The sequence below is a fragment of the Anolis sagrei genome, chromosome 1 (assembly GCF_037176765.1).
Source record: "Anolis sagrei isolate rAnoSag1 chromosome 1, rAnoSag1.mat, whole genome shotgun sequence".
Taxonomy (NCBI): Eukaryota; Metazoa; Chordata; class Lepidosauria; order Squamata; family Dactyloidae; genus Anolis; species Anolis sagrei.
This window is the reverse complement of record NC_090021.1, coordinates 27,840,045-28,128,402: the sequence shown is the minus strand read 5'-3', so window position 1 is coordinate 28,128,402 and position 288,358 is coordinate 27,840,045. Positions and strand designations below refer to the sequence as shown.

Here is a 288,358-nt window from a genome sequence, read left to right as displayed (position 1 = left end):
CTCAGAATTTTCCTCCAGCACCACAGTTCAAAATAGTGAAGAGTAGAGCACCACAGTTCAAAAGCATCTATCTTCCTTCGCCTAGCCTTCCTTATGGTCCAGCTCTCACATCCATAGGTTACTACAGGGAATACTTAGACTATGTGGATCTTCGTTGCCAGTGTGGTGTCTCTACTCTTCACTATTTTATCGAGATTGGTCATTGCTCTCCTCCCAAGAAGTTAATCTTTTCAGATTTCCTGCCTGCAGTGTGCATCTTCAGTAATCTTTGCACCTAGAAATACAAAGGCTGTCACTGCCTTCACATTTCCCCCCTCTATTTGCCAGTTATCAGTCTTGTTACCATAATCTTGGTATTTTGATGCAACCCAGCTTTTGCACTTTCTTCTTTCACCTTGGTTAGAAGGCTCCTCAGCTCCTTCTTGCTTATGGCCAAAATATAACTATTGTGACTCAATAATAATTTGGTAGTCTGGGTTCACTTAGGAGTAGCAAACCAGAGGGTGTGTGTCAATCCATTCTGGAAATTTCTCTAAACTTTAAGGGAGCTATTCAAGGTACTGAATATTTGTTTAGAAAAAGCATAGAACAGATTAATTGCCCCACTGTCTTAGATGCTACTGAACTCACCACTGGACACAGCTCCCCAATTCAACTTCTGTGCTGACCTTAATAAATCCAAACCACTGGATTATATGTCATCTGGGCACATTTATCTTGGTGGTTCATCGATTGAACAGACTGCAATAGAAATTCAGCCATCCTAAAAGAAACAGAGATCAAACTGAAGTGAGGCTCAGAAGTTTTCTCTGAAATAAGCTCCACTCAGTATGCAGCTTTCCATTAGGGTTCTTTGGGGCTATGGGATTGATTAGGGCATTTCATATTCCCTCTTTGTTTATTTTGTAAAAAGTATACTTGGATAGCACACCATTTTATGCCAGCCTTGCTTTGCATTTTTACAGTCTGTTAATTAGACCATTTTAACTAATTTGTTTGCATTTTGCATGAGCAAGTTAGGCTTTTGGATTGACTAATGTAATTGCAGCCAGTTTCTGCCAAATACAAATTACTCTTTCTAGTGTGAGCTAGAGAGAAAAGTAAATATTTAATAGACATCAATACCCTTGCAGCATTTTTAGAGTGTGGCTCTTTTTTTTCTCCTATGGAAAGTTTAAATAATTTCTGTGGTGCTTGATTGCCCTTTAATGTTCAGAAATTATTTTTTAATCTTTTTTAAAATAATAATGAATTGGGCATCTTAGCAATTCCACAAGGGTTTTGTTTCTGGACAATTTACAATTTTAAAATCCTGAGATGTTCTGAGATCAGAGTTATTCCACATTTAATGTTAATGGGCACAACTTTTAAAGCTGAGTGCTGTTTTCCAGAAACTGTTTCTCGTACATTTCATTTGTTTGCAACATTTATAGAACTAATGTGGGACTGAAAGGTTTGCTAAAAACATAGGCACAGAGACACAAACTTTCTCCGCTTAAGATGGGACAGTTGTGTTTACAACATTCCAATAAACAGTTATGTAATCTATGGGCAAGATGCAATGGTAGATTTCTACTGGCAGAACAGCAGAATCCAGTCTCTCTTATCCAACATAAATGGGTGGGCAGAAAAAGCGAAAATGTTGTATAATAAGGAGAATTAAGGAAAAGCCTAAATCAAATTACGTCATGATTTTACAAATTAAGCACCAAAATATCATGTTTTACAACAAATTGGCAGAAAAAGCAGTTCAATACGCGGTAACGTTATGTAGTGATTACTATATTTACAAATTTAGTACCAAAACATCACAATGTATTGAAACAGCTGTGGATCCACACAGGAAGCAGACTGCATTGGATAATACAGAACACTGAATGAACCAAGGTCGGACAAGCAAGACTCTTCTGTATATTCTAGTGTATGTGAATGATCTCCTCTCCTCATTCTATCTTCTTGGATATTCTAACAACTGATCTGGAGAGCAGGCAAACTTCTCTTCTTCAAGCTAAACATATCCTCACCTTACTTACTTTACTTACTTAGGCGATCCCTCATTGCTCGAGTATGATGGCCTTCCAAGTGTGTCTTAGTGGTGGATACGTAGGTGACTGTGGAACCCTATTCTTGATTCCCATGTTCTTCCACAGTGAAGGCATTGGTTTCCGGGTAGAACATGGTCCCGATCAGGGCTGGCTTGATGCACCTTCCTCTTGGTACATGTCTTCCTTTCACACTCCATTCATGCCTCTTTGAATTCCACAGCACTGCTGTTCCCAGCTGACCTCCAGTTAGAGTGCTCAAGGCCCAAGGCTTCCCAGTTCTCAGTGTCAATGCCACAGTTTTTAAAGTTAGCTTTAAGCCCATCTTTACATTTCTTTTTCTGTCCACCACCATTCTGTTTTACGTTCTTGTGTTGGAAGTATAGTAACTGCGTTGAGAGATGGTAATCGGGCATTTAGACAACATGGACAGTCCAGCAGACTTGATGGTGTAGGAGCAACACTTCAATGCTGATGGTCTTTGCATCTTCCAGCACACTGGGATTTGTCTTCCCAAGAGATTTGCAGGATTTTTCAGAGGCAATGCTGAATTGTTCCAGGAGTTGAGTGAGACGTCTGTAGACAGTCCACATTTTGCAGGCATATAACAGGGTTGTGAGGACAATACCTAAGTCAGGGGTCCTCAAACCTTTTAAACAGAGGACCAGGTCACTGTCCCTCAAACTGTTGGAGGGCCGAATTATAATTTGAAAAAAATATGAATGAATTCCTATGCACAGTGCACATATCTTATTTGTAGGGCAAAAAACACTTAAAACAATACAATAATTAAAATGAAGAACAATTTTAACATAGAATCATAGAGTTGGAAGAGACCTCATGGGCCATCCAGTCCAACTCCCTGCCAAGAAACAGAAAAATTGCATTCAAATCACCCCTGACAGATGGCCATCCAGCCTTGTTTAAAAGCTTCCAAAGAAGGAGCCTCCACCACACTCCAGGGCAGAGAGTTCCACTGCTGAATGGCTCTCACAGTCAGGAAGTTCTTCCTCATGTTCAGATGGAATCTCCTTTCTTGTAGTTTGTTCCACGTCCTAGTCTCCAGGGCAACAAATATAAACTTATTAGTATTTCAATGGGAAGTGTGAGCCTGCTTTTGGATGATGAGATAGGATTGTTGTTGTTATTGTTGTGGTTGTTGTTGTTGTTGTGTGCTTTCAAGTCTTAGGTTGACTGAGGGCCAGGTAAATGACTTAGGTTGACCGAGGGCCGGGTAAATGACCTTGGAGGGCCATATCTGGCCCTTGGGCCATAGTTTGAGGACCCCTGACCTAAGTCATTCATTTTGGAGTTGGCTTCCAGACCTTTGGTCATCTTATTCACTCTCCTCTGGACATTTTCCAGCTTGACAATAACTTTTTTGAACCATGACACCCAGAACTGGGCAAAGTATTCCAGGTGATGTCTAACCAAAATGGCATTGAGTTGTACCATTGCTTCCCCATAATTTAGATATCCTTGTCTTGTCAATGCAGCCTAGAGTTGCATTGGCTTCTTTGGCTGTTTCACCACACTGTACATTTGTGTTTTACCAAGGGTTTGTTTATGTAGACTGAACAAATTATATTCACATTGTATGCATCTTATCCTGACACACTACAGGATAAGAATTTGTTTGAGAATTTGTTGGCAACATATTTCTTTGAGCTTTAAAACATTTCAGCCATACATCACTTTTTACAGCGTTAATGTTTCCAAAACCACCTACAAATATTATTTTTACGCATTCCAATGCTTGGTTTTTCAATAAACATTCCATTCTCATCTCTTTCTGAAGTTGTCTTTCGACGGCAAGATATCAATCCCATTTTTTGGCTTCATTTCAGCTTTGTCCAGCGAAGTTGAAATGATAAAGTATCAACAGTAAGTCATCACGTTAAGCCCACACAGATCATCAACACCTTTTCACTTTAATGTCTGACATGCCAGGATTAATTTCCTCTTCATATGGGGGTAAGGCTTAGATGTCATTAATTCATACGTAATTATTAGCTAATGGGATGATTCCCCATAATCACTGTGAAGTGACAACAGCGGTCTATGTCATTCGTGGTACATCTTGTCAGGGATGTGAAGTTCACCCGCTAACCATGCCTACTCCAACCAAATGGCCTCCATCACTCCCACGACTAATGAGACATGATGTGTTTTCACTCCTTATGGATACCAAACATTCCCTCCACCTGCTTTGAAGGACAAAGTTACAAATTGTTGAGTACATAGCCTCTAGCCTCCAACTCTTAAGTTCTCCTGATGGATACAGAAACCAACCTCAAAAAGCAGGTCAGATGTTCACAATGCAGAAGAACCAGACCTGATCTTAATCAGAGCATAGGAAGTCACAGATCCTCCAACTGACCCAATTTGGCTGGGAAAATATTGGGTAATCCTTTGTCACCCTGCTTTTTAAGGTGCTTTTAAAATCACCCAGCAACAATCACTGTATAGATTCTAGGAAATATTGCATTGGTTCGTGTATGTATAGATGTCTCTAGATTTTATTGTTGTTCTTTATATGCAAATTTAAATTTAAAAAAATAGGAAAAAATAAATAAAATGACCCAGGAAAGTCTCACAGTTGCAGAAGTACAGTGAGGTATGATAACAAAAATGACCCAGTCATTAAATTCCTGGGATCAATTATCATGTGAATACTGCAGTCCAGTGTTTGAATCTCTGCTTGCCAAGGAAAACCATATACTCTCTATATTTTTCATAAGATGCTTTGGTAACTCCCATGTTGCCATTTCTCATGAGTAATGCTCTAAATTAAAATCAGCATTGGGCTCTGCAGGGCCTTAATGCTAACTTGCATTTCTAATTATAGAAAAAATAAAGGTTTCCTCTTGACATTAAGTCTAGTCATGTCCAACTCTGGGGGGGGGGGGTGGTGCTCATCTCCATTTCTAAGCCAAAGAGCCCAGTGTCGTCCATAGATGCCTCCAAGGTCAGATGGCTGGCATGACTGCATAGAGCACTTTTACCTTTCTACCAAAGTGGTACCTATTGATCTTCTCACATTTGCATGTTTTCGAACTGCTGGGTTGGCATAAGCTGGGGCTAACAGCAGGAGCTCACCCCACTCCCTGGATTCTAACCACTGACCTTTTGGTCAGCGAGTTCAGCAGCTCAGTGGTTTAACCCACTGCACCACTAGGGGCTAATTATATTCATGGTTTATTTGAGTGGGAACAGGGGGCGGTATGATATTTAATGAACATTACTTTCAAGCCATTAATTATATTCTTCATGTCCTTACGGACTGAAACTACAGCTTAGAAAAGTTATGTTTTTCATCCAATGATCACTTCCATAATCTTGGTTCATTTGACTGTTCAGTTGAGTAAATAAAAATGTGATTTTCACATTTTAGGTGGAATAATATGAATATGGATGTTAGGTATCCCTTACTTAAAATGCCTGGAACCCCAAGTGTTTCATATTTTGATCTTGGAAATACTTGCTTGTGCATCATGAGATATCTTGGAGGTGGGAGCCAAATCTCAACATGAAATCCATTTATAATAATAATAATAATAATAATAATAATAATAGTTTTGTTTCTTACCCATCTCTCCTCATGGCAGATTACAGAACAATTTAAACCCATAAACACTGCATAAACACCACAAATTAAAACATACCTCTATAAAAACTACACACAAAAATGTTTCTCTATAAAATACATATTAAAATACACAAAGCAGAGATTAAAATCCATGCTTAAAAACTATCTGGGTATTTATGTTCCATATACATCCTATGCACATTGCCTGAAGGTAATGTTCTACAAAACATTTTGATCATTTTGTTCATAAAATGAAATATGTGTTTATTGAACCATCAGAAAGCAAAGGTGTCACTTGGGTTTTGGAGCATTTTGGATTCTGGAAATATGGACAAAGGATACTATATCTGTATGGCATTGAATTGTGCCAGTCTGTAACCCACCTTGAGTAGTCATATGGCTGAGAAAGGCAGGCTATAAATAGTGTAAAAAAAATAAATAAAAATAATAGAATAGAATAGAATAGAATAGAATGAACCATCCCACCATGTCTACCAGTTCCTGTCTTTATATTTGCAGAAATGTCATATTTTTAGGTATGGCAGGATCCTTGGGAATTCCCAGTCTCATGATTTTGTCACTCCCTGCTCTTTCTCCCATGTCTGTAGTGCTCATTGGCCATTTTGAATTCTTAAAAAACATTTTATGCGAACACACAGCATAGTTCTTTCTTACTGATATGGAGTATGAACAGATTGCTTTTCAGAAATTAACACTTTTGCCATTTTTTAACACTCCAGTTGCTTCCCCGCTGTGAACTTCTGTCATGTCTTGGTTACTTCCATGTTTCCATTCTGTGAGATCTGTTATACTATTTAGTACGCTGATTAATCATATAAGTTTCATCAGGTCAGTCTCTCAAATATATTTGCATATATTAGCATAAGGGTGAAATAGCGGTGTCGTCAAAGGCTTTCATGGCTGGAATCACTGGGTTGTTGTACGGTTTTTTTGGGTTGTATGGCCATGTTCTAGAAGTATTCTCTCCTGATGTTTCGCCTGCATCTATGGCAAGCATGCTCAGAGGTTGTGGGGTCTGCTGGAAACTAGGAAAATTGAGTTTATATATCTATGGGAAGTCCAGGGTGAGAGAAAGAACTCTTGTCTGTTGGAGTTAGGTTCTTTTGGTCGTGTCAGGAGTGATTTGAGAAACTGCAAGTCGCTTCTGGTGTGAGAGAAGTGGCCGTCTGTAAGGACTTTGCCCAGGGGACACCTGGATGTTTTGATGTTTTACCACCCTTGTGGGAGGCTTCTCTCATGTCCCCGCATGGAGAGCTGGAGCTGATAGAGGGAGCTCATCCACACTGTCCCTGGATTGGAACCTGCAACCTGTTGGTCTTCAGTCCTGCTGGTACAGAGGTTTAACCCACAGTGCCACTGGGGGCTCCAGTTAGGTGTGAATTTTTCAGTTGGCCATCTTGATTAGCATTTGATGATCTGATAGTTTTTTGGTGTGGCTTGTTACTGCCTGGGGGAATCTTTTGTTGAGAGGTGATTAGCTGTCCTTGATTGTTTCTTGTCTGGAGTTTCCCTTTGTTTGAGTCAAAAGAAAATACTTCTACAACCTGGCCATATAGCCCAAAAAACCTACAACAACCTGGTGAAATAGCTGTTCCAATATGAGAGATGCTATGTTCTCTGGATTAGTCAGTGACTTTGGGCCCTTCTAATCTAGTTGAGTCAATGCCATCCTGCTTTCCCCAGGTTCAGCCAGTGAGAGGTTATTGAGTTTTAAAATTAAACAATTGCGCAGCAACAGAAGAAACCAGACCCTGGCTGATCTTGGATGCTAAACCCTGGCTAATAGCCTGATGAGAGACCACCAAGAAATATCAAGTGCTGTATTTCAGAAGAAGGCAATTGGGAGACCATTTCAGAATGCCCTTTGCCTAAGAAAACCCTGTGAAATTCAAACTAAGTCACAGTAAGTCCACAAGTGACTTGAAGGCCTACACATATACAGTGTGCTTTCCTGTGTTTAAGGTGCTTCCTTGTGTGTATTATTTAGTTGTTATATTGACAACATCCTTGTAAGGTAAGATAGGTGAGGTGATACTTTCTTCATCCTATTGGATGTTTCAGAAGCTTTTGATCCCATTGATGGTGGTGCCCTACTAGAATGGTTCTTGATGACACAATGTGTTAGGGTGGACCTCAGTATTGCTCCCTAATCTGCAGATCCCCGAATTCTATAAGATGGAACACAGCAGTTTAAGTGGAATTATAGCACTATAATTGTGCACTATGAAAAGGCCCTGCTGAAATGTAAGTAAATGTTGAGTCACCAATATCACTGAGTTAATGAATACAATCTAGTTGGCATGAACAATTGGATTCGGGCCTTTTTTTACTTTCTTTAGCTCTGGTTGACTTTTGTCTTCATACATCTATTGGCATTGCCTCCCTCTTTCCAGCTGAATTGACTTTAAGCATCTGTTGTATGTTCTTAAATGTCTTCATGGTCTTGACCTCAGACTGTTGGTCCTTGCTATCTCCCACCACTGTTTTCCATCTCTCCTCCTACAATCTTCAGCTACTAAGCTCTGTACTTTTAGTTTTTTAAAAGTTCTTGTGTTCTCTTTTTCTGTTTCAGCCTTTTCGGCTTGGATTTCTCTTACACCATAGATCGTTCTGGCTTATTCTCTTGTTTCAGAAGTTGTTAAAATTCATCTTGGTTGTGTTTTATGAACTTCTCTGTCTTCTCCTGATTGACATTTGGCACCTTTTCACTCTTCCCTCCTAATTCCCTTTCCCTCATGTGTCATGTTTTATTATGCTGTAAGCCTGCGGGCAAAGCCATGTCTCTTTTAATCTTTTGGTGATGTCAAATATAGTGATAGGTGTGGTGTAAGCAAACGCTGATGAGGATGGTGATGTGATGAATAAAGCAATAGGAGCAGGACAATAGGCAAGAGTTGATCAGGTTTTCACTCATATTTTCAATGTCCCAGAGCAATCTTAGTCACTTGCTCATCAAAGTTCGCTGCTTTGAGTCCCATTTGTGGGAGAAAAGCAGGATAGAAGTAAGTAAATAAATAATTAATAACCACCAGTAGTACTGAGTCTCGGTTTCTTAGGATCACAGAAATGCCTTAGTGGTCATTGTATTCAAACACCAACCCAAAGCAAGCTCTGTAGTGAAGGATGCAACACAGTAAAGGCAATGCAGCTCTTTTATGTGCCCTCAACCAGCATTTCATAGACGAAAATCAGGCTGAATGTGGCCAAACAACATTAGAGCATGGCCAGGATGGCAAAAGGTATTGATGAGTAGGAACGCATAAAATAGGAGACTAAGACTCAGAACAATGGTCTCAAATTGCAGGAAAAGGATTCCGCCTAAACTTCCTGCTGCTTCGGAGTGTGGTGACATCTCCTTCTCTGGAGGTTTTCAAGCAGAGGCTAGGTTGTTATCTGTCAGCAGTGTGTTTCTGCATGGCAGGTGCTTGGACTGGATGACCCTTGTGTTCTCTTCCAACTCAATGATTTTAGAGAGGCTGCAGCAGTTTGCTTTTGCCTGAACCTGCTATCTTTTTAAAGGTCCCAATTTCTTCCTTCTTCTCCCACCTCCACATTTCGTTCTTTGCTTACTTCATTTCCTGCAAACAGAATTCAATGTGCGAAAGTAGCTTCCGCTCAACTCAGCAGTGGGCAGAGGAGAAAAGAGGGCAAAGTCTTGCCTTTCCCAATAGGCTCAGGAGAAAGCAAACTGCTGAAGTCTCTTGTGTCTTGTATGTTCTTCTTCATTTTTATCAACTTGAAAACACTCTAATATTACTTAGTCACATATGTCCTGGTTTTCACCTATGAACTGTTGGAAGGCAGAAGATTCCAAGAATGGTCAGTCTCTTGAGGTTCTTTTCAAAATGAAAAACCACTTTAGAACAAGTCTAATGAATTGTTTTTCTTTATAGCATCAGTATCTAAGATCCACAAAGGGATGCTGGTAAATGGAAGTAGCAAATGGTGGGGAAGCAGCAACAGACTGGGATGATTCACAGCTCCATCATCCTCGAGTCTTTCTCTGAGTCACACCCACATTCCCTTTCCTTATTAATTGCAGGTTTAATCTGCTTGTCCTTTTTCTTGAGCTCCAATGGAAGACAGGTTGTATTGGGAGCAGATGGTTACCTCACCCCACCAAGGGATTGGATTACATGTGTGACACATTCAAATACATTCTTTGATTTTGTGAGGCATGAGCTTGTCTATTGAGTTATTTTGGAATAAAAGAAACAGACAATGCCAGAAACAACATTAACCCGAGGCAACCAATTTGCTCAAAGTCCCCCCTTTATCATTCTACCTTGCTGCCACCACCTTCTCCAGAGTGTGATTTCATTTAGTCCTCAAGTCAAACTCAAGTGAATTCCTCAACAGTCAGTCTGTAGGTGCATTTAGATTTCGTATTACTCCACTTTGCAGTGATATTTTGGTTAGCTGCTTGTTCCTGCATTTAGCACCAAGAATTCAGCCATGTGCTATCCATCTGCTATCCATATTCCTGATTAGTATGTAAAGACAGGATGATCTCCAATCCATAGGGGATATGTTCCCAACGGCACCATGTTTACCTGAAACTGCAGATACAACCAAACACCATTAAATGACCTGACTTCTGGTGCCTCCATATCTTAGAGTTTAGTTGGAGGATCTAGAGATTACTAGAGAGAGATCTACCCTAGGGATATGCTATGGCCTTCAATTCAACACTATGGTGACTTCTGAGGACTTAGCAAGACCATTTCCCTCTGGGTGCAGGTATCTGAAATTGCTGATATGGGTTGAATGATCATGGGGGTGTTATTGCATTTATAAGCACCTTCAATGTACCACTTGAATCACTTGGTTTGCAGAAGTAGTCACTATGCATTTCCCAATTACACAATGAGATAAGAAGCATGCCCAATAGCAGATCTACAATTGATCACACAATGTCTCTGCTCACCAGAAGGGAGATTTAACACAAGCACCACATAGCTATGTGAATGTAGATTTACACCTGAAAAAATTATATAGTATCTGAGATGTAATCTTTCTGGTCCTAATCACTAGTTTTGTGATGTCCTCTATATTTCTGCCTGCTTACGGGAGGATATCGTTCAGATATCCTTTTCTAAAACCTTTTAGGAGTCTACAGTTAGCACTACAACCTTCATTCATTTCCTACCTATGAATGAGAATAAATCTGATCCAATGCTAAAAAGGTACTGACTTCTGTTTTGCCTCAGCTGCAGTGTACAAACATCCTTCCAGGGAAGTGTCACATAATAATAATAATATACATGATCATCATCGTCATTGTCGTCGTCGTCGTCATCATTGTCGTAATCTGGGTGCCATGCCAAAAGATCTCAGCCGGCATTTGGAAACAATGAACATTGACAAAACCATGATCTGTCAACTGCAAAAGGCCACCTTCTTTGGATCTGCACGCATCTTTCGAAAATACATCACACAGTCCTAAATTCTTGGGAAGTGTTTGACTTGTTATCTTGTCACACAAAATCCAGCGTGTGTGTGTGTGTGTGTGTGTGTGTGTATACAGTTTGCTGTGTCATACTGTGTTTTTGTGTCAGTAAAATAATAATAATAACAACAACAACAACAACAACAACAACTTTTTTGTACCCTGCCTCCATCTCTCCGAAGGGACTCGGGGCAGCTTACACTTGACACAAAGTGCCTAAAACAATACATAAAATGAAATAAACACCCAATACAATACAAGATAAACCAGTAGTATATAAAATAACCATAACATTGAATGCAATTAGTAACTTAGTAACTTTTCTGACATGTAACTGAGGGGTAATGTCTCTGTGTACAATCAGTCCAAGACCTGTAGCACCACTTATTGGGGTTATTTTCTGTGTCATGTTTTACCCATGTTCAAAAGCATGTTGCTCCTGTGCATGCAGAAATGGATTGGCCTTTTGTCTGGGCAAGTATACAAGTCTGGATTTCAAATGTTCATAAATGAAATTTAATTTTGCCGTCTTGTAAAGGTGTGCTTTACAAAGGAAGATTTACTGTATTACAGACATTTCTCGAGCTTGGAAACAGACCAAACTCCAGCTGAAGTCTAATCTTTGTCAAGGTACTTCATATTTGAGTAACTGTCATGTTATTTATTGATTCTTCCAGATCTGCTAGACTGTATCCATGTATTAACTGTGTTAAAATGAATTGTCAGAAAACCAGTCCTTTGCACTATGTTATGTTAGTGCCACAAAGAAATACGTTTTCTGGAATGAAAGTTAAATACCATGCCCTCTCCAGCACTTATTTATATGCTTTAACTTTTGTATGTTTTTAAATAATTTTAAAATGTATTATATGATTTAATTGTGTGGTAGATTTACTATTTTTGGAAGCTGCCTTGGGTCCCACTCTGGGAGAAACGTGGCATATAAATTGAATATAATAAAATAAAAAATAATAAAATTATGCATTTTCATTGAGCAATCATATTAATTTCAGCTAGAGAACTGTAGCAAACCTGTGATTGAAGATATTGTTTATAATGTTAGGTTCCTTTGCCAAGGAAGCATCTTTCTAACTTTAGGCTTGTGGAGAGTTTTCTCAGAATTGATTAATTTATATATTTCTTGCTGTACAATACTAATTTTAAAATGACCTGGAATACATTGGATGAACTGAATGCACATGTGTCTTTATATGTATTGGAACCTGGGAAACTGAGAACTTGTTTAGATACTCAACTTTGCATGTTTCTTGATTTTGTTGTGGCTTATAACTAAACAGTACAATTGTGCTGACTGACATGTGCATGAGAGCGTGTGTGCAACAACATAATACTACACAAAAAGAATTGTAGTGCACTCGTGCATACAACTATCATGATTGCTCTTTGACAAGGTGTTATCAATGCACACAAAAACATCAGGACTGTGTATCTGTGTGGGGGCTATGATGTAAGTAATATACGAAACAGAAAGCAGTGGGAAAGTATTCATGCTCCACAGATCTGGAAGCCACGTCCTATGAGAAGTGGCGAAGGCAGCTGAGTATATTATACCTGAAGAAGAGAAAGTTAAGAGGTGATATGGTAGCTATCTTTAAATATTTAAAAGCATATCATATTGAGGAGGGAGCAGGCTTGTTTTCTGCTTGGAACCTCATAACATGGTATTTGAACCCACTTTTGGTAAGGCATTCCTATGGGATCCTATGCTTGCCATCCCATGATGCACATACTGTTTCATAGGTAACCTGTAGGATGCCATATGAAAGCACATGAAGTCCGTTGATTTTGAAAGACAGGTAGAAGTTTACTACACTTGTCTCTTCAGCGATTGTCTCATTTTCCTGAATAGTGGAATCAAACCTGTCATCCCTCCCCAAAAATAGGCCTTCTTCAAAGCTTTATCAGAATTTCCCTGCATAGTTGCCCTCTTCCTGCTCACCCATGAATGCCTATAGGGTTGCAACTTTGTGTTTTCAAGTAAGTGCCAGTCTCCATGCTGTTGCATTCCTCTGTCAAGCTAATTCCTCAGTTTTACCCTGTAATAGGCTTGCCTTAAGTTTGCCATAGGTCAGAAATGAATTGAAGGTACACAGTAGCAGCAACAGTGATTAAGGTTCTTGGAAGAGTACTGCTAACTGGTGAAATTTGAGAGTCAGCATTGTGCAATGGTTTGAGAGCTGGCTGAAGCCTGTAATGGAGGACAGGTAAGTTTTTATTACTTTTCTGTGGGGGCTTGGGAGAGGTGGGTAGGTATTCCCACAGTTTACCGAGCTTATTTAGCCCCGTAAACTGTGCTAAATAATACTGCAGTCCAGACCCCTTAGAAAAATAATGAAAACTTACCCAGCCTCCATTACAGGCTTCAGCCAGCTCTCCTGGCACCTAGGAGAGTGGGGGGGGGGGGGTTGTCGCGTTTTTCCTCCCTCCTCACCCCCCCCCCCCCACTCTCCTGGCATATCATTTCTACTCACTGGGAGAGCTGGCCGAAGCCTGTAATGGAGGCAGGGTAAGTTTTCATTATTTTTCTAAGGGGTCTAGACTGCAGTATTATTGTAGTGTGGTGAAACACCAGCACTCTTTAGCAGAGAAGGCTAAAGACATTGTTAAACTACTTCTCCCATGATTCCATAGCATCAAGCCTGACTGTTAACGTGATGTCAAACTGCAATTAATTGTCAATGTAGATGCACCCTTTGGGAGACTAGTGTTTGAATCTCTCTCTGTTGAGGCATGAAAGCCAAGAGGGTGATCTTGAGTAAGTTCTATTCTCTCAGCCTTTGTATGTCTAAAAAAATAACATCTATTGTTCCTCTTTTCTTTAGTGTGTTTTATAGGTTTATAATTGACTAGCTGTCCCCTGCCACACGTTGCTGTGGCCCAGTCTGTGTATATGTGGGTGTATATATTTGTGTATATGTATATATACATTTGTGTTTGCCTATATATATGTGGTTTTGTGCATGTGTTGTAATGTATTTTTTTTTGGCTTTTTAAATCTTTTCTGCTGTGTTTTCCAGTGTTTTTATGAGTGGTCACTCGTTGGCCTGATAGGTGTATTGTGTCCAAATTTGGTGTCAATTCATTCAGTGGTTTTTGAGTTATGTTATTCCCACAAACAAACATTACATTTTTATTTATATAGACTAGCTGTACCCTCCACGCATTGCTGTGGCCAACCTTCTTTCCCTCTTTCTCTCCTTTCGCTCCCTCTTTCCTTCCTTCTCTTATTTTCTTTCCTTCTCTCCTTCCTTACTTCTCTACCGCTTTCCTTCCTTTCCCCTTTTTATTTTTCTTTCTTTCTCTCCTTTCTTCCTTCTCTATTTACTTCCTTCCTTCCTCCTTTCTTTCTTTCTTTTTTTCTCCCCTTCCTTCCCTCCCTCTTCCTTCCCTTTTGTTCTGTATCATTACTTAACTTTTCATCGTTTAACTTTTTTGGGTTGTAAGTCCTTTCCCCTGTTTTTTGGAGGGGTTTTATGAGTGATGGTCACTTGTTGGTCTGTTAGGGGTATAGTGTCCATATTTCGTGTTAAATCGCCCAATGGTTTTTGAGTTATGTTAATCCCACAAACGAACATTACATTTTTATTTATATAGAATACAGATATATTGAAATGATACAATTGATCATATTATTCTTAGAAGACTCTGTGTTCGTTAAATCTTGTGGACAGCCTCAGATTGGTGGAGATGAAGAGTAGTTTGTGAGCAAAAGATTTTCCTGTTCAAGCTTGTGTGTAGAAAAGAAGGCACCAGCCTTGACATTTATAAACAATTGTTGATTCTTGAAGAGAGTGAGAAGGAATATGCATAAAGACTGAGCACTGTGGTGTGGAAATACCCTTGAATCTCCCAGATGAGTTTACAAGTAAAATGTCTATGAACTCAAACAGCAGTGATTGTCTTTTCTTGAAGTCTCCTTTGCCACATCATTGCTGCTTAGAGATAAATGACACATTTTGGAGTGCATAAAAACCACTCAGTTGTGTAAGACAACCCAGTTTGATGGCTCTCCAAAGATAACTTTATAACTCACTGAAGTGTCACTTAAACATGTCCTCGGGCATCAGTAACCAGTACATCTTCTTCAAGTGTATTTTTAGAAGTTATTTCATAAGTGACACAGTGCTACATGTAACCTACATATGACTCTTAGGGCTGTGATTTCAAGATTTGCATGGGGAAATACACTGAGATCATAGTACTAGTTAAAAGTACCTCAGTATCATCTTCAACACTGGTTCTCAAACTTTGCTCCACAGATGCTCTGGATTGCAATTTCCAGAAGCACCAACCAACAGAATCAATGGTCAATGACTCTGAAAGCTGAAATCCAAAATGTCTCAAGAAGCAAAGGTTGAGAACCACTAAAATATATTTCCTTGTCTGAATTAAGGCAGCAAATACAAAGATCACAAGCTGTTGAACAGTGGTTCTCAACCTGTGGATCCCCAGAAATCCTTCAACTCCCAAAAATCCAAACAGCTGGTAAACTGGCTGGGATTTCTGGGAATTGTAGGCCAAAACATCTGGGGACCAACAGGTTGAGAACTACTTATGTTGGAGAACATGACTATGTATTCCAGTTGCCTGCACAAAATCCCTATGTGGGCTTACTACCTCTGTCCTATTTCTTTGGATTTGGTGGACGATGAAGCCTTGTCAGCACTTTGTTGTTGTTAATATGGCTATAATATTTTAGTCATCTCTGATGCTGACTGCAACAGCTCCTTGAGATTTCCATCAGGAGTGTTTCCAAGATGTCAAAAACTGAAGTGTTGGGTGAGTGAACTTATAAACTAAAGACTCTCCCCATCAATGTACAGCAGCGTGGTCCTCTTGCAACGGTGTAACCCAGCACCAGCAGCCACAAAACGATCAATAGAACAAAAACTCACAGACCCATTTCTCACATACTTTGGAGGCTTTTTTTCTTGTAACAAAAATAATATAGTTTCAACACTTCCAAAATCAAGTTTCTTGTAGTACAAATAAAATTCATTGCTCTTTATTTTTTGCTTCTTTGCTCTTGGCTTCTCTGTCCACTCACTGGCTTTTCTTGCATGCTGGTATGCTGCTTCATCTTTGCTTCACACAGAGCCTTTACACAGGAGCCAAACACAGGAACCCCTACACAGGACTTACACAGAGTCCAAACACAGAGGCTTAAACACACAGCATCTAACTCACAAGCTTCTCACACAGGGGCTGATCACTCTACAGCAGGCATGGGCAAACCTTTTTTTCTTGAGGCCACATTGTGGGCCCGGCCAGGAGGGTTGGGCCAGGAGGAAGAGGGGCCAGGCATATGCTGGGTGGGTGCAGGCCTGGGCGGGGAAGGGTCTGGGAGACAACAGGGCCAGGAGCTAGCAGGGCAGGGCCTGGGCCATCCTCAGGTTGTCCTCCCAGCATAAGGACGCCCTATCCTTATGCCGGGAGGAAGGTAGGACACACAACGATTGCCCTGATCCTTCCCTTCCCCATCCTCTCCCCTGATCCTCGGGCGGACCTCTTGGCATTATGCTGGGAGGAAGGCAAGGCAAGTGGTGGTTGAGAGTGCTCCAGAGGGCTCTCAGCCACCCTGTGCCTTTTTTGGGCTGTCATCCTGGTGTAAGGTTGGGGCTGCTGACACCATCCTTATCCTGGAAGAAGGTCGAGACACACGGTGGCTGAGAGTGTTCCAGAGGGCTCTCAGCTGCTACATGCCTTTCCCACCTTTTTGGCAAAAGGATGTGGCGTGCCTCTGTGTTCTTTCAAGAGGACAGAGAAAATTAGGAGGGCTTAAGGTAAGCACCCAGGGAGCCACATCCAGCCCTTGGGCCTTAGTTTGCCCGTGCCTGCTCTATAGTCACACCTGCTTATACCACCACCCTACTGATTTTGCTTAGTCATTGCAATTTAACTGTTTTGGTGTTTGAGTAATATTTTTGGAATTAAAAATACATTGTAAAATTTTAATATTTCTGACATGAAGCTGGGACTTTTTACATTGAATGTACAGACTCCCCTCTAACTTTCCCCTCCAAAGTAAAGCTTTACAACTTACTTTAGTGTTAATGAAATGTTCTTCAGATCAGGTAACAAGTAACTACCACAAGCCTATCATATGTTTGTATGTTGTTGTCAATTTGTGACTTATGGTGACTGTAAGGCAAATCTGTCATGGGTTTTCTTGGCAATATTTGTTGAGAGGAGATTTGTCTTTGCCTTCCTCTGAGGCTGGGAGAGGGTCACTTTCTGAAGGTGAGTTTCCATGGTTGAGTGGTGATTTGAATCCTTCCTGGTTTCCAGAGTTATACTTCAATGCTCAATCCATTAATTACATCATGCTGGCTCTCACAATATGTATACAGAGCTCCAGATATCAATGTTGAGATTAAAATCAACCTATTCAAGTGGGCATTTATCCTAAGGAATAACACTGAGGAGGAAATCCTGTGGAATTTCCCTCTGCTCACACAAGAATGCCATTAACCCAATAGAAAAGAACATAATTTTCAATTATTTCTCCTCCCCCTTCCCCTATACACAATGGAAGCTTCTAGCTTCCACATCAGTGTTTGGTGAATTCATTCCACATTTTAGGACAAATTTTAAAAGAGGATCAAAAGTCATTTGAAGTTAAGGGTTCACTGCTTGGATGACTCCTCCAAAATCTGGATGGAAACTTTATTGACATGGAAGTCATTAGACACTGCTACTTGGGAGTGTCCTCAAAACTCATGGAGCAGTTTTAGAGAACTGCTGGAAATCATGTCTTTCAGGCCCCTTCTACACAGCTGAATAAAATCCCACTTTTCCTGCTTTGAACTGGAATATATAGCAATGTGGACTCAGATAACTCAGTTCAAAGCAGAAAAAGTGAGATTTCCTGCCTTGATGTTCTGGGTTATCTGGCTGTGTGGAAGGGCCCTCAATTAGTTCAAGATGGCTGTCATCTCTACTCTATAACAAACATTCCCAACTTCCTAAGCTGCTCCTCATAGGCCATGGTTTCCAGACAATCTTAATTGCCCATCTCTGGACATGTCCCAGCTTGTCAATGTTTCCCCTGAACTGTGCTGCCCGAACTGTATTCCAAGTGAGGTCTGACCAATGCAGAACAGAGTGGTACTACTACTATTACTTTCCTTTACCTCAACACTATAATCCCATTGATGCAGCCAAGAATTTCAATGGCTTTTTTGGCCACTGCATTGTATTGTTGACTCATGTTTTGCTTGTGGTCTGATGAAACCTCAAGATCCTTTTCATTTGTGCTGCTTTCATGCCACCAATTACATTTGTGCATTTGATTTTTTTCTTTCTGTTTAGATGTGGTACCTCATACTTATCCCTGTCAGTTTTTATTTTGTTAGTTTTGGCTCAGCTTTTCAAGCTCTCGAGGTTTTTGATCCTATCCCCTGGGGAATTAACTACCCCTCCAAATTAGATGTCATCTGTAAATTTGATAAGCATGCATCCTGACCTTCTGTATTTTAGAAAATGAGTCAGAATTTCCCACTGCAACCAAGCTGTGGATGTACCATTGATTTCTCTGACACTTTGTGGCTGATTATTTGCTGGTTACTGTTGCCCACTCTGTCCTTTTCTAATACTTGCTGCTGTCTTCAGAACAGCTTGGTTAAAATGATAGATGCCTGAGTAACAGCATTATATTAGGGATTTATCATTACAAACATGGAATGAGTCATAAGAATAAGTCCAGTTTATGGGAAATTCCAGCACACTAAAACCTAAGCTCACAGAGAGACACTGCACAGAGATCTGCTTATGTTATTCGTAATGAGAAACTGGAGTATGGCTCGGGGGCATGATGAACCCCTGTGGTTATCAAGCTCCTCAAACACTCACTCTGAATTAGGTGTACGATACGAACACGTCAGCTTTCACGGGGGGAAAAGAGCAAATGTATTTGTTGTGCTTAATGCAAGTGGCTACTGAGATCTGTAGCATTGATTGAAAAAGTAGCATTTTGCCTAAAGGCCCTTTATGAATGGATGTTTCATATTGACTTCCAGGGGACTGGAGCATGCAGGGAAAGAGGGAATGGTTGCAACATGCCTCAGCGAATGCTTTTATTTTTGTAGGCAACCTAGGAATGAGTTCTAAAAGCTGCAGGTTCATTTTGCCCTGTGCAGAACGTGGAGCCCTTCCAGACAAGGCTTTTATCATATCACTGCCTGGCCTCTTTCAATAAATTGTATGGCAGTTACACACAACCGTCATTTTCTATTGATAATCCTCTCTTGTTTTTCCACTGCTTCTCTGTACTTTTGCCCTGCTGCACAAAAACTACTAAGGAAGAAAAAATGGGGGGAAACCCGGCATGGTCATTTATTTTTGTTAGCATTAGGAGAGTTCTGTTAGTATAGTATAACCCCGATATATGTGAGGTATAGATTCCTTTAATTCTCGTGAATATGCATAGATAATAGGTAAAGGTTTTCCCCTGACATTAAGTCCAATCATGTTTGACTCTGGAGGTTGGTGCTCATCTCCATTTCTAAGCCGAAGAGCCAGTATTATCCATAGACACCTCCAAGGTCATGTGGCTGGCATGACTGCATGGAGCACTGTTACCTTCCAGCTGGAGCAGTACCTACTGATTGACTCACATTTGCATGTTTTTGAACTGCTAGGTTGGTAGAAGCTGAGGCTATCAGCGGGAGCTCACCCTGCTCCCTCAATTCGAACTGCCGACCTTTCAGTCAGCAAGTTCAGCAGCTCAGTGGTTTAACTCACACTGCCACTGGGAGAACCCATGTGGACCCTACTGAAATGAGAGTGGTCTGAGAATACCATTGAGTTTTGCTGGAGGACCTAGAAAGAGAATAATTTGTCAGATGTGGTTATGTAACTATGTCTATCAGTTCCGTGAATACATGGGGTTCATACTGTACTTCTCTTGTAAGTACCTCAACAAAGTACACACATTCCAAAGTTCTTTAGAACTGACCGGTGTAGTTGATGTATTCAGCCTTGTGCCTCCTTAGAACAGGATGGGAATCAAGCCCTTGAGATGTCATTAGACTCTAATTCCCAGTATTTCTCAACCTACAGGCTCAATTGGCAATGATTCCAATGTGACAGGATTTGGGGCTAGGGCTACAGACCTCCATTATTCCCACCCCTGTCTTAAGGCAACAGTCCACCTCTTGGACATGTGGAAGGTTTACATTACACACTGATGTTGAGAATTCTTCCCTGCATAATATAACCAACCCAACATTGGTAACTTCAGCTTTCTAAACTGGCTGAGAGGTTACAATACTTGACAAGGACTGAATTTCAGTATTGCTTTGTGGTCATTTTTGCACTCTGGACTCCATGGTTTTGAACTGAAAGTCCATTCTTTAGAAGATGTTGTAAGGTTGGCCTGTTTTGCCCTTGAAAGACCTCTTGGTCATTCTCTAGAGACAGGCCCTAGGCCTTTGCCCCAAAGTCCTGTCACAATGGTCTCATTGCCAATTGATTCTGTAGTTTGAAAAGTGGCAGTAGCCATTTCCCTAGTAGGTCAAGGCCTTTTCTCCTTGCCAGCTTTGAAAACTGGAGGCTTTAAACTTTGAATGTTCTACACAGGGCTTTTGAAGGTCTCCTTCCCAAGGTTGAGTTGTCTCCCTGATTTGCAACCCTGTTTTTAGTTGTGAAGAGCTTGTGAAAATACCACCTACGAGAAATAATGGGGACAATCTACGGCTGATGAAAGTTCTTTGACCTTTCCTGTGAGCAAAAACATCTGATGGGCAGGCACTTAATGGGGAAATCAAATAAAGTGACTCCAGCCACTTTTTAAAAGTCCGCAGGGGAAATGCTACACATGTTACATGCTTTTCATTTCCACATTCCAACAGCAGCAGCAAAATAACGGCTCCAGGGAAAACAGACCCATCATCATCTTCAGAACACTTGTTTTTTTCTCAGCTTCAACACTGAAGTCTTTTTGCGCTTTTTAGTCTTTAAGAGGAGTGAGGTGGAAGCTTGCAGGATTTGTAAAAACAAAGAGAGGGTGAAAAGGGGGGGGGGAGGACACAGTAAAAGCAACACCTTGTTAAGCAGCCTCAAACTTACTTCCTCTCACATGTGGTGGACAATGGATTTCATCATCCAGAAGTGAGTTAAATTCAAGCAAGTTGGGGAATGCTATTTCAGAAGCATGCCTTAAGTTATGTAACAAAAGAATGTAATGACCTGTATACAAAAACAGAATTTTGACTAACTAGACCAGTGGTTCCCAACCCTTTTTTGACCGGGGACTACTTCACCAGGGACCACTTTGATTAGGGACTTTTGACCAGGGACCACTTTGACCGGAGACCACTCTCCAACATTAGTACCAAAAAGATTCCGAATCAGTTTTTTGGTCAACTTTAGGTTCTGATTCAGAAAATTGCATTGGAGAGACCATATCAGCTCAAGATTCTGATACAGAACATATGCTATGGTCAGTGATAGGGAAAGAATGGCAGCCGTCCTGAAAGGAAATGAAATGAATAAATAAATAAAGAGAGAGGAAGCTCGCAGACCATTTTTTTTCTTGTGGCCCACTGGTGGTCCGCAGCCCACAGGTTAAGAATCACTGAACTAGACCAACATGTTTCAGCACCTGTGTTCTTTTGTGGAAAACCAGAATATGAACCAATAGAGTCATAATCCAAGAAAAGAAATTCCATCTAAGAAGAATATCTTGGCAATAATACTGGTTCAATAGTGGAAGGGACTGCCTTGGCAGGTAATGAACTTTACTTCTTTAAGAAGCTGTAAAGAGAGACTGAATGACTGTCTCTTCGAAATGCTTTTTTTGTATATTCCTGCATGACAGCATTTTGGACCAGATAACTTTTGCAGTTCTTTTCAACTCTAGGATTGTGGCCACTGTAAACATATTCCATTAACAAATGGCAAGCAGAATTCCACAATTGCTTCTTGTCAGGGGGTTGGACTGGATGGCCTATGAGGTCTCTTCCAACTCTGTGATTCTATGATTCTAATTGTAACTACTTCAAGTGGGTCTAAATACTATTGATAGTTCCAGCCAGAGTAGAGACCCCAATCAATTGGATTTACCTATATGTTGACTCACCAATCAGGAATTAATTTTACTCTACTCTAGTTGGAACTAACCAAAATAATCCCATCCATTCAGCTGGGCATTCCTGGATGGTGAATAATTATGCTTTATAGCATTATTTTTGTTCCTAGGTTATAAATATTATTTTCTAATTGGTTCTATCACAAAAACATGGGAAAAGTTGATTAAACTGCAAAATCTTTGTTTTTGCAGGACATCTTGCAGCATGTTTTGCTACGGTTTCTCAATGAATATTGCATAGAGTCTCAATCACTTCAACATAGTTTGTGGCAGCCACAAAATAAATGTTTCTGGAATATAACAACCACTTTCAAAGCATAGTAGAGTCTCGCTTATCCAACATAAATGGGCCAGCAGAACATTGGATAAGTGAAAATGTTGGATAATAAGGAGAGATTAAGGAAAAGCCTATTAAACATCAAATTAACTCATGATTTTACAAATTAAGCACCAAAACATCATGTTTTACAACAAATTGACAGAAAAAGCAGTTCAATACACGGTAACATTATGTAGTAATTACTGTATTTATGAATTTAGCACCAAGCAGTGCATTGAAACAGCTGTGGATCTGGGCAGGAGCAGCCTACATTGGATAATGCACAATGTTGGATGAGTGAAGGTTGGATAATTGTGACTCTATTGTAAGTACCACACAATTAAACAAGAAATACAGTCTCAAACCAGGAGTAGATTTTTTTCAAATTTTGTTACAGTGTTATTTGAGTTAATAGTTTCAATCATTGTATTAATTGAGATTGTACAAACAGCCACTGTGTGGTCCCCATTGTGCAAGGGAACAATAGGCAGGCATATCAGATGATGCCCAAATGGTTGTACAATGTTGCCATTCAGCAGAAGAGTTGTGTAGCACACAACAGTGTAACTATGTGAGCACAGATTTACAATTTGAGCCCATCTTTTCCTCTTGTTCAAAGATGGGGAAGACTATTTCACCTGCTGAGATTATGTGAAAAGTGTTTCTTTATTAGACAATTTATATCAAGTAATTCAAAACACATAAGGTAAATGTAAAGGTTTCCCCTGACATTAAGTGTTTTTCAAAACACCTACTAGAGACAAAAACAAAAAAGATATGAAAGTAGTAAACATGTCAAAACAGCAAGAGCATCAAAAAATTCAGGACCAGTCCATTATAACTAGATTACCCAATCATAGAAACCCTTCCAGAAGGTTGTATGGGAGAAACTCTACAGGCCAGCTTCCTTTGGGAAGGAGTTCTTCAATTATTGTTATGGCAGAAGTCTTTAATTTGTTTAAAAAACTGACAATATTTACATTAAATTGAAGGTGGGTAATATGTGGCTCTCCAGGTAAGTTTGCAGGTCTTCTGTTCTTATCTCCCATTACTGGAGATGTTGGGTGCAGGTAGTGCAATTTGTAATTTAATATCATCCCAACTGCCACATTTTCTGTAACCCTTATAGCAGTTTTCAAAGAGTTGAAAAGAACTTAAATATTCTGTCAAGTATTGAAATAAAATATGAGCATCTTCTGCATATTAAATGAATATCAACTACCTCCCAAATGTATGATATCCTATTATTCTTTGTCTTTGCTAGAGGAAAATATAACAGAAATCTCTAATTTCTATACTATTAAAGGTTGTCAGATTGGTGATTGCTCCATCTTGAAAAAAACATCCTGATATTTTGGTTGGTCGTTGGCTTCACAACATATAGTTTGTCGCACAGACATATTGTTTTAGTTTGAAAAAAGTGAGATAAAAGAAAACACATTCAAAAGTGCTTTATTTCCTTGACTTTATTCCTGTTGGGTCTCAAATCATAACAAGGATTTTTGAAGCACCACCTCATTTTAAAACAACCATAAAACCATATTTTTGAAGCACCACCTGAGCTTCTGATAAAACAGAGTAAAACTGCATTTGTAAGTTGGTCTTATGTTAAGTATCACAATTGTCATAAGTGACATGTTATGCAATACAAATGTAAACAGTGTTAGTTATACAATGCTTTAAATGCCATTCTCAGACTTGTTTTATTATTTATTGTATTTGTTTGTTGTGCTGTAAGCTGCCTCAAGTCCCTCTGGGGAGAGGGGTGGGATATAAATAAATAAAGCTTCTTGTTGTTGGTGTTGTTGTTGTTGGAATGGAAGGGTTTGCAAAGTTTAACAATCTGTAGTCCTTAACATTCTTTTAAAAGTTTATAGATTTGTTTTAAATATATATAAGTCTGTTTCAACATAGAAAAGGGAAAAAGAAAATTTGTGGGAAGGAAAAGAATTTAGCAGCACTTGTGGATGTACATCTTCAGTAGTTCATGCTGGAAAAAAATAATTTTCAAAGCTGCTGCTAGGTTCTTCCCATTATTATTTTTTATGTTTAATCTTTTTGTAAGTTAATTTCAAAATATCACACTATAATGAAATTAATTTGTGTTGTTCTTATAGTGCAAACTAGTCCTGTATGAATTAGTCTTTCGTGGTCTCTACTTTTCCTTTTACTGAATCAGTAGAATTAGAATGTAAATGTTGACTGCAGTAGAGCTAAGAGATGAACTCTCAAGCATTTAAATGGAGCTTACATTCAAATTGCATACTGAAGAACTCATTTTCTCCATGTATTTCTATAAAATTAGGACAGACTTCCATATAGAATCAAACGTCTGTGCTCAACTAAGCCAATTCAAACCTTGAACAGCTCGAGTCCTGCCTAGCTTCATGACCGCATCCCCGCCATGAACCGACGCGGGCTCTAAGATCTGCAGGAGAGACCCTCCTTTTGGTCCCATCACTGTTACAAATGTGTTGGTGGGGATGAGAGAGGGGGCTTTCTTGGTGGTGGTCCCATGGCTTTGGAACTCCCTCCCCACGAAGATTAGATAGGCTCCCACACTGTCCTTCTTTTGCAGGGACTTGAAGATGTGGCTCTTCAATCAAGCCTTTGAGAATATATAGTCTCTAGTTGTCCTGCGTAGTAGTCGCACATTCTGTACTTTATCCCATGTTCTTTCTCCATTACTGCAGCTGGCACTTATTTTATTCCTAATGTTTACAGCTTGGCCATGTTTGCAACAATTTACTGCCACAGTTAGATGACCACAAACTGGTTGAGTCTGAGCTAATGTTTTTATATGTGCATGTGTTTTATTTTACTGTATTTTTATTGTGCTCATTCTTATATTTTGTTTTTAGGCACTTTCTGCTGTATTTAAACTGCCCTGAGGCCCTCCGGGGAGATAGTGGTGGAAAATAGTAGTAAATTATTATTATTATTATTATTATTATTATTATTATTATTATTTAGTTTTAAAATGAACTTCCATTCAGTTTCTCCACTGGTAAAATGGGATCACTGATCACTTAGTTGGTGGTGAGATAAAAAAAGATGAAAAGTGTAAGCCATGTAATACTGTGATTCCACACATACTTACCTTGGAGTCCATCCTGTTAAACTCAGTGAAACTGGAGAAAAAACTCCCTTTGGAACTGAAAAGCTTACCTTCTGTGATGGTAGAAAGTTGGGAAATTTTTAGAAGGAAGAGACATGTCACGAATGTGTCCTGAAAAAGTAGATTGAGATAGGGGGCTGGAAATCAAGTCTTCTGAGGAACAATCTATGGAGCTAGGTATGTTTAACTTAGAGTAGAGGTGACATGATAGTCATCTTTAAATACAGTCACTCTCACAATTGTCTTTCAGTTTGAAGGGATGTCATGTAGAAGATGAAACAAGCTTATTTTCTGATTCAAATAGGAAAAGAAGAGATTCTGCTTCAACATCAGGAAGAACTTATTCATTATAGGACATGTTTGCTAGTGGAATAGACTGTCTCGGAGGATGGTGAACTATCCTTATTTATTTATTTATTTACGCTATTTCTATCCCACCTTTCTCAAACCTGAAGGTGATTCAAGGCAGCTTACAACCGGCAGCCATTCGATGCTGTAACAATATACAAAGTATAGTTTAAAACGTTTAAAATGAGGTATGAAATCATACAATAAAACCATTTAAAACATATAAAACCAATGCCTTCACTTGTTCATCTCATTGACCAAAAACATTGTCTAAGCCGTTCCACAATTCAGTCCCTCGGAGATCCATGTTATTCTACGGCACTGCGTTTTCAAAGGATTGTTCAAAGAGACAGATTTTTACATTCCTTCGGAAGGTCAGGAGAGAGGGGGCTGATCTAATATTCCTAGGGAGGGAGTTCCACAGCTGAGGGGCCACCACTGAGAAGGTCCTGTCTCTCCTCCCCGCCAGGCATGCCTGCAAAGAAGGTGGAACTGAGAGCAGGGCCTCCCCAGCCAATTTTAAGCTCATAAGGAGAAATACGTTCTGACAGGTAAGCTGGGCCTGAACCGTTTAGGGCTTTATAGGCTAAAGCCAGCACTTTGAACTGTGCCCGGAAGCAAATCGGCAGCCAGTGGAGCTGATGCAACAGAGGAGTTGTATGTTCCTTCTTTAGAAGTCTTTAAACAGAGCTTTGATGGACTTGCTTCAGGAGTGCTGTAATTGTGCATTCAGGCATGGCTGGGAGTTGGACTAGATGGCCTTTGAGACTTGTTCCAGCTCTAAGATTCTATAATCCTATGGCCGAGTTTTCTACAAACCAAGTGCTGAAGATAGGAGCCTCAACTCTTCATTGGAATGATGGTGATAATCATTCTCTTTCCTCCTTTAATCCTTTCATACTGTTAAGATAATCAATGCTGGTAAGTGTGTCTTCTGATGCATTTGAACAGTACCTTGAATAATGAGCCCCATTTTTCATGGAGGCCTCTAGGCACAACAGTTAGATGAAAGAATAACAATAATTAACAGAAGCAGGGAAAGCAGGCTCCGTGATAATTGTAAGCAAAGTAATTAAGAATCAAATAAATTTGGCACACACATATAATTAGAACACAGGTAAACATGTTGGGCATTTGTAAGACTGGGGAACAGAGTAGCAGAGTGTTGAGAATACAGAGGCTGGGATATAAAATTAGCCACCGTGAAATGTTTTGCACTTGGTTTATGCTTGTCCAGCTCTGACTGGTGTAACTTATAATTAGCCTTTCTGCCTACACTAGTGTGGTTCCAAAAGAACTGTGGATTAAGGAGAAACTCTAGAATTTCTCAGCACCTTGACAAGTTACAACCTGAAATGCTACACTTAGTCCATTAGAGTTTTTTTTTTCCTTCCCCCTTTCACGGTGACATTTTAGTGCGGCTAGGGAAATTTGCCATCTCGCCATTTATCATTTTCAGGGCATGGAAAGAAAAAAGGAGGTTGCTATGAAGAACACAAATAAAATGGATTGCATGTATAGAGGTGAGCTGAAGAAAGCTGATAAATACACTCCCCTGAATGTCAGCAAATGTCACTTGAGAAGCCATTTGCCGCTGCCATAAGAGCCTCGTGAACCAACAAAGAAGAGGCGCAAAACCAGGCAGAGCGGGCTGGGCGTGCTCACTTCCACATGAATAAGCAATAAGCGTGCTCAGAAGGTACACCAGAGAAGTTGCTAAACTTGATAGATGAAGCTTTTCATTTCGGCCTTCCTCTCATGTACCACATCCTTAGAGGCAGCAGAGAACAAAAGGGGTGTCTATGTCATCAACATTTTCTCCAGTTAATTTTGTTCTGACCCAATAATAGTTTCATTGAAGGATTGTTTATCACCCGGGTAACACATACTGTAGATTGAAAATGAACCTTTTAAAAATTTCAGACCCTAATGGTTGGGAGCATAGAAAACAGTGAGAACATAATACAGCACCATCTAGTGTCTGGAGGTGCTTCATAGTAATCACATTTTTAAAAAACTGAGCTTTCTTCACTGTAGGAATTCACTTTTGCTTGCAAATCTTGTGGCTCTGATGGAAATGAAGAATGTTTATAAGTTCTTTTGTCTTTGTATTTATGACAAAGGGTCAGAATTGTTCCTACACCATGAACGCAGTCCTGGGTCCATTAAAAGCTTTTGGTATTTCTATCAATTTATTTATTTACTATTTGTATCCTGCCCCTCTCAGCCCTAAGGTGATTCGGTGGCTTTATTATACTCCAGAGCAGGAGCACCTCTGTCCTTAAACACCACACCAGCTTGGTATAATCAACAAGCAGTTTATTGAAGAATATATGTGAGCAAAGCAGTAAAAATAGTAAAACAGTATAGTCCAAAGATACAAGATAGTCCATGAGCTTCAAGGTACAAAGGTAATGCACAAAACCCAAAGGTATAAATTCCATAGAACAATGAAGCATAAAAATCCAATACACAGGTCAGGAGTCTGGCAAAACTTGAAACAGGAAACTAGGAACACTTGGAAACAAGACCGTCATGAAATTCCAACGTTGATGAGACTGAGTTAACTCTTTCCCTTGTATCAGTATAAAGTTTTTGCTGACCCCAGAATCGAAAGAAAAGCATTTCTCTTACCCTTACAACCAGATAAAGATTTCTTATCTCTCTTTTCCTGCAGACAAATTGACCTTCGTTGCACCCGAGAACTCTGTCTCTGTTTATAAAAGTCTTGCTCCAAAACCCTATTTCCCTCTCACCGCTCAGGGGTTGATTTGATTGTGCTTTTCCTGCATGTGAGAAAACAGTTGAACTGGATGGCCCCTGAGGTTTCTGTTGTTGTTGTTTTTGTTATTCCAAAGGCTAGGTGGCCATTTGTTGGAGGTGCTTTGATTGTGCTTTGCCTCCATGGCAGAAGGGGGTCGGACTGGATAGCCCCTGGGGTTGCTGCTATTATTATAATATAACATATAATAGATAAACATTTCTTGGGGCTCCACAAAAAACCTTTGCTTCAAAAAGGGCTCTGTGGCAGGAAAAGTTTGAGAACCCCCAAAGTAGGACATCCCAGTAATAAAAAGGTACCCCTGACATTAAATCTTGTCATATCTGACTCTGGAGGGTGGTGCTCATCTTCATTTCTAAGCCAAAGAGCCAGCATTATCTGTAGATACCTCCAAGGTCATGCGGCTGGCATGACTACATGGAGCACCGTTATCTTCCCACCAAACTGGTACCTATTGATCTACTCACATTTGCATGTTTTTGAACTGCTAGGTTGGCAGAAGCTGGGGCTAACAGCGGGCACTCACCCTGCTCCCAGGATTCGAACCACCTTTCGGGCAGCAAGTACAGCAGCTCAGTGGTTTAACTTGCTGCACAACCAGTAATATTATCCCCATTTTGCAGATGGGGCATTTGCAATGAGGAAAAGAGAATGAAAGCTGGTCTAAAGCTACAAGATTCTAGCTGAGATGACCTTCTTAGCCACTGTGCTACAACATTTCATATTCTCATCATGCTTCCAAAGATCTTAAACAAGGCTGCATTTTAACAGCCTCAAAGGCTGTTCTTGGATTCTTCGACACCCTCAAAGGAAACCTGGAAATCCTTCGTCTTTCCTGTCAACAGATAGCATGCCCTCAAGACTTAATGTGGCCATATTGATTGCTGTGCTGGGAATAATGACGTTTCACCATCAGTGCACAAAGAATATTCTCATGTGGCAAGGAGCAAAGATTTTGAACTGGAGTAATACATTTATGAGACATTTTAAAACAGCATACCTTAAATTATTAGTCTGCAGACTTGACCCAAAGATCTAAATCAATTGCTCATTGCAACTAGAGTAAGCTCACTGAATTTACCTAAGGGTTGTTTTAGCATTTAGCAGTTGATTTAATGGATCTTAAGTGAGCTGGGCTACCAACTAGTTGTCAGTCAAATCCATATTCCAGCCTAAAAGTAGGTATATGCAGCTTTCTTCCCTTCAGGTTCATTGCAATACATTTTGAAATAGTATTCATCATTGATACCTGATGTTAAAAGTCATACAAACTAGTACTGTTCTGCTGAAATATACTCATACATAAGAGCTGTATGTTTTTGGACGTACCTAAGATAGAAGGTCTTCAAACAGAAGGAAGGAATGGTTCAAGTTCTCCAATGCTAAATAGGACCATTTATCCAGCATACTCCTCCAACAGTCAAGGCACCAGGCAGCTTTGAGAAAAGCTTTCAGGTTGTATGGGCTTTCATGGGCACTGATTCTACCATATAGAGTCATAGAATCATAGAGTTGGAAGAGACCTCATGGACCATCCAGTCCAACTCCCTGCCAAGAAGCAGGAAAATCGCATTTAAAGCACCCCTGACAGATGGTCATCTAGCCTCTGTTTAAAAGCCTCCAAAGAAGGAGCCTCCATCACACTCCGGGGCAGAGAGTTCCACTGCTGAACAGCTTTCACAGTCAGGAAGTTCTTCCTAATGTTCAGATGGAATCTTGTGCTGTCACACGCTGGGCCTGTGCATCAGACTGTAGACAGGACATAAATTCTGTGTGCCCAACAGGACGCTGGGGCTGCCTCAGATTAAAAGCCTTTGGATTTCCTTAAAACAGAGTCTCTAGATTGCTCAAAGGTTCAACAAAGTTCTTTATTAATGAAAACAAACAGGTACTTTAAAGCTTTCTTAACAGTCTATTGGCTCTCTCTCAATCTTGTTCACTGGGAACAGGCACTATCTTCATAAACTGTATTTTAGCTAATAGGGAAATCCTTAACTTCTAATCTGGGCAGTCTGTCTTTGCCTCTGTTGGCATGGAGCCCCTGCACCCAGTACCAACTGCTTCTGGCTTCCACGAGTGACCCTTACCAAGCAGAGCTTTGTAGACTTCCAGGAGAAAAAGAATTCAGGTTTCCGTGATGGCTGACTGAAGTCCTTCAGCAAAGGAGCTGTAGGGCTGTGTAACCCCGGCCAAGCTGTGGGCTGTATATCTCCCCGGCCAAGCCGTAGAAGACGAAGCTTTCTACAGGAGCTCTTGGTATTATGTCCTGCATGAAAGGCTTCTCTGTGTGAACTGAACCCAAAATGGCTCCTATTCCCTCTAAAACCCAAAAAAGAGGCAGGACCAGGGAACCTAACTATAATTGACAGGTGGCTTGCCCTATGATTGCAGCCAAAAGAAGCCACCTATCTGCAGAGTCCCTGAAACTTAGGACTACAAGAAACATTCAATGCAAAGCAAACAAAATTGGAGCTCCTGGTACAGCTGTACCTGCACAAATCTCCTTTCTTGTAGTTTGAAGCTATTTTTCTGCATCCTAGTCTCCAGGGCTTCAGAAAACAAGATTGCTCCCTCCTCCCTATGACTTCCCCTCACATATTTATACATCGCTATCATGTCTCCTCTCAGTCTTCTCTTCTGCAAGCTAAATATGCCCAGCTCTTTCAGCCACTCCTCATAGGGCTAGTTCTCCAGACGCCCTCCTCTGGACACATTCCAGCTAGTCAACATCTCACTTCAGTTGTGGTGCCCAGAATTGGCCACAGCATTCCAGATGTCATATAACCAAGGCAGAATAGAGGGGTTGCATTACTTCCCTGGATCTAGACACTATGCTCCTTTTGATGCAGGCCAAAATCCCATTGGCTTTTTTTGCCGCCACATCACATTGTTGGCTCATGTTTAACTTGTTATCCACGAGGACTCCCAAGATCTTTTTCACACGTACTGCTCTCAAGCCATGTGTCCCCATATACTGTTGGGCATATACTATTGGGCATTGTCTTTATAGACTGTCTGATTCTTTCACAGAACAAGCAACCCGTAGTGTGAAATCAAACAAACAATCTTGCCAATAAAAACTTGTGATGTTTATAATAGATAGAAAATGACTCTATGGCAAACCAGCAACAGCATTGAGAATTAAGATTTGTTGCAAGCTGCTTCTACTGGCAGAAGCATCGTTCTGCTAATAGAGCCTTCTTTTTCCATATGGTCCCAGACACTAGAGGACCTAGAGATTCCCAGAGAGGTGTTGTTTCTAGAAATCCTTAGATTTTTCAATGTGGCCATAGAGTCACACTGGATGATTAAGAGATTGCTAGAGATAAGATTTTATTCAAATCTGCAAAAAGGCAAACCTACAAACGTGGAGGAGTGACTACAGTACATGTATTCCTTAGTATGAATGACCCTTAAATCTCTGAAACTGATAAGGATCTCCACATGTGCTACAACAGTGTCTTCCAGTGTTTTGGACTCCTGCCAGGGGCGGCTCAACCCATTAAGCAAAGTAAGCATTTGCAGTATAGTTGATTTTGCCCGGGGGCGTTCTTGAAGCGCTCTTCGGGGAAAATAGACCTGCCAGGTTCTAGTTACTGGGTTGTATAGTTCACCTACAATCAAAGAGCATTCTGAACTCCACCAATGATGGAATTGAACCAAATATGGCACACAGAACTCCCACGACAAACAGAAAATATATATCAGTGATTGGTTGGGGGGAGGGCGGCAAAATACTGTTTGCTTACCGTTGAAAATTTCCTAGGGTTGCCTCTGACTCCTGCTGCCAGAATATCTGGTCATTGGCCAAGGCAGCTGAGTTTCTGGGTTATGCAGTCCCAAAAATCTGGGAGGCTAGAGTCAAGGCACAGCTAATTAGTAGCCAGCTACATTAAATCACTACTGACAGATGTCATGAGTTCAAAGCCAGCCTGAGTTGGAGTGAGCTCGTGACCATTAATAGTCTAGCTTGCTGTTGACCTATGCAGCCTGAAAGACAGTTGCATCTGTCAAGTAGGAAATTTAGGTACCGCTTTGTGCAGGGAGGCTAATTTAACTAATTTACAACATCATAAAAACCCTCCAGCAGTGTGCAAAAGAATGATGAAGAACTCCATCAAGGACTCGGTGTCACAAGTGGATGCCTCATGTGGCCAGAATTGAGCATACCCTCATGAAGCCAGAAAGCTGGAATGTTAAATTGCCTCTGTGCCTGTCTATATTTGTTGTAAGTCTAATGGCATTGAATATTTACCATGTGTATTTGCCCTGAGTCCCTTGCAGGGTGAGAAGGGCAGAATATAAATAGTGCAAATAAATAAATAAATAAATAAATAAATAAATAAATAAAGTCTGTGAATCACTGTGCTAGAGTCTCATTGTGTTGGGATTGCATCCAAATTCATGGATAGTGCTAACTGCATTATTTGTCAGTTGGTTATCATATATATTTCTCTTTCCAAATAACAGGAAAAGCTATATTCTGAGGAGGCGGTGGACAAAATCACCCTCTGCCTTTTTAATGGTAGTGGTCAAATATTGTAATGCTAGCTAAGCAGACATTCGTGTCTCTTAACAGCTTCATTTGGTTTGAAAGAAAAATTAGAACTAATGACTAAAATTTGGTATTTCATACGAGTTTCTTTTTTTAAAAGGGAATATTTTCTTTCTTCAGGCCTCATTGACATTCAATACAGCAGACTTCCTTTGAATCATATTTATAAAATAAACTACAGTATAATTAAACCAACAAAGCCAATCTTTTAAAAAATGTTTAACAGCTCCATTTTTCACTCTGCAAATTTTATTTATTTTTTAACAGATGGGAAGACATAGTTCTGCCTCAATTCAGTGGCTCCGTTGCCTTTGCCTTTCTAATACTTCTTTGCATCTTAAATCTGTGCATATCTAATTTTTGACAACTATTGATTATTAATAAAGTGCTCATGAAAGATATGCTTCATAGGGTATTCAACAAGAATAATGTTTTTGTTAATGGGAAGTGTAACATATCTTGACAGATACAATATATGAAACATATTTTCCTTCCCCTCCTTCAGCTCGCATAATTGCTAATGTTGTGGTACTTACTAGTGAATACATTGGAAGTGGCTCAACAGATATGGCAGGTAATAATCAGAGTGGATGCTATTTTATAAAATGCAACTAAAAATATTTTAATGATATAAAAACGATAGATAAATAAAAGCAATTACATTTAATTCAGCTTTCAGCTTGTGAGCAATTTTTTGTTAGCTTTAATAATGGAGAAAGCTCATGCAGAAGGGCTAATGGTAGATTTGGTGTTGGAACTATTCATCAAGGCTTCTAAGTAGTACTTAGCCTGGGATATTTCCCAAGTAAAGGTAAAAATATTCTCGAGGAGGGAACCTAGGACAATAATGCATTTGCAAATATTTCTCCAAAATGTGCAACTTGATGGCATTCTTCTCAGGAGTGTGCAAATGTTACTATTGATAAAAAATAATGTACAGGCTTTGTAAAGATAAACAAAGGGGAATTCACATGAACAAGAGTGAGTTGCATTAGGTACTTCCATAGGAGTTGTATGAGAGTAGATGCCTATTTCTGTACTATTCATATGCCCTTTATGCTCAGGAGTACATTATAGAGGTTTTCTCCACAAGCAGAATATTATTCTTTGAAGCTACAGGGAGACATCCCAAGATTTCTCTCCAACTTTGGCAATTTTTCAGGAGCAAGGTGAGCCTAAAGGTTTGTTCACACAATGTGGGAAAACCAGCATTGCAGTTGCAGGACACTATGAGGTTCTTTCAGCCAGTCTGCCTCCCCTCTAGCTAGTGATTGTTTTGTGTGTGTATGTGTGTGTGTGTGTCAGGAGCGACTTGATAAACTGCAAGTCGCGTCTGGTGTGAGAGAATTGGCCATCTGCAAGGACGTTGCCCAGAGGATGCCTGATTGTTTGATGTTTTACCATCCTTGTGGGAGGCTTTTCTTACGTCTCTGCATGGGGAGCTGGAGCTGACAGAGGGAGCTCAACCTGTTCTCTCTAGATTCTAACCGCTGACCTATTGGTCAGCAGTCCTGCCAGCATAAAGGTTTAATCCATTGTACCACCAAGGGCAGAGTGTAAGGTGCACTCTGTTTGTTGAATCCCTAAAACAGAAAATATTGTGCCTTAGAATGGGTGAAATCCAGTATTTTTTATTGACAAACCGCTTTTGGGGATGAGAGCTCTAACTGGCTGGGTGGGAGATTATGGAGCCTTAACCTATTGTTTGGCCCTAATTAGAGAAGATCTATTATTTTAGTGAGAATTTGAGAGGTCATCAATTATGTAAATTCCATTGATTCAATGGGTTTCTTCTCATTAGGATTAATAGGTATCTTATAGAGTCAATGGGTTTCCTCTCATTTGGATTAATAGGTATTTTATAGACCTGGGAAGGAGCCCCCAGTGGCACAGTGGGTTAAAGCACTGAGCTGCTGAGCTTGTTGACTGATAGGTCACAGGTTCAAATCCGGGAAGTGGAGTGAGCTTCTGCTGCCAGCCTAGCAGTTTGAGAACATGCAAAGGTGAGTAGATCAATAGGTACTGCTCCGGAAGGAAGGTAACAGCGCTCCATGCGGTCATGCCATCCACATGACCTTGGAGGTGTCCATGGACAAAGCCAGCTCTTTGGATTAGAAATGGAGATGAGCACCACACTCCCGAGTCGGACACAACTGGACTTAATGTCAGGGGAAAACCTTTACCTTTACTATAGACCTGGGAACTGTATCTCAAAAAAGCCAATTCCCATCTCTGCTCCTGGAATACTGGAGAGAATCTCCATATGTTTCTACAGAGGCCTCATAAATATATATATATATATGCAGAAAGAACTGTGCATGCCTGTACTATGTTGTGTTAACTTCTGAGGATCAACAGTAGGGATCCTATAAATGAAGACCAAGGATTCTGCATATAGTTCATTGCAAGCATTTCTTTATATATACTCAAGATTACTGAGTTGTATATTTATAGAGAGGTCCTTATTTTATCCAGATCCTATATATCTCATGAACAGATCTAACCAAAGGAAGCCAGCCAAATCAGCTGAAATAACCCTTTATCCTCTCATGAAAAAATAGCATAAAATAATGCAACTCAGAATGCTGAATCTGCCCTAATCATTGCCCTTAAATTTGTTCTCTGACAAGCTCAATAATCCCTAGCCCCCTCCCACTGTAGAAATGCAGTAGACATGATTGTTAGATTCATTATTTTAAAGTGTTTCCAAGGTTACAAATTACTATCACTGTGAGCAACAGGTCCCTCTGAAGCGGTATCATTACAGATTAACTGAAATGTGTAGGATTATAATAAAAGACATAAGGGATTAGGTGCAAAGGGGGGGGGGGAGTTAATAACAATTTGGATGTAACCAGTACATATTGTGCAGGAACCAGCTAAAAGCACATTTGTAGTATTTGTGATTTCTGTTCTGTGTGTGACTGGCTTGTGCGCTTAAGGAAAACTTGCCTTATACCTTGCAAAACGACTATTAACTTTGGGAAGATAGAACAAGGTTGAGCTCAATAGCATCTGATAAGTATTCTCCACAAGGAATATAAACTGTTTCAGTATTAGCCAACAAGTAAAATCTGCCCTAATTATATAGCAATGAGTTATAGTGACTGAAAATAGAATTCAGGTAAGGCTACGCCCAGCTAATGCCACAAAGCTAAGAGATTTGTTCAGAAAAGGTAGGGTGGGGAATACAGTGGAGTCAGGGTGAAAACTCCAAGAATGTGTGATTAGCAGGACTATGAGTTAGGCTAACTTTAAAAACCCTTTAAAACAGTGGGTCCTAACCCATGGGCCATGGACAACTGGTGGGCCGCAAGACCTAAAATAAGGTCTGTGGCTCTAGATGATGTGGTTGAGCAGATGGTGACTACTGGATGGCATATGTTCTGTAACAGAAACTAGAGCTGATATGGTCTATCCAATGAAATGTTCTGAAGCAGCACCCCAAATAACCAAACCAAATCTAAAGTGGACCAAAAACTGCTTCATAACCCTTTTGGTACTAATGTTGGAGAGTAGTCCTTGTTCAAAGTGGTCCTTGTTCAAAGTGGTCCCTGGTCAAGTGGTCCCTGGTCAAAAAAAGGTTAATAACCACTGCTTTAAAAGCTTCCTCTCCATCCCACCACCATCACGGACACAGGACAGAGCATTCTTATCTGTTGCTCCCATGTTATGGTAGTCCCTCTCATGGGAAGCTCAATAGGCTCCCACTCTTTCCACCAGTGGATAAATGCCATTTTATTTAGACAGGCTTTTGGCTCTCAATTTACTATGCCAGAAGGTCTTCTTAATACAGTGTGTTATCATTTTTTTTACAATGTTTAGTATTGCAAACATTGCAGTGGTGCAGTGGGTTAAATGCTAAGCTGCTGAACTTGCTGACCAAAAGGTCAGTGGTTCAAATCTGGGGAGCGAGGTGAGCTCCCAATATTAGGCCCAGCTTCTGCCAACCTAGCAGTTCGAAAATAGACAAATGTGAGCAGAGCAATAGGTACTGCTTCTGTGGGAAGGTAACGATGCTCCATGCAGTCATGCTGGCCACATGACCTTGGAGGTGTCTACGGACAATACCAGCTCTTTGGCTTAGAAATGGAGATGAGTACCAACCTCCAGAGTTGGACATGACTAGACTTAATGTGAGGGGAAACCTTTACTTTTTATATATAGCCATCAACTGCTATCTCCCTATGATTTCTCTATTCTGGGTTTTTCTGCAGTCACTGAAGGAGAAATAGTTTTCCTCAAGAATGATTCTCTATATTTCAATACATATTTTTCATTCCTCTACATTTTTAGACTCTCTGTGGAGATCCAAGGGACTGTCCCACGGAGAGTACACTCTTCAGCATTTACAGATACACCACTGTTGTACATCGGAGGGTTGTAGCAGGGCAATATCATCTAATATATACTTATATATATGAACAGACCAGTTACTGACTGGTTTTGCTGAGGGTTTGTTCATACAAAATGGGATGAGCCATAGCTCATTGTCAGAACATGGAGCAACATGTAGAACAAAGTATTGGGCAGTAGGGAATGAGAAAGCCAACCTGTACAACTGCTGCTTGTCAAAGCAAAAACATGTTATTAGGAACAATGGTGTACATATCAATGGGGTGATAAATCTGTTCCAGGTTTAAAGCCTAAAGGATCAATTTGAGGAACTGCCAAAGCTATGGGGATCAGATTCGGCACCTTGAGTAGCTCCCGGAATCCTGGAGTGGATATATACAATAGGTCCTCTATGAAGATCAATAAGGTGGGAAAGACTTATACCACCTTCCCTGTCCAGATGGCATGGGTACCTGCTTCCCTTTGCATTGTTTCATCCATTGATTGATTTGTTCTAATTGATTGATTTTGTGCTAAAAGCAGAGGAGTGAGCATTTCTCCTCAAATTATTTATAGTTACCTGTGCATTATCCCAAAATTTGGTTGAAATCTAGTGAGAAGTTGTTCCTTTGGAACTATCAACTTCCACATTGGAATAAATTACAGATTAAATAAGAAATGAAATTCGAAACCAGATTAAGAACTGTGTTCATAATCTTGTCTCAAAGATCAAACAGAACCATCATGGGTTGCTGTGTGTTTTCTGGGCTGTATGGCCATTTTCCTGAAACATTCTCTCCTGATGCTTCTCCTGCATCTATGGCAGGCATCCTCAGAGATTGTGACATCTGTTGGAAATTAGGAAAATGGGGTTATATATTTGTGGGATGTTCAGGGTGGGAGAAATAACTGTTGTCTGTTTGAGGTAGGAGTGAATATAGCAATTGGCCACCTTAATTATCATTTAATGGCCTAGCAGTTTTCAAGGTCTGGCTTCTTACTGCCTGGGGGAATCTTTTGTTGGGAGGTGATTAGCTGGCCCTGATTGTTTCTTGTCTGGATTTCCCCTGGTTTTGAGTGCTATTCTTTATTTACTGTTATGATTTTAGTGGTTTTTTTAACACTGGCAGCCAGATTTTGTTCGTTTTCATGGTTCTTCCTTTCTGTTGAAATTGTCCACATGCTTGTGGATTTCAATGGCTTCTCTGTGTAGTCTGATATGGTGGTTGTTAGAGTGGTTCAGCATTTCTGTGTTCTCAAATAATATGCTTTGTCCAGATTGGTACATCAAGAGCGCTGCTTGAAGTAGTCTGCAGTGCCTTCATCATGCTTTCAGAGTAATGGAGAGCTTGGAAATGTTACTTCTTTGGATAACAACTGGTCAATGGCCATGCTCACAGTAACTTTCCCAAATCCTGCTGTGATGTGTACTGAAGTGGAAGAGGAAGTCCTTTTTCCTAGGAAGGGATGCTTGGTTTTTTCCTTCGATTTGGAATGTGTGTTTTGCAGTCATAAAAAATGGAAACATCTCATTCTGTTGTTTCTCTTGCCTGTTGTACATCTTCTTCCTCTCAACTTTCTGTGACACATATAACTTCAAAGTGGGGGGAGTACAAAGGACAGGCACTTGTGGCATGAGTATCTCTAAATAAGAAACTGCACCAGATTCCAGAAGATGAGTTGAAAGTTCCCTCAGGGATCAGCCAAATATAAGCTGACTGGGATCAGGATATACTAATCTTATTTAATCCAAGTACTTTTGTTAATTGGGCAGAGGATAACATATGCATTTATATGCCTTTTTAAAAAGATAATATCAGTGTTCCTTATTTTAAGATGACACCACCATTATACAACTTACATTTGTTCAATACAGCACCTGTTATGTTATGTGTCTCATGTCTACAGCTCCATTGCTATCTTATTACTTCACGTCTACAGTTTTACTGCAGTAAGTCTTAATTACTCTTTGTGCAGTATCCCTAAATATCCTAAAGGCACTAGATCCTGCTTGGTTTTGAAAGCTAAGCAGGTTACTTCAAGTTAGTACTCGCATGGGAAGCCATCAATGAATATGTAGTGCAGTAAGATATACTTCAGAGGAAGGGAATGACAAGCCTCCTCTGTGTATTCTCTGAGTAACAAAGGCAGATACACATACACAGTTATAACTTCTGTATTGCAGAGCTTGCTTGCCTTGTAAGAATGGCAAGGACCTGGAGCTCAGAGTATTTGGAAGACACCAAGTTGAAAGATATTTAATTACTAGCTTGGGTACTTTCTGTTGCCTGAGTTATTAGAAGAAATCTTTTTTTTTTCATTTTACAAAATGCATAAGGTTGTGGGTGTACTACAACTCTCATCATGCCAGATTAACCCCCTGAAACTCCATCAATACTTAAAGTTTGTCATGTTGTGCAGAAAAGCAAGGTAAACATTCAATAGGTAAAGAAAGAAGATGAAGCAAGAACCACTGGATTTAAATGACTAAAAAGGAGATTTGTGCAAAACCTTAGGAAAAATATCCCGAGGATAGGCACAGTTAGAAAACACAATACTACCTTGGGAATGCAGGGCTCCTTTTCCTTGGAGAGTTTTAAACAGAGTTTGTATGTCCATCTGGCACAAATACTTTAGCTGTGGCTTCCCAGTATGGAGCAAATTGTGAACCAAATCAGCGCTGCTAACCAAGTAGTGTCTGTGGATTGGTGCTGGTCCATAGTCTGCCACTTGTTGGCCCAAAGCAAGGTTCCAGGGAAGAAAGAAACACCTATACTTGCATCTTGTTTTAATTATGTCATTAGTGTAATTATCATTTGTATCCCATTCTCAGTTTAATGTCAAATGCCCCTATTTGTTATATGTTTTATGCGTTTATTTTGTATTATTGTGCTGTGTTTTGAATTGGATTGTGGCTCTGAATGCATGCAGATGCAAGTAGGGTGGGTGGCTTTTTGCAGCTGACAGATGGTAATTTTGTCAGTGGCAACTGTTTTTAAGTGCAGGCCAAGGTGCTTAGGCACTGCATCCAGTGTGCCGATCACCACTGGGACCACTTTTACTGGCTTGTGCAGTTCTATCTTTGAATCCTCATATCGTGTAAGCTTTTCCAGTTGCTTCTCATCAATCCTGTTGTCACCTGGGATTGCAACATCAAGGATCCACACTTGTTTTTATCTGCGATTGTGAGGTTAGGAGTATTGTGCTCCAAAACTCTGTCAGTCTGAATTCGGCAGTCCCAGAGTAGACTGACATGTTCATTTTCCATAACTTTTTCAGGCTTGTGACCCCACCAGTTCATAGTTGTAGGCAGATGGTATTTGTGGCACAAGTTCAAATGGATCATCTGAGCAACTGTGTTGTGCCTCTGCTTGTAGTCCATCTGTGTGATCTTCTTGCAGCAGCTGAGTACATGATCCATCATTTCATTTGTTTCCTTGCAGATTCTACACTTGGAATCTGTTGCAGACTTTTCATTTCTGGCTTTGATGGCATTCATTCTAATGCAGTGGTTCTCAACCAGTGGGTCCCCAGATGTTTTGGCCTTCAACTCCCAGAAATCCCAACAGCTGGCAAACTGGCTATGATTTTTGCTCTAAGGGCCTGTTCTTGGGCTACAAGAATCAGGCCCTCTGTCTTCTTTTTCAAAGTTCAATTTGTGAGTCACATCCATGTTTTTTCCTTGTCAATGTTGTTCTCAATTTTTCCCAGGAACTGTCCATGGAGAGCCTTCTTTTGCCAGTTTTCTCTTCTGCTATGCGTTGTATTTTTACCTCTTTGTTTTTTGCACTTGAAGCAGTATTCTACTATTGACTTCCAGCAATGTTGGTTCTTGATTGACTTTCCATTTCTCTTCTTCTACAATTTGTGTGACTTTCAGAAACCCTCTTCCTCCTGATTTTCTGGGCAGGTAAAGTCTGTCGACATCACTATGCGTACTGGATTGCCATTGATTTTCTTGTTTTTCTGTCCTGATCATAGAATCATAGAGTTGGAAGAGACCTCCTGGGTCATCCAGTCCAACTCCCTGCCAAGAAGAAGGAATATTGCATTCAAAGCACCCCCGACAGATGGCCATCCAGCCTCTGTTTAAAAGCTTCCAAAGAAGGTGCCTCTATCACACTTTGAGGCAGAGAGTTCCACTGCTGAATGGCTCTAACGGTCAGGAAGTTCTTCCTCATGTTCAGATGGAATCTCCTTTCTTGTAGTTTGAAGCCTTTGTTCCACATCCTAGTCTCCAGGGAAGCAGAAAACAAGCTTGCTCCCTCCTCCCTATGACTCCCCTCACATATTTATACATGGCTATCATGTCTCCTCTCAGCCTTCTCTTCTTCAGGCTAAACATGCCCAGCTCTTGAAGCCATAGGGTTTGTTCTCCAGACCCTTGATCATTTTAGTCACCATTCAGCTCTGCTTGCATCCAGTTCACAATTCCAGTAGTGTAGCAGTGTGTTGTTGTTGTATTATTATTATAAAAGTGGGATCAAATATTGTATCACTCCCTGACACAAAAATAAATTCACCATATCATCTGAAAAATACTGGATGATATTACCCGTCCAAGTTTGATTTTGCTGTTTATTTTATGTAAGGGACACCCCAGCAGGTGTACACGCACACGCGCACACACAATGTATTCATCTGTAATTGTAAACATTGATTGCAATTCCTGAAAAAAAAAGTCTCCATCCTTAACAGGATTTAAAAATATATACCAGGTGCTGTATGCTATATTTCAGGGGAAGGACCTGGCAAAACCACCTCTGAGTGTTCCTTACCTTTAAATTCCCATAACATTCATGGGGTCACCCTAAGGAGTCAAAGGCTATCAATGTTTTAAAGTCAGCTATCAACTACTTAGGGCAACCCTTTGGATTCCATAGGCAACTATACTCACACCGCAGTTGTGGACTTTCCAGGAAGCAAGGCAAACCTGTTGTTAGGGGAGCCCTTGGCTTCCCTTCATTTGATCTCCGCTCCCTTCAGGCCTCCTCCGCTTCCCTTTGCTCCAGCCTCTAGGGTCCCTTCCGTCGGGCGGGTTGAGGGGGTTATCTAAGAACAGAAGAAGAAGAAAGATGAGGAAAAACAAGCCCCCGAGCTAAAGAAAGCCCGAGCCTAGAGGGACGTGAGCGAGCTGACCGCTTGGCTTGGTCATGAACTCCGGCCAGGAACCTCGTGTTTGTTGTTCTTGCTCCCAAAGGTCGTCGGGGGTCCAGGCTACTTTTAGCTGAACTTGGGTCGGGCTGGTTGGCCTCCATCCTCCCCCAAACAATGCCAGCCCCCTCTCCCCCTCCGCTCACACCCTCTTTGCTTGGGAGAGGGGTTGGCTGAAGCTGGGGAAGAAGAAGAGGAATGAATGCCCGCTTTGGTGACTGACGCACCGGCCGAGGTTTGTTTCCCTCTTGGCGGACCATTGGGGGAACTTGGAAAAACAAACACGGCGGTCTTTGCGTGCCAGGGGAGGGGAGGGGGAGGCATATCCTCTGGGAAGAAGGAAGTGAGGAAGGAGGGGGTCCGAAGGGAGCACACAAAGGAGGAGGGGGGAGAAGGAGGAGACCCTCTCTTCACCCCTCTATGAACTTGTGGCCTTCTGGTGGACCTTGCGCCTTGACCCAAGAGGAGGGCTTCCTCTCCGGAGGCTGGACACCAGTCTCAGGACTTTGGGAACCTATCAATTGTCCTGCCCGTTCAGAGCGCTCAGCACACCAGAGTCCCAATAAGTCACTTTTTTGGATTATAACTCTCATCATGTCCTAGCCAACTCCAGCTTAAGTCACCCTGGAATGAGAGAGCCCCAAAATCCCCCTGTAAAACTGGGGTGAGAGAAGAAAAGCAGGTGACCTCCTCTTCTTCCTCTTCAGTACTCCTAATTAGACTTATTAAATATATTGTATTTATGTAAGTGTTCCTGGAGAACTAGTGTGGTGTATTGGGTTGAGTGTTGGACTACAACTCTGGAGACCAGGTTGGGGTCAATTCTCCACTAGGCCATGGAAGCCCCAGAACACTCCATGAAAACGTAGAGTCTACATAAGTCAGAAAGGGCAGGGATCACTCACCATTCAAAAATAGGTTCACTAGATCTACTTTAAACTAGGCCTAGAATACTGGGGTGACCTTGGACAAATCTCACTATCTCATCCTCAGAAAAAGAGAAAGGCAAACTACCACCTCTGGGCAACTTCTGCCAAGAAATCTTTTTAAATCTTTAGTGTTGCCATAGTCCCCATCTATGCTGACATATAATGCAGTTTCAAACTGCATTATACCACAGTGTATATGGGACCTTAGGGCAGTTATAAGTCAGAAATGATTGGAAGGCACACAACAACATCTTTATTGAAGCCACTAGCCATCCCCTGCCACATCTGTGTATATATTTGTGTATATATGTGTGTGTTTGCATATGTGTGTGTGTGTGTGGTTTTGTGCATGCATTGTAATGTATTATTAATTTTTTGTGGCTTTTAAAATCCCTTCCTCTGTGTTTTTCAGTGTTTTTATGAGTGATGGCCTGAGAGGTGTCTTGTGTCCAAATTTAGTATCAATTCGTCCAATGGGTTTTGAGTTATGTTAAACCCACAAACGAACATTACATTTTTATTTATATAGATTGTCTTTTCACCAATATACTTCAAGGGGTTATTGTGAAAATAAAACTAGGGGGTGAGTTCTGTGAGCTATCTTGAAAACATTGAGGCAAAAATAAAATAAAGACATAATAAAGACAAGTCTTATTTTAATTTTAGATGTTAAAGGTATGATTTGTTTTTATATGTTGGGTTGTTAATATATTTTTTTTTGCTATTATGTAAGTATTGGTTGTTGTATTCAAGCACTGAATGTTTGCCTTTTTGTGATTGGAATTGGCCCTGAGTCCCATGGGGAGATAGGGCAGAATATAAATGAAGTTTTATTATTATTTGTATTAAGTCACTTCATTGCCACTTCCAAGTGGACATGAAAAGCCATCTCAGGACCCTTCCACACAGCCCTATAACCCAGAATATCAAGGCAGAAAATTCACAATATCTGCTTTGAACTAGGTTATCTGAGTCCACACTGCCATATATTCCAGTTCAAAGCAGATAATGTGGAGTTTTATTCAGCTGTGTAGAAGGTTTTGCTTAGGAGTGCATCTGCACTATAGAATGAATGCAATTTGACACCACAGGGCTAGATCCTATGGCATCCTGGGAGCTGTAGTTTGGTATTTTTATTTATTTATCATGTCAGAAACAAATTGAGAATACAGTCATGATGTATAGAAAGCACAAACAAAGTTAAAAGCTTGGCATGCCGCTGGGTTGCTGTGAATTGTTGGGGCTGTATGGCCAAGTTCCAGAAGCATTCTTTCCTGACGTTTCACCCACATCTGTGGTAAACATCCTCAGAGGTTGAGAGATCTGTTGGAAATTAGGCAAGTGGGGTTTATATATCTGTGAAATGTCCGGGGTGAGGAAAAAACTGTTCTCTGTTTGAGGCAAGTATAAATGTTGCAATTGGCCACCATGAATAGCATTGAATGGCCTTGCAGCATCAAAGCCTGGCTAGTTGCTGCCAGGGGGATGCTTTTTGAGAGGTGTAAGCTGGCCCTGATTGGTTCTTATATGGAATCCCCTGTGTTTTGAGTGTTGCTCTTTGTTTACTGTCATGATTTTGAAGTTTTTCAATACTAGTCGCCAGGTTTTGTTCATTTTCATTATTTCCTCCTTTCTATTGAAATTGTCCACATGCTTATGGATTCCAATAGCTTCCCTGTGTAGTCTGGAATGCAGTATGGTGAGGCGACAGCACTCTTTGCCAGAACAAACTGAAGACCTTGTAAAACTACAACTCCTGTGAATTCATGGCATTGGACCATGGCAGTTAAGGTGGTGTCAAAGTAAGTAAGCGCCCTTCCACACAGCCCTATATCCTAGAATATTGAGGCAGATATCTGCAGATATCTGCTTTGAAATGGGTAATTTGAGTCCACACTCAGATAATGTGGGATTTCCTGCCTTGATATCCTGTAGGGCTATGTGGAAGAGCCCCCAGTTCAAAGCAGATATTGTGGGGTTTTCAGAATGAATTGCACTTAGTGAGCCTGCACCTCAGCTATGTTCTTTTTCTCAGCCTTATTGTTTTAATGTTTGCAATTGCGATTGTTTTTATATCTTATCTGATGTTTTTAATCGATTGTGTTTTATTTGTAATTTTCGGGCTTGTCCCTTGTAAGCCACTCGAGTCCCCTAGAGGAGATGGTTGGAGGGGTATAAAAATAAAATTATTATTATTATTATTATTATTATTATTATTATTATCTGCCTTGATATCCTGGGATATAGGGCTGTGTGGAAAGCCCCCCAGTTCAAAGCAGACATTGTGGGATTGTCTGCCTTGATATTCTGGGATATAGGGCTGTGTGGAAGGGCCTTAGAAACTACATTAATTCTACAGTGGGCCCTTCCACACAGCCCTATATCCCAGAATATCAAGGCAGACAGTGGGCCCTTCCACACAGCCCTATATCCCAGAATATCAAGGCAGACAATCCCACAATATCTGCTTTGAACTGGGTTATCTGAGTCCATACTCAGATAATGTGGGATTTCTTGCCTTGATATTCTGGGATATAGGGCTGTGTGGAATGGCCCAGTATAGATGAATTCTAGGCCCACTTGACCTGATCCACTCAAGCCCTCCACCTATTTCTCTTCTCTAGTGGGGTTGGGGGCCCAAAGAGACCCTGGAAGCCACCCAGTCCTGATTCATCCCTTGGGGGGGGGGGGCAAGGCAGTGGACTACTCCAAGGCAGGACCCCTTCCACACAGCTGTTCTTCATGCATATTTCATCGTGCCATCAGATAATGCGTCCCTCCACCTTCTCAATTATTCCCAGATAAACATGTCCGAGACGTTTTGACATCTGTCTGAGCTCCTGCTATTAATTTAGTAATCGTGAGGAGTCACAAACGTAAATGGAAAATGTATCTGTGTATGGGGGTTTTTTTTGGGGGGGGGGGGGGTAGAGGCTTAAACTTTGCAATCCTGTACTTGTTTATTTATTTTTTTCAGAAGCACTTTGTTGTCTATCTATTTATCTGTTTTTCCATCCACAGAGAGAGAGAGTGGTATAGTGATTTGAGCAGCTGGACTATGAGTGCACCTTCTGCACTGTTGAATGGATGCAGTTTGACCCTACTTTAATTGCCATGGCTCCATGCTATGGGAGGTGTAGTCTTACAAAGTTTTACAAAGTCTTCAGTTGTCTGAGGCGCTATTTGGAAGGCAAAGGGCCCTTCCACACAGCCATATAACCCAGAATATGAAGGCAGAAAATCCCTCAATATCTGCTTTGAGCTGGGATATCTGAGTCCACACTGCCCTATATCCCAGTTCAAAGCAGAAAATGTGGAATTTTATTCAGCTGTGTGGAAGGGCCTGAGATAATGTGGGAAGTAGCCCTGGGAATGGTCTTCTATAGGGTACAGAGGTATGTGTGGGTGCGTCTACATCAGTGTTTCTCAACCTAGGGGGGTGTCAGAGGGGTCGCCAAAGACCATCAGCAGGGCCCCTTCCACACAGCGCTATATCCCAGAATATCAAGGCAGAAAATCCCACTATATTTGCTTTGAACTGGGTTATCTGCGGCCCCCTCCCCACAGCTGAATGAATAAAATCCCACATTTTCTGCTTTGAATTGGAATATAGGGCAGTGTGGACTCAGATAACCCGGTTCAAAGCAGATATTGAGGGATGTTCTGCCTTGATATTCTGGTTGTATGGCTTTGTGGAAGGGCCCTAAATCCACACTCAGATAATATGGGATTTCCTGTCTTGATATTCTAGGGTTGTGTGGAAGGGTCCCAGGTGAATAACGCAAAGACAACATTTTCCGGCAACAAAGTGTAACCTGCGCTTAGCCGCCCAACTTTTTCCAGAACTTCACTATGCCTTAACTGCGTGTGTTGTGTGTCCAAAGTAGCTTTGCATGACAAGCTCAAGCCCCTTTTGGCAATCCCCTCTTGTCCCCGGCCGAGCCTTAAAGGCGCAGGAGCCCCTCGGGTGCGTCTGGAAACAGGCGCTTCTGTCCAATCTATATTGAGAAGTTATTTAGCCAAGGAGCTTACCAGGGGACCTTTCTCCACTCAAACGAGTTCTTTTGTGTCTGTTTCCTGGCCTTAATCCTCTTTCTGCCTTTCTTTCTTTTCCCCATTCCCTAAACTATCCGCTATGGCTCATTCTCCATAAGAAGAACGGGTCAAATGGACGGTGGAAAAAGAGAGGGGAAGGACTCCCTCGCAAGCCCCCTTTCAGGCTTCTCTTTGCTTAAGTAAACTCACCACCAAACCCTTTTCACTCCTCACTTTCAGAGCTTGGATAAGTTTTTTTAAAAAACCCAATCTCATAATCCCTCAGTCTATATGTGTATTATATTATATTATATTATATTATATTATATTATATTATATTATATTATATTATATTATATTATTATTATATTATACTTTATTATATTACATTACATTACATTACATTATATTACATGTTATATTACTAAAAATATTGTAGTATAGCGGTATTGTACAATCTAGTAATATATACTAATATTATACTATGCTAATATTATAATATAGTGTATGTTCATATAATATTGATCATAATATTATAATATATAAAATTATAATCTAGCAATATATACTAATATTGTGCCATGCTAATAATATAATATAGTGTACGTACATATAATATTGATCATAATATTATAATGTAATATTATAATATAATAATGATATATTACTAATAATATTGCTGTATAGTACAATCTAGTAATATATACTAATATTGTGCCATGCTAATAATATAATATAGTTTATGTACATATAATATTGATCATAATATTATAATATTATAATGTAATATAATAATGATATAATATTACTAATAATATTGCTGTATAGTACAATCTAGTAATATATACTAATATTGTACTATTCTAATATTATAATGTAGTGGACATATAATATTGTTCATAATATTATAATATGATATTATAATATAATAATGATATAATATTACTAATAACGTTGCTGTATAGTACAATCTAGTAATAAATACTAATATTGTGCCATGCTAATAATATCATATAGTGTATGTACATATAATATTGATCATAATATTATAATGTAATAATAATTATATATTATTATATGTAATATTACTAATAATATTGCTGTATAGTACAATAAAGTAATAAATTGTGCCATGCTAATAATATAATATAGTGTATGTACATATAATAATGATATATTATTTCATGTAATATTACTTTATAGTAATATTGCTGTATAATACAATGTAGTGATATATACTAATATTCTGCTATTTTAATAATATAATATAGTGTATGTACATATAATATGATCATAATATTGATTATAATAATATAATATTATAATATAATAATGATATAATATTACTAATAATATTGCTGTATAGTACAATCTAGTAATATATACTAATATTGTGCCATGCTAATAATATAATATAGTGTATGTACATATAATATTGATTATAATATTGTAATGTAATATAATAATTATTTAATATTACATGTAATATTACTAATATTATTGCTATATAGTACAATCTAGTAATATATACTAATATTGTGCCATGCTAATATTATAATATAGTGTATGTTCATATAATATTGATCATAATATTATAATGTAATATAATAATGATATATTATTACATGTAATATTACTAATATTATTGCTGTATAGTACAATGTAGTAATATATACTAATATTGTGCTATGCTAATAATATGATATAGTGTATGTACACATAATATTGAGCATAATATTATAATGTAATACAATATAAAACTATTAATAACACCATAGCTATAGTCCCAAGTATTTTTGTTTGGTGGAGGGGGGTAGAAATGGAAATAGTAAATTTAGGCTGGAGTCCTGTACATATTTGCCTGGGTGTAAGCCTTATTGAACTCAATGGCACCTACTTTTGAATAGACACGTTTGGGATGGCTCTGGCTGCATTTACATTATAAAATGAATGCAGTTCGACACCAGTTTAACTCCCCCCGCTCAATACTGTGGAGTTCTGGGATTTGTAGTTTGGCGAGGCACTCAGAAACTTCCCAAAACCTGCAACTGAATCTGCATGGTGCCATCACAGGCTGTATCCACACTGCAGAACAATAGTAGCTTGCCACCACGTTAACTAACTGTTTGTCGAACCTACCTCCCAAGATTTCCAATTAAAGTGGCGTTGATTCTAGAAATGCATGTCTTTTGGTTTCCTTTAGGAAGGGGTGCCTTCCCAGGTCTACTTCGCAGAAAGGCTTCAAAGTATTTCAAACAGGCAAGTAAATAAACCAGCTAATAAAAGACTGCGCTAGCAAAAGAATGTATTCTTGGTAACTCTCCTTCGACTTTGTTGTTGTTGTTGTTGTTGTTACCTGTTTACACTTTCCCCCCTGCATTCAGCTTTATTGTTGTCGTTGTTCTTATCTGTTTACACGTTTTCCCGCCTTCAGCTTTGGTTGTTGTTGTTGTTACCTGTTTACACTTTTATCCCGCCTTCAGCTTTATTAGTATTGTTGTTGTCGTCCTTGTTGTTACCTGTTTACACTTATATCCCTCCTTAAGCTTTATTGCTGTTGTTGTTTTTGTTGTTGTTACCTGTGTTTACACTTTTATTCCGCCTTCAGCTTTATTGTTGTTCTTGTTACCTATTTACACTTTTTCTACTTCATCACACTTTAAATGCGCTTTCTACCTCCTGCAGAATTCTGGGGTTTGTAGTTTAGGGAGGCTGTTAAAGTCTCCTCCCTAATCCTCCCTAAACTATAAACCCCAGGAGGCAGAAACCGGATTTAAAGTGGATTCATTCTCTAGTGTGATGAGGGATTCCCCGTCTGCACAAGAGGCTGAGAGCCAAGTCCCAAGCACATCTATTGACAAGAAAGCCGCTTGAATTATATTAAAATTGGCACAGTCCTGTCATACACTTAAATCCTGATGGTTTCAACAGAAATGTTGAGGAAGAGACTTTAAAAATAAACTTTCCAGTCAGAGTCGGTGGGAATTGGAGCCTTGCTTATTCCCAAACTAACTCCATAGAGGAGCCTTCCACAACACATTAACTCCACAGACTTTCACGGGTTTGATAGAGACTAATTAGGATTTAGGATGGAAGGCTGAAAAGAACCTGGATTCTTCCGCTTGATATTTCTACACAAGTATACAGATGTTTATTTATTATTATTTGCGGTATTTATATACCGCCCTTCTCAACCCCGAAGGGTACTCAGGGCGGTTCACAATGTTTACATTGGGATGAGTTCCAGATCTCAATCGTCGGGCCAAATGCAATGAGATGATATTATTTATTGGATCAAATAACGTCTTGTATATATTCCTATATTCCTATCGGCTGTTAGGAATGGTAGTAGTTGAAGTCCAAAACAGAAGGACAGAAGTTTGCACATGTCTGGCTACAGCCTAGGATAGTGCCCTTCAATTGTAAAATTCAGAAAGTTTTATTTACTTTTTAGGTGCAGTTATACTGTAGAAATGAATGCAGTTGACACCACTTTAACTGCCATGGCTGAATGCTAAGGAATTCTGGGAGCTGTAGTTTTACAAAATCTTTTCTCTTCTCTGACAAAGAGTTCTAGTGCCTCATCAAACTACAACTCCCAAGTTTCCATAGCAGCGAAAGTGGTATCTAACTGCATTAATCATAGAATCATAGAGCTGGAAGAGACCTCATGGGTCACCCAGTCCAAACCTCTGCCAAGAAGCAGGAAAATCTCATTGAAAGCACACACACACACACACAGATGGCCATCCAGCTTCTGTTTCAAAGCCTCCAAAGAAGGAGCCTCCACCACACTCCTGGGGCAGAGAGTTCCATTGCTCAACGGCTCTCACAGTTAGGAAGTCCTTCCTAATGTTAAGTAGGAATCTCCTTTCCTGTAGTTTGAAGCCATGGTTCCGAGGGAACCCCTCCAAAAAACATCTGGGCCACACTCCCGGGGCAGAGAGTTCCACTGCTGAACAGCTCTCACAGTTAGAGAGTTCTTCCTAATGTTCAGGTGGAATCTCCTTTCCTGTAGTTTGAAGCCATTGTTCCGAAGGAACCCCTCCAAAAACACCTGGGCCACACTCGGGGGGCAGAGAGTTCCACTGCTGAACAGCTCTCACAGTTAAAAAATCCTTCCTAATGTTCAGGTGGAAACTCCTTTCCTGTATTTTGAAGCCTTATTCCGAGGGAACAAGCCTGTTTTCTGCTACCCTGGAGACTCCAGGACAGCAGAAAACAAGCCTGTTCCCTCCTTCCTATGACTTCCCTTCAGATATTTACACATGGCCCTCATGTCTCCACTCAGCCTTCTCTTCTGCAGGCTATAGTGCAGATGCAGCCTCTTTGTTTCATTCTCAAAGCCTGCTAAACCGATGGATTAGGGTATTTGTAGTGCAGAAAAAAATAATTTCCCCGAAGTCTATAAGCTGACACACTTTCCTGTATGAAACTTCTTTCTTCCAGTGTTGGCTCGGGCATTTGGGTGGGAAGCCATTGCCCCTCCTCTCTTCTCTTCTCTTCTCCCCAAGCCTTCCTTCCTCTTCCTTATTGATCGCTTTCTTTCCAAACAAGACTAAAGAGACGAGAATCGTATCGGACAGACGCTGCTCATTCGTGAATAACAGGTTCAGTGCCTAGGCGGGCTCTCGCCATTATCCTGTAAGGTAATATTGAGTAGCAATAGCTGTCTAAATAGCAAAATCTTTGTAAAGGGGGAGAAATGAGAGCTCCCATTCCCTCCAGCTGACCTTCAGAAAGGTTACTCTGGAAAGGAGGCCAGATCAAAGGTAGGGGAGGGAGGGAGGGGCCGCTGGGAGGAGGAGGGGGCGGGACTTCCCTCCAGGCGCCCCCTCCTCCTCAAATTGAGTTCAAACAAACTTTGGTTGCATCTACACTGCAGACCTAATGCAGTAGGACACCACTTTATCTGCCATGGCTCAATGCTATAAGATCATGGGAACTGGAGTTGTACCTACAATGTATTTAGCTCTGTCTGCCAAAGCTCTGGTGCCTCCCCAAACTATAAATCCCAGGATCCCATAGCATTGGGATACTATATCAGTTGAACATCAGATAAAATTGGCCCTCAGTCCATCTGGATGACATATTGCCAGATAGAGAGATTCAAGTTTGAAGCAAGGAGAAGCTATGTGATGTTGTGAATTGGACTAGGATACCTCAGGACCAGGATACAAATTCCTGATACACCATGGAAACACTCTCAGCCTCAGATACATTGATGTTGATGATTTGCATAGTAGAACCTTCACTAGGACTTTGTGGCAGATGTCTAAGGCCCAACTAAACAAAAGTGGAAAATGCTTTGCATGTGATTTTCCATGCAATCTCTTCCAAATCTGATTCTATGAAAAGGCCCAGTAGAATCTCTTCCCCCAAATACAGCAAATCTGGTTCATCTCATCTTGAAACAAAATGTTGACTTCACAAATTTCAATCACCCATTCCCATGCTTCATTTCTTGATCCTAGGCCGTATTGTCCTAACGATCCTCGATTCTGCTTTGTTTCCTAGGTATTAATTCCAATTGACTATGATTATCAACATGCTCTGTTTTGGAGTGTAGTGGTTAATTTCCCCTTGGACGCCTGTGCATAATCCTTTTTATTTCTTCTCCATTTGCTTCTAAGGTGGGAGCATGAACTTGGTTCACAGTTATATTGACAGGTTTTCCTTGAAATCTGGCCGATTTTATTCAGTCAGAGTTTCCACTGCATCCCCTGACTGCTTTTGCTACATCTCTCCTCTTTGTTATTGCCACCCTGTTTCTTCTTTTGTTGTGATGCAAGGCATCTTATGCATTTAAAAGATTACAGATTAAAGATGATTAAAAGCCAGTATTAATAACAAATAAAACTATGAATGATATTAAGTTGTTTAAAATATTAAACTGCAGTCCAATACTCAAACCATCACAATAGCGGTTTTGATAAAGCTGTGTCTGTAGGCATTGTGATAGCTGTTGTAGTGACTTGAAAGATGATACCAGATTATAGTAGAGGGGCTGCCCTCAATGGCCATTGGAAGTATGTGTGTGTGTGTTTTTGTTTAATGAGTTGCTTTTCCTTGAGCAAAGAGAGGGCTTGCCTCCTGAAGTAGGAGAGCTCTTCAGATCTAGGAGAACTCCCAGAAGATAGAGGATCAAATGCTATGAAAACCCTGACTAATAAAGTTGACTCCTGGGTTGATCTGTGTTGGGGAATCTGAGCTTTTAGGCTAAAAAAAAAAATAACCCTCAGCTGGGGTGATTCCATCATAAATATAGAAGTAAGCTTCATAACCAGCAGAAACTTACATGTGATGAGCTTGGATAAGCTTCTATATCTTAGGGTGGCAAAGTATTGCAGAGTCGCAACTTTAGGTTCAAAAATATTTATTGAAGTAAAAGAAACACATTATTGATACAAAAGGTCTTGGAGCTAACTAGCTTACTAAATCTCATCTTCTAAAGAAGTAAAAGGATAAAAAGTAAAAAAATCAATGTAGCTACATTTTGCCTCAAGAGAGAGGCAAAAATGCATCCTCACTGGAAGGGGGGGGGGAGCAGAAGAGAACACTTGTGGAGACCACATGGTCAACCCAGGGCAATAAAACTTAAAAAGAATAAATAAATAAAACTCACAGAATTCCATTTCTACATTTTTAAATGTAGCAAGAGGGGGAAAGACAAAGCCCCTTTGGGAAACATGCATGGTCAAGTGGGGAAAGGAATTTTTAATCCCATCTCTAGTCTAGCTGCTCATTGAGGTCTGAAAGTTTGATGATATAAGAGACTTGTGCAGTCCAGGAATGAAACCCAACAGTCTGGATAGAAATGCACAGTTAATCTGAAAGGATCTCATTAAATGAGATTTGTTTTCAAATTTTAAAGGTGTCATCTCAAAGACAACCATCTTGAGCAGTGAGCATGAACATCAGAGAATTGCGGCTGCTTCTTCCACTTCCAGGGAGTATCAAACTGGCAATGAAATGGAGACTCTGCTCCAAAGGTCAGTCAAGGCAAGACAATGGTTTCCCAACTCTACTCTTGGCTCTTGCGTGACAACCAGGCTTGGGAAGAAGTTGCTAAGGAAGGTGAAAAGCGGACACCCTCACAAGTTGCGGAAGGGTGTAACTCAGTCGGAAAGGAAATGTCCTAACTTAGCTGCCATCCAAAGAAAGAAAACATTACCAGAGGAGGAAGAACACCAAGACTTTCATCTGGATGGATTAAATAATTACTTTTAATAAACTACAGATTACTTCCCTGACTAGGATGTGATTATGGCAGTTTATCTCTCCCCATGCAGAGGATAGGCCTATTCAGCAGCACGGTTTGGAAAAGTTACTTTTTCTGAACTATAATCATTGAGATCCTTCAGTTTGTGTGGCCTTGGTAGATGAGGCAATACAATTTATAGTCCAATATCTGGACATAGATAGATTGTGCAACACAAAGGAGTGCCCAGTTTTCTAGGTGCTCAGATGCTACACCTCTTTCTGTTTTCTCGTTATCAGAATTCTGATTGTTCTTCAACTATGCTATCTGTAAATCTGTGCAGGATGAAGACCTGACTTGCATTTAGCATCCTCCTGGATTTCCCAGTGTCTTTGTCTAACTCTCTTCACATTTCATCCTCACAAAAACCTTCGAGGTACTCCAGGCTGAAAGAAAGTGACCAGTTTAAGGTCACCCAATGAGTTTCATGAAGGAAGGACAGCAGTAGATGCTCAAATCTCCCAAATCTTAATTAAGTTTTTAATTATTGAACAGCAGAGGCTCTCATTCATAAATGCCACCTCCTTTCTCTCATTACCCCAGCCTGGCTATAAGTTGACTGCTTACCAGTTTCACAGTCTGATCTCAGTCAAGCTACAGTTGTTATACAGGAAACAACCTGACCTTCTGAACTGAGGTCTGGTGAATTCTGAGGTTTAAATGACAAAAAATTCATATATAAGAAGGATTGGCTTGAGTCATTCCAAAGGGTTGCCATCAGTAGTCAAATTGTTTAGGAAGAGAAACTCGTCTACAAGAAAACAGCAGCCCTTCTACTCCCATCTGCTCCTGTTTCTAGAGCTGATATTCAAGGAAAATCTGGCTGGGGAATTCTGGGAGATGAAGTCCAAAAGGTAACTTTTCCAAGCTGCTGTGCTAAGCTATTGTGGCTCAGGAATTTAAACAGAGCCCTGCTCCATGAATGTGGCTAATCTCTCTTTAAAGCTAATTTAAGCCAGTGGCCACATCCTTGCGACAGTGAATTCCATATCTATGAATCATTATCCATTGTGTGAAGAAGGACTTTTGAAGTTCTTGTCCCTCGGGGATCTGCTGCCAAAAACTACTAGAATTTCCCCATATTTAAGTGATTTGTGAATCCGGAGGCTAAAGTAATTGTGACTGGCATGACTCCAGAAAAGAGAATTTAATATCTGAGAGACAAAGCCTTAACACTCCTTTCTCCCCCACAATATTGTTGTGGGACACCTTAGAGATTAATTGGTTTGATCAGAGGAAGACGTTTTGTTAGTCCAAAGTAGTAAGTTCCACTTAGCCTAGTTTTTACCAATTTCAGTAACACATTTCAAGGTCAGTTTTGGGCTGGTCACTGAAGTCTACAAAAGGTGTGTGTACATTTAAGAGGCAAAACACCTTGTTGAGACCTATAAGGAGAAGCCCCTAGGACACTATTTCTCAACCTGGAGGTTGGGACCCCTAGGTGGGCCCAAGGGGGTTTCAGAGAGATCACTAAAGACAATCCTGAGTTGCCTTCAAGCTGATATGGGCGGGATACAAATGTTGTAAATAAATAAATCAGAAAACATACTATTATATTAAAACATATATAACTCCCAAATGTCAAGATCTATTTTCCCCAAACTCCACCAGTGTTCACATTTGGGCATATTGAGCATTCGTGCCAAGTTTGGTCCAGATTCATCATTATTTGAGTCCACAATGCTCTCTGGATGTAGGTGAACTATAACTCTAAAACTCAATGCCCACCAAATCCTTTCAGTATTGTCTGTTGGTCATGGGAGTTTTGTGTGCCAAGATTGGTTCAATTCCATCATTGGTGGAGTTCAGAATGCTCTTTGGTTGTAGGTGAACTATAGATCCCAGCAACTACAACTCCCAAATGTCAAGGTCTATTTTCCCCAAACTCCACCAGTGTTCACATTTGGGCATATTGAGTATTAGTGCCACGTTTGGTCTATATCCATCATTGTTTGAGTTCACGGTGCTCTCTGGATGTAGGTGAATTACAACTTCAAAACTCAAGGTCAACGCCCATCAAATCCTTTCAGTATTTTTTGTTTGTCATGGGAGTTCTGTGTGCCAAGTTTGTTTCAATTCCATTGTTGATGGAGTTCAGAATGTTATTTGATTGTAGGTGAACTATAAATCCCAGCAACTACAACTATCAAATGTAAAGGTCTATTTTCCCCAAACTCCACCAGTGTTCGCATTAGGACATATTGAGTATTAGTGCCACGTTTGGTCCAGAACCATCATTGTTTGAGTTCATAGTGCTCTCTGGATGTAGGTGAACTACAATTCCAAAACTCAAGGTCAATGCCCACCAAACCCTTCCAGTATTTTCTGTTGGTCATGTGAGTTCTGTGTGCCAAGTTTGGTTCAATTACATCATTGGTGGAGTTCAGAATACTCTTTGATTGTAGGTGAACTATAAATCCCAGGAACGATAACTCCCAAATGACAAAATCACCCCCCCCCCCCCCCCCAACTCCGCCAGTGTTCAAATTTGGGTATATCGTACATTTATGTCAAATTTGGTGAATAAAAATACATCCTGCAGATCAGATATTTACATTACAATTCATTAAGTAGCAACATTACAGTTATGAAATAGCAGCGTTAGGAAAGTTGGGAAACACTGACCTAGGAACTGAAATCTTGGATTGGGAATTATGTCACCCTCAACCTCCAACTCCAATAGCTCCTTGCCAAGATGGTCAATGATGATGGATGATTGATGTTGTAATGGTGAGGAGGCCAGTTGTTCCCCATCTTTGCCCTGAATGCCCACGTTTGGGAGGAAAAGAAGCTGAAATGTTACATCTCTCTCTGAAAGTCCTTCTGATCTTTGCTTCTTCATGGCTGCACTTTCAAGCTGGAGGGAGGGGGGGAGGTCTGACAGGAAAAAAGTCAACCCCCAAACCCTCTGCTCACCCCCCACCCCACCCATGTATCTCCTCAGCATCAGCTGGAAATATAGAGTGTTTTAGGATCGCTGCTGTCATCTATTAAAAAGCACTCAATTGTATGCTGGCTTCTCTGGTTATTGATTTCTGATATCTTGTCTTGTGTGATACCAAAAATAATACTGTACGGGCTTCTCTGTGTACAAAAATCGACACAGCTATCCTTCCAAAATCCAATTTTACATTTACTTAAGTAGGTACCTGTAAAGATATGCCACACACACACACTCTGGAGACACATTTATCTATATAGATAGAAGCGTTAAGCTGGGTGTGCATATGTGCAAAGAACCTGTACAATATGTTTATGCAAACATGATCCTAATAACACCATCTAGGATGCATCTGCTCTCTAGAATAAATGCAATTCAACCCCACTTTAACTGCCATGACACAGTGCTATAGAAATCCCGGGGTTTGTAGTTTTCTGAAGCACCAGCACCCTTTAGCAGACTAAGCTAAAGACTGTTGAAGGTTTTCATGGCCATGTTCCAGAAGCATTCTCTCCTGACATTTCACCCACTTCTATGGTAGGCATTCTCAGAGGTTGTGGGGTCTGTTGGAAACTAGGCAAGTGGGGTTTATATATCTGTGGAATGTCCAGGGTGGGAGAAAGAACTCTTGTCTGTTGGAGGCATCTGTCTGAGGCAGGTGTGACTGTTGCAGTTGGCCACTTTGATTAGTATTGAATGACCTTGCAGCTTCAAAGCCTGGCTGATGGTTGCCTGGGGACTCCTTTGTTGGGAGGTGCTAGTTGGCCTTGATTCTTTCTTGCATAGAATTATCTTGGTTATTTTTAAGTGTTGCTTTTTATTTACTGTCCTGATTTTAGAGGGTTTTAAAAAAATAGACAGATTTTGTTCATGTTCATGATAAATAAAAAGCAACACTCAAAATCAGGAGAAGAAACAATCAGGACCAGCTAACAGCTCCCAACAAAGGATCCCCCAGGGCAGCAACCAGCCAGGCTTTGAAGCTGCAAGGCCATTAAATACTAATCAAGGTGGCCAATTGCAACATTCACACTTGCTCCAAACAGACAAGAGTTTTTTCTTCAACCTGGACATTCCAGAGATATAAACACCTCACTTGCCTAGTTTCCAACAGACCTCACAACCTCTGATGATGCCTCCCATAGATGTATGTGGGAGAAACCTCAGGAGGGAATGCTTCTGGAACATGGCCATTACAGCCCAGAAAACTCACAGCAACCCAAAGCTAAATACATTGTAAAACTACAATTCCCATTGTGGTTCAAGATGCACCCCAGCACCGTTTTATATTCCTCCCTTTAGCTGGCAATAAACCCAATTGGACTCGATAGGACTTCTGATTATCCATTTATAGAATTCAAAACATTATACCTAAAGCAGAATCAGAGGAAGGAGGCCTGAAATTTGGGGAAAAGAAACATCAACCATTTGATATATGCAGATGACATCATACTACTAGCAGAAAATAGCAAAGACTTGGAAGGATTACTGAAGAAAGCCAAGGAAGGACAAGCTAAGCCTGGTTTACAACATTAAGAATATAGAAATAATGGCCACAGATGCATTAAATTAGATGGAACAGACACTGAGCCAGTTCAAGCTTTTTCCTATCTTGGCTCCTTCATGAATCAGAATGGAAAGTGCAGTTAAGATATCAGAAGAAGATCAGGTGCTTGGAAGGGGAGCTGTGAAGCAACTAGACAAGGGAGTGCTTTGAATGCAATTTTCCTGCTTCTTGGACTGGATGGTCCACCAAGTCTTTTCAACTCTATGATTCTATGACAAGATCCTGAAGAGTAAAGATATATTGAGATTACTCATCTAAGACTGCCCTATTTGTGGAGACATGACTCACTAGAAAATACAATAATACTTGGTAAGGTCATGGGAAAAGAGAGTTGGACGTCTCTCATTCTGGAATGTGTCCAGAGGAAGGCGACTAAAATGATCAAGGGTCTGTAGAATAAGCCCTATGAGGAGTGGTTTAAAAAGCTGGGCATGTTTCGCCTGAAGAAGAGAAGGCTGTGAGAGGCATGATAGCCATGTATAAATATGTGAGAGGAAGTCATAGGGAGGAGAGAGCAAACTTGTTTTCTGCTGCCCTGGAGAGGAGGACTCTGAACAATGGCTTAGATTTCAGCTCCCACCATTCCTAACAGCCTCAGGTTCTTTCCTTTTTTCTCCTCAGCCGCTTAAGCAAGGAGAGAGAGATGCTCAAGGGCCAGGAGAACAAGCCCCATAAGGAGAGGCTTAAAGAGCTGGGCATGTTTAGCCTGAAGAAGAGAAGGCTGAGAGGAGACATGATAGCCATGTATAAATATGAGAGGGGAAGTCATAGGGAGGAGGGAACAAGCTTGTTTTCTGCTGCCCTGAAGACTAGGATGCAGAACAATGGCTTCATACCACAGGAAAGGAGATTCCACCTAAACATTAAGAAAAACTTCCTGACTGTGAGAGCTGTTCAGCAGTGGAACCCTCTGCCCTGGTGTGTGGTGGAGGCTTTTAAATATAGACACATAGACAGAGGCTGGATGGCCATCTGTCGGGGGTGCTTTGAATGCAATTTTCATGCTTCTTGGCAGGGGGTTGGACTGGATGACCCATGAGATCTCTTCCAACTCTATGATTCTATGATTCTATGACTAAGTATTCCAGAGCTAAGAACCTACAGAAAAGTAACACCACAACCAAGGCTTAGGATTCTGGTACTGTTAAGGTCTTGGAAGCTAAGCAGGTCAGCACTGGATAGTATTTGAATGGAAGTCCAGGGGGTTGTATTAGGCATGGGGTTGTACTAGATGGCTCATGAGGTCTCTTCTAACTATGATTTTATGATTCCCCCAGGCTTTGAATCTGATTTTCCTGCTTCTTGGCAGGGGGTTGGACTGGATGGCCCATGAGATCTCTTCCAACTCTATACCTTGAAACTGCTAGACCATTAAATGCTAATGAAAGTGGCCAATTGAAACATTCTCACCTACCTCGAAAAGACAAGAGTTCTTTCTCCCACCCGGGCATTCCACAGATATAGAAACCCCACTTGCCTAATTTCCAACAGACCTCACAACCTCTGAGGATGCCTTCCATAGATGCAGGTGAAACGTCAGGAGAGAATGCTTCTGCAACATGGCCATACAGCCCGGAAAACTCACAACAACCCAATGATTCCTGCCATGAAAACCTTCGACAATGCATACCTTGTAAAACTACAACTCCCATAGCTTGAGCCTTGGCAGTTCAAATGGTGCCAAACTGCAGTGCAGAATCCTCCCTTTGTATCCCATGTTCGATGGCTATCTAAGCATACGACACATACGGTTTAAAGTTCCCGGATCCTGTGGATTGTTGTCGCCTTCAACTTAGGGCGACCCTATCACTGAGAGAGCCCCCCCCCCCCCCCCAGTCTCCCTGTCATCAGCAAAACTATTCAAGTCTTGCAGTCTCAGAGCCATGGTTTCTGTGATTGAATCTATCCATCTAGAATGCAATCTCTCTCGTTTCCTTCTACCTTACCAAGCATTCTTGTCTCCTCTAGTGAGTCTTGTCTTCTGTTGATATTTTCAAGGGAAGGCAGTGTTAGTTTAGTCATTGTGCGTTGTGGAGTGTTCAGGCTTGATTTCTTTTATTGTTAGGATCCATTGATTTCTCTTTTTAGCAGTCCACAGGATCCCTAGAAGTCTCCTTCAGCACCCTCTTCCAAATGAGTTTTCTGTCAACTTTCTACACTATTCTGCTTTTGCAATATTTGGAACTATATGACGTGCCGACAATTCCAACTTTATATTGTCGAAGGCTTTCGTGGCTGAAATCACTGGGTTGCTGTAGGTTTTTCGGGCTATATGGTCGTGTTCTAAAAGCATTCTCTCCTGACGTTTCGCCTGCATCTATGGCAAGCATCCTCAGACGTCACAACCTCTGAGGATGCTTGTCATAGATGCAGGCGAAACGTCAGGAGAGAATGCTTCTAGAACATCGCCATATAGCCCGAAAAACCCACAACAAGCCTATTGAAACTTTACTATTCGATTTTGTATCTCGACAGCTTCAGCATAGTCTTGCTTGGAACAAGGAGGGTAACTTGTTGCATTAGAGATATCCCATTAATCCTGGCTGTCAATCAAATTAATGTTTTAATAAGACACTTCAGGGTCTCAGTATGCTTCATGGTTGCTCTCCCTAGTCTTGGGAGAATATCTACTGTGTGAATCAGGCATGGGCAAACTTGGGCCCTCCAGGTGTTTTTGTACTTCAACTCCCACAATTCCTAAAGCACAGAAACACAGTTGCAAGTGGAAATACAAATCGTCTGGGTTGTTTTAGTGCATTCCAGACTGCAGGTGTTGCATTATATAATGCAGTTTGGACTCCCCCAGCACTATTTTACCCATAGGAATCTATACTTTTAATTATTCTTACTCGCCCATCCTACTCTTCTGGAACTATGAGAGTGGTAGCTCTGCAAGGTCTTTGCTCTTCTCTGCCCACTAGCGCCTCGCCAAACTACAACTCCCATGATTCCATAGCATTGAGCCATGGCAGTTCAAGGGAGGGTCAAACTGCATTCATCCTGTCTTGTAGATCTTTCTCTTTCTCTGTTTCTTTCCAACCCGACTAAGCTGCATTTCACCTTTTGGACACCTCCTGCTTTTATCTCTCTCCAAAATACTCTTATCACTAGATATGGAGATCAATACAGAAGGGGAAGAGTGGAGCAAGATCTGAGACTGGCATTGCATTTAAGGATGGCTGTGGTTTATCCTTCCTACCCTCTCTCCATCTCCAAACAAGGACTTATTATTATTAATAGTAGTCATATTATATTATATTATAGTATAGTATATTACTAATATATATATTATATTACATTTTATATTATAGTATAGTATATTATTAGTAGTATTAGTATTTTATATAATGTGTTTTAATAGTAAAACATATTAAAACATTAAATATATTATATTATTATATTATATATTATATTATTAGTAGTATTAGTATATTGTCTTGATTATGTTGTATTGTATTACATTATATTATTAGTAGTATTAGTATTAGTATTTAATATAGTAATATAGTATATAGTAATATAGTATTAGTATTGGTATTTAATATAGTAAAACCTATTAAAACATATTAAAATATATTATATTATATTATATTAGTATATTATTATTAACTTGATTATATTGTATTGTATTGTATTATTAGTAATATTAGTATTTTATATAATGTGTTTTAACAGTAAAACATATTAAAACACATTAAAATATATTATATTATTATATTATTATGTTATTATTATATTTTTATAATATTATTAGTAGTATTAGTATTAGTATATTATTATCTTGATGCGTCTCACCCCCCCCCCCCCCCCCAATATAATACTTATGGTACTTCCTTTCTTTGCTTTCTGGCTATAAGCCCCAGCACAAGATCGGGTACCCCATTCCCCCAAAATAGGGGAGTCCTTGGTTAGATCTACACTGCCCTATAATGCAGTTTGAACTGCATTTTCTGGTCGGTATAGATCCACATAATGCAATACAATGCAAAGGCGAAGAAGCCAACAACTCGCGTTTTAATTGGGAGTGCCTTTTGATGCTTTTCGTTAGGGGATCTGTGCGTTGTGTGGAGTTGTGTGTGTTGTACTTGCTGGAAAATGGGAGGGAGGGAGGAGGAGGTAACTAATCAGGCTAATCAAACCTTTTTGTCCCAGCCAAATTCTCCCTCGGGGTCTTTCCAAACATTTCGTTGGCATCATTTACATCCAGAATGGGATTGGGGAGGGGGGGTAATACTAATTGATTTTAAAGAGGTGGTTTTAAAGGGAGGGAGGGAGGCGAAGAAATCAGAAGGCAAACAGGGCGGGAGGGGGCATCGCACTGATGGGGGGAGAGGACGCCGCTGAGTCTCCAAGGGGCGTAAAGTTGCCTTGCGGAATGCGGGGGTCCTCAGATTTAAAGGGCCCGCGTCCTTTTCCTTGCCCACCCCGCTACCCCCAAATTGTAAAATCGCAGCATTGAGCATTAGCAATTAAACTAGTGTCAAGCTGCAATCATTCTCCAGTGTAGAAGTCCACATAAAAAGCCCTGGCCCCGGTGGGAAGTCTATACAGAGAGAAAGAAAGAAAAACTAACTAGGATGCATCTACGACAGGCATGGAGAAACTTCGGCCCTTCGGGTGTTTTGGACTTCAACTCCCACCATTTCTAACAGCCTCAGGTCCTTTCCTTTTCCTCCTCAGCCGGTTAAGCAAGGAGGGAGAGATGCTCAAGTGTTTGGAGAACAAGCCCCATGAGGAGCGGCTTAAAGAACTGGGCATTTTTAGCCTGAAGAAGATAAGACCATATATAAATATGTGAGGAGAAGTCATAGGGAAGAGGGCGCAAGCTTATTTTCTGCTGCCCTGGAGAGTAGGAGACGGAACATTAGCTTCATACTACAGGAAAGGAGATTCCACCTGAACATTAAGAAGAACTTCCTGACGGTGAGAGCTGTTCAGCTGTTCTGCCCCGAGTGTGGTGGGGGCTCCTTCTTTGGAGGCTTTTAAACAGAGGCTGTATGGCCATCTGTCGGGGTGCTTTGAATTCGATTTTTCTGCATCTTGGCAGGAAGTTTGACTAGATGGCTTCCAACTCTATGATTTGAGGTATCTATGACTCTTTGCTGCCTGAGCTCATGCGCTTGGGTGAAGGATAAAAGGAAAGGGCATGAGGCTGTTAGGAATTGTGGGAGTTGTAGTCCAAAACACCTAGAGAGCCGAAGTTTGCACATGCCTGATTTAGATCTTAGTTGTTGTTGTTTATTCGTTCTTCGACTCTTTGTGACCTCATGGACCAGCCCACGCCAGAGCTCCCTGCCGGCAGTCACCACTCCCAGCTCCTTCAGAGTCGAGCCTTCAGCAGTCACCACCCCCAGCTCCTTCAGAGTCAAGCCTTTGGCAGTCACCACACCCAGCTCCTTCAGAGTCGAACCTTCAGCAGTCACCACCCCCAGCTCCTTCAGAGTCAAGCCTTCCCCAGTCACCACCCCCAGCTCCTTCAGAGTCAAGCCTTCGGCAGTCACCACCCCCAGCTCCTTCAGAGTCAAGCCTTCCCCAGTCACCACCCCCAGCTCCTTCAGAGTCAAGCCTTCGGCAGTCACCACCCCCAGCTCCTTCAGAGTCAAGCCTTCCCCAGTCACCACCCCCAGCTCCTTCAGAGTCAAGCCTTCCCCAGTCACCACCCCCAGCTCCTTCAGAATCAAGACTTCGGCAGTCACCACCCCCAGCTTTTTCAGAGTGGAGCCTTCGGCAGTCATCACCCCCAGCTCCTTCAGAGTCGAGCCTTCCCCAGTCACCACCCCCAGCTCCTTCAGAGTCAAGCCAGTCACTTCAAGGATACCATCCATCCATCGTGCCCTTGGTTGGCCCCTCTTCCTTTTTCCTTCCATTTCCCCCAGCATCATTGTCTTCTCTAAGCTTTCCTGTCTTCTCATGATGTGTCCAAATTACTTCATCTTTGCCTCTATTATCCTTCCCTCCAATGAGCAGCCGGGCATTATTTGTATGAACTGGTTGGATCTTCTTGTGGCCCGAAGCACTCTTAGAATTTTCCTCCAACACCACAATTCAAAAGATCTTAGTACTGAAATTAAACTTCCTTAAGTAAGCCACAGGGGACCTCGAAGAGGACTTTGTGGGGTGCATTTACATAGTAGAATAAATGCAGTTTGGGGGCACTAATTTTACAAAACACGGGAGTTGTAGTTTTGCAAGGTCTCCGCCAAAGGATGCCTTGTTGGCGCCTCGGCAAACTATAAATCCCAGGATCCCCTAACATCCAGCCATGGCAGTTGAAGCGGAGCCAAAGTGCACCCATTCTCTCCAGATGCACAATGCTGCTCCTTAAAACTGTTTAAACTTTCTCCTCTGATACCTCGGGCTGAGCTCTCTTTTCTTTCGGTTTCAAGGGAAAGAAATAAGGAGGTTTGCTGGTCAGATGGAGTGGAAAAAGCGAGCCCAGGGTGGTAGCCGGGAATTGGGAGGGAAAGGAAGGGTTTTTTTTTACTTTTTCGGTCCACTCCCGCTTCCCATTCAGGGTTTTGATGCGATTCATTAGAAGTAACGAGTTGACATAAGGTAAACCGGCATTGAGGGGGCTTTCTTCGGGGGTCCGGCCCAAGCTTCATTCACAATGCCTAACCAGGCGTGCAAGGGCTCTGATTGGGCAGCTTTCTTCCAAGCGAGGAGGAGGGGGCTTTGGCAGGATGTCCCCCTAATGAGGGTCGCCATCAGCCATTGATCAGATGTCCTCCAGTCCCCCCTCCCTCGTTTCCAAAAGGGAAAGAAAGAAAAGCCCCCTCGCACCAGGAATTGGGGATCGGAAGAAGGAAAAGTGGGTTGAAACCACAGACTTGTTTGGAGAAGTTTGTGTTTGGCTCTTCAAACGGGAGAAAGTATTTTTGCCCCCTCTGTGGAGGAGAGATCAGGACTCTGTTCTGTCTAAGGTGCATCTACATTGTAGAATGAATGCAGTGCTAAGGAATCGCGGGAGTTGTAGTTGCACATGGTCTTTAGCCTTCTCTATGTAAAGAAAGGCGGAAAGGGATTCTATCACAAGCTGTTAGAGATTTAAAATAGGTTGTTGTGAGTTTCCCGGGCTGTAAAGCCATGTTTCAGAAGCATTCTCTCTCTCTATGGCAGACATCCTCTGAGGTTGTGAGGTCTGAGGATGCCTGCCATAGATGCAGGCGAAACGTCAGGAGAGAATGCTTCTGGAACATAGCCATACAGCCCGGAAAACTCACAACAACCCAGTGATTCCGGCCATAGATTTAGCCTTCGACAATAGATTTAATATATGTGGTAGTTGTAGGACTTTAGCTTTCTTTGCCAAAAATTGTTTGTGTCTCAGCAAACTAGAGCTCTAAGGATTCTATTTATTGTTAGGTTGTTTATATATTATTTGATGTATTTTGTTTTTTATGTGATTTGTTTATTATGTTTATGTAATTTGTTTATATGTTCAATGTATTGTCGAAGGGTTGTTATGTTTTTTCCGGGCTGTCTGACCATGTTCCGGAAGCATTCCCTCCTGACGTTTCGCCTGCATCTATGGCAGGCATGCTCAGAAGTTGTGAGGTAGAAGGCTTTCATGGCTGGAATCACTGAATTGTTGTGAGTTTTCCGGGCTGTATGGCCATGTTCCGGAAGCACTCTCTCCTGACGTTTTGCTTGCATCTATAGCAGGCATCCCCACAACCTCTGAGGATGTTTGCCTTAGATGCAGGCGAAACGTCAGGAGAGAATGCTTCCGGAGAACGGTCATACACCCCGAAAAACTCACAACAACCCACTGTTTATATGTTTTTTGTAGACATTGAATGTTTGCCTTGGAAACCATGCTGAGTCCTCTTGGGCAGATAAGGCAGGCAATAAATAAAGTATTGTTGTTGTTGTTGTTGTTATTTGAAACACAGCAAGATGAGTCCACAGCAGACAAGATCACTCTGCTGGCTGTTGTATTGGATCACACATCGGACACTTCCCAAGTGTCTAGGACTGTGTGATGTATCAGCGAATAATCCGTGCAGATCCCTGTAGGGTGGCCTTTTGCAGCTGGCAGATTATAATCTTGTCAGTGCCGATTGTGTTTAAGTACAGGCCAAGGTCTTTAGGCACTGCACCCAATGTGCCGATCACCACTGGGATAACAACAACAACAACAACAACAACAACTATCATTATTATCATTATTATTATTATTATTATTATTATTATCCATAGCCTTGAGACAAGGTAGTTTAAGTAGGGTGAAACTGCATTATTTCTACAGTGTAGATGCACAGTTGTGATTTGAGTACTAGGGGCGATTCTACAATGAAATGAACACAGTTTGACACCACTTGAACTGCCACGACGCCATGGCATGGGATCCTGGGAATGGTAGCTTGACAAGGTATTTTGCTTTCTCTGCCAAAAAGGGTTGGTTGGTGCCTCACAGATCCCAAAAATCCATAGCATGGAGCCATGGGAGTTCAAGTGGTGTCAACAGTGTAGAAGGTCCCCAGATCTTAAGGAGACCTCCCTGAATCGCTCCCAACCGAAGTTAGGCTAAAGATCTTCTAATTTAAGCCCTCCTCACTCTGAACCAACCCCAATTTTATTCCGTGGTATTTTCTCCCAGGCAAAAGGTAGCAAAATACATTCTTCCGGAAATAAACGTTATTTGGTATTCGATTATCTTTTAACACGTAGGGCTATGTTCATGTATACACATGTATCCCCCTCACTTCTCTGCATAAGTAGATAAACATCTTTGTTACAGACTGTGTAGGGATATTGTATACTTCTGTACATTAAATGCCCCAGTTCCTATCAAATCTTGTAAGCTAAGCAGGGTCATACTTGGTTAGTACCTAGATAGGTGACCTAGATAGCACATAGAACTCCCATGACCAACCGAAAATACTGGAAGGGTTTGGTGGGCATTGACCTTGAGTTTTGGAGTTGTAGTTCCACCTTCCCATTCCCTCCAAAACATAAGGATTTATATACCCTAAAGCAGCGTTTCTCAACCTGGGTGTCGGGACCCCTGGGGTGGGGGTCACAAGGGGGTGTGAAATGGGTTGTTAAAGACCATCTGAAAACGCAGTATTTTCTGTTTGTCATGGGGGGTCTGTGTGGAAAGTTTGGCCCAATTCTATTGTCGCTGGGGTTTAGAATGTACTTTGATTGTAGGCGAACTATAAAGCTCAGCAACTACAGCTCCCAAATGTCAAGGTCTATTTTTCCCAATCTCCACCAGTGTTCACATTTGGGCATATTGAGTATTCATGCCAAGTTTGATCCAGATCCATCATTGTTTGAGTCCACAGTGCTTTCTGGATGTAGGTGAACTACAACTCCAAAACTCAAGGTCAGTGCCCACCAAACCCTTCCAGTATTTTCTGTTGATCATGGGAGTTCTGTGTGCCAAGTTTGGTTCAATGGCATCGTCGGTGGAGTTCAGAATGCTCTTTGATTGTAGGTGAACTATAAATCCCTGCAACTACAACTCCCAAATGACAAAATCAATCCCTCTCCAACCCTACCAGTATTCAAATTTGGGCTTTATGGGGTATTTGTGCCAAATTTTGTCCAGTGAATGAAAATACATCCTGCATATCAGATATTTACATTGCCATTCATAACAGTAGCAAAATTACAATTATGAAGTAGCAACAAAAATAATTTTATGGTTGGGTGTCATCACAACGCGAGGAACTGTATTAAGGAGTCGCAGCATTAGGAAGGTTGAGAACCACTGCCCCAAAGTCTCCATGTGCCCTCTGATCTTGAAAGCTAACTAGAATCCGCCCTGGTTAGTATCTGGATAGGAGACCTACCAGGAATACCAGTTGCTGCTCTGTAGGCTGCATTTCAGAGAAAGGGAATACAAAACTACCTCTGGGGATTCCTTGCCTAAGAAAACCCCATGAAATTCAGAGGGTCGCCATTTGTCGACAAGAGACACATTTAATATACTTATAATATTTCTCTGAATATTGCATGAGATAATATATACAGTATATATATGGTATATATCTGCAACAAATCTTTTGGGAAAAATTAGTTCATTGGAAAATACCAGTAGTTGAAAACTACCAGTAGGGTTCAAGCCAATGTAACCAGGGACACACTCCTGTTGTTGTTGTTGATATAATCTCCCGCTTGTATCTCTTTGATTGAGACGCAAAACATTCATCACACTAGAGGAAAAATCCACTTAAAATCCGGTTTCTGACTCCTGCAGAATTCTGGGGTTTGTAGTTTAGTGAGGCTGTTAAACGCTCCTCCCTAAACTACAAACCCCAGAATTCTGCAGGAGGTAGAAACCGGATTTTAAGTGGATTTTTTCTGTAGTGTGATGAAGCCCTTAGTCTGTGTTGGGGAATCTGACCTGTTAGGCTCAAAAATAACCCTCAGTAGGGGCAATTCCCCCAAAATATAGAAGAGTACCAAGAGTAAACTCCACAATCAGCAGAAACTTACATGAGTGGTGAGCAAAGGAAGGCTTCTATTTCCTAGGATGGCCATATAATGCCAACTGCATTATATGGCATTATATAATTATATATTCCAACTGCATTATATGGCAGTGTTAGATGCAGTCTGTATCTATCTACATTGCCGAATAGATGTGGTTTGACACCACTTTAGCTGCCATGGCTCAAAACTGTGGGATCATGGCCATTTTATTTTGGTGAGGCACCAGCACTTCTTGGCAGAGAAGGCCAAAACCTTGTGAAACAACAACTCCCATGTGCCAGAGTATGAAGTAGTGACAGTTAAAGTGGTGTCACGGTTAAAGTCCTCACCTGCTGACTATCAAGGAAAGGGACAAAGGACTACTGCAATCCCTGTCCATTTTCCACTGGGCCTGGAGGTGTGGATTGTCATGTTTACATATTTGAACGGGTGTCATGTTGAGGAGGAAGCAAGCTTTTTTTCTGCTGCACTGGAGACTAGGACAAGGAGGAATGGATTCAAATGGCAGAAAAAAGGATTCCACCTAAACATTAAGAAAAAACTGACAGAGCCCTGGTGTTTTGGACGCCAACTCCCACCATTCCTAACAGCCTCAGGCCCAACAGACCTCACAACCTCTGGGGATACCTGCCATAGATATAGGCGAAACATCAGGAGAGAGTGCTTCTGGGGAACATAGCCACACAGACCGGAAAACTCACAGCAATCCAGTAATTCCGGTCATGAAAGCTGGAACTGTGGAGTTCTCAGTTCAGTTCCATCACTTCGGGATCTCACTAAGTTGGAAAGCCTCAGATCAGTTCATCTCTCTTGTCGCTGCTGCTGTTGTTGTTGCTCAGGTGGCATCTGTATCATCTTGCGGTTCCATTTCCAGTGATCGTGGGTTAAAGGGAACACATTGAACATCTCTACGAGGAGAAACTGTTCTCTTTGGGTATCTTTGAGCCACCTAAAAGTGAAGTCAGTGTATGTGTTGGAGATACCAACCCTTATATATTCTGTTTGGGATCAAGAGGGCTTTCCTCCAAGGTCAGATCTGGGGTCAGGTCCTATTCCCAGCTCGCCTTGACTTGGAGCTGTTCACATTTGGGGGGGGGGGGGGGGAGGTGTCAAGTGTGAGCAAGATCTTTTCCTTTGCCTGCTGGATCTCTTGTGGAGTTCTCAGCTCAGCCCCATTACCTCTGGATCTCACTTAGTTGGGAAGTCTCAGATTAGCTCTTCACCCTTGTCGTCATACTTGTTGTTGCTCAGGTGGCATCTGTATCATCCTGGGATTCCACTTCCAAGTGCACGTGGGTTAAAGGGAAAAGGAATCGGAAGAAAAGACTAGAACAGAAAGGGAATTGGGTTGTTGTTTTTCCGGGCTGTATGGCCATGTTCTAGAAGCATTCTCTCCTGACGGTTCGTCTGCATCTATGGCAGGCATCTTCAGAGGTTGTGAGGTCGAAGGCTTTCATGGCTGGAATCACTGAGTTGTTGTGAGTTTTCCGGGCTGTATGGCCATGTTCCGGAAGCACTCTCAGAGGTTGTGGGCTCTGTGGGAAACTAAGAAAATGGTGTTTATATATGTGTGGAATGTCCGGGGGTGAGAAAAGGAACTCTTGTCTGTTTGAGGCAAATGTGAATGTTGCAAATGGCCACCTTGATTTGCATTGGATAGCCTGTGGACATTCCAAAGATATATAAAACCAACTTGCCTAATTTCCAACAGACCTCACAACGAGTTGGTGTAGGTTTTTCGGGCTCTATGGCCATGTTCTAGAAGCATTCTCTCTTGACCTTTCGCCTGCACCTATGGCAAGCATCTTCACAACCTCTGAGGATGCTTGCCATAGATGCAGGCGAAACGTCAGGAGAGAATGCTTCTGGAACATGGCCATATAGCCCGAAAAAACCTACAACAACCCAGTTATTCCAGCCATGAAAGCCCTGGACAATCAATAGACCTCATAACCTCTGAGGATGCCTGCCATAGATGTAGGGGCAACGTCAGGAGAGAATGCTTCTGGAACATGGCCATACAGTCCGGGAAAACTCACAACAACCCAGTCATTAGAATCATAGAATTTGAAGAGATTTCGTGAGCCATCCAGTCCAACCCCCTGCCAAGAAAGCCGGAAAATCGTATTCATAGCACCCCGACAGATGGCCATCCAGCCTCTGTTTAAAAGCTTCCAGAGAAGAAAGAATTAAAAGAAAGCTAAGACAAATAAAGATTAACTTAACATAATGTAGCACAGTTTTACTGGTTTACTATATTATAAAAACAGCTTTTTAAAAAATTGGCAGTATTGTTTATTCATTTTTTTGCCAGTTGCTTGAGAGTTCCGGTTAACCAAGAGTCTACTGTACCATTATTCCTTCTGCCCAAGAGATATGGAACCTGTCGTTTTCTGTCCGAAATCGCGTATTGAGTATTAAAATTGAAGCATTTTGTTTTGGTCTTGTTTTGTTTTGAAAACCTGGCTTTTTTCTCCCACAAAATAAGCCAGTTTTATTGTCCTTTCCCCTGATTAATAAAGGCACCACTAATGTGTATTTTGACCAGCGATGCTCCCTAAATTTCTCTGTTTCCAAAAGAGAAGGACTTTCCTGCGTATCCATCCGCCCTGAAACATTTCCCTTCTGTGGCCTGGAGGTGCCTTTGAATTAGTTTGACCCAAATCATCCCCACTTGGACCTTCACATCAGGGGGATTGAATAGATATGGCCCAATGGGGCAGCCTGAAGAGGAGGCTTAACATAGGTACTCGTTTCAATTGGGAAAACTAGGTCTATTATTTTTATTAAGACAGTATTGTCAGGAGGTACATTGGAAAACCACTCCATCCAATCCCAACTTTCCCACAAGGCCTTCTCCTCCAAGTCCCTTTCTGTGTATTGTCGAAGGCTTTAATGGCCAGAATCATTGGGTTGTTGTAAGTTTTTCGGGCTGTATGGCCATGTTCCAGAAGCATTCTCTCCTGAGGTTTTGCCTGCATCTGTGGCAGGCATTCTCAGAGGTTGTGAGGTCTGTTGGAAATTAGGCAAGTGGGCTTTATATATCTGTGGAATGACCACAGGCTATTCAATGCCAATCAAGGTGGAGGCAAGCGTGAATGTCGCAATTAATCACATTGATTAGCACTGAAAAACCTTGCAGCATCAAAGCCTGGCTGATTCCTGCTTGGGAAAATCCTTTTGTGGGAGGTGTTAGCTGGCCCTGATTGTTTCTTATCTGGAGCTCCCTTGCTTTTGAATGTTGTTCTTTATTTACTGTTATAATTTTAAAGTTTTTAAAATACTGGTTGCCAGATTTTGTTTATTCTCATGGTTTCCTCCTTTCTGTTGAAATGGCCCACATGCTTGTGGATTTCTCTGTGTAGGGCCAGCTAATCACCTCCCAACAAAGGATTCCCTCAGGCAGGAAGCAGCCAAGCTTGGAAGCTGCAAGGCAAATCAAGACAGACTATTGCAGCATTCATACTTGCCTCAAACAGACAAGAGTTCTTTCTCCCAGCCTGAACATTATTCCACAGATATTCCACTTGCTTGGTTTCCAATAGACCTCATAATCTCTGAGGATGCCTGCCATAGATGCAGGCGAAACGTTAGGAGAGAATGCGTCTGGAACATAGCCATACAGCCCGGAAAACTCGCAGCAAGCTTACCCAAAGAGGTCTGTTTTCGTATTTCCCCTTCTCCTTGCCTGAGTTGGAAACATATAGGAGTGCAATACCAGGACATATTTACCTGGGTTTAACGCCTATTGAATTGGGTGGGAGTTCAAAATAATAACACCTCTACTCCCTGGTCTGTATCTAGATTTCCCCTCCTTCTTTCCAAAGGCAACCTGAGTGGGAAACATATAGGACCGTCGCCTCCTACCGGGATGTGTTTACCTAGACGTCAGGCCTATTGGATCGGATGGAAGTGAAAAATAAAAACCCGACTCCCAGTTCTGTATCTCGACGTCCCCTTCTTCTTTCCAAAGCCAGCCTGAGTCAGAATTATATAAGACGGTCGCCTCCTACCGGGACCTTGGACGTATTTACCTGGAAGTAAGGCCTAGTGAATGGAACAGGAGGGTTTAGAAGAATACGAAAACAATCCAATTCTCAGCAAGGAACTTGTTTTCTATCTCATCCAATGATCAGACTGGGGAAATCCAAAGACACACACACAGAGAGAAATATATTTTTCACCGGGTTGCTGTGAGTTTTCCATGACCATGTTCCAGAAGCATTATTTCCTGACGTTTCGTCCATATCTATGGAAAACATCCTCAGAGGTTGTGAGGTCTGTTGGAAATTAAGCAAGTGAGGTTTATATAGCCCAAGGTGGGAGAAAAAACTCTAGTCTGTTGGAGGCAAGTGTGAATGTCGCTATTAATCACCTTGATTAGCATTGAAAAGCCTTTCAGCGCCAAAGCCTGGCTGATTCCTGCTTGGGGAAATCCTTTGTTAGGAGGTGTTAGCTGGCCCTGATTGTTTATTTTGTGGAGTTTCCCTGTTTTTGAATGTTTTTCTTTATTTACTCTTACGATTTTAGAGTTTTTTAATACTGGTAACCAGATTTTGTTCATTTTAGAGATTTTTTCATATTAGTAGCCAGATTTTGTTTATTTTTAATGTTTCCTCCTTTTCGATAAAATTGTCCACATGCTTGTGGATTTCAATGGCTTCTTTGTGTAGGGCCTGCTAATCACTTCCCAACAAAGGATTCCCCCAGGCAGGAAGCAGCCCAGCTTGGAAGCTGCAAGGCCTTTCAATGCTAATCAAAGCAGACAATTGCAACATTCATCATCATCATCATCTTTAATTACTTATTAATCGCCCTCCATCCGAGATGCTCCAGGCAATTTACATAGCAGAAATTATACAGGATAAAACACACTTGCTGCAAGCAGACAAGAGTTCTTTCTCCCACCCTGGACCTTCCACAGATATATAAACCCATCTCGCCTAGTTTCAAATAGTCCTCACAACCTCTGAGGATGCCTGCCAGAGATTGGGGGGGGGGGGGGGGGGGGGGCGTCAGGAGAGAATGCTTCTGGAAATGGCCATGCAGCCCGGAAAACGCACAGCAAGCTAGTGATTCATTTTACACTATTCTTTGGAAACGTGGTCCAGAGAAAAAGCTAATTGCAGTGATGCAAAAGTATCTAAACACGTATAAGTTCAATGTATACATACAAATACAAATGTCAGTAAAACATGGGATTATTTGTTGTTGTTTATTCGTTCAGTCGCTTTCGATTCTTCGTGATCCCATGGACCAGCCCACACCAGAGCTCCCTGTCGGCCGTCTCCACCCCCAGCTCCCCAGATTGTTACATTCACATTAAACAGAAATAATTTGTTCTTTTCTCAAAAGATGAAAAAAAATCCTCTTTAGGTGTGTGGAAATAATTATTGTGCCTTTACTACAGATGAGTAGACTCTGTAGAGTAAATTTCGTCACCACCCCCAGCTCCCCAGATTGTTACATTCACATTAAACAGAAATAATGTGTTCTTTTCTCAAAAAACCCTCCTTTTTAGGTGTGTGGAAATAATTATTGTGCCTTTACTACAGACGAGTAGACTCTGCAGAGTAAATGAGTAGACTCTGTAGAGTAAATTTCGTCACCACCCCCAGCTCCCCCAGATTGTTACATTCACATTGAACAGAAATAATTTGTTCTTTTCTCAAAAGTTGGAAAAAAATCCTCTTTAGGTGTGTGGAAATAATTATTGTGCCTTTACTACAGGTCAGTAGGCTCTGTAGAGTAAATGAGTAGACTCTGTTAGAGTAAATTTGCAGAGTAAATGTCCTATTTCCTTTACAACACAAGAGTGGGCTCCAGCATTCAGTCAGAGGGAAAGCTTCCAGACCATCGCCTGCCCCCATCCCGGCCTCTATCGGGTCCTATAAGCGGGTTATATTTGAGAGTCAATTGATCTTCCTGGGCATTGACTTGCGCCTAGATATCAGGGAACAGGAAGGGCCCGGAGGAAAATGCCCGCATGGCGGATCCAAACAACAACAATAATAACAACAACCTGGGTGCGATGCAGAGAGGCGTTGTGACCCCCGAAAACCCTCTCCGCCTTTCCCAATCTCTCTCTCTCTCTCTCTTCCCCCCTCCCATCCGGGAATTTTGAAAGGAAACAAGGTCTTAGAAGAGCTCTGCACACTTTCAGACTTTCTAGGAACCTTTCAAGGCTTGGAAAACATGGGAAAAGCTTGGGAATCCAAAGCAGAAGAAGCCCGGGGAGAGGAAAAGGCAGACCCCGAACCTGAGGAGTGCTAAGGAGTCAGGACTATGCCCTGGCTTTCTTTGGGAGCCAAGTGTGAGAGTGGCTGAAAGAAACAAAACAACTTACAGGATCCGGAAAGGATTTTCAAAGGCAGAAAGGACTCAGCGAAGAGGCGGAAGAGCGGGAACCGGAGGGTGGCTCGGTGGCTGCGTACGACCGCTCCTCCAGTCTTTTTCGTCCTCTTTTGCACCGTCTTTCCTCCCTCTTTTTCCTGCTTCTCCTTCTGTCTGTCTGTCTGTCTCTTTTTTTCGCCCTCTTCGGCTCCAGCGGCGCTCAGGCTCAGCAGCTCCCTCGCAAAAGCCTCTCTCTCTCTCTCTCTCTCTCATTCTCCCTCTCTCTCTTTTTCTTTTCCGGGGGCTCTCTGCATTAGCCAATTCCATTGACAGTTTTCAGCCAGCAGCTGCAGTCATTAAAAGGCATTTACACCCTGGCCTCCTTCGCACAAAGATAGAGCGCCAACAATTATCTGCTTGTACGTTTAAGGACATGAGAATGTGTCCCTAACAGGCTTAGGAGGCGAAGAGGGGAGATGCAGGACCGAGCAAAAAAAGAAACAAAACAACAACCCCATACACCTCCCCTTCGCTCCCATCATAACCCCCCCGAAGCCGCCCCTGCGTTTGTTTGTTGCTTTGTGTATTTGTTTGTTTGTTGACTGGGTGCCCGAGAGGCCAATTCCTGAGAAACCCGCCTGCAAAACCGAGCTGGGAGAAAGAAAGTCGCCCAGGCAGGGCAGAAAGTCAAAGCCAAGCCTGGACTGGGCTCAGAAGCAGGAGGGTGAAAAAGAAAGAAAGGCTCTCTTCTGCTGGAAACAACATCTTCGTACACAGACATCAACTTTCTAAGACAGCAGAAAGATGCGTCCCTGCCTTTTGTAGCCGCCTCTTGCCTGGGGCAATAATAAAATACTAATAAATCATTATCAACATCAAGCGAAAAATTAAATAAATACCCAGAAGCAAGGCTTGGGCACACAAAAATGGGTTGGAGCCACTCTGAGTGGAAGAACTGGGAACCTGAGGCCATAGTTTGGCTGGAACATGTTGTCTAAGGCTTTCATAGCCGGAATCACTGGGTTGCTGTGAGTTTTCTGGGCTGTATGGCCATGTTCCAGTCCATACTTCAGGAAATAAAGCCCGACTGCTCACTGGAGGAAAGGATAGTAGAGGCAAAGATGAATTACTTTGGCCACATCATGAGAAGACAGGGAAGCTTAGAGAAGACAATGATGCTGGGAAAGATGGAAGGAAAAAGGAAGAGGGGCCAACCAAGGGCAAGATGGATGGATGGTATCTGGCTTGACTCTGAATATGCTGGGGGTGGTGACAGCCGACGGATTTGACTCTGAAGGAGCTGGGGGTGGTGACGGCCAACAAGGAGCTTTGCCATGGGCTGGTCTATGAGGTCCCGAAGAGTTGGAAGGGACTGAACTAATAGACAACAATAATAGCCATGTTCCAGAGGTGGGTGACGCGACAGGAGATCTTGCCACCAGTATTAAAAAAAAACTAAAATCAGGACAGTAAATAAATAACAACACTCTGAAAATGGGAATTCCAGACAGGAAAGTTTCCGAGCCAGCTAATACCGCCAACAAAGGATTCCCCCTGGCAGGAATCAGCCAAGTTTTAAACCTGCAAGGCTTTCCAATGCTAATCAAGGTAATTAATTGCAAGATTCACATTTGCCTCCGACAGACTCGAGTTTTTTCTCCCACCCTGGACTATATAAATCTCACTTGCTTAGTTTCCAACAGACCTCATAGCCTCTGAGGATGCCTGCCATAAATGTGGGCGAAAAGTCTGGAAAATGCTTTTGGAATATAGCCACACACCCCAGAAAACTCACAGCAACCTTGCAGTAAAGACATTTCAGGTCTGAGCATAGGGTTCCATGATTTTCAGATCATGAATCTCTGTGTGTGCATGACACTATGTACATATATGTGAGGAGAGAGAACAATTTCCTTCTAAACCCTCTGAGATGAAGAATTGAGAGTCTGGGACCATAATTTTGCTGAAATGGGGACTGGGTTTGAGATTCCACGAGCTTTCAGGGTATTAATCTGTGTGTTTTTGTCCTGTTATATGTGCTACACACACACATGGAGAGAGAGAGAGAGAGAGAGAGAGAGACTGAAGCATTACTTTGGAGTCTTTTCCTCCTAAACCAGAGATGAGCAAACTTGGGCCCTCCAAGTGTTTTGGACTCCAACTCCCACCATTCCTAACAGCCTCAGACCCCTTCCTTTTCCCAGTCAGCCGCTTAAGCGTCCAAAACACTTGGAGGGCCCAGGTTTGCCCATGCCTGTCCTGAACCTCTGAGAACCTGAGATTTGCTGAAAGGTGTCATAAAGAAATTCAGTCATTTGCGCATAGCTTCATCAGTCGTCTGAACATTAATCTTTGTGTGTGTGTGTTTATCTTCAAAGAAAGAGGGATTGGGTGTTACTTTGGAGCCTTTTGCTCCTAAACGCTCTGAGCTGAAAACACGGAGGACTTGGGAGTTCTGGTAGAAAGGCGCAAGGAAGAAACGCAACTGTTTACTTCTAGGACCCTACGATCTGGAGATCCTGTGTGTGTGTGTTGAGAGAGAGATATTGAGTCTTTTTTTTCCTCCTAAAGGTTTTCAAGGGAAGCAAGCCAAGCCCTCACCGGTGAAACTCCCAAGTGTCTTTCCAATCCGCTGAGTCCGAAGAAAGAGACCTTGACCTGGAAGGCCAAGTCTCTGGATTTGCAAAAGCCACGACTTCCGGGCAACCTTTCCGTCCAAAAGGGGGCTCCTCCAAAGCCCTTCCCGTTGTAAGAAAGGGGGATTTTTGATAAGACTGAGCATTCATGGTGGAAAGAGAGAGGAATCCCATCCTTGGAGACGATTTCTAAGGCGCTCCCACATTGCCACCCTTTCCCAGTGGCTCCGAAGTTCCTTCCCCTTCCTTTTGTCCCCTTTTTGTCTGCCAGTCCTTCCTCTACGATTCCTGGGAAGCCAAAGAGGAACCTCGAGGCTGGACCATTTCTGAACATGGGTTGTTGCGAGTTTTCTGGGCATTATGGCCATGTTCCAGAAGCATTCTTTCTTGACGTTTCGTCTGCATCTATGGCAGAGATCCTCAGAGGTTGTGGGGTCTGATGGAAACTTAGCAAGTCCAGAGTGCGAGAAAGACCTCGAGTCTGTTGGAGGCAAGTGTAGATGTTGCAATGCATCACATTGATTAGCATTGCAAAGCCTTGCAGCTTTAAAGCCTGGCTGATTCCTGCCTGGGGGAATCCTTTCTTGGGAGGCTTTAGCTGGCCTTGATTGTTTCCTGTCTGGTATTCCTCTGTTTTTAGAGTATTGTTCTTTATTTACTGTCCTGATTTTAGAGTTTTTTTTAATACCAGTAGCAAGATTTTGTTCATTTTCATTGTTTCCTCCTTTCAGGTGAAATTGTCACATGCTCGTGGATTTCAATGGCTTGCTTGTGTAGGGCCTGCTAGTCACCTCCCAACAAAGAATTCCCCCAAGCGGGAAGCAGCCAAGCTTGGAAGCTGCAAGGCCTTTCAATGCTAATCAAGGCAGACAATTGTGGGTGTTGCAATGAATCAGCTTGATTAGCATTGAAAAGCCTTGCAGCTTCAAAGCCTGGCTGATTTCTGCCTGGGAGATCCATTTGTTGGGAGGTGTTAGCCGGCCCTGATTGTTTCCTGTCTGGAATTCCCCTGTTTTCAGAGTGTTGTTCTTTATTGTCCTCATTTTAAAGGTTGTTTTTTAATAATAATAATAATAATACTGATAACCAGATATTCTGATGTTTCACCCACCTTGCAGCTTCAAAGCCTGGCTGATTTCTGCCTGGGGGATTCTTTGTTGGAAGGTGTTATCTGGCCCTGATTGTTTCCTGTCTGGAATTCCCCTGTTTTCAGAGTGTTGCTCTTTATTTACTGTCCTGATTTTAAAGGGTTTTTTTTAAAAAAAAATACTGATAACCAGATATTCTGACGTTTCACCCACCTTGCAGCTTCAAAGCCTGGCTGATTCCTGCCTGGAGGAATCCTTTGTTGGGAGGTCCTCTGAGGATTCCTGGCATAGATGTGGGCGAAACGTCAGGAGAAAATGCTTCTGGAACATGGCCATACAGCCCGGAAAACTCACAACACAGAGATTTCGGCCATGAAAGCCTTCGACCTCACAACCTCTGAGGATGCCTGACATAGATGTGGGCGAAACATCAGGAGAGAATGCTTCTGGAACATGGCCATACAGCCCGGAAAACTCACAACAAGCCAGAGATTCCGGCCATGAAACCCTTCGATAATACATTTCTGAAATGTGAGCTAAGTTCTGGCCAAAGATGGAGAGGCTGGCTTTGGAAAGCATTCCTTCCACCGCCCTCCTCCCTTTCCCTTTTTTCCTGTGCACAGAAAGAAGTGTTTAAATCCATCAGTCCAAATTAAGAGTCAAGTTGTTTGCGTTGGGAATATGAACCAGACACACACACACACACATCCTCGTTGACAGTTGGGTTGAGAAGTGATGAATACCTCACCCAGCCAAGGTCTTCCGGCCCAGTAGCTCTTCCAACTGGACCCATTCATCTGCCAGTTGGCATTTATTTCAGGGTGAAGCTACTCGCTGAAAAGATCCCAAAGCAGTTGGGGAGTCCGGCTCAAGACTCTCCCCTCCTCGAATTATGAGGAGGAGGAGGAGGAGGAGGAGGAGGAGGAGGAGGAGGAGGAGGAGGAGGAGGAATGATCCACACAAGAGGCCAAGTCACGCGATGCTTCCCGCTTTCCATTGTCTCTCTGCCCCTCACCTCTTCCTTCTCCCCTCCCATTGAGGTCTACCAGGAGTTTTGGGCTCCCTATCTCACCCTCACCCCTCCTTTTCTTTTTCCCTCTCCCCTCCTCTATATCTGCATCGGAATGCAGAGCAAAGTTGGTGTGTGTGTGTGTGTTTTTTCCCCCTTCAAGTTTTGAATTCCTCCATGATTTTCCCCCCTTCCCCTCTACTTCTAGAAAGGCGGCTTAGGATAATTATTTCAGCTTTATTGAGGGCAGATTAGGAGAAGTCTGGATGCTGCGTTTCAATACGCGTTCTACATGCCTCGACAATGTCCCTATTGTTGGCGACTGTGTGTGAACCCATTCAAAATATACACTTTTTAACACCAACCAAAGTCCTGTCTAAATATACACAGTCGGGCTGGAAAGACAGCCATGACCCGTACAAATCTCTGTAAACCACACTTCCATGGCCGCAGCAACCACACAAAGGAGTGACCGGCTCAACACGCCGATTAAAATCGCCTTAAAAAGCGACGCACCTCCGGATCAAAATGCAGGCGGGCGGCGGAAGGGAAGGCCGGCGGAGCTACTCCTGGGAGAAGGAGGCTCAGAAAGGTGCTCCTAGGCATACACACACGGCCAGACCTCTCTTACACACTCACGCAAATACACACCACACACACACAGAGAGAGAAACAAAATCAGATCTCTCTCTTACACAGATACATAGACCTGATTTGTGTGTATGTGTGTATATACGCACACACCAGATCCCTCTTACAAACACTATCATCTATCTATCTATCTATCTATCTATCTATCTATCCCTATATGTTTATATACATAACCCTATATATTATATTTATTATATATCATATGTTTATTCCTATATAATATATTTACTCTATACCCATATATATATATATATACACACACACCAGATCCCTCTTACACACACACATATATACATCCCTATATGTTTATATACATATGCCTATATATTATATTTATTATATATCTATGTGTATATTCCTATATAATGTATTTACTCTATACCCATACACACACACACCAGATCCCTCTTTCACACACATTATATGTGTGTGTGTATCCCTATACGTTTATATACATAACCCTATATACTATATTTATTATATATCAATATGTATATTCCTATATAATATATCTACCTATATATATATATACACACACACACACCAGATCTCTCTTACACACACATAAATATAATATATATCCCTATATATTTATATATCCCTATATATTTACTATATATCCACATATCCACACACACACACCAGATCCCTCTTACACACATTATTATAATATATATATCCCTATACACGTATATCCCTATATATTATATTTATTATCTATCTATCCATCCATACATACACACACCAGATCCCTCGTACACACACATAAATATCATCCCTATATATTATATTTACTATATCTATACACACACATCAGATCCCTCTTACACACACATTATTATAATATATGCATATCCCTATATATAATATCCCTATATATTATATTTATCTATCTATCCATACATACACCAGATCTCTCTTACACACACATAAATATCATCCCTATATATTATATTTGCTATATATCCATATATGTATAGATACATAAATACACACACACATACACAAATCTCTCTTATACACACACAAATATATATAAGGCTGTTTGTGCATATGCAAACGCGCAAACACATATACATACACCAAGAGAGTACTTTATACACCTACATCTATATGCCAGTGTGTATAGGAGTGTGCATATATAGTCTAAATAGGTGTGTATTTCCATCCACTTGCTGGATTTTCACAAAATAGGTTTCCTTTAAAAAAAAACATAAATACAAGGAAAGAACTGAGGAAATCTCATCCTGAAGAGGTGAAAGTGACCAGAGGGGATGCATATTATCTCCAGACTCTGGCAGAAGGATAAAACGCACAACAAAAGAGGCAATGAATGGGGTTTATGACAATTGAGGGGAGTGGGAAGAATGGAAAATGGAAGATAATTTTCTGGAAGATCTAAACTATCACCCTGACCCTCTTCCCCAACAAAATTTGCTGAAATGTGCATTTCTTCCCTGATTCTGGGACAGTCCAGGGGTTGTTGTGGTTGGTTTGGAAACGTGGATTCACTCAGAAGCACATCCCACCCAATCCAACCGGGATGAAGTCGGAGAGGTTTCCTTCTTTCCCCTGGAAGGACCCAAACCTGTGCTGTTTTCCCACAACCTGGAGATGGAAGGAAGAGTTTGGCAAAGTTTGGACGCTGAAGGGACCCCCGGTGGAACTTCAGGGGCTGTGGGTGGGGAAGAGGGAGAGGAAACTAACCTGCTTCTCCCCCCTTTCCGACAGGCTCCATCCTTGGGAGGCCTCTCCTGGCCGGGTCAGCGGATGGATGGGCCTAATGATCTCATCTCGCTTTTCTTTCCCCGGCGCTATTAGTGCTCAGATAGGCAGAAACGAAGCGCAACTACGTGCAAATCATGTGCAAATCGTCTCCCTTCGGAGCCCTTTTATCCCACGCGGGGCCACCGTCTTCGCCTGAAACCACACCGCCACCTTCCTCCCCTTCCCCATTTTCCTTTCGAGGGGTGGCTGATTCTTTCCCCCTTTCTTGAAGCAGCAAAAGAGAGAGACCTCCAGAAAGAAGCGAGCCAGGGGCTCCTGAAATAAACAAGAGGAGGAGCATTTTGTGTGCTAAGAAAGGGTTTGGGGGGATGAGGGGTCGGGAGGATAGAAGGTGGAAGTGGGAGAAGAGAGAGGGAAGAGGCGGGTGACTGGGAGGAAAGAGAAGAACTGGAAGAAGAGAGAGAGAAGGTGGCATTACTGGGAGGAAAGAGGATGTAACTGGGAGGAAAGAAAATAACTGGGAGAATCGAAAGGAAAGACGCAAAACTGAGATGACAGAGGGTATAACTGGGTGTAACTGGGAAGAAAGAGAGCATAACTGAGAAGAAAGTATAATTGTAAGGAAAGAGGGTATAACTGGGAGAAAAGAGGTTATGACTGGGAGGAAAGAGAATAACTGGGAGAATCGAAAGGAAAGATGGCATAACTGGGAGGAAAATGGATGTAACTGGGAAGAAAGAGGGAATCACTGAGAGGAAAGAGACTGTAATTGTAAGGAAAGGGGGTATAACTGGAAAAATCAAAAGGAAAGATGGCATAACTGGGAGGAAAGTGGGTGTAACTGGGAAGAAAGAGAGTGTAATTGTAAGGAAAGAAGGTATAATGGAAGGAAAAAGGGTATAACTGGGAGGAAAGAGGGTATAACTGGGAGAAAAGAGGGTATAACTGGGAGGAAAAACAACTGGGAGACTCGAGAGGAAAGAGGATATAACTGGGAGGAAAGAGGGTGTAACTAGGAAGAAACAGAGTATAACTGTAAATAAAGAGGGTATAACTGGGACTAGAGAGGGTATAATGTAATCAAAGAGGGCATAAATGGGAGGAAAGAGATGAATTGGACGAATCGAAGGCAAAACTGGGAAGAAAGAGATTGTAATTGGGAGGAAAGAGGGCATAATTGGGAGGAAAGAGAGTATAATGTAAGGAAAAAGGATATAACTGGGAGGAAAGAGAGTACAATTGTAAGGAAAGAGGGTATAACTGGGAGGAAAAGGGGTATAACTGGGAGGAAAGAGAAGAACTGGGAGAATCGAGAGGAAAGATGGCATAACTGAGAGGAAAGAAGGTGTAACTGGGAAGAAAAAGAGTATAATTGTAAGGAAAGAGGTTATAACTGGGAGGGGAAAGGGCATAACTGGGAGGAAAGAGGGTATAACTGGGAGAATCGGGAGGAAAGAGAGTGTGACTGGTGGGATGAGGAAGAAAGAGGGTTTAGGGGGGCTGTTGTTGATAGAGGAAGAAAGACCGGGCAAAGTGGAAGTGCTAAGCTTGGGAGCTGCAGCGATTAAAGCACACACACACAGAGGGAAGCTTTCCTCCTCCTCCTCCGGCCCTTCCCCTCCTTCTCAGGCTGGCTGCCTCCTTCCTTCCTTCCCTCCTTCTTTCCTTCCTTCCTTCCTTCCTTCCTTCCTTCCTCCCCTCCCCACTCCCCTCCCCTCCGCCTTTTGGGCGAGAGCCCCCTTCCTCTGACGTAGCCCCCGATGATTGGCAGGGCTGACAGTGATTGGCAGCCCGCTGCCATGGCGACGCCCCAACGACGCCCGGCAGGCCAATAGAAAAAGCGAAACAAAATGCTCGGGCGCCCGCACTACGCGGCGGATTGAGGAGAGAGAGAGATATTATGAGGCGGGTGGCGGTTGGCATTAGGGCGACCGCGGCCGAGTCACTGAAAAGCAAGCCCCCTGGTTTGGGTTGGGGTGGGTTTTTTTTTTTGGCTCGGCGGCGGCGGCGGCAGCAGGGGGACTTTTGGGTGTGCGAGAGAGTGAGTGAGTGAGTGAGTGTGCAAGAGACCCAGAGAGAGAAAGAGAGAGAAGGGGGAAAGGAAGACGGCGGCTCGGATGCCTTCCTGGACGCCTGCGTGGGGCTGATCGCGAGTGGGAGCGAGGAAGGGGGGAGCGTGGGTTCGGACGAGGGTCTCTATGCGGCTGCGGATGCGCGTGGGGTGCGTGGGCCCCCTTTCCCTCCCCTCCGCCTCCTCCTCCTCCTTCTCCTCCTGGGCTGCTTCTACTTCCCCGTCCTCCTCCTCCTCCTCTTCCTCCTCCTCCTCTTCGCCTTGATCCCTCTTCCTCTCCTCTTCCTCTCTCCCTTCTTCTTTCTCGCCGTCCCCCCGCTCCCCGTCCGCCCGCCAGGCTGGGTCCCATGGTGTTCCGATCCCCTCTAGAGCTTTATCCGGCCCATTTCTTCCTGCCCAACTTCCCCAGCGAGCCGCACCCGGCCCACCACCACCCGCACCGCTCGCTCCTGCTGGCCAGCGGAGGCGGCGGAGGGGCCACCACCACCGGACCTGGAGGAGGCGGAGGAGGAGGCGGAGGTGGAGGCTCGGGCGGCACTGGAGGCTCCTCCGCCGGCGGCGGCTCCTCGTCGTCGTCCTCGTCGCGCGTGGGGCCCGAAGAGCTGTCCATGTTCCAGCTGCCCACGCTCAACTTCTCCCCGGAGCAAGTGGCCAGCGTCTGCGAGACGCTGGAGGAGACGGGCGACATCGAGCGCCTGGGCCGCTTCCTGTGGTCGCTGCCGGTGGCGCCGGGCGCCTGCGAGGCCATCAACAAGCACGAGTCCATCCTGCGGGCCCGGGCCGTGGTGGCCTTCCACACGGGCAACTTCCGCGACCTCTACCACATCCTGGAGAACCACAAGTTCACCAAGGAGTCGCACGGGAAGCTGCAGGCCATGTGGCTCGAGGCCCACTACCAGGAAGCCGAGAAGCTGAGGGGCCGGCCGCTGGGCCCCGTCGACAAGTACCGCGTCCGCAAGAAGTTCCCGCTCCCGCGCACCATCTGGGACGGCGAGCAGAAGACCCACTGCTTCAAGGAGCGGACTCGCAGCCTCCTGAGGGAGTGGTACCTCCAGGACCCCTACCCCAACCCCAGCAAGAAGAGGGAGCTGGCCCAGGCCACGGGACTCACCCCCACCCAGGTCGGCAACTGGTTCAAGAACCGACGGCAGCGCGACCGGGCCGCCGCCGCCAAAAACAGGTCAGTCCCACGCGAGTGTGTGCAGGGGAGGGCTGTGCGTGGGGTTGGAGGGGAGAGGCCACGGGTAGGGGGCAGGGGACACCCACCACTCTCGCATAGACATCCACCCGTGACCAGTGCGAACCCCCATTACTCACCAGGGAGCAGGAAGGATCCTCAACTCCCACGCGTCCTTTAGGGAGGAGGTTTAATGGGGACCCCTGTTCCCACGCGTGATATGGGACACCCCCCCCCCGAACCCACCCACGTAAAGTCAGGGACCCCCCCCCCCCCAGCTCTCCCACGTTCTTTCAGGAAGGAGTGTGAGGGATCCCCAATTCGCACAAGTCCTTTAGGGAGAAGGTTTGGGGGACCCCCGGCTCCTGCGCGTCCACTCACACGTGAACAAGTCAAAGGTCAGGGACTCCCAGGGACTCTCAGGAGTGAGTGTGAGTGTTGGGGAATCTGAAAACCAACAGTGAGGGCTCCCCAAATCCCAACTCTCGTGCTTCCTAACCCACGCGTGACCACAGACCACCAGACCCACCCACGGAAGTTCAGGGATACCTCCCCCCAACTTTCACGCGTCCTTGCAGGAGGAGGTTTTGGGGGATCCCCAACTCGCATTCCTCCTTCCACGCGTGACCAGGAACCCCCCAAGCCCTGCTCCTCGCCACAGGCCATGAGTTAGGCTGCCCTGCTCGGCTTTCAGAGCCTCTTTCCCTCCCCAGAAATCGCGATGTTGTTAGTGTGGGTCCCCTCTCTAGCAGGGCAGAAACCCCTCCTGGAAAGCCAAAAGAAACCCGAAAGTTGAGTGGGGTTCTTTCCCTCCTTCTAAAGAGACACTTCCTTTAAAAACCCGGAGTTTTGTCTCTCTCCATCCTGCCGAGAGAGGTGTGTTTGCCTTTCCATTCCCCGCTTGGAGTTCTCCATGCTATCCCAGTTGCAAAGTTTTGCCTGCTCGCCAAACTCTCTTATGATCTTAAAATATATTTGGAAACTGGACTCTTTCCACCCGTTCAAATTCCCCCCAATTCTCAGAACACGTGTGTACCTGCGTGTCCGTTTGAGTACCCACAAGAATAAAGCGAGGGATCTAACTAGGGACCCATCACCATAAGAGAGGAGAGAGAAGCAGATAGAGAGAGAGGAGAGAGAGAGAAATCGCCTGAAGCGGAAGCCGTCCTGTTTTCCCTTCCGCGGACAATCCTCGGGCACAAATCGGTCTGTAAATAAATCCTCCCTCCTCGCCGCTTGCATTGGAGTTCCGACTAGTGTTATGATTGGATTTTATGTCTCTGAAATGTCACTTGGCCCTTTCGCTGTGACTTGTCAAAAGGATCACATGAAAGGATGAACCCGGAGCTGGAATAACAAACAATGCAATGCGAGGAGGAGGGAAAAGGAGGGCTGGCTGTGCTTCTTGATCTGCGCCAGGCAAGAAACGCAGAAACTTTTTCCCTCGCCTTCTTCTCAGCTTTCCTCAGTAAATATTCTAAATAAACCCATGGAAAGCTGCCTTCTGAAGGGGGCTGGGAAGACCAGGAAGCGGCTGTTTCTCTATCCTTATTCATTATCAAGCAAACAAACAAATCCCTTTGCTGAGAGGGGGGATCAAGATAAAGAGAAGGCAGAGGAAAGGGCGCCAAAGGAAAGCAAAGAGAGGCAAAGCATTGCAAAAAGTTGCCCGTCCCTCCCCTCCAGAGCCTGGCATTTATTTTTCCTAAGGGTTTCCGCCTTGGTTGAGGGGTAAATAATATCCAGGGCCGGGTGGGAGTAGCGTGAGAGACCAAAAAGCATGTTTTTTGTGGCACGGAGACCCATTTGCGCTTCTTTTTGTGGCTCGCAGGCCATTCAAAAAAGGGGACAGGGAAGGGAACAAAAGAGTCTCTGCCGATTTAATTTCAGTCAAAGACATGGGGAGATTTGTCGTGAATTTGGAGGGGAGACAGAAGGCGCCCAGAGCCCCACTCGCAGCCCTCCACTTTGGGCAAAAGTGACTGGGATGGAGGCACAAATGCAATCCACACTGCGAAAGGTTTACCAGGAAACTTTAAAAAAGGAGGTCGCCACCGTTGGGAATTTAAAAAATAATCAGCACACTGGGGAATCAAAAGGCCCTTCTTCCACCTACAATATCAAGGCAGAAAATCCCACAATATCTGCTTTGAACTGGGTTATTTGAGTCCACACTACCATATATTCCAGTTCAAAACAGAAATGTTTTTATTCAGCTGTGGGCCAAAGAAGTGAGCTCAAACGATCCTAAAATCCACTTGTGCCAAGATACATAATTTTCCAAAGCTTTTGAAGAAAGAGAGGAGAGTTCAGCCCACAGGGTTTTCCTTTTTTTTTTTTTTTTACATTTGATCCTTTGCTTCTGGAAACGGGACTTTTCCTTCTCTTTCGCAAAGTGGGCTCAATTCCCCGCCACGCGCCTTTCTTTGATCCGATTCAAGATCCAAGGCAACCTCTGGCCTTTTCCACACAGCTGAGTAAAATCCCACATTTTCTGCTTTGAATTTATAGTAGTGTGGACACAGATAACCCAGTTCAAAGCATATACTGTGGGATTGTCTGCCACGATATTCTAGGGCTGTGTGGAAGGGCCCTCGGCCGAGCCTGGGATAACATGGAGAATATTCTACTCAAGTTACACATTATTATTATTATTATTATTATTATTATTATTATTATTTGAAACACAATAAGATGAGTCCATAGCAGACATTCTGCTGGCTGTTGTATTGGATCACACGTCGGACACTTCCTGATAATAATAATAATAATAATTCCCTCTGGCTTTATGGCACCCTTCTCTCCTTCCCACGAAAAACACCCAACCAAATTGGGAACAATCTGGCGTCGTTGTTGACAATTGTAGGGTTCAGTGCCCGGGGATGTATTCCTCTATTCCTTTGTCTGTCCGTCCCTCTTGAGTCTTTCCAAGCTCACTTTGAGAAACCAATTTTTGTCCTGTCCAACAAAACAAACGCTATAGGGGCGAGTATCCAAAGAAGGGAATGATGTGCCTATATGACCCATGATTTGGGAAAGGCTGCTTTCTCTCCCTGTTGTTTTACGAGCCAGCCACAGAGGCTGGTGTCTTTGTGTGGGTGTTTTATTTATATCCCCAAGACAATATCTTCCTTTCCGCGTGGGATCTCAGCAAAGCGTCTCGGGTGGCCCTTCCTTTCTCGTAGGGGGACCCTTTGTGACTCTCCACGCTGCCAGTGGACAGGTCACTTACTGGTGGCCGAAGTGGCCAGGACTGGGATAGACTGGGAAGGTTAAATGAAGGCCCATCACCCTCCTCCCTTTTCCCCCGCCTGAATGCCTGGATGGAAAATATCTGGGAAAATATTATTTGCGCCCCAAAAAGGTGTCCGGCGATATGTGAGCGAGAGAGTAGCTTTTTTGTGTTGTGTTTCACCCCCCTCTCGAAAAAAAGAAAGCAGCAGGAGAAAGACTTTTCTTTGCAGCTGCTTTTTGAAAGCTCTTTCTGACTTCTCCTTCCCTCCCGCCTTATTTACTCCGCTTTGACATCCCGGGGAAGAAAGAGAAAGTGTCTCTATATACATTTGTGTGTGTACATTATATATATTGGGGAGATTCTTAGTTGCGAAAGGGACATGGAGGCCGAAAAGAGAGGGAAGATACCAAAGTCCATGGGCCAAAAGTCACAAATGCGTCTGGTGTTTCAAGAACTTTTAGGGAAAAAGATTTTGCACATAATGTAATATAATTTCCTATTTATACTGTACATGATTCTATTGTAATTAGAGTAAAGCATAAAGGAATGATTAAATATTGAAACCCCTTTGTGACTTTTGACCCACCTTGTAAGTATCTATGTTTGTGTACATTCGGGGAGAAGGCCGAAAGAAAGGCTGGATCTATACTGCCATATAAATTCAGTTCAACCTTCATTTTAAGGCATTAGAGATCGGGCCAAAGCGGCAAAAATTCAAAAAAAAAGTGTAGGTGGTTGTTTTGGAGGCTGGAAGCGATTCTTTTCAATGGGGTTTATTATTTGGGGGGAAAGCCTGAGTTGGGGCAAAGAGGGGCGTGCCTAGACTGGCGCCCCTGACTTTCCAGAATGCTGGGATCTACAGTTCATAGAAATCTCAGACTGGTTCTACACTGACCACATAATGGAACTGCATTGAACTGCATTATATGGTCAGTGGATCACCATATAACACAGTTCAAATTGCATGATACGGTTCTACACTGAGCACATAATGCGGTTCAGTACAGGCTGAGTTAGATGGTGACCATACAATGCAATTCAGCGCAAGCTGAGTATATGACCATGTAACGCAGTTCAATGCAGTCTGAACTATATGGATGCACACTGGCCATATAATACAGTTCAATGCAAGTAGAGTTATATGCTTCCTTGCTGACCACACAATGCAGTTCAATGCAAGCTGAGTTATTTGGTTCTACACTGACCATATAATGTAGTTCAATACAGGCAGAGTTATATGGTGACCATACAATGCAATTCAATCCAAGCTGATTTATATGCTTATTTGCTGACCATACAATGCTGATCAATGCACGCTGGGTTATATGGTTTTACACTGACCATGAAATGCAGTTTAATGCAGTTTGGGTTATATGGCAGAGCACTGACCATACAATGCAGTTAAATACAGGCCGAGTTGTATGCTGACCATACAGTGCTAGTCAATGCAATCTGAATTATATGCTTTTTTTGCTGACCATGCAGTGCAGTTCAATGTAAACTGAGTTGCACGGTTTTGCACTGACAATCTGAGTTATATGGCTGCGCACTGACCATATAGTGCAGTTCAATACAGGCTGGGTTATATGGCGACTACTATACAATGCAATTCAATGCAAGCTGAGTTAAAGGCTTCTTTGCTGACCATACAATGCAGTTCAGAGCAAGCTGAGTTATATGGTTTTACACTGACCATGTAATGCAGTTCAATGCAGTCTGAGTTGTATGGCTGTGTACTGAACATACAATGCAGTTAAATACAGGCTGGGTTATATGGTGACCATAGAATGCAATTCAGTGCAAACTGAGTTATAGGCTTCTTTGCTGACCATACAATGCAAGCTTAATTATACGGTTTTACATTGGCTATGTAATGCAGTTCAATGCAGTCTGAACTATATGACTGCACAGTGGACATATAATGCACTTCAATGCAAGTAGAGTTCTATTCTTCTTTGCTGACCATGCAATATAGTTCGATGCAAGCCGTGCAAGCCGACTGATATGGTTCTACGCAGCCCATACAAATGCAGTTCAGTGCAAACTGAGTTACACGGTTTTACACTGATCATGTAATGCTGTTCAATGCAGTCTGAGTTATATGGCTGCGCACTGACCTTACAGTGCATTTCAATGCAGGCTTAGTTATATGGTGACCACACAATGCAATTCAATGCACGCTGAGTTATATGCTTCTTTGCTGACCATACAATGCAGTTCAGTGCAAGCTGAGTTATGCGATTTTACAGTGACCATTATAATGCAGTTCAATGCAGTCTGAGTTATATGGCTGCACACTGGACGTATAATACAGTTAAATGCAAGTTGAGTTATATGCTTCTTTGCTGACCACGCAATATAGTTCAATGCAAGCTGAGTTATATGTTTCGACACTGACCATATAATGTGGTCCAATGCAGGCTGAGTTATAGGGTGAACATACAATGCAATTCAGTGCAAGTTGAGTTATATGCTTCTTTGCTGATCACGCCATGCAGTTTGACGCAAGCTGAGTTATGTTTTGATACTGACCATATAATGCAGTCCAATACAAGCTGAGTTATAGGGTGAGCATACAATGCAGTTCAGTGCAAGCTGAGTTGTACGGTTTTACACTGATCATATAATGCAGTTCAATGCAGTCTGAGTTACATGGCTGCACATTGGACGTATAATACAGTTAAATGCAAGTTGAGTTCTATGCTTCTTTATTCACCATACAATGCAATTCAATGCAAGGAGAGTTCTATGCTTCTTTGCTGACCATGCAATATAGTTCGATACAAGTAGAGTTATATGCTTCTTTGCTGACCACTCCATGCGGTTTAATGCAAGCTGAATTATATGTTTCGACACTGACCATATAATGCAGTCCAATACAGGCTGAGTTATAGAGTGACCATACAATGCACTTCAGTGCAAGCTGAGTTGTATGCTTCTTTGCTGACCATACAATGCAGTTCAATGCAAGCAGCGTTACACGGTTTTACAAGGACCATGTAATGCAGTTCAATGCAGTCTGTGTTATATACCTGCACACTGAACATATAATACAATTCAATGCAATTAGAATTATATGCTTCTTTGCTGACCACACAATGCAGTTCAATGAAAGCTGAGTTATATGTTTCAACACTGACCATATAATGCAGTTCAATACAGGCTGAGTTATAGGGTGAGCATACAATGCAATTCAGTGCAAGCTGAATTATATGCTTCTTTGCTGACCATGCAATATAGTTCGACACAAGTAGAGTTATATGCTTCTTTGATGACTATACAATGCAGTTCAGTGCAAGCTGAGTTACACGGTTTTACACTGTTCATGTAACGCAGTTCAATGCAGTCTGGGCTATATGGTTGCACACTGGCCATATAATGCAGTTCAGTGCAAGTAGAGTTGTATGCTTCTTTGCTGACCATACAATGCAGTTCAGTGCAAGCTGAGTTGCACGGTTTTACACCGCTCATGTAATGCAGTTCAATGCAAGCTGAGTTATATGTTTCAACACTGACCATATAATGCAGTCCAATACAGGCTGAGTTATAGGGTGAGCATACAATGCAATTCAGTGCAAGCTGAGTTATATACTTCTTTGCCGACCAGTTCGATACAAGTAGAGTTATATGCTTCTTTGCTGACCATACAATGCAGTTCAGTGCAAGCTGAGTTGCACGGTTTTACACCGCTCATGTAATGCAGTACAATGCAAACTAAGCTATATGGCTGCACACTGGCCATATAATGCAGTTCAATGCAAGTAGAGTTGTATGCTTCTTTGCTGACCATCCAATGCAGTTCAATGCAAGCTGAGTTATATGGTTCAAAGTGTAGAAGCCTAGGCTGCAGTTGAGGCTGTATTGTGTGGTCAGGGCAGAGCCAGCTTCGGTTCCAAGGAGAGAGTCTGGAGGCGGAGAGAGGTTGGCTCGCTTTCTCTCTGCCTTTGCGCCTTGTCGCGCGCCTCCTCTCCTCTCCTTTCCGGCTGGATCTCCTCTGCCTTGTGAGACACTCTGTGCTCAGCGTGGAAGCGTATAAGGCAGCCCGAGCCACGTCGTGCTTGGCCGGCCTTTGTCTGGGGTGCGTGCGGTGCGTCCCGCGTGGTGTGCTTCCCTGGTCTGCATCGTCCTTTCTGTGCTTGCTCCCCTCAGGCTCCAGCACCAGGCCATCGGACAGAGCGGGATGCGGTCCCTGTCGGAGCCGGGCTGCCCGACCCACAGCTCGGCCGAGTCGCCCTCCACGGCGGCCAGCCCCACCACCAGCGTCTCCAGCTTGACCGAAAGAGCCGAGACCGGCACCTCCATCCTCTCGGTAACCTCCAGCGACTCAGAATGTGATGTATGATAACGGAAAGGAACGCCAACCAGTACACTTGTGTTTTTTTCTTGGAAAAAAATGTAATAATAATAATAACAACAACATAACAACATAAAATTATATTTAAACATTACATTGAACAAAACAGATAAACCTAAGGAGAAAGAGAGGATGAAAACAACTCCATAATAATTAAGGGACAACAAAGGAAAAATAATAATAATAAAGCCTTTCCAAAATACTGAACATTCCCCCTCCTATTCATAAGGAAAGTGACATTGGAAAGAGTTTTTCCTTAATTGAAAAACTCAAGCAAATGGAAAAAATAAGCTGTCCATTGAGGGGAAGACAGAACACAAAAGGAAGGAAACAAACCACAAACTTGGACGGTTGGCGATGCTGCAGCAGGGGAAAGAAAATATTATTATTACTATTATTATTATTATTATTGATGATGATGATGGTGGTCATGCTTTGCTAAGTGACTATTCTTATTGAGGAAGGAAGGGAGGAAGGAAAGAAGGCGACCTTTGTATTCTTTGTCGGACAAAACAAAACAAAAATATATCCCAAGCACGTTGGAAGCTCTCTTTTCTTTATTTTTTTGGTTCGGGGTTTTTATTTTTTATTTTTTTTGGTCTCATGAATCGCGCTTTCCCATCAAAGACTGCATTTACTTCACCCATTTTTTGCATGACGGTGATGAATTCAATTTGTATGGGGAGGTGGGGAGGGAAATATATTATTCTCTATAATAAATGGACAAAAAAAATTCAAAAAGACTTGGGAAAGGGAGGGGAGAGAAGAAAAGACGACGCCGAGCAAGTTTGTACAAACAAAGAAAAAGGAAAAAAATGCGTTTTTTTTAAAAAAAGGAACTCTTTGAAGAGGGAAATAACAAATGTTTATCGCCTTTCGGTTGGATTTTTTAACAATGTGTCTCTATGGCTCTGTAAACCCCCTCCTCCTCCTCCTCCTCCTCCCAATCCTCAAATATGCGATGGTTTTAAACTAGAAGCAATTTTGCCCCTCCCTCCCTCCCTCCCCTTTCTTTCTTTCTCTTCCCTTCCCTCGTTGGGTTGCTGTTATTATTATTTTCTTTTTGAAATAATAATAATTTGTTTTTATTTTTAATCTTTGGTTCAACAGACAATCATTTTTCTTCGTAAAGCACCTTTTTTTCTACACTTTCTGTCACTGCCTGTTTTGTGGGTACTGGTTATAAATGTGGAAAAAGAATAGTTAATGACTGTAACAGATTTTTATTTTTATTTCAAAATTTTATATGAATTATGTATAATATCTTAAGCGAAGCGGTCCTTACCCCCTCCCCTCCCTCCTCCTCCTCCTCCGGTTTGTAATATATGTGTAGAAAAAAAATTGCTTGTATATGAGATTTTTGGGCTCTTCTTTTCCTTGTCTCTCTTCCTTCTCTCTCGCTCTCTGCCCCCCCCCCCCCTTTCTCTTTCTCTTTTTCCTTCTCCTCCTGCTCTTTTCCCTCCCTCTTTCCCTCTTTTATTTGGAAACGGAGCAGTCCCCAGGCTCTTCTTGCTTTTCTTTCTTTACTTCTTCTCCTGCTCTTTTCCCCCTCTCAAGTCCTCAGACTCTTCCCTCTTGCCTTTCTTTCTTTCCTTCTTCATCTGCTCTTTTCCCTCCCTCAAGTCCTCGGACTTTTCCCTCTTGCCTTTCTTTTCTTCTTCTCCTGCTCTTTTCCCTCCCTCATAGTCCCCAGACTTTCCCCTCTCGCCTTTCTTTCTTTCCTTCTTCATCTGTTCTTTTCCCTAGCTCAAGTCCCCCGGACACTTCCCTCTTGCCTTTCTTTCCTTCTTCACTTGCTCTTTTCCCTCCCTCATTGTCCCCAGACTTTTCCCTCCTGCTTTTCTTTCTTTTCTTCCTCTCCTGCTCTTTTCCCTCCTTCATAGTCCCCAGACTTTTCCCTCTCGCCTTTCTTTCTTTCCTTCTTCTCCTGCTCTTTTCCCTCCCTCAAGTCCCCCGGACTCTTCCCTCTTGCCTTTCTTTCCCTCTTCTCCTGCTCTTTCCCCCTCCCTCATTGTCCCCAGACTTTTCCCTCCTGCTTTTCTTTCTTTCCTTCCTCTCCTGCTCTTTTCCCTCCTTCATAGTCCCCAGACTCGAGTTCCTTGCACAAACTTTTGCCGTCAAGAGGTGACGGGTTCCGTTTCCAAAAAGAGACCTTGGCGACAGACGAAAAAAACAGGCAAAAGGTGTCACTATATTTCTCTGATGCAAAAATCATTTAGTTTCCCGAGTCCTTCAATACTAAATAGCCGCTTTCTTTGGGGGAGGGGGGTTTGAAATCTCTTCTTCAACTCCGCCTAGGACGCTCATGCCACTTGTTTTCCTTTACTGCGTGTTTATCTCTATGTACAAACTTTCTTAAAAAAAGAGAGAAACCAATCAAATACAGTATTCCATTTTTTCTTATCTATTCAGCGACGTTGGTGTTATTTTCCTCTACTTTGACGCTTCAATGAATCTTTATTTTTCTAAATACATGTTGGTTTCGGTGGGGGGAATCCCTGGCTGTCGAATTTCCCCACCCAGAAGGCGTTTAAGCCGTCGAAGCAGTTCCGGTTCAACCCGTCCCAGGCTCCAGGACTGGCTTCCTCGGAAGTAAGTCCCCTTCACGCTCATGATATTATGACCATGACCATCTGCACCATCGAGTTAACGCAGTTTGATACCACTTGGAGCTGCCATGGCGCAACGCTATGGAACCGTGGGAGTTGGAGCTCTCTCTGCCAAAAAGTGCTAATGCATCACCAAACTACAAGTCCCAGGATTCCATAACATGAAGCCATGACAGTTCAAGTGGTGTCAAACTGCATTCATCTCAGAGCATAGACGCACCCTCGGAAGGGACTAGATGGGCCTTGGAGGAACCTCAATAGATACGAATAGTTACGAATCGGGTCTTCCTGAAGCACGTTTTCGTGAGATTAAACCAGGCATGGGTAAACTTAGACCCTCCAGGTGTTTTGAGCTTCAATTCCCACCATTCCTAACAGTCTCAGGCCCCTCCGGGTCCAAAACACCTGGAGGGCCCAAGTTTGCCCATGTCTGATCTAAACTGACCTTTGCCGAAGTCTTCAAATTAGTTTCTCTGGCTTTGTGACCTCTCTTTGTCCTTCCCGTGAAAGACAACCATCCACATCTCGAGCAATCTGGCGAAGTTGTTGACGACTGGAGGACCTTCCTCAGTTGACACGCCAGGGTCATGGCGAGCCCTTGGAAGTGATGGCCAAGGCCATTCAGCTCTCTGGGAATGCCTTCCGATTCAGCTTTGGGTGCTTTGGGATCGGACCAGGCCTCGAATGACTTCCCAAATCCCACAGAAGCCAAGACGACCCTTTGAACTCGCCGTGGCTTTAGCGACGGGAGAATGTCCTGGGAGGGAGCTGTATTTTTCCACTCGTGTAACTCGAGTGGGTTGGAGAAAACTCCTCTCCTTCGACTTCCTTTTCTTGGGGGTCCATCAGCTTGCCTTTCGCCCCACTCCTTTCCAACCCACGGCAGGTGGGGCACCTTCTCAGCCTAGTTTCCTTATCGCTTCTAGGTTTCAAACATTATTTTTATTGCATAGTCGAAGGCTTTCATGGCCGGAATCGCTAGGTTGTTGTGAGTTTTCAGGGCTGTATGACCGAACTCCAGAAGCATTCCCTCCTGAAGTTTCGCCTGCATCCATAGCAGGCATTCTCAGATGTTGTGAGATCTGACACCTTCCAACAAAGGATTCCTCCAGGCAGGAATCAGCCAGGCCTTGAAGCTGCAAGGCTTTTTAATGCTAATCGCTTCTCAGCCTTTTGGCTAAGATCAAGTGTAGTAATCAAGGTGAACCATTGCAACATCCAGACTTGTCTTCAACAGACTAGATTTCTTTCTCCCACCCTGGACTATATAAACCTCACTTACTCGGTTTCCAACAGACCTCACAATCTCTGAGGATGCCTGCCATAGATGCAGGCGAAACGTCAGGAGAGAATGCTTGTGGAACATGGCCATACAGCCCGGAAAACTCACAACAATCCATTCTTTTATCCTTTCCGCCTAAATGCTAGTTCTCTTTGTGCTTAGCGCCACTCCAAATAATACTTCCGATTGTTTTTTTGTTTTTGGACGGAATGTGTGTGTATTTTGAACCCTTTACTTTGAGGTGGGATCGGTCCAGGAGACCCTAACCCAGTAAGCCACCCCTCTGGAAAGCCCACCAACATGCTCCTGTCTCCTTTCATGGCTTTCTCGACGCCCAAGGAGCCGGTTCCACGGGCTGAAAGGGGTCTTTCTTCGCTTGGCGCATTCAAAATTATATCCCCCCCCCCATATATATATATATGGGGGGGGGGAATATATATATATTCTCCCCTTTCCCCTTCCACATCCTCCCCTTCCTCCTCCGCCCCCGCTTTCTCTGGGCCCCAGGGCAGGTTAGTCAGGCGCGAATTCAGGAAGAGGTGGATTCTCAAACTTGTTTTTACTTGAAACTAGACTTTGGAAACTTTGCTTCGAATCAGGGAAGCACGCATTTCCCATTTTGTCTCGGGAGGGTCGAGTCACTTTTCTTGTCCGAGGTGTGCGTCGTGGAAAAAAAGGGTTTGGTGTCTTTCCGAAGGATTTTCGGAGGAAAGCTTTGGCATCCTCCTGGAAAGCTGGCCTATTGTATAAACCTCCAGAGAAGGGATGGGGTTGGACCAGAAGGAGAACTAGGGAGGCTGCTGAACTTCTGCCGCTTTCAGTGGGAAAGACGAATCAGGTCTTCCCCCTCTTCTTTTGACTCTGGCAGAATCCACGCCGTCGTATAATACAGTTTGAACTGCATTATATGTCAGTGGAGATCCAGCCATAGTCTGGATCGGGACCCTCGCCTTTGTGTCTGTTGGGTTTGATGTTTAGATCTTGCCTGGAGCCCCTCGCCGACGGAGAGAAGAGTCAGGCAGACAGAGAGAATAAAAAAAAGAGGGAGAGAAAATCCACTTACTTTGATTGATTTATCCGCTTGTTGGGAATATCGTGATTTCGAGCTTAGGGAAGGAAGGACGGGAATGGTTTTCTCAGACAGTCTGTTGGCGAATGAAGAAGTGGGGGGGGGGGGGGGTGAAGAGGCTCTCCTCGGAGGCTTCCTTGGCCCTTTGGGCAGAAAGGCCAAGCAAAGCCCGCCATTCCCAGCATCTCCTTGGATTCCTAAGGTTATTAAAACAACCTTACTAGTACTGTATATATTTGTGTATATATACTACTGTATCTATTTCTAGATAATTTGTGTCTCAAGTCGTTCTTGCAGTTTCTCAGGTCGTTCCAGACTACACACACACACACACACACACACATATATGTATACACATGTACACACATTATCTAGATATATAGAAATATATGCATACATACATATATACACACACACACACACATATATATATATAGTGTGTGTGTGTGTGTGTATAGTGTGTATATCTATATATACTGTGTGTATACTGTGTATATATAGTGTGTATATGTATATATGTATATGTGTGTGTGTGTGTGTAGTGTCAGGAGCGACTTGAGAAACTGCAAGTTGCTTCCGGTGAGAGAATTGGCAATCTGCAAGGACGTTGCCCAGGGGAATCCCCTGATGTTTTGATGTTTTATCATCCTTTTGGAAGACTTCTCTCATGTCCCCGCAAGGGGAGCTGGAGCTGACAGAGGGAGCTCATCCGTGCTCTCCCTGGATTCGAACCTCGGACCTGTGGTCTTAAGTCCTGCCGGCACAAGGGTTTAACCCATGGGGGGGGGGGGTCCTATCTATCTATCTATCTATCTATGAGCCCCCATTTGGGGGGGGGTCCTTTCTGTCTATCTATATATGAGTCCATCCCCCCTTGGCTCAGTGGATTAAAGCACTGAGCTGCTGAACTTGAGTTAACCGAATCCGGGGAGCTCCCACTGTCTGCCCTAGTTTCTGCCAACTTAGCAGTTCGAAAACATGCAAATGTGAGTAGATTAATAGGTACGGCAGTCATGCAGGCCACATGACCTTGGAGGTGTCTGTGGACAATACCTGCTCTTCGGCTTAGAAATGGAGATGAGCACCAACCCCCAGAGTCCAACACGACTGGACTTAATGTCAGGGGACAACCTATATATGTGTATGTGTATCACATACATACCTGATTCCCCCCAGGCATGGTTCGGCCCCACTCCCTTACCCTATTAGCTTACACCCAGTTTGCAGTTTGTTAGTAAAGCATCCGCTTCTCCCAAATAAGTCGAATTGGCCGAACAATTTGTAGGAATGTGTCCCCAATCCGAAATACTAGCAAGAAACTCCTTGCCATTTGTTCTGGATGGGAGATCATGCTGCTCAAACCTAAATCTCGAGCTTCATTTTTGAAAAAAAGAGGAAGCATTTTACTCCGTAAGATACCCTTTCCTCCCCCCCCCCCCCAACCATTGCCTTCAAAGAGAGCTCACCTCCAGAGCCCTCCCTGACCCTATGGCTGACTCCATCCCATTGCGTTTCATGGGACTCAAGTCAGCTCCAATGGCTCTTTATGGGTTGGAATAACCTTCTTCGGAACTGTTGCTTTTCAGTCCAGTTCACTTCAGTCGTCAGTGTAGACCAGGCATGAGCAAAGTTCGGTGTCTCAGATGATTTGGACTTCAACTCCTACCATTCTGAACAGCCTCAGGCCCTTTCCTTTCCCCCCTCAGCCACTTAAGCGGAAACGGAAGAAATAGTAATAATAATAATAATAATAATAATAACAATAATAATTATCTTTATTTATATACCGCCCTATCTCCCCAAGAGGACTCAGGGTGGTTTCCAATATAGGAAAGGAAAAGGAAAAGGAGGGGGCCTGAGACTATTAGGAATGGTAGAAGTCCAAAACACCTGGAGGGCCCAAGTTTGCCCATGCCTGGTGTAGACCCATATAATGCGGTTGACCTGCATTTAATCTGCAGTGTGGATCCATCCGATTTCAGATGAAATGGATTCAGATGAGATTAAATTGGTCTCTCTGCTGGGAAGGAGAAGCAGAAAGACCTCCAATCCCTTGTCGTGCAAACCGTTTAGGATCCACATTTTCTCCCCTCCGAATTAGTGTGCCCTGAAATGCAGCAACGAGGATTGCCAAGCAATTCTGTAATCTCGAATTCCCTTTTCGGAAGTCAACCCATAGAAAGTACTTGGTCGTTGCGTTACTTCGTCACCCACCTTCCAAAAGGAAAAAAAAGGAATTCGAGGCGTCTATCCCTGTGTTGTCGAAGACTTCCATGGCCAGAATCCCTGGGTTGCTGTGAGTTTTCTGGGCTGTATGGCTATGTTCCAGAAGCATTCTCTCCTGAGTGGCAGGCATCCTGGCAGACCCCTCATCCTCTGAGGATGCCTGCCATAGATGTGGGCGAAACCTCAGGAGATAATGCTTCTGGAATGCTTCATGCAGCCCGGAAAACTCACAGCAACCCACATTCTATCCCCTGTTGATGTTCAGTGATGTCTGGAGAATCCCTTGTGTTATTGTCGAAGGCTTTCATGGCAGGGATCACTGGGAGGTCTCTCAGTGATAGGGTCGCCCTAAGTTAAAGTCAACTTGAGGACAGGGTTGCTGTGAGTTTTTCGGGCTGTATGGTGATGTTCCAGAAGCATTCTCTCCTGACGTTTTATCTGCATTTATGTCAGGCATCCTCAAGGTATCTTGGAACATTTTCTCCCCGTAGAGATGTTCAATGTATGGTTCAAGGCTTTCATGGCCGTGGTTGTTGTGAGTTTTCTGGGCTGTATGGCCGTGCTCCAGAAGCATTCTCTCCTCAGGTATCAGCGAAATGTCAGGCGAAACGTCGGAAGAGAATGCTTCTGGAATGTGGCCATACAGGCCGGGTTATCGCTAGGCCAATCTGTCCTTTTCCTTTTCGGGAGGAGGAAGATCTGGGATTCTGCTTTGTCTGGGTTTCAGGTCTTTGTAGGCGAACAGAGTGACTTGGAATTATTCAGAGGTTTGAAAGGAACTTTATTTTGGTTCCAGACATTGTAATCCCGCCTTTTCTGCCAAGTTTTGAGATTAGAAGGAGATTTCCAGTCTCATTTCAGGCTTGCGGGTTGGTTGATGAGGATGGATTCGAAGTCCAGTTGGAATCCAGTTTAAAACTCATGGGGACGAGAGGACGATTCGGTCTGATTTCGAGTTGACTTGTGCTATGAATTCTTTTCTCCAGAAGAGACTTGGTGATGATTTGAGGAAGCAGCGTCCAGCCTTTGAGAAGCAAAGAGCGAATAGTTTCCCCTTCCTTTAGATATGAATAGATATGAATCGGATCTTCCTGCAGCACGTTTTAGTGAGATTAAACCAGGCATGGGCAAACTTGGACCCTCCAGGTGTTTTGGACTCAACTCCCACCATTCCTAACAGCCTCAGGTTCTTTCCTTTTCCCTTCAGCTGCTTAGGCTGTTAGGAATGGTGGGAGTTGAAGTCCAAAACACCTGGAGGGCCCAAGTCTGCCCATGCCTTGGCTTAGAGCATCAGGGGCTGCTCTGTCAGAAGGAACTCAGGATTTTCCTAATGTTAAGGAAAAAATTTCTGCTTAAGCGACTGAGGGGGGAAAGGAAATGGCCTGAGGCTGTTAGGGATGGTGGGAGTTGAAGTCCAAAACACCTGGAGGGCCCAAGTCTGCCCATGCTTTGGCGTAGAGCATCAGGAGCTGCTCTGTCAGAAACAACTCAGGATTTTCCTAACATTTATTTATTTATTTAGATTTAGAGGATTTCTATACCGGCCTTCTCAACCTCGACGAGGGACTCAGGTCGGTTGATGTTTAATGTTTAGGAAAACATTAATGCTTAAATTACTGAGGGAGGAAAGGAAAGGGCCTGAGGCTGTTAGGAATGGTGGGAGTTGAAGTCCAAAACACCTGGACTTCAACTCCCACTACTCTCCTCTTTCTGGCCTTTTTCAAAGCCTTTTTGAAAAACACTGGCCTTCCTCCCCCTTTGAGAAAAGAGCCTCGATTTGTCCAGAGAATCATATCAAAATTCATAATCTTGGCTCCCAAACCTGCCCTCGACTTATACGCGAGTCCATATAGTAGCTTCAGGTCCATACAGCCTTTCCCCTTCTCTCTCCTTGCTTTGTTTTCCTTCCTCTTTCCTCTAATACTTGAGGGACTTTGGCTCCCGAGTCGCACCATATTCAAGCCTGGGAGGTTTCTCAAGTTCCCCTTAAAGCCTCCGCATCTAGAGAAAAACATTAATAAATCGGAGGAGGCAAAAACCCGAAGTTGCTGCAGGATTGACAAGGGGAACCTCAAGGGTTGATTGAGGTGTAAATCTATGAAAATCTGCATCTAAGCCTCTGCTCGCGCCCCACCGGAGCCATCTGCCTGGGGAAGATAGGGCCTATCGAAAAACACCAAACTGGGGGGCTCCCCTCCTCCGCCCTCCCCTGTTCTTCCCTCCTTGGCCGATCGTTATCGACAGCCCCCTTCTCCTGTATTAGTTTATTATCCGGGACAAGCTGGACTGTTGATTAAGATGAAATTACTCGGAAGCTGAAGTGCGTTTTGATCAATAGGCGAGAGCCAAGCCAGGGGAGCCGAGGAGGAGACCAGATGGCAGCCAAGGCGAGGAAGGAAGGATTGGGAGGGGGGGGGGGGGGAGGCAGGCAAAGCCGCCCAGCGCCGCCAGAGGGCGCTCGCTCCGGAGAAGTGATTGACAGGCCAGGAAGGGGGCGGGCCGCAATGGAGGACTCTGGACGAAGTGGGGTTCCTGCCTCTTGTTTCCAAACTTGGGGGAGGCAAGGTTGAGAGCTTGTGGTTGCGTCCTCTTGCTTCCCTTCAAGGTGCCTATACAACGGGGTGTGCGCCTTCAAGTCGCCTTATGGCCCACCCTTATGGCGACCTCGAGAACTTCATAAGGTTTTATTTATTTACTATATTTATTTATTTACTATATTTGTATACCGCCCTTCTCAGCCCTCAGGCGACTCAGGGCGGTTTACAGGGGCAACGATTTGATGCCCAAGAACATCATAAAACATTTAAAACATTAATACATAGTATAAAACCATAACAAGAGTAATAAAAAAACATACAGACAAAGGGGAGCATCACCTCAGGATCCCAGAGCATCCTCTGTAGAATAAATTAGAAAAAATGTAGAATAAATTCAGTTTGATATCACTTCAGCTGCCTGTCCTGGCTTCAATGCATTGGGATTTTAAGAAATGTCATTTTGTGAAAAACTACTTCACTTTGGCAGAGAAGCTGAAAAACTGTTGGGGAATTTGAGCTGTTGGGGTGATTTATTTATTTATAGTTTTATAGTCCACTCTTCTCACCCTGCAGAGGGCTCAGGGCGGATTACAGTGCACATATACATGGCAAACCTTCAATGCCATTTAGACATACAACATATATAGACAGGCACTGAGGCAATTTAACATTCCAGCTTTCCAGCTTCATGAGGATATGCCCGAGTCCGGCCACAGGGGGAGCTGCTGCTTCACCGTCCACTTGTGACTCCGAGTCCTTGATGGAGTACTTCCTCATTCCTACTCATGCTACTGGAAGGGTTTTTTATGGTGTCATTAATTAGTTAAATTAGCCTTCCCACATAAAATGGTACCTAAATTTCCTACTTGACAGATGCAACTGTCTTTCGGGCTACATAGGTCAACAGCAAGCTAGACTATTAATGGTCAGGAGCTCACTCCGACCCAGACTGGCTTCGAACTAATGACCTATTGGTCAGTAGTGATTTAATGCAAGCTGTGCCACAGACCAGTCCTCCATATGATTCTACCATAAATATAGTGGAGTATCAGAAGTAAACTTCATAATCAGCAGAAATTTATTTATTTATTTGTATACCACCTTTCTCACCCTTGGCGGAGCTCAAGGTGGTTTACAACATACTAATGGCAAAAATCCAATGCCAACACAAATCCAATGCCAACATACAGTCCACAAAGAAATCATAATAACGAATTACTACATATAACTATCAACTTAAAATAATTTAAAACCATTAAACATAAGACATACATACAAATTTAAGCATTTGGTCAAGCATAATACCAACCTAGTATAAATATTAAAGTCCTGTGATCCAGAAATTATATACCATAGCAATTCCGAATTGTCATTGCACAGGTTCCTTAATTATTCTAAGCTTCTATATCTTTGGATGACACAGGATTGTGGAGTCAGAACTTTAGATCCAAAAATATTTATTGAAGTAAACGAAATACAATTTCCCTGATTCCATAGTTGAGCCATGGCTGCTACAATGATGTCCAACAGCATTCATTCTGCAGCGTTGATGCAACATTGAAGTATTTTTGTTAACTACTTCTGATGGAATGTCACCTGCAGCCCATGATACCCGTTGGAGGTTTCCCATCCAAGGACTAACCAGGACTGACCCTGCTTAGCTTCCAAGATCTTGAAGTACCAGAATCCCAAGACCTGGTTGTGGTGCTACTTTTGCTAAATATATAATTCTTGAACTATAACCTCCAGCACTTTGTGTTCATTTGTGGATTTCCATGCAAATACTATCCAGAGCTGACCCTGCTTAGCTTCCAAGACCTTAACAGTACCAAAATCCCAAGCCTTGGTTGTGGTGCTACCTTTCTGTATGTTCTTAGCTTTGAAATACTTAAGAGTCATAGAATCATAGAATCATAGAGTTGGAAGAGACCTCCTGGGCCATCCAGTCCAACCCCCTGCCAAGAAGCACGAAAATTGCATTCAAAGAACCCCGACAGATGGCCATCCAGCCTCTGTTTAAAAGCCTCCAAAGATCCTCCACCACACTCTGGGGCAGAGAGTTCCACTGCTGAACGGCTCTCACAGTCAGGAAGTTCTTCCTAATGTTCAGGTGGAATCTCCTTTCTTGTAGTCTGAAGCCATTGTTCCGTGTCCTAGTCTCCAAGGCAGTAGAAAACAAGTTTGCTCCCTCCTCCCTGTGACTTCCTCTCACATATTTCTACATGGTTATCATGTCTTCTCTCAGCCGCCTCTTCTTCAGGCCAGGCCCGTAGCCAGGATTTTGTTTGGGGGGGGGGGGGGCTGAGTTTCGGGGGGGCTGAGTCTGAGTGAAAGAGGGTCTAGCCTAGCAAACCTTTTGTATCATTACCCCAATACCCCCATGCATATGGGATATATTGAGTATGGTGATCAGATCATGATATGAATAAACGTAACAGTTTAAATAATGCACCAGTAAGGCCTTTTCGCGAACCATCATGAGAATTTCGGGGGGAGGGGGGGGGTGGCTGAAGCCCCCCGACCCCCCCCCCCCCCGGCTACATGCCTGCTTCAGGCTAAACATGTCCAGCTCTTTAAACCGCTCCTCACAGGGCTTGTTCTCCAGGCCCCTTCGTAATTTTAATCGCCCTCCTCTGACCAATTGTCTGAATTATAGCCTTCAGCACTTTGTGTTCGTTTACAGACTCCCATCCAAATACTATCCAGCGCTGACCCTGCTTAGCTTCCACGATCAGCCTGTGACCTTTAGGGTCTCAGAATCCCAATAATACTTGCCTGTATTTTGGGTTTTTGTGTTGCCTTTGTTAGGATTGGCACCATTACAGTGCTTGGGATTTTTTTAATGATCAATACAGGATGGCTTTATTGACCCAGGGCTGATCCGACTTAAGTGATCAATGTAGATGGGGCAACGGTTAGTCCTAAGTTTCTATGGGCTGTTGACGTTCCCCATTGCATCGAAGAGAGCTGACAACCCAGTAGATGTAGATAGGCCCGAGCTGTGGAGGTTTTAAAGGCGCTGCCTTAGCGTTGCCACTGAGCCCCCCTCCTGCCCTCTCCAGAAGCAAGTGAAGCCGGAGCACTGGGGGATTTACATGCATGTACTCCCACTGACCTTTAAATCTCACTGCTTCGGCTAATCCGAGTTGGATGCATCTGCCGTCCACCTGAAGGGTTTGGCTTGGAGGAAACATGGCCTCCCGACCACGAATGGAAGGGATTATGGGCAGCAATATTCGACCAGCTTGGTTTGTGACACTACTCCCAAGGTCCCCCTCCCCCCGCTATATGTCCTTTTCTTCTTCTTCTTCTTGAGGAAAGGGGTAGATATTGCTTGGAACCCTATATCCCAGAATATCAAGGCAGAAAATCCTACAATATCTGATTGTGGACTCAGATAAAATATTGTGGGATTTTCTGCCTTGATATTGTGAGATATAGGGCTGTGTGGAAGGGCCCTTATTGTCTGGGCAGGAAGTTATTCCTCTTTTCCAAAGAAGTGGGGTGTATCTACATTGAAGAATGAATGCAGTATGACACCAACTAAACAGGCACGGCTCAATGCTATGGAATTATGGGAGGTGTAGTTTGATGAGGTACCCGACACTTTTTGGCGGAGAAGGCTTTGTAATACTACAATTGGACAATCTCCCGAATTAGAAGCAGAAGTTAAAGTGAACCCCCTCCTCCCCAAAATTGCAAAATCAAATGGCAGAGAAAGGGTATTGCAATGGGTTGGTTTCCAGGCTCCAGGATAAATATAGCCTTCTTTCCCTTCGGTTTTTTGCATCCAAGTCCGGAGAGCTGTTGGAGTGATAGGAGAGGGATTTATTTCAGGTCCACTTCATTCTCTCCAGTATGTGTGTGTGGGTGGGTAGGTGGCTGGGTTAGTTACTGTAATCCAGATCATTACAATCAATGGGAGTTCCCCCATATAGTTTTGAACGAACTAGGTTTTTGTTATTGTTCTTCTTCTTGTTCTGCAAGCAGATTAATCCGAGGCGTGTAGTTTTGTGTGTTCAAACCTATGCCAATCTGCCTGAAAGCACACGCTTGGCATGAAGATCCACATATGCTTGCACACATATATGTGTGTTGGTATATAAACAAAACTACACCCAGGTTTATCAGTCTGCCTGTGTATGTATATGTATATGTATATATGTACACGCACACATATATATATACACACACATACATACATATACATACGCACACAGACATATACACGCATATATTAGCCTGCATACACACACATACACACACTCACACACACACATAAGCCTGCATATATATGAAGGCTAATACATATGTATATACAGGCTAATATATATGTATATGCAGGCTAATATATGCAGGCTAATATACATACACACATGCACACACACACACACACATATATATTAGCCTATATATATGTGTGTGTGTGTATGTGTGTGCAGGCAAATTTATATAGCTGGATGTAATTTTGTATATACCAACACACATATATTTGCAAGCATATGCAAATCTTCACGCTCCTGTGCATTTTCATACAAACACACACACACATTAGCTGCATACACACACATACATATGCACATACGTGTGTGTGTTTGTGTATGAGAGCATGCAGGTATCTGTTTGTATACTAGTGTATACATAAAACTACACTGTGTAAATCTAACTATATATGTATTTGTGTGTATGTATGTGTGTGTATCAGGCAGATTTATGCAAGTGCTTATAGTTTTCTGAATACAGGGGTACACAAATAATGGCCTCTATGCTTTATTTGTGTACTCCTGTATACACAAAACTATAGACACTTGCATAAAGCTGCCTGCTTATATGTGTGTGCATATTCCTCACCTATAGGAGAAACAGCATGGTTTGAGCTTGAGTGTCCAGATCCCCACAAGGCCATGTAAACCTCAGTTCCTCTCCCTCCGCCTTAGAGGAAGGCAAAGACAAACCTTCTGTGAATCAATCCTGTCAAGAAAAGCCCAAACCCATTCTGCCAGGCAGGAATACACAATCAAAGCACCCCCTACTGATGGCCATCCACCAGAGAAGGAGACTCTATCAAACTCTGGGGCACATATTCCATTTTTGAAGAGCTCTAACTGGTCAGGACTTTCTTCCTAATGTTTAGGTTGAATGTCTAGGTCTCTTTTCCTGCCATTTGACATCATTGCTCCCTATTCTAATTTCTAGAGCAGAGGAAAATAAGCTTGCCCCCTTCTCAGTGTGACATCCTTCCAAGTATTTCAACATGGCTACCATCCATCCTCATTGGAGGGAAGGATAGTAGAGGCAAAGATGAAGTGCTTTAGCCACATCATGAGAAGACAGGAAAGCTTAGAGGAGACAATGATGCTGGGGAAAATGGAAGGAAAAAGGAAGAGGGCAAGATGGATAGATGGTATCCTTGAAATGAATGGCTAGACCTTGAAGGAGCTGGGGGTGGTGACTGCCGACTGGGAGCTCTGGTCCTTGAGGTCAGGAAGAGTCGGAAGCGACTGAACGAATGAACAGCAACAACCCCCCTCCCCACTTCCCCATCCTTCTTTTACCCAAGCTTAACATACCTAGCTCCCTCATAGATAGTGCTTGGCTTCCAATGCTTTGATCATCTGGGCACGTTTTAGCGTAGCTTGTCAATATCTTTCTTGGATTGTGGTGCCCAGAACTGGACACAGGATGCCAGGTGCGTCAAGAAAAAGGGGGAAGGCATTTTCTGATCCCCCAGGCTTGCAAGGAAGTCACTTGCTCGTCCCCTCCCCTTTCATTCCCTCCTTTGTGCGACTCTTTGGCTCCCCCACCGCCCACATTCCTCACCCAACCGAACCTAGGTAAGCTGTATTTGGGGGTGGGTTTGGGGGTTCTTGGGAGCTCTCTCCCTCTCTCTCTCTCTCGCCTGGAAGTGAGGCAACGGGGCAGCCTCGCAGTGAAAAGAAACGGGGACGTTGGTGCCCTGGCCGGGCTGCGATTTCCCTCGGTTAGCTGAGCACCGCTTCTCCCATTCGTGTTCAGTCATGCGGGGCCTGATTGAGCTGCTCCACGCCGCCCGGCTCCACTGTCCTGGATTCAGCCGAGGGGGAAGGACCAGGAGGAGGCGGATGGAGAGGAGGCCAGCAACACAACACACACACACACATACGCAGAGGAGAGGGCCCTTGGCGCTATTACTCTCCATTCAGGCACAAGCCCTCGCCTTCGCTGTGGCCCCATCTACACTGACCATTGAATACAGCTTCAAACCGGGACCGAAGACAGCATTTTCGCTGTTTAGATTATGATATAGGTAAATCTTGCGACCAGATGGTGATGATAGAAAACCACAGAGCACTGATGTCCATCCGCGGAGGGCTACAAATAAAGTGTTTATTGTTATTTATTATTATTTTTTTCGCATGCCTTTGTGGGAGTTTGTGTTGCGCCTGAGATACCTCTGAGATGCCTCACTTGGGGAGCAAAACCTAGAGCTAAAATTTAAAAAAAATCTTCAAGAGAATGGCATGGTTGATAGAAAAAGAGACTAGCCTTCTTGCCTGCAATTAGGCCGTGGTTTGTTTATTCCTTCAGTCTTCTTGACCTCATGGACCAGCCCACGCCTGCAGGCCGGCCGTGGCCACCCCCAGCTCCTGCAAAGTCAAGCCAGTCACTTCAAGGTTACGCCAGAGCTCCCTGTCGGACAGAGGGCCCTCACCACCCCCAGCTCCTTCAGAGTCAAGCCAGTCACTTTAAGGATTCCATCCATCCATCTTGCCCTTGGTCAGCCCCTCTTCTTTTTTTCTTCCATTTCCCCCAGCATAATTGTCTTCTCTAAGCTTTCCTGTCTTCTCAATAAAAGTATACATAATATCCTTCCCTCCAGTGAGCAGTCGGGCTTTATTTTCGGGAGGATGGACTGGTTTGATCTTCTTGTGGTCCAAGTTACTCTCAGAATTTTCCCCCAACACCACAGTTCAAAAGCATCTATCTTCCTGGCTGCAGTCTGCGTCTGCAATAATCTTTGTGCCTTGAAATACAAAGTCTGTCACTGCCTCCACGTATTGTCAAAGGCTTTCATGGCCAGAATCACTGGGTTGTTTTTAGTTTTCCGAGCTGCATGACCATGTTCCAGAAGCATTCTCTCCTGAGGTTTCACTTGATTTTCTGGCTACTAGTATTAAAAAATACTCCAAAATCATAACAGTAAATAAAGAACAACACTCAAAAACAGGGGAATTCCAGACAAGAAACAATCAGGGCCAGCTAATCACCTCCCAACAAAGGATTCCCCAGGCAGTAAGAAGCCAGACCATGAAACTGCTAGGCCATAAATGCTAATCATGGTGGCCAATTGCAACATTCACATCTACCTCAAGCACAAGAGTTCTTTCTCCCACCCTGGACATTTCACAGATATATAAACCCCATTTTCCTAGCATCCTACAGACCTCAGAAAACCCAATTTTCTTAGTTTCCTACAGACCTCACATCCTCTCTGAGGATGCTTGCCATAGATGTGGACAAAACATCAGGAGAGAATGCTTCTGGAACATGGCCATAGAGCCCGGAAAACCCACAACAACCTAGGCTAAACTAATTTAGAATTTGCTAATGTCGCACAGAGTTGGAAACATGAGAAATTATCAACTCGGTGCAGTTATCATGTTGAAGCTAAAATTACAAAACACCTTCAAGAGAATGGCATGGTTGATAGAAAAAGAGACCAGGATTCTTGCCTCCAACTATGCTAAGCTCGTTTGATAGAATTTGCTCATGCAGCAGAGTTGTAAACAGGAGAGATGCTCAACTCGGTATAGTTCTCGTGTTGACAGTTTGCTGTGGCTTCCTCCCTTTGAAGCAAGCTTCAGACTGCATTCAATGATCAGTGCGGATGGGGCCCCAGTCTCCTCCCAAGCTGACACTCACCGGTACCACTTGTTCACACGCACCCGAGATCACCACCTTCATGTTCTTTCACCTCCTCTTTCTTCCCCAAAGAAGCCTTATCCATCCAATCTGTGTCTCTCTGTGACACACACGAAGCCAACCCTTTCCTGGTCCCTATATTATCACCCTCCTCTTCTTCACACAGTATCTTTCTCTCACACATAGTACAAACATCTGGCTCCAACACATCCACATAGGCAACGCAAGCATTTTTCTCCTAGGCATACACTGTGGCCTAGGCATGGGCAACCTTGGGCCCTCCAGGTGTTTTTGACTTCAATTCCCATAATTCCTAATAGACTTAGGCCCTTTCCGGTCCTAAGCGGGTGAGGGGGGAAAGGGAAGGGCTTAAGGCTTTTAGCAATGATGGGAGTTGAAGTCCAAAACACCTGGAAGGCCCAGGTTTGCTCATGCCTGCTGCACTTTCAAACTGCACTATTTGGCAGTGTAGATCCAGACACAACCGCACTTAAGGAAGTGAACGAGATTGCTAGAGAGGGCATTATAGTATATCCTCCCCACCAGGCCCGTAGCCAGGATTTTGTTTGGGTGGGAGGGGGGGCTGAGTCTGAGTGAAAGAGGGTCTAGCCTAGCAAACCTTTTGTATCATTACCCCAATACCCCCATGCATATGGGATATATTGAGTATGGTGATCAGATCATGATATGAATAAACATAACCGTTTAAATAATGTACCAGTAAGGCCTTTTCGCGAACCACCATGAGAATTTCGGGGGGGGGGGGCTTCAGCCCCCCGCTACATGCCTGCTCCCCACCCAACCTGTGTCCACTATCCAATGACTGAAGAAAACTCCGAGGGATCTTTTCCTAGCACATCACCACACTAGAGGGGAAAAAATCACCTCAGAATTTTGGGATTTGTAATTTAGTGAGGCTGTTAAAGGCCCCTCCCTAAACTACAAACCCCAGAATTGTGCAGGAGGCAGATACCAGATTTTAAGTTGATTTTTTCCCTCTAGTGTGATGAGGCTTTCTAGCCGATTGCAGCGTAATCTTCCGGCTCAGGGCCTAGTAAAAGAACAGTCTTGTGTTTCAACCGATTTAATTCAGTGGAACTAAATCGGCTCTTTGGCCAATCGGCTCAAACGGCTGTGCTTGGGCTTGGCGGCTCGGTTTGCTGCCCTCTAAAGTTCCCGGATATGGCTCTTGGCTCTTGTGTGTTTGTGTGTGTGTTTGCTTGCACTCTGCTTGCGCCTCTTGTCCACACGCAGTTCGGCTCCCCATCCGCTCCCAGGATAACGAGGTCTTCTTGGCACCCCCCCCCCCCCTCCGCCTTTGGACGCATTGTCTCCTGCGAAGATGAAAAAAGGTGCCCTTCTTGTAAGGCCTTGTACGAACGCCGAGCCTCCTTTTGAACGTCGGAACTGGGTCAAGCGCAGGCCTTCAATAATAACCTACGGAAGGTGCCTCCGTCGTGTCTTCTCTCCGGTCTGTGTGATGAAAAAAAAATTCTTTTTAAGACTATTGGGATTTAAAACTGTAATTCTATTAAATAGTAATTGAAGGGTCACGAGAGGCTATGATACAGGATCAGCAGCGCGTAAGCCGCCCGTTTGAACTTTAATTTGGAATCATAGGCAGATGAGATCACGGCCTCTTTATGGGATGCTCGCAGATTTAAAACTAGCCGGGCCGGGAAAGGAGAGAGGGAGGAAGGGAGGGAGGGTGGAGAGAGAGAGAAAAAGAGAGAGAGAGACTGCAATGCAGGTTCATTCATTAAACATGAAAGGTTAGTGCAGGAGAGGAGAAACGTTTAGACATTTAGGTAGGAGTGGGGCTGTTTCCCTTGCCCGCCTCAACCTCCACCACACACCCCTCCCTTCCAACTGTCTCCCTCCTTCAGGTTCAGCTGTTACAGCAAATAAACTGAGCTGAGGTTTCCTATAATCATCGTATAGCATCTGAACCCGTGTTGTTGTTGTTCATTCGTTCATAGAATCATAGAATCAAAGAGTTGGAAGAGACCTCATGGGCCATCCAGTCCAACCCCCTGCCAAGAAGCAGGAATATTGCATTCAAATCACCCCTGACAGATGGCCATCCAGCCTCTGTTTAAAAGTCGCTGTTTAAAAGTTCAGTCGCTTCCGATTCTTCGTGACCTCATGGACCAGCCCAGCCAGAGTTTCCTGTCGGGCCGTCACCACCCCCAGCTCCTTCAAGGTCAAGCCAGTCACTTCAAGAACACCATTTATTTATTTATTTATTTACAGCTTTTATATTCCGCCCTTCTCACCCCGCAGGGGGCTCAGGGCGGATTACAGTGTACACATATATGGCAAACATTCAATGCCAATTTTTGACATACAAACATATACAGACATACACAGAGGCTATTTAACTTTTTCTGGCCGCCAGGGGAGCTGTCGCTTACATCTCATCGTCCATCCCACGCTGATGAAGCACTTCCGTATTCCTTGCATGCTTCCCCGCTGGAATGCTTTGCTGGAGTCTTCTTTATGGCCTCATAAATCAGTTAATTTAGCCATCCATCCATCTTGCACTTGGTCGGCCCCTCTTCCTTTTTCCCTCCATTTTCCCCAGCATCATTGTCTCCTCTAAGCTTTCCTGTCTTCTCACTCACACTGAACCAGTGCGAATATACATTTACACACGATGTATGGCGTTTCTCAACCTGGGGGTTGGGACCCCTGGGGGGTTGTGAGGAGAGTGTCAGAGGGGTCACCAAAGACATTAGAAAATGTATTTATTTACCATATTTATATACCACCTTTCTCAGCCCAAAGGCGGGACAATTCAGTGCCCCCAACAACATAAATTACCATTAAAAACAATTAACATATAATATAAAACCATATAAAACCAGTAAAAATGTAAGTCCTCAGCGTCTCATTACTAAAAACATTTTCCAATCCCCTTGTCCACTCATCTCTGGGTCTATATTTGCCAGTTACACTGCATTTGCAAAAGCTTGCTCAAAAAGCCAGGTTTTGACTTGTTTTCAAAATGTTAGGAGGGAGGGGGCCAATCTAATGTCCCTAGGAAAGGAGTTCCACAGTCGAGGGGCCACTGCTGAGAAGGCCCTGTCTCTTTTCCCATCAAGCGAAGACGAGCGAGAGCAGGGCCTCCCCAGAAGATCTTAGAGTCCTAGAAGGTTCATAAGGAGAGATGCATTCGGACAGGTAAGCAAGTGGGGAACAGTATTTTGTAGGTCATGGAGGTTCTGTGTGGGAAGTTTGGCCCAGTTCTATTGTTGCTGGGGTTCAAAATGCTCTTTGATTGTAGATAAACTATAAATCCCAGCAGCAACAACTCCCAAATGTCACAGTCCAAATGTAAAGGTAAAGGTTTTCCCCTGACATTAAGTTCAGTCCTGTCTGACTCTGGGGGTTGGTGCTCATCTCCATTTCTAAACTGCAGGTGTTGTCAACAGACACCTCCAAGGTCATGTGGTCAGCATGACTGCATGGAGCGCAGTTACGTATTGATCTACTCACAGTTGCATGTTTTCGAACTGCTAGATAGGCAGAAGCTGGGTCTAACAGCAGGAGCTCACACCGCTCCCTGGATTAAAACCTCCGACCTTTTGATCAGCAAGTTCAGCAGCTCAGCACTTTAACCCATTGTGCCACCAGGGACCCTCATGTCAAGGTCTATTTTCCCCAAACTCCACCAATTTTCACATTTGGGCATATTGAGTATTAGTGCCAAGCTTGGTCCAAATCCATCATTGTTTGACTCCAAAATGTTCTCTGGATGTAGGTGAACTACAACTCCAAAACTCAAGGTCAATGTCCACCAAACCCTTCCAGTATTTTCTGTTGGTCATGGGAGTTCTGTGTGCCAAGTTTGCTTAAATTCCATCATTGGTGGAGTTCAAAATGCTCTTTGATTGTAGGTGAACTATGAATCCCAGCAACTACCACTCCCAAATGACAAAATCAACCCCCTCCCCAACCACACCAGTATTCAAATGTGGGTGTATCGGGTATTTGTGCCAAATTTGGTCCAATGAATGAAAATACATCCTGCATATCAGATATTTACATTAAAATTCATAACAATAGCAAAATTACAGTTATGAAGTAGTAATGAAAATGGGTCCAGTTTACGTTTTGTGAAATTAAGCAATGCAGGCCTCCCCCTCCCCCAACCCTTAAGATGAATTCTTTGTACAGAAGAACTTGCCAGGAGAAACAGGTCAAAGAGTTTCGAGGGGGAGCAAAAACAAACAAACAAACAAAAAAAATTTAAAAAAACAAAAACCCAACAAAAAACCACCCTATTCTTAGCCTTTCTATTTTTTATTTTATTTTTATTTTTGTGTGTGTCAGGAACTACTTGAGAAACTGCAAGTTGCTTCTGGTGTAAGACAATTTGCTGTGTTGGGGAATCTGAGCTGTTAGACTCAAAATAATGTATTTATTTACTTTATTTATGGACCGCTTTTCTCAACCCTCAGGCAACTCAATAACTCACAGTTGTGGTGATTCCACCATATATATACCAGACTACCAGAAGTAAAAGAAAGGCAGGATAGAAAATATGAAGCTAAAAAAACCAACGGGATTTTGGCCTGCATAAATAGGAGTATAGTGCCTAGAGCACCACAATTGAAAACAGATATTGACAAACTGGAATGTGTCCAGAGGAGGGCAATTAAAATGATCAAGGATCTGGAGAACAAGTCCTATGAGGAGCGGCTTAAGGAGCTGGTCATGTTTAGCCTGCAGAAGAGAAGACCGAGAGGAGACATGACAGCCATGTATAAATATGTGAGGGGAAGTCATAGAGAGGAGGGAGCAATCTTGTTTTCTGGACACAGAGCAATGGCTTCAAATACAGGAAAGGAGATTCCACCTGAACATTGGGAAGAACTTTCTGACTGTGAGAGCTGTTCAGCAGTGGAACTTTCTGCCCCTGAGTGTGGTGGAGGCTCCTTCTTTGGAGGCTTTTAAACAGAGGCTGGATGGTCATCTGTTGGGGGTGTTTGAACACGTTTTTCCTGCTTCTTGACAGGGGGTTGGACTGGATGGCCCATAAGGTCTCTTCCAACTCAATGATTCTATGATTCTAGGTCTCCTTGAAATGAAGCAACTGTGTCAAACGGTTGACCTTCCTTGTGTAATTAGAACTTTGTGCAATTATCAATAAAGTGTGTACCAGAAAACTGCTAGGTGGGACATGTTCTGCATGCTTTGAAGAGTTAAGTTCTAAGAATTCATCAATTTTTTCCCACCTCTCTAAGTCCAGAGAGAAGAAATCTTAAATCCCAGAATGGGGAGTTTCTGTCCCCAACCCATCTCCTTTTCCCCACATCTGACCTCTTCCCCAAGACAGAAATGTTTAAAGCAGAATTTGGTACCTTTAACCCTCCAGAAGTGTTGGACTACAGTTCTTAGAAACCCCAATCAGCATGGCCAAAGGCAAGGGACTGTGGAAGTTCTCATCTAAAACTCTAAAGAATGGGTATCACTGGCCCAGCGAAATAAGGAGTCTGCTTAGTGTTTTACCATTTACAATTTTAGTGATGACTATGGTGTCTATAATTCACAGAATCATAGAATAGAAGAGTAGGAAGGAAACTACAAAGATAATCTCTAGTTCAACACCCTCTCATATAGGAATACACAATTGAAGTTGCCTGACCTCCCATGTGCTTCTTTGAAGGAAGATCAAGGAGCCTTGGGGAGGGGAAATGGAGGGCTAATCCTGTCTTAACACACAACACCCAAGGAAATAAACTCTGCACATGCTCAGAAGGATGAAAAAAAATAGAAACCAGCCCTGAACTGGAAGGAGCAACTTTCTGCTGGGAAAATAAAGTATTTACGCATGTGTTTGTACACACACACACACACACACACACATTCCCATATGCATATTACCTGTGCACACATACATATTGCATACATATATGGTTAGCAGTGAAAAAATGATGTCTGCATATTTCTCTCAAGTAGCAAGAGGGCAAAAGTCTCTTGCAAAATTTGCCCCCCCCCCCCCCCAGTCTTAACCCCGGGCCTTTGTAAAAAATTATTGTCCCTTTTGGGAGATGTTTGTGGGTTCCAAGAGATTACAGGCGGGCTGGAGCCTTTCCAGATGGGAGATGGTTTTCCATGTTGAATTTTCCGAGGAGTATATTTACCATCATAACTAATTTAAGACCATTATTAAATAGAAAATTCTCAGCAGGGCCCCTTAATGATGGAACACATTGCTAATTAGAGAGTTTACGCTCTGTTTTGGCGAGGCAGTCTAGAGGGATGGGGTTGTGTGCTGCATGCAAAGGCAGGATTACCAGGGAAGGGAGAGGGGAGAGGTGGATGGAAGGAGGAAGGGAGGGGAAAATGCAACAGGAAGAGCTGGAATGGAGCAGCCCAAGTCTGGACAATTTGAATGGTATTATTAGAAAGATGCCATATAGTCCAGTGGGTTTGATTGAGGACAGTAATAGAGTCCTTGCCAAAGAAAGACCTGTGAAATACATGGAGACACCAGGAGTGGACTTGGTTTCACATATCCACAGTCAGCAAGGAAGCCTCTTCCTACTGAATGGAGAACTGCTCTTCTGATACATTTCCCTAACCCTCTGGGCACATCTATACTGACCACTTAACACAGTTTGAAGCCAGTTTGGCAGCACATTCTTAAGTTGACACAGTCCATCTTGCACATCAGTACACCTAAGTGTAAACCACATTGCATCGTGACACTGATTAAGGGATGGAATCTCCAGTAATCTGAACATGATCATTGTGGCATTGTGGCAGGGAGAGGTGAGATAAAAATTCTGATTCATCCATGTCCGTGAAGTCATTAATAGAATACTGCAGATCCTGGAACTTGGTCTAGGCCAGCCTCTACAGAACAGATAAACATCATCCAGACCTCCAACCAGTTCCAGGTCTTCACATGTAACCATCCACAATGAAATTGCTTCTTTCTCTGATGGTTACACACCAAACTAAATGGTTAGTGTAGATGTGCCCTTAGATATGGGGCTTGTTGTGTGTGGGCATAACTCATGCCTCAGAGTCCGTGGTGTGTTTGGTCCACTCTTTGGCTTTAGGTTTCTAGGCCAGATCCAAACTCAATGGGCTGCAGTAGAACATGGAATGTATGCAAGCCAAGCAACCAACCAACCAACCAACCAATAGCTCCATTCTGTGAAACAAAACAAAGCAGAAAGTCACTGTAAGCAGAAATCTAGATCCTGAAGGAGAAAATAACACTGAGTATAAATACTTTCTCCTTCATCTATATAAATAAAAATGTAATGTTCGTTTGTGGGATTAACATTAACTCAAAAACCACTGGATGAATTGACATGAAATTTGGACACAATACACGTATCAGGCCAATGAGTGACCATCACTCATAAAATCACTGAAAAACACAGCAGAAGGGACTTAAAAGTAAAAAAAAAACACCTCAATAATGCTACAGCACATGCGTAAAACAACTCCCCTTGTCAAACAAAGCACACAATAGCATATCCACACTCTCTTCTGGAATACAACTCCTAGCATCCCCTAGACCAGAACCTTTAGGAGAGGAGGATGATCCAAGTGCACTGCTTCCAAGCTGCAAGCTTTCGTCTCCTTGGATTTCTTTAAGAGCACCCCAATCCCTGCATATGTCCAATTTCCTATTCCTAGACTGCAATTCCCAGCAATCCTCCAGATAGATAAGATAGATAGATTAGATAGAGATAGATAGATAGATAAGTAGATAGATTGATCAGGAGAACTGCTGGGAGTTGCAATCCAATAATAGGTAGGGAAGAAAGAAAGAAAGAAAGAAAGAGGAGAAAGATGAAGGAAAAGAAAAGGGGAGGGGGAAGGAAGGGAAGAGGAAGAGAAGAAAGGAAGGAGAGAATGAAAGAAAAAAGCAGAAGGAGGGAAGGAAGGAAGGAAGGAAGGAAGGAAGGAGGGAAAGAAGGAAGGAGAGAAAGAAAGGAGGAGAGAAAGAGAGAGGGAAGGCTGGCCACAGCAACATGTGGTGGGTACAGCTAGTAGGCTATATTTTCCAATGGGGGAAGTATTAACACCCACTTACCTACCCTAGCCACCCTGGTGTAATAGTTTGAGTGCTGAACTATGACACTGGACAACAAGGTTTGAATTTTCTACTTAAGCATGTAAACCCACTGGGTGACCTTGGAGAAGTCATACTTTCTAAGCCTCAAAAGAAAGCAAAGGTAACATCCCCTTCAGAACAAATCTGTCCAAGAAAAAACTAATGATAGGGCCACCTTAGTGTTGCCATAAGTGGGAAAACACACAGCAACAACAAAAGTCCCTTCTGGCAGAATCTGAAGTGGTTATTTATGACCAGACCTTGTCATTGCAGCACAGAGAAGGGATTTCTTACATGCATCAATGAGCCTATCCAGAAAATGAAACCATAGCATGGGCTGTACCATTTCTGATTCAGATGGGGGTGAGAAGATAACCCATGGGAAATTCCACTGTGCTTAAAATTGCCCGAGAAAAGAAAGTCAAAAGAACACTGGGTAGCAGCTTTCCCTTCCTTTATTTTTATGACATTCTCCTTATCACAAATTATACAGTCAAGTACGGATGCACCATATTATCGAACCATCTAAGTTATGAGAAATCAGGTGATGTGTATGAACACACATATGAATCTTTTTGATACATAAGTGAAAGGTGCATCCACATTAGAATTAGCGTTTGACAGCACTTGAGCTGCCATGGCTCAATGCTATGGAATCATGGGAGCTGTAGTTTTTATAAGGTGTTTAGTCTTCTCTGTCAAAGAATGCTGGTGCCTGGCTAATCTATGGTTCCTTAGTACTGAATCATGGCAGTTAAAGTGCTGCTAAATTTCATCAATGCTATACTGTAAATCCTCCCTAAGAGATCTTTTCCAGGTAATACAATCATACATATTTTCCACTGAACACCTAGAACAGTGGTGTGGTCCGTGGACCACCAGTGGCCCACAAGAATGAAAATGTGTTTTGCAGCCTCACCATTACTACACCGTTGCCTCGAAACCGTGTGGCAATGAGAGCAAGTGGTCTAGCGAAATCCTATTATAGTGCCGAAGCAACAGGGATGTCGGGAAGTGAGAGTCTGACCCCCCCACAAAAGATTACTACTATCACATCCACTCTACATTATTAAATATGGTTTTCTGTGGGTGAGTAGATGGTGACTACTAGAAGACATATGTTCTGTGTCAGAAACAAGAGCTGATGTAGTTATCCAATGCAATTTTCTGAATCAGCAACCCAAATAACTAAACTGAATTTAAAGTTGACCAAAAACTGATTCATCACTTTTGTGGTACTATGTTGGAGAGTGGTCCCTGGTCAAAGTGGTCCCTGTTCAAGAGGTCCCAGGTCAAGTAGTCCTTGGTCAAAAAAAGGTTGGGAACCACTGACCTAGAAGCTGGAGTGATGTTGATATTACACTGGGCAGTTGATTAACTGTGTCCCCAGTTAGGAACCTTGGTCTTCCAGCTATTTTGGACTACAACTTCCAATTTCTTTCCACATTGGCTACTGTGGTTGGGATTTATGGGAATTCAGCAATATCTGAACACAGGGCCAACCCAAGTCAATGCGTACTTGAGGCAAGCAGCTTCCACCTCCATCCCATGAAGTGGACCTACAGTTGACTGGACTCCCTTCAACAAAGACAATAACCCTCAACTTCAGAAACTGGGTGACCAGAGTTTGGACCATAGCCCTTGCTGAGAAGTTTCCTCACAACTGGAGAAGAACACCAAACCCGGAAGTGATAGAAATGTCTGTAATTTGTGGTACCTCTTTATTTCTCATCTTGTTTAAACTATTGATCTAGAAAGATGAATTTTGGAAGGACCCCTCCTCCTTTTGGAGACAGCATTACGCTTATTGCTTTTAAAACAAATGGAAACCATTCTGTGTAGTGCATACATTTGGTGTCTTTTCTGTATACACTGTCCATTCTATATTGTAAATGAAAGTTTTTAAAAATGAAAGAAAAACAACCAGAGGCAATAGGGTGAGGTCTTGCACAACATCGGAAGACTTCAGAGTAGTTGAAGGCTGTAAGACAGGTTGCATGAAGCTTGTTGGGTCACTTTGGATCAGACACATTCTTCCAGTATACCACAAAGGGTGTTATGAAAGCAAATTGGGAGGAATGCAAGCCATGTGGTGCCATACCAAGCCCCCTTGAAAAAGAAGCAGGATGATTTTTTAAACACCACAAAATATTAACATGTAAAGTTGCCTCTGGAGACACAGCCATAAGTGGGAATTGCTTTTGGAAAATGGAAATTTATAGAACCTTTTGGAGATTTTATGATCTTTGGAAAGGGATGACCTTGTTAGATGTCATAACCTTTTGGAAAATGATGCCATAACCCATTAGAGTTATAACCTTTTGGGAAAATGGTTTTTCATCAGCCATCAGCATTCATGAAAGGCAACTAGGTTTCTCAGTTGGTTGTTGTTGTTTTTTTGTCGTGTCAGGAGCGACTTGAAAAACTGCAAGCCGCTTCTGGTGTGAGAGAATCTGCAAGGACATGGACCAGGAAACGCCCGGATGATTTGATGTTTTTATCATCCTTGTGGGAGGCTCCTCTCATGTCCCCGCATGAGGAGCTGGAGCTGATAGAGGGAGCTCATCCGCCTCTCCCCGGATTCGAACCTGTGATCTGTCACCAGGGGCTCCGCTGTTAAACTGATATCTCAGCTGTTAAACTGATATCTCTTTGAACTGTTAGGGTCAAAGATATGCCAATGCATACATATAATATAATATTTATTATATACACACACACACAAAGACCAGAATTTCAAAAGTGTTCTTTTTAGTTGTCCAAAAGCATCAACCCTCCCTTAAAATATATTGGCCTTTAAATCATGCTCTCAAGAGACAAAATAAGTAGACTTCTTTAAAAGTAACATAGTTGGTTTACTCACAAATTTCATGTGTTCAGCATACAGGTACTTTGCTTATCAATCTAGTTACAATTAGGTTTTGAATTAGTTTCTCTGTGTAGGTAACAGGGGCATCTTTCTTAAAACCAACAGTCCAAAGTCCAAAGCATCTCTTTGTTCTGAAAGTCTAATAGAGTCTCTGTCTATTCTGAAAGTCCGATGGAGTCTCTAAGCTTACAGTTCCTGCTCTAAAGTCTGAAGCATACTGTTCCTAAAATGGAGTCTGAGTCTTGAACAAGCCTAGACCTGATCACATAGTCTGCAGCCCTGGCCACAACAAAGAGTCAATTGCATACTAATACACACATATATAATACAGTAAGAAATCTGAATTGCGGTATATACATAACAAATAACTAGTGGTGGTTTGAGAAGGTTGCTATGTCCAACAATTGTTACTTTTGGGATGGGGTGCTCTTAAGCCAACATTGGACTACAGTTCTGAAGATCAAGGTTTGAATTTCTTCTCAATCATGGAAATCCACTGGTGGGTGATCTTCGGCAAATCATACCTTCTTGGCCTCAGTGGGAGAGAAAGGTAGCTCCCCTCTGGAGAAAACTTGCTAAAAATCCCCAGTGATAATTTTTCTTTATGTTCTACATAAGTTGGGAAATGATTTAAAGGCAAACAACACCAACACCAAAAATCTCCCACAATCCCTTCAACAACATGTTGGGTTAGGGGATTCTGCTATTTGCAGTGCAAGAAGAACTTTAAGAAAGATGCTCTGGGAGTTGCCAGTCTGAACTCAACAATAAGCTGAGCAAGCTCTTGACCTGAGAAGGCATGGCTGAGCTATGGATTCTATTGCCTGTGTCTACTTCTGTGTTGCACTGGGGCTGTTTTGTTAAATAACATAGAATGCCATTGGGAAAAAATCTGGCCTGTGTTCTCGATGGCCTCCCCCTTCCCCTGCCCTTTAAGTGCCATGCAAGTTCTTCTCCTTTGCCTGTTGTGTTCTGCTCCCAACCTGTTTGTGGTGTGAACAGAGGGAGAGAGCTCACTCCCTATTAGCATAGCATGTGCACTTGTGCGTTAGGACAACACTATGTGTTTTGCTTTGCTTTTCATCTGGGGCTTTTGGCTTTCTGACTCTCCCAAGTGTAAACAAGGAATGGTATGAAACAGACACATCCATCCAAAGTTCATCTACTCCTTTTTCATTTTGGACCAACAGTGCTTTCAGATAACAGGTGCCAAATCCTGCCTCGCCCTGCTCATATAAACAAGACAGTTAGAGGGGGCAAAACTAAAGGGAGATGGGCTATCCAGACAAATCAGCAATTGGTTTTTAACCAGTCAATACATTCTAAACATTAGTGTGAGTTTCAACAACATGTGAAACCTTTGCTCATTAGCCTTCAGCTTGGGAAGGCTCTGGTTGGGGGTAATTGTGTCATTGAGGGGTAGCACTCTACACATGCTCAATGGCATTTAGGAATCTTTCTTCATTATGTCATCAGCTGCTGCTTCATGGTGTAGCCATACCATTAAAGAATGTGCCTTTAAACTATGGGGGAAAATATACTCTGTGGTTGATTGCAATGGTTCATCTGTTTGGTGTTGAGTAATATAACTGAAAACAATCTCTGGAAAGAAATAATTATCATGATCCTGGAATACTTTCCTTGGAAATTAATATTCCTCTTATGTTTCATATTTCCGAATGGCCTTTAGCTAGGTGAAGCAGAAGTAACTCTGGAGTAGCAATGACTCTAAAGTCAAGAGAAGATTTAGGAGGTTAGAATCATAGAGTTGGTCCATCTAACATGGGCCATCAAACCCAATCTCCTGCCATGCAGGAAAAGCACAATAAAAGTAGCCCTGGCAGATGGTCACCAAGTCTCTGTTTGAAAGCCCCTCAAGGAAGGAGCTTTCAACACACTCCCAAGCAGAGAGTTCCACTGCTGAACAGCTCTTACAGTCAGGAAGTTCTTCCTTATGTTCAGATGGAATCTTATTTCCTGTAATTTAAACCCATTGCCCCAAGTCGTAGTCTCCAGAGCATCAGAAAACAAGTCTGCTCCCTCTTCCTTATGACATCCTTTCACATATTTATACATGGTTATCATGTCTCCTTTCAACAGTACTGAGCCCAGGACCGAACCCTGCGGCACTCCACTAGTCACTTTTTTCCAGGTTTCCATCTAGCTTTAAATCCTGAATGCAGGGGTCTGAACTGTGGCTCGGCATACTTCTAGATTCAAAATACTATATTCTTGTCCTCCAAATTCTCAATGGGCTGCATTAGCATGTAGGGCTGCAACCAGAATTGATGTTTTGGTCCACCAGACGTAACCTCCAGTCAATTTCTGCTGGGTTTTTCCAGCAGTTTCAAGATGGATGAGTAAGGTTTGAAATATCATTTTGGGGCCAAAAGTGCTCCGTGAACTTCATTTTAATAATGTTTTTGGTGTCAATCAGGTTCAGGGAAATGGAGGCAGTTGGAGATCATTGGATGAACAGGTTCCCCTTGGTTCACCTATTGGGATCCAAAATCCTTACCTCATCTTGGCAAGAAAAGAGTGAATTGCAGAGCAAAGAGTTCAGGGTGACTCACAAACAGCAGTTTTCAAAATTTGACTTCTTGGTGGTTTGAGCCTATAATTTCAGAATCTTTGACCATTGGCTATGCTGGCTGGGATCCAAGAGGACTCAAATACTCTTTTCCTATTCAATAGCTATGTTGACTAGGTATTGGCATTCAATATTTGGGAACCCAAGGTCGGGAAGGACTGCTCTGGCAAGACGTGGAGAAGGAAAAGGAGAAACCATGACAATATCAACAGACAATTCAAAAGAAGGTCATTTCCATTGTGTATTACTATTTGTTTAAAAAGTTAAACAGTCAAGCTGTGTATGCGATCAGTGCTATCATCCGTTCTCCATTCTTCTTTGGTTTGGGTAAGGGGGATTTGAGTGAAATGTGACCCTCTATGCATCTTCATGGGGAAATAAGAGCACCAGATCTTGTCCAATCTTGGAAGGTAAGCAGGGTCTGCTCTGGTTTGTACATAGACTGGGAATTATCAAATAATATTAGCTGCTGTAGGCTGTATTTTAGAGGAAGGAACTCTAAATATTCCTTACCTTAGAAAATCCCATGAAATGAATTGAGCCACATAAACTGATATACAACTTGAAGGCACAAACATGCACACACAAGATTAAGCAAGTTGTTTTTCTGCTGTTCTAAGAACTAGAACCGGAACTAATGGATTCAAATTAGGGTGGGTGGAGGAGGAAGATATTCCTCCCAAACATTAGGGAGAACTTTCTTTTACTCTAAGATCTATTGAATGTGGAATACACTGTATTTGACATTGTAATATGCCAGTGACTTCTGTCATATATGTGCCCACTGGCTATAATGGTTTATTTTCTGGCACTAATGCATAGATGACTAATTTGAGTGTCACTGATGTACCTCCCATCCACATTACAGAATCCTAGCAGTTTGACAATTTCAACAGCTATAGTGTCATTCTATGAAATCCTGGGATTTATGGTTTGTTGTGGCACTCGGGCTCTCCGACAGAGAAGGGTTAATACATTGCAAAACCATAAATCCTAGAATTTCATAGCATTGGGCCATGGCAGTAAAAGTAGTGTCAGCCTGCTATAATTCTGCAGTGTAGATACACCCCATGTCACACAATTTAATTCTCCTTACAATGTATATAGCAAGAATATTCTTATCCTCAGATATTGCAGATGGAACATGAAGACTTATAACCTATAGGTTGTCCAAGACCATCTACCTACCAATTCATACCTAAACTGTGATTTGTATCCAAAAGAGGGAGGAAGCTTGATGTTCTCCAGATGTTCTGGATTACAGATCCATTACCATGGAATATGCTGTCTGAAGCTAATGGAACTTCAGAGCAAAACATCTGGAAGATACAAGGTTTTGCACTTCTCAAGAGATGTCATGCAAGTTCTGGTCTTCTCTAGGAATGCTCTTGAAACATCTGTAAATGTGACAGGATCACAGTTTTGAGCACAACCATTCACAGGTTCAACAATAACAGATTTTATACACAAGGAATGAAAATCTAATTACATCTACATCTACTAGTAAGATATTTCAGCACCAGTAATGCCACCTTCCATAAGCAGCCCAGAAAGATATACACATGGGTTAAGAAGTTGAATAGAGTGCTTACATCTTGTTTTGTAATGCAAGCTTAAAGACATCCAACTCTTCATTCCATTGCTTTAAATTTGCAAACAATGGTTTCAAAGTTCATTTAATGCAATGTAGACCACCAATGGCTTTAACCGATATGTACTAAGAACACTCTAATGTGTTGAAATTATATTCAACTCTATTCCAAGGTCTCTGGTTCAATAGGTCTGCTGTCTCTATTCCAAGGTCTCCTTTTTCATGTCTAGGAAAAACCACTCTGAATGAAATTATCTTACACTTGAAACAAATGAAACACTGGATTTCAATTTTGTTTAATTCAAAGAAGAGACAAAAATAAGAGTAGCATTTCTAACTCATCCAGGATACTCCTATTTGATTCCTCAGGTGAAGTATAACATTTCTTCTAGGAATACACAAGAGTATTCAATAATTCCAGGTAGCCAGGCTGTACAGAAGGGAAAAGTAACAGCTTCATGATGACTAACAAACCCTTTTAAGTTCTTGTGGGTTTTTTCAGGCTATATGGCCATGTTCTAGAGGCATTTCTCCTGACGTTTCGCCTGCATCTATGGCAAGCATCCTCAGAGGTGAGGTGACCTCACCTCTGAGGATGCTTGCCATAGATGCAGGTGAAACGTCAGGAGAAATGCCTCTAGAACATGGCCATATAGCCCGAAAAAACCCACAAGAACTGAGTGATTCCAGCCATGAAAGCCTTCGACAATACGTTAAACCCTTTTAAGTTTGTTGTACGTTTTTTGGGCTATATGGCCATGTTCTATAGCTCAAAAAAAACCTACAACAACCCAGTGATTCCAGCCATGAAAGCCTTCGACAATATCTTTTACGTTTATTGGAGAATCTCTCTCTGACACATCCTTTCTGAAGGATCTTTTGGTGGGAGACCAAGGACTCTTCCAGACAGGTCCTGTATCCCAGGATCTGATCCCAAGTTTTCTGTCTAACCCAGATTATCTGGAAGTGCGAACAGATATAAGCTAAATGCTATGAATAGTATTTTCTAATATACCGCCAGTATGACAAACTTAATAGCACTATCAGTTTGGCTGATGCTTTGACGAGCATTTCAAATTAATGTTGTAAACAAGGAATAAAGTCATGGCTTTCCTTTTCTTCTTCACCCATGTTCTTCCAATTATTATTATTATTATTGCATGTATGCATTTATAGATAGCTAAACTTTTAGCACAGTGCCATAAAATTTGGAAAAAATCAGAGGTAGTGACATACATCCATTAAAATGATGTGGTCTTTCCTTTATTAGAAAACCAAGGTTAACCTAGTAAATATCTGAAAGACACCAGATCCTGTATGATTTTGAAAGCTGAGTAAGGGCTGGGCTTTAGCATAGCAGGTTAATCACCAGCTGCAATAAATCTTGCCAATTGAAAGGTTGACAGTTTGAAGCCTGGGTCACAGTGAGTTCTGGCCTTGAGCCTAGCTTCTGCCTACCTAGCAGTTCAAAAGCAAATGTAAGTAGATAAATAGGTACTGCTTTAAAGCGGGGAGGTATTTAAGGCACCCATAAGGACATGCTAGAAAAATGCCTGCTATTCGATCAAGGAGGGAGTTTACAATCAAAAGTACTTTGGCAGGGAAGATGGAGCGACAGCACCTCCCGTGGCCAGAACCGAGTACAAGCCTCCAAGATGCCAAAGATGGGAAAGTTTATATATACCTCTATCTATATACAGTTGTCTATCTTGTCAGTGTATAACAGCATTGAATGTCATATGTTTTCTAAGATCTGCCCTGAGTCCCCTTGAAGGTGAGAAGGGCAGAATATAAATACTGCAAATAAATAAATCGATAAATAAAATCCAGTTTAAAGCAGGACACCTGGGATCAGATCCTGGGATATAGGGCCTATATGGAAGGGCCCTAAGGCAAACAAGTGATCATTGTTCAAGGTACACAGTGGCAGAAAATAGGGATACCCCTCCCAAAATCCCCAAGAAGAGTATTAGAATCAATTTCTAATCAACACTCCAACACTTTAGCTGGATGGATTTGTCATGGGGGCCCCTGAGTAGCCCTGCAGATGTTTTTGACAACACCTCCCACCATTCTTTATCCATATAGCCATTGTGAAAGTTACAGTCCAGAAACATACCCATACCTATCTCCCTCTATGAACCATCTCAGAGGCTAAGATTGTCCGGGGAGGCCCTGCTCTCATTCCCACCTCCTTCGCAGGCACAACTGGTGGGGATGAGAGACAGGGCCTTCTCAGTGGTGGCCCCTCATCTATGGAACACCATCCACAACGTAATTAGATCGGTGCCCTTCCTCTTGGCCTTCAGAAAAAAAGCAAAAACGTGGTTCTGGAACCACGAATTTGGGCAGTAAGCAGGACAAGAAATGAACATGGATTATGTGCAATTGTTATTTGATACTGGAACGGCCTGGACCATGCTTCTGGATTGTGTGATTTTAATGTTTATATTGATGTGTTTTTAATTCCATGTTTTAATGTAGCTATGTTTTATGATTTAATTATAATTTTATGTTACTGTTGTTTTTATGTCAGGCTTTCACATTTTGTAAGGCATTGAATTTTGCCGTGAATATGCTGGAAACTACTTTAACTCCCAGCTGGGGTGAGAAAAGCAGTATATAAATGAGACAAATAAATAAATAAACATCTGGCTGCCATGGGTTCCCTTTTCATGGTTTTATTTCACAGGGGTTGTCTTTTTACACAAGCCATACAAAGAAAATACTAATGCAAGCATTTGCCAATAAGTGTTAGATGAAGTTGAGACACCCAGCTCATTTCTCTGTTGATTGTATCCATAGGTCCATTTGAGATGCTGATTTGATCCAGAAAATATTGATCATCTCCCAAAGAGAAAGCTGGGCTCTGGGCATTCAAAAAACAATTTTTAAAGGGGTGGGGAGAAGAACCTGGTTGAGAAATTGCTAAGCTTGAAAAATTTACTCTTTTGAGCTTTACTCTTTTGAGCTTTACTCTTTTACTCTTTACTCTCAGAACATATCAGGCAACAATGTTAGCGGTTATACTGGTTTTGGGATTCTGGGATCTGTAATCTCCAGGAGTTACTTTTCCAAGATCTAGAAGTTGGAAAACATTTGATATGAGAAGCCAAGAAGGTCCAAGAAAGAAAGAAGTATATATAGCAGAAGGCATCTATCTAAAGATCTTAATGTCTGCATACTTCATCATGAACAAGGAAGAACAGTACAGAAAAGGTAAAGTGTAGTGGTGATGTAGAGAAATGTTTATTATAGAGTGTTTAATGTACTGTGTTTAAACTGTATTTAGGGTTTACATTAGTTGCTATGGCCTAACTGTAAGAGATAGGTTGCCATGGTAACAAGGCCTCAGAGGAGGTGGGCGGAGTTTAAGGAATAAAAGGTTTGAAAGCGACAGTTAATATTCAGTCCGGTGGATGAGACCCGGGGAAGAGGATCAGAGTCAGTTAGGGCTCTGGGTTGTGAAGCTGTGAGAATTCAGTTAGTTCTTAGGATTTGTGAATATTTCTTCAGCAAGAGAGCTGAAGGTGTTACCTTGTTAGATTGCTTAGGTTAAAAGAATCTAACAGAAGGGGTTTTAAGGATCGCCAGAAAGGAAAGACTGGTGATCAGTGGTTTGATCCGAGTATAGGACAAACAGTGTGGAATATTCACAATAGGGAACTCTGAAGTAATAAAAGCACTTCACTAAAGAAGGAGTTTATAGAATTGTAACATCAGAAGCTTGAATGTATCTCAAACTAGCCATTTTGTAACATCAAGCCTTGTGCCAAGTTCAAATTCTCAAAACTGCAACAATTACGTTCTGTTAACAATAAAACTTGTTCTCTTTGTATTTCAAACCTGCCTCCCCCATTGCTTTTATGCTTGGTGCATTCCACACTACCAACGTCACCTCACAACACAACTAAGGATAAACAGAGACATAAACCAGCGTCTCTAAACATATTGGTGGCAGCTTAATTGATATTTAAAAGAAGGTTCCTTACAAATATTGTTGGCATCAAGGAAAATTAGTACTTCCTCACATTCAGTGGAAATAGTACTTCTTTACATAATTTGGTGCCAGCAGCTGGGAGGCTTCGTTACAGTGATGTCAGCCATCATTTGTTAAAATGGATTATACAAAAATCGTATTCTCATATTCACTGAAAAGGAGCATGGAGATATACAATATGAGGTAATCCAAAGCTTATTTTGAAGTGTAGAAGCAATATCTAAGATTTAGTTCCATATGTTGATATATTTTTAGCTTTCACACAGATAAGGACATGGGAAGCGGAAACCAATTTCATCAGTGTAGAAATCGATTATTGGGATATCATGGGAGAGGCTCTAACTTGGCCCAAAGAAGTACCTAATTTGCATATAGAAGAAGGGTGGAGGAATCTTCTTTCAGGCCAGGGCTGAATTCCAGTTTGGAAAAACTTTGGAGTTGCATTCCATCAGTGGGTTGGACTAAGGGGATGGAGTGGTATCAAGACCTAACAGGCTAGACTACATGTAAGGGCCCTTCCACCATGCCCCTTTATCCCATGGTCTGATCCCAGATTATCTGTTTATCCCAGGTTATCTGGCATTGGAGACTCATATATTCCAGTTTAAAGCAGATCATCTGGGATCAGATCCTGGGATAAAGGGCAGTGTGGAAGGGCCATAACTCTTAGTAATTTTCCAACCATTGTCACAAAGCTCAATAAGTATGCCTACTAATGAGTAACTTCTTAGTGATGCAGCATTTCTGCCTCCTTAGGGCCTTCCACACAGCCATATAACCCATAATATCAAGGCAGCTAATCTGCAATAACTGCTTTAAACTGGATTATCTGCCATATAATCCAGTTCAATGTGGATTTTATACAGCTGTATGGAAGGGGCCTTAGTAAACAGTAATTATAACAGTAAATAAGAAACAATACTCAAACACAGGGGAACTCCAGACAAGAAACAATCAGGAACACCTAATCATCAAATAAATTTTCCAGGCAGTAACAAGCCACACCTAAGAACTGTCAGGCCATCAAATGCCAATCAAGGTGGCCAGTTGAAGCATTCACATCTAACTCCAACAGACAAGAGTTCTTTCTCCCACCCTGGACCTTACACAGATATATAAACCTAATTTTCCTAGTTTCTAACAAACTTCGCAACCTCTGAGGATGCTTGCCGCAGATGCAGGCAAAATGTCAGGAGAGAATGCTTCTAGAACATGGCTATAGAGCCCTAAAAACTACAACAACCCAGTGATTCTGGCCATGAAAGCCATCGACAATAACCTTAGCCTTTGCATTTAGAATGTGGTCTTTCTCTCTTTCTCCTGTCTCTTACCTTAGCAAGTATTATTGCCTTTTCGAGTGAGTCATGTTTTCTCCTATGTTCAAAGTACAGGCAGTCTCCGAGTTACAAACATCCAACTTACAAATGACTCATACTTAAGAACAGGGGTGAGAACCAGGAAGTGAGAGAAATCTACCCCTAGGAAGGGAATTTTACCCCTGAAAGAATTTGCATGAGGAAAGGGGAAGGGGGGGGGGCAGGGGACAGTTCCATCTTGTCTCCTGCATATGTCATCAGTTGAGGGCCCCTCCCCCCAGCACCAACTTCTGCTCTGGGCCAGAGTGAAGAAGGAGGGGGCCAGGGGACAGTTCCATCTTGTCTCCTGCATATGTTATCAGTTGGGGACCCCTCCCTCCAACACCAAGGGCAGCTCTGGGCCAGAGTGAAAGAGGTGGGGGGGGGGGGGCAGAAGACAGTTCCACCATGTCTCCTGTGCTATGCTAACAATATAATATAATATAATATAATATATTGTATATACATATAATATTGATAATAATATAATGTAATGCAATATAATACTAATAATAATATGGTATTATAGATATATATTTATATTACATGTAATATTACTAATGATATTACAATATAATGGTATAGTACAATATAGTAATATTTAATACTGATATTGTGCTATGCGAATAATATAATATATTGTGTGTGTGTGTGTGTGTGTGTGTGTGTGTGTGTGTATATATATATATATATATATATATATATATATATATATATAGTATGTATATATATTGTAAGCCACTCTGAGTCCCCTGGGGGGGGGGGGGGTGAGAAAGGCGGCATACAAATGTTGCAAATAAATAAATAAATAAATTTCCACTGAAGCTTTATCACCAGTCCTTGTCTCCACAACAAGCTATTTTTTCCCCAAAATCTAATTATCACAAGGACACAAAGTGAGGTGACATCTGAACAAGGGCACAGATGCTGGGGGAACTGAAAAGGAAGGAAAAAGGAAGAGGGGCCGACCAAGGGCAAGATGGATGGATGTTATTCTTGAAGTGAATAAGCAATAGGCATGGGTCCTTTCCTAAGCGGCTGAGGAGGGAAAGGAAGGGCCCTGAGGCTGTTAGGAATGATGGGAGTTGAAGTCCCAAACTCCTGGAGGGCCCAAGTTTGTCCATGCCTGGTGGAGATGGAGCCCCCTTCCCCAGAGGCGCCTCTGCTTCCCCCCTCCCCTTCGGAGCCGAGCTGATCTTCGCCAGAAGCCATCAAAGCAGATGTCAGGTTGGCTTCCCCGGTGACACTTGGGCGACACCTCCTCTCCCAGTGAATTGCTCATTGTCTTCTGGGCGCAGGAAAAACAGCTCCCTTCTCCTCCCCCTCCACTTCCATTGTCTGCCTTCCAGGGCAGAGTTTCTGACTCGAAGCTCGGGAGCGTCGGGAGGGCAGCCGGGAGGGAGCGGAGAGAGGCTGGGGGACAGGCGCCCTTGGAGCCCAGACCCACGGCATCCTTCGGTCCTCCCCTTTCCCCTCCCTGTCCAGAATGACCCAGGCAACATGAACCTCACCTCTTACGCAGCTGTGGTTAAGCAGCAGGAGCCGAGATCGCCCCCCTCCCCGCAAATATTGCCAAAATGGTGTGAGAGAATTGGCTGTCTGCAAGGACATTGCCTAGAGGACGACCGGGTGGTTTTTTATGTTTTACTATCCTTGTGGAAGGCTTCTCTCATGTCCCCACATGGGGAGCTGGAGCTGACAGAGGGAGCTCGTCCGCAGATTCAAGCCTCCGACCTATCGGTCATCAGTCCTGCCAGCACAAGGGTTTAACCCATTTCGCCACCGGGGCTCCAAGGTGTGAAGTCCTTGGTTTGAATCCAGGGAGCCTTTTAAAGCTGGTCAATGGGCTATTGAAAAAGTATTTCGAGGTAGTGAAACAATTGGAACTCAGGCTGGCACTCCAAGGGTACATTTATATATACCACTAGCTGTCCCCTGCCACGCTTTGCTGTGGCCCAGTCTGGTGATCTGGAAAATAAAGTAACGAGAAAGTGTTGGTTTCTAATATATGTGATTTCTTTCTGTTTGTGGGTAAACAGTATTTCTTGCTGTTTCTTTGTCAGTGTTGATGTGGAGAGTGTCTGGTTTGCCCACCCTGGAACATGCAACATATTATTGTCCTTCTTTAAGGGTCCCTTTCAAATCTATGATACTATATCTGTGTGTCTGTGAATCATATCTATCTATCTATCTATCTATCTATCTCGATGGCTAGATGGCTCTTTTTCAGGAGGACTTTGATTATGTTTTCTTGCCCTGGTGAAGGGAATTGGACTGGATGGCCTTAAGTATTTTCTGTTGGTCATGGGGGTTAAGTGTGGGAAGTTTGGCCCAGTTCTGTCGTTGGTGGGGTTCAGAATGTTCTTTGATTGTAGGTGAACTATATATCCCAGCAACTACAACTCCCAAATGTCAAGGTCTATTTCCCCCAAAATCCATCTGTGTTCATATTTGGACAAATGAAATATTCGTGCCAAGTTTTGTTCAGAGCCATCATTGCTTGAATCCACAGTGCTCTCTGGATGTTGGTAAACTACAACTCCCAAACTCAAGGTCAATGCCCACCAAACCTTTCTAGTGTTTTGTGTTGGTCATGGGAACCCTTTGTGCTACGTTTGGTTCAATTCCATTATTGGTGGAGTACAGAATGGTCTTTGATTGTAGGTGAACTATAAATCCCAGCAACTACAACTCCCAAATGACAAAATCAATTTTTTGAGTGCTGGTCACTCCTTGGGTTAGTAGGTGTCTTGTGGCCAAATTTCCTGTCAATTCGTCCTGTGGTTTTAGAGTTATGTTAATCCCACAAACGGACATTACATTTTTATTTATATAGATAGAATGAATGCATCTGACATCTCTTTAATTGCCACGACAGTTCAAGCGTTGTCAAACTACATTAATTCTACAGAGTAGATGCCCCCTAGAAATACCAACAAGCATGGTTAATAATGGTCAGAAGATGCTCAGAGACATCTAGATTGGGAACCACAAGCTCTTTGCAGTCTATAAACTTGGCTCCTGCAAAGAGCTTGTGGTTCCCAATCTAGATTCCCATCTTCACCATCAAGTAAAGACCCTGCTGTCAGTCCCACCGCCTTTTGGAAAGGGTCAGGATGGTTGGTTAGCTTATTCTTTGCACACTGTGTTGGGGAATCTGAGGTGTTAAGCTCAAAAACAACCCTCAGTTGGGGAGATTCCACCATAAATGCAGTAGAGTACCACAAGTAAACTTCATAAGTAGCAGAAACTTACCTGTGATGAAACTGGGATAAGCTTCTATATCTTAAGATGGCACAGGATTGCAGGTTCAAAAATATTTATTGAAGTCAAAGAAATACATTCTTGATAGAAAAGGTCTTGGTGCTAACTAGCTTATTAAATCTCATGTTCTAAAGAAGTAAAAGGGCAAAAAGTCCAAAACTCCACACAGCTATATTTTGCCTAAAGAGAGAGGCAAAATGTGCCCTCACTGGAAGAAAAAGCAGAAGAGACAATGGAGGAGACTACATGGTCAACCCAGGGCAATAAAACTTAAAGAAGAAATTCCCTCACCAAATTCCATTCCTATATCATCAAATGGGAGGAGGAGACAGTGGCTACCAGGAGGAGTAAAGTGTGAAAAGAAATCCCTTAGCTTAATCCTATCTCTAGCTACTCATTGAGGTCTGGAAACTTGATGACACAAAAGATTTGTGCAGATGAAACCCAACACACTCTCTTGTTCACCTTTTAAGTTAGTAAACAAGCATCCGCAGGAGGCATGGATTGGACACTGTCGAATGAATGCAGTTTGCCCTTTTCAATGCTGCGGAATCTTGCGAGTTGTAGTTTTACAAGGTATCCAGCCTCCCCTGCAAAGAAGTGCTGCTGCCTCACCAAAAGACAGCTCCCAGGGTACCACAGCATTAGGTCCTGACAGTTAAAGTGGCATCAAACTGCATTAATTCTACAGTACAGGCACCTATCCCGGGATACTGTTCCCCTCTTTCCATGGAAAAGTGGATTGTAGCCCGGAGATGTGCCTTTGGGTTGCTGTGAGATTTCTGGGCTGTCTCGCCATGTTCCAGAAGCATTCTCTTCTGACGTTTCCTCCACATCTATGACAGGCATCCTCAAAGGTTGTGAGGTCTGTTGGAAACTAGGTAAGTGAGGTTTATATGTCTGTGGAAAATCCAGGGTGGGAGAAAGAACTCTTGTCTGCCTGAGGCAGGTGTGAATGTTGCAATTGGCCACCTTGACTAGCATTGAATAGCCTTGCAGCTTCAAAGGCTGGCTGCTTCCTGCCTGGGAGAATCCTTTGTTGGGAGGTTAACTGGCCCTGATTGTTTCTGGTCTGGAATCCCGCTGTCTTCTGAGCGTTGTTCTTTATTTACTGTCCTGATTTTAGATGTACCTTTGTTTAGCAAATGAGCATCTTCGGGCAACTCGGGATCTTATTCTCATCTTGCCATAGGAGGAAGCGGATTTTAGTAAACCAGCATCCACTCCCACCCCGGGGATATTAATATATTTTAGGGAGCTCGAAGGTAGCCCCCCCCCCCCCGAAAGGTCTAATGCGGATGTATTCTCGCTTCAGCAACGGGGGTGTATCCACTGCAGTTTGGTACCACTTGGAGTCAATGCTATGGAATCGTGCGAGCTGTAGTTTGATGAGGTTTTTAGCCAAAGATGGGTCATTCGGATTCATTCCTCCCTAATTTTCATCTCCCCTCCCTCCCTCTTTCCTTCTCTTTCTATTTCCTGCTCTTTTCCCTTCCTTCCTAGCTCTCTTTCCCTCTTTCTTTTCCTTTCTTTTTCTCTTCTTCCTTTCCCCGCTTGCTCCCTTACTTCCTCTCTTTCCTTCTCTTTGTTTTTCCTGATCTTTTCCCTTCCTTCCTTCCTTCCTTCCTTCCTTCCTTCCTCTCTTCCTCTTCCTTTCCTCCCTCGCTCCCTTACTTCCTCTTTCCTTCTTTCTTTTTTCTTTCTGTTTCCTTTTCCTTTCCTTCCTCTTCCCTTTCTTTCTTTCTCTGCTTTTTCTTCTCTTTTCCTCCTTCCCTCTCCTTCAAAAAGCCAAAATCCGAAGGTAATCCTAGAGTTTGAGCCATTAGGTAACAAAGAGATTTGAGGTGCATCTACACTGTCGAATTAGTATAGTTTCACCCCACTTAAACTGGCCAGGGCTCAAGGCTATGGAAACATGGAAGTAAGACATAGTTCTACAAGATCTTTAGCCTTCTCTGTGAAAGTGTTGAATGCCTCATCAAACTACATCTTCCAAGATTCCATAGCCTTTAGCCCTGGCAATTCAAGTGGGATCAAAGGACATTATTTCTACAGTGTAGATTCACCCTAAATCAAGCTCATTTTAATGTGTTGTCGAAGGTTTTCATGGCCGGGATCACTGGGTTGTTGTGAGTTTTCGGGGCTGTCTGGTCATGTTCCAGAAGCATTCTCTCCTGACGTTTCGAGAGGTTGTGAGGTCTGTTGAAAACTAGAAAAATTGGGTTTATATATCTGTGGAATGTCTAGGGTGGGAGAAAGAACTGTCTGGGGAAATCAGGGCCAGCTAATCACCCCCCAACAAAGGATTCCCTCAGGCAGTAAGAACCCAGATCTTGAAACTCCCTTTGTTGGGAGGTGGACATTCCGCAGATTTTTAAACCTCACTTGCCTAGTTTCCAACAGACCTCACAACCTCTGAAAGATGCCTGCTATAGATATGGGAGAAAAGTCAGGAGAGAATGCTTCTGGAACATGGACATACAGCCCGGAAAACTCACAACAACCAAGCTCATTTTATCCCGGTTCTCTGAGAGAGAAGGTGATTCCAAGCATACCCAAGACTCCCCAGGAACCACCGACACGTATATCCATAAGACACTGGTATAGACATTGACGCATATACAAAACGTTTCCATTAAAAAAAAAGTTATTATAATCTGGCTAAATGGCAACCGGATCTAAAGAGACTTCGGTGGCAATTGCATCCAGAGGATTTTTGCCGGATGGTGGCCAAAAGGGAAGGATCGTAGGAATTCTCTGATCGTCTTTCTTTTGGCTGTGTTTTTGGACCGGGTTGAAAGCCTTGGAAAGACAGCTGGAAAGACTAGGAACCTACGGAAGTTCCCTGAGATTTGACAGCTAAACAAAGCTCGATTGGAGGTTGTATCCTTTCCCCCCTCCCTTCCTAAAAGAAAGGAATGAGCTGAGTTCCCTAATAGCATGAACTCCAAGGATAGGCTGTGCCTCCCGAAGGATGTCGCTTGAACAATCCCTCGGAGACAAAACAAGAACCTTTTCCTTCCTGGCAACTGAATACACATTCCGAACAGGTTGGGGTTGAAAAGGCACCCTTCCGAGATTGGTTTGCCAATCGATGTCCACTCCTTTAATCCGAAACCAAGACTGGCATCCGGATCATAAACACTCTGATCCAGAGCTGTTTAAAAATATTTTCTAAATAGATGTTTGTTTGAGGCATTTATTTGATCATTGGATTACCATTGCCACCGGGTCCAGTCGGGCGACCTTGGGCAAATCACACTCTCTCAGCCTCAGAGGAAGGCAAAAGCAAACCCTTTCTGGCTATTGACAACCCTATGATAGTGTTGGGGAATCTGAGCTGTTAGGCTCAGCAATAACCCTCAGTTGGAATGATTCCACCATAAATATGGCAGAGTACCAGAAGTAAACTCCATGACCGGCAGAAACTTACATGTGTTTGGGATAAGCTTCTATTTCTTAGGATGGCACAAGATTGCAGAGCCAGAGCTTTAGGTTCAAAAATATTTATTGAAGTAAAAGAAATACATTTTTGATAGAAAAGGTCTTGGAGTCTAACTAGCTTATTAAATCTGGACATAAGCTGGAATGTGTCCAAATGATCAAGGGTCTGGAGAACAAGTCCTATGAGGAGTGGCTTAAAGAGCTGGGCATGTTTAGCCTGAAGAAGAGAAGGCTGAGAGGAGACATGATAGCCATGTATAAATATGTGAGAGGAAGTAATATGGAGGAGGGAACAAGCTTGTTTTCTGCTGCCCTGGAGACTAGGACGTGGAACAATGGCTTCAAACGACAAGAAAGGAGATTCCATCTGAACATTAGGAAGAACTTCCTGACTGTGAGAGCCGTTCAGCAGTGGAACTCTCTGCCCCGAAGTGTGGTGGAGACTCCTTCTTTGGAAGCTTTTAAACAGAGGCTGGAAGGCCATCTGTCGGGGCTGCTTTGAATGCAATTTTCCTGCTTCTTGGCAGGGGGTTGGACTGGATGACCCATGAGGTCTCTTCCAACTCTATGATTCTATGATTCTATCTTTTAAAGAGGTAAAAGGGTAAAAAAAAATCCATGCAGCTACATTTTGCCTAGAGAGAGGCAAAATGTGCATCCTCATACACAGAAAGAAAAGCAGAAGAGGCTGGAAAATGACCATATGGCCAGCCCAGGGCAATAAAAATACCTTTAAAAAGGAAGTCCCCTCACATAATTCCATTCCTACATCATCAAAGTGGAGGAGACAATGGCAAGGAGGAAGAGTAAAGGGAAACATGCATAAGAATGGGGGGGGGGGGGGCTCAAACTTAAAGAGGAAATTCCCTCACCAAATTCCATTCCTATATCATCAAATGGGAGGAGGAGACAGTGGCTAGCAGGAGGAGTAAAGTGGGGAAAGGAATCCCTTAGCTTAATCCTATCTCTAGTCTAGCAACTCATTGAGGTCTGGAAACCTGATGATACAACAGACTTGTGCAGTCCAGGGATGAAACTCAACAGATAGGTTCACCTTGGAGTCACTATAACTCCCAAAGGACTTGAAGGCGCAAAACAACTACAAACCTCACCTTAACTTTGGTGTATCTGAATCAGCCACCAAACCCTGGAGATAAATTAGGAAGAACTTCCTGACTGTAAGAGCTGTTCAGCAGGGGAACTTTCTGCCCGGAGGTGTGGTGGAAACTCCTTCTTTGGAGGTTTTGAAACAGAGAATGCGTGGCCATCTATGGGGAGTGCTTTGATGGTGCTGTTCTTGCATGGCAGGGGGTTAGACTAGATGGTCCATGTGATCTCTTCCAACTCTATGATTCTATAATTCTATAAAAGTATCTCTCCCTCCCCCAGCTTTAACCATCATTCTCAAGCGAGGAAGTGCAGATTAAGAGTGCCTGTAGAATGAATGTAACTTGGCACCCCTTGAACTGCCATCACTTAGTGAGATGTGAGTTGCAGTTTTACTAAGTTTTTTTTGTGTTGTCGAAAGCTTCCATGGCCGGGCTGTCTGGCCATGTTCTAGAAGCATTCTCTCCTGACGTTTAGCCCACATCTATGGCAGGGATCCTCAGAGGTTGTGAAGTCTGTTGGAAATTAGGAAAGTGAGGTTTATATATCTGTGGAATAATGTCCAGGGTGGGAGAAAAAAAAACACTCTTAACTGTTGGAGGAAAGCGTGAATGTCGTCATTGGCTACCTTGATTCCCATTGAATGGTCTTGCAGCTTCAAAGCCTGGCTGCTTCCTGCCTGGTTTTTGAGTTTTGTTCTTTCTTTACTATGCAGATAGTAAAGAAAGTTTTTTAAAAAAATATTGGTATCCAGATTTTGGGTTGTTGTAGGTTTTTCCGGGCTTTATGGCCATGTTCTAGAGGCATTTTCTCCTGACGTTTCACCTGCATCTATGGCAAGCATCCTCAGAGATAGTGAGGTCTGTTGGAAGTAGGAAAATGGGTTTATATATCTGTGGAATGACCAGGGTGGGACAAAGGACTTTTGCCTGCTGGAGCTAGGTGTGAATATCCAGATTTTATTCATTTTCATGGTTTCCTCCTTTCTGTTGAAATTGTTCACATGCTTGTGCATTTCAATGGCTTCTCTATATAGTCTGACATTATTATTTTTTTAGTTTTCACTGTCAAAGAGTGCCGGAGCCTCTCCAAACTACACATCCCAGGAATCCATCGCTTCCAGCTATGGCAGTTCAAGTGGTGTCAATCAGTATCCATTCTACAGCCTAGATGCACCCTAAATAATGATATTAATTAATTCGTCCTGGAGCGGACCAATCAGGAGAGGTCTTTTTTTAGAGGAAGGCAATGGATTCCAGTCGTCGTCGTCCCCCCCCCCCCCCACACACACACACTTTTCTTTCTCCCAAGGCTTGTTAAATAGTGATAATGAGGAGAAGGGGGAGAGTTTAACCAATGGGCAGACCTGGGAGTTTTCCTGCTTTGAGCCTGGCAGTGTTTGTTTGCATCGATTCGGAGCTGAGTAATTAGTGCCCTCCTAATTATCCCCATCGCCACAAAACAGGGAGGCTTTGGTTCTGCTCAGCCCAGTGGAGCGGAGATGGAAATAATACTCCTCGCTAATGATGAGGCTCCCAATAATGACAATGGACCGGAGGATGAAATCATACCCGTCCTAAGGGTGACGATACAAGTCGTGACAATGCGGGCTTTAGTTTAATCAATGGGAGGCATCACTTCCGCCTCCGGAACCGGTTTGGGATTCTTTTGGGGGAGGGAGGGGCCAACACTCTCTTCGACTTCTAGGCAAAGTGGGAAACGGTGAATTAAACCAGTCTTCAGTCCCTTTCCCTTCTGCAGAGTTTGAACCCTTGCTTATGCTTAGCCATGGATATTTATCATCTCAGAAGCGAATTGAGAGTACAATGTATTGTTGAAGGCTTTCGTGGCCGGAATCATTGGGACATTGTGAATGTCCAGGATGAGAGAAAGAACTCTTGTCTGGGGGAATCAGGGCCAGCTAATCACCTTCCAACAAAGGATTCCCCCTCCGGGCAGTAAGAAGCCAGACCTTGAAACTGCTAGGTTATTAAATGCTAAGTGAAACGTTCACACCTACCTCAAACAGACAAGAGACCTCTCAGCCTCTGAGGATACCTGCCATAGATGCAGGCGAAACGTCAGGAGAGAATGCTTCTGGAACATGGCCATACAGCCCGGAAAACTCACAACAACCCATTGAGAATACAGTTATAATGGATAGAAAACCCACAAACAAAGTTAAAAACTTGGCATTGAACTAAATGTCCTTTGATCAGAAGCTGGCCACTTGGAGTGCCTCTGGTGTTGCTGTAAGAAGGTTTTCCATCTTGCATGTGGCAGGGCTCAGGCTGCATTGTAGTAGGTGGTCTGTGGTTTGCTCTTCTTCATACTCTTGTCCCAGAGAGAAATTGATTAGGAATCAGCTGGTTTTCCCTGTAAAAGGCAGTAAGAGCATCTAAAGCTTCTGAGAGCTTCTGTTCAACCATTTCAAAGCTCCCTGCTTGAGCAGTGATGGCAGGATCGTCAGCATAGACAACGTTAGCCATGGTAACCCACTGAGGGTGCATCCATTCTACAGTGTAGAATTAATGCAGTTTGATGCAGCTTTAACTGCCAAAGCTCATTGCTATGGAATCATGGAAATTGGTGAGGCATTAGCACTCTGTGACAGGGAAGGCTAGAACTCTTGTAAAACTACAACTCCCAGGATTCTATAGCATTAATTCTGCAGTGTAGATTCAGCATCAGTTTGTCCATAGCATTAATTCTGCAGTGTACATCCAGCATCAGTTTGTCTATCTATCACGAATGGTGGTGCTTTCCAGTGCCTCCTATCAGGACTTCCTTCTTTTCCTCCTTCCCTTTCCTTCTTCCTTCTTCATCTCTTCTTCCTCCTTATTTCCCCCTTTCTCCTTTCCACTTCTTCTCCTTCTACTTTTCTCTCTCTTCTCTTCCCACTCCTTGCACATTGGGGGATTTTATATGTAAATGCATACCTATGGCCCCATCTATACTGCCACATAATCCAGTTTCTGAATGCAGATTAAGTGCATTGAACTGGTGTATATGGCAGTGTAGACTCATATAATCCGGTTCAAAGCAGTTCATCAGCATCCTGAGACTGGATTATAATATTGTAGTTCCAGCCTGAGATGCTCCCGCCCTTGGAGTTACTTCCCCCCTCCCTTGGGACACGGAAGGATTAGTGCAGTTTGACACTACTTGAACTGCCATGAGATCCTGGAAGTCATAGTTTTACAACCCCTCTGCCCAAGAGTGCTGGTGCCTCGCCAAACGACAAATCCCATGGTTCCATAGCACTGAGCCATAGCAGCTCAAGTGGTGTCAAAGTGCATTCTTTCTATCGCTATACACCTCTGAACTCCATTTATCTATCCACCCATCCATCTTGATGTCCTTCAGTTCTCCTTTACTGGCAAATATCTCTCGTTTGTTTTCAGTATTTGTTGCAACTCGTGCGATAATTTGGTAAAACAGTAGTTTCAGGGACTCCTGCTAGGCTAAAAGTTCAGGTCCAGAACTGCCAGAGCAAGGCGCATTGGAGCAAGCAACGAAATGCACGTGAGAATGTGTGGACTCAGCTTGAACGCGTGTTTCCACGCCCTCTCTCGGAGGAGCGAGCTGGACACTAGAGGAACTGGGCTGCAGCTACTGCCATGGCTTAGTGCTATAGAATAATGGGAGATGTAGGTTTTCAAGGAGCTTAACTGAGGATGCTTGCCATAGATGCAGGCGAAACGTCAGGAGAAATGCCTCTAGAACATGGCCATATAGCCCGAAAAAACCCACAAGAACTGAGTGATTCCGGCCATGAAAGCCTTCGACAATACATTTAACTTTCTCTGCCAAAGAATGCCCATAATTCCCAGGTTTCCATAGCATTTAGGCATGGCAATGTAAGGAAACGGTTGTTCAAAGTCTCATTTGTCCTTGGAAATGTGTTACATGGTCAGTGTAAACCAGGCATGGGCAAACTTGGGCCCTCCAGGTGTTTTGGATTCAACTCCCACCATTCCTAACAGCCTCAGGCCCTTTCCTTTCCCCCCTCAGCCGCTTTTATATATATGTAGCCGCTCAGAAGGAACCTCATCATTTCATCCTTTTGTTTATACTGGGATATTGCCTCCCTCTCTAATTGCCGGCCACACTTTCCCTTCTCCAAACAGGAAAGATAAATATTGGCTCTAGTCAATGCTGGGCCATTCCTCGGCTGAATTCCGCGTGTTTTTGCTGCCATCTACTGGCCAAACTGTGCAGAGCTCAGAGCTACTTTGTTGTTGTTCATTCGTTCAGTCGTCTCCGACTCTTCGTGACCTCATGGACCAGCCTACGCCAGAGCTCCCTGTCGGCCGTTACCACCCCCAGCTCCCTCAAGGTCAGTCCAGTCACTTCAAGGATGCCATCCATCCATCTTGCCCTTGGTCGGCCCCTCTTCCTTTTGCCTTCCACTTTCGCCAGCATAATTGTCTTCTCTAGGCTTTCCTGTCTCCTCATGATGTGGCCAAAGTACTTCAACTTTGTCTCTAGTATCTTTCCCTCCAGTGAGCAGTCGGGCTTTATTTCCTGGAGGATGGACTGGTTGGATCTTCTCGCAGTCCAAGGCACTCTCAGAACTTTCCTCCAACACCACAGCTCAAAAGCATCGATCTTCCTTCGCTCAGCCTTCCCTAAGGTCCAGCTCTCACATCCGTAGGTTACTACAGGGAATACCATAGCCTTGACTAGGCGGATCTTTGTTGCCAGTCTGATGTCTCTACTCTTTACTATTTTATCGAGATTGGACATTGCTCTCCTCCCAAGAAGTAAGCGTCTTCTGATTTCCTGGCTACAGTCTGCATCTGCAGTAATCTTTGCACCTAGAAATACAAAGTCTGTCACGGCCTCCACGGTTTCTCCCTCTATTTCCCAGTTGTCAATCATTCTTGTTGCCATAATCTTGGTTTTTTTGACGTTTAGCTGCAACCCGGCTTTTGCGCTTTCTTCTTTCACCTTGATTAGAAGGCTCCTCAGCTCCTCCTCGCTTTCGGCCATCAGAGTGGTGTCATCTGCATATCTGAGGTTGTTAATGTTTCTTCCAGCAATTTTCACCCCAGCTTTGCATTCATCCAGCCCCGCACATCGCATGATGTGTTCTGCATACAAGTTAAAAAGGTTGGGTGAGAGGATGCAGCCTTGCCGTACGCCTTTCCCAATCTTGAACCAGTCTGTTGTTCCGTGGTCAGTTCTGACTGTTGCTACTTGGTCCTTGTACAGATTCCTCAGGAGAGAGACAAGGTGGCTTGGTATGCCCATCCCACCAAGAACTTGCCACAATTTATTATGATCCACACAGTCAAAGGCTTTAGAATAGTCAATGAAGCAGAAGTAGATGTTTTTCTGAAACTCCCTGCCTTTCTCCATTATCCAGCGGATATTGGCAATCTGGTCTCTCGTTCCTCTGCCTTTTCTAAACCCAGCTTGAACATCTGGCAACTCTCGCTCCATGTATTGCTGGAGTCTTCCTTGCAGGATCTTGAGCATTACCTTACTGGCATGAGAAATAAGGGCCACTGTACGGAAGTTGGAGCAGTCTTTCGCATTTCCCTTTTTTGGTATGGGGATATAAGTTGATTTTTTCCAGTCTGATGGCCATTCTTGTGTTTTCCATATTTGCTGGCAAATGGCATGCATCACCTTGACAGCATCATCTTTTAAGATTTTAAACAGTTCAGCTGGGATCCCATCATCTCCTGCTGCCTTGTTGTTAGCAATGCTTTTTAAGGCCCATTCAACCTCACTCCTCAGGATGTCTGGTTCTAATTCATTCACCACACCGTCAAAGCTATCCTCGATATTGTTATCCTTCCTATACAGATCTTCTGTATAGTCTCGCCACCTTCTCTTGATCTCTTCAGCTTCTGTTAGGTCCCTGCCATCTTTGTTTCTTATCATACCAATTTTTGCCTGAAATTTACCTCCAATGTTTCTAATTTTCTGGAAGAGGTCTCTTGTCCTTCCTATTCTGTTGTCTTCTTCCACTTCCATGCATTGCTTATTTAAAAATAGTTCCTTATCTCTTCTGGCTAACCTCTGGAATTGCGCATTTAACTGGGCATATCTCCCCTTACTATCACTGTTTCCTTTTGCTTTCCTCCTTTCTTGGGCTACTTCCAGTGTCTCAGCAGACAACCATTTTGCCTTCTTGGTTTTCTTTTTCTTTGGAACGTACTTTGTTGCCGCCTCCTGAACAATGTCGCGGACTTCTGTCCATAGTTCTTCTGGGACTCTGTTTACTAAATCTAGTCCTTCAAATCTGTTCTTCACTTCCACTGTATATTCGCTAGGAATGTTAGTGAGATCATATCTAACTGGTCTGTGTATTTTCCCTGATCTCTTTAGTTTTATTCTAAATTGGGCAATAAGAAGTTCGTGATCTGAGCTACAGTCAGCCCCAGGTCTTGTTTTCACCGACTGGATGGATGTCCGCCACCTTTGGCTGCAAAGGATGTAGTCAATCTGATTTCGGTGTTGACCATCTGGTGAGGTCCATGTATAAAGCCGTCTTTTAGGTTGTTGGAAGAGAGTATTCGTTATACACAGCGAGTTTTCCTGGCAGAATTCTATCAGCCTGCGTCCCGCTTCATTTTGTTCTCCCAGACCATGCTTGCCTGTGATCCCAGTTGTCATTTGACTTCCCACCTTGGCATTCCAGTCTCCTGTAATGAAAATAATGTCTCTTTTTGGTGTATTATCCAGTAGGTCCTGCAGATCCTCATAGAACTGATCTACTTCTGCTTCTTCAGCAGCTGTGGTTGGGGCGTATATTTGGATCACTGTGATGTTGAAAGGCTTTCCTTGCACTCGAATTGAGATCATTCTGTCATTTTTTGGGTTGTATCCAAGCACCGCTTTAGCGAATTTCTTATTAATTATGAAGGCTACTCCATTTCTTCGATGTTCCTCTTGTCCACAGTAGTAGATCTGGTGGTCATCTGATGTGAAGTGGCCCATTCCAGTCCATTTCAGTTCGCTGACCCCCAAAATGTCTATCTTTAGTCTTGACATCTCACCGATAACAACATCCAATTTGCCCTGGCTCATAGATCTTACATTCCAGGTTCCTATGGTGTGTTGATCTTTAGAGCATCGGATTCGTCGTTCGCCTCCAGTACCGTCGGCCGCTAGCCTTCCTTTCGGCTTTGAGCTAGCTGCGTCTTCACATCTGGGGCTAGTTGAACTTATCCTCTGCTCCTCCCCAGTAGCATTTTGGCCATCTTCCGACCTGGGAGTCCCATCTTCCAATGGCATACCGACATATCTCTGGTTGTACTGGTCCATTTAGTTTTCTTGGCAAGGATACTGGAGTGGTTTGCTATTGCCTTCCCCAGGGATCACGCTTGGTCTGACCTCTCTGCCACAACCGTCGCGTCTTGGGTGGCCCTTCACGGTTTCGCTCATGACATCATTGAGGTGCTCAAGCTCCAGCGCCCCGACAAGGCGGTGATCCTTTGCTGGAGACAGAGCTACTACACTACAGCAAAGATTGAATACAGTTTGGCCCCACTTTAATTGCAATCACTCAATGTTAGATAGTTGGGATTTAGTGAGGCCCAAGCCCTCTTTGTCAGATCTTGTAAAACTACTACTCCCATGATCCCACAGCACTGAGCCATGGCAGTTAAAGTGGGGTCAAACTGCATTCATTTTACAGTGTAGATGCAGCCTCAGTTTGCTGTGCAGATTGGGCATTCTGCTTTGTATCAAAAGCTCTATTGGGTGAATTGTTTACGTAGGAGCTGTTTATATCATAGCAGGGCTAGATTAACCATGCCAGTATGTAGGGCATCATGGGAAGGGGAGCACCACAGACATTTTCCCTTGCCAGATTAACTGTGGACCATATGGTGCAAAACTGGAAATGGTGTAGCCAGGCATGTAGGGGGGGGGGGGGCTTGGGGGCTTCAGCCCCCCCTGAAATTCTCATGGTGGTTTGCGAAAAGGCCTTACTGGTGCATTATTTAAACTGTTATGGTTATTCATATCATGATCTGATCACCATACTCAATATATCCCATATGCATGGGGGTATTGGGGTAACGATACCCCAATAGGGTAGGGTAGACCCTCTTTCACTCAGACTCAGCCCCCCCCGAAACAAACTCAGCCCCCCCCCCCCAAATTGAAATCCTGGCTACGGGCCTGGGTGTAGTTGAACCAAGTTCCACAAAAAGGGGCTCCCACAGTAAGAGTCTAGACTATTAGCAGGAGAAAACTTTTCAAATGTAAAGTGGAAGTATATAAAACAAAAATTATTTTCCATCTTACCATTTTTTTCATTTTGGGAAAAAAGTTTATTATTCTTTTTATTTTGAATTATATAACGATTGGGACACTAAAACCATCTGGCCTCAAGAACTAGATGCTTGAATGTTCCTTAAAACCTGATGTGAGTCAAGTTCCCGCAAATCCTGCCTCAGGGCATATCTACACTGATCATTCAGTTTTTGTTGAGTTTCTTCCCTGGACTGCTCAAGTGTCTTATGCCATCAAGTTTCCAGACCTCTTCTGCCTCTTCTTCCTTCCAGAACTCTTGTTCTCTTCTGCCTTTTCTTCCTTCCAGTGAGGATGCATTTTGCCTCTCTCTTCAGACAAAATATAGCTGCATGGATTTTTTAAAACTTTTTACCTTTTTACTTCTTTAGAAGTTGAGATTTAGTAAGCTAGTTAGCCCCAAGACCTGTTCTATCTAGGATGTATTTCTTTACTTCAATAAATATTTTTGAACTTCAAGTTCTGACTCTGCAGTCCTGTGCCATCCTAAGAATAGAAGCTTATCCCGGTTTCACCACACGTAAGTTTCTGCTGGTTATGAAGTTTACTTCTGGTATTCTGCTATATTTTGGTGGAATCATCCCAACTGAGGGTTATTTTTTGAGCCTAACAGCTCAGATTCTCCAACAGTTTCAAACTGGTGTTGGAGAAAGTAATTTTGCTGTGTAGATCTTTACATAGGAAATCCTAAAGGCCCAGATGGTGATTCCACAGAAAATTGATGCAAGGTAAGGACTTTATGCAGTTTGAAACTAACTTCAAAGCTATATTAAATGGCCAGTGTAGATGGAGCTTCAGATGGAGAAAAAGATGCCTGTTCCTTCTTCCACTTCATGTTCACCAGCCAAACTGAACTGGCAGTTATGGGACAATATCCTCCAGCATATCTGAAAGCAGCAGGGATTTAGGAGGGGGAGCCAGAACTCGCTACAAATCAGGCCACTTAGGCTTGATCTATACTACAATATTCAGATTATCAAAGCAAATAATCCATATTATTAAATAATTCACATCACACTGGCAATGAAGATCCACATAGTTAAAGCAATGGTATTCCCCATAGTCACCTATGGATGTGAGAAATGGATCATAGGGAAGGCTGAGCAAAGGAAGATAGATGCTTTTGAACTGTGGTGTTGGAGGAAAGTTCTGAGAGTGCCTTGGACCGCGATAAGATCCAACCAGTCCGTACTTCAGGAAATAAAGCCCGACTGCTCATTGGATGGAAGGATAGTAGAGGCAAGATGAAGTACTTTGGCCACATAATGAGGAGAAAGGAAAGCTTAGAGAAGACAATGATGCTGGGGAAATGGAAGGAAAAATGAAGAGGGGCCACCCAAGGGCAAGATGGATGGATGGCATCCTTAAAGTGACTGGATTGACCTTGAAGGAGCTGGGAATGGTGACGGCCAACAGGGAGCTCTGGCATGGACTGGTCCATGAGGTCACGAAGAGTTGGAAGTGACTGAATGAATTAACAACAACAATCTGCTTTGAACTGGATTATATGAGTCTGCACTGGTATATAAACCCAGTTCAAAGCAGATAATCTGGATTTTATATGGCAGTGTTGATCCAGCCTTAGCCCACCACTTTTTTTTCCTCCAACACCTTGTTGTTGCCACCCAACAATTGCAGCCAGAAGCAGTCTCCAGAAGCACAGGCCTCACGCTCCCTAATGGCAGGGTGAGCCTCAGGCTCCAACAAAGCCCACATGAACAATTATTCCATACTGAAAAGTACTGAACCACTTCTCTCTGGAAAATCAATGGGTTTGATCTAGTGCTTTATGCGCACTAAGTTCAGAACATGATCTGCAGGAGCACATGACCATCCTGAGTGCATTATGATTGCTGCTCTTTGCTCGCACTTGCCAAATGCACAGGAATCCATTTCGAGCCATCCATTTCGATAGATGCTGCAGGGGATTTTCTGTATGTGTGTGAATGTTTTTTTTTATTTCTCTACCCTGGGCTTTTAACTCACAATTCTCTGTCTCTTTGGCAGGCAGAAGAGGCAGCTAGATATCAGTTGAGGAATGTCTGCCTCCCCCACTATCTCTTCGACATAAAGTGTTGGGAAAAGGAGCCTTTGAGGAGGCATGTTTGGATTGCCAGGATTCTGTAATTCCTCTGAAACTCATCATTCTCAAGGAGACACTTAAGCTGGACAGATCTGGTTAGAAGCATCTAAAGGCTGTAGTCAGAAAGAGCATGTTAACTCCAGAAGGAGCCAGGTGAGACCGGTCTATTACAATTGCACATCTGGAGACGGCAGCAGAAGAGCACTACAGTCAGGAGAGTTCAGAGGCAGATCCTTTGTTCACATCTCTATGAATCAGATGTGAAGAGGTTGACAGGAAGGGCTGAACTGAGCAAAGGCTCAGAGGGAAAAGGTTTCTCTTCTCAGTCTCCCTCTTTCCTGCTTTCTCTATTTCTCCGTCTCTTGGATTCTGATCAGGATTTGACCTGGTACCAATCCTGAGAAGTTGGATAGGCCCAATCCAGAGGCGGAGTGAGACAATCATTAGATTTGGGATACCACCAAAGGGCAACATAGTGTTAGTTATTTGCTTTTCTGTTGTATTTTTTTCTTATGTATTTTTATCACCAAGGTTTTTGTGAAACAAGATGGATTTACTGGGTGTGTGCCTGTTTCGTCCAAAGTACTTAACTGACTTTGGGTACTATGCCCCTTGACTTTGGATGAATGGGACAGGTCTCCAATGGGAAAATGTCTTGGGCTGACCTTGATAAAGGAGCTGGTGATGACTGGCTGCCAGAAGAATATTGGCAATCTGATTTGGTGTCTCCTCAAGATACTATGGGTGCCTCTAGTGTGGTACTGCCAGATGAAGTCTCCCATTTATACAAACATAGAACTACAGCATTGGAAAGACTTCCATGACCATTGAGTCCAACCCTCCCCCTCCAGTTATAGTAGCTGTCCACCATCTTTTTGAAGACACATAAAAAGTGATCTCACTACTTTTCTCAGTAAATTGTTCCATTGTCAAACTGCTCTTACTCTCAAGACATTCCTTCTAATGTTCAGCTGAAATCTAAGTCATAAGGGGTAGATCTCCTACTGAAAAACCAGTTCTTCTGTGTCTTATGCTCTATATACATAACACAGCTCTTATCATCTCCAGACACCAGGGCCACCACACCGAACCTTTCTTCTTGTTGTTACCCTGTGTTTTCAAGTTGAATCTGACTCATGGTGTCTCCTAGAATTTTCTTAGCAAAATGTATTGAGAAGGAGTTTGTCATGCCCTCCTCTGAGCTTCAGAGAGTAAAACCAGTGTCACCCAGTTATTTTCCATGACTGACTTGGAATTTGAACCCTACTCCCATGGAATTCTAGTCCAATGCTCAAACCACTAAATCACTGTTATGCCTTCCTTGGTTATGACTAATTCTTCACAGGTTCCCTGCTCAGCCATGAAAGCCCACTGCATTGGATAGATTGCATTGAATAGATCACAGTAGCTCTAGTTTCTGATGCAGAACATATGCCATCCAGAAAACCTTATATAATAATCTAGAGCTGATGTGGTAGTAGTAATCTTTCATGAATAATCAGTCTCTCCCCTTCCAACATTCCTGTTGCCTAGGCACGATAAGAGGGTTTCCTGAGACTAGTCGTTCTCGTTTCCACATGGTTTTGAGGCATTGGTGTAGTAATAGTTAGGCTACAGATCATATTATCACTCTTGCGGACCACTGGTGGTCATGGACCACAGGTTGGGAAACACTGCTGTACATTAAAGGAGTGATGGGGGCATACATATAGGTCCAAGAAGCTATTGCTTTTGCAAAATTTCTACCTAGCAATTTAAAAAATGGTATGGCACATTATTATTGTTTGTTGTGATGTGCCTTGAAGTCATTTTCAATTTGTAGTGCCCCTGAGGTGAACCTATCACAGGGTTTTCTGTGGTTGAGAGGGTTTCCATGGCCAAGCAAGGATTTGAACCCTGGTCAACAGAGTCAACATTTGAACCCTGGTCAACAGAGTCATTAGTCCAATGCACAAAGCATGATACCATACTGGCTTGCATTGCATTTTTTGTCCCTTTGGAATTTTAAGGCAGGTCTCCCCTTCCTAATGTAAACTCAGGAAGATAAAAATGAGATTCATGCAGAGTTCTTTCAGTCATCCTTGAATTCTTCAGCACTTTCTATTTTGTTTTCTGTGGTTTGTCAGTGTTTCCAAATCCTTTGCCTGACTAATTTCACGTTTTCAATCCTCCTTTGCTTGATACTTCGGAGCCAGAGTGCAGCTTGGTTGAAAAACAACACATCTAGGGATTCACAAAAGAAAGAAACATTTTCATGTTGGATCAAATTGCATCTATCTCAAACTGGATGCGTCTGAAGAGCGATGGATTTTTCACATTCTTATATTCATTTATGAAAAACTGTTTCAGATAGCCCTTCCCTTTTGAAGAAAATGCAAATCAAAGATTATTCTCCCTTTTCAGGCCTCCTGGCTGGTGATAATCTATTCCTACAGAATCCAAATAGCATGCAAAGTGTTATTTATCACAGCAATGGAACATGGGCACCATGCAAAAACAGATTGCTTTGAACAACCTGGATGATGAAGCATTCATTCTTGTTTTCTTTAAGTTTCCAAATGCGCCTGTCTCAGCATAAGAAACCCATAAATATTTAGTATGGAGGTTTTCATATGGCCTATTCATGCTTATCTTACTGCTTCTTCTATATTGAACTTGGATATGCAACATTTTTTGCTGCAGTATTTTCAGTTTTGTATGCATACTCTCCCCTCCTTTCCCCACTCAGCTATGGCCAGTTTCTCATATCCCAAGTTAATAGCTCACACAATTTCCATTTGTATGGTCTCCCCAAATTCTTAAAATAAAGCTTAGCTAAGGATAGTTAGAAAAAATATATAAATAACACAAAATTTCAAAACACCACCACCACCACCAAGACTAGCCTACTGCTGAAAATTATTCTCCTTGTTTTAAAATGCTCGTTAAAGGTTTTTGCTGTATCTCACTTCAATAAACATCATGCTCCAGTTACTACTTCAAACCATAGGGGCATTATCCTGTGCAGCACTTATCAATATTTTAACATGTGAAAGTCAAATGATGTTGAAACATTGAACTATATTTCCATCTGTGCAAGCTAAAATGGTACAAATGCACCTCGTGTAATGGAATCCTGCATCCCTAGCTGCTTTCTCACAAGTGATACCCGATTCCTTGGTATTTTATGCAGCTGCCTTCATTGACTCCAAGAGGGATCTAGGGAAGACCCTCCCCCCCTTTTTAAAATTTATATTCTTTTTTAAAGTCTAAAATATTAAAACCACTGTAATCTGAATGAGCAAGAAGGGAAATTATCTTCCGAGTAACTTGGTGTTATGTCGGTTTTGGAAGATTCATTTCCAGAACACTTTGACCTAGGTCTTGATGAATATTTATTGGACAGTTGAGGACCCTGCTATCTTTGAAAAGGACACCATTATGCTTCACGTGACTAGATTATTGCATGCAGTAGGGGGCAGTGCAGACACATTTTATTGGGAGATTCTTGGCCTGGAGGCCTATTGGCTTCAAGGTCTATATACAGCAAGCCCCCCACACTCAGTGGGATTAGGGTCACAGGGCACCCATGAAAATATTTTTTTTCTAAATCTGAGAGAACACCGCTCTAGGACTGTCTAGGTTCTCCAGCACAACACTTCCACTAGAGATCGACCATAGAATCTCACTGGAAGACCTAGAAATCCCTAGAGAAATGTTCCCTTTAGGAATCGCTAAGTCCTCCAGCATGAATCAATGATCAACTTCCCGTAGAACATGATCATAGAATCACACTGGAGGGCCAAGAGATCCCCAGAGGGAAAATTTTTAATCAAATCTGTGATTAATCAAATCTGAAAATGCCAAACCTGCAAATGTGGAGAGATGGCTATATTGCTTAGCCTTCTCCAACTGCCTCCCTTGATATGTTGACAAAATTTCCTATTTTCACTAGCCAACAGGACCAATAGAAGGCAGTGGATTAAGACTGGCTTACCCAAGCTAAATCTACATCCATTTGGTATCCCTGATTCATTTTAAATGTCACAGGTGCAACTATCTCTGTCATAGCTGCATAACCATGAAACCTAACAAAAAGTTGGTCTATTTTTTATTATTTATTTACTATATTTCTACCCCGCTCTTCTCACCCCGAAGGAGACTCAAAGCGGCTTACAGTTATGGCAAAATTCAATGCTGCATCATAAAATTCAATGTTGTTTGCATTCTAAATATATCCTATTTATATTTTGTATTTTTTTTTAAAAAAAAGAAATGCTTGATTTTAGTTAGAAACTCTGTTTTGCAGTCCCATCATTAGTCACTAGGAGGCAGACTTTCTAACAGCCAAAAGATGTTGGTTGGTGATATCACTTACCCATCCACAATGCTTGTAGGCAGAGAATAGAATTGCAGAGAATAGCAACAAAAGCCCACGCAAGACACAAACCATCTATGACTTTTCTGAGAGTGACTTGAATTCAGAAATGTCTGAATCCACAGATGGTATCAACTGAATAAATGCAGTGAAATGCACAGCAACATTCAAAACTATCCATATAATCCCTTGATCTACAGTATTAAGCTGGAAATCACTATTAGTGTTGTAGTCCTATCATAAAGATAAGTACTGATGTAGTCACCTTGTTTGTATTCTACATTGGTGAGAGGAATGAAATATCATTGTCACTATAAATTTAGTCACTATAAATTCAGCATGACTGAATTTTGGCTATGGGACCAAGCTTTTGGAAAGTAATTTGCAGTGTAACAAATAAATACAGAACAGTGCAATGACCATTGGTATGGCTTCAGATTACAAATATGGATCATGTGGTTTTAATTAATTGTTTTTTGGTTTTAATGTTGAGATGTTTCTAACTTGTTAGTTTTAATGTATATATTTATTTTATTGTATGTATGTTACGTGGCATCAAATTTTTTATCTTTTTTAAAGGCCACTCTGAGTCCCCTGTGGGCCGAGAAGGGCAGGATATAAATATGGTCAATCAATCAATCAATCAATCCATTCAGTCTGGCATGACTACAGTTGTTTTGTTGGACCTACAACTCCATGGTGAAAGACAAGAGCTTAGTTCATCCAAGGAGAACCTAAAGGAAGCACCAACCTCCTCTACTATCTCTGCCATCTTGCCACTTCTGGCCTTTTTGACTGTCTGGATGGGGATATAGCAGTTTCATTTCCTTCACTTTCTCTGACAATTTATCTTACTACTCCAACACATTCAAATCTTGCAATAGTTGACCCTCCTCCTCCTTCTCCTCCTCCTCCTTTCCCAACCCTCTCTTATCAAGTCCCTTTGGTGAGATAGGGTGGGATAAAAATAAAGTAGTAGTAGTTATTGTTGTTGTTGTTGTTGTTGTTACCAAGGATTTTGGCATGGAGTTTAACACTTCATGATAAAAAGCTGCCTCTTCTGTGCACAGAGGTGGCCCCACTTCCTTGGTTGAGACATAAACATTTCTCCATGTTCACTACTAAAGCACCAGGCAGAACATAATTGACCTTATTAGTGTTTTTAAACATTGTCCAATCCAATCTCTCCTTTTTAACAAAACAAATATAGTTTCTCATGGTCCATCATGAAATCTAAGATTAATACACCAAAATTAATGAAATCTAAGACTCATTGCACACTTTATGTCCTCTAAATGTACTGCTGTAGTACAGCATTGCTTCATTTCATCCCATTATAGTTGAAAGTTGCACCTTTATTCCAAAAAGAACACAGTTTGCTAAGGCAGAAGAATCACAGCTGGATCAAAGATTCCTTTCATTCAAAACATAAAAAGTGAAATCGAGGAACTATGTGTTTAAATGAAGAGAGAGAGAGAGACGATTGTAGGCCTAGTGTCCATAGAGAGCTTCTTTCCAGCTTTTCAGATGAGCTGACATTGAAAAGATATGATGGAATCCCAGCTTCCCCTGATTTTGTAAACAATGAGAAATCCAACAATGTAATAATCAACAAGTATAATTACTGGTAAAATTAGGAGGCTTATTTAGTTAGGTCTGTGATAGTAGAATAATACTTTCCTTTTTATTATTCTAGTTCTGTCTTTTTTCTTTATCCTTTCCCCATCTCTTTTTCTTTCTCCCATTTCTTTACTTTTTGAATGTATATTATTTTGACTGCAAGTTGGATAGTTAGTATTTTAAAAATTCAATCAATAAACAAAAAAGGAACAATCCATATGATATTGGTATCCATACCAGTATAATATGTTGTTGAGGGCTTTTGCGGCCAGAATCACTGGGTTGCTGTGAGTTTTCTGGGCTGTATGGCTACGTACCAGAAGCATTCTCTCCTGATGTTTCACCCACATCTATGACAAGCATCCTCAGAGGTTGTGAGGTCTGTTGGAAAACAGGCAAGTGAGATTTATATATCTGTGTAATGTCCAGGGTGGGAAAAAGATATATATCTGTGGATATTCCATTGAGAAATGAGGTTTATATCTCACTTCTCAAGCATCCCAGAAGCCCCCAGTGTGAGAGATTATAAGAGCTGTAACAGACAAATTCTCAAGTTCTTGTGGCAACACCAGTTGATATTCAATGAAGTCTGGAAGGAAAACACTGAAAGAGACTCCATCAAACAGATGGTGAAAGAAATGTACAAGAGAAGTCATGGTGGTCAATTGTCAAAAGAGATGTGTGAAAGCATGACAGGAACAATGGAAAAAGCAAGTTGACTTGACAAGGTGCACAGTTTCAGTTCAAGAGCAAGGAAACATCAAGGTTCTTTCTAGAATACAGAAAGCAACGAGGACCATCTCACAATGTGAAAAACCATAAAGCAAACAGATAGGAAACCCTTTCCTTTAGTTAAAGGAGACTCTATTTCACAATAACATAAACATAAACTTGACATCATCCTGTCTAATGTATAAAAGAGGCTAACAAGAAGAAAATAGCCCAACATTGCAGGGTCCACATATGGAGTGTCTCCCAATGTTTCAAAGAGGAGGGAAGTCATTTTAGAACAAATGCGTGTGTGCTCATTGGTATGAATCAATGGATTCAAAAACAAGAATAGAGATTACACCTAAAAGAAAATACCTTTTTATTGTAAGGGCAAATTTTATGATCTTCTGGGGAGGCCCTCCTTTCGCTCCCACTACCGTCACAAGCATGGTTGGTGGGGATGAGAGAGAGGGCCTTCTTGGTGGTGCCCCCCCCCCTCCTAGAGAAATAAAACAGGCCCCATCCCTCCCCTCCTTTTGTAAGAGCCTGAAGACCTGGTGGTTTAAACAAGTCTTTGAGAACGACTAGTTCTAGCTCAGCCCCAGATAATGTTGAAGATGGCCATATCTTTTTCTACCAATTACCCAGGTTACTTCCTCCTATTAGGCCCCAGAAACTAACAGTCATAGACTCTACCTAATTTCCCGGGCCCTCTACAAATTGCACTAGCCTCAGGCCCGGTCTTTTAAGTTGCCTTGAATTATTTTAAATATATATGTGCTATTGTGCCTTTTATGTTTATATTGTCTTGTTAATTTTATGTTTATGTTGTTTACTTTGTATGTATTGATGATGTCACTTGGAAACTGCTGAGTCCCCTCGGGGAGATAGAGTGGTATATAAATAAAGTTTTGTTTGTTGTTGCTGCTGCTTGACAGTGGACTGGATTGCCTTGGAGGATGGTGGACTTTCCATCTTTGGTGGTATAAACAGAAGTTGGATGCACATCTTTCAGGAATGCATTACTTTTGTATTCCTGCATGTCAGGCTGCGGTAGCACAGCAGGTTAAACTGCCAGCTGCAAAAATATCTTGCCAACCAGAAGGTCAGCAATTCAACACTATGGGTCAGGGTGAGCTCCTGCTGTCAGTCCTAGCTTCTGCTTCCCTAGCAGTTTGAAAACAGTAATGTGAGTAGATCAAAAGTTACCACTTTGGCAGGGAAGTAAAAAGCACCCATGAAGACATGCTGGCAATTCAATCAGAAAAGCACCCATGGACAACAGGCTCCTTGGCATGGAAAATGGAACAGCAACACCTCCCCATGGCTGGAATGGAGCACATCCTCCAGATGCTGGAGATGAAAAAGAGGGAAGCCTTCGTGATGATTTGTAAAAAGGCACCATGATGTAAATGGGTTGATTGGAAAGATATGTGTTGGTAGCTGATTGGATGAGCGTGCCAGAAGCCAGAATTCTGATTGGCTACTGTCTGTAGCTTGCTGCTAGGAGAAAGTTTTAACTGCCATTTTTATCTCAGAGAGTGAAGAGAGTGCTGACTGGAAACAGCCAGGAAGAAAATGGCTGCCAACTCTCTGAAGTCTGATTATTTCTAAGGCATGAAGCATAATATAAAGACTATTTTAAAAGGACTGCTTATTCCCTCTGTTCTCTGTAAGAATTCAGAGAGAGAGAGACTGCTGTATATATTGTTGCTCTGTTTGACATTTTAAACTGAAGTAAAGTTACTGTTACTCGTTACACAAATCTGAGTGACACATTATTATACTGCAGGGTATATTTTGGTTCAAAAACAGTTGCAATGCTTCTGTTTAGCACTGTCTCTGCATATGTGGCTATTAATACTGTGGAAAAGGTAGCCATTCCAGGGAACTTCCAATATGATATTCTTAACTAGGAGTTCATTGTGTGTGTGCGTGTATGTGTGTGTGCGTGTGTGTGTGTGTGTGTGGGGGGGGGGGGGGGTTGCAGAAAACACCGGCATCTGCGAGAATAGCTACAGCACAGCAAGTCCCAACTGATCTCCCGTGGGAAAACACCTCCTTGAAGCTGCTTAAAGATTCATTGACTGAAATAAGACTAAGGTCAAGGACAAAACTGTTGAGCTCTGAAAGGCGAGAAATCTTCTAGCTAGACTCAGCATTGTAATGGGGTCAGCCCACATATTTTCCTCAAAGAGGCACTTGGAAAACAGGAGTCCCTTGTTCTCCCAACATCCCTCTTCACACCTACTGGAAATATATACTCTCCAGCACTGGACAAGTAAAAAAAAATCAGGCCTGTCTCAGAAGGAGGGTTGGCAGCCTATCTGACTTGAAAGGTTGCATATGATACTGGATGACATGGTGGAGCCACACACAAAATATACATGTACATGTGGATGTACATTCTCTCTCAGGCAAAAGCCATAATGGACTGCAGTGGGGATGAGGCTCAACAATGCAGAGAATGATGGATGGATGCTTAGAATCACTTTCCTGTCCTAACAATCTTACACAAGACGGAATGATTAATCTATTGATATATATTCTGCCTTTTCCCTGAGACTCAAAATGCCTTGCAGGATAAAAAACAAACAAACAAGAGAAGTAAGAAATATACAGACCTATATAAAAGTCAAGATTAATATACAGCATGGTCCTCATATTTGTGGCAGATACATTTCATGTCCTTTTGTAGATACGGCACTGTGGTGCAGCTGGCTGGGAGTCAGCTGCATTAAGATCACTACTGACTGAAAGGCCATGAGTTCGAAGCCAGCCTGGGTTGGAGTGAGCATCTGACCAATTTGTGTAGCTTGTTGTCTACCTTTGCAGCCCGAAAGACAGTTGCATCTGTCAAGTAGGAAATTTAGGTACCACTTATGCGGGGAAGCAAATGTAACTAATTTACGAGGCCATAAAAATCTCCAGCAAGCATGCAAAGAACGAGGAAGTACTTCATCAGTTTCACAAATGGCCAGTGAAGGGACAGCTCCCCTGGTGGCCAAAATACCCTCAAGAAAAAGCTGGAATGTTAAATAGCCTCTGTGTCTGTCTATATATGTTGTGTGTCTATGGCACTGAATGTTTGCAATGGAACATTGTAATCCTCCCTGAGTCCCCTGTGGGGTGAGAAGGGTAGAATATAAATACTGTAAATAAATAAATAAATACATTAACTCTATATTTTGAATATACGGTACTTAATGGAAGAACTTCATAGATTTGCACAGGACAACTTAGGCCCTTCCACTCAGATGTATAAAATCTTCATTGAACTGGATTATATGGCAATGTGGACCCAAATAACACAGTTCAATCAGATATTGTGGATTATCTGCATTGATATTCTGGATTATATGGTTGTGTGGAAGGGCTCCTAGATAAGCCCACAAAAACTTCTAGAAAGGTGGAGTATGTCTATATTTTTGAATGAAAAAGAGCTTGGAATCCTGGTGAACAACAGGTTAAACATGAGCCAACAATGTCATGTGGCAGCTAAAAAAGCCAATGGGGTTTTGGCCTGCATAAATAGGAATATAGTGACTACATCCAGGGAAGTAATGCTACCTTTCTATTCTGCCTTGGTCAGACCCACCTGGAATTGCACTGAGTCCAATTCTGGGCACTGCAATTGAATGGAGATGTTGACAATATGTCTAGAGGAGGGTGACTAAAACAATCAAGGGTCTGGAGAACAAGCCCCATGAGGAGCAACTTAAAGAGCTGGGCATGTTTAACTTGCAGAAGAGAATTTTATTTATTTACAGTATTTCTATACCACTTTTCTCACCCCTAGGAGGACTCTAGGCTGAGAGGACATATGAGAAGGCTGAGTGAAGACATGATGAGGGCCATTTATAAATATGTGAGGGGAAGTCATAGGGAGGAGGGAGGAAGCTTGTTTTCTTCTGCCCTGGAGACTAGGATGCAATGGAACAATGGCTTCAAACTGCAGGAAAGGAGATTCCACCTGAACATTAGGAAGAACTTCCTAACTATGAGAACTGTTCAGCAGTGGAATCCTCTTCCCCAGGGTGTGGTGGAGGCCCCTTCTTTGGAGACTTTTAAACAGAGACTGGATGACCATCTGTTGGGGGTGCTTTGAATGAGATTTTCCTGTTTTTTGGCAGGGGGTTGGACAGGATGGTCCACAAGATCTCTTCCAATTCTATGATTCTATGAATGTAAGTGAAACTGTGGGTCTCAAACTCATGTGTAAGGGGGTTGTATGGTAGTATTAAGCTGTCCATAAAATAAAAACACTTGGAAATGGTCATGTTTAAGGGTCATAGGGAGGAGGGAGCAAGATTGTTTTCTGCTGCCCTGGAGACTAGGACACAGAACAATGGCTTCAAACTACAGGAACATGAAGAAGAACTTCCTGATTGTGAGAAATGTTCAGCAGTGGAACTCTCTGCCCCAGAATGTGGTGGAGGCTTTTAAACAGAAGCTGGTTGGCCATCTGTTGAATGAGATTTTCCTGCTTCTGGCAGGGGGTTGGACTGGATGGCCCACAAGGTCTGTTCCAACTCCATGGTTCTATGATCTCCGAAGCAGGGTGATACTCTGTTTCTTAAAAGAAAGTGAGGTTACATTTTCCCCAAGAAACTTCATCTGGGAGTATTGTTTTTCAACTTACATTTGCAAATATGGAAGTTCATTCCCACTGCATCAGGGTCACTAATGAAAGGGGAAGTTCACCTCCTCCTTCCATTTGAAACCTGATTGGAATTGTTATTTTGAATAGTTAACAACAGTATCAATAAACCGGTCTTTCCCCTATAAATCAGTGCTTCTGCAGTCTACAAAGCTGGGGGCAGAGGAGAGCATGTGGTCCATGAAACCTGAGTTGTCCACCCCCAACTTGTTCATGAATACCCATAGTCCAGCACATTGGCATTCAAGTTCTGAGAGTTCTAGCACCCCCTCAACTTTATATATGCTTTATATATGCTTTATATATGTATGCAAAAAGCAGTTGTCCTCCTCAAAGTTAATCCACAAGTTAACAAGAAGTCAACATTTGAGTTTTAACATTTTTTGCACATGGGATTATACAACAGCCTCTACTAAAAGGACTGATGAAACTTCTGCTACCAGAAATTTCCTTCTCTTGGAGTTATTTATAGACTACCTTTCAAGTTTCTTCGCAGTGTCAGCAATGAATCAGCACTTTGCCTCTCTTGCAAAGAAGGTCAAAGCCATCTGAGGTTGCCTGACCAGAAACCTTGCTTTGTACTGCAGAAAAAAAAGTTGTGTTGACTGTGCTTTATATTTGGCAAAGTCACACCATGGCTTGACCGTTTCCCTCTATATTTCCACACCAGGAACATTTCTTCTGATTTTGGATTCAGGAAAAAGATCCATTGGAAAATGCATCACAAGGGCACTTTTAAAATACAACAAAGAAGGGGAAGTATGGAGAGGGGGAATGAAAAAAAATTAACAAGGGTTTAAGAACAAAAAATGCAAGAGTGGGAACATGTACAACTTTGGGGACAAATTAACACTAAAGACCAAATCCAGATCTATGGGCATCATGCCCTCAAACTTTTCAGAGATGAAAACTGGGGAATGTGTGTCCAAGCAGCATCAGACTGTGACGTTGATACAATGCATCTCTTAGTTTTGGGAAAGATTTCACCCAGCTGAATCACATGACACCTTTGATGTAATAGTGTCTGTCCATGTGATAAATAGAAGGACACCTTCAAGCCTCTTTTGATGATTCTTTTTCTTTAGACCAGACTTGGACATGGCAGTCCTTCAAACAGAGGGCACTTTCATATAGAGCAGTGTTTCTCAAACTCTGGTCCTCCAGATATTTTGGACTTCAGCTCTCAGAAATCCCAGCCATCTTACCAGCTGTTAGGAATTGTGGGAGCTGAAGTACAAAACATCTGGAGGAGAACAATTTGAGAAACTCTGCTATAGAGTACTGTCCTTGAACGACTCTTTCAGAGAGGATTGCTCTGCATGAAGATGGGTGCACAGGATGACCCAAATGTTCTGAAACTTGGGAGGCTTGCAGTTGTAAACATGTCCTCCAAGTGTGGCCATTTTTATCCCGATAGCCATAAAAAGACAAGAAAGCGATCTTCCCAGAACATAAATGGAACTTCCGGCTGCTGGATCATAGAACGGTATTTCTCCCCTCCCAATTTCAGGAGTTTCCTGGTAAACAGAATGGGCGGGGGGGGGGGGGGGGGAGCCAAAAAAGGAACTGAAAATTGCATGGTTTTTTGACGTCTCGCACACTTCTATAGATTACCAATGCGGGGTGCCGCCCGATGGTTTCTAATGCTGCCCCACAGATTTCCCTGCTGCCCCCTGGCTTAAGGACCTCCATGTGATGAGGTCCTTTATTTCTTAGTGAAGCTGGTAATCTCAACCCTATGTAATCTATTATTCCACCCTGCTCTAATGTTATGTTGCTCTTGACTGTTGAAAGAATATGCAGTTTGGCAACACTCAGTTGCCTCTGTGAATGTGATGCTAACATGGTGTTTGGTTTGCTGTGTCCCATATGGTTTTTGACCTCATTCATGGCATATGCTTTCAAACAAATGCTGAAAATGCAATTTAAACAGTGGAAATGTGCTACTGCACACACACACACACACACACACACACACACACACACTGTATATGCTAGAGGTGGGAAATGCATGCCCTACAGGTGTTGTTGAAATGGAGCTCCAAGAGCCCTAGACAGCACAGCCAAATGGTGAGGTTGCAGTCCAACAATACCCAGAGGACCACATGATTCTCACTGCTGGCTGCTGGGTATTACTGAACTGCTCGGAGTTGCAGTCCAATAATACTCAGAGGACCACATGATTTTCACCACTGACATATGTAATTCAAGTCTACTATTCAAAGTGACAAGGTCTTCTATATCTGAATTAATGCAATAGTTAAAGACAGGCAGTGACAGGAATGGTCACAATCTCCAATGATTCATACTGTGCTGAGCCACCTAGCATCCCTGTACCTCCTGTAGAGCCACCAAAGCTCCTTCCAATGGCTATTTCATGTCTGGTTGAGAAGAGGAACAAGAGATAGCAGAAGCATTTGGCTCTGGTGCCTTTCACACAGCTGAATGAAATTCTACAATATCTTCTTTGAACTGGAATATATGGCAGTGTGGTCTCAGATAACCCAATTAAAAGAGATATTGTGGGATTTTCTATCTTGATATTCTGGGTTATATAGCCCTCTTTCCCTTTAACCAGACATAAAGCGAGTCCAGTTGAGTCAAAACCCATCCAGAACCAGTGGAAGTTGCATGACCAGGGAGAAGGAGGGAGAATTACCCCTCCTTCTCCCTTAATGGCATGGGTGCAGGTGCTGACATCAGTAAAGGCACCCAGCAATAATCAGGAGATCTCCAGCTGACACAGCAATGGATATAACACAATCTCATCTCATTCCCCTTTCCCTGCACTGCCAAGAACAGGGAAAAGGAGATAGTGGCACTGGTCTATGTGAACTAATTCAGCCTGGTTTACCTTGCACAAGGACTGGAAGTCCTTGGATGATATCTGGACATCCTAAATCAAGTTCAGATCCATTTCTGGATGAATTTGGTCAAACTCCTAAAACAATAACTAGAAGAAGAACAAAACAGACTACAGTCTCATTCATAATAAGCAAATTTAATTAGCATAATAAGCATAACATTTAAGTGATCTAATGCTATCCCAAACACTCCCTCAGTACTGGCCCTGGAGCTTATTCTGAAGAAGGGAGAACCAGTGGAATTTGCTTCCTTCTCCATTTCTACCAGTGAAGGAGTTCTGAACAGAATTATTCCTACAGCCAGCCAGACTGGTAATGATACTGGTGTCATTCTTGTGCCAAGTCAAAACATGACTTTTTATTATTATTAAAGCCTTTGGGGCCTAATTGGTTTTATCTCTATCTGCACATGTATTATGGGTTTAAATTGTTTAAAATCATTTTAATTGAACATAATTGTCTTGTTTTAACTTGAATGCTATTTAATCCTCTGTATTAATCCTCCGTCCTCCCACTTATTTAGCTACTTTTAAACTGCCTGAGTTCTTCTCTCATTCTCCCACTTACTAATGTTGCCATCAGTTTATATCACTTGCTGCAAAAGTGCAAAAAATCCCCTTTTCATTCTATGATCTCGGTAATACAAGAAGGGTGAAGAGAGTTGGAATCTCAACCTTCCCAGTAGGTTTGGACAATAACAAACAATTGCATCCTCTCCTAGCTTGTATGTTGTCCCTTGTTAACACTTTAGCCATCTTGACATCATGTGTCTTAGTTTTCGTTCATGGAAAAACTGGAAAGTATGGTGCAAGTAAAGGACTTTCTTATTAATTTTCAGTGTAATTTCACTCTAGAATTTGTTATTCCCAAGAAAACCGACTCTGCTCCAAATAACTGCTCTCAATAAATATCTTCTGAGAGTTGAAGTAATGATTTGAATGTTGGACAATAACTGTGCAAACCAGGGTTCAAATCCTTATTTAGCTATGACATTACATTGTCACCTGAGCATATCTTGACAAGAAAACATTTTATTTGCTTTAGGGTTGCAATCAGTAGGAAATTACTTGAAAGCGCACAACTACGACAACAACATTTTTCCATTTGTGAGGCTACAGGACATAGAACAGTTCTTTATATTTGCCCGTCTGTGATTTATAAGATTGCCAGGCGTCCTTTATTATAAATGATGCTCCTTATTTGGGGGTGGGGGTGGGGATGGAAAGCATGTTCCTTATAGGACTAGCATTTGCCCTTTATTATAAAAAAAAATCCCTCATTTGAAGGTTAAAAACTACTTCTTTCATTGAGTATTTACCAGGTACATCATAAACCTGTATATATTTCAAGACATAGTTGTGTTGCTCTGGAATATCAATATGAAACAGGATCTTGTTGCACCATAGAGATTGAGAGAATCAAATTGGTAGACTACAGTTTTGTAGACTAAGGTGCACCTACATTAAAGCAGTTTGACACCTCTTTAACTGCATTTAGTGTTCTCTGCTGAAGAGTACTGATGCTTAAGAAAATGGCAAACCTCGGAATTCCATAACTTTGATCCATGGCGTAGAATCATAGAGTTGGAAGAGACCTTTTGGGCCAGCCAGTCCAACCTCCTGCCAAGAAGCAGGAAAATCACATTCAAAGCACCGACAGATGGCCATCCAGCCTCTGTTTAAAAGCCTCCAAAGAGCCCCCACCATACTCCAGGGTAGGGAGTTCCACTGCTGAACAGCTCTCACTGTTAGGAAGTTCTTCCTCATGTTCAAGTTTAATCTCTTTTCCTGTAGTTTGATACTATTGTACTGCATCCTGGTCTCCAGGGCAGCAGAAAACAAGCTTGCTCCCTCTTCCCTATGACTTCCCATCACATATTTATACATGGCTATCATGACTCCTCTCAGCCTTCTCTTCTGAAGGCTAAACATACCCAGCTCTTATTCTCCAGACCCTTGATCATTTTAGTCGCCCTCCTCTGGACACATTCCAGCTTGTCAACATTTCCCTTCAATTGCGGTGCCAAGAATTGGACACAGTATTCCAGGTGTGGTCTGACCAAGGCAGAATAGAAAGGTAACATGACTTCCCTGGATCTAGATACTACACTCCTATTTATGCAGGCCAAAATCCATTCGGCTTTTTAAGCTGCTGCATCACAATGTTGGCTCATCAGGACTCGAAGATCTTTTTCACATGGCAGTTAAAGTGGTGTTAAACTTCATTAATTCTACAGTGGTGGTGAACCCGAAGTTTACTTCCTCAGATGTAATTTGGATTAAACTTATTAAGTGTTACTTCTTGCATGTCGAACTCTGCATGACATTCTGCTTCCTTGGAGACTAGGACGCGGAACAATGGCTTCAAACTACAAGAAAGGAGATTCCATCTGAACATTAGGAAGAACTTCCTGACTGTGAGAGCCGTTCAGCAGTGGAACTCTCTGCCCCGGAGTGTGGTGGAGGCTCCTTCTTTGGAAGCTTTTAAGCAGAGGCTGGATGGCCATTTGTCAGGGGTGATTTGAATGCAATATTCCTGCTTCTTGGCAGGGGGTTGGACTGGATGGCCCATGAGGTCTCTTCCAACTCTATGATTCTATGATTCTATGATTCTATGATTCTATGACATATATTTCTACTCTGTCATTGCTGTTTCAACAACCTGGCAACTCTAGCAGTCAGATAATGGCTGATGGACTTATCCGTGATGTGACTCACCTCAGACATTTCCTTGTCAAAGATCTGCCCCAGTTTCTCATAGTGTGTTCATGTCTGTGAAAAGCGTCCCTGCCAATATGTACAGCCACATTTTTGTAACAATGGTTGTTGCAGCCAGCCGAGGGTAGCATGTGGCCAGCCTTTCAGTGAAGCGAGATGAGAGCTATCTCACAAGCTGGCTTTTCAGCTGTGACCCTCCTTCACACCACGGTGGAGTGTTTCTGAATTTGAAAACAGTAGGCAGATAGCAATCCCTTTTCTGTTGAATGAAAGGAATGTTTCAAGCTGGAACAAAATAGTTCATTTTCACTGTAACAACAAAGCCCACCTAGGTGGCAAAAATCACCTATTCTCTTTTGGCATATTTCATTAACCGGAATAGTTTCTTTTAAAGGTGACAGCTACCAAAATCTCCAGCCAGAAAGCCACAGGGCAGGCAGACCAGAGTGCTTGTAGAGTTTGAAAAAGGTTGGTTTTTTGGGATGACGGTTCAAGGAACACCCTCCTCTCAGCCAACTTCCTGAAGGGTTTTAAGAACTATAGTCTCAAACGTACTATTTCCAAGCTCTCCTCAGCATATGTGTGTTTGTGTGTGTGATCTTTCAAAACAGAGATCGATTTCATTAGCCCCAAGTAGCCAATGGGACTGGCATTTCATGTAGATCCATTCCAGATGACTGTCCTTTGCAGTCTTTTCAGCCGCTTCTTAAACATTTTTGACTTGTATGTATTTCTTGGCCATTACTGAATTCCCATCCACATTCTGTGCCATATTTAATAACCTTGGTTTTCTTAGTGTCAAAAGTGTTTTTACCACTTCCATCAGTACATTCCTTCCCAAGCCCTCCAAATCTCCTGCTATTCCCATAACTAGACCCTTGATGTTTTCCAGACACAGCACCCACATTCATGCCATAGCAGGTCTGCTCATTACTATATTTTATTATATTTTCCTAGATTAGCTAGATGGAATGCTACTTGACTGCCCTGTATAGTTTTAAAAGGGGAAAAATCCAGTGAGATGAACATGTATTTCAAACAAATCAACTCATGCATGTGTTCAAATGTCTCAGGTATTACTCAAATGCAAAACCCAAGGAAAAGGTCTCTGTTTTCTTTAGCTGAGAAGTTTGTTAAACTTCCAAGATGCCTTCTCATTTTTCTACCTCCATATATCACAACATTCTTTTCTGAGGTTCTAGTAAAATGATAGCCAGGCTTAAAAATCTGAAGAACAAACATGCATGTTTTCTGGAGGAAGTTTCATTATTTTATTTTAGCGATAGCAAAACCTATGGTCCATCAGATATTGTTTGATAACATCCATTGGAACGCTGGCTAACCCATTTGCACTATCTGCCAGCTATGATACTTTTAAATAAACACCAGTGTTTGCCATTTTTCAATGCAGTTTTAAACTGCTTTTATTGGTGTATGTTTAATGTTTATTCATATGTTAGTTTACTGTCTTATTGGTTTGTTGCTACTTAGTTCCCATTTCAACGTTTAATCTTTTCATTATAAGTGTATTATTATTATTGTGCATTATTCTGTATTATTTCTGATGTGTTTGTACGTTTAAGGCATTGAATGTCTGCCTGTCTCTATGTGTGAACAGCCCTGAGTCCCTTTTGGGAGAGAGGGTGGTCTAGAAATAAAATTATTATTATTATTATTATTATTATTATTATTATTATTATTATTATTTGAAACACAACAAGATGAGTCCACAGCAAACTAGACCACTCTGCTGGCTGTAGTATTGGATCACACGTTGGACACTTCCTAAGTGTATTGTCGAAGGCTTTCATGACCAGAATCACTGGGTTGTTGTAGGATTTTTCGGGCTATATGGCCATGTTCTAGAGGCATTCTCTCCTGACATTTTGCCTGCATCTATGGCAAGCATCCTCAGAGGTTGTATAGCCTGAAAAAACCTACAACAACCCACTTCCCAAGTGTCTAGGACTGTGTGATGTATCTGCAAATAATGCATGCAGATCCCAGTAAGGTGGCCTTCTGCAGCTGGAAGATGGTAATTTTGTCAGTGCCAATTATGTTTAAGTGCAGGCTAAGGTCTTTAGGCACTGCACCCAGTGTACCAATCACCACTGGGACCACCTTTACTGGTTTGTGCCAGAGTCTTTGCAGTTCAATTTTTAAATCCTCATATCATGTCAGTTTCTCCCGTTGTTTCTCTTCAATCCTGCTGTCAGCTGGGATTGCAACATCGACGATCCACATTCTGTTTTTTAACACGATCGCAGGGTCATGAGTATTGTGCTCCAAAACTCTGTCAGTCTGAATTCGGAAGTCCCAGAGAAGCTTGACATGTTCATTTTTTGTAACTTTTTCAGGCTTGTGATCCCACCAATTCTTTGTTGCAGGCAGATGGTATTTGTGGCACAAGTTCCAATCAATCATCTGAGCAAAGGTGTTATGCCTCTTCTTGTAGTCTGTCTGTGCGATCTTCTTGCGGTAGCTGAGGATGTGATCTATTGTTTCATCTGCTTCCTTGCAGAGTCTACATTTGGGATCTGTTGTCTACTTTTCAATTCTGGTTTTGATGGCATTGGTTCTAATGGCTTGTTATTGGGCTGCCAGAATCAGGCACTACGTCTCCTTTTTCAAAGTTCCATTTGTGAGCCACAGCAATGTTTTTTCTTTGTCAATTTGGCTCTCAATTTTTGCCAGGAATTGTCCATGGAGAGACTTCTTTTGCCAGTTTTCTCTTCTGCTTCATTGTGTTTTTATGGTATTCACTTTTTGTCTTTTGCACTTTAAGCAGTTTACTACTATTGACTTCCCTCAATGCTGGTTCTTGACTGCCTTTCACATAATCTGCCAGTACATGTTTCTCTTCGTCTACCATTTGTTTCACTTACAGAAGCCCTCTGCCTCATATTATTATTACTATTACTATCATCATCATCGTCATCATCATCAGAAAGAGACCATCATGGTTGGGGCTAATGGAGTCAGAGTGCAACTACATCTGGAGGAAATGAACAGGTATTTCTGTCCAATTTAAACATTTGTTGAATATCTGGAACTTGTGGAGATGGCTTTCTTTGTTATGCCAATGTTTAGCCAGAAACCACTGTAGGATGAAAAGGAGGAGGAAGGGAAGGAACTGAAAGGGGAAAAAACCCCAGAAACAGAAATGTGGTTGCACTTTTAAGACTATCTGGTTGTTATTTTCTCATGAAATGTTGTGGACATAAGCCCACTTTTTTGGATTCAGTACAGAGTGATAATAAATGCTCAGGTATAAGGCATACTTGGAGATTTATTATCACTCTGTAATGAACCCAAAGAAGTAGGTTTATATCCATGAAAGCTCATGAGAAAATTAAAAAAGTTAGTCCTCCACATTCGCTGTGGTGAGAGACACAGAACTCCTGTGAAAGTGAAAAACCATGAATAAAGAAAACACTATTTTTCTTTACCTTAGAGAATACCTCTGTAGGAAATTCAAGTTCTTCCAGTATTATTATATGGTTGACTTCTACTGAAAGCCAACCATAGAATTGCTTTTGAGGATGTATAGCCATTTTGGGTCCCTTTTTTGGGAGAAAAGCGGGATATAAATAAAGTTTTATTTATTATTGTTGTTGTTACATATTTCTTGGGAGGCGTTGTCTTTAGAAATTTCTAGGTCCTCCAGCATGATTGGAGCAAGACATTGACTAGACTAGTCTAGTCTAGTCTAGACTAATGCAACACTCTCTACGTGGGGTTGCCTTTGAAGAGTTTCTCTGTCACTCCTTTCCACCTGCTACTAAGGAGGCTGTCGAGGTCCTGAACCGGTGCCTGGCCGCTGTAACGGTCTGGATGAGGGCGAACAAACTGAAATTAAATCCAGACAAGACAGAGGTACTCCTGGTCAGTCGCAAGGCCGAACGGGGTATAGGGTTACAGCCTGTGCTGGATGGGGTCGCACTCCCCTTGAAGGCGCAGGTTCGCAGCTTGGGTGTGACCCTGGACTCATCGTTGAGCCTGGATCCCCAGGTGTCAGCGGTGACCAGGGGAGCATTTGCACAGCTCAGGCTTGTGCGCCAGCTGCGCCCGTATACCGGGAAGTCTGACTTGGCCACGGTGGTACACGCTCTGGTCACATCCCGCCTTGACTACTGCAACGCTCTCTACGTGGGGCTGCCCTTGAAGACGGCCCGGAAGCTTCAGCTGGTTCAGCGCGCGGCAGCCATGTTACTAACTGGAGCGGGTAGCAGGGAGCACACAACGCCCTTGTTGTCCCAGCTCCATTGGCTGCCGATTTGCTACCGGACCCAATTTAAGGGGCTGGTTTTGGCCTACAAAGCCCTAAACGGTTCCGGCCCAAAATACCTTTCAGACCGCATCTTGGCCTACGAGCCCACGAGGACCTTGAGATCGTCTGGGGAGGCCCTTCTCTCGATCCCGCCTGCCTCACAGGCACGTCTGGCGGGGACGAGGGAGAGGGCCTTCTCGGTGGTGGCCCCCCGGCTGTGGAACACTCTCCCTGCAGACATCAGACAGGCGCCCTCCCTCATGTCCTTCCGAAAAAGCCTCAAGACATGGCTGTTCGAGAGGGCATTTAATTAGTGCTATAACAATGTGGTAAAGATGACTGGAATGGAACAAGGAATATGAGATTGGCTACGATTCCACTATGAGACGAAGCGGATTTTTAGTGTAGTTTGTAATTGTTGTGTAGTTTATAGGTTGTTGTAATTGCCTCTTTGTAAACTGTCTTTTATATGTGTGTACACCGCCATGAGTCGCCCTAAAGGGCTGAGAATGGCGGTTAATAAATGCATCAAATAAATAAATAAGACAGCTCGGAAGCTGTATTTCATTACCTCATTAACATTTTTCTTATTTAAAATAGGAATCTCATTTATCTCACAATTCTTTCAGAAATTTCAAATTGATTGCATAGAGTTCTTTCATTATTTATTGCCATTTTGGATGGTGCACATTTGTTTGTCTTCCTTTAACTTTTAGGGCGATAAAGGTCTGCTGAAATCCCAGCGAAAATGTTGGATAATAAGGAGGGCTTAAGAAAAAGCCTATTAAACGTCAAATTATGTTATGATTTTACAAATTAAGCATCAAAACATCATGTTTTGCAACACGGTAACAATAATAATAATAAAAGTAATGGAGATTATGAATATAGATAAATTGACCCAATTAGTAACAAAATTTCAAAGTAAAAACAAGAAAATAAAACACTGGACATTCTTTAAAGATTACATGTCAAAGAACAATGGGAATATGATAATTTACTCCAAATGGTTCAGAAGAATAATTGTTCCACACAAATATGGACCGAAGGAGGAAGAGCATAGTTTGAGAAATAACTCCAAAGCCAATTAAATAGACCACAATGAAGATGGTTGGAAGTGCATAAATTCTCCCCTCCCTTTTCTCTTTTCCTCTTTCCTCTTCTTTTTATCATTTATGGAAAATACATATTATAATAAAAATAATTTAATAAAAATGAAGATTATTTATTGAGCTCAGACACTTTCTGATAGCTAGAGCAACCGATGAAAGAGTGCAGTTATATGTGCAGATTTTCTGTTGCTCACCAGCACCTTTGTGACTAAATTTTGCAGTTAGTATAGCTTTTCAGTGATAGGTACCTGTCTGAACATATCTCCCCATATGAACCATCTCGAATTCAGAAGGAGTGTAAAAACCTGGCTCTGGGAGCAGGCTTTTGAGAAATAGGGCAGTGCAGAAATTTTAATGTGGAAAATGTGCAATTTGACTACTGAATGGTCTGGACTCTGACTCTGGATGCCGTGATTACATTGGAATGTATTTTAATTATATTATTATGTATTAATTTTAATTCATGTTATTTTAAGTTAACATTGTATGTTTTAAGGCACCGCAGAAGTGTGATATATAAGATGCCTTGAGTCCCTTTTGGGGTAGAGAAAGGAGGGTATAAATCAGATAAATAAATAAATAGGTACACAACTAATCTTACTTGGGATGAGGCAGCTTTCTATACAAAAGAATATGAAAAACTAATCTTTTTTCATTCTTGGATTCTAGAGCAGTTCAAAGAATTTTTTTCTTTTTATGCTTCCTAATAGAGAAGATTTTGGCATTTTTTTCCACCTGAAATAGATGTTCTCATATTGGAGCAAACAGTGACATTGAATAATATGTTCCAATCAATGACACTACTGTGAAATACTCTACAGGATGAATCTACATGGTGTCCCTGAAGTAAGCTGAATTCTGGAGTTTAATATCTATCATTCCCATACCTGCTTTTGGGATAAAACTCTACCAATTCTACTGAGAGTTTTTTTTAATCTGCTATATAGAACTAAAATAGATGTGACTTGTTGGTCCATTTGTAGTATTTTATCAATGATGGTAATTTCATCTATGGGGAAGAGGGAACACTTCTTATTTAGCTTGCCATGGCAAGTTAATACATTTATGCGTCTGTGTGTTTCTGTGTGCACAAAACTGTCTTTGCTCTATTAGCCTCATACAGTCACACTCTGTTAGTGAATCTGCTCTTACCATTTTGACCAGCTGCTTATTCTCCCTATCATGCAATCTGCTCTGTTTCTGCTTCATTGTGTTGTGCTGTACACATCAGGGATTATTTTCCATCCATGCCAACAGCATTTGTGTTCATCTACCGTATTGTAATGAGAGCTTTCATGAATCCATTGTCCTTCTCCTAGTTCCCACTCCCTTCATGAAAATAAGCAAAGTCAAAATAACCTTCGAGCACCAAGGATATTTGGATGGGGGCTGTGGATGCAAAGATCAGCCAGGCAGCAATCAGGGGTTGATGCCCTCCACAGATTTGCAATTGCAATTACCATCAGACACCACCAGTAAGTGACAATGGGGGATGGAAAAAGTTTTCTAAGTAGTCATTAAAATTCTCCATAATTCACATTTTGGTCTGCAAGCTGATAGAGCTAGTAGTGAGTCCCACTTAATTCAATGAGGCTTACTTCTTAGTAGACATGTCTTGAATTTCACAGCCAGGAGTTTTGGAAAAAATGGAATTCGTAACCTTTTTGAAAAGAAAAATGCTGTCATATCCTTTTGGCAAATGTGATTCTCCAAGAACAAATGGAGACCACCTTTTGAAAACTGCTAGTCAAGGAAAAGCATGACCTTGTTAGAAGTCAACCTTTGAAAAAGTGATGTTCACAAGCATGGCACACAGGTAACTCAGCTGTTAAACTGATAAACCATGTCTTTGAAATGCCAGGGACAAAGATATGCCACTGCACAAAAAAACACCCAAAAACATTTATTTGGCTAGCAGAGTTTTAAAATGTTTATTTGAAGATGAAGTTGAAATTGCAGTTGCCCAAAATGTTTACTCTTCCTTGAAACCTTTTAGTTTGAAATATAAACTCAGAGACAAAAAAACAAAAAAAAAGTCTTCTTTAAAAAGTAACATATCTTGTTTATTCACAAACATCTTGTATTAATTCAGCATACAGGCACATTTCTTATTAAAGGTCAGTTATAGATAGGGTGTAGTTCTCGGAGGTGAGAACACAGGGCATCATTCTTAATCAATAGTCCATAGTCCAAAATCTTTAAGTATACATCTTATGAAGTCCAAACTGTATAACTATACTCACTGCTTCTCAAAGCAGACATATAGTAAACTGTTCCTGCATAAGTCAAAGTGACATCTGCTTTCACTGAAGCATACCACATCCACCTCCACTGAGGTCTAAAGCCAACTGCTAACATTAAAGTCCAAAAGTATACTGATAACAAAATTCAGTACAATCATATGTCTGTAGCCTCTCCCACACCAAAGAGGTCAGTCAAACTGGCAAATCAATATATGCATACAATAAAGGTTAGCAAATATATACATTAACAACCAAATAGTGAAGGCTTGGAAGGTTGCTATTTCCAACAAGGAGTACAAACTCGAAAGGTGCTGCTGCAAAGACTGACTGAAGAACTCTGCTGTGGAAACACTGATGCATTATATATGCATGTGCCACTCTGCTGAATTCTGTCAAATATGTTTCATAGTTAGCATTCCTATGGCTTTTCTTACACTCACATACCACCCTTGAACTCACTCTGAATGGAAGGCAAGCTGAATGGACGACATACAGCAAAACTTCTGATAAGTATTGTAGGATGGTGGTGATGGTGATTTTTGCTTTAAATCAACTTTGCATCCAGTCGGGGAAAGTTGGGGAAGAGAATTTGAAGTGACCCATAACTTCAAGTCAGCTAGATCTGATCTGATTTGGCTTGATCCACTGTACAGATAGGGAAACAGTGTTATCACCCTCACACAGATTCATCAGTGCAGGGAAAGAGGATGGATCATCACTACCACTCCTTGCTGATCATGAAGTTCCATGAGTGCTCCTGGCCATTTCAGGCACCTCTGCTGACATTAAAACAGGACAGCCATGCAACTACAAAAGAGGTGGAAATCTCACCTCCTTCCTGGTTGCATGAATGCCCCATTTTGACATTGGCAGAGGTGTCCACAAGAAGAGACAATATCCCTCCTTCTTCCTGCTCAGTTGGGTGGCTATTGTGATGTCAGAAAGGGATGCCAGCATTACCAGAAAGAAGGGATCACCCGCCTCTTTTCTGCTGGTTGCACATGAGCCATGTTCTATTGTCAGTAGAAGCAGGATCTCAGATGGTGCTCCATCTGGTAAGGAGTGGCCATGGCTTTGGCAGTGGCACAGAGGAGCCGAGATGTTCACCACCCTAGTAAATCAGATGAGCTCTCTGACCTTCTGAACAATTGCCCTGGATTCATCATGAACTTCTGGATCCAGGGCACATTTACAATGGACTAAACTATCCAGTATGACGTAAATTATTAGACTTGATTTGCTCAACTTCCTAATTCTTTGCCCTTAGTTTGCAAACAGTTCTAAGCATCCCCATATAAGGGATCTTTTAGGATACATGGATTCAGGAGCACAATCAGATTTCACAGGCTACAGCTTGAATTTTTGAGAAAGCCTAAGGGAAACAAGTTCCCAGATCTCTGAAACACACCCACACTAAATAGGATTATATATAGAGTATTCTTCATTACATTGCTATTCTTTCTGGGGCTCATGGAAGGGATTTGTTCAGGACTCGCGGCACAACCTGAATAAAATAATATTGCAAGATTACACACCCATTCCTTTGGAAGGTTCACTCTGTGTTATTTCTCCAATGTTGCTTTTGGACTGAGAATCAAGAACATGAAATTGATAGGGGAGAAATCAATTCATTTGAAATGTGTCGAGTTCCATGGATTCCATGGATCACCAAAAAGGCAAAGAGCTAGGAAATTGAGTAAATCAAGCTTAATAATGTATGTCATGATCAGGACCATAGCCAGAAAAAAAATGTCAGGGAGGGCTGAAAATTTTAGGGAGGGTTGAAAATTTCAGGGGGGGGGGGGGTTGAAAATTTCGGGGGGGGGGGGGTTTGAAACCTGCCTCCTAGCTCACGCTGAAGCAAAGAGCATAGCAGGGGGCAGAGCAGCCTTCAATAGCCTGCAGCTCCGCCCCTGTCAACCACATCCACCAAGTCTGGCCTCCTTAATGAGAGCATTCACCCCCCTCCCCCCAACTTGGTTGCTTCACTACATCGGCTATTGCTGCAAGTAATGACAGTGAATAAATTGTCAATATTTGCTTGAGATAGTGCTTGCAGTTATGGAGGGACTCTTAATTTTTTGAGTCTCATAGACTTAGCATGGGGATTTGGTTAACTAGTTAAAATTCATGAGTAAAACAGGTTTTTTTAACCTGAAAATTTTCAGGTGGGGGTTGAACCCCTACACCCCCACACACCCCGGCTACAGGCCTGGTTATAATCAACATGAACCTACACATCCAGTTCTACGTGCAGTTGTAGGAAATTACTAATATTACAAATATGTGGTTACTTGAAAAAAAGTAAAAATTTTAGAAATTTTGAAGTCATACTAACCCAGAATTTTCACTCATTTTTAACAGGAAGAACAGCAGACATTTTTAAAAAAACTGAGCCAAGATCATACAATACAAACACTGAACACACAATATATAACTTAGGGTAGTGCTCAGTTATGTATGGCCTCAGCATATTATTGCATTCCTTTTGGCAAAAAGCAACTTTCTGAGCTCTGATCAGAGATAAATGGAAATTCTGGGACCTCAAATTCTTCAATACGTGAAAATATTCCGGAGCCAGATCAGAGTTTCCAAAATTTGTCAGAATATCTCTGTTTTAATATTTCATGTAAACTTGCCATAACACCCCCCGCCCCGATATAACTAAAACCACAATGTTTCTGTCAGATCAAGGCTTTTCACCAGCAGGGAAGAGAGGAAGGGCCTTTCCTATGGCTCCACTAAAAGAACAGCTCCATCAAGTTCTTCCATCTATGAAGTATCACCTGAAAGCAGTAGCAGGACAGAGAAAGAGAGAAAGAGAGAAAGAGGTGGGGTGGGAAGAAGTAGCCTACTCCATTGACTTTGTTGAGAGACCCAACAACATTGGTCTGTTCCCAATAAGTAGAGTGGCAAAAGGCAAGAGCTTAGTTTGTTCCAAGACAACCTAAAAGAATCCCCAGTCCCCTCTATTCTCTCTGGCATGGCACCACTTCTGGCCTTTTTGAATATCTGGTTGGGAAAATGTCAGTGGTGGCAGCTAATGTCTGCTGCCCTCCTAGGGTGCTGGTACTTTCTCCTCTCCTAGGAATGACCCCTGAGTCATATCAAAATCTGTGATTTTAGCTCCGAAAGTTGCCCTTGATTTATTCATGAGGTTGGCTTGAGTATATATGACAATTTAGAAAGAAAGAAAGAGCTCTTACTTCATGTACCCACTTGAATTCCACAGAACCACTGAGCAAGCCAAATAAACAGGACTAAGCAGTCTGTGATGAGTTGGAAAAAGATTCAAGACAATCACATCTTGACAGTCATTCAAATGTTGAGAAATCCCATGAGGCACCATGCAAAATATTAAGACCTCTAATCTGATGATAAAGTCCAGGGCAGTTTGCAGGAAATAGTGCTAATAGGTTCATCCATTTAATTCCCAAGTTTAAACAAGCATCAGGTGGTGGCATGCCACACCTCTAGTTCTGTGCCCAGCAATTCAGCTCAACAAAGGTGTGGACTGGGTTCCCACATTTGGCATTTCACGTCCCACACAACCCAGAGGGGTGGGACAAGCATCAGGTTCTCCTGGTTGGCCCAATTAACATGCTAGGTGCTTTAAATGAATAAGCAAGTAGCAACATGGGACATTATGATGTGAAAGTAGTTGAAATCATGCAGTTCATGCTCCCACTCCAGTATTATAACAATAACATCTATGGGGACAGTAGTGCAGTGGTAGAGCCCAGGTTTTAAATGTCAGAAGCATACCCTCCAACATTTCAGTGATGAAAACCAGGACACTCACTGACCAACATTAGGTTATGGTAAAAATACAAACATTTACCTCAGAACAAATCCAGTTGAATTCAAGGGATCATTTGAGTGTTGAGTGTTGGATTACAGTTCTGGAGGCCAGAGCTTGCATCTCTACTCAGCCATGAAACTCACTTGGTAATCTCTTCTGGCTTTCAGAAAGAAAACAGTTAACGACTTGGCTTTGCATACAAGCATTTGAAGAATAAGTTACTAAGGGTTTCACCATGGTCCGAATTAAGGATTTGAGCAAGGTTAGCAGATGAATGGAACTATGCACTTATGTGTTTTTAATTTGTATACTGTTTTATGTGTTTTATTGATTAACTGTTAATTGTTTTAACTGTGGGATTGTTTTTATTGTTTATTGTTGGTTTTTACCGGCATTGAATTCTTGCTGGAGCTGTAAGCTGCCTTGAGTCCCCTCAGATGAGAAAGGCGGGGTAAAAATGAAGTAAATAATAAATAAAATAAATAATAACGAATGTTGTACAGGTCATATACACTCTTAACCTCAGAAACTCCACAATGGGTTCAGGTTAGGATTGCTATAAATCGTAAATATCCTGAAAACACACAACAATATGAATAATGGCATTGTTTGTTTGTTTGTTTGTTTATGTGGAGTCTAATCTCTGCCCCGATACACAAAAGACATTCCTCTCACTCTAGCCCCTTTCACATCACCATTATAGTTCTATGATTTCAATTTTAACTGTTATGTGACAACCCAGTGATTCCAGTCATGAAAGCCTTCGACAATACATTTCCTCTCTCTTTCTCTGTGTGTCTTTCTCTCTCACACATACACATATGGCAATATATTAAAAACATTCTTCCCATTCCCTACCTGCAACACACAAGATTCTTCACCTTTTTCTCTCTCACCTATAGAGATAAACAACCCATATGCAGGCACACAGGTAGACACACAGATACACACACAAAAAAATCTTTGTCTCTCATGCCTCCTGTAGGAAGGAAGCAAGTCATGCATGTCTCTCACTCCTCCTGTAGGAAGGAAGCGAGGCAGGATCATCAAGTTTGCAGACGACACCAATTTGGGAGGGATAGCCAATACTCCAGAAGACAGGAGCAGAATTCTAAACGATCTTAACAAAACTAACAAAATGAAGTTCAATAGTGACAAATGCAAAATACTCCACTTAGGCAGAAAAAATGAAATGCAGAAATACAGAATGGGGGACGCATGGCTCGAGAGCAGTACGTGTGAAAAAGATCTTGTGGTCCTCGTGGACAACAAGTTAAACATGAGCCAACAGTGTGATGCGGCGGCAAAAAAAGCCAATGGGATTTTGGCCTGCATCAATAGGAGTATAGTGTTTAGATAAGGGGCCCTAAACTTTTTATACAGAGGTCCAGTTCACAAAATTTCAAACTTTTGGAGGGCCGGATTATAATTTGAAAAAAACATGAATGAATTCCTATGCACACTGTACATATCTTATTTTTAGTGCAAAAAACACTTTAAAACAATACAATAATTAAAATGAAGAACAATTTGAACAAATATAAACTTATTAGTATTTTAATGGGAAGTGTGGGCCTGCTTTTGGCTGATGAGATAGGATTGTTGTTGTTATTGTTGTTGTTGTTGTTGTTGTTGTGTGCTTTCAAGTAGTTTCAGACTTAGGTTGACCCTCAGTGAGGGCCGGCTAAATGATCTTGGAGGGCCGTATCCAGCCCCAGGGCCTTAGTTTGAGGACCCTTGGTCTAGATCCAGGGAAGTCATACTAGCCCTCTATTCTGCCTTGGTTAGACCACACCTGGAATTTTGTGTCCAATTCTGGGCACCACAATTGAAGAGAGATATTGACAATCTGGAATGTGTCCAGAGGAGGGTGACTAAAATGATCAAGGGTCTGGAGAACAAGCCCTATGCGGAGTGGCTTAAAGAGCTGGGCATGTTTAGTCTGAAGAAGAGAAGGCTGAGAGGAGACAAACCCCAGAATTCTACTGGAGGCAGAAACCAGATTTAAAGTGGATCTATGCTCCGCTGTGATGAGGCTTGTTGTGATAGCCTCAGGAAATATATTTGGGTGTCATGCAAGATGGTATATAGATTTACTTTGCATACTCTCAAAATGGCCTCAGGGACAGTTCTGCTCAATCCTCTTTCATCCCAGTTTTCCGGGCATTTTTAAAATGTCATACGAGCTCTCTCCACTTCTCACTTTCTCTCTTTGTCTTCATTTTACTTCATTTGCTTACTTCACACCAGAAGCGACTTGCAGTTTCTCAAGTTGCTTCACACACACACACACACACACAAACCCTTCATTTGCTGCAAAGCAAATTCAAACTACAAAAGTAGTCAGCACTCTATTAACTGAGCAGGAGGTAGAGGAGAAGGGTGAAGGTTCATTCTTCTCAGTCAGGTCAGACAAAAGCAAACTGGTATGACTTGTATATCCTTGCTTTCTCATTAATAACTGTTGCCATCTTCCCCATACTCTGATGTTGCTTGGCTACTGATGTCCTTGTTTCCATCTGTTAAATGTTGGATGAAATGAATTTGTCATTATTATGTATTTCCTGCTACACAGTAAAGACACAATAATAACAAATTCATGGGGAAAGATACTTATGGATTTTGGTCTCACGCACCACTATAGCTTGTCTAGACTTCGATGTTATTTGACTTGTCAGTAAGACTGTTTTCAGGAATTCTCTCTTAGACAGCTAAATATCTTGAGCTGCAGCAGGTTAAGTGGGGTTTCTTGCTGCGATAACATAATATGTGGACAGCCAGGATGGTATGGAGGTTTGATTGTCAGCTAGGACCAGCGGGACTTGATGTCAAATTTCCACTTAGACATGAAGATCAAAACAGGTAAATACTATGGACTTTATTACATGAGGCAGGCTAACCAGAGAGGAGACAGAGTAGTAGCCGCTTGCTTGTTTTCAAGAACTTTCCCTCTTGTTCTTTTGGAGAGAAGAGAATTGTCCATCTGATTTAGAAAGCTAAGCAGGATCAAATCTGTTTAGTACTTGGATGAGAGATGGCCAAGAAATACCAGTTACTACAAGTTAAGTTTCAGAGGATTGTAATAGCAAACCACTTCTGGGTATTCCATACCTAAGAAAACCCTATTAAATTCATGTGTTTGCCATAAGTGTTCTTTCTTCTTCTTAGGTGTTCCCTCGTAGCTTGAGGGTGATTGTCTTCCAGATGAAGTGTCTTGGTGGTGGGTCCGTAGGTGGCTGTGGATCCCTATTCTTGATCCACATCTTCTTCCACAGTGAGGACATTGGTTTCCAGATAGAAGGTGTTCCTGGTCAGGGTTGGCTTGACGTGCCTTCCTCTTGGCACATTTCTCTCTTTCGCCTTCCGTTCATGCCTCTTTGAATTCCGCAGCACAGCTGGTCACAGCTGACCTCTAGTTAGAGCACTGGAGGGCCAGGGCTTCCCAGTTCTTGGTGTTTATGCCACAGTTTTTAAGGTTGGCTTTAATCGCATCTTTAAATCTCCTTCCCTGTCCACCAATATTCTATTTCCTATTCTTGAGTTCGGAGTAGAGTAGGTGCTTTGGGAGACGGTGATTGGACATTCGGACAACGTGGCTGGTCCAGTGGAGATCATAGAATCATAGAATCAAAGAGTTGGAAGCGACCTCATGGGCCATCCAGTCCAACCCCCTGCCAAGAAGCAGGAATATTGCATTCAAATCACCCCTGACAGATGGCCATCCAGCCTCTGTTTAAAAGCTTCCAAAGAAGGAGCCTCCACCACACTTCGGGGCAGAGAGTTCCACTGCTGAATGGCTCTCACAGTCAGGAAGTTCTTCCTCATGTTCAGATGGAATCTCCTCTCTTGTAGTTTGAAGCCATTGTTCCACGTCCTAGTCTCCAGGGAAGCAGAAAACAAGCTTGCTCCCTCCACCCTGTGGCTACCTCTCACGTATTTATACATGGCTATCATATCCCCTCTCAGCCTTCTCTTCTTCAGGCTAAACATGCCCAGCTCCTTAAGCCGCTCCTCATAGGGCTTGTTCTCCAGACCCTTTATAATTTTAGTCGCTCTCCAGATGATGGTGGAGGAGCATTGCTTCAATGCTGGTGAAGTTAATGAGTGACATGAAGGCAAACACATGTCACACAAATGGCTCTGACTTGACCTTTGTGTTGCCTCATATGTAGTGATGGATACTGGACAATACATTGTCAGTTCTGAAAGCAAAAGCCTGCTTCTGAATAGAGATTGTGGAAGTGGTGCTATTTTGGTCCTCAGGCAGATAAAAATCTTAGGAGATCTCTAGTTCTGAGATGTGTAAGAGTTATGCCCACCTATAAATTCAATAGCCCTTTCTGCCAAGGGTAATATTACAGGGAAACGGAACTGTTACTCAACCTTTAGGTAGAGAAAAGTAATTTTAAACGATGAGATATTTGAGAGAGGGACTATGGTCTATCCTATGGGTATCAGAGCATGCAGGTTGTGTGCGTGTGTGTGTGGAAGGGAGGCAATCCAGGCTGACTCCAGCCTCTTTAAGTTCTTCAAGTGAGGCGTTGACAGCTAAATTGAACTACTGGCAGGCACTTCTTGCTGACTCTGGAGAGAACAGCAACTCCTTTCTGGTTTTCAAAACATTTATTAGAGATAATAATTACAAAAACTACATAGTTTGAGGATGACTTTCACTTGTCAGGAAAGCAAGGAGCAGGAAGACTGGGTGCCAAGGCCAAAGCCCAAATGTTGCTGGCAGGCATATCTTGACAAATTTGTGTTCTGAAAAACAGAGCCTCTACAATGCATAATTGGAGTTTAGGTCCTTTAATTCTCAGTTACTAAGAGATACAAACTAGGTATTAGGCCAATATTTCCTGGCACAGGAGTGTGCAGATTCTGTTCTTTGTAATTCTGAACATATGAAAATTGGAATGTTTCTGTACAGAAGTGTGTAAGAGCTTCCTGTTAGCACTACCAATTCAGTCAGACATTTACTCTAGATACCAATATATATATATAGTCCAAATATCAGTCCAAAAACCCTGGGTTAACTTGTCCAGTACTGCACTCTTATCAAACTCTTATCAAACTCTTATCAAACAAGGAACCATCCCCTTCTCTGAGAGGCAAAACCAACCCCAGACCTCACAACCTCTGAGGATGCCTGCCACAGTTGCAGGTGAAACGTCAGGAGAGAATGCTTCTAGGACATGGCCATACAGCTTGAAAAACCTACAACAGCCCAACCCCTTCTACTCTTGATACCAGTAAGTGCCAATGGCTCAATGCTATGTCATCCTGGGAAGTGTAGTTTTTAGCCTTTTCTGCCTAAGAGTGCTGATGCCTAACCAAACTGCAACTCCCAAGATTCATAGTATTACACTTTGGCAGTGAAAGTGATATCAAATTAATTCTACAGTATAGATGCACTCTCAGGCCCCATCTACACAGTCATGAAATCCAGTTTGAATTGCATTTTAATGGTTAGTGTAGACTGATAAAATGTTGATTGAACTGCATTGAATTGGATTATATGAGTCTGCACGCACACTGTCATATAATCCAGTTCAATGTAGTTAATCTGCATTCTGAAATGGGATTATATGGCAGTGTAGATGGGGCCTCAGTGATGTATTTTTATGCTATGCTTCCAATTGTTTTAAATCATGCTTTTAATATAGTTCTGATCTTATTTTGTTTTAATTGCATTTTTATACACATCTCCTTGAGTCCTATTTTGGAGAGAAAAGTGGGGTATAAATCCGACAAATAAAATATACATAAATAAGGTGTTGCAGGTATGGTAACAGGTCTCGAATGGATCCACCCCTCATTCTTGCAAGTTGATCTGCCGTGTAATCTTGGATTTCTCACTTTGCCTTTGTTTCTTTTTGTGTCTTGTTTATTTAGACAGTAGGCGCCTCTATCTGTCACTATGTGTTTGTGCTGTCTTCCTTTAAACTGTAAGCAGAGACAGCTTTTGAACATGTATTTGCAAAGTCTTTGACGTAAGGAAGCCCTGATCTTATCTCAAATCATTTCGCTATGGCTTCAATATGTTGCAGAAAGACCAGTGACCCTAAATGTTCTGGTATTTGATTGAGAGTACCTGAATCCAATCTGATGCTTGATGGGTTTTCCAGGCAGTTGGGGATAGTAATCTAGTGGACCAAAACTGTATGAAACAGTGTGATGGACTCTGAGAAATGTGCTGAATACTTGACTTGGTCTTATAATTCAAACTAATGTCAGGAGTGAATTCATTGCCCCATTGATATGAAGACCTCATGTTACCCCTGTATAGAATCTTATTTGAAGTCATGTTCCACTGGATTTGTACCCAAGATACTTTAAAGTCTCAAGTGGACTTTCTCAGCTGTGATATCCACCTTCTGAAACACTTCCTCCTATGTAGTTTGAGAAACAAAAGCAATGTTCATCTTTCAATATCTGTATTAACAAACTTTCTCCCATCCAGTACTTATTGTCACAGTCTTTTTAATTGATAGTTAGAAAGGTAAACTGGTTTAGCATCAGGGCTCCAAGATCATCTGGAGAAGCCATTCTTTTGGTCCCATCACCTTCTTAGGCCCATCTTGTGGAAACAATGACCTTCTCTGTGACTACTAGGCAGTTAACTAGAGAATTATCCCAACCTTATATAAGCTCCTGCACTTTAATTGGCCCTTTCCTGTACTTATGACACTTTAATGACCTACAACAACCCAGTAATTCCAGCCATGAAAGCCTTCGACAATACAAAATTATTATTATTATTATTATTATTATTATTATTATTATTATATTATTTCCAGACTTTGTAACTCTGGGTGCATCTGCACTGTAAAATTAATGCAGTTTGATGCCACTTTAACTGCTATGCCTCAATGCTATGGAATATTGGGGTTGTAGTTTCACTGTGTCTTTAGCCCGATGTATCTCATAAAGATTCACAAGGTCACATTCCTGGGAGAGGCCCTCAACAGTCTTTCTCTGAGAAACTGTCTTCTGAAGAAAATAATAATAATAATATGCAGAATTTACTCTCAAGATAGAAAACAAGTCTTTTTTAAACAGAGGCAAAGTTCTCAGGCACAACGAAGATCAATTCATCTGCAAGAGAAGAGAGATAAGAAACCCTTATCTGGTTGTAAGGGCAAGAGAAATTCTTTCCTTTTGGTTCTGGGGTCAGGAAAAGCTTTATATTGATACAAGGGAAAGAGTTGCCTCAGTCTCATCAATGTCAGAATTTCATGACTGTCTTGTTTCCAAGTGTTCCTAGTGCCATGTACTGAGTTTGCCAGGCTCCTGATCAGTATACTGGATTTTCATGCTGCCTTGTCCTATGGATTTTGTACTTTGAATCTTGTGTTTTACCTTGTGCCTTGAAGCTCATGGACTGTTCTTTATCTTGGGACTATACTATTTTACCATTTTTACTGCTTTGCCTACATTAATTCTTCAATAAATTGCTGGCTGTTTTTACCAAGCTGGTGTGGTGTTTAAGGTCAGAGGTGTTCCTGCTCTGGAGTGCAACATCATTTCTGTCAAAGAGGGCTAGTGCCTTACCAAACTACAACCCCCATTATTTCATAGAATTGAGTTAGTTAAACTGGTTTAAAATTATATTAATTCAGCAGTACAGATGTATTTTCCCTCCCTAGAGAGGCCAAGATGGCTCCGTCCTTGCTCTGTTTCTAACAGCAGGCAATAACATGTCTGTTCTACCAAGCCTTTGCAAATTGAAAAGAGTCGGGCAGTTAATAATAATAATGCTGAGTGGTGCTGTTTTGAATTTTAATTATCATTATTATTTTGTTTATTATTATGTTTGTGCATACCCACAAAGGAGACTCAAAGCTCCTTTAAAGGATTTGTGTGTTGTGTTTTAAATGTGTTTTAATATTTTAATATTTAATTTTAAATGTACAACTGTTTAAATGTTTGTTGATCTTATAATTTTATTTTGATTTTTGTATTTTTTTTAAAAATTGTATTGCTTCTAAAATGCTGTTAGCCAACTTGAGTTCCATTATCAGAAAGAAGGCAGGAAATAAATGTGCAAAATAATAATGAAATGATAGTATTTTAAATGGTTTTTAATTGTTTTAAGACTGCTTTTGCCTGATGAAATATATTCATCTTAATATGAGGCACTAGGGTATTTTACTTTATTAAAATCTGTTCCAAAAGTTTGCACCATTAATTTATTAATTCATTAGTTTCTCTATCGAAGTGGCTGATCTCCATAGGCTGATTGATTGGTTGATTGATTGATTGACTGATTGACTGGATGCAGCAGTTACTCCTTCATGTATTTTAAGTCATTAGAATTCATTAAGGGATGGAATCATTCTATCTCTGCCAAATGCAATAAAATTGATAGACGAAGAATGAAGGAAATGCATCATCACAAGGCTCCGTGGTGACTAGTTTGTTTTTCTAATATACCTGTCGCATCATAGATTTTAGAAACAAAATAATAGAAAAAAGATGTATTTGTTAAGCTCTGCTTGGAATGGGGAAAGGGAAGTGGGAGAATAATATGTTTGCTTTACAGGCAACTTCAAGCAGCCAGGCCCTTTTGGATTTCCAGGGCTAAAAACTGGTATCCAACCCACCTGTACTGGCCAACATGAAAATGGGTGGAGTATTTCGTGCTAACTAACAGTAGAGAAGTTAGAGAAATGGCTTTCTCCAGTTATCCTCATTTAATTTAATCTGTAACCCTTCTGTCTCCTCCACATTCTTTTCAGAGTCAATCCCTAGCTGATTCTTATGAGAATCACTGCCTATTCCCATTGTCTCAAAATATTTTTGCTTTTCCCCACAGAAACACCAGGCTCAACCAGAAAATCCCTTAGAGGCTTCACAGGCTTCAACAGAAACCATGGCTGCTAAAGTGGAACCATAGTGTTCAAATGGCATAGTATGAAAGGAACCTAGGAACTGTTGTATGTTATAGCTCTTGCTGCACACAGCTTGTCACTTGCTAGCACCCTCCATGCAATGCGATTTGCAGTGATGCAGTCTAACCTTACCTAGCAGCCACTATTCCTGTAGGCTACAGAGAAGAGAAAGAAGAGATGCATGGTTTCTGATAAGTATCTAATCTCATATTGTTGAAGGCTTTCATGGCCAAACTCACTGTAGTGTTGTGTGGTTTCTGGGCTGTATGGCCATGTTCTAGCAGCATTTTCTCCTAACGTTTCATCTGCATCTGTTGTTGGCATCTTCAGAAGTTCTGGTGGTGGTAAAGCAAGTGGAGTATATATACTACTCTGACAACCACTTTGTCAGACTACACAGAGAAGCCATTGAAATCCACAAACACATGGACAATTTCAACAGAAAGGAAGAAACTATAAAAATGAATAAAATCTGGCTACCACTATCGAGAAACCCCAGAATCAACACAGTAACTATTGAACACCATCCAGACACAGGAAGCCCCCAGGCAGCAAGCAATCAAGGGCCGGTGAGCACCACCCAGGCAAAGGATGCCACCAGGCCACTTACAGACAAATGCCCTCCCACCCTGGACATTCTACAGGTATATATACTCCACTTGCTTTACCACCATCAGATCCTCCGAAGATACCAGCCACAGATGAAAGTGAAACATTAGGAGAAAATGTTGCTAGGACATGGCCATACAACTGCACAACACTCAAGTATCTAATCTTGGCTCCTCTATCACCAGCTATCCCAGCAAGCCAGCTGAAGCATTTCCATCTAGCTGGTCATTATAGGAAAATTTTCCTTCTTTTCTTCCCCCCTCCCCTTATTCCTTGTTTGTCATGTTATAAATTTGTAATCCTGAATAAATTGACCTCTGCAAGGCACTTTGGGAGAGTACAGATAGAGTACAGATGTGACGAACAAACAAATGCGACAGACATGCATGCAAAATGGCATTTGTTGTACTATTTATGACACTGCACAATATCTGAAAAGGACAAGAATAATAAGCCAGCATTGAAAGTCATGGGAATATTTGGCTCTACCCATCCAAAAAGAAATCTTTTTTTGTGTAGTATGTTTTCCAGACCAGTCAAACTGTTTATATTAGTTCAGCCTTCCATTTTTGCTGACATCTCTGAAGGCTTGGAGAGAGACGAATTCCCCATTTAATTTTATATCATGATAGTATCAGAAATGGGACTCCCTAGGTTTGCATAGAAATAATTGATGCTATTTACATTTCACATTCTTAACGGATCATAACAAGCTCTCTGAAGATTTGCCCTGAAATTGTTTTCCTGTTGAAGTCTCACAACACAGCAGCAGTATAATGACATTTTAATGGGGTCTCTATAGACATACAGTGCAATTGTCAGGAGAACATTGTGGCGATGTTAATTGAATTGAGAGCACACATTGTTGATCTAAAATGTGAACAATAATAATTACTCTGTTAGAAGAGGAAAAGCAAAAGGATGAGGAAAGATTCTCAGATGTCTATATAACAAACCAGGCTGGGTTGTTTGCATTCTTAGATGCTTTATATGTACACAAACATGGCAGAATTTAATAGAAAAGCAAATTTTCACCTTCCTTGCATTTAAAGACAAAACGAAACAGGCTTTCAACCTTATGGTTCAAATATGAACCTTGAAGTTGAATGATGGGAAATAGCTGTTTCTGACAATTATTGAACAAGAATGGATCAGTAATTTAATGCTATCCACTTAGACCTCAACCTTGATTAAAGTTTTGACTTTGAAAACAGAGCCTAATTAACTATATTTGGTGTTGTGAATGGCACTCATCTTCCATACATTTATGATTTTATTTATTTATTATTTATTTACAGTATTTATATTCCACCCTTCTCACCCTGCAGGGGACTCAGGGTGGATCACAATGCACATATACATGGCAAACATTCAATGCCATACACACATAACATACATACAGACACACAAACTTCCCAGCTTCATGAGGGTATGCTTCAAATTCCGGCCACTGGGGGAGCTGTCACTTCACTGTTCACTTGTGACACTGATGGAGTACTTCCTTATTCTTTTGCATGCTGCTGGAGATTTTTATGGCATCATAAATTAGTTACCCTCCCCGGATAAGCGCTACCTAAATTTCCTACTTGACAGATGCAACTGTCTTTCAGGCAGCAAAGGTCAACAGAAAGCTAGACAAATGGTTGGGAGCTTATTTCGACCCGGGCTTGCTTTGAACTCATGACCTTTCGGTCAGTAGTGATTTTAATGCAGCTGACTTCCCAACCAGCTGTGCCACAACCCGATCTATACAGAATGGACTGAGATTTTAATGGCTATTTAGCAATATTACTATCACTGCTTTTCTCTGCATTGTTTTGCATATATTTATATGTATCCCTCAAATGAGAAAATACCATGCATCTGTTTGATACCTAGGTGAGCTGCAGTAGCCATTAAACAATTATAATACTTTCCCTTATTCTTCCTATAATGGCATCTGAAGCTTGAACAGTTGAAATGTGGTCCATTGGCACATTAAGTAGTGTTCTTCTTGCCATGTAACTGTTTGGAGCCCCTCTGCCCACAAAACAAAAGGTTCTAATCCCAAAGAACGATAACATTTATTCCTATTTACAATCCTGTAAGATACATAACTAATGTGACAATTTTATAACAAAAGCATTTGATTCCAGGAAGCCAATAATTTTTGTATCCACAGTGAAGGATGAGCCAAATATAGTAGTCATATGGTTAAAAGTGCATTTAGGGAAAGGACCACATCAAATGGACTTTTACTTATGTATAGTCAGATCTGATCAGAGGCATACAGCAAAGGCAGAAGGTGCTTTGTATTTAATATGATTTGGAAATGAATGTTTGGGAAAGGGCATGCATTCAAGAAAAAAGCAATTGACCTTTTTTCAGTGTACTGAGCATAGCCTTTTGCAAGAAGGAAACCATAGATCAATGACATAAACAAACAAATTGGTTGGTGGCACAATAAGGCTTTTCGTCAGCTTTTCATGTGCCTGAAAATTATTGATCAGCCATGGAATTCATGTAGCTCAATCTCTTCAGCAACTCTGTAGCAGTACAATGGCGTACACTGTTGTAGCTTGATAAGTCAGGGGATTAGTAAGGAGATATAATACTAAAGGGCTTGGTGCATCCGTTGCCAGGAGGTGGACAGTCAAGGGTTGACAAACCAGGTGGGCTTCAGGCTGTTGGGGTATCTCTGAAGATTATTGGCCAAGATCCTGCAACAACTCTACAATAGCATACATTAGGCTGATAATTCAGGGGATTAGTAAAGAGATATAATGCATGAAAAGCTTCATGCATCTTTGCTTCCCAAAGGGTAGACACTGAAGGTTGCCAAAGAAACTGGCCTTCAGGCATATGGAACATCTTTGAATATTGTGATCAAGATACCAGTGCAGTGGTGCTTCAAACTACTTTTGGTGACATGGAGAGCCTGGTCCAAACCACCCCATCCAGTGACCTTTGTGTGATATTCACCCAGTTTGTCCTTCCAGCAGGAAAATGCATGCTCACATTGTCAAAATAACTACATTCCAGACCTACAGGGCATCCTGAAGATTGTAGTCAAGATCCTGTGACAATGCTACAGCTGTACATAAGCATATACCATAGAAGATTAATAACTCAAGGGATTAGTACAGAAATTGAAAAGGGCTTGACACAAGCTGAGTAAAACTTCTGGGGGTTAGAGTCCCCTCCAAAATTGAAAACCTACAGGTAGTGTAGGCCTGTTCTACTGGTGTATTTGCAGAGGCTGCTCCCTCTATCTGGCTTTGTCTTTCCAGCATTCAAAAATAGTTGGGGAACGGCATGGTGGAGCTCAATTTCCCAACCACTCATAACCTGCAGTGGTGCTCCTGGGCTCATTTTTATGGCTCTTGAGGAAAAAAAAGGGAGTGGCCTCCAACCTCAGTAAAGCAGAGCAGCTTATTCTACCACCACCTGTTCTATACATCTTGTAGAAGGAGGTAATTGATATTTCCTTCCACAATGTTCCAAAAAAGTACATATGGGAACATAAGTTTTAGTGATTGTACTAACAGATTTCCTGCCTATACATTAAGTATAGGCAAGAATCTTGTTAGTACTTTCCTTTTCTCAGTGACAATGGTGTTTTTTTTTTTTAGTTCAGTCATGGAGCCCAATGGCTCCCATCACATCTTGGAGAATTACTTCCAGGGCAGTTCTGTGGCTGAACTGGAGCAAAAAACCTGCCACTGCTGAAAAATTGTCACCGCTAGCTAATGAGAGGATCCAGGGAAAGATGGTTGAGCCGAATTAAGGATGCTTCCCTCCTTTGATGAGGTAGGGGGAAGCCAAGATAGTGCAGGGCACAAGGCGACAGGTCTCCACACCCTCTGCTTGGGTGCCACTGGGATTGCCAAGATCCGCGGCAATCCAGGATGATTCCAGCAGCCTGTATGATGAGGCTGTATATAGTTAATGTATATCCTCCCCTATCAAACTAAAAGTGCCTTACACGTTAAAACACTAAGACAATATCACCATTAAAAAATCAAATTTAAAGCACAATTAAACATTTAAAACATTAATCTGAAACAGTAAAAACACCTAAAATCTATTACACATAAAGAACAAGCATAGTTGTTGCACTGTCTCAACCAGTTAAAAGCCAAGGGTCTGTTTAAATAAACATGTATTTGTCTTTTGGTGAAAAGAAAGCAGAGAGGGGGCCAATTGGGCCTCTCTTGGAAGAGAATTCCATAGATAAGCCTTAGGAAGTTTCCTCCTGTTTTACCGAGGCCTTTGGGATCAGACCAAGCCAAGCCACTTGAAGCAATACAGAACCTTGGAAAGCTCCTAGTAGACCCTACTAACTGAGCTATGGAACAAACATTGGCTCAACAGGGGCACCTGAGAATTTGTACAGTAGAGGCAGTCAGTGCCTCTTCTGCAACAGGGAGACATCTATACTTTGGCAATACAGATGAAATGTACAGATATAAATTGGCTTGAAGACATTATATGTGAAAGGGATAAATTAATCTTAGTAGACCACAAACTGAACATGAGTCATCTAAGAAAGCCAATGCAATTCTAGACAACAGAAGTCTCATGAGAGATTTCGAATTTTCTCCCAGAGAGCTCTAGTGCTTCCCCAACCTAAAAATCCAAGAATTCTGCAGACTAAACAAGCTGAAGTTTGTCCTCTTAACTCAGGCTGGATCTACACAGCCATATGATCTAATTCAATGTAGCTAATCTGCATTCAGAAACTGGATTACATGGCAGTATAGAGGGGGCTGCATACAGCATGAGGTGGAAACCATGGAGTCTATGTGTGGCATTGAGCAATGGAGCCCTTTGGATGCTCCAAATGTCTAATAACCTCCAGAGTTTGCTGTTGCAAATGCTGTGAAGTTGACTTTAAGTTATGGTAACTATAACAAATTGCCACCACTTATCACAAAATATGGAGGGAGGGAAGGCAGAATCTGCCCCAGTCACACCACACACAAGATGGAGGACAAATGACAAGATCTGGCCCAAGTAAAGGCCATGAGGAAATCAGAGCACACACACCCTCACACACACAAGGCCAGTCAGGGGGAAGCTATCACTGTCTTATATATTTATTATTATTATTTATTAAAGGTTTCTATTGCTGCCACCAATTTATTATTTTAATAGGCCACCTCCTTCACTGGAATGTTTAAAAAGCCACACGAAGACTTTAGTTGGAATAAAACAGGAATATGTTGTTTATTGTGAACAGTCAATATGCGTAATGGTTTCAAAATACTTGTCAAGCATTACTTCTTACAGAGGATGGTACTTTTATCTTGAGTTTCTTAAAACAAAGTACCATACACAGAAATCGAAATAGGATCTTTTAAACCTTTGAAATCTCCCTTCCTCCCACAGCACTCTAATCACTATAGAGGCCTATTAACTGTTGTTCTCAAAGAGGTATCTTTAAACTACAAACAGTTTCCAAACTCTTCCTTCCCCCTTCAAAACTTCCAATTGTTTTCTTCCCCCACAAAACTCCTAACTGATCTTAAAATCACTGCCTCAGCTTCTTTTCTTTCCTTCTGGCTCCACCCATCTCCAGTTGCCGAAAGTAGATATGATCAATGGACCAAGAGGTTTGGGCGCTAACTAGTGTTATAGTATGTGGAGTGTGCCAAGAAACCATTTGGTGGTGACCTGAGAAGAGGGTTTTCCCAGTGGTTGCTCCCAGGCTGTGTAACTCCCATCCAAAGGGCTGCCTTTCTTTGTGTTGACCTTCTATAGGCAGGCAAAGGCATTTTTTTCAGGGAGAATTCTGGCAATTCACAGGCTGCTAAAGCTATTTTTAACAGAGTGAGTGTTGTACTTTTTATTGATGTACCTTTTGTTGATGTACTATGTACTTTCTCTCTAATTGACTTGGCTTCTAATGTTATAATTCCTTTAATTGCATTTTAATATTATAGCTTTTTGTATGCATGATTTTAACTTGTAACATTTTCATCAGCCTAGTTCTCAGTTTTTTTTTTGGGGGGGGGGAGGAGGCTAGAAAGCCAATAAATTAATACATTACAATACTATAAGATTTTGTAATTATAGTAATGTATGCAACAAAGCAAAAAGGCCAGGAACTTTACCATATTGGGGGGGGGGGGGGGGGTTACACAAAATTAATTGCTACTAAGTTCTATGGGTTTATTACTGAGGAAAATGCATTGGATGACAGTTTTGCAATGTTCTCCTCTCCATGTTCCATCAGAAGCAAACTCCCTAGGTTCAGCTGGATTTGGGTCTGATTTTATAATGTAAAGTTTATTTAAAAATAATATCACTGGGGATGAAGGGCCTGATAGTCACCTATCAGCAGTAAGTACCTGGACTGCAGGTCGGTTGGGCTTTGTTATATAGGCTTTTAATTTATCCTTCAAGAGATGTCATGTTCAAATCATTTGCAGCTTGCCTTTGTCAGTTTTCTCATGTGGCTTCCTTTCAAAAATCTATATATGGTATTTTTTCCTGTCAAAATTACTATGAAGTCCAGGTGTGGAGAAAACAGAGCACCTTTAATGGATTTTGAACGTAACATACTTCATGTAGTTTGCTATTTTGGGGTAAGTGTTTTTATCACCACAAAACCCTTGACTTCTGTTGCAGATTTAGTCATGTGATTCCTCCAATCTATAGTGGAATAATGCAAACAATAAAATCAGGTGATCAGCTTGGTCAAGGTTGAGGAAGCCTTTCTATCAGTCAAACATTTCCATCGGTCTCACTTATCATAGCAGTGGTAAAGGATTACAAGAGGTATATTTCTCTCTATGAACCATCTGGGGATTGTCTGGGGAGGCCTTGCCCTTGGTTCCACCTCCTTCGCAGGTGCGGTTTGTGGGGATGAGAGACAGGGCCTTCTCAGTGCTTGCCCCTCGGCTATGGAACTCCCTTCCTAGTGAAATCAGGTCAGCCCCTTCCTTCCTGACCTTCAGAAAGCAAATAAAACATGACTCTGGGATCAAGTCTTTGGCCAAAAGTGAAGTAAATAAGTAAAGTGGAATTATGTGCAGTAATGACCAGAATGGTCTTTGACTATGTCCTCAAATTACATGATTTTAAAAATGTGTTTTTAATGTTTACATTGCTTTTTAATTTTTGTTTTAATTTACATGTTTAATATTTATTGTCTGTTGATGGCACTGAATTGCTGTCAATTGTAAGGCTGCTCTGAGTTCCCTTTGGGGTTGAGAGGGGTGGGATATAAATATAGTAAGTAAATAAATAAATAAAGATTCATCAGTCCGGCTCTAGACTGGCAAAACCACCCCTGAGTATTCCTTGCCTAAGAAAACTCTGTAGAATTCATGGAGGTGCCCTAAATGGACAGGCAACATGGTGCTCACACAGATGTGAATAGGAAAACAGTTTAATAGGACAACCATTTAGTCATGAAATCATCTGCATATCCACTCAGAGCCAAGTCCCATTGAGCTCAGTCATGCATGTCCCTAAAACGCAAGGTTCCCGAAGTGCCTGTGGAGAATGAATGTAATTCTGACTTAGACTATGTAACATTGCATGGACTGAAAACAAAATGATCCACCTGTTTTTGAAGGCTATTAATTGATAATGAACTGTGCTCCATTTGGAAGGCCTGTTCTAAGTCATGCTGAAATCAATGAGAGGCCTTCTATTGACTTCCTATGGAATTGGATCGGATCCTATAGCTGTAGGCGCCACTGAAAAGGTCACTTCATTTAATTCCTGGCCTCTTTTTATTGCAATTGTCGCTAAAAGGAAAAGAAATGATTTTTAATCAATGTCCTGTGTTCTTTTCCTTTGCATGTGGCATACTCAAGGGGCTTTTCATAGAAAAGAAGGCGAGGAGGTCATTCCCTTATTGCTTTTCTTGTTAGGCTTGCTAAAGGACCAGGAACAGAGGGGGAGAATGGCCTGGCCAGGTATTTGATCTTTTGCCAGAATTTTTCTGTGCAAAGGCCAGATATTTTTTTAAAGCAAAAGAGTTAGTCATGCCATCCCACTAACGTACTTGGGAACAGAAGAAAAACCTTGCTGGAGGTGATCAAAATGCCTCCAAGAGTACCTAAAAATGCTCCCAAAATTAATTTTAAAGGCAGTGTGGTATGGTGGTTTGAGCCCTGGACCATGACTCTGGAGACCAGGAGGAGTAAAGCTAAGCATCATCAGTGTAGTGTTGACACCCAACCCGCAAACACCGAATGATATCATTCACCATTTCCATATAGATATTAAGCAGCATGAGAGAGTAAGATGAAATCCTGCAGTCTGACTATAGCTTAATAGCCACAGGACTGGAGTTCCTCCGAGCCACATTCTAGAACTGATCTCACAGATAAAATCAGAGCCATTTGTAATGCAGAGACCCCTATTCCCATCTAACATAGCTGTTCTTGTAAGGTATCATGATCAGTGGCATCAAATGCTGATGAAAGGTCCAGGAATATTAAAAGGGTATCACTCTCCTTGTATTTTCCCAGAAGAAGGTAATCCAAAGCTTTCATGTATTGTCGAAGGCTTTCATGGCCGGAATCACTGGGTTGTTGTAGGTTTTTTGGGCTATATGGCCATGTTCCAGAAGCATTCTCTCCTGACATTTCGCCTGCATCTATGGCAAGCATTCTCAGAGGTTGTGACGTCTATGGGCACAAAAATGGCACCGCTTGATACCTGTAATGATGATAGCTAGAGCAATGAAGCGACATGAGAGAAGGGAGGAGGGAAAGGAGGAATTGTTTAATGGTTAATGTTTATATGTATTTTTAATTTCTTGTTTTAATATATACATTTATTTTATTGTATGTATATTTTACGGCACCAAATTGTTGCCTACTGTAAGACCGCTCTGAGTCCCCATCGGGGTGAGATGGGCAATATACAAATGAAGTAAATTAATAAGTAAATAGTTTTGTCCTTTCACCGCTTCCATCTCCAATTGCTTCTTCACTCCGGCAACTATTGTCACTCCAGCTACAGATTAAAAAATGCTGCCATTTTCATGCCTGGTAGCAGAACAACGAGGCAAAGGAAGTGCCATCCTCTGTCCCTGGGCTGGCCAAGCCCAGGAAAAGTGGCATGGTGGTGTAAACAGCCACAGCTGTTTCCTTAATAGGAAGCTACACAACTTAATAGGAAGCTACACAACTGCCCAAATGCAGAAGAGCCCCAGAGCACAACTTTTGTTAATACAGTTCAAAGTCACATTAGCCCGAATTAGCTATGTGTGTCATGCAGCTGCCATGGAGTTGATTGTTGTGACTCAGCTGGAATCACAGAGTGATAGTGTCAATGATTCTGATGAGGATGATGGGATTCAGTTTCACAATCAGGTGCAAAGTGATGTCCCTGTAATAGATGATAAAGGACAGGGTGCAGAAGTTCAGTTTCCCACAGCAAAGGATGACGTGGTTGACAGTGAAACTAGCCAGAGCCAGGTGCGTGCTGATTCAGGAAGGGAGGACAGTTGTTCTCAGCCAGATAATGAGCAAGAAAGCACTAACGAACAGATTGACCTTGATGAGGAAGAACTTTAGATCGAGCTGGCCATTTAGAATTCAAGGTCCGAAGGAGTGTGAGAATTGCAAACAAGCGGGAAGCTAAGGGCTAGAGAAACGCCTTCATGTTTTGCAAAAGATATTACACAGGCTGTTTGAAAATATCCCATTGTCAGAGCAACTTCCCATTTCAGTCAAGAAGCTTACATTGTTTGCCTGGATTTATCTTGCAGTTTTCATGTTCATGGCTTCAGGATTTTGTCATGTTTTCATGGGACTTTTCTTTGCTGATGCCTTTGTGGATCTTGCTTTCAAGTGTTACCTTGTTTTGATCTTTGAAACAATACTTTCGCTTTTATGAATTTTTTATCTTTTACTTTTAATAAACCATAAAGACTACAGGCTGTGTGCTGTTTGGTGTCTTAAGCAAGGTGATTCTACTCTGAGGTGCGACACTGATCTGCAACCTCATGCATGATAACGAATCCATATAGACTGGCTGTAGGGCAGTGGTTCTCAACCTGTGGGTCTCCAGATGTTTTGGCCTTCCAGAAATCCTAACAGCTGGTAAACTGGGAGTTGTAGGCCAAAACACCCGGGGACTCCCAGGTAAAGTACCATTGCTGTAGGGCAGTGTTTCTCAACCTGTGAGTCCCCTGATGCTTTGGCCTTCAACTCCCAGAAATCCTAACAGCTGGTAAACTGGCTGGGATTTCTGGGAGTTGTAGGCCAAAACATCTAGGGGCCCACAGGTTGAGAACCATTGCTGTAAGGGATTCCTGACTACTATCAATATTGACTTGCAGTCCTTATCCCTTACCAATGTCTCTGCTGTTGTATGAAAGCATAAGCTTGGCCTTCCTTAGCTTCCAAGTTCAGGCATGCTTGGGTTTTTCTAAAGCACACATGTCGAATGCAAGGCTTGTGGGGTGAATCCGGCCCTCTGTGTCATTTTATGTGGCCTGTGAGTCTTTCAATGTCAAGGCAACACAGTTACATTTGTGCAGTCCTTCGATTACAAATGGCCCTCTGAAAGCAAGCAGAAGGTTGATGTGGCCCTCAGTGAAAATAAGTTGAAACCTCTATTCTAGGGTATTATGAAGAACGTTAATCTTACAGACCCAAAAGTTATCAACTCTTGGCCTATGGGATCAGACAAGGAGTACAATACAATTGTATAAGTAAGGAGATGTTGACATGACCTACAAGAGTTTTCTGCCTATCAACTGGAGACAAGGGATTAAAGTATTGTCCTATCTCTCTAATTTTGATGAAACTTGTGCAACTGACAATAGGTTGGATTTGCTCTTAGCTTTAGAAGCCTTGCAAAAAAAATTTTTTTTGGTTGTCGAAAGAACCACAGGGGAGAAAAGTATTATTATATAAAGGAGGAATTGCTTTCAGATTCAATCATCATTCTAACCAGGACATGGCATCCCACTACCTAATGACAAGCCCTGAGGATTTAGAAAAAAAAGCTCAGCAACAAAAAATACACCAAGGCTTTAACCCAAACCTGTATTTGATTGAAATTACTCATGCTGTGGTGGTTTAACCAAGCATCCATCTTTAGGTGTGCTTGATCAAAACTGGCAGGCAAAATACAGTGAGCGGTGACAATTAATCTCTGTGAGTGGAGAGGAGGAAAAGAGCAGGATGTGGTGTAATCTTGCAGAGTCTTCCCACCTCTTCACCTGCCTGCAATGCATGCTGCTGTTGGGGTTCACACATCTCTTCCTCCCAAAAGATTTTGCACAGGTAATAATAACATGACCCTGGGAAGCTGGAGGTCAAGAACCAAAGGAAGTGAGTTTTTCCTCACAGGAGAAATGCCAATCAAACTCCAGCAAAACACTGACATGAATTTTCTCAAAATGCATTTCTTTCTTTTAGTTTAGTAGTGCTCCAGATAGTCGTATAGTTTGAGATATTTCTCTTTCTTAGAGAAAAGGAAAATCACTTGCAATTACTATAGGTAATCCCAGAGGGGAGAAGAGATTGCAAAAGTTACTTAGAACTTAGAAAAGTTACTTTGGGGATACCCCTTGGATTTTGAGTTGAATCCCCACCCCCTCCAACACATATGCAACTGTTTCAAACTAGGGAGAAAAGAATATGTAAGGACCAGACCTTGGAAGTGTTGAACATCCGTTATCCAGAATCCCAAAATTGTTTCTGTGATAGTGACCCCTTTGCTTGCTGATGATTCAGTGTACATAAACTTTGTTTCAGGCACATCATTATTTTAAAATATTATGTATAAAAAAGCTTTCTCTCCTGATGTTTTGCCTGCATCTATGGCAGGCATCCTCAGAGGTTGTCAGGTCTGTTGGAAACTAGGAAAGGGGTTTATATATATGTGGAATGTCCAGAGTGGAAGAAAGAACTCTGTCCATTTGGGGTAAGTGTGAATGTTGCAATTGGCCACCTTGATTAGCATTTAATGACCTAGCAGTTTTCAAGGTCTGTCTTCTTACTGCCTGGGTGAATCCTTTGTTAGGATTTGTCCCACCCTGGACATTCCACAGATATATAAACCCATTTTTCCTAGTTTCCAACTGACCTCACAACCTCTGAGGATGCCTGTCATAGATGCAGGTGAAACATCAGGAGAGAATGCTTCTAGAACATGACCATAACAGCCCGGAAAACACACAACAACCCAGTGATTCTGGCCATGAAAGCCTTTGACATTATGTATAAACTGCATTTATAATGTATGTAAAACATAAATGAATGTTTGTTTAGCTTTTGGTCCCATCATCAAGAATATGCCATTGTGAATCATTCTTATGAACATTCCTTCTGCATAATCATGAGAAGAGTTGATGGTCCTAAATCCAATAGTTAATTCCTACTAGAGTGGGAACTTTCAGTTATTCGGTGGTACTCCTCTAATTAGCACTAACAATTGGATTTAGGCCATTATGTTGATTTTTTTAATAAATGGAATTATTTGCTTAAGAGCCTAATAGTGCTGGAGGCATGGGCAGCATGTGACACACAGCTGCTTGGTTTTGCTAGAGACCCACCCTGGAAAAATCATATCATAATCGGCCTTTTGCTGCCTTTGCAACATTCAGTATTATCTCACTGACCTACTTATCAACAAAGGGAGAAAACTAGAAGTTTAGTGATGGCTTCTACTAAACACTGTGGAACAGATTTCGGAATGATAGAAGAAGAGTGACCAACATTGCAATACCCTCATTAGAGACAAAGGAGAGGTTTGTCTTTCTTCCAGAGTCTCTCCTCTACCTCATTGCAAAAAGGACGCTGTAGTCATGCAATTACCACAACTGAACCTCTGAACCGTTTCCGAAAGCTGCTGGAACATTGTCCTGGCTTAACCTGAAATGACTCCCTGAATGGGTAATAATAGCCACAGTGACAATGGAGGATCTATGTCCATCACCCTTCTCATCAGTTATGCAGGTAACACATAATTTGGATCATTAAAAGCCACGGCTAATGTGTTGACTCATTCAGAGCCAAGGAGGGCAACTGGCAAGTCGGTTTAACAGATCATTTGCAAGATTTCAGCAGTTGTCACATTGGCTGCATCCTCATTGGGGAGCAGCTGTTTTGTCCCAAACAATTGAGATCATTGTGCCGGAGAATGCAAAGAGGCCGCTGGCAGTATGTAGGACATGCCAGGAATCTGTGGACAAAGGCACTCGGAAACTGCGCTCAGGCCTTGCTTGGGCTCATAATACGGGCTCAGCATGAAATATAAATGAGTGACATCTGTTTTTGCTTTTAAGAGCACCATATGCATGGCAAACCATTAGCCACTGGATGGAAAACTGGGTGACAGTATGGGGACTGGGCATTTTAATGAAGCGTGCAATAGAAGGAGCACTTTTCTGGAATGGGGATGAACTAAAGTGAAATGGAAGAGAATTGTGAATCCAGAGGGCCAGAACCTCCTTATTTTTGTTTTGCATGGAGGTGTCATTGCATGAGCCAAGGAGATTTTTAGAACTGGGTTTGTAAATAATATTAATATAATAAACTTTATTTATACCCCCACCACCATCTCCCCAGAAGGGACTCAGAGCAGCTTACATGAGGTCAAGCCCTGCAATACATTACAGCAAAATATAATACAGAACAACAAAATAACACCACAATAAAATAAATAAAACAAAGTAAAATAAACAGTGCAAAATAACATAATAGAAAATCAATGGAAAAAACAAACACAGTGAGCAGGTCTAATGCATGACATAAAATGATAAAACTCTGGATGGGATAGAAATGAAAAAGGTATATTTGAGGGGGAAGGAGCTCATAGGGGACAGAACGGTGGGGTTAGGCCTTCAATAAGGTGGGAGAAAAGTGCAGTATGAGGACAACACTGTGGGTGAACCAACAGGAATGGAATATATGGTCACTCTCCAAAGGCACATCGGAAAAGCCAAGTTTTAAGATCTTTATTAAAGGCTGCTAGGGTGAGGGCTTGCCTAATCTCACCAGGTAGCAAGTTCCACAGCTGGGGGGCCACAGCGGAGAAGGCTCTCTCCCTCGTTCCCATAAGTCATGCCTGTGATAGAGGAAGGGGCAAAAGGAGGGCCTCTCCAGAGTATCAAAGTGATCATGCAGGTTTGTGGCAGGAGATGCAATCATGAAGGTAGGCGGGTCCCAAACTGTTTAGGACTTAATAGGTGATAACCTGCACCCTGAATTGGGACTGGAAAATGAACAGCAGCCAATGGAGTGAGGTGGAATTCTGCAGTTGTTGGAATTAGCACCTTTAGAACCCTCCACCATTTATTACAAGATTTACATTGCCAACCTTCAATATATGTTTCTTAGGTAAAATGAGAAATAAATATAGGCTGGGCATCACTTAGCAGAACTCTGAAAATTAAAATTTATTTATTTGCACTTGCATTTTTCTCACCCCTGGGGGGACTCAAAGCGTAGTAATGGCAAAATTCAAGGCCTCACATGTTTAATATAAATTACATATCTAAAATACATATAACTATATATTAAAACCAGTTAAACTATAAAACATCAGACATGGACATAGACATAAAACAATTGACATAGCACCAACCCCGAGGTTGTCATTAAACCACTTTAACATTGCCATCTCTCTCCAAATACTTGCTTGAATAGCCAAGTTTTCCAGTTGTTTTCTAAATGCCATGAGGGAGGAGCCAATCTAGTCTCGCTGGGGAAGTAATTCTACAGCTGAGGGGTCACCACCTAGAAGGCCATGTCTTTTGTCCTCACCAATAGCAACTGCGAGGGTGGCAGGACTGAGAGCAGGACCTCCCCAGCCAACCTTAATGTTTTAACTGGCTCATAAAGAGAGATGCATTTGGATAGATAAGCTGAATCAGAACCGTTTAGGGATTTATAGGCTAAAGGCAGCACTTGAATTGTGCTCGGTAGCAGACTGGAGCCAGTGGAGCTGATGCAATAGGGTGTCGTATGCTCCTTTGTACACTGTTCCAGTAAGAAATCTGGCTGCTGCCTGTTGAAGCTTCCAAACAATCTTCAAAGACAACCCCACGTAGAGTGCATTGCAATAGTCTATTTGAGATATAATGAGAGAGTGATCCACCATGGCCAGGTCTGACTTGCCAAGGCATGGGTGCAGCTGGTGCACAAGTTTTAATTGTGCGAATGCTCCCCTGGCAACCGTTGAAACTTGAGGATCCAGGCTCAGCGATGAGCCTAGGAGAACTCGCAAGCTGTGAACCTGTGTCTTCAGGGGGAATGTAACCCTGTCCAGCACAGGATGTAACCCTATATCCTATTTGGTCTTGTGACTGACCAGGAGTGCCTCTGTTTTGTCTGAATTCAGTTTCAATTTGTTTGCCCTCATCCAGATCATCACAACTGCCAAGCACCAGTTCAGAACCTGAACAGCCTCCTTAGCAGCAGGTGGAAAGGAGTAGTAGAGTTGTACGTCGTCTGCATAGAGATGTCCACATAAGTGTCTGAGGGCCCTTCCAGAGCTGAAACCATGCATATTTTGGTCAAAATGATATTATTTACCAGTGGGTAGAATCGTGGAATTGGAAGAGACCACAATGACCTTCCAGAGCAATCCTTGCCATGCAGGAACACATAATCAAAGCACTGTCTTCTCAATATCTTTTTCTAAAGGAAAACTGATGTATTACAGGCTGGACATAACTGTCTATGTAGAGGGCAGGCAATTTGAGACACTGTGGTTTCATTTATCGTGTCGTATAAAATATATCCTCGCAATGTATTTTTTAGGTTCTCCAGTGTGATTCTATGAGTCGGAAGTCTTAATTCCAATATGGTCCAATATTATGATTGATTTTCCGTATACATATTAAGTCTGGGCAGATTTCCCCTATGGATAAGGGGGTCCTACTGCATATGAGGTACTGCATTGAGTTACAAGTATATGTAACCCATGATGTATGGAGAAGGAGTGTAAACACTGAGATGGATGTTGCATTGAGCTTATTTATAAAACAATTTTCTATGGTGGAGTTGTATCTTCTGGATCTCCATGGTTCAGATCTCAGCCAGGTTAACAGCAAGCTAATGAAATGTCCTTACTCAGAATCTGAGTTCAGTGCAGGAAAAGCAAGAGTCATGTAAGTACGGAGTCCTGTGCATTTTCTTGCATTCAGTCCAATAATCTTTGCAGTGTGTTAAGATGTGAGAGGTTTCTTTTCCTGCTCCGCTGTGCTAGCCGAGAGCTTGTCTGTCAGCTATTGTTATTTAGCACATCCGTAGCTGCCTGCAGGAGTGGAGTCAGTGAATGTTTGAAATGTGATGTTCATAGATTATTTTAAGGGACACACACTCACACACGCATGTACAGAGACTCAAAACTGCTAGGTCGCATTCACACATTGGCACTTTAAGTGGCTTATAACATGGTAACACCAGTAAGGGTCCACAGCACTTAGGGTTTTTAAAAAATGCTTTAGCACCATTTAAAGTATTTTACCCCGGGTCATCTCCCAAGGTGGTCTAGCATAAAGAGCATTAACCTAATGCAGTGTAAACATAGTGTAAATGCATAAAGCACTTTAAACGGCCACCCTCTGGGTTCCAGTCATCCCAGCATGCCTCAGGGCCAGGCAGACAAGAAGAAAAACGTTCAGTTCCATACCTTTTCTCTTCCCTGCCAAGAATATGAAGTATGAACGTCTTCAGCAGCCACATGAGCACAGGAAATTCAACAGGCACAGCTCCCCACTACTGTATTCCTATGGTCGGAAAAGAGAGACTTGGTGAACATCTAGGTTATTACATTGCTGTTTGGAGCATTCAGAAACTCAGTCTAGAAAATTGTGAGAACTTCCTAGCAGGGCCGATGGTGACAATGGTTCCTATTTACAATATTTTGTGCAAAGGGACTCCCCTCAAAGACAATTCAATCAGACATAGGTTTTTAAAAATTCAGATGTAAAAACAGAGAATCCCTCTTAACAATAAGAAATTAAAGGTTTATTTATTTATTTACAGCATTTCTACCCCGCCCTTCCCAACCCCCGAGGGGGGACTCAGAATGACTAACACTGACAACAATTCGATGCCGCAATATAACAACAATATAAAACCATAAATACGCAATAGATTAAAAAAAATAACATTAATTATACAGTCACATAGTCGTTTCCATTATCATAACAATCATATGGTCCAGTTCAATGTCCAAAGTGCCATTGTGCCTGCTAGCCAAAAGCCTGGTTCCAAAACCACAATTTCAGTTTTTTTCTAAAGGAAAGGAGGGAGGACGTTGATCTAATCTCACTGGGGAGTGAATTCCACAAGTGGGGAGTCACCACAGAGAAGGCCCTGTCCCTCATCCCCACCAGACGCGCTTGCAAGGGGAACGTAGAGGGAGATACGTTCAGACAAGTAAGCTGGGCTGGATTCCGAAATCCTCAAAAAATCCAAATTCAGTCACATGGGTGGCTGAGAGAGTGACATCTTTGCTTTCTGATGGTTCAGTGTACACAGCCTTTGTTTCATGCAAAATTATTACAAATATTGTGTATAAAATTATCTTTAGACTCATCATTGTCATCATAAGCTATCTCTTGTGGCCAAGCATTATTGTCTTCCATGGGTAGGGTCTTGGTAGTGAGCTCGCAAGTGACTGTGGAGACCTTTTCTGGATCTGCATGGTCTTTTGCAGTGAGGGCATACATTTCCAGATGGAAGGTGGTCCCAACAAGGGTTTGCTTGATGAGTTATCCTCTTGGCACATTTCTCCCTTTCACTCTTCATTCGTGCCACCTCAAAATCTTTACACTATGTGTACAATGTAAAGAAAGGTAAAGGTTTCCCCTGATATTAAGTCTAGTCGTGTCCAACTCTGGGGAGTGGTGCTCATCTCCATTTCTAAGCCACAGAGCTGACGTTGTCTGTAGACACATCCAAGATTATGTGTCAGCATGATTTCACGGAGCGCCATTACTTTCCCATTAAAGTGGTACTTTATTGATCTCACATTTGCATGTTTTCACACTGCTAGGTTGGCAGAAGCTGGGGCCAACAGTGGGAGCTCACCCCACTCCCTGGATTTGAACCGTCAACTGCAAACTCAGCAGCTCAGTGGTTTAACCTCCTTGTGTACAATGTATATATGAAAAATTAATGAATTTCATGTTAAGACTTGGGTCCCATCTCAAAGATACCTCATTAATGCACACATATGCAAATATAGATATGCAGTTCTAAGAATCTACTGAGGGAAGGACTTTCGGGGACAAAGGAGATAAGGTGACAGAAGAGTCAAAGCATCATATTTTTGTAGTGGTTTAAATGTCTATTTGAGAAATAATTCTTGTTTTTTTCCCAGTGGGTGTTTTAAGGGGGTGGTGGATGGGAGATGGCCATGGAGCTTGGGGATATTCAAGAGCTGCAAATTAGCTCCAAGAGTTTGCATACCTTTTCCTCATTTCTATTTCAAAATAAGCTTAGATGGGGTCATGGAAAACAAGGCTACCTATGGCCACTGCTCAAAGTGGTTATATCTTTCTCCAGGATTATCGGTCATATGCCTTTCAGTCTCAGTTGTTGAGACCAGAATAGAAAGATACTATGATATTCATGTCTTACTTATAGGCTACTATAGGAAACGAATGCTGGACAAGACAGGCCTTTGGTCAGTTCCAGCAGGCCTTTGTAAAAACTATATTTTGTTTCTCTCTTCATTCTATGCTACCCTAATAATGAGTGTCATAAGCTGTTGTCATCACATGGATAACAAATACAAATCAAGAAGAAGAGTTCATATTCCAAAGTGCAAACCACTCACGCCCATTTTCTCAGGATGATATCAAGAGAATTCAAACTATCCCCCCAACCTTGGGGAATGCAGGACAAAACTATGTTCCTGGTCAAGTGGTCCCTTGCTCCAAGTTTCCTCGGATCATCTCCATGCAGCATTTGGCTGCCACTGAGCTTATCAGGGGCACATCCAGGCCAAGTGGTCTGTCTAGATGTGCTCCTAATCTCTGGAGCATCAGAAAATATTCTGGCTCCATCTTCAATATGATAGCCTTTCAAATATTTAAACACGGCTATCATGTCTCCTCTCAGCCTTCTCTTCTTTAAGCTAAGCATACCCATTTCCCTAAGCTATGCCTCAAAGTCTGTTTTCCCAACCTTTGATCATTTTGTTCACCTTTATCTGTACCCATTCTAGCTGGTCAATATTTTTCTTGATTCTGTTGCCCAGAACTGGACACACTATTCCAGGTATGGCCTGACCAATCTAGAATATAGTAGTATTATTACTTATCTTGATCTAGACCAGTGATTCCCAACCTGTGGTCCACGGACCACCAGTGGTGCCCAAGAACTAAAATATGGCCAGGCTTCACCATTACTACACTGCTGCAACAAGAGTGACTAGTCTTGCGAAACCTTCTTATAGAACTGAGGCAATGAGGATGTTGGGAGGGGAGAGGCTGACTAGCTACAAAAGGTGTGACAACAAGCCTCCTGACTGCTGCTTCTCCTCCTCTTCCCTCCTCCTGAGCAGAGCCGTTCTATGTGGCACCTGGAAGCAGGGGCACCTTGGTGTCATTGTTTTTAGGCCTGTTCCTGGGGTTATTTGGGGTTATGATTAAGAAAATTGCATTGGATATACAACATCCACTCTAGAATACTAAATATAGTTTTCTGTGGGTGAGCAGATGGCAACTACTGGATGGCATATGTTCTGTATCAGAAACTAGAGCTGATGTGGTCTATCCAGTGCAGTTTTCTGAATCAGGATCTCAAATAACCAAACTGAATCTTAAATTGACCAAAAACTGATTTATAACTCTTGGTACTAATGTTGGAGAGTGGTTCCTGGTCAAAGTGGTCCGTGGTCAAAGTGGTCCCTGGTCAAGTGGTCACTTGTTAAAGTGGTTCCTGGTCAAGATGCCCCTGATCAAAAAAAGGTTGGGAATCACTGATCTAGAAATTATATTCCTAGATGACACACAATGAAATTGGAGGGGAGAAAAAGCATGTTGAGTCATTTTTTTTAAAAAAAAGGTTGTTCTTTATTTTTATAATGGCCAACTAATATTTAATTGCAGCCACAGTGTCAGCAACAACAATGACAACTGACATTTGTATAGTGCTTTCAAGTATTTCAGTATATTTAATGTATATTTCCTACTTTTAACAGCACAACTATAAGATACGCCCCCCACTTTGCATAAGGGAATGTGATTCTTTCTGCTTAATAGTCCTAACTAATGCACTGTTCCAGTTCTTTTCAAAAAGCAAGAACACACAAAAGCGCCTTGGTCTGGGGCAAGTTTTGGAGACTGGCCATATTATTTGAATGCGCAGTCACTGATCACCGTCTCCCAAAGCAGTTACTCTACTCCCAACTCATGCATGGAAAATGTTGGTGGACAGGAAAAGAGATTTAAAGATGGGCTTAAAGCTAACCTTAAAAACTGCGGCATAGACACCGAGAACTGGGAAGTTCTGGCTGTTGAGCACTATAGCTGGAGGTCAGCTGTGACCAGCAGTGCTGCAGAATTCAAAGAGGCACTAATGGAGGGCAAAAGGGATAAACGTGCCAAGAGGAAGGCACATCAAACCAACCCTGACCGGGACTACCTTCCCCCTCGAAAGCAATGCCCTCACTGCAGAAGAACATGCAGGTCAAGAATAGGACTCCACACCTCCTCACCTAGGTATCCACTGCTAAAACACTACACTTGGAAGGCCATCATACTTGGACAATGAAGGATTGCCTAAGCTAAGCTATTAAATGATATTATCTAGAATGCCACTACCAAAATCCTTGGAGTCATATGGATCTTTATATTCTAATATAGAACATGGGAAGGGTACGTTTTCCACTACAAACCTCAGTTTCCCCCAGCAAACATGCAATTATATCCAGGCACTTAGCAACATTATAGGATCTTCCCAATGTCCTCATTGTGAATGAAGATGCTGAGAATTGTAAAGAAAATGTACACTTTTCCAAGCTGTATTCTGATGCGCAACATTGTCCTCTGCTTGTATGTGTATTTGTGTTGCGCACAACAGGTCTTGTGATATTGTTCAGTGAATGTAGTTCCAGAAGGTCAGGCTAAAGCAACAAGTTGCTTTTAATACACACATACACACCTATTTCCATTAAATAACAAGCCTTGAGCATGTGAGTGCTGTGTTATTTATCATGGCAATGGAACATAATAACTAGCCCCAGCGGGGCCCCGACCTAATAAATGTGTATTTAAATCAGGTAAAATGCAAGCTGCTAGGTAAGCATCCATCAATACATAATCAAACATGTAATTATGCATAGTGCTAGATTAGCATGTGCTTCCTTCCATCCTTTTCCCATGCAGCTCCTTCATGTGCAAAAGCGCCCCCTCTTCCATGCTTGGCGCCTCTATCTATTGAAATGCAGGCTGGTGCCAGATAGCAGAATCCTGAGAATCAATTCTCAGCTTTACCAGCAGATGGCACTGAAACTTTACCTTCTGCAGGCCTTCCTAGAAACCTGAGAATACCTTGACAAAGTTGAAGCAACTGTGCCACAAAGGCACCTCTTTGGGCAGGCATGTAGCCAGGGAGGGGGGGGGGGCTTGAGGGGCTTCAGCCCCCCCCCCCCCCGAAATTCTCATGGTGGTTCTCGAAAAGGCCTTACTGGTGCATTATTTAAACTGTTATGTTTATTCATATCATGATCTGATCATGATATGCATGGGGGTATTGGGGTAATGATACAAAAGGTTTGCTAGACTAGACCCTCTTTCACTCAGACTCAGTTTGATTTTAGTAGACGATGATCCTGCCACACATTAGAGATCTCGTAGTGAGGTACAGTACAAACAAGAACACATTAAGTAAAGGTAAAGGTTTTCCCCTGACATTAAGTCCAGTTGTGTCTGCATCTGGGGAGGGGGGGTGGTCCTCATCTCCATTTCTAAGCCGAAGAGCTGGTGTTGTCCGTAGACATCTCCAAGGTCATGTGGCAGGCACGACTGCATGGAGTGCCATTACCTTCCCACTGGAGCAGTACCTATTGATCTACTCACATTTGCATGTTTTCAAACTGCTAGGTTGGCAGAAGCTGGGGCTAACAGTGGGAGCTCATGCCACTCCCCAGATTCGAACCTGCAACCTTTCAGTCAGCAGCTCAGTGCTTTAACCCAGTGCACCAGGGACCCCCAAGAACACATTATTCAATGATTATTATCATGAGTGACACAGCATTTATGGAATCTCACAGAGTGGCCAACTAGTTGTCCATGGGACGGTCACCAGCAAGACATGAGTTCAATTGCATCCTCTGCCTGGCATTCCCCGGCAACTGATGCACAAGACATGTGGCCTATAATACTAGAGAGATCCACAAACTTCTGTGTGCCAAGTTTGATTCAATTCCATCATTGGTGGAGTTCAGAATCCTCTTTGATTGTAGGTGAACTATAAATCCCGGCAACTACAACTCCCAAATGACAAAATCAATCCCCCCCAACCCCCACCAGTATTCAAATTTGGGTGTATTGGGCATTTGTGCCAAATTTGGTCCAATGAATGAAAATACATCCTGCATATCAGAAATTTACATAAGGATTCATAACAGTAGCAAAATCACAGTTATGGAGTCGCAACAAAAAAAAATTATGGTTGGAGGTCACCACAACATGAGGAACTATATTAAGGGGTCGTGGTATTAGGAAGGTTGAGAAACACTGAGTATTCTGGAATGGAAGAGCCAACCTGCTTGATCATTGGACTACGACCCAGGGCTTCAAATCCCTGTTCAACCATGGAAACCCACTGGATGACCTTGGATGAGTCAGATTCCCTCAGAGGAGGGGCAACGGACCGCATGATAGGTTCATCTTAATGTTGCCATAATTTTGAAATGAACTGAAGGGACACAACCTCAAAGTTTCTGGGATGGTTAGAACTATTTGTTCCTTGGAAGGAGTTTCTGTGGAACTGGATCTTTCTTTAGAGATACACAGAGAAAGAAAACAGCAGCATTTTCACTACGCTCTGGGTGTGTGTTTTCCGCCGATGGATTTCTAAATTCTAAAGTAGTTTATTTACTGATATAACCTTCTCAAGGAACCCTGCGTGAGGCCACCACCTTCTTTCATGTGGGCCTTATATTTCTGAATGAGACAACAAGCGATGCTCTGTTTGCCATGCAGTGCATTAGCTGTATCAGATAACAGAAATGGTGCTATGTAATGTACTGTAATAGGAGATGCTTATAAACACTGGATTTAAAGGGCTGTGTTTGTGACCTTCCAGCAGATGGAGACCAAATTATTTAATTAATTACTGTAGGTTAGCTGTGGGTTTTTTTTTTAAAAAAAATCAAATGGTAAATAATGAGAGAGGAGAATAAAGGGACAAAACTGCTCTGCACAGCATCAGTGATAGCATTGGCCCTTGCATTGCAGACCTGTTTTTAAATATTTGTGTGTATGTATGTGTTTGTATCTACAGGAAGAGTAAGCAGTTCCCGAGGTCCCTTTTACACTTCCATATAAAATCCAGATTATCTGTTTTGAATTGGATTATATGGCAGTGTAGAAGGGGCTTAAGACTGCAATGGTTAAGGCCCCTTCAACACTGCCAAATAATCCAGATTATCAAAGCAGATAAGGAAGTGGTTTGCAAACCACTTACTTAACTACCTTTTTCATAATCTTGCCTGGTATCGACGTGAGACTGACCGGACAGTAATTGTTTAGGTTGTCCTTTTTTCCCTTCTTGAAGATAGGGACCACATTTGCCCTCCTCCAATCTTCTGGGACTTCTCCCGCTCTCCCAAGAACTCTCAAAGATGATTACCAATGGTTCCGAAATGACTTCCACTAGTTCCTCCAAGAGTATTTCTGCTGCCCTGGAGACTAGGACGCAAAACAATGGCTTCAAACTACAGGAAAGGAGATTCCACCTGAACATTAGGAAGAACTTCCTGACTGTGAGAGCTGTTCAGCCGTGGAACTCTCTGTATGGTGGAGGCTCCTTCTTGGATGCTTTTAAACAGAGGCTGGATGGCCATCTGTTGGGGATGCTTTGAATGCGATTTTCTTTCTTCTTGGCAGGGGGTTGGACTGGATGGCCCACGAGGTCTCTTCCAACTATGATTCTACAATTCTATGTTTCTATAATCCACATTATCTCCTTTGAACTGGATTATATAAATCTATACTGCCATATAATCCAGTTCAGAGCAGATAATCTGGATTTTATATGGCAGTGTAGAAGGGGGCTATGCCAGTGCTGAGGTAACTCCATGCCATGTTTTATTCTGAACTTTAAATGCATCCAAGATGCTAAACTGAAGATGGTAAGAGCCGAGATCGTCTGCATTCAAAGTGGGCCAACAGCAAAATATCGAAAGAAAATGTGGTCCATGAGCAAAATTCCAAAAGACTGTTGTAAAATAGCACTAAAATATCATTAAAAAAAATAAAATCCAAGACACTTTAATAGGACCGGGCATAAGGGAAGGCACGAAAGTGAAAGCTATAAATCAGTGATGTCCAATCTTAAATCCTCTAGGTGTTTTGTTCTTCAGCCTCCAAAATTCCTGACCATTGAACAAGCTGGCCAGAATTTCTGGGAATTGGAATCCCAAACACCTGGAGCACAATATAAGCAAAGGGACCTAATTTTACCACAAAAAAACTGGAAAAACTTATTGATTCGAGTATAAGCCGAGGGTGGGAAAGCAGATATTGGTAAATTTCAAAATAAAAATAGATACCAATAAAATTACATTAATTGAGGCATCAGTAGGGTAAATGTTTTTTAATATTTACACAAATCTGTAATTTAAGATACGACTGTCCAACTCTGATTAAACCATCATTCTGACCTCCTTCAATGTAAATAAAGGAGGTCAGAATGTGCTTATGTATCCTTCCAGTAATAATAGAGAGTAAAATAATAAGTGTAATATAATAATAATAGAGTAAAATAATGTAAATATAATAAAAAATACTAGAGTAAAATAATAAAAGTAATAATAATAAGATTAAAATAATAAATTTAATAATAATAATGAATAGAGTAAAATAATAAATGTAATAAAATAATAAAAACAGAGTAAAATAATAAATAATTAACTCAAGTATAAACTGAGGGGGGGGGGGGGGGCTTTTTCAGCCTAAAAAAGGCCTGAAAAACTCAGCTTATATTTGAGTATATGAGGTATAAAACTGATAAAATAGAGGGAGCACATTTTGAATTGGTACTTCTAGTGTTCAGCCCAATTGGTTTTGCTGGCTAGGATCCAGTCCAACAAAATGTAAAGGGCCACAAGCTGCACAACTTTGCTCTAAAGAGCTGCCAATTATTTACTGTATTATTATGTGTGGCCCCATTGATGGCCAGGAGCAGAAGCACCAAGAAACATGGCAACCCAACATCAGATGGTATGGTGCAGATAATTTGCAATCACTGATTCAGAACAAAACTCATATTCAAGTACACACATTTGTCTCATAGAGACTGGAACACCAACAGATGGTTTTGCATAAGCAAATCATCCATAACAGGTTTAGTGGCACAAAGAATGTGGATACCACCTAAAGCATAATGCATAATTCTTCTTAAGAAAGCTCACACCTTCAGCTTTGGGTCACAAGGATGATTTTCACATGCAAACTAGTGAGTTCCTGGAAATGTGAAGCCTTGAGCAAGCAAGACATCAATGCACCTGTGTTTGTGCATATGAATAAGCCTATAATGTCTCTTTATGGTCCAGGATATGGATCCAACATGGGTAAACAGAACAGAATATAAACATTTCAGATGTTAGTCTGGGCATAGCTCATGATTGTTCCAATGGTTCCGTGAATTTCCCAGAATTGATTGCCTGGCTGCTTATCTAGAATTCCAAAATCTGAAATACTCCAAAAGGGGCTTCAGCCTCCCCCCCAATTCTTGGGGTGGTCTGCGAGAAGGCCTTACGGGTGCATTATTTAAACTGTTATGTTTATTCATATCATGATCTGATCACCATGCTCAATATATTCCATATGCATAAGGGTATTGGGGTAATGATACAAAAGGTTTGCTAGGGTAGATCCTCAGCCCCCCCCCCCCTTTGAATCAAACTCAGCACCCCCCCCCCCCCCCCCCCGGATCAAAATACTGGCTACGGGCCTGTCTCTGGTGGTTCAGTGTACTCAAGCTTTGTTTCATGTCCAGACATATTGATAATATGCCATACAATTACTTTCAGGCAATGATGATGATGATGATAATTATGGTGATGGTGATGATGATAATGATTAGATCTATATGATCTAATCATATATTTTATAGAAATATATATATATATGTTGAAATTTTGTAGTGTTTTTGTTTTTTTAATTGTGTTAGAACTCGCAGGGAGAGGCGAGTAAGAATTATTATTATTATTATTATTATTATTATTATTATGCTGCAAGTCAACTGTTATTGTTGTTATTATTATTATTATTATTATTATTATTATTATTGACCAGCTGCAGGTCAAAGGACATTTAATATAATGCTAAGTTTTCAAACTTTGTGGGGTTTTGTTTGTTTGTTTTTAAATACATTACAACTGTACCCTTGGTTTGCCCCTGATACGATAAATAAATAAATCATTATTTTGACACATATAAATACATTTGATGTTTTGATTCCAAGATATCTCATGATGTGTATGTATGCCAACACTTCTGGCTTCAAGCATTTTGGATAAGGGGTACTCATTCTGTACTTACCAGTGGAAGACATTTGGGCACATTTTCTACCTTCCCCAAGTCTAGTTTTTGACAGCCTTTCTGTGTTCTGGGATCAAGTTACACTTGCAGCCTGTATGTGTAATGGAGATCAGCCTCATCAAATGACTGGAAGCATTGAAAGATTCCCTCCACCCCATACCTGGTCATACCTGTTTTCTTCTGAATAGAAACCAATCAAAGTTTTTCTTCACTTCCCTTTGACTTCTCCTGTTGTCCTTAAGTGGAGAAGGGGGGCTCTTTGTTCTCCCTAAGTCCCTGTCACAGGAGAAGGCAGCCGTCCATCCAAGCATGACTCAAAGGGTGACTTGATCTTTCTGGGAAAGGAAAGCTCCATTCTGCCCTTCTTTCCCACCCCTGGAAACCCCCACCATAGATGGCTGGCAACAAACAACAACAATGGAGCCAGGGCTAAGCTCCTGGCTAGCCAAGGATGAAGAGCACAGGAGCAGGAGAGGATTGTGCGGAAAACAACCATTTAAGAAGAGTGACACTGTACTCACCCATGTCTTGTGCAGCTTTAATACTTGCACGTGTCCTGTGTAGCTTTAAAGCTGGTTGTAAGGAGAGACTGTTCCATTTATTTATTTATTTTCATATCAAAAGCATTGCATAAATTAGTATAAAACTGATAAAAGTAGAAGGAGCACAAGTGGCTAAATATCTTTTGACCAAAAACGGGCAACAGCAATGGCATTGTCTGTAGCCTCCAACAATTCTTCCTCTGAGGCAGGGCATAGTGGACAAGCATACAGATGTGGAATTGTCTGTTCTGCTCCACAGTCACACAATGTGGGGGATTCTTTTAGGTAGTGCCATTTTGCCAGGTTGTCTTTTGATCTGCCCACTCTGCTTCTGGGTCTGTTCAGGGACTTCCAAGTTGCCCATTCTTGGTTTGCCCCTGGAAGAAGACCCTCATGGGTGGCTATCCAATTGGGATTTCCTGGTTTAGCTGCCCAGAGGGATACTCTTGCTGTTGCTGGGGGGGCATTAAGAGGAGTGGTGGTTCTCATGAAGCTTTTCCTTGCCAGCTAGCTTGTATGTAGAGTTTAAGTCCATGTAGTGGTTAGAGAATTTACTTGGGACTCCAGAGATCCAGGTTCTAGTTCCCATTGAACGATTACTCTCACCAGTGCCAATTTGGCTTGTTATGGAAACACAACAAGGATTGGTGAGAATGCTTCAGTGGAGACCCCTTTCCCAATGATAATTCTTTCAAGAGTGAATTTCTCTTCCCAGGGGTAGATTTCTTTCACTTCCTGTAGTCTCATCCTTGTTTGTAACTGTGAGTCATTTGTAAGTCTAACTCAAGGACTCCCTTTCACAGGAATATTAGTTTATTAATGCGTAGACCATTAGCCATTTGCGCATAAAATAAAATAAAAACAATATAAATGCGCAATGTTATAAAAGCACTACACAAAATTAATGGCATATATTTCTTGCATATTAAAATCCAATATAATTAAAACTCAATACAATTAAAATAGAACACACACACACACACATAAATGAGACATAATAGATCCTAAGAATGTGATTCTTGGTTTAGAATATAATGATCAAATGATGTGGTAAATCTTCAATTTCTGAGGCCCCACAAATACAAAAACAGGAGTACCAGACAGGGATGCCCATATCTGCTGTTGATCATAGCTGTGTGTATAATTTGAAGATGAAAGGCTGTTAAAGTTTGCATATGTTTACAAAGCAAATAAGTTAACGAAGTAAACAAAACCTTTTTGGTTTTGCTCAAGATCAGTGAAACAGACCTTTGAGTGTGAACAGGCCTATGTGTTGTAGTAGATATATTTTCCATACAAAACAGTTAACACAAGCAAAAGGTTCCACCCAGTTCTCTACTAGCCTGATTATGTTTGTTTTCCAGTGGAAGCAGCAAGTTTCGGACTTTAGTGTCCATCAGTCCAAGGCAGCACATCTAGTGGCTAGGGAAAATGAGACTTCTAATAGATGCAGGATTCCCTCCATTTCTATGCGGTCACAACAGAGTCCCATGGGCAACCACCAGAAGTGGCTTTGTGTTATGTGATAGCTTCCGTGGGACTTTGTTTTGGCATTGTAGAGACATGGAGAGAAGACTGTGTCTGATGAGGTTCATAGTAAATAATAAGTCCTAGAATAAATAATGTCTGAAGTCCCTAGAAGCCAAGATGACTAAACTGAGGGACCTTCTGGTAAACGGTAAAGGTTTGCCCTGAATTAAGTCTAGGTGTGTCTGACTCTGGGGGGTGGTGCTCATTTCTATTTCTAAGCCAAAGAGCCATCATTGTCCATAGACACCTCCAAGGTCATGTGGCGGCATGACTGCATGGAGTGCTGTTACCTTCCGGCAGAAGTGATACCTATTTATCTACCCACACTTGCATGTTTTCGAACTGCTAGGTTGACAGAAGCTGGGCCTAACAGTGGGAGCTCACCCCACTCCTGCCAACTTTTAGGTCAGCAAGTTCATCAGCTCAGCAGTTTAACTCCCTGTGCCACCAGGGGGGTCTATGAGGGACCTCCTACACTGCCATATAATCCAGGTCAGATAATCCACATTATCCGCTTTGAGGTGCAATCACTGAGAAGGCCCTGTCTCTCATCCCCATCAATCATACTTGTGACAGTGGCAGGACAGAGAGCAGGGCCTCCTGGAGGATCTTAGTCTTCTCCTGTGAGCTTGAGTCTTCTCATGTGAGCTTTCTACACTGCCCAACATTTGCAGCCAAACAAATAAACTGAGGATATTATGGTAAAGGCAATCCTGGCATTGAAGAAGAAGAAGAAAAGTAGCTCTAAGTTTAAGCAGCAGCATTTTATTCAGTGTTCAGTTTGAAAGAGAATTAACAAGCTGGGAATCCTCAAAAGTTATCTATTAGAAGTCTCATTTTCCCTGACCACTAGATGTGCTGCCTTGGACTGATGGACACTAAAGTCCAAAACATCCAGAGAGTAAGAGGTTGCCAATCTGCTATATTAAACTCTCTGTCCATTCCATTTTAGCTCAGGCTAGTCTCAGTTTCTCTTAATGCCTACATGTGACAGTTAAGGCTCAAATACAACATAGTTTGTGTTTGGAAATTTGTTCTTTTTTTATTCATAAGGTTTGTGTTTTGCTTTTCTCAATGCTATGGAGAAGAATTTAGTACACACACTCATCTCACTTCTAGGTAGAAATATGGTAATATCCATTCCGCATAGTTGTAGCACTTTGCTACCACTTAAGTGCTATGCATCTATCTGTCCTACAGAATTTTGGAACTTACACTTTTGTGAGGTACTTAAAATGTTCAAATACTCTATTTTGTGTATAGGGTTGAGTCATGTAAGTAAAAGAATATCTAATTGCTGTAATGGTGTGGTTTTTGTATTCCTGCATGCAAGAAGAAAGCTGTGCATTGCAGCAGAGTCTCCAGTCAAGGTCACGGTATGAGGAGGAAAATTTAAACAAGAATGAGAGATACATCAATGGACCACTTCAGATCTTGCATGGAAAAATCTCCACAGCATTATGTTTTGTTATTAAAGAAAAACAAACCACAGAACAGAATTTGCCTGGTTTAGAGCTGGCATATGTCCAGTTTGACAAAGAAATGTTAAACAGCTCCTTTCCCCAAAAGCATACACTGGAATTGTCCTAATCAGATTTTAATCCTCTGCCTTCCTGGTTTCTTTATCCTCCTCCCAATTTTCTCCTTTGTTCTGGCTTCCCTCAATTGCTGCAAATTCAATTCAAAGTGAAAAGATAGTTTGCATTCAATTAATTCAGGAGCAGGGGTGGAGTTTTACCCTTCCCCATAGGGTTTTGCAAAAGTAAACCACCAGCTTCTCATAAGTACACAATGTAATGTATTTGATCCAAATTATGAGGCAAATGAAAAAATGCATACTTCTATTATCCAGACATCTAAGTTTAGAAAATAATATATTGCTTACTTACTCTGTGAGAACATATTATTCCTGCAGAAGAATGCTCCAGTTCCATTAACAATGCAACCATCCAGAAGTAAATCCCAAGCTGACTGTTGTTTTTTGTTGTCAAATTGACTCCCACTTATGGATCCTATAAATTGAGAGACCTCCAAGAGAATCAGATGCCTTGCTCAAGTCCTGCAGCCTCACAATGGGACTTACTCCTAGGTAAATGTGCGCAGGATTGTCATCTGAAACATCCCAAAAACCCATCTTTCTTATGCATTTAATTTCATTTAGCGAGGTTTTCTGCTACTCCAGAGCCTAGAAGACAAACCAAGGGATTCAAATTCCAGCCAAAAAAATTCTATCTAAGCACTTCCAAAGGATAAAGATACTCAACTTTTACAGTAGACACTCATCAAATCATAGAAACATAGAATTGGAAGAGACCACATGGGTCATCTAGTCCAACTCCCTGCTATGCAAGAAAAGCACAAAGTACCCCTGACAGATGGCCATCTGGCCTCTGTTTTAAAATTTCCAAGGAAGGAGATCTTTAAACAGAACAGGAATCTCTCTAGATTCCTTTAGTTCCTGAATTGCAGAAGATTTGGACTAAATTATCCTTGTGGTCCCTTCCATCTCCATGATTCTGAGCTTGCTCCATCTCCCATCTCCATCTATGAAGACGGCACTCATATTACTTCTCAGTCTTCTCAGTCTTCTCCATGTCACCCAATATTGTCTCTTAGGGATTGTTCTCTAGAGGTCTTGCTCACTAAAGCATGCTATTCCAATAGACTAGTGATCTGCAAGAACTAAAATATGGTCCACAGCCTCACCATTACTACACCATTGCAATGAGAGCAATTCCTCTCAAAATCCTCTTATAGTGCCAAGACTTATTAAATATGGTTTTTTGTGGATGAGCAGATGGCGACTACTGGATGACATATGTTCTATATCAGAAACTAGAGCTGATGTGGTCTATCTAATGCAATTTTCTGAATCAGTACCCCAAATAACCAATCCAAATCTAAAGTTGATCAAAAACTGATTCATAACCCTTTTGGTACTAATGTTGGAGCATGGTCCCTGGTCAACTGGTCCCTGGTCAAAAACAGTTTGGGAATTACTGCAATAGACAGTTTTAGCTTGTCCATAGCCTTCTTAGACTGTTGTATCTAAAATTACATTTCAAATGTAGAATAATAAATAGAAAGCTTTGCATATGTGAATTAGTCCTTGAATATAGCAGAAACTGTGTGAATTCATCAAAGATAGAAACATATGTCTTTGAAAAACATTTTACTGTATACTTTTCTTCTGGGAAGTTTTTGAAAGGTTCTGTAGGAAATCAAGACTATTTTCTTTCAGAACAGTTTATGATAAAGTCAAAGGCTTTATCATACACTAACACTGGATTTTTAAAAAATGTCTGGATTCATTATTTATTTATTAAAAAGCTGAAAACAAGTTTTCCCAAGGTAAGATTTACCCACGCAAAACTCATTGCTCATGAATCAGAACTTAATCCCTTGAAAATCCCAAATTAATAATTAAGTCACTTGGTGAGTTTCGGTTCTCCACTTGTGAAATGAGACCATATCTGGAACAGATTGAACAATAAGTATTAATGGGAATGGGATTTGATGTGGAACTGGTTTTGAACACAGAATTGCTGTAGACAAGTCTGGGTCTATGGAAGCTTTACATAAGGCCATTTTACTATCGCACTTCGTTGTTGTTTATGCCTTCAAGACCTTTTCGGTTGATGACAAGCTTGTCATGCAGTTTTCTTGGCAACATTTATTTGATGAAGGCAGGGGCTGAAAGCTAAAGGCCTTGTGAAACTACAACTCCCAGTATTCCATAGCATTGAGCAATGGCAGTTAAAGTGGTGTCAAACTGCATTCATTCTGTGGTGTAGATACACCCTTACTTGGCAGTAATTCCAAACTGAACTCTCCATTGCAATACACAGGACTTCACACTTTGCTACAGAATATTGTTTACTTCAGATCAATCTTACCTGATCGGGTATCCAGCAGTCAGAAATGACCTGAAAGCTCACAACAACAGCAACTCATCACCTTTAATGGAAAAGCTTCTCAAGTTCCCCATGCTACTTATCAGATGGTCAAATGGCTACCCGTTTGTCTCTAGGGTGCTTGTTGTTCATTCGTTCAGTCACTTCCGACTCTTCATGACCTCATGAACTAGTCCATGCCAGAGCTCCCTGTAATGCTACACTGTAGAATTAATGCAGTTTGACAGCATGTCAACTGCCAGGGCTCAATGCTATGGAACCATGGGATTTATAGTTCTACATGGTCTTTAGCCTTCTCACCAAACTACAGCTCCCAGGATTCCATATCATTGAGCTATGGCAGTTAAAGTGATGTCACATAGTGTTGGAATATATTTCCCATTATCCTTTATCATGTTCTTTTACAGCCAGGGCAGATGCGACTTGGAGTCTAAAACATCTGGAGGTTATCTGGCTTACTCTTTTTTTTGACCTCGTTTGCCAAGTCTTATGGTAACTTCCATATTCCCCAGACAGACTAAATTATGGTCAGAGATGGGAACTGGAGTCTCCCAACATGTGGACGACGACAGTTTCTGTACCCCAATCCAAAGGGGAGTGTTTGATGCTTAAGATAATGACATTGAGGAAGGTGGGAATTGCAGTCCAACAGCATCTAGAGCTCAGATAGGAATCATCAAGTCCTCCAAATTTTGCTGAACAGCAATTTCCAACAGCCCTACCCAAGATGATCAATGGCAAGGAAGGTTGGGAACTGCAGTCCTGCAGCAACAGGTGGGATGCATGATACCTACTCTTGCTCTAGATCTGTTTTTTATTGTAGTTCCCATCATTTCTGGTCAACATAGCCAGTATTAGGAACTTTGAAAGTTGTAATCCAACAGGAACTGGAACTCTCTGACCTAAAGGGCCCACAGCTGTACTCGTGTAATCTACACTTAAATCCCATCAGTTTTAATGAACTTACAGTGGGGCCTTAGTATCCACAAATGGAAAACCTTCATCATGCATATGAATTTAATTAATAAGTGTGGTTGTGCAACGTTGCTATCAGAAACTGCACTCCATGTTTTAATTCTGACATTTAAAATTATTTGTATAGATGGATGTTTATGTATGTTTGATCCACAAAGTTTCCTTTGTAGTTTGATGGATCTGTACCAAACTTGGTACATATACCCTCCATGATCCACCTTTAAAAATTGGTGGGGTTTGGAAGGGGGGGGGGGTAGAGAATAATGGGAGTTGGAGTCCACCCACATCCAGAGAGCCGTGCCATTGCCAGTTCCAACCCAACCAGATCTGGGGGTGATGGCAGTTTCACCTGGCCAGATCTGATTCAAGTGGGATTTTCAGCTAGCCGGGTCTAAGGCTGATTGGAATTCCAGCCAACCACATCTGGAGCTGATGGGAGTTGCAGCCTCACCAGTCTGGAATCTCAACTCACCTATATGATTTTATTAAACTTCCCATTATTCATGTATACATTTTCTAAGGGAACCATTCATAAAGCTAACAATGAGCATTTCTAATAAATAGTATTAGAAAATGCATACCAAAATAATGTCAGGTGCATATATAAGTGTATGTATGTTCCGTAAAGACTCCTGCATGGCTTGATGGAGCTAGACCAAACTTGGTACACATACCCTTCATGATCCAGTCTAAAATACTGGCAGGGTTTCAACTTAAAAATTGACCCCATTTGGGGGTAGGACTCCAAAACCAAATAGATAGGTAGGTAGGTGGGTATGCATTGCTCAAATGCAACCACAAGAGAGCAGTATATAGATAGAAACGCTATGTCATAGGAAGAGGTGACAAATCAAAGAGAATATCAGCAAGGAGACACTCTAGTAGGGCCTGAGCATTGCCATGGAGAGGTTTTATGGGTGGCCTTCTCAGAGGGCCAAGAAAGGATGGCAGTGAGCTGGAGAAGGAGGAAAGAAGTCCTTAAGATGACAATAATTTGGTTCTTCACAGAATCCTATATTCAGAAAATGCGTGTCTGGGCAATGCCAGGTATATACAGTAGTAATAGAGAGAAGTGATACTTCTACATGATGTTTAAGAATGAAACCTTTCATTTCTTCCATGGTAGGCTGGATTTCTTGGTTTTATTATAAAATAGAAGCAGAAATATTTTTCCAAAGACCGTATTCACATAATATATAAACAATACACAAAATTCCAGATTGGGGAGGAGTTTGCTGGCGCTTGGTAATTTTTCTTGGGTTTCAATGAGCAGCAACGGCTTATGATATATAGATACATAGATAGAGATAGATAGAGATATAAGGACTACTCATGGCCCTGTATGGTTTGGGTGGGTGCCAAGAGTTCCCCGCCGTTCAGACATGGAGCAAAAGAATACAACCTGGAAGCCACTTAAGTATAGTGTTGAGGCAGGGGACTGGCCCCATAGACTTCACAAGTATTATGAATAATAATGAGTGATATAGGCTATCTCAAATGTTAAATGTGCAAAACGCTGTACAGTCTTTATCCTCACAAACAGCCCTGTGAGGTAGTTCTCCCTAATTCCCATTTTACCGATGAGGGAACTGAGGCAGAAGGAAGTCCACAGAGTCAATGGCCTCAACCCAAATGTCCCAGCTTCAGCTGCTGATACTTGAGCCTCCGGTGACCCAATCCATAGAAGGCAAGTTCTGACTTAAGTGACATATAGATCTCAGGATTTGGTTTGTTTGCTGTCCCCACTTAAAAATAGCAATAATGGCAAAAAATCAACAAGGTGAAGACAACATAAACTCTTTCTCCCTTCCTTTCCAATGTTCTTCTTTCTTTTTGTTTTGCATAGCAAAAGTGATTCATGAGGACTACTGGCATGTCTGACCCCAACAGCTCTTAATAAGCTTGAATGCAGCTTGCCTTTCTGTAAAAGACAGGCGTCACAGCTGTGTTTGGGAGAAGAAAGTGGTCTTTTCTCTTTCCAGCCCAGCTTTCTGCTCCTTACCTATCATGTAAAGTTTTGTTGTTATTTTTCTGCCATCCACAACTTACATGAAGTTACTTTGTGTGGTTCCTTTTTTTAAAAAAAATGCAGATTGTAAATGAAAGCAGTCTGTCCCCAGATCAATAATTTCATCTGACCACTATTCCCAAACACAGATTTATAGTCACACACAGGAATGAGTGGATTTATCAACTTTACCTATAGACTCTGCATCTGACCCAGGCACTGTTGTCCCAAAAAGCTTGGAAAAGTGACCTTTTGGATTACCGCTCCCAGAATCCCCAGTGGTCATTTCTGACTAGGGAATCTGGGCACTACTGTCCAAAAAAGGTAACAAATCCAAAGTGTTGTCAAAGGCTTTCAAGACCGGAATCAGTGGGTTGCTGTGAGCTTTCTGGGCTGTATGGCTGTGTTCAAGAAGTATTATCTCCCCTCAGCCTCTGAGGATACCTGCCATAGATGTGGGTGAAATGTCAGAAGAGAATGCTTCTGGAACATGGCCATACATAGCTCATAGCAACCCAATAGTTTCAAAGTCTGCATACCTTTACAGCTTTATATGGCCTTTCTGAACTATATGCTCTCTAGAAGGCTTAGCCCAGGAGTACTCAAACTTTTTAAACAGAGAGCCAGGTTACAGTCTCTCAAACTGTTGGAGGGACGGATTATAATTTGAAAAAAACATGAATGAATTCCTATGCACACTGCACAGATCTCAAACTGTTGGAGGGACGGATTATAATTTGAAAAAAACCATTAATGGATTCCTATGCACACTGCACATATTTATGCACAGTGCAGAAAACACTTAAAATTGTTCTTCATTTTAGTTATTGTATTGTTTTTAACAAATATAAACTTCTAAGTATTTCAATGGGAAGTGTGGACCTGCTTTTGGTTGATGAGACAGGATTGTTGTTGTTGTTGTTGTTGTTGTTGTGTGCTTTCAAGTCATTTCAGACTTAGGTTGACCCTGAGAGAGGGCCGGGTAAATGACCTTGGATCCAGGCCCCGGGCCTTAGTTTGAGGACCCCTGGCTTAGCCTGTCAACCTCAGCTTATTGCCTGCTAGCTGGAAATCATGCACATTGTTCTGTAACATTTGTGGCAAGATTAATATATCAGAATGGGAAAGGATGAATAGATGTATGGAATCCACCATCATCAGGAAGGGCTGTGGACTTTGAATCAAATTTCTGAATTCTAACCATGATAATTCTAGGACAGGGAATTCTTTGGCAGATCTGGAGGCCACTTTTCTCCCCCTGGGAACCACAGCATGTGTAAGACCTGCCAAAAACACCCCCAGAGTGGGCAAAAGTCCACTTCCCAGAACCCTGGTATTTGCTGATGTGCAAGAAGACCAGAACATTGAGAACCAAATAGTGGTTTGAGTGTTGGACTAAGACTCCAGGAGGTATTGTGTGCCTTCAACTGTTTCCACCTTATCAAACCTATCATGGGATTTTCTCAGGAAGATTTGTTTGCCCTGCCCTCCTCCTCCTGAGAGAATGTGACTTGTCTAAGGCCACCCAGTGAGTTTCCATGGCAGAATAAGGATTCAAACCCGGAAAGGGGGGTGGTCTCGACATACACTGGCTCTCAGACCAGGTTCAAATCTGTTGAGAAATCTGCTATATTTTGATGGAATTGCCCCAACTGAGGGTTATTTTTGAGCCTAATAGCTCAGATTCCCCAACAAAGGGTTATGGGCCCAGTCATGTGTGTGCTGAGCAAAAAGGGAAAATAACTTTAAAGGATAGGTGAAAAGAACAAAATGTACTCCCAGGCATGGAAATCCAGTGGATGACCTTGGGCACTATACAAGCTCTCAGCATCAGAGGATGGCAATGATAACCCCCTTTGTAGAAATCTTGCCAAGAGGACCACTTGATGGTTTTGTTTTAGGGTTACCACAAATCCAAACATGATTTGAAAGCACACAACAGAGGGCAATTTGACTAATTTAAAGGACAGCTCATTGAACCTGGAGGCACTGGGGAGAGACAATACAATCTGATTATTATTTTTCTCTCTCACTCCCCACCATTTTATTTTCTTGCTATTCTCCTTTTTTTCCTTTTGCCAAAAAATGGCAGTCAAGGAGAATGGGGGAGTTCAGGTATAAAAAGAGACCTCATGGGCCATCCAGTCTAACCCCCTGCCAAGAAGCAGGAAAATTGCATTCAAAGCACCCCTGACAGATGGTCATCTGGATGGTCATCTGGACTGGATGGCCCATGAGGTCTCTTCCAACTCTATGATTCTATGGTTCTATGAAAACAGCCCTGAATTTTAGGGCCCTTTCACACTATCAGTGGTTCCCAATGTTTGGTCCAGGTGTTTTGGACTTCAGCTCCCACAATTCCTAACAGCTGGTAAGATGGCTAAGATTTCTAGGAGCTGAAGTCCAAAACACCTGGAGGATCAAAGGTTGGGAACCACTGCACTATATAATTAATGGTGCTATAGTTCCACTTCCACTACCATGGTTCCATCCTATGGGATCCTGGACCTTGGCAATTTGGTGAGAGGAATTTGGATTTGAATCCCTGCACAACCATAGAAACCCAGTGTGACTTGGGGTAAGTCACATCCTCTCAGCCGCAGAGGAAGGCAAAGGCAACTTCCTCTGAACAAATCCTGCCAAGAAACCCCTTGATAGCTTTGTCTTAGGGTTGCCATAAGTTGGAAGCAACTTGAAGGCACACAAAAGGAAGAACTTCCTGACGGTGAGAGCTGTTCAGCAGTGGAACTCTCTGCCCTGGAGTGTGGTAGAGTCTCCTTCTTTGGAAGCTTTTAAACAGAGGCTGGATGGCCATCTGTGGTGTGTGTGTGTGTGTGTGTGTGTGTGTGTGTGTGTGTGCTTTGAATGCAAATTTACTGCTTCTTGGCAGGGGGTTGGACTGGGTGGCCCATGAGGTCTCTTCCAACTCTGTGATTCTATGATTTTATAACATTCTCCTCCAGAAGGTTCTAGTGCTTCACCAAGCTACAAGCCTCGGGCCATGGCAATTAAAGAGGAACCATAGTGCTATAACTGTGTAATATGAAAGGGATCTTAGTCCCCTTCCACTTTTATGTGTGGAAAAGCTTCATGTGCTGATCCCAGCACATCAAGTTGAGTTAATAAACTGACTACTCAAAGCCTGGGTCCAGCCAGATACCAGAAGGCTATTGAACTTGCTCTGAACCTGCTAGTTCTCGTCCTTCCTTATGAGTTTCTGCACTGTCCTCTCTGGAGTCACTGCTTGTCTTGCAAACAGAATTCCTAAAGAGGAGTCTCCTACCTCTCTGCCAAATCCTTCCTCCCCCAAATCAGTCACCAAAGTCTGGAATTTACTCATAACTTTCCAAAGAGTCACTCTCCTGCCAGACAGCTACTGACTGATCCAAAGCGTGACAAGAAGAGTTTGCCATCCCTTTCGCTTTTTAAAAAATGCTTTTTGTTACAGAGGACAGCTGAGCGGGAAATCCTGGTTTGGAGACCATCGCGGATGCCACAAGCGGGTCGAGTTCGTCTCTGTGCGAATGGGTTCTTAGGAGCCGAGGTCGACCAAGTTGGAGGACATGGAGTTGAGGAGGGAGTCTTGCAAACTGTGGTGGTGCAGAGGGTCCGCGCTGGGCACCGGGATGGCGCTAGGACCCTGCGGGTGGCCCAAGCTGTGGAGCGGCTGTAAGCCTGGGTTCGAATTCAGCAACAACGCCGGACTGGACGAGGAGTGATCCGGAGTCCCCGAGGGCGTCTTCTCGTCTTCAGAGCTGCCCAAGACCGCTTTGTTGCCGTTCAGGGAAGAGGAGAGCGGGTTGTGGCCGTTGGAGCTGGAATTCTCGTTGTTTTCCCTAGGAAAGGAGTAAGGGATTGGGGGGAGAGAGAGAGAGAGAGGTTAGAGGGTGCAAACGGTGCAGACAGGTAGGCAGTCACCGTTCTCCTTCTCTTAGGGCCCTTCCACACTGTCCTTCATCCCAGGATCTGATCCCAGGATAACACTAAAAGGGTTTGGTGGGCATTGACCTTGATTTTGGGAGTTCACCTATATCCAGAGAGCACTACGAACTCAAACAATGATGGATCTGGACCAAACTTTGCACGAATATTCCATATGCCCAAATATGAACACTGATGGAGTTTACGGGAAAATGGCCTTGACATTTTGGAGTTGTAGTTACTGGGATTTATAGTTCACTTACAATCAAAAGAGCATTCTGAATGCCAACAATGACAGAATTGGGCCAAACTTCCCACACAGAACCCTCATGACCAATAGAAAATGCTTAAGGCCATGCAGTCCAACTCCCTTCACCAGGGCAAGAAAATGTAATCAAAGCCCTCCTGACAAACAGCCATCCAGCCATAGATATAGATAGATATGTAGGATTCACAGATATAGTATTATAGATTTGAAAGGGGCCCCTAAAAAAGGACAATTATATGTTGCATGTTCCAGAGTAGGCAAATCAGACAATCTCAACATCAACACTGACAAAGAAACAGCAAAAAATATTGTTTACCCACAAGCATAAAGACATTACATAGATTAGAAACCGACACTTTCTAATTACTTTATTTTCCAGATCACTACACTGGGCCACAGCAACTCGTGGTAGGGGATGGCTAGTAATTATATATTTTATATTACATGTAGTTTTACTAATACTATTACAATATAATGGTGTAGTACAATATAGTAATATATAATACTGATATTGTACTATGCTAATAATTTAATATATTATATGTGTATGTATGTATGTATGTGTGTGTATACACACACATACATATAAATCTTGTAAGCAGTTCTGAGTCCCCTTGGGGTGAGAAGGGCGGCATGTTGTAAATAAATATAATCCAGTTCAAAGCAGATAATGTGGATTATCTGCTTTGATAATCTGGGTTATGTGGCAGTGTAGAAGGGAGCAGAGACAGCACCAAACTCCTAAACAGCATATTCTTCGGCTCAGCCTGGAGTAATTGAGGTCCCTTCTGCACTGCCATATAAAACCCAAATTATCTGTTGGAAATGACACCCCTTTTCAAGCCTTCTCTAGTCATCTATTTATCTATGATCCTGTTGCTTCCTGTTTCCAGTATGTATGTTCTGATATGCAGCTTCTTTTACTCCAAGGGTCTCCAAACTAAGGGGGGGGGGGGGCTCCAAGGTCATTTACCTGGCCCTTGCGCAGGGTCAACTTAAGTCTGAAACGACTTGAAAGCACACAACAACAACAACAATCCTATCTCACAGGCCAAAAAGAGGTCCACACTTCCCATTGAAATACTAATATGTTTACTTTTGTTAAAATTATTCTTTATTTTTAATTATTGTATTTTTTGAACCGGATTATATGACAGTGTAGACTTGAGTTAGCAATATGCAAGCAGAACTGTAGATGACTGGGCATCTTGGCAGTCTGTCATTCCCAGGGTTGTTGAAGTCTACGGTGGGGCCAACAACAAAGGGAGAGAGTGTGTAACTTGTCAGAGATCTGAACCCAGAGTTCTAAATTGCTTCTACATTGTACCATTCATGCGGTTTTACACCACTTTAAGTGCTATGCCTCAAAACTATGGAATCGTGGGCTTTGTAGTCTGGTGAGGCACCAGCACACTTTGACAAAGAAGGTTAAAGACCTTGTATGGCTGCGACTCCCATGACTCCAACTAAAGCGATGTCAAATTACATTTAGTCCACACTCAGACTTCTGTAACTGGCTCTTGCCTGGTGTCTGCTTTAAAGGATGGCAGGGATTCCCCCCTACCGCTATAATCGAGGTTTTAGGTCGGCAGAAAAATGGAGGAAACGGGAAGGAAAAATGCAGCTGCTCTCAAAGCAATCATTGGGTAGGTCCTGAGTCTTGTAAACAGTTTGCAGCTGGCTCCGTAAAAAGCGAGGTTAGATGGAACTAAAGGAAAGAAATCCCTTTTCTCTCTTGCAAAGATTCCCAACTGTGAGAGGAATAAGGACTTAACTGGGTGGGGAGGACGCCTGGGCAAACTTGGGTCCTCTTGGTGTTTTGGACTTCAACTCTCACCATTCCTAAGAGCCTCAGGCCCCTTCCTTTCCCCCCTCAGCCGTTTAAGCTTAAACTTAAGCGGCTGAGGGGGGAAAGGAAGGGGCCTGAGGCTGTTAGGAATGGTGGGAGTTGAAGTCCAAAACACCAAGAGGACCCAAGTTTGCCCAGGCCTGCTTTAGCTATTGGTCATACACACTTTTTCTTTGTAGCCCTGTAGCCCTATAAAATACAAATACTCGAAATAAGCTAGGTCTCGACCAATCGTGTGAGTAGGTTGGATTGAAAGCAGATCCTGGGACTTGTTATTCTTTGTTGTCTGTATGCCTTCCTTCTTAGTTTCCGGTCTCATCGTAGCTTCCTGTACCACCTGTGGAAATGGATACTCTGGCCAGTGGTCCTCAACCTGCCTAACGCCTCGACCCCTTAATACAGTTCTTCATGTTGTGTTGACCTCCAAATATAAAATTATTTTCTTTGCTACTTCATAACTATAAGTTTGCTGCTGTTATGAACCCTAATGTAAATATCTGATATGCAGGATGTATTTTCATTCCCTGGACCAAATTTGGCACAAATACCCGATGCACCCACATTTGAATACTGGTGAGGTTGGGGACGGGGGTTGGTTTTGTCATTTGGCAGTTGTAGTTGCTGGAATTTATAGTTCACCTACAATCAAAGAGCATTCTGAACTCCACAGATGGTGGAATTGAATCAATGTATTGTCGGAGGAGGCTTCCATGGCTGGAATCACTGGGTTGTTGTAGAGTTTTTTTTAGCCACGTTCAGACCTCACAGCCTCTGAGGGTACCTTCCATAGATGCAGGCGAAACGTCAGGAGAGAATGCTTCTAGAACATGGCCATATAGCCCGAAAAACCGACAACAACCCAGAATTGAATCAAACTTGGCATATATAACTCCCATGACTAACAGAAAACACTAGAAGGGTTTGGTGGGCATTGACTTTGAGTTTTGGAGTTGTAGTTCACCTACATCCAGAGACCACGGTGGACTGGTGGATCTGGACCAAACTTGGTGGATCTGGACCAAACTTGGCAGGAATACTCCATCTACCCAAATGGGAACACTGGTGGAGTTTGGGGAAAATAGACCTTGGCGTTTGGGAGTTGTAGTTACTGGGATTTATAGTTCACCTACAATCAAAGAGCATTCTGAACTCCACCAACGATGGAATTGAACCAAACTGAGTCACACAGAACTCCCATGACCAACAGAAAATGCTGAAAGGGTTTGATTGGCATTGAGTTTTAGAGTTGTAGTTCACTATATCCAGAGAGCACTGTGGGCTCAAACAATGTTGGTTCTGGACCAAACTTGGCAGGAATACTCCATATGCCCAAATGTGAACACTGGTAGAGTTGGGGGAAAATAGATATTGACATTTGGGAGTTGTAGTTGCTGGGATTTATAGTTCACCTACAATCAAAGGGCATTCTGAACCTCACAAGCGACAGAATTGGGCCAAACTTCCCACACAGAATCCCCATGACCAACAGAAAATACTGTGTTTTCTGATTATCTTTGGCGACCCCCAGGTTGAGAAACACTGCTATAGGTGAAAACTGCGAGCTTGACGCCACTTGAACTGCAATAGCTCAATTCTATGGAATCCTGGGAGTTGCCGTTTTACAAGGTCTTTAACCATGTTGTACCCTGTCTCCAGGTGCGAGGCGGGTAACATATCATCACCCTCTTCATCATCACCATTTAGCCTTCTCTGCCAACGAGTGCACAAACTATGAATTCCAGGATTCCATTGCACTGAGTCACAGTAGTTAAAATGGTATCGAACTGCATTAATTAGACTGTGTAAGTGCATCCCCTGTGTAGATGCATGAAACTGAAAGTAAGTCAACTGAAAGCAGCAGGACTTACTTCTGAGTGAGCCAGAGGTATCGCTACGTGAGCCTGTTGCTCCCTTCATGAAATATTCCTTCAGTCCCCAACTTTCTAGGGTTGGGGACTGCAGGGAGTCCTAGCATTGCAGGAAACCCCCTCCTGGGTACACTGAAGACTGGGCGACTTGGAAGGCAGTGATCGGGCACCACAATATGCAGAGCCAACCTTAAGAAATGGGACTATAGAGTGGAGTCCACAATATGTGAGTGTGGAGAAGAGCAAACGACAGACCACGTACTACAATGCAGCCTGAGCCCTGCCACATGCACAATGGAGAACTTTCTCACAGCTACAGCAGAGACACTCTAAGTGGCCAGCTTCTGGTCAAAGGACACTTAGTATAAGGCCAAGTTTTTAACTTTGGGGTTTTTTGACTTGAGAAGCGACTTTGGAGTAATACACACACACATTCCTAATTCGCTTCTGACACGATAAATAAATAAGGGAGTCCTTGGGAAGCCTTCTGCAGGTCCAAGTCCAAACACTACATTCATTTCTGTTGATATACTTTACGCATATAACGCGAAGGTTATTTTAAATAATGTTTGGGCATAAAACAAAGTTTGTGGACACTCGACTATCGGAAAGAAACTTTATCAGTTTCCCTTGCGGACAATTTCAGAGGATTTCGAAATTCCAGATAAATGATATTCGGGTTATATTACTGTTTCCTCTTTCCTTTTGATGCCTAGAACGTATTTCTAAATCATAGAATCATAGAGTTGGAAGAGACCTCGAGGGCCATCCAGTCCAACCCCCTGCTAAGAATCAAGAAAATTGCATTCAAAGCACCCCCGACAGATGGCCACCCAGCCTTTGTTTAAAAGCCTCCAAAGAAGCAGCCTCCACCACACTCTAGGACAGAGAGTTCCACTGCTGAACAGCTCTCACTGTTAGGAAGTTGTTCAAGGCTTTCATGGCCGGAATCACTGGGCTGTTGTAGGTGTTTCGGGCTGTATGGTCATGTTCTAGCAGTATTCTCTCCTGACGTTTCCCCTGCATCTGTGGCAGGCAACCTTAGAGATTGTGAGGTCTTCCTAATGTTCAGGTGGAATCTCTTTTCCTGTAATTTGAAGCCATTGATCCGAGTCCTAGTCTCCAGGGCAACAGAAAACAGGCTTGCTCCCTCCTCCCTATGACTCCCCTTCACATATTTATACCTGGCCCTCATCATGTCTTCTGTAGGCTAAACAGGCCCAACTCTTTAAGCCGGTCCTCATAAGGCTTGTTCTCTGATGAAGTATGTAAGAAATTTGGTGACTGGAATTTTTCACAGGATGAAAGAAATTCGAATTCTAATATAAGGGGCAACATCCTAATTGCGTCCCCATTGCGCTACACCAGTAGAGTAAGCCCAAGTAGGATGGATTCTATACTATGTGCCACCTTGATGCACTCTTCAGGTTGTTGCTTCAAAGCGCTTAGCACGTCTCCACATGTGAATCATAAAATATTCTCAGTACATCCTTACTATACTTCCTCAGAAGTACCAATACCCCACAGTCACAAGATCCTGCCTGATCTGGGAACTAAGCAGGGTCATTCCTGATTAGTATTTGGATGGGCCAACAAGCATGGGCTATATTTCAGAGGAAGAAACTGGCCAAACCACCTCTGAATAGTCTGTGCCTAAGAAAACCCTGTGAAATTCAGGGTCGCCATAAATGGACAGGTAGGGTGAAGACACACAGATGCACAAATCTCCCAGTGAATTTGAAAACTGCATTATATGGTCAGTGTCGACCATATAATTCCGCGGCCCTTACTGACCATTCAATAAATGCTTGTTCAGAAATAAGCCCATTTGGGTTCAGTGAGACATCCTTCAAAATAAACGAGGACAGCATTTCTGCCGTTATTGGTGATTTTAGGATGGAAGGCACACTTTCCAGAATCACACTAGCGAAAAAATCCACTTAAAATCCGGTTTCTGCCTCCTGCAGAATTCTGGGGTTTGTAGTTTAGTGAGGCTGTTAAAGACTCCTCCCTAAACTACAAATCCCAGAAATTTGCAGGAGGAAGAACCGGATTTTAAGTGGATGTTTTTCTCTAGTGTGATGAGGCCATTAAGATATAGAAAACTCCTCTCCCATTGAGTTGAAAAAGAAGCTTGAGAAGTGCGTTAGAAGCTGCCTCTACACTGATGAATAAATGCAGTTTGACACACGCTCAATTAGTGTTCTGGGGAGTTGTATTTTTGTGAGGTCCCAGCACAACTCCATACCTTCGAGCATATCAAACTATTAATTCTGTGGTGTAGATGCCCCCTTGGTGAGGATATCAATACTTTCAAACGCATGGGAGACATTTGAACTCGTGTTAATAACCAGAAAAGGCAAAGGTTTTGAGAGAAATCGTTCCTTTTGCTGTTAAACCCAAATCTGATTCACAGAAGTGTGGAGTGAGGTCGGAGAGGCAAATCTACATATGTATAAATGATCTGTGCGTTTTGAATGACATCTTAACTCAAAATCCGCTGGACGAACGGCTGCCAAATTTGACCACAAGACACCTCCTAACCCAAGGAGTGGCCATCACTCAAAAATTGATTTTTTTTCATTTGGGAGTTGTAGTTGCTGGGATTTATGGTTAACCTACAATCAAAGAGCATTCTGCACTCCACCAACGATTGAATTGAGCCAAACTTGGCACACAGGACTCCCATAAACAACAGAAAAGACTAGAAAGGTTTGGTAGGCATTGACCTTGAGTTTGGGAGTTGTAATTCACCTACATCCAAAGAGCATTGTGGACTCAAACAATGAAGGATCTAGACCACACTTGGCACGAATACTCAATATGCCCAAATAGGAACACAGATGGAGTCTGGGGGAAATAGAGTTGTAGTTACTGGGATTTATAGTTCAGCTACAATCAAAAGTATCCCAACAATGACAGAATTGGGCCAAACTTCCCACCCAGAACTCCCATGACCAACAGAAAATATTGTGTTTCCTGGTGGTCTTTGGCGACCCTTCTCACGATGGGTTGAGGTAGAGTGGCCAAGCGGTCTAAGGCGCTGGATTGAGAAATGCTGCCTTAAGGCCATCCAGTCCAACTCCCTTCACTAAGGCAAGAAAACATAATCAAAGCCCTCCTGACAAAGAGCCATCCAGCCATGGATATATATAGATGTATATGATTCACACACACACCTACCTACACACACACATATATGACAGATATGGTATCATACATTTGAAAGGGACCCTTAAAGAAGGACAATGATATGTTGCATGTTCCAGAGTAGGCAAACCAGACAATCTCCACATCGACGCTGACAAAGAAACAACAAGAAATACTGTTTACCCACAAGCAAAAAATTTTACATATATTAGAAACCAACACTTTCTCATTGCTTTATTTTCCAGATCACCAGACTGGGCCACAGCAACGCCTGGCAGGGGACAGCTAATAATAATAATAATAATAATAATAATAACAACAACAACCACAACAATTCCAACTACAAATGGGACATAGATCTAAAGAAGACTTTTGTGCCCTCCAATTAAACTTTCCTTCTCTTTCCAGATTTCTAACATTGCAAAACAGTGAGACACTGAAAAGGTTCATTCCTACTTTGCCCCTTTTCTCTGAAAAGCCCTATTCTTAAGTGCTCTGACTGTAGTTTTAAGTTGCTTGCAATGCAATGCTAGAAATTTGGGGTCTAAAGAGGGGAGGGACAGAATAAAATTCTCCAATGCCCCACCCCACTTCTGCAACCCACTTTGATGCCTTGGCCATTTTAGCAACTCTTAATTCATGGAGGCAGAGTTAGTCCCGCTACTCGATGTGATGAGGCAGCTGCCTCAAGCAGAAGATTTGTTCCTGAGTCCCAAAGAGTGCCAATCGTTAGTCGTGTAATTGGGAATTGCTCATTTCTACGGAGTGAGGGAGAGATTTTTGTAGGATTTTCTTCCTCAAGTACTAAAATAACCTGAATGACTTTGGGTGCTATGTCCCCCGGTTTGGGGGAGAGGCCTCCGGCAGCAAAATGCTTGATCTGAAGCAAAATAGTGTTACAGAGTGCTGTCCTTATTGATTGACCTAACTGTATTCAGCCTTTTTGGGAAGGAAGGCCTTCGGTTTAGTTTGCTTTCCATCTACACTACCAAATAATGCAATTTGAAAACTGCATTATATGGTCAGTATAGACCAGTGTGGCTCCCAACCTTTGGTCCTCTGGGTGTTTTGAACTTCAACTCCCAGAAATCCAAGTCAGCTTACCAGCTGTTCAGAATTGTGGGAGCTGAAGTCCAAAACACATGGAGGACCAAACGTTAGGAACCACTGTTGTAGACTATTTTATAATGCGGCTCAATGCAGTTAAACGCCTTTATATGGATCTACACTGACCATATAATGCAGTTTCAAACTGCATTATCTTGCAGAATAGATGGAGCAATAAATCCCTTTGAACTAAGTGGGACCAAATAATTTCCAGACAAAGGTGAGAACTGAGTTTTTGAAGTCACATAATCCTATTTGATTTAAGGTGAGTCTATACTGTTGAATTTATACAGTTTGACACTACATTAACTGCAGTGGTTCAGTTCTATGGAAAATGTAGTTTTACAAGGATTTCTCTGCCAAAGAGAGCTGGTGTATATTTGTTTATATTTAAATTATTATTGTTTTTATATGCTCATGTACTTTATTGTATATTGTGTATTTTGTTGCACTACTAAGTGCTTTTCTAAGTCGCCCAGTCCCTTCTGGGAGATGATGGAAGGATATAAATAAAATGTTGTTGTTGTTGTTGTTGTTGTTGTTTTTGTTGTTAGTAACAAATGTTAGCGTGCTGGAAGAAGGAAAGACCACCAGCACTGAAGCAATGCTCCTAAGTCATCAACTCCACTGTCCAAATGCCCGATCACTTTTCTCCCAAAGAAGTTACTATATTCCCAATTCAAGAATGGAAACTTATGTTGAGTGTTCTAACTGGAGGTCAGCTGTGACCAGTAGTGCTGCAGAATTCAAAGAGGCAGAATGGAGGAGCATCAAGTCAACCTTGGATCGCCTTCTGGAGAACAGCCAAGACATTACACTTGGAGGATCAAAGCTGGAATGTTAAAATTGCCTCTATGTCTGTCAATTGGCATTGAATGTTTACCATGTATATGTGCATTGTAATCCGCCCTGAGTCCCCTGAAAGGGGCTGGGGGAGATGTGAGAAGAGCGGAATATAAATACTAGAAATAAATAAATCCTTAGGCTAGGAGGGTTAGCCCAAGTAACTATGTATTATTATTACTAGCTGTCCCCTGCCACACATTGCTGTGGCCCAGTCTGTGTATATGTGTTTTGTTTGTGTATATATGTGTGTACATATTTGTGTATATTTGTATATATGTGAGCCCGGGAAATGAAAGTGGGGTCAAACTACATTAATTCGGCAGTGTAGATACACCATTAGTCATGGATAAAGCCCTCTCCAGAAAAGTAGACTCCCGGGTCTATATTTAGGGAACTGTCTGTAGAGAATGTGGGTTTCTCCAACCGCATGGGTCAATGCAAATGTGCTCCTGCCAATGGCTTTCTAAGAAAAAAAAGGGACTGGGTGTATTCCCTCGATTCCCTCCCAGTGGAGACGGCCACAGGACACTCTCCACCCTAAAGACAAAAAAATGCTGTTTGGTCCAAACCTCTCCTGGTACTCTAAAGAGGAAAAGTAGATCCAAAGCCAGATTATGGATGGTCAGTAAGAAAAGAAAAAGGTGTTGCTCACTTCCTCTTCTTCCCTCAGTCCTTTCACACATTTCCATGATGCTTGTGTTGACCTATTTCAAATAGCATCTGCAGTATGGAGTTAACACAGTTAGACACCACATTTAAAAATGCCATGGCTCTGTTTTATGGAATCTTGGGTGTTGGAATTTGATGAGACTAAAGACTTTGTGAAACTTAAGGCCCTTCCACAGAATATCAAGGCAGATAATCCCACATTATCTGAGTGTGGAATCAGATAACCAAATCCTAAGCAGATATTGTGGAATTTTCTGCCTTGATATTCTGGGCTATAGGGCTGTGTGGAAGGGCCCTGCAACTCCTAGACTCTGAGGCATGATAGCTAAACTAAAGTGGTGTTAAACTGCATTCTTTCTACAATGTCGATGCATAATGAATTACACTCAGGAGAGGTACTTTACTTGTTTAATAGCTATAACCACCGTAGAATTGCCCATGAACATGAGGAAAGGGTCTTCTATTTGGGGGATTGCTCTAGGGATCTGAGTAGCTACTTTAATTCAGCACCCCAATTATTTTCAACACAGCCTTGGGAGAACCTACATCATGGAACTGGAAGTTATGAACTCAGTATTTTGTCCCATAAACAAGGATGTCAGTCCTGGTAACCTCTCCACAAGCCATACCATGCAAGCCATGAGTGATAAAAACAAAGGATACAGAGCCTCTGGATATTGAATACTGCCTATATTTAGAGAGAATGATTTGCCATTTCATAGAATCATAAAATAATAGAATCATAGAGTTGGAAGGGACCTCATGGGCCATCCAGTCCAACCCCCTGCTAAGAAGCATTCGAAGCACCCCACTTGTAGGGGGATGCCAACATTTAAAGACATGATAAAATTGAGAAACTTGTGCTACTTGTGGGGATAGAGATCCATAACAGAAAACACCACAACAGGTCTCCTAGGAGAGGTAGGGGGAGAGGGAAATGGAAAAATGTACACATTGGATGATAGTAATAAATATGAAGAGAGAGGAGGATGCAACGCCTATTTTAAAATGTGAACTGCAATAGCCACATTCCTGAGACAAGCAGTGATAACTGAATTGAGGATTTAGTTAAAGGTATCGAACCTTTAAATCATTATAAATCATTTACATACTTTTATGCATTCTTGTTCTTTAGGTTTTTATGTGTTTGTTTAAATCAGTGTTTCTCAACCTTTCTAATCCCCTGACCCTTTAATAAAGTTCCTCATGTTTTGGTGGCCCTTAACCACAAAATTATTTTTGTTGCTATTTCATAACTGTAACTTTGCTACTGTTATGAATTGTAATGTAAATATCTGATATGCAGGATGTATTTTCATGCACTTGTCCAAATTTGGAACACATACCCAATAAACCTGAATTTAAATACTGGAGGGGTTGGAGGGGGGTTGATTTTGTCATTTGGGAATTGTAGTTGCTGGGATTCATAGTTCACCTACAATCAAAGAGCATTCTGAACTAAACCAAGGATGGAATTGAACCAAACTTGGCCCAAAGAACTCCCATGACTAAAACAAAATACTGAAAGGGTTTGATTGGCATTGACCTTAAGTTTTGGAGTTGCGGTTCACCTACATCCAGAGAGCACTCTGGACTCAAACAATGATGGATCTGGATCAAACTTGGCACGAATGCTCAATTTTCCCAAGTGTGAACACTTGTAGAGTTTGGGGGAAACTAGACCTTGACATTTGGGAGTTGTAGTTGCTGGGATTTCTAGTTTACCTACAATCAAATGATAGAATTGGGCCACACTTCCCACATAATACCCCCATGACCAACAGAAAATACTGTGTTTTCTGATGGTCTTTGACACCCCTCTGTCACTCCCTCATGATCTCCCCCCCCCCCCCCAGGTCCCAACCCACAGGTTGAGAAACACTGGTTTAAATAATTATGGTTATTTATTGACATAAATAATATTTATGTCATTTATTAATTTTTATTATTAATTATTAATTTTATTTTTGGGGTTAGTAATTATTAATTTATAATGATGTTATTTTTTACTTTTTGATTTATGTGGATGTTTTCTATTAAAGCATTGAATGTTTGCCTTTTTTTTCTGGAAGCCGCCCTGGGGGAGATAGTGTAGCCTATAAATAAAGTATTACTACTACTACTACTACTACTACTACATACTATCAGTCTAAATCCTCCTTTGCAAAACCCACACTACTCCTGAACTGTAGTCCACATTCCCCAAATAAGTATCTTGGCCTTGGTTTACTAGAAACAGAAAGATCCAGCAGGCCTCATCCGATGGTATCTTGTTTTATTAGGCCCACATGTTGGGGAAAGCAAGGAGAAACAGACCACTATGTGCTGAATTTTCTCCCAGCGGTCAGTTGGACTCCCTAGAAAATATCTTTGAAGCACAGAACATATTTCTTGTGCAAGAGGCTGCCAGCCAGTAGTTTACTCTCATTACAAAGGGACATAGAATTAATGCAGTTTGATATCACTTTAATTGCTATGGCACAATGCTATGGAATCCTGGGGATTGTGGTTTTACAAGGTTTTGATGCCTTACCAAACTACAACTCCAGGATTGCATAGCACTGAGCCAAGGCAGATAAAGTGGTGTCAAACTGTTCTTGTTCATCTATTTTAAGACAGCTAAGGCTGGATCTACATTGCCTTATAGCCCATTATCTGATTCCAGATTTTCTGGCAGTGTAGTCTCATATAATCCTGTTCGAATAATCTGGAATAAGATCTTGAGATATAGGGCAGTGTAGATCCAGCCTAAGAAGGCCCTGAGGTTATTTTGCCAGTAAATTCTGTTTTTTTCTTTTGCAAAGAACTTCCAAATAGAGGGCCAAGTCAGTCAGAAAATGCAGGACAAAAAGAAAGTGAGGAATTCAACACACCCAAACCTCAAAGACCCCCTAAACTTCTTCGAAATCCACTAGGGGTCATGAGAGCCTTGCCTGAGTTGTTTTAGACTTTTTAAGACTCAGCGGATATCTACATTGTTGAATGAATGCAGTTTGACACCACTTAAATTCCCATGACTCCCTTGCTATGGAATCCTAGAAGTTGTCCTCTGGTGAAGCTCCAACACTGTGTAGCAAAAAAGGCTCAACATTTTATAAAGCAATATTTTCTATGATTCCATAGAACTAAGCCATGGCGGTTAAAGTGGTGTCAAACTGTACTCATTCTAAAGTGTCATTGCACCTTCATACCAGTTTCTTTCATCCACCATTGGTACCTGCTGATGTCTCCTGTGCATACAAATAACTGTTCTCAGGTGGACTCACAGCCCAACATGGCCTAAACGCCCTACATCATGAATTTGAAACTCAGTGTTGTCTTATGTAATCTTTGTTCTGTGTAATAAATACAATTTAATCATTTATATCATGATTAGGTATTTTCAGCTATGTTGTAAACCTCCTTGAACCACAAGCTGAGGTGAGTAGGAATTATTATTGTTATTATTATTATTATTATTTGATACATAACAGGATTACTACACAGCAAACAAGATCACTATGCTGGCTTTTGTATTTGATCACAAGTCTGACACTTCCCAAGTGCCTAGGACTGTGTGATGTATCCACGAATAATAGGAATAATGCAAATAATGTGCAGATGGTAATTTTGTCAGCAGAGATTGTTTTTAAGTACAGGCCAAGGTCTTTAGGCACTGCACCCAGTGTGCCGATCACCACTAGGACCACCTTTACTAGCTTGTGCCAGAGACTTTGTAGTTCTATCTTTAAATCCTTATTATTATTATTATTATTATTATTATTATTCTGACACAAAAACACAGTATGTCACAGCAAGCTGGATTTCGTATCACAAAATCACAAGTCTGAACACTTCCCAAGCGTCTAGGGCTGATTATTATTATTATTATTATTATTATTATTATTATTATTATTATTGCAGATCCTGCCTGATCTTGGAAGTTAAACAGGACCAGGCCTGATTAGTATTGGATAGGAGATCACTAACATACATTAGGTACTGCAGGCTATATTTCAGTGGCAAGAACCCTTTTCTGTTGCATCTGAGGGATGAAAGTGAATCTAGGAGACTTTATGCTACTAATTTTGGTATCTGTAAGCTGCTACAAGGTCCTGTGGAATCCGTGGGGGTCTCCATAAATCCACAGGTGACTTGAAGGAACACATAAAGAGTGGAAGACATCCCCATAAGAGGGGGGTTGTCTCCTATAATTGATCTCATGGTGACTATGGTTGGATCTACACTGCCATATAATGTGTTCTGGAATTGTATTATATGGTCAGTGTACAACCATATAATCCAGTTTAAATGGCACGGAACTCCATTAAATAAGTCTACACTGACCATAGCATTATATAGCAGTGTAGATCCAACCTGTGCCATTATTTGGGCCCTTCCACATAACCATATAACCCAGAATATCAAGGCAGAAAATCCCACAGTATCTACTTTGAACTGGGTTATCTGAGTCCACACTGCCATATATTCTAGTTCAAAGCAGATAATGTAGGATTTTATTCAACTGTGTGGAAGGGGGCTTTATTTGCCTCCATTGTTTTCTTGTGCTTTTAAATGGCTCTCCTGTCCTGTTTTCATATCTCCAAAGGCTTTTTGGTTCACACTTTCCACTATTATTTTCAGAATAATAGTTATTAATCTGACATCAAGAAAGCAACTTTTGGGAACTGACATCCTTGGCTATATTTCTGGGGGTTGCAGATCCCCAAAAGGAACTTTAACAGGTTCTATTTAATAGTATAAACCATTTGAAAAACAGCTTCAGTGTAACTACAGTGTAGAATTAATGCAGTTTGACACCACTTTTACTGCCATGGCTCAATGCTATGGAATCCTGGGTGGTGTAGTTTAGTGAGGCATCACCAGTCTTTGGCAGAGAAGGCTAAAGACCTTTAAAAACTACAACTCCCATTATTGTAATATTATTTATTATAATAACCAGCTTTTTCTCTCCCAAAGGAAACTCCCATGATTCCATAGCACTGAACCAGAGCTCTTAAAGTAGTTTCAAATTGGAGAATGTGCTATCTTTTATGCGTTTACCTAGAAGTAAGTCCTACTGAACTTAGAAGGATAGATTCATAAGGAATACAGTTGCACCTAGTGCTGGTTTTCAAAGAATATTCCTTCAAAATCTATCCAAAACAAATGTCTTGCCTGGACAAAAAGTGACCCTTTGAGAATATGCATATTCAATTGTAATTGTTGCAAATGTAAACTTCAACTAGAATTGTGCCTGAGATTAGTTTGCCCTCGGAAATAATGCGTGGCCTTAATTTATTTATACAGGGAAGGCCCAAGAATTACTCACTCATAATGCTCACCTATTGGCCTGATATCTAGGTGAAAAGTATAGTAACTTCAAAAGTTATCCACATTGTTAGAATAGAGTAATTTTTACTCCTGTTAGAAGAAGTGAAAGCTTTGTAATAAGAGAAAACCAACTGTATAACAGCTGATTTATCCACTGTAGGCCCTATATCCCAAAATATCAAGGCAGAAAGTCCCATATTATCTCAGTATGGACTCAGATAACCCAGGTCAAATCAGATATTGTGGGATTCTCTGCCTTGATATTCTGGGATATAGGGTTGTGTGGAAGGGCCCTCTCTCTCTGGGAAGACTTTTCCAGGAGAGGAGTCATATCTATAAAAGACTTCATGTATAAGTCGACCTCATGTAGGAGTCTAGGGCAGGTTTCGGGGCCAAAATCTTGCATTTCTATACATGAGTATGTAGGGTATATACATCCCCACAGGCAAGCAATCACTGACATTTTCTCAATTAGATTATTCCAGAAAATAAAGCTCTTATACTTTTCCTTTACAAGGAAAACTGGTAAGGGGTAGATCAGCAGCTCCAATTCAGTTTCCAACTGAATTGAAACTATTGAGATCTCTCTCCAAGGGCCCTTCCACACAGCCCTACATCCCAGAATATCAAGGCAGGAAATCCCACAAAACTGCTTTGAACTGGGTTATCTGAGTCCACACTCAGATAATGTGAGATTTTCTGCCTTGATATTCTGGGATATAGGGCTGTGTGAAAGGGCCCCAAGAAAGTATAGACTTTCAGAAGAATCCAGATCCAAATAGAAGGTTGGGAGGGGAGATGAGAACTCTCTTAAATTGGCATCCAAGCAAAATCTAAGAAATTGGTTGAAAGTCCTCGGGATCATAACTATGGTCTCAAAGTTTACTGACCAGGATGATGGTTTGATTACTTGGTCATTGGGCATCAGTTTCACAGAACTTTGTTTTTGTGAAATCAAGGCCCCTTCTATACTGCCGTATCATCCAGATTATTGGGTTGTTGTGAGTTTTCAGGGCTGTATGGCCATGTTCCAGATGCATTCTGTCCTGAAGTTACCCCTGCATCTATGGCAGGCATCCTCAGAGGTGCAGGCGCAAGGTCAGGAGAGAATGCTTCTGGAACATGGCCATACAGCCGGAAAAACTCACAACAACCCAGTGATTCGGGTGCAAAGCTTTCCACAATACATAGAATCATAGAGCTGGAAGAAACTTCGTGGGCCATCCAGCCCAACCCCCTAGCAAGAAGCAGGACAATCGAGTTCAAAGCATCCCCAACAGATGGCCATCCAGACTCTGTTTAAAAGTCTCCATAGAAGGAGCCTCCACCACAATTCAAGGGTAGAGAGTTCCACTGCTGAACAGCTCTCACAGTTAGGAAGTTCTTGTTGTTGTTGTTGTTGTTATTATTATTATTATTATTATAAACATAACAAGATGAGTCCACAGTATTGTATTGGATCACACTTCGGACACTTCCCAAGTGTCTAGGACTGTGTGATGTATCCTCAAATAATGCGTGCAGATCCCAGTAAGGTGGCCTTTTGCAGCTGGCAGATGGTAATTTTGTCAGCGCAGATTGTGTTTAAGTGCAGGCCAAGGTCTTTAGGCACTGCACCCAGTGTGCCGATCACCACTGGGACCACGTTGACTGGCTTGTGCCAGACTCTTTGCAGTTCGATCTTTAAATCCTCATATTGTGTCAGTTTTTTCAGTTGATTATTATTATTATTATTATTATTATTACTACTCTTTTGCTTGTGGTGTGAGAGAATTAGCGTTTGCAGAGACTTTACCCAGGGACTACGGGATGTGTCACCATCCTGTGGGAGTCTTCTCTCATGTCAAATTATCAAAGCACATAATCCACATTATCTACTTTGAACCGGGTTTTATGCGTCTACACTGCCATATAATCCAGTTCAAAGTAGATAATCTGGACCCAGGTGGACCCAATTTCCACCAGGTTCCTACACTGGTCCCATTGAAATCAATGACTCTACATGGCTTCCCTACACGGTTCCCATTGAAATCAAGAGAGTTACAATGGTCCCTTCACCTCTCCCATTAAAATCGGTAGAGCTAGAATGGATCATACTCTGATCTCATTGGGGGGAAAAGGGCTTAAGCGGAAAAGGTAAGGAAAAGGAAAGGACCTGAGGCTGTTAGGAATGGTGGGAGTTGAAGTCCAAAACACCTGGAGAGAGGAGCCAAGTTTGCCCATGCCTGAGCTAGGAGGTCAAATTAAGGTATTATTCCACCCAGTCGTTTTTGGGTGTCTTGCTGATTTTAATCCAGCTGCTAGTTATACTTAAAGCAAACTCATTCAATCAATGGGAATTGGAGTCCCTGGTGGCGCAATGAGATAAACCCTTGTGCCGCAGGACTGAAGACCAACGGGAGAGCGCGGATGAGCTCCCTCTGTCAGCTCCAGCCCCCCATGCTGAGCTTCCTATGCGGGGACATGCGGGAAGCCTTCCACAAGGATGGCAAAACCTCAAAAACATCCGGGGCATCTTCTCTCACGCCAGAAGCGACTTGCAGTTTCTCAAGTCGCTCTTGACACAAATAAACTAAACTAAACTAAAATAAAGGGATTTGCTTTAAAGTTCAGTCAGCATTCCAGACACGATTCAATGAGTTTTGCTGCAATAAGTAAAGGGATTCCTGCTTCTGCAAAGCTAAATGATTGAGCTATTTAGTCTTTTATTACCTATGAAAGCCATTTCTACTAAACGGGGATCATGACAGTGAAAAGAAAAGAAAGAAAATGACCGGGTTCATTGAGGCCTCCCTTGAATAGCTAGAACTATTCTCTTCTGGTCACTTTAAACACCAGGACATTTCCAACTAATCATCTCGGGGAGAGAGGGAGGAATATAAATAATAATAGTTGTTGTTTTTGTTGTTGTTGTTATTATTATTATTATTATTATTATTTCAGAGACGTGGTTTAGAAACTAAGTGGAAATTCGGCCCCTCAGATGATGATGATGATTAGATACATAACAAGAATAGTACACAGCGAACACTATGCTGACTTTTTGCATTAGATCCCACCCGGACACTTCCCAAGTATCTAGGGCTGTGTGATGTATAGGCGAATAATGCCTGCAGATCCAAGCAGGGTGGCCTTTTGCAGCTGGCAGATGGTAATTTTGTCAGCTGATATTGTTTTTAAGTGCAAGCCAAGGTCTTTAGGTACTGCACCCAATGTGCCGATCACCACTGGGACCACTTTTACCGGCTTGTGCCAGAGTCTATTATTATTATTATTATTATTATTATTATTATTTGAAACACAACAAGATGAGTCCACAATAGACAAGATCATTCTGCTGGCTGTTGTATTGTTGTTGTTATTGTTGTTATTATTATTAGGTCTAGAAATCGGTCCTTGAAAAGTTCATCACCTGTATCTGGAGCGAGAACTGAACGACTTACACTTACGTTACATTCAGGAAAGTTTCCTATATAATAAGGCTCGTTTTTAAGGCAACGGCTTAAGCTGTCTTTCGGAAAACGAAGACAGAACTAGTTTCCTTCCTAAAGGGACTTTCCTTTCGGCTATTCGTACTTGATTGGGGACCGAGAGCGCTTTTCATCTATGGCGGACTCAACCCTCAGAGCTCAGTTTTCGAAGTAAATAATAATAATAATAATAATAATAATAATAATAATAATAGTCCTAGACACTTGGAAAGTGTCCGACGTGTGTCCCAATACAACAGCCAGCAGAGTGACCTTGTTTGCTGTGTACTAATCTTTGAGCGTTTCAAATAATAAGAAGTATTATTATTATTTATATTCCGCGCTCTCGCAAATCCTCCTTGACTTTAATTGCGGTCGATGAGATGCAGGGAAACTTGGAGTTGAATTAGGAAGGAAACTCCAAGAAAAAGCTGGGGAGAACCTCTTCGTCTGAGACGAAAACTCCCAGAAAGAGCGCCGAGGGAGCCAGTTAGTTCTTCGGGATGACAACGCCTAGAAAGAGCCGGGCAAAAGTTACATGACACAACTTTCAGAAACGTTTGGGGAGAAGTTATTTCCTTGACATTACAACTCCCAGAAAGAACCCGGAAACGTGGTTTCTTTGAAACTGAAACTCCAAATATTACAATGTCGAAGTGATTTGATGCAACTCCCAGAAAGAACCAGGGGAAACTTGGTTCAGAGTCACTTCTGAGACTAAACAGAGCCGGGGAAACGTTATTTGAAGCCTCAACTCCCAGAAGCAAGCGGATAACAGTTGTTTGAAACTACAAATTTAAAAGAAGGCTCAGGAAAAGGTTATTTGTTTGAGACACTTCCCAGAAAGATCTGTAGGAAAGTTTCATTTTTGGAGATTAAGTTTCCTAGGAGGACTCGGAACTGAAAGTTCCTAGGAGTTGGGATTCCAAACGAGTAACTTGCTGTTCTAGGACTAGGGGCCCTTCCAAACAGCCATATAACTCAAAATATCAAGGCTGAATAACCCACAATACCTGCTTTGAAGTGGAATATCTGAGTCCACACTGCCATATATCTCAGTTTAAAGCAGATAATGTGGAATTTTATTCAGCTGTGTGGAAGGGTCTTGGGACACGGAAAAAGTCCTAGTCCCACTCTCTTCTGCTTTGGTCATCCTTCACCTGGAGTAACACCGCGTCCAGTTCTGGGCACCACGATTCAAGAAGGAGATGGACAAGCGAGAAGGTGCCCAGAGAAGGGATGCTCGAACGGCCAAAGGATTGGAAGGCAAGTCCAGAGGAAGGGCTGATGAAGCTTGGCATAAAGAAGGCTGAGGGCCCTTCCACAGAGCCCTATATCCCAGAATATCAAGGCAGAAAATCCCACAATATCTGCTTTTAACTGGGTTATCTGAGTCCACACGCAGATAATGTGGGATTTTCTGCCTTGATATTCTGGGATATAGGGCTGTGTGGAAGGGCCTTGACAGGGGATCTGATAGCCACGTTTCAATCTTGGAAAAAGTGTCACAGTGAGAAGGAGACGAGCTTCTTTTTCTGCTGCTCTGGAGACTAAGACACAATGGATTCAAGTGGCAGGAAAAGAGATTCCACCTAAACGTTAGAAAGAACTTCCTGGTGGTAAGAACTGTTCAGCGGAGTGGAGTCTCCTTATCTTGGAGGCCCTTATGGTCTCTCCCAGCTCTAAGATTCTATGCTTCCCCCTCCCTAAGGTTCCTTGGGGAAATGAAGGCCAGGTCCCTTTTTATTATATCATTATTGTTGTTATTCTTGTTGTTGTTCCGCTTTTCTCTCCTAAAGAAGACTCAAAGCTAGGTGTTGCTGAATGAGAATGGGGTTGGACTGAAAGGTCCTTGCGTCTCTCCCAACTTTAAGATTCTATGCTCCCCCCTCCTTAAGGTTCCTTGGGGAAAGGAAGGCCAGGTCTCTTTTATTATATCATTATTTTTCTTTTTGTTATTGTTGTTGCTATTCCGCTTTTCTCTCCTAAAGAAGACTCAAAAACTAGGTGTTTCTGAATGAGAATGGAGTTGGGCTGAAAGGTCCTTGCGTCTCTCCCAACTTTAAGATTCCATATTTCCCCCTCTCTGAGGTTCCTGGCAGGTCGTGTTCTTTTTTTCTTAATAGTCTTGGTATTGTGATTGCGATGGTGATGATACTTATGTATACCCGCTTTCCTTTCCTAAAGGAGGCTCAGAGTGGTCCCTCCCCCCAAATCAACCCAGGCGGAAGCGAGCCCTCCTGCCTTCCTTCCTTCCTTCCTTCCTTGCTCCCGTCCTCCCTCCGTTCCTTGGCCTACCTTTCCTTGGCCTCGGCGGCCCGGTCGCGCTGCCGTCGGTTCTTGAACCAGTTGCTGACTTGGGTGGTGGTGAGCCCGGTGGCCTCGGCCAGTTCGCGCTTCTCCCGCGGCGACGGGTAGGGGTTGTGGGCGTACCATTCCCGGAGCACGCTGCGGCTCTTCTCCTTGAAGCAGTAGCTGGTCTCCTCGCCGTCCCAGATGGAGCGGGGCAGCGGGAACTTGCGGCGGACGCGGTACTTGCCCACGGCGCCCAGCGGCCTCCCGCGCAGCTTCTCGGCCTCGATGTAGTGAGCCTTGAGCCAGAGCTGCTGGAGCTTGGGGTGGTTGTGGGCCGAGAACTGGTGGCTCTCCAGGATCTTGTAGAGCTCACGGAAGTTGCCCCGGTGGAAGGCCACCACGGCCTTGGCCTTGAGGACGCTCTCGTTCTTGTGGAGGTGCTCGCAGGCCGGCAGCGACCACAGGAAGCGGCCCAGGCGCTCGATGTTGCCGCCTTGCTGGAGGACCTCGCACACGCACGCCACTTGCTCCTGGGTGAAGCCAAACGTGGGCAGCATGGACATGGTCGTGGGTGGGGTGGCCTCGGTGGGTGGGGGCCGCCTAGGCCCCGCTCCGGCTGCCTCCGCCCTCTCTTAGCGCATCTGTCCCGGATTAAAGGGTGCGGCGCCCTCAGAAAACCCCCCAAGCGCCCTGGGGCAACCGCGGGGAGGCGGTAGAACGCAGAGAAGAGGGCAACTGAGGCGCGCCGCCACCAATGGGGAAAGAGCTTCTCCCGGGGCCAGCCAACCACAGAGCGCGCCCGGAGGCTAATTTGCAAACGAAACCCTCGGGCACAGTCCCGCCAGGCGTAGAATCCTCACTAGCAAATGGACCCCTCGGGTAAAGCCCCGTTGGGCATGGAATCTTCACCAAAGCCCGAGAATGGCGGCAGTCGGGCGCGTCTCCGCCAATGAGGAAAGTGCTTCGCCGGGGGCCAGCCAACCACAGAGCGCGCTTAGCTGCTAATTTGCAAATGGAACCCTCGGGCTCAGTCCCGTCGGGCGTAGAGTCGAGTCTTCGATTGGAGCCGAAATCCAAGGCGGCCGCTGAACTCCCACTTTCACTTTGTTTCGCCTCTTCTTTCCTTTCTCCCTTCTTCTTTGAATCTTCTTTCTGTTTTTTTGTAAGTCCCAAAGTTCCGAGCAGCAACTTTGCGAGAGAGAAACAGCTCAGCGGAACTTTCCGAGCTTCTCCGCCACTTGTGAAGTTTCTCTTAACCCCCCCCCCCCACTCTCTCCTTCCCCCCTCCTCCTCCGTTCAGATCCCTTCCGCGATAGGATCGCTTACATGTAACGTCGCCCCGAGGAGTCCCGTAGCTCCCCCTTCTCCTTGGTCTCCACCTCTTCTTCGTCTCCTCTCTCCTCTACTTTCTCTTTTGCCGGCTCTCCTCTTCCACTCCTCCTCCTCCCTTTTTTTCTTCTTCTTCTTTTCTTCCTCCTCCTTCCCTCTCGCTCTCTCTTTCTTCCTCTTTCCCAATAATATTATTCCAAACGAGCATGAAAAAGTGATTAGCCGCGCCGTGATTGGCCCGGTTACCCGACCCGGGGGGCTGCCGAGGAGAAGACAATAGTTCTAATCAAATTATTTGCCATGGCGACGGCGCCTGTCGGTCAAAAGTAACCCGATCTGTTTTGAGGTGGCTCCCTGGATCGGTTGACAGATTGCTCCGAGGCGGAGCAAGGGGAGAAAGTGTGTGGGGAGTATAGGGAAGGGGGGGGAGGGGGGAGTAAGTAGTTTGGGAAAGTGGGAAGGGAAAGAAACTCCCGCTGTGATTGACAGGGCGGAAGACAGGAGGGGAGACGCGGTGTGAGTGTGTGTCTTCGGTGCCGGGCCTGTCCTCTGACTGATTGACAGCGGGGGCGCTGCGACACCGACGGGTTCCCCGAAACCAGCCTAATGCTGTCCCAGACTTCGAAAGAAATCCTCAAGTATAGGCGAATTTTGTGTGCCTTTAACTCTTTGGCGCGCTTTAGAATCCTCGAAGCGTTGACTGCCGACTTCTGCTTCTAGGGTCACTCTTGTTTACATCTTTGTGTCTCTCCCCTCCCATCGAAAGTGGGGGGAGAAATGCCCTGTAGGACGCAGAGTGTCCTCTTTCATTGGCTTTAACTTAGCTTGTTTAGATGTTAGGGATCTCTGAACCACATGGGTAAACTTGGGCCCTCCAGGTGTTTTGGACTCCAACTCCCACCATTCCTAACAGCCTCAGGCCCTTTCCTTTTCCCCCTCAGCCGCTTAAGCGGCTGAGGGGGAAAGGAAGGGGCCTGAGGCTGTTAGGAATGGTGGGAGTTGGAGTCCAAAACACCTGGAGGGCCGAGTTTCTCCACCAAGTCATCTATCCCAGTAATTTTTGTATGTTTTTAATTTAATCTTGGAGATGTTAGAATTGCAGCCTACTGTTTCTAAACTTGGCTGAGACTGGGTTCAGTGGAAGTGACTTCCGAGTAGTTTCTCCTAGACTAGGAAGTATTTTCCCGACTAAATAGGAAAAAATGCATTCCTTAAAATCCCAAGCGATTGGACTCCAGGGGAGTTTCGAAGGACAGTCGGAACTCGATATACTTTTTTCCACAAACCCAACCCTCCCCCCTTTTTTGTGGGGGGATTGTTCAATCCAAACAAGCAACAGGCCGGCTGCTTTCCTCCCATTGAGACCGAAAAGAAGCTCGCTAGGTAGGTACGTTTCCTCTTCCGTGGGTTGAGGGCTTGAATTTCTCTCCTTGCTTTCGAAACAGAAAATGTGGGACCTGCCCTCGGTTAAATTGATATTTCTATTCCAGACTCACGGGTCTTTGAATTCTGTGCTCCGTGGGTGAAGTGTGTGAGCGTGTTGGAGGCAAAGATCAGGAGGAAAGAAAGAAGAGAGGCAGAAAAACGAGTCTCTGAGCCACAAGCCAGACGAACAAGGGAGTGAAAGCAAATTTCCTTCGTCTTTTCCAATGTGGAGCGTCCACTCAGCAAAGCAAAGGTCTTTTGGGAGCCCCAGTTTTTGCTTTCGATCTATACTTGCATATAATTCAGTGTCTGGATTCAGATTAACCGCCTTGAGTCCCTCCGGGGAGAGAGGGCGGGTTATATTATTATTATTATTATTATTATTATTATTATTATTATTAGAAACACAACAAGATGAGTCCACAGCAGACACTCTGCTAGCTGTTGTAGTGGTTCTGCGCGATGATGATGATGATGATGATGATGATGATGATGATGATGATGATTAGAAACACAACAAGATGAGTCCACAACAGACACTCTGTCGGCTGTTGTAGTGGATCACACGTCGGACACTTCACAGTGTCTAGGACTGTGTGATGTATTTTCGAATAATGCATGCAGATCCCAGTAAGGTGGCCCTTTGCAGCTGGCAGATGGTAATCTTGTCAGCGCCCGATTGTCTTTAAGTGCAGGCCAAGGTCTTTAGTCATTGCACTTCTGGTGTGAGAGAATTGGCCGTCTGCAGTAGGTTAAACCGCTGCGCTGCTGAACTTGCTAATGGAACGGTCGCAGGTTCGAATCTGGGGAGCGGGGTGAGCTCACACTGTTAGCCCCAGCTTCTGCCAACCTAGCAGTTCGAAAACATGCAAATATGAGTAGATCAATAGGTACCTCTCCTGCGGGAAGGTAAGGACGTGTGCCGATCACCACTGGGACCACTTTGACTGGCTTGTGCCAGAGTCTTTGGACTTCGATCTTTAAATCCTCTTATCGTGTCAGCTTTTCCAGTTGTTTCTCTTCAATCCTGCTGTCACCTGGGATTGTAACATCAGCAATCCATACTTTGTATTATTATTATTATTATTTGCTTTGTAGTGAATGATATTGTAACGTTGACTCCTATAAACCACTTCAAAGCAGGTAATCTGGATTCAGAAACCGGATTTATATAGCAGTGCAGATTGGTCAAGGAAAGGCACTCTGTCCATGCTCAGTTGAACTCTTGATCAATTACTGTAAGCTGCTTTGAGTCTCTTTTTTAGAGAGAAAAAGTGGGGTATAAATATTAAATAAGGATGATGATGATTGATTTTTTTCATGTGACTTGAGAAACTGCAAGTCGCTTCTGGTGTGAGGGAATTGGCCATCTGCAAGGACGTTGTCCGGATGTTTTACCATCCTGTGGGAGGCTTCTCTCATGTCCCGGTATGGGAAGCTGGAGCTGACAGGCTGGAGCTCACCCATTTCCCCAGATTTGAACCTTTGGGCGATAGTCCTTCTGGGACAAGGGATTAACTCATTTCGCCACCGCTGGCTCCTGATGGCGATGACAATACGCACATTTTGGAGCCTCAAATATGAGATCTGTTTCTGGGTATATTTGACCTCCTGGTTCCCCTCTCAGCTTTAGTTTTTGAGATACATAGCATATGCCATCTACCAGTCGCCATCTGCTCCTCCAAACATAACCATCTAAGAAAGAAGAACTGCTGCGGTCCATCCAATGCAATTAGATGAACCAGCGCCTTAAGTCACCCAGACACTAAGAAAACCTATTATTATTATTATTATTATTATTATTATTATTTGAAACACAACAAGATGTGTCCACAGCAGACAAGATCACTCTGGCTGTTGTATTGGATCACACGTCCGACACTTCCCAAGTGTCTAGGACTGTGTGATGTATCGGTATTATTATTATTATTATTATTATTATTATTACTATTATTGTTGTTGTTATTTTGGATTGGACTTTTATCCGAAGTCAGCCTCCCATCTAGTTAGATCTAAGGTTAAGAAGTGTCAAGGATTTCAAGACCTATCCTTTTAAGGGTAACTTCTTGACTAAGCGGAGAGTGAAAAGGCATTCTGCCCATGCTCAAGGGAACTCTCGGTGACGATATGCCATACATCCTGGTAGGGCTGGAAGTAGAGGAAGAGTCCGGGAGGCTTCTATTAGACCCGCAGAATGATCCTACCTTTCAAGAAGGAGAGAGTTCGCCTCCTTTTTTTACCCCGAATCCAAATGGCCAACCAAACCCAAACCTTGAGACTCTCCAGCATGGAGAATGTCCGACTCCACTTGAACTGCCATGGCTCAATGCTATGGAATCCCGGGAGTTGTAGTTTGGTGAGCCACCAGCATTCTTAGACAGAAAAGGCTAAAGACCTTCTAAAGTTTTTGTGTATGTGTCAGGAGTGGTGTGTCGCTTCTGGTGTGAGAGAATTGGCCGTCTGCAGTGGGTTAAACCGCTGAGCTGCTGAACTTGCTGATGAAACGGTCGCAGGTTCGAATCTGGGGAGCAGGGTGAGCTCGCACTGTTAGCCCCAGCTTCTGCCAAGCTTGCAGATCGAAAACATGCAAATGTGAGTAGATCAATAGGTACCTTTCCTGCGGGAAGTTAAGGGCCCTGCAGTCATGCCGGCCACATGACCTTGGAGGTCTCTATGGACAAAGCTGGCTCTTCGGCTTAGAAATGGAGATGAGCACCAACCCAAAGAGTCGGAGGGGACTAGACTTAATGTCACGGTAACGGCGCTCCATGCAGTCATGCCGGCCACATGACCTAGGAGGTGTCTACTGCAATATTCCTGCTTCTTGGCAGGGGGTTGGACTGGATGGCCCATGAGGTCTCTTCCAACTCTTTGATTCTATGATTCTGTGATTCTATACTGACAACGCTGGCTCTTCGTCTTAGAAATTGAGATGAGCACCAACCTCCAGAGTCGGACTGGACTAGACTTAATGTCAAGGAAAACCTTTACCTTTACTTTATCCTTGTGGGAGGCTTTTCTCATGTTCCCGCATGGGGAGCTGGAGCTGACATAGGGAACTCATCCACGCTCTCCCCTGTGCCACCGGGGGCTCCTCTATCCGGAGTATTTCTGCCCCGATAAAACGAAGTTTGCAAGGGTGAGAAAGCCAGGGCTTCAGGGCGGATGAGGGATTGGGAGTGGAAAAAAGGGAATTGGGGGAGAAGAAAAAGCCACAGCACTGTCTCCGGTTCAAAAACAGTTCTTCCAAAGGTCTTGGTTTCTTTTTTCCCCCTTCCCATATCCCTTTCTTCCTTCTCTCTTTTCTCCTTTTCTCTTTTGGGGGAGACTTTTTCGATCTGCAAACTCGAACTTCTCTCTCAAACTGACCAATGCGGAGTGCCGCTGAAACAGAAGAAGGAATCGTCCTCGGAGTTTGTTTTCGCTTTTAAACCCGCTTCTGCTATCAATGCAGAACATTCCCCCCCCCCCCCCCACTGGTCCGATTTACAGATTTCACTGCCGTTTGCGCTGAATATTCCTGAAAGTTTGGATCTATTTCCGAGAGCTACATTTCTGATGAATGAGATGGCAATTCGGAGCGGCGGGAGCTGGTGAATTTACACTGTAGGACAGGCATGGGCAAACTTGGGCCCTCGAGGTGTTTTGGACTTCAACTCCCCTCATTCCTAACAGCCTCAGGCCCCTTCCTTTTCCCTCTCAGCCGCTTAAGCTGGTGCCTCACCGAACTTCAAATCCCAGGGTCCCAGAGCATTGTGGCAGTTAAAGCGGTGTCAAACCGCATTAACTGAATACAGATTTTGTTGCGGGAGGGTTTTGTTGCTTCTTCAACGAGTGGTTGAGAGAGTCGGAGGCGAAACGTTTCCTTTTGACTTCGGTAGAGAAGAATTGCAATCCGTTATCCCGTCATTGAAGCCCCCCCCCCCTCCGACGCCGTGGGTCAAACAGCTGAGCTGCTGAACTTGTGGGATGAGCTCCCGCTGTTAACCCCAGTGGGAAGGAAAGGCTCCATGCAGTAATGCCAGCCGGGCTACATGACCTTAGAGGTGTCTAGGACAATGAGAAGACAATGATGCTGGGGGAAATGGAAGGAAAAAGGAAGAGGGGCCGACCAAGGGCAAGATGATTGGATGGCATCCATGAAGTGACTGGCTTGTCCTTGAAGGAGCTGGGGGTGGTGACGGCCAACAGGGAGCTCTGGCTGGGCTGGTTCATTAGGTCACGAAGAGTCGAATGAACAACAACAACAGGACAATGCGGACTCTTCAGCTTAGAAACGGAGATGAACACCAACTCCCAGAGTCTGACCTGCTAAAAGTATTGACTTCAATACAATTGATATTGGGGGGGGGGGGGGGGACGACGACGACGACCTATTGGCAAAATTTGTGAGGCTTAAGGTCTCCAAGTGGGTTGCCAGTGCTGGTTCCTCACCAAACTATGCACCTCAGGATTCCATGGCAGATAAAGTGGTGCCAAACCGCATTCATTCTACAGTGTAAAGCAGACATGGGCAAACTTTGGTCCTTCAGGTGTTTTCCGGGCTGTATGGCCATGTACCTGAAGCATTCCCTCCTCAAGTCCCAGGAATTGTGGGAGTTGGAGTCCAAAACACCTGGAGGGCCGAAGTTTGCCCATGCTTGCTGCGATTTCTTGTGTGTTTCCAAGTTATGGTGGCCCTAAGACAGTGATGGGCAACCTTTTGCGGTTGGTGTGTCAAAATTCGCCAAAAACCTGAGCATAACTTGGGTGAGGTGTCACTTCAAGAAAAAATGGCAATATCTATAGTTTAAATAAGAAAAATGTATAATCCATGCTGAGTTATAAAGTGAACAATGCTCAAATGTGCTGATGTTAAATTTGTAGAGCCTTTTATAAATTTAAGGATGGAATTAGTTTGGTTCTTATAAGATGTACTTCTCTATGTCTGCGTGTCATCAAAAATAGCCATGCGTGTCAGTGCTGACGCGAGTGTCATAGGTTCACAATCACAGCCCTAAGATTATCCTATCATGGGTTTTCACGGCATGATTGGTTCCCTGGAGGTTTACCCTTACATTCCTCTCTAGGAACCCAAAGCCATTAATACAGGGGTTCTCAACCTTCCTAGTGCCACGACCCCCTTGATGCAGTGCTTCATGTTGTGGTGACCCCCAACCATAAAGCTATTTTCGTTGCTACTTCATAACTATAATTTTTCTACTGTTCTGAATCGTAATGTAACTATCTGATATACAGGATATATTTTCATTCACTGGACTAAATTTGGCAAAAATACTCGATATACCCAAATTTGAATACTGGTGGGGTTGAGTGGGGGAAGGTTATTGATTTTGCCATTTGGGAGCTGTAGTTGCTGGGATTTATAGTCAACCTACAATCAAAGAGCATTCTGACCTCCAATGATGGAATTGAACCAAACTTGGCACACAGAGCTCCCATGACCAACAGAAAATACTGGAAGGGTTTGGGAGTTGTAGTTCACCTACATCCAGAGGGCAGGAGAAGGGCCTTTGGTGGGAAGATTCGCCTCTGTTTCCAAAAAGGAAAGGAAGGACAGGCGGAGACATCTTCAGCCTTCAGTGCCAAAGGGATTCCTAAGACCATCAGAGATACTTGTTTTCTGATGCTTTTTGGTGACCCTTCCAAAACCCCTCAGGGGTCCCAACCCCCAGGTTGAGAAACACTGCATTAAAGGCACCCGATCCCATCTGATCTTGGAAGCTAAGCAGGGTCAACCTTAGTGAATTCTTGAACGGGAGTCCACCAACAAATGGCAGGTGTTGCTGTAGGATGTATTTCAGAGGAGGAAACTGGCAAAACCACAACTGAGAGCCTTAGAGAACCCTATAGAATGAGTGGGGTCACCATAAATCAGGTGACTTCAAGGAACATAGACACAAAAGGCTGAGGGAGTGTCACCCGGAGAGTTTGTATGGGTATTTCGTCCTGGTTCTGGTTGACTTTTGTTCCATTTGGATTTCTCTCTATGTCAATGCACTCACGGACACAAAGGTTTTACTTCCGTTGAAGAAAGTCGGAAAGAGGAAAGACTTGGGTCGCACCGAATCACGGAATGCACCAGAGAAAGAGAATTCAACTCCACCAGCCTGCAAAATATCTGAAAGGGGAAAATGTCTTGGTTCATCCACATTTGCTTTACTCGGAGGGACTTTAGACGCCTTGTCTGTATGAGGCATTTAGTTCCCCGGTTTTCCAAGCACTTTCTGGAAAAAGAGTCCTATGAAAGAGAGACTATACACACGCACATACACAGCCCTCCATATTCCCCGGGCTTAGTGTCAAAACTTGCCCTTGAAAGTTAAAAACCGCTTTTAAAAATCCCCTAAGACAAGACTCCTCTGGGAATTTCTAGGTCTTCCTTTGGTTGGAAGCTAATAATAATAATAATAATAATAATAACTATTATTAGTATTATTTATTTTTATCCCACCCTATCACCCCCTCAGGGCGGTTGACCATAGAATTGGTTTCTCAGGTAGCTCCTGACACAATATATATGAGAAACTGCAAGTCGTTTGCACGTCCCCGCATTGGGAGCTGGAGCTGACAGAGGGAGCTCATCATTCCAACCTCCGACCTGTCGGTCATCAGTCCTGCCCATCGGTCCTGCCGGCACAAGGGGCTCCTGACCATAGAATCGCCTTGATATTCCTTGAGAGGTATACTATTTATGTTTTTCTAGGTGCCTCTCCTTCCTTGAACAGGGCAGGAGGAAGTTGACCATAGAGTCACCCTGGAGGACCTTGAGATGTCATCAAATCCGCAAAAAGTCTGTAAACGGCAAATGTCAGGGAAACTTTCTGGAGGCTCTTGGGCGAATGACACTTTCTCAGCCTCAAAGGAAGGCAAGGACAAGCTTCTTGGGACCAATACAAAACCCCATGTTATTGAACCCAGGCTCAGTGCTGACTTTCCTGAGCCCAGCCTCCAACTTCGGGTCACCATAAATCAGAAACAATTTGAAGGCACACAACCTCAGAAAAACGTGACAGATGGCGTTGAACAACGCAGCACAGTTTCATTTACCTGTAGATTCCCAGACTGGAGATCTTAGCGTGCCATGGGCTCAGGCTAAAGCAGTGTTTCTCAACCTTCCTGACCTAACCTTAATACAGTTCCTCATGTTGTGGTGACCCCCAAACATAGCATTGTTGTTGCTACTTCATAACTGTAAGTTGGCTGCTGTTATGAATCATAATGTAAATATCTGATATGCAGGATGTATTTTCATTCACTGGACCAAATTTGGCATAAAATATCCAAATCTGAGACAAATACATAATATGGCCAAATTTGAATACTGGTAGGGTTGGGCGGGGGATACATTGATTTTGTCATTTGGAAGTTGGAGTTGCTGGGATTTATAGTTCACCTACAATCAAAGAACATTCTGAACTCCACCAAAGATGGAATTGAACCAAACTTGGCACACGGAACTCCCATGACCAACAGAAAGTACTGGAAGGGTTTGGCAGGCATTGACCTTGAGTTTTGGAGTTGTAGTTCACCTACATCCAGAGAGCACTATGGACTCAAACAATGATGGATCTGGACCAAACTCGGCATGAATACTCAGTATGCCCAAATGTGAACACTGGTGGAGTTTGGGAAAAATAGACTTGACATTTGGGAGTTGTAGTTGCTGGGATTTATAGTTCACCTACAATCAAAGAGCACTCTGAACCCAGCCCGCAATGGATATGCAACAAACCTGGCACACTACCTACATGGCCAACACTGAATACATCCGGGGTTGATGGTGGTGGGGTGGTGGTGGCTGTTTTTGAGTTCCGGGAGTTGTAGTTTGCCAACACCAAAAAGTAAAAGAAGAACAGGAGGAGAGATTGTCAGGCTTCTCTGCCAAAAGCGTTCCTAAATCCATCAGAAATATGTGTTTTCTAATGGACTTGAGACGCCCCCCTTGGGGTCCCGGCCCCCAGTCTGGGAAACACTGGTCTAAAGGGTAATACATAATGCCAGGTACATAAGAAACTAGGCAAAAAAGTGTTATAAGCTGCAGCTTCGGGAGCGGCTTCTGTTTTCAGACACCAAGAAAGGTGAAACTCAAACGTTTTGCAACTTTATTCAACTACAGTATACTATAGCCGGGGCTATCCGAGTGTGGACTCGGTTGGGCGCCGCTGGATGACTCTCCCTCTCCCTTTTCTCGCCATAAAAGGCCCCTTTCTTTTTCCCTTCCTTTCTCTTTTCCCAGCAAAAGTCGCTCCAGATTCGACCCGACTGTTTATAGGGGCTCAAAGGGGGAGAATTGAAACAATGGGGCAGAAACGGCGTGGATAGGGGCAAATCGGAATTCTTGGGTAGAGCCTTCAATAGAAGAGATCAGGCACACTCAAGCTCGAAGTGGAAGGCGATACGATAGTCCTTGGAGAACTTCAGGCTGTGATCTTAGCTTTCTACACGGTCTTACTTTCCTTTTTGTCAGGTCAAACTCCGGATGAGATAGAGTTTGGAAAAGGGGTTTGACCCTCCTCCCACCACCCTATCACTCCCAGATTCCTCCAGCCCGTATGGTTCTTGGCTGCAAGTCTCTGCCCTTCTTGGTACTACAAAGTCAGATTTTCCAAGTCTTGCCCTGGGACAATAGATAGATAGGCTGGACTGTTATCTATTGGGTTAAACCCTTGTGTGGCAGGACTGCTGACCGATAGCGTGGTGAGCTCCCGACTGTCAGCTCCAGCTCCTCATGCGGAGTGTGTGTGTGTGTGTATAGATAGATAGGCTGGGCTGTTATCTATTGTCCTAGGGCAAGTCTTGGAAAATCTGGCTTTGTAGTACCCAAATAATGCCAGGAACAGGCCTAGAAACCAAGACACAAAGATAGATAGATAGATAGATAGATAGATAGATATGGTGTCTTGGTTTCTAGGCCTGTTCCTGGCGTTATTTGGGGCCCTGATTCAGGAAATTGCAATGGATAGACCGCATCAATTCTAGTGTCTTAGATATGATTATTACCATGATTTTCTATGGGCAAGCAGGTTTTTTTCCGTGTCAGGAAAGATTTGAGAAACTGCAAGTCGCTTCTGGTGTGAGAGAACTGGCCGCCTGCAAGGATGTTGCCCAGGGGACGCCTGTATGTTTACCATACTGTGGGAATCTTCTTTCATGTCTCCGCATGAGAAGCTGGAGCTGACAGTCGGGAGCTCACCACGCTTTCAGTCAGCAGTCCTGCCACACAAGGGTTTTAACCCATTGCGCCACAGTGGCTTCTGGCGAGCAGATGAATATGGTATATGTTCTGTATCTCAAAAACAAGAGCTGATAGGAGGAAACTGGTGCCACTTTTGGAATTAGCAAATCAAATATACCCAGAAACAGATCGAACTTGTGAGGAATCAAAATGTGTGTTAGCTAATTCTTAGCCTTCTTTTCCTCATGGGGTAATAAATAATGTGGGAAATCTCATTTTAGAACATATCCATTTGAATCAACTGAACTTTTTCAGTGTTGCTTTCCCATTGGATCAGTCTAGGCTTGAGGTAGGTAAGGACATAAATTTTATTTTTTATTTTATTTTATTTTTCTTCTTCTTCCAGATACAGAAAAGTGGGTAATATAAAATTTCTCAGGTGAGATTTAGCAACTCCATCTGTATTATGGCACTTCCTTCAAAAGAGGATAACTCAGTTCTGCCCCTTTGGTAGTAATGGGTTGATTTAAATTGATTTAAATACCCCAGAGCTGTTCTTGGAGGCTAAGCAGAGTCAACCCTAGCTATTTGGATGATATTTTTGAGCTGCCCAATGGGCCATAAATATTTCTACTCCGGAGCTCCCGTTTCCCGAATTACTCCTTAATACATTTCAATCTCTCCTTTTCATTTTTTGCCAGATGATTTCAGCTTGATGGAGCTTTCCCTCTTTTCTGGAAGTTGGGGTCTAGATGCTAGAGCAGGCATGGGCAAACTTCGCCCCTCCAGGTGTTTTGGACTCCAACTCCCACAATTCCTAACAGCCGGTAGGGAAAGGATCAAGGCAGTGACATCTCCACCCATCCTCTGATTAGATATCAGTCAGCATGCCAAATCAAAAACACAATGTCGTTCAAACTGCATTATATGGTGATGTAAATCCAGCCTTACTTTGTACCTTCAAAATTAGTGCAAATTTGACGCCACTTGATCTGCCATGGATTTATGCTATGGAATCCTGAGAGTTGCAGTTTCGCAAGGTCTTTAGTTTTCTCTGCCAGAGAATGCTGGTGCCTCACCAAACTAAATGAGGCCCTGCCCGTGCCTTATGTGCCCTCAGGACAGGTCAGCGGTTGGAATCCGGGAAGAGCGAATTGAGCTCCCTCTGTTAGCTCCAGCTCCCCATGGGAGACATGAGAGAAGCCTCCCACAAGGCTGGTAAAACATCAAATATACGGCAACGTTCTGCCGTATATTTGCAGATGGCCAATTCTCTCACACCAGAAGCTACTTGTAGCCCCTACAAACCAAACTAAATCTCAGGATTCCGAACACTGAGCACTGGCAGTTAAAGTGATGTCAAACTGCATTCATCCTACAGTATAGATGCACCCATAGAACTCCACGAGACTTCTGAGTGTAGAGCTGTAGTCTTCCTTGAGGTCAATAGGGGTTATCTTTGGTATAGATACCAAATCTGTATGGGTAGTTCTGCAGTTGTGGGGCGGTTTCATGTTGGAGTTCCGAATAGGTCTGAATAGGATTAAATATTCATTCTTTCCCAAGGTTGTTTGTTATTGTTGCTGAAGCGGTTGTGCTGCTTGGAGGGGGAAAAGGGGAGATGGATCTTTAAAACCTCAAATGAAAAAAAATCAATTATCCCAGTCCCTGCAATCACCCAATCTCTTCCTTCGATTAGTTCCACTGGTCCCGTTTTAAAGCTGTTTGCTTCTGCAATATCTCTTTCCCCCTTGTAACAAGGAAAATCCTAAGAAAATGTGGTCTAAATCTCCATGCAACCGATTTGAAGATAGCTAATGTTATTACTGCCTATATTCGCATTACAGCTCGCAACTTTTTGTTGTTGTTGATTGGACTAAAGCTAATGTGAGTGTGGATACCAAGAACCAGGTTGGGGCTTTGATTTTAATTGTGGAAACTTAGGCTCCACCATAACTCAATGCTATGGGATTGTGGGAGTTGTAGATTTACACTACCTGTGGGGTTCGCTGCCAAAGAGCATTGGTGCCTCACCAAACTACAAATCCCAGGATGCCATGGTGAGCCTGGCAGTCCTAGTTGTTGGGAATCAGAAGCTGTTAGGCTCAAAAATAACCCTCACTTGGGGTGATTCCACAAAAATATAGCAGAGTGCCACAAGTACAGTTCATAGCCAGCAGGTTAGTGTAAAGAGAAAGAATTGGTTTCCATTCAACAGGATGAAAAAGGATTGCAGACCGACAACTTCATAGGTTCTAAAAAATAAGTCGAAAGAAATCCATTCTGGATAGGAAACGTTCTTGGAGCTAACTGGCTTCAGTGAGCTATCTTCTAAGGAAAGGGAAAAAAAACCACAGCAAAATAGCCATATATCTACATCTTTCCTGGACAATGGCAAGATGCCTCCTCACTCTAGAAGAAAGGGAAGGGAGACCCAGAAAATGGAGACTGGCCGCATGGCCAGCCCAGGGCAATAAAAATACCTTTAAAAGAGGAAATTAGGTCTTCCTTGAAGGTCTGCCTTGGTTAGACCACATCTGGAATACGGTGACCAATTCTGGACACCACAATTGAAGGGAGATGTTGACAAGCTGGAATGTGTCCAGAGGAGGACGACTAAAATGATCAAGGGTCTGGAGAACAAGCCTTATGAGGAGCGGCTTAAAGAGCTGGGCATGTTTAGCCTGAAGAAGAGAAGGCTGAGAGGAGACATGATAGCCATGTATAAATATGTGAGAGGAAGCCATAGGGAGGAGGGAGCAAGCTTGTTTTCTGCTGCTCTGGAGACTAGAACTGGGAACAATGGCTTCAAATTACAAGAAAGGAGATTCCATCTGAACATTAGGAAGAACTTATGAGAGCTGTTAGGCAGTGGAACTCTCTACACCAGAGTGTGGTGGAGGCTCCTTCTTTGGAGGCTTTTAAACAGAGACTGGATGGCCATCTGTTGGGGGTGCTTTGAATGCAATATTCCTGCTTCTTGGCAGGGGGTTGGACTGGATGGCCCATGAGGTCTCTTCCAACTCTATGATTCTATGATTCTTCCCTGAAGAGACCACATTGCTAAGTATTCAAAGGGGGGGGGGGGGAGAGATAGTGGCATGCAGGATGAGTAAGACAACACCCCTTCTAAGCCTTCTAAAAAGGTAAAGGTAGTCCCCTGACATTAAGTTCAGTCATGTCTGACTCTGGGGTGTGGTGCTCATCTCCATTTCTAAGCCGAAGAGCCAGCGTTGGCCGTAGACATCTCCAAGGTCATGTGGCCGGCATGACTGCATGGAGCGCCGTTACCTTCCCGCCGGAGCGGTACCTATTGATCTACTCACATTTGCATGTTTTCGAACTGCTAGGTTGGCAGAAGCTAGGGCTGACAGCGGAAGCTCACGCCGCTCCCTGGAATCGAACCTGCGACCTTTCGATCAACAAGCTCAGGAGCTCAGTGCGTTAACCCATTGCGCCACCGGGGACTCCAGTCTAAGCCTTCTAAGCCCCTTCTTAAGATAGGCATGCATAAGGATTTTGGGGAAGGAATCCCTCACTCTAATCTATCTAGCCTAAATACTCATTGAGGGCTAGAGACTTGTGCAGTCAGGGATGAAACCCAACACAAGTGGTGTTAATTTATCGCATGAGTTTTTCAACTTGGACGCCCCCTTTAGGATTCACCCTGCATTCACATTGGCCACCGGGCCTCCTCTAGTAAGTCCTCTCTTGCCCTGGAACCTTCCTGTGGGCCTTGCTCATGCTTTCTCCCCCATGTTTTCCAGGGCAAAGAGAAGGGGCTGGTGGGGAGAGGAGGGGGAGATCTCAGATAATGTAGCGACTAACTCGATTATGCTAACAAACTTGGCATGAAAGCCAATACCGTTGTTATGGAGGAGAGCCGGTCGAAAATGTAATCAGATGCACCAGGCTGGGGGACGACTTCGATGGGCGGTAGGAAGAGACGGAAAGCCTCCCACACAGGCGTTTCTTTCGGAGTATTAAGGAAACCACGAACCCCAGCTAAGTCCATTGACCTAAGGGTGCATCTATATCAGGCATGGGCAAATTTCGGCCCTCCCTCCAGGTGTTTTGGACTTCAACTCCCACAATTCCTAACAGCCTCAAGGGAAGCTGAAGTCCAAAACATCCGAAGGGCCCAAGTTGGCCCATGCCTGCCCATGCCTGCTGTGTAGGAATGCCGGGACCTGCAGTCGGAGGACCATCCCCTCCTCCCTGATTAAGCTGCATCCCTGCCAGAGTGTTGCTCTTAAAGGACCCGTAACCCTATACCTGTTTACTCAACCGTAGGTCCCAGGTGTCCATTTGCCAGTTAAGGTTGCCCTCCTTACTGTCATAGACTGCCAACGTGAAAAACACTTCCCTGCTTTTCTAGAGGAGCAGTCGCTCAGCAATACATTACATTTTCAGGAAACCGCCTGTGGAGGAATAGATGCCTATGGGGGTTCTAAGTTCTAAGCACCATGGCTTGAAAGCCAGGATGCTCTTGATGTGAGCCTTCCAAATCAACTTACCATGACCCTAAGGCAACCTGATAAGATTTGTACAAAAGGGGTTTGCCCTTGCCTTCCTCTGAGGTTGAGAATGTATGACCTGCCCAAGGTCACCCAGTGGGTTTCTATGGCAGGGCTGGTACTGGAGTCTGGGCGCCTAGAGTTCCAATCCCATAGATAGATAGATAGATAGATAGATAGATAGATAGATAGATAGATAGACAGATAGACAGAGAGACAGGGCTAGGGCTTGGCCTCATGTTAGTGCCCCAAGTCCCCTTTGAGGAGATGGTGGTGGGGTATAAATAAAGTTTATTATTATTGTTGTTGTTGTTGTTGTTGTTGTTGTTTGAAACACAGCAAGATGAGTCCACAGCAGACAAGATCACTCTGCTGGCTGTTGTATTGGATACATGTTGGACACTTAATGTCCAATATGTTGGACATGTTGGACAGTCCTAGACACAGTGTCTAGGACGGTGTGATGTATCTGCGAATAATGTGTGCAGATCCCAGTGAGGTGGCTTTCTGCAGCAGGAAGATGGTAATTTTGTCAGCGCCGATTGTGTTTAAGTGCAGGCCAAGTTCTTCAGGCACTGCACCCAGTGTGCCAATCACCACTGGGACCACCTTGACTGGCTTGTGCCAGAGTTTTGCATTTCAATCTTTAAATCCTCATATTGTGTCAGCTTTTTCAGTTGTTTTTCTTCAATCCTGCTGTCACCTGGGATTGCAACATCAACAATCCATACTTTGTTCTTTAACACGATTGTGAGGTCAGGGGTATTGTGCTCCAAAACTCTGTCTGTCTGAATTCGGAAATCCCAGAGTAGCTTGACATGTTCATTTTCTGTAACTTTTTCCGGCTTGTGATCCCACCAGTTCTTTGCCGCAGGCAGATGGTATTTGTGGCACAGGTTTCAATGAATCATCTGAGCAAGGGTGTTATGCCTCTGCTTGTAGTCTGTCTGCTTGATCTTCTTGCAGCTGCTGAGGATGTGATCTATTGTTTCATCTGCTTCCTTGCAGAGTCTACATTTGGGATCTGTCCTTGACTTTTCAATTCTGGCTTTGATGGCATTGGTTCGAATGGCTTGTCCTTGGGCTGCCAGAATCAAGCCCTCCGTCTCCTTTTTCAAAGTTCCATTTGTGAGCCACAACCATGTTTTTTCTTTGTCAATTTGGCTCTTAATTTTTTCCAGGAAAAAATATATTTATTTTATAATTGAACATTATTTTGTAATAAATTATTATTATTATTATTATTATTATTATTATTATTATTATTATTGGGCTAGGGCTAGGGATAAAGATATAGATGGAGATGGAGATACAGAGATAGATAGGGATGGGGGTAGAGGTGGAGGTGGAAATGGAGATTGAGAGATAGATGGATGGATGGAAGGAACTGGGGTCCAAGTAGTGTCAAACTGTATTAATTTGACAGGGAAGAGTGAAAGGGACCTGGCTAGCTGTAGATGGAGAGGAAGGATACCCAACTGCCCGCCCTTTCCTCTTGAGCAACCCGATAGCCTCTGGGTTAATGGGGCCACCCTTGATTGCCTTTGTAGCCCTCCTCCCCTTTGAAAACTTAGACTGGAAACTCTTTGCTTGTGTGTGTGTGTCTAGTCCTCACAGCTGCCTTCTCTTCTAGGAACACAACAGGCCCAGTCCCCTAATTGATTAAACAAATCTGCTTTATTGGCCCAAGTCTGAGCAGGAGGCCAGACCAGGGGTGCATCTGCACTATAGAACCAAATGCAATTTGACACCACTTTAAGTGCTATGGAATCATGAGGGTTGTAGTTTAACAAAGTCTTTACATTCATCTGACAAAGAGTGCTGCTGCCTCACTAAGCTATATATTCCAGGACTCTATAGCATTCAGCCAAGACTGTTTAAGAAGTGATATCACACTGCATTCATTCCACAGTGTAGATTCACCCTCTCACTGTGTCGGGAAGGAAAGATGGAAATGATGGGGTGCCTCTGGAAAATAATCACTACATATCTATATAAATAAAAATGTAATGTTCATTTGTGGGATTAACATAACTCAAAAACCACTGGACAAATTGACACAAAATTTGGACACAATACACCTATTAGGCAAACGAGTCACCATCACTCATCAAAACACTGAAAAATACAACAGAAGGGACTTAAAAGGCCAAAAAAGTAAAAAGATGCTACAGTGCATGCGCAAAAACAAAACACACAAAAGTATATCCACACTCTCTTTCGGAGTACAGCTCCCAGCATCCCCTAGACCAGGTCCTTTAGGATAGGAGGATGATCCAAATGCACTGCTTCCAAGCTGTAACTTTCTCCTTGGATTTCTTTGAGAGCATCCCAATCCCTGCATATTTCCAGTTTCCTATTCCTAGACTGCAACTTCCAGCAATCCTCCAGATAGATAAGATAGATAGATAGATAGATAGATAGATAGATAGATAGATAGATAGATAAGATAGATAGATAGATAGATAGATAAGACATAGGTAGGTAGGTAGGTAGGTAGGTAGATGAATCAGGAGGATTGCAGGGAGTGGCAGTTCAAAAATAGGTAGAGAAGGAAGAAAGGGGAGAAAGAGGAAGGGAAAGAAAAGGGAAGGAAGGGAAGAGGAAGAGGAAGAGAAGGAAGGAAGGAAGGAAGGAAGGAAGGAGAGAAAGAAAGGAGAGAAAGAGGGAAGGAAGGTATGGCCACTGCCACGAGTGGCAGGTACAGCTAGTCATTTATATTTCTAAAAATTAGATTATAGCTATATATCAGCTTACATACAAGGTCTGAATGCCCAAAGGCCTGATCTTGGAAGATTCCATAACACTGAGCCATGGCAGATAAAGCTGTGTCAAACATATAGTGTAGACAGATACACACTTAGAGTAGTTTGCAATCATCTCCATGCATGCAACTCCTAAGCCCATAACACACACAATTATGATTACAAATTATGTCTTGAATTCTGTTGCTTGTTCCTCATAGTGTCGAGCCAGGGCAGTCCAAGTGCAGTCAAACTGCATTAATGCTAAAGAACCTTGGGAATTGCAGTTTTATAAGGTCCTAAGCCTCTTCTGACAAAGAGCGCTGATGCCTCACCAAATTACAACTCCCATCGTTCTATAGAATTGAGCCATGACAGTTAAGGAGAGATTAAATTGCATTCATTCTATAGTGGACATGCATTCTTGGACAGGTACATCCTAAATAAATAATAAACAAACAAACAAACAAACAAACAAACAAATAAATACATCTAGGATCCTGCTGCCACCCCTCCCGCCCAAAAAAACAAAACAAATTAGATATCTGGATCTTGAATATCAAAGACCCTATATTTCCTTCCTCTGTTGCAAATAGCAACCTTCTTCAAGCTTCCACTAGTTATTTGTTATGTATATAATTCTGATTGCTTACTGTACTGTATAAGTCTGTATTGGTATGCAGTTTTCCTTAACTCTATGTTGTGGAAGGGGCTGCACACCATGTGATCAGATCTGGGACTATTCAGAGCTCAGACTCCATTTTAAAAATGCTTTACAGACTCTATTAGACTCTTAGACTAGAGAGATATTTTCGAATTTGGACTGTTGATTATAAGAAAGATGCCTGTATTATCTGCACAGAGAAACTATGTCAAAACCTATATGTAACTGGATTGACAAGCAATATATCTGTATGCTGAATAGATGAAGCTTGGGAGTAAACCAACTATGTTATTTTAACGAAGACTACTTTATTTTTGGTCTCTTTAGAGCAGTGGTTCTCAACCTGGGGTCCCCAGGTGTTTTTGGCCTTCAACTCTCAGAAATCCTAACAGCTGGTGAACTGGCTGGGATTTCTGGGAGTTGTAGGCCAACAACATCTGGGGACCCCAGGTTGAGAACCACTGCTTTAGAGCATGATTTAAACCATTATGTTTTAAGGGAGAGTAGATGTTTTTGGGCAACAGAAAGAACACTTCTGAAACTTTGCTGAATGTTTTTTGTGCATTGGCATATTTTTGTTCCTAATAGTTCAAAGCGATATCTAGGTATATCAGTCTAACAACTGAGAAACCTAATTGCATTGCATGAATACGAGTAGATTCATGAAGAGGAAATTGACTCAAGTGAGTTTTTAACTTTTCTGAGAAAGATCATACTTTACAAAAGGTTAGCATCTCTAATAAGGTCATGCCTTTCCAAAGGTTATGATGATTATTCCAAATAGTGTGAATGCCAATTAATCTCCAAAAGGGTCATGCTTCCAGAAGCCTGTGGAGATTCCTGCTTTTTCCAAATAGCCATTTCTCAAAATCCTTGTTCCTTCCCCCCTCCTTTGCTTCTTCTCCCCAAGCTCCAGAAAAGACAACAAGAGCAAACAACAAACACAAGAAAAGCTAAAGAGAACCAGATGTCTTGGAAGGAGAACTAGAGAGCTTTTCGCCCTGGGAGAGAGGCAAATGGCAGTTCTGGCTGGGCACAAAACCCCAAATTGTGAGTGTTTGGGGGATAGTGTTCTTTCATATTGTAAAAGTTGGATTAAGTGGGTGGGTGGGTTCTGGGGGGTGTATTTCAGGTATGGGCAAACTAGGGCCCTCCAGAGGTTTTGGACTCCCAACTCCCACCATTTCTAATAGCCTGAGGCCCCATCCTCCCCCCCCCCCCCAGCTGCTTAAGCGAAAAAGAAAACTTTTATGAAAAGAAAGGGACCTGAGGCTGTTTGGAATGGTGGGAGCTGAAGTCCAAAACACTGGAAGGACCCAAGTTTGCCCATGCCTGAGATACACCCTGGGAGATATAATACCTACAGCATGCATCCTACAAGACAGGTGCACTGGTGGAGCAGTGAGTTAAAGTGTGGAGCTGCTGAACTTGCTGACTGAAAGGTCCCAGGTTTGAATCCGAATCCGGCATGAGCTCCTGCTGTTAGCCCCAGCTTCTGCCAACCTAGCAGTTCTTAAACATGCAAATATGAGTAGATCAATAGGTACCACTCAGGCGGGAAGGTAGTCATGCCGGCCACATGACCTTGGAGGTGTCTACGGACAACGCTGGCTCTTCGGCTAAGAAATGGAGTTGAACACCAACCCCCAGAGTCAGACACCACTGGACTTAATGTTAGGGCTAAACCTTTACCTCTCCTACAATTCTAGGGTGCATGCTGGTTTGGGCTTCTGGGAGTTGGAGTCAAAAACCCGACTTTGCACATGCTGGGCGACGGATCATGGAGATATAGTCCCAAAAGGAACTACTTCCAACTCTGGTCCGGTTGGAAGTGGAGGAGGTTCCTTCCTACCTTGATCAATGGGATAATTGAATCCGAGAGACCCAGGCCAGGTCGACAGGAGCCGGGGCTCAGGAGGGTTCGCCTGCCTCCCCCTCCCTCCGATCACCCTTCTCGTCTTCCTCGCTTGATGAATAGCGATCAGGTTTCCTCGAAGGGCTGCTTCCCCACCGCCCCGATTTTCACAGCCTCCCACCACTAACCCCAGAGCCTGTTTCCTCGACCTCAGTTAATGCCTCTGATTATTCCAAGATGAGGAGAGCGGCGGGAGGGGGACTTGGGGAATGGGGAGCCGACTTGGAGCAGACGCCCTTTAAACAGCTTCCCAGCTAAGGCCTGGGATACCGAGGAGGAAAGGATAACCTTACAGCACTGTCGGGATAGAAAGACAAGAAGGCCCGATGGATTGTTGAAGGCTTTCATGGCCAGAATCACTGGGTTGTTGTAGGTTTTTCGGGCTGTATGGCCATGTTCTAGAAGCATTCTCTCCTGACGTTTCACCTGCATCTATGGCAGGCATCCTCAGAGGTTGTGAGGTCTGTTGGAAACTAAGCCCAGTCCTGGGGATTCATCTTTTAGCTGATGTTGATATGGAGGTGCAACAGTTCAATTGGCTACCTTGATTGGTGTTTGATGACCTGATAGTTTTGAGGGTGCCCTGTTACTGCCTGGGATAATTCTTTGTTGCACCTCTATATCAATATCAAAGCTCCCTTGGCCAACACTGAGACCTGGGGTTCCAGGCTCAGCAATGAGTCCAGAATCACTCCCAAGCTGCGAACCTTCTCCTTAAGGGGGGGTGTAACCCCGTCAAGCACAGGCTGTAACCCTATGCTGCATGTGAGTCTAGGCTGCATCAATAGGAGTGTATTGTTTGGATAGAGGGAAGTCCCACTGTATTCTGCGTTGATGAGACCTCACTTGGCATATTGTGTCCAGTTCTGAACACCACAGTTCAAGGAACATATTGACAAGCTACAATATGTGCTGATGAGAGCAACCAAAATGGTCCGTAGGCCTGTAGCCAGGATTTTGATTCGGGGGCGGGGGCTGAGTTTGATTGGGGGGGGGGGAGGTGCTCAGGATCTACCCTAGCAAACCTTTTGTATCATTATCCCAATACCCCCATGCATATGGGATATATTGAGCATGGTGATCAGATCATGATATGAATAAACATAACAGTTTAAATAATGTACCAGTAAGGCCTTCTTGCAGACCACCCTGAGAATTTCGAGGGGGGGCCTGAAGCCCCTCAACCCCCCCACCCGGCTACGGGCCTGGTCAAAGGTCTAGAAACCAAGCCCTATGAGGAGTGGCTTAGGGAGTTGAGTATGTTTAGCTTGTGTTGCACCCTAGCCAGAATTCATCTTGCACTCAACACCAGCCAGGAATCAAAAAGTAGTAGTAAAACACTTTATTGAGAAGAGCACCTATAAAAAGGAAAAGTCACCATAAGAAATAAGAAAGGCAAAATCCAATAGGTAATGGGAAAAATAGTCAACAAGTAATAAGCCAAACCAACCTGGCAATAGGGAAAAAAAGGCAATAATCCAAACAGTCTGATCCATAAAACCAAGGTACAGTAAAACAGAATCAAAACACGAACATGAATCTAAAAGCAAGACTATAGAAACTTCTTAAAACATGAATCCAAACTCCCAAGATCTTAGACTCAAAACATCAACTGGAAACAAGGTCCGAGATCTTCACTGCTTTGCAGCATTGTCTGATCTGAATAAGGGAACAGATCTCTGATTTGAGGTCCCCATGACATGCAGTCATGCCTGGACTGGATGGATGGCCCTTTGGGTCTCTTCCAACTGTATGAGTCTATAGTTCAGAACAGCATGTACCTATCTGGATGCCCCCCCTCCAAAACTAGGCATGGTGGAACTGAGCCCTTTCTGAAAACACCTACCAAAATTGGAGCACTCAGATTGTTTGCTAGTTGATCTTCTGTAGGAAGCATCCATCAGGAGCTTAGAAACATTCAGACAATGACCATTGTTTAACCCACTCTATTTGTTTTTCTATCCACATTTGAACTACAGACCAAGGTTGCCCACTGAGGATGAAACATATTCTCAAGGGACCCACTGAAGTCACTGAAGTTTTGAAAATTTCACAGTGGCGACTAGATCCTATCCAAGATATTCTGATTTTCTTCCCTTGATCTAGGAATGGAGGGTGGGCAGGGGGCTTAGAAGGACAAGACTGGGCCCAATAGAAATATCAGAAGCTTACTAAAGGAAGGCCAGGAGGATGAAGATATATCACATATGACATATGTAGAACCAGTGAAGCTGTTCTAGGGTCCCTTTACCTTAAAATGTCATTTGTTGCTGTCTGTCAAATTGTAATCAATTGATTGATTAAACTCTTTAAACATCACCAACTTTCTCATAAGGGATAATTGGTTGAGTAAGGGATAATTCATTTAGTTTGCCAATAATCTTTTTACAACTCCCTGTGCCTTTTTCATATATACTGTACACTGTTCTGTAGCATCCTATTCTTTCCATTGCTTAATGAAGAGAAAAGCTGTACATCTTCCCTTTGAGCCAATTCCAGTGACAGAGAATTAAGATGAAGAAATTTTTTTCCTGGTGGTATGGGGATACCAAATCACCTTGTGTGTCTCCTGAGGAATCTGTATAATGACCAAGTAGCAACAGTAAGAACTGACCATGGAACAACAGACTGGTTCAAGATTGGGAAAGGCATACAGCAGGGTTGTATACTCTCTCCCAACCTATTCAACTTGTATGTAGAACACATCATGTGATGTGCAGGGCTTGACAAATGCAAGGCTGGGGTTCAAATTGCTGGAAGAAACATTAGCAACCTTACATATGCAGATGATACCACTTTGATGTCCAAAAGCGAGAAGGAGCTGAGGAGCCTTCTAATCAAGGTGAAAGAAGAAAGTGCAAAAACTGGGTTGCAGTTAAACATAAAAAAACCCAAGATTCTGGCAACAGGACTGATTGATAACTGGCAAACAGAGGGGAAAAAGGTGGAGGCAGTGACAGACTTTGTATTTCTAGGTACAAAGATTACTGCAGACACAGACTGCAGCCAGGAAATCAGAAGACGTTTACTTCTCGGGAGGAGAGCAATGACCAATCTCGATAAAATAGCAAAGAATAGAGACATTTCACTTGTAATGAAGATCTGCATAGTTAAAGCAATCTTATTCCTCATAGTAACTTATGGATGTGAGAGCTGGACCATAAGGAAGGATGAGCGAAGGAAGATAGATGCTTTTGAACTGTGGTGTTGGAGGAAAATTCTGAGAGTGCCTTTGATTGCGAGAAGATCCAACCAGTCCATACTTCAGGAAATAAAGCCCGGCTACTCATTGGAGGGAAGGATATTAGAGGCAAAGTTGAAGTACTTAGGCCACATAATGAGAAGTCAGGAAAGCTTGGAGAAGACAATGATGCTGGGGAAAGTGGAAGGAAAAAGGAAGAGGGGCTGACCAAGAGCAAGATGGATGGATGGCATCCTTGAAGTGACTGGCTTGACTCTGAAGGAGCTGGGGGTGGTGATGGCTGACAGGGAGCTCTGGTGTGGGCTGGTTCATGAGGTCACAAAGAGTTGGAAGTGACTTAGCGAATAAACAACAACAAAGGTTTTCCCTTGACATCAAGTCTAATCTGGCTCTGGGGGGTGGTGCTCATCTCCATTTCTAAGCTGAAGAACTGGGCGTTGTCCGTAGATGCCTCCTAAGTAATGTGGCCAGTATGACTGCATGGAGTGCTGTTACCTTCCCACCAAATTGGTACCCATTGATCTACTCACATTTACATGTTTTCAAACTGCTAGGTTGGCAGAAGCTGGGGCTAACAGCGGGAGCTCACCCCATCCCAAGGATTCGAATTGCTGACCTTCTGGTCAGCAAGTTCTACAACTTTGCAGTTCAACCCACCGTGCCAGTGCACATTAAACATGCACTTACACGTTCCATTGAACTTACTGAGACTTTGGGAACTTTATAATGGCAGCTAAATCATGTCCATGGTTCGCAAAAATTAACAGCAGGCATTTCTCAAGTATAATGGCCATGATTTGTGAACTGCTAGGTGGCATTTCTGCATGTCTCTTTTGTGAATAGAAAATTATTTCTTCAATGAGGCTTATTTAAAAAGTTGACCCTTGCTTCACTCCTCCTGGGTTTCTGTTAATCTCCATGCTTTTCTGTGTAACTGATATTCCTGCGTTCCAGTGAATTGCCTTGGAGAAACACTGAATTCGCAAACCGCTGTTAAATAGAACTATACACGTTCTGTGTAATTTTTGAGATGCAACTGGAAGAAAAGAGGTCATACCTGATAATCTCCTTATAAATAGGGCATTTATGGCAGTCTCAGTTCATTTACTCCAGAGCAGTCTTAAAGAAATATTATTAGATGCCAATAGATACAAGTGCTGCCAACAGTATCTTGGTAACAAGGGTATACATTTGGATAGTAGATTTCACTACAAGGATTACTCTAATTTAAGACAGCTTCCAATCTTATAATGTAAAAGTGTTTTAACCTTTAATAAAAAGTAATTAGGATAATTTAGATGCTTTCTTCTTGCTGTGGGGAGACATCTGTTAATTGATTTACTAAAAATGGGTCATCCTAACTCTAGAGTTAAGTCCCATACATTTTTATGGGTCTACTCTGAGTGTAAACTCAAATGCATACCTTGCCTTTTCTCAAAGAGTTCAAGGGAACTGTAGTTTTCCAAGGTTTTTAGCTCCCATGATCTCATAGCATTGAGCCATGGCAATTCAAGTGGTGTCAAAATGCATTCATTCTACAGCAGTGGTTCCCAGCCTTTGGTCCATTGAGCCATGGCAATTCAAGTGGTGTCAAACTGCATTCATTCTACAGCAGTGGTTCCCAGCCTTTGGTCCATGGACCACCAGTGGTCCGCAAGAACTAAAATATGTTCCTTGGTCTCACCGCTACTACACCATTGCAATGAGAGCAACTGGTCTCACAAAACCCTCTTATAGTGCTGAGGCTTATTAAATATGGTTTTCTGTGGTGAGCAGATGGCAATTACTGGATGGCATATGTTCTGTATCAGAAAGTAGAGCTGATGTGGTCTATCCAATGCAATTTTCTGAATCAGCCTCCCAAATATCCAAACTGAATCTAAAGTTGACCAAAAACTGATTCGTAACCCTTTTGGTACAAATGTTGGAGAATGGTCCCTGGTCAAAGTGGTCCCTGGTCGAGTGGTCTCTGTCATATTATTATTATTAACTTTATTTATACCCCGCAAAATCTCCCGAAGGACTCGATGCGGATTACAAAGGCCAAGGCCGCTGACAACAACAAAATACAAATATCACAGTAAAACTCATAAACAAATAATAAACGTCAAGCAAAACAATAAAACACTAAAAACAATGACATCATGATGCATTTAAAACCTAAGGCCGGGCCAAATGTAATGGGCAGAATTTAAAAGTGCTGAACTTGACAGGAGGTATGTAGAGGTTTTTGGAGGTAGGTGCAATGTGCAGACAATCCTAAAACTAACAAAGTGCATTTGGGACATGATGCCAGGAGTTTCCTATTCTGGAAAGGCACACTGGAACAGCCAGGTCTTCAAGCTCTTCCTAAAGATTGCCAACGTTGGGGCTTGTCTGATGTCCTTGGGGAGAGAGTTCCAGAGTCGGGGGCCACCACAGAGAAGGCCCTGTCCCTCGTCCCCACCAAACATGCTTGCGACGCAGGTGAGATCGTGAGCAGGGCTTCTCCAGATGACCGAAGGGAATGCGTGGGTTCGTATATGGAGATGCGGTCATGCAGGTAGGCGGGTCCCAAACCGTTTAGGGCTTTGTAGGTGAGCATCTGCACCTTGAATTGGGACCGGAAAATGAACGGCAGTCAAGTGGTCCCTGGTCAAAGAAAGTTGAGAACCACTGTTCTATGGCATAGAGTCATAGCTATAGATTTCTTCATAAAGAATGGGACATCAATTATGCTATGCAACCCTTGTTTGATGGTGACATGCACAACTGAATGCACAAACATATGTGGAACTGAATGGACAATGAAATGTGCAACCCAATAAGCATCTCCATGTAGAATGGCTCTGCATAGGTAACATCATTTATGCAATCTTGCACTAAATGTGGACAGCCACCTTAATAATAATAATAATAATAATAATAATAATAATAATAATAACAATTTTATTTTTTATACCCCACCTCCATCTTCCCGAAGGGACTTGAGGCAGCTTACCCATGGCACAAAGTGCCTAAAACAACACATAAAATAAAATAAACACACAATACAATACAATACAATACAATACAATACAATACAATACAAGATAAACCAGTAGTATATAAAACTACAATTTGAACTCAAAATGGCACCCAATAACCTATGGTGTTGACTATCATAAAAACATGGTCAACTATAAACAACAAGAAGGGAAAGGGATCGTGCAAGCTGCAGCTAAGGAACAAGAGCATGGAATGAAAGTACTGTGCTTTATCATAATTGCAAACCATTGGCTAGACATTTTCAAAGGCTTGTCTAAACATCCAAGTCTTCAACTCCCTCCAGAAGGAGGATGATGGGGGCCTGTCTAATCTCCCCGGGGAGTGCGTTCCAAAACCATGGAGCTGCCCCCAAGAAGGCCCTCTCCCCTACCCCACCAACTGTGCTTGTGTCGGTGGCAGGACCACAAGGAAGGCCTCCCTGGCAGATCTTAACACTCACGTAGGTATATGGGGGGATGCAGTCATGAAGATAGGCAAGGTCTGAACTATTTAGGGCATGGACAAACATTTCAGGCAAACATATCTGTTTCTGTAGAAATTGCTTGCACAGAAGCCAGCAACAGCATTCTAACAAAACTTGGTATTTGAAACAGATTTGATAAATATTACATTTGCACTATAACTCCCAGGTCTCCTTGTCTGGCTGGTGGCCAGGCAGATTGAAGGATTCTGAAAGCTGGAGTTCAAAATGTAAAATATGGTATGCCTTGATACAGTTTATATGCCAACATGACATGACTAGTGCATTATATTGCACTCAATATGAAATCCTTGCAAACCCAAGGAGCAAGGTTATAGGGCAGACAGAAAGGGAGTCTTTCTTTTGATCTGCATTTGGCTTGGCCTCAAAAACACTTTTCAAAGGAAGCCCCATGTCAAGCCCATTACAGCAGCCTAAGCTGGATGTAACTGGGGCATGTGTAATGGTGGCAGCTGCGGTTCTCTCCCTAGGAGAGAGGGATGGTTATTAAACCAATTTAAAGCAGCAGCAGAGGTATGCCTAATCATTTTCTCTTATTAGTGGGTGCATTGAGACCTCTGCTGTACCCTTTTGCTAATGAAATCAATATGAGGACCAATGGCTCTATTGAAGGAGACCCTAGGAGAAGCCACAGTTTGGCCACAGATGCCAAGTTCTGAGATAGCAGATACTGGAGACAGGGCAGTCGAGGAGAACAGCCATGAAAGGTTTGGCATGAGACCTCAAAGGGGATGGCGAGCATGTGTATATTTCAGAGGGAGGGAGGGCAGGGCAGCAGAATGCAAAATCCAAAATCCTTTTGATAAGACTTGAGTCAAAACTTCCCTCAAGGCATCTTTAAACTCTGCAGTTGGCATGGAGCATGGCGTATAATCCCGGCACAGACACCCATCTTGGCAGGAGTACAGGGCTAATATTTTCACAAGGATGAATTGTTCTTGACCAGTTGCACAAACAGTCTCGCCCACAGCTCCAGCCGGGGCAGTCTCAGCAGGCTCGTTTACATTCTAATTGTTGTTTTTTGTTTCTCACTGCCGCGATGGTCATCCTCAGGGACAGCCGAATCATAAATCTCACTTCACATCTAATCAGCATCTTTCAAAATGCTGTGTGTTATTATTAACCAACCATATGGGAGACCAAACACAATATTCATCATGCCGATAAGTTTCTTCTTTTTCTTAAAGCATTCAGAAGCAAGATCACAGCTTGGAAAACTTCCTTTTAGGGGACTATATTTCCCCCGTCACCAGCCCAAATATCAAATAATCTTGATCACTGGTAAGACCTCTTGAGGGATTCTGGGAATTATAGTCTAAAAAAGGAAACGTTATCATTTTCTAAATAATGCTTACATTTATGAAAAGAGAAATGAACATTTATTTTTAAAAACCAATGAACAATGAAAGAAATGAATGAGATTCAACAGTAACACCAAGATGGTTAAAAATCTAGGAATCAAATAGTGTGAATAATGGCACAGCAAAATAAATATATTGTTTGCTGCTGTCAAGTTGGCTTTGATTTTTGGTGACCTTATAAATGGGAGTTCCTCAAGTCATCCTATTGACAGCTCTACTATGTTATCTTGCATATTCAGGCTTCTGGCATCCTTTATTGAGTCCATCTATCTGGAATGCAGACTTCTTTTTTCCTTCCACCTTACCAAAAGCATTAGTTTCTTTTTAAGTGATCAAGGGTCTGGAGAACAAGCCCTATGAGGAGCAGCTTAAAGAGCTGGGCATGTTTAGCCTGAAGAAAAGAAGGCGGAGAGGAGACATGATAGCCATGTATAAATATGTGAGGAAAAGTCATAGGGAGGAGGGAGCAAGCTTGTTTTCTGCTGCCCTGGAGACTAGGATGCAGAACAATGGCTTCAAACTACAAGAAAGGAGATTCCATCTGAACATTAGAAAGAACTTCCGGACTATGAGCGCTGTTCAGCAGCGGAACTCTCTGCCCCAGAGTGTGGTGGAGGCTCCTTTTTTGGAGGCCTTTAAACAGAGGCTGGATGGCCATCTGTCGGATGGCCATCGCTTTGGATGCAATTTTCCTGCTTCTTGGCAGGGGGTTGGACTGGATGGCCCACGAGGTCTCTTCCAACTCTATGATTCTATGATTCATAAGAAGACATGTCATGTCTTCTCATGACATGTCCAAAGTAGAACAGTCTCAGTTTAGTCATCCTGGCTTTTAGGGATGGTTCTAGGACCAATTTATTTGTCATTTGCCACAAAGTCTCCCCTCACCCCCAACCCACATCCTCCTTTCTCTCTTATCACATCATTACAGAAAATTGTGAATTAATACCTGTATATATGTACCAAGGTTTCGAATAAAACCAGAAAACAGAAAACAGAAAAAACAGAGATACACAAGAATAGACAGATAATTAACTCATAAAAATTAACTAACAAGCCTTTCTAAACCTCCGGAGAGCTGCACCAAATCAAACCAGTCATGCCGCGTGCTACAGGGGAAGGCGAGGACTAAGGAAAGAAAACTATCATATGGGCAGACTATTCTTCTAACTGGTTTCCTTATTTTGACATATGAAGATTAAGGACCTCTTCCTTGCTCAGGCATACAGGAAGCGTCTTCCAGAGGGCCAGGGAAGTGTCAATAATGATATGATCATCTTGGGTCATGTTTGCTGAGGCAGGCATTTTCCTGACACCGGCTACATAAATAGTTGGTTCCTGTCAATGATGTGGAGGCAATTGGGAAAGGGCGAGGAGGTGGAGATGGAGAAGCTCTGTTGCTGAAGAATAGTAGGGTAAAGTAATAAACTGTACTTTGTGGCTACTAGGGCTATTCACAGATAGTTAAGGTGTGACCAAACTGCATTAATTTTACAGTGTACATACAGTGAAGCAATGAGTTAAACCTTTGTGTCAGCGGAACTGAAGACTGATAGGTCAGAGGTTCGAATCCGGGGAGAGCATGGATGAGCTCCCTCTGTCAGCTCCAGCTCTCCATGTGGGGACACGAGAGGAGCCTTCGACAAGGATGGTAAAACATCAGGGTGTCCCCTGGGCAATGTCCTTGCAGACAGCCAATTCTCTCACACCAGACACAACTTGCAATTTCTCAAGTCTCTCCTGACACACACAAAAAGAAAACACTGCACATGCAAGTCAGGCCACCTCCCTAAAGTTCAACATAGCTAATGACATAAATTGATCTCAAGAATCCCCTGCAATCTTTGTAAAAATCCATTCATCCATGGAAGTAACAGACATAAATTCAATTTTATTTATATTGATAGAATTTTATTTGTATAGTTATACTACATATTGATTTTTATAGCTCAACCCAAGGCAATTGTTGAACTTAACCTATCAAAATGATATATCACATTATCTTGTTTACGTGAAAAAATAATCAGAGTCACCTTTACCAAGTGAATTTGTGTATATCATGTAGCCTGAATCTTGTTTCTGACCCATCTCAAAATATCCTTCAATTCTAGTGAAATTCCAATAAAAAAATAATTGGTGTGTCCCAAGATTCCATTAAAGTAAGGTTCATGTATGCTGTGTAGCCTGTATTTTAAATAAAAATAGCTGGAAAATGCTCCCTCAGTTTGGCAGAAAGCTGTTAAGTCGTTTTCATGTAAAATAGTAACAAAGAAACAATATGTAACTTGCTACTTTCTACAAAATTTTTAATAGTCTCAAGTTGAACACAATAATCAAATAATGAGAGAAAAGCAAAGAAAAACTGTATCTCTTCACTGGGAATTTATTGAACCTTGCCGGCCAGCTGTTATGAATTTGGAAGAGATGCTTCTTCCTTTATGTTTTGCTTTTAAATAAAGTAGATTATATTGTTGCCTGAATTTCATTGAGCAGATAGCAATTCCACGGCAAACTTGACTTCTTCTCAAACATATTTCCTCCCTCTTGAAAATATCCCTTGAGAACACACATGGTGGCTGAAATTTGCTGCCTGCTGATTTCTAGTATCAAGCTTATGTTTCACTTGAATTCCACTTAAACTTTTCAGAAGCGTATTAAAGGGATTTGAGTACTGAATGAAATGCCTTGCATCTGGACTCTTCGACAGAGGAACAATCAAAATATTATCAATTGTGAATTTTTCAGTCAATTGCACTGATGCCTAAGAGCCCTTCCACACAGAATATAACCCAGAATAATCAAGGCAGAAAATCCCACAATATCTGCTTTGAATTGGATTATCTGAGTCCACACTGCCATATATCCCAGTTCAAAGCAGATAATGTGGTATTAGGGGCCTAATTCAGAGTAATTAATGTATTGTCAAAGGTTTTCATGGTGAGAATCACTGGTTTGTTGTAGGTTTTTCAGGCTGTATGGCCATGCTTAGAAGCATTCTCTCCTGATGTTTCGCCCGCATCTATTGCAGGCATCCTCAGAGGTTGTAAGATCACTCAATGCATTTCAGGTAGGAGATAGCTTAACCTTGAGTGACAAGGAAACAAAATGAATACTCCATGTGCTTTACATGTGAGAAAGGTCTCCATTCTATAAGAAATTTGGCAGATTAAAAGGCTTCTTTTTTTGCAAACTATCCAGCAGATTATGAAACCTGTATTTGATATGTCCCAGCAACAGCATTTCCTACTCACTATATCAGCTACTTTTCTCAAGTGATAGATTGCCCTATCATTTCTCTGAAGGCATTCCTGAGAGGAGTGATTAAATACAAGCAGAAACGGTGTTGAGTTGCATTTGGGGAAACTGAGCAGTTTTCGAATCATCATACAGTGGGATTCACTAGTGAATAACTTTTCATAATAATCAAGGCCAAAGGACACACAACTTTCAATGATGTTGATGATAGTGTACAAAGTTCATTCACCAATGCAGAAAAAGACATACAAGTCAGGCAGATTCCTAGCTCTCTCTTTCAATGAGGTTTCAACTGAATACATTGTTCCCTTCAGTAAGCAAGGTCTCAGTGCCTTCTGTTTGCATTGCATTACTTTCAACGAGATACAGGGCAAACAAAGAATGGGCTACTTAGAAGTCCCTGAACAGACTCAGCAGTGGAGTGGGCAGATATTGGATTTTCATATGCAAGAAATATATGCTATTAATTTTGTATAGTGATTTTATAACATTGCACATTTATATAGATTTTATTTTATTTTATGCACGAATGGCCAATGGTCTAAGTATTAATAAACTCATGTTCCTGCTACAGGCAGTCCTCAAGTTAGACTTACAAATGACTTACAGTTACAAACTAGGATGAGACAATAGGAAGTGAAAGAAATCTACTCCTGGGAAGGGAAATTCACTCTTGAAAAATTTATCATGGGGAAAAGAGGTCTCCACTGAAGCATTCCCATCAATCCTTGTTGTGTTTCCACAACAAGCCAAATTGGCACTGGTGAGTGTCATGATTCAATGAGAACTAGAACCTGGATCTCTGGAGTCCCAAGAAAATTCTCTAACCACTACATGGAACTAAACTCTACAAGCTAGCTGGCATTGCCCTCACCCCCCCCCCCCCAATGTGCGATGGGAAATTGTTGCTGTGAGAGAAATAAGGTTGAACACTGTGAAAGTCATCCTCTCAGTAGACTGAAATCAAGGAAAAGCTTCATGAAAACCACCACTTCTCTTAATGTACCCCCAGCAACAGCAAGAGTATCCCTCTGGGCAGCTAAATCAGGAAACTGAACTGAATCATGCTGTCCAGACTACCCGGAATTTGTGGGATACTCCAGAGTTTCCAGCAACCTCCAAAGCATGCCCCGACTTTACTCAAAGCAAGACAAAGTAAATTTTAAACAAAAACAAAACAACAATAAACAACCCCCTGCAATGAGGTGAAATACAGTGAGGCCAGAGCAAGTCTCAAGCAAGCCAAGATGGAGTATAAGAAGAAGGTCGAGGATTATTTCCACAGTAACAATGCGAGGAAGGTGTGGCAGGGGATTCAGCAAATCACTAACTGTAAATCGAACAATGACATTCCTGCTGAAGGGGATGCCTCATTGGCAGAGGAGTTGAATCCCCTTTTTGCCCACTTTGAAGTAAGCCCACCAGAGGTAGCTGGAATTCAGCCATGGGGCAGTTACAGCTCTAACCTCACTATGGAGGAACATGAGGTAAGGTGTGTTGCAAATCCTAGGAAGGCCACTGGACCGGATGGCATTTCTCATTGGGTGCTTAAAGACTGTGCTGACCAATTGGTTGGTGTTTTTACGGTGATTTTTAACTGGTCTTTATCACAGTCTATTATCCCATCTTGTATGAAGGCCTTCATCATTGTTCCTGTACCAAAGAAGTTCCATACTGGTAATTTTCAGGACTACAGACTAGTGGTACTCACATCCATCATCACAAAGTGCCTTGAAAAACTGGTGTGTAGGCATATCATTTCTTGCCTTCCACATACATTGAACAAGCATCAGTTTGCAAATAGAGCTAACAGATTAACAGAGGACACCATAGCCATCATGCTCCACACTGCTCTGACCCATCTGGAATGATGGGGGAACTACGTGAGGATGCTTATTGAGACTTTAGTTCCATGTTTAATACAATCCTCCCACATAGACTGGTGTCTAAACTAGTGGATCTTGGATTGTCATATTCAATCTGTTCCTGGATTATGGACTTCCTGTCTGGATGTTCCCAGAGGGTTAGATTAGGTAATCACACCTCTTCAGTTCTCACTCTCAACACTGGGCTGTGTGTTGAGCCTCTGCTTTACACTTTGTACAGTATGATTGCACCTATATCCACCATAGCAATGCAATTACCAAATTTGCAGATGATACAAGAGTGGTGGGATGAGTCTACATATCAGGATGAGATGGATCAGCTGCTCTTGTGGTGCAGGGACAATAATCTGATTCTTAACATCAATAAGACTAAGGAGCTCTTAGTGGACTATAGAAAGAACAGACCAGAAATTCAGCCCTTTGTCATAAATGGAGACCAAGTGGAGCAGGTGGCCAGTTTCACTGAGTGTCGCTGTTAAGGACAATTTGACCTGGGGTACTCATACGGCAGCATTGGTTAAGAGGACCCAGCAGAGACTGTACCATCTGAGTCTTCTAAGGAACCAACAACTGAATAGGTTCAGTTGTGTTTTTCTTTATTGTTCCTTATCAGATTCTTTAAAGCAGAGTTGTCACCAAGTACAGGAAAGATAATACTGAAAAAAATGCACTTACATACTCTTTGGTGGTGCAGCAGGTTAAACCACTGAGTTGCTGAACTTGCTGACTGAAAAGTTGGTGGTTTGAATCCAAGGAGTGGGGTGTGCTCCTGCTGTTAGCCCCAGCTTCTGCCAATCTAGCAGTTTGAAAACATGTAAATGTGAGTAGATCAATAAGTACCACTTTGGCGAGAAGGTAACGGCGCTCCAAGCTTTGGAGGCATCTATGGACAATGCCGGCTCTTCAATTTAGAAATGGAGATGAGCACCACCTCCCAGAGTTGGACATGACTAGATTTAATGTCAGGGGAAATCTTACCTTCAGTTTCACAAATAAAAAGTGCACCTTCCCTGAGTCTCTTCGGGGAAAGAGGGCGGTTTAGAAATAAAGTATTATTATTATTATTATTATTATTATTATTATTATTATTAGTAGTAGTAGTAGTAGTGGCTAATCTTAGATTGGCTAAATCCATTTGCTTCTGCCTGAACCTATTGGAAAGGATACTTCCTTTTTTTCTGTCTTCCCTAGTGAGTTAACCAAGTACAAATTATATTTGTACTTTGAATCCAGTTTGCGGCAATGGAAGTAAACTGGGAACAAAAGAGGAAAGTTGAAGAGAGACATTTTAAAAGCAGCTGAAAAAGTGGGACAGAAGAAGATTAATCAGGACTGTTCTCATCAAATCCTAAAATATATAAACAAACAAACAAACAAGCAAGCAAACTGCTCCAAACAACAACTTGTTTCAGAACTGGAGCATGAAATATTAAACTCCAAGTGAATTATGTTGTCTTAATCTTTCATCATCAAAATATGGAGGAGATTTAGAATGTTTTCGTTTTAGAGTGCTTGGCAAGCAGCCGCTAAGACGAATGAGGCTCACTGATTTCATTTGTACCTGTGCCAGATGTCACTGCTTGATATGGCTGCTTTGTTTCATCAGTTAGACAGACTTTTCATAGGGATGTTGATTGGATGAGAGGCACTTTTGAAAAATAACATGATGTCAAATTAGCAGGCATCGAAGAGCCCATTATGAGCGATAAATGATACTCCAAAAGAATCACCACTTCTCTTTTGTCTCATTAGACATTAGACTTTCTTATTTCATTTTATAATTTGACTGAATTTTAATTGGGCGTAGCAAAACAAGAGCTACAGGATACATTTGGTTAATGGGCTAGGTTTTTAAAAAAATGCAGTAACTATTAAGATGACAGTTTGGAAAACCAGACAGCTGGAATTGCATTGTACAATGTAGAGCACATTCTTCCAGCATTCATTTACTATTTAATAAATGCTTACATTTATGTGCTATTTTTTTCTCTCATAAGGGGTGCATCAGTACTATAGAATTAATGCAGTTTGACACAAGTTTAACTGCCCTACTGCAGTGCTATTGAATCATGGGAGTTATAGTTCAATGACTTGAAGACGTACAATAAATGTGATGCCCAACTTACTCTGACGGTCGAGGTTGCTGGGGGTGGTGGTGGTATAAGCAGGTCTCAGTGGAGGTGTTGCAAGATGTATGTTTGGAAACATTTTGCTGAATGGTAAGTGGATGCTTTCCACATTTTCTGGTGGCTGAGTGACCATGGTGGATTTTGATCCAACTGGTGCATCTCAGATTATCTTAGGGGATCTAATCTAGGCCAGATCTATGTACTTACCAGTCACTAGGCATATTAGTCAATGCCTGACTCCAGACTCATATGTAGGCCAATCCTTGTCCAAATAAAGTTGTGGTCTCTCTTCTAATTGGAGCGAATTACAAGGAGCGGTTTACCCCCCTGTTTAAGGAGCTCCATTGGCTGCCGTTTAATTTCCAGTCCCAATTCAAGGTACAGGTTACCACCTACAAAGCCCTGCATGGGTTGGGACCCACCTACCTTCATGACTGCATCCATGTCTATGCTCTTGCACAATCCCTTCGATCAACCGGGGGGGGGGGGGGGCTCCTTTCACTCCCACCTCGGTCGCAGGTGCGACTTATGGGGACGAGGGAGAGGGCCCTCTCTGTGGTTGCCCCTAGACTTTGGAACTCACTACCCATTGAGATTAGCCAAGCATCCACACTGCCAGCCTTCAGGAAGAGGCTGTTCCGGTGTGCCTTCAAGGATTAAACAACAAATCCCTCACCTTGACCAACTCAGCACATAATGTTTTTGATGCACTTTATCTCACCCTTCAGTGAACTAAATCCCATTGTTTGTCCCATCCGAACCTCCCACCAGATATATCACCCTACTCATCCATCTCACCTAGGGTTTTAAAAATCCTATTAGTTGTATTTGGCCCTGTCCAGGCATGTAGCCCGGGGGGGGGGGGGGGCAGCTTGGGGGCTTCAGCCCCCCCTGAAATTCTGATGGTGGTTCGTGAGAAGGCCTTACTGGTGCATTATTTAAACTGGTATGTTTATTCATATCATGATCTGATCACTATACTCAATATATCTCATATGCATGGGGTATTGGGGTAACAATACAAAAGGTTTGCTAGGCTAGACTCTCTTTAACTCAGACTCAGCCCCCCCCCCCCCCCCGAAACAAAATCCTGGCTACGGGCCTGGCCCTGCCCACTTGATTATTTATGTTTTACCTTATGCTTATTTTATATTATTTTTCTTTGATTTTATTGTATTCTATTTGTTGTATTAATTTATGTTTTTTTGTTGTATTCTTTTGCTTTGTTGTAACTGTTGGGCTTGGCCTCATATTAGCTGCCCTGAGTCCCCTTGGGGAGATAGAGGCGGGGTATAAATAAAGTTTTATTATATTATAATTTGTTCTCCAAGATATGTGTCTGAGAGTTTTGGGGGATTGGCATGTTGAGTGCAATGACAAAAAATGACTATTATTGGTACCGTTAAAAAATCAGTAGCCCACATTTTGGGGGGGCAACATAGGCTCCCTGCCACACTGCCCCTATATCCCAGTATCTGATCCCAGATTATCTGCTTATCCCAGATTATTTGGTAGTGGAGACTCATATAATCCAGTTTAAAGCAGATAACCTGGGATCAGATCCTGGGATAAATGACAGTGTAGAAGAGGTCATAATTCATGATTCCTAAACTTCCTCCTCTTTCTTTGACAGCTGTTTATGATCCATCAGCATGGAGAAAGATGCCACAGCAGGTAGTGCCAATTTAGATGGAACCCACCACTGGCTTTCCCATGACCACGTCTTTCCTACTCTTTAAGCTTTAGTGTGATAAGGCCGGAATCCCATGTCTGAGTTACAACCCCAGTTAGCAACCGGGCTGCAGCTCTTTGGACCAGCTGAAGTTTCTAAGCACTCTTCAAAGGTAGTCTCATGTATAGCATGTTACATTAATCAAATGTAACTAAAGGAAGTGTCGCCATGCGCACATCTGATATCTCAAGAAACAGGCACAGCTGGCACACAACCTTTAACTTTGCAAATGTACTCTCAGGCACCACTGAAACCTGAGCTCCCAGGCTCAAGTTTGAATCCAGGAGCACCCCCAAGCTGTGGAGTATCATCTTTACAGGGAAAATAAACCCATTGGTACAGGCTGAATCCTTATTCCCTAATCTGTCTTTTGACCAACCAGAAACAGCTCTGTCTTGTTTGCATTAATTTTTTATTTGTTCAACCTCGTCCAATTCATTTCTAGCGACAAACATCAGTTCAGGATCAACAATTGCTTCCTTGATTTGTGGTGGAATCCAGTGCAATCCAGTGCCACCAAATCCCAAAACCTCCAGACAACCTCTCCCAGCAGTTTCACATATATGTTCAATAGCATGGAAGCAGAAACAGGCCCTGAATAACACCACAGGCCAACAGTCAAGAGCTCAAGCACTAATTCCTTAATATTCCTTTCTGGGTTTGCCTATT

General features: G+C 42.5%; 2 protein-coding genes and 1 long non-coding RNA gene across 6 annotated transcripts; 2 read left to right on the top strand and 1 right to left on the bottom strand.

The window, feature by feature from the left end:
• Window positions 1-78,116: 78,116 nt before the first annotated feature.
• SIX2 (SIX homeobox 2) lies at window positions 78,117-250,103 on the bottom strand. 2 transcript variants are annotated; one of them, XR_010909156.1, is made up of 3 exons: window positions 248,848-250,103; window positions 224,604-227,924; window positions 78,117-78,135 (listed from the first exon to the last, which is right to left on the bottom strand). XR_010909156.1 is itself a non-coding variant. In XM_060754399.2 (2 exons), the coding sequence occupies exons 1-2, from the start codon at window positions 249,405-249,407 to the stop codon at window positions 227,621-227,623; spliced, it is 864 nt and encodes a 287-aa protein (XP_060610382.1). In that variant the 5' UTR covers window positions 249,408-250,103; the 3' UTR covers window positions 223,204-227,620. The 2 variants fall into 2 exon arrangements, 1 of the variants encoding a protein (XP_060610382.1); XM_060754399.2 differs by lacking the exon at window positions 78,117-78,135 and having other exon boundaries at window positions 223,204-227,924.
• Window positions 85,256-96,690, top strand: SIX3 (SIX homeobox 3). Its single transcript, XM_060754398.2, has 2 exons — window positions 85,256-86,697; window positions 94,079-96,690. The coding sequence occupies exons 1-2, from the start codon at window positions 85,865-85,867 to the stop codon at window positions 94,269-94,271; spliced, it is 1,026 nt and encodes a 341-aa protein (XP_060610381.2). The 5' UTR covers window positions 85,256-85,864; the 3' UTR covers window positions 94,272-96,690.
• A 1,054-nt stretch (window positions 250,104-251,157) lies between the features above and the next one.
• On the top strand, window positions 251,158-288,029 carry LOC132761492 (uncharacterized). Of its 3 annotated transcripts, XR_010909157.1 has the most exons (4): window positions 251,158-251,556; window positions 251,664-251,851; window positions 269,612-269,751; window positions 287,591-288,029. It is a non-coding gene; the product is annotated as an uncharacterized lncRNA (long non-coding RNA). The 3 variants fall into 3 exon arrangements; XR_010909158.1 differs by lacking the exon at window positions 251,664-251,851 and having other exon boundaries at window positions 251,164-251,560; XR_009629963.2 differs by lacking the exon at window positions 251,664-251,851 and having other exon boundaries at window positions 251,166-251,556.
• Window positions 288,030-288,358: the final 329 nt, after the last annotated feature.

Excerpts from the sequence above, each read along its gene's own strand:
- SIX3 (XM_060754398.2), top strand. The coding sequence starts at position 85,865 with ATGGTGTTCCGATCCCCTCTAGAGCTTTATCCGGCCCATTTCTTCCTG. Across the intron at positions 86,698-94,078 it reads GCCGCCGCCGCCAAAAACAG|GCTCCAGCACCAGGCCATCG; the intron begins GTCAGTCCCACG and ends TGCTCCCCTCAG.
- SIX2 (XM_060754399.2), bottom strand. The coding sequence starts at position 249,407 with ATGTCCATGCTGCCCACGTTTGGCTTCACCCAGGAGCAAGTGGCGTGC. Across the intron at positions 227,925-248,847 it reads GCCGCCGAGGCCAAGGAAAG|GGAAAACAACGAGAATTCCA; the intron begins GTAGGCCAAGGA and ends CTCCTTTCCTAG.